Genomic DNA, 206,637 nt, shown 5'->3' with positions numbered 1-206,637 from the left:
CAATGGAGACAAAAACCATTATTATCCACATTTTACAAATGATAAAACCAAAGCCCAGAAACTTCACATAATTTGTATTTAAGATCGCTCAGCTAGCAAGTGTTAAACACCTCGCAGACAAATTCTGAACCGACTGCCTGAATCCAGGCCCTGCCTTGCCAGTCATTTTCTCCCTGGGAAAAAGAGGTGGTGGTGGTGGTGTTAGATCTTTTTTTTTCTGCGAAACCTGAGTCATTTTCTTAATGCTTTTGAAATTTTGGGCCAGCTGCCATAAAACCAACACTATCCCCCTCTTACGACTTTTGGTGAACCACTTTTCTATTTGAAAATTTAAATAAGCATAGGAAATAGGAAACACATCAAAAGGTAGGTTGAAAACCAACATCTGTTATCTTAAATACAAGTTAATGATAAAAATAAATATCATGAGGAAAAAAATACTATTATATGAGTCTGGGGCACAGATCTGTTTCCTACTTCTTAAAAAGAGAAGTTAACAAATCCTCCAGAAACGTTAGAGACCTATTAGCCTCGGTCTATAATTTTCCTCCTGCTTAAAATCAGAAGTATCGAAAGAGAACAGAACAGGAAATGCCTTACTCACAATTGTGCCTCAGGAAACGCGTGTTGCCTACTTCTCAGTGCTTTCTCCTACACCACAAAGCTGAAATGAAACAGCAGGATGGAATGCTGGGCCTCAGAAGCTTAAAGAGTCCCAGAGCAGAGGGGCGGACCCCTGCTCAGGTGATCTACCTGCTGATCTTGTGAAGGGAGATGGTGAGCGCACCATCTTTATCCACTCAAGACGATTCCCCCAGCAAAGTGGCACAAGCTTCAAAGCATCTAAGTAATACTGTGGTAGCAGTTTATGACCACATATCGAGCCCACCTCTCCTTTCAGACTCATGGGAGGATTATATCCCACCCCTCACACTTCGACATAAACCATGGCTATTTGATGGGCTTTGTCAAGGGAAATGTGAGAGGAAAAGCTGTGTGCCACCTCTTGGTGAAAGCACTGACGAGAGGGGGCATGCTCTCTCCTCCCCTGCTGCCGTGAATCCTAGGACCTCGTGTGGAGACCGTATGTGATAGGATGATCGAGGTCCCATCTGCCTGGGTTCCTGAGTGACCACTGTATACAGCAAAGCCTTCCCCAACATCCCATCTCTCTACTGACCCACAAGAGCATTCACGTTGTTTCAAACCACTATGGCTTTGCCTATCTCTTGAGATCAAAACAGAGACCAGCCTATTCTTTTTTTTTTTTTTTAAAGATTTTATTTATTTATTTGTCAGAGAGAGAGAGTGAGAGCGAGCACAGGCAGACAGAGTGGAAGGCAGAGGCAGAGGGAGAAGCAGGCTTCCTGCGGAGCAAGGAGCCCGATGTGGGACTCGATCCCAGGACGCTGGGATCATGACCTGAGCCGAAGGCAGCTGCTTAACCAACTGAGCCACCCAGGCATCCCAAGACCAGCCTATTCTAATGAAGAGACAAAGCTCTTACATTGGCCACCAAAGCTAAAAATCCAGGGACTGGTTGTCCGGCAAGCTGCTTCTCCACACTGCTTCCCTTGCGTTGGTCATCGTCACTGCCTCTTTACCACCAGGGGAGCTGGAAATTTACAGATGTCTCTGGTGTCATTTACAGTCTCAGTTTTAGCCACTCTGCAGTTCATGCTCTTACTGAGCTCTGGGATCCTGAGCCCGAGGTGTCACTGTCTCTCAGTACTGATTCCCGACTTTCACCTCAATCAGCAAGACCAATCACTCCCTGTCTCTGTGTTACCTTCTGTCAAGTGTGGCCCAGCAGTGAAGGTTCTTGGGCACCAAAAGATCCCAGCATTTAGAGATGAACACACAGCTCCTTCTGGCTGGTCCCATCTTCCATGCCATTCTCAGATCCCCATGTCTTCAGCCTCCTTTAGGGCCATGTCCGCTCGTCAGACATGTTTATATGTGACAAACCACAATGTGTCCACTGAAGAATTAGTGGACATGAATGGATACTTGGAGGGAAAGCCTGAGTGCCTTGTGTGCTTTGGCCCTGGGTATGGTTTCTAAGTATAATATGGCTTCTTCTTCCTTATAGATCATAGCTTCCTCCCAAAGAAGACATAGGGTTTGATTGCATTTGCATCTATCTTTTGGTGCATGACAGGCCACCTCAAGCTTAGTGGTGTAAACCCCCAAATCATTTTGTTATGCTTACAGATTCTGGAGATCATGAATTCATATAGGACACAGTAGGGCATCAAGAACTCTGAAGGCTCTTGCTCCTTGCAAGCTAACAAGCCAGCTTGGCACAGTTTCATAGAGGCAGGTATAAAAAGGAGACACCTGGGTCAGAGATGAAAAACTTTATTATTCACAGCTACAGCAGCAGTTTGACTATCATTACTTTTTGGTGTCAGTTCCCTGAGGCCCAATTCCCACAGCTCGAGAGGAAGAGGCAGGGGACACCAGCACACACAGTAACCTATTGTGGGATTGTAGGGATTATTATTAATATTATTACTATTTTAGGGATTCCCAAGGATATCCTTATCCTTGGGAGAAGAATACCAAGTATAGGGAAGTTGAATCTTTTATAATGGGAAGGAAGCAAGCCTTCCATAAGATATTATCTTTATTATATGGAAAAATTTTCTGTTTTTCAAGGCTGTAAGCAAACTGGCCCTTTGTTCTGAGGGTGGTTGCAATCTCATTTTTCTGTGGTATTTTTGCTATATAAGCATCTTATAAAAGAAAATCTGACTACATCAAAAACTAATGATGTATTGTATGGTGACTAACTAACACAATTAAAAATAAATAAAGGATTAAAAAAAAGACAATCTAGACCAAAGACAGTCTGTGTTTCTGTTTACAAGACATGCAGAAAAGCACCTTGTCTCCCAATATGGCAGTGGCTCTTTTCTGTTCCAAAATGTATGGAGACTTAGCTGAGAAGCCTCACATAGCTGGGGACTGGAAATATCTGGAGGCTTCTTTATTCGCATGTCTGGTGGCTAGGCTGACTTGAAAGCTGCGCTCACATGGGACTGTCAGCTGGTACCACGCTCCCTGTGGGTTGGGATTCTCACATCACGGCAGCTGGATAGGGAGAGGAACATTCCAGGAGGGAGCATGTGGAGAACAACAGAATGAAGAGAACCCAAAGGACGTTGCATGGCCTTTCCTGACTAGTCTTGAGAGTCATGCCGCCTTACTCTTCCACCCTCTATTGACTATAGGCAAGCCGCTAGGGGCAGCCCAGACTCAAAGGGAGGGTCATCAAGCGCTTGATGTAGGAGAGTAGCAAGGGCACATTAGAGAAGAGCATACGGGATGGGATATTGTTGCGTCCATCTCTGGAAAGCATGCCCATCGAGTGTGGTACCAACCCGTCTGGGCTCATGGCAGAAGTGGAAACACCCTGGTGTGTACCAAGAATCGCCTTACCTCAGCTGCTATTCATGCTGCATAGTGTAGTGAAAAAGAACCCCGCCTAAATGTCTGCAGGGCTGTGTTCTAGTTTCTGCTGTAGCCACTAAATGCCTGGCTGTGACCTCGGGCAAGTCACTTATGTAGCTGAGCCCCTGAGATTCCAGTGCCCTGGGAAAGCACCTGAAACATAAAAGGAACCTGCTCCCCCCTCGCTTCACAGGATTGTTGCAAAAGTCACACGAGAGTCCTGTGAGGGTCCCGCACTCTGCCAGGCAGACGGGCGAGGAGTTCTAAGGATTATCCGATGTGGGACTGTCCTGGTGGTCGAGAGTCTGCAGGCCATCCGCATCTGAAGATCTCCTGGACCCTTCCTGGGTGAGAGGCACACAGCTTCAAAATTAATAATGTAATCAAAGCCTTTTAATTCTTATAATTGAGTTATCCATGAAGAGCAAGGGGAGCGCCTGGCTTTCTGCCCTTTAAGGGCTGGAGAACAACGAAAGGATTAAGTGTACCATGAAATTGCTGTGGGACGTTCCCACCCAGGGACGTCCTCCAGCTAGTGAAAAGAGAAAGAGACAGGGAGCAAGGGAGACAGAAAATGAAAGAGACACACACAGAGGGGGAGAGAAACAGCAGATAAGATCGTGGAGGGAGGCTCAGAGAACAGAATGAATAATTGGCCCCGAGTGACGGAGACTGTATCTCACGGCTGGATACAGCTGCCGACTCTAGGGCACTCGGGAGTGGGTACACGTAGCTTCCTAGGCACTCAAATGTCCAAATCTTGGGACTGGAGATGAGGAAAAAAGGGGGAAATATTTTTTTTAGTGTAGAACATCAGAGGGTCTTGAAATGTTGCTGAGTAAAGTTGTGGAGCGTTCCTCTGAGGCAGGAAACTCACAGATCTGGGAGTTATTAGTATAAAGGAAGAAACCAAGATGCAGAGAGGAGAAGCAAATTGCCCCATTTGCATGGCCTCGAAGGGACAAAAGTAAGAGTTGAACCGAAGGCTATTTGGCTCCAAAGCCCAGCCCTTTCGACTGTTTCCCTTATTTCTCTGCTTGTCGGTAGAGATGGGAGTAGGAAAGAGAAAGGGGAGGGGAGTGTGTTGGGGTAAAAACTGGAGGAAGAGGAGGCCATCCCAGCTGAGCCCGCCAAGGGCTTGCTGCCATGAGTCTGTCACTTCCCACCATCAGCCAGAGACACGCAGAGGAGGCGGTGAGAGACTGGCAAAGGGAAAGCTGCCTCGCCACGTGGGTGAGGGGCCGCTGTATTTGGATAGCTTGAGGATGATGCGTTCTCTCTCTGGGAGCACCTGCAAAGCACACGCTTTCATCTCTAAGACAGATCTCTCTTAGAGACGCAGAGTGCTCTCTCTGGAGAGTGGTCTCGGTTCACTCTTCCGGACGGATGTCCCACTGCTCTGCTTATAACCTCGATCGGAAAGTATTTGTTGAGTGTTTATTATGTGCCACACACATGCCTTCCTCTGAGGATGTGGTGATGAATCTGATTTCCTCGCCCTGGAGGGGCATTCAGTTTAACGAGAGAAGTGATCATTTCTATTCCGATAGATGAACACCTTTACGGAGGAAGGAATAAGGAAAACAGCAGTCAAGGGAGGCCTCCTGGAGGATTTCAGTGCTGCGTCGCACCGTTGAGGACATTAGATAAAGAGCAAAGGGGAGCATGAAAGATGTCATGGTGGCATGGAAAGAAGCTCTGAGCCAACTGCTGCAGTGCCAATGTACATGATATTTTCCTATTTCTTTCCTTCTATCAGTTAGATACCTTTAGTTTAAGTTGTATAAAACCCAGTTCTAGCAGGCTTAAACAGAAAATAGACAACTAAACAAACGTAGGAGGGAAAAGGGGGCCATAATTACAGAAAGAGTAGAGACTTCAAAATCTTTAAAAGTCTTGAGAAAGTTAAACGAAGTCATCAACTTTCTAGAAATACAAATTAAGAAAATTGACAAAGAAATAGCAAACCTGAATATACCCTGAACTCTTAAAGAAACTAAATAAACAGACAAAAATCTCCTTGGCCAAAAAGGCAACAGATGGTGTTACTAGAAAGTTTTATAAAACTTACAAGGAACAAAGAACTCATATTTTATATAAACTGATAATCTTTTGATCAAGGGGGCAAACCATATAATTTCTTCCGTTAGGACAGGAAAAAGATATGATAAAATCCAATAGCCATAGTATGAAACCCTGGCAAACCATGAATTAAAAAGAAGTTCCTTAACTTTTAAAAAAACAAAGACAATGGGGCGCCTGGGTGGCTCAGTGGGTTAAACCTCTGCCTTCGGCTCAGGTCATGATCCCAGAGTCTTGGGATTGAGCTCCAGCCCCGCATCAGGCTCTCTGCTCAGCAGGGAACCTGCATCCCCCTATCTCTCTGCCTGCCCCTCCGCCAACTTGAGATTTCTGTCAAATAAATAAATAAAATCTTAAAAAAAAAGACAAATATTATATTTGATAGTGAAACATTAGACATAGTCATTGTAAAGTTGGGCACAAACAAGGAGGCCTGTTATTACCTTTCCTAGGCCCCATGGTACTGAATGTTCCAGCCAATGCAATAGGACAAGGGGAAAAAATTAAAGATCTAAGAAATTAAAGAGACAAATTACTATTATTTGTACATTAAATAAAAAAAAGAAAAGGATTACAAATAAACTACTAGAACTGAACTTTTAATAAAATTACGTGATGCAGGATCAATATACAACAATCAACAATATCCCTATGTACCTGAAACAAATTAGAAAATATACTAGAGAAATGTATTGTACCAAAAAAAACCCCACAAACCTATAACTTGGCTAGAATTAAATGTAATAAAAGTTATGAAAATCTTCTATAAAGAAATATAAAACATTATTGGATGGCATGAAAGATAATTCCAATAAATGGAGAGGTATGTCATTTTTATGGACAAGAAGAATTGATATCATAAAATGTAAATTCTCCCTCAGGTTAACCAATGAATGCAATGAAATTCCAAATAAACACCTGTGTGTGTGTGTGTGTGTGTGTGTACATGTACATATACATGTATATACATACATATGTATACATACACACACACACACACACACACACACACACACACACACACACATTTTCCCCCATAACATGCCAGCTGACCCTAAAAGTGATAAAAACACAGGCCTAGAATATCCAGGCATTTTTGAAATAGAAGATAGTGTGAGAATTTTCCTTAAAGAGATATCAAAGTTTATTACAAAGCCATCACAATTAGGACAGTGAAGAATTTGTATGGATTATACTAGAAAGCCATAAACAGACCACCACAAACTCCCAGAAACATTATCTATTAAAGATGTAGCATTTATAGATCACTGGAGTAAAGATATTCTATTCAGTGAATATTGCTGGGCCATTTGGTTATTCATACAAAAAGAAATTGGATCCTTACCGTAAATAATACACAAAAATAAATTCTGGGTGAATTAAAGAACCAAATCCCAAAAGTAAACCATTTAAAGATGTATTTATTTATTTGAAAGAGAGAAAAAGAGCGCATACAAGCAGGGAGAGGGGCAGAGAGAAAGAGAGTATACAGATTGCCTGCTATGCGGGCCGCCTGACACAAGGCTTGATCTCAGGACTCTGAGTTCGTGACCTGAGCTATAACCAGGAGTTGGACACTTAACCAAATGAGCCCCCACCAGGTGCCCTAAAAGTAAACCATTTAGAAAAAGAAAAAAAAAAAGAAAAAATTTTGACATAGTTATAGAAATGAATTTCTTAAAGCAAAAACGATTTTTTGAAGTCTGATAAATTTCACTGCCTTGGGGCGCCTGGGTGGCTCAGTGGGTTAAGCTGCTGCCTTCGGCTCAGGTCATGATCTCAGGGTCTTGGGATCGAGTCCCACGTTGGGAGGGAGCCTGCTTCCCTCTCTCTCTCTCTGCCTGCCTCTCTGTCTACTTGTGATTTCTCTCTGTCAAATAAATAAATAAAATCTTAAAAAAAAAAATTTCACTGCCTTGAATGAAAATATTTTGTATGGAGAAATACACCATAAATACAATGAAAAGATATTATATTTATATATAGGGAAATGGGAATGAGAAATTATATTTATATATATACAACCTTCAAAGAGAAGTTTTTTTTTTAAATTAATTAATTATTTATTTATTTGACAGAGATCACAACAGATGGAGAGGTAGGCAGAGAGAGAGAAAGAGGAGGAAGCAGGCTCCCCGCTGAGCAGAGAGCCTGATGTGGGGCTCGATCCCAGGACCCTGGGATCATGACCTGAGCCGAAGGCAGAGGCTTTAATGCACTGAGCCACCCAGGCGCCCCTCAAAGATAAGTTTTTAGTGAAGACAAATCAAAAACAATTTAAAAACATTAGCATGTTTTATCTGAATAAACATTGGAAACGATTCAATATTGATGTTTATTGCTACCAATGCATTTTTCCCCTATTTTTAAAAAAGAAGCATATAGGACAGAGATGAGTATTTTACCAGCTTGTATGTCTAGGGTAGGTGCCTGTGTTTGTGTGTATGTAGGATCGGGTCTTCACTGAGGATGAGGAACTTCAGGGTGACAACAACTTTGCTCAGCACTGTGTAGGGAGCACGAAGTCTCCCAGACAAGGAAGTCAGGAGCTGCCCCTCACTCAATTGCAGAGGGAGAATGACTTCCTTGTGTGACAGAGGGGTCTTTTTGCCTCGTAGATATTCCTGCATGGAGAAAGGGCTGGAGTTAACCAATTTAGTTTGAGTTAAGATGCTTGTTTTTGAAAAAAATTTTTTTAATATTTCATAATTGAGAAAGCTCCAATATAAAATAACTCAAAACTTCAGAAACTAGTAATAAACTTTCTAAGAAATGTGTAAGATTTCTGAGAAGAAAACCAAACATCTACCAAGGAGCTTAAGAGAAAATGGTTAGGGGGTACCTGGGTGGCACAGTCAGAAAAGCGTCAAGGCTTGGTTTTAGCTCAGGTTGTGATTTCAGGGTCGTGAGTTCAAGCCCCCATTGAACTCAGTGCTCAGTGTGGAGTCTGCTTGGGATTCTCTCTCCCCTGCTCCCTCTACACCATTCCCACCCCATCCCTGTCCCCTGCTCTCTTCTCTCTTTCTGTCTCTCTCAAATAAATAAATCTCAAATAAATACATAAATCTTTTAAAAAAGAAAAGATGGTTAAAATGAAGTCTTGGGCTGAGGCCCAATATATAATATATACACTAGTATTTGTTGCACAAACAGATTGCAGAATCGATTTATCAGGCACACATTTATGCCAGACACCCCACAAAGCATTTTATACACATAGGCTCATTAAATCCTCCAATAATTCACAAAGCAAGGACTACCCTAATTCCTGTTTTATATATTCTCATATGCAAAACCCCATGGAATGTTGAGGTTCTCTGTTCATGATCTGGGATCCAGGAAGTCATGGAGTTAGGTTTGTACCCAGAACCTAAAATCTTTGCTGCACTGTAAAACCTCTCATTGAAGTGGAGTGAGGTCCTAGAGCCCTATCTCGTTACATCCCTTTGCTCCCTAGGAGTGAGGAACTAGTTCTGCTAAGATGGAAATACCATACAGTTCCATACAAACTTCGATGATTGATTATTTCTTATATACTGCTCTGCTATCCTCTGTTTGTTCACAGTTCCAGCCAGGGTCTTTGTTGCTAAGCATCATGGTGGTGGCAAGAAGAAACAGGTGAGAGGGTCTCAAGGGGAAGATAAGACAGAGGCAAAGGATAGGTCCAGGTTCCCCTTCTCCCCACCTCCCATGCAGGGAAAACTTCTGGAATTAATCCTCAAAGCCTTTGTGATCTGGTTTTATAAGAAAGGTCCCAAAGGAGAAGGTAGGAAACTCTAGAATCCAACACACTGAGTTTCAAGTCTCATCTCTTCCACACAGTAATGTATGAGCTCAGGAAATTTACTTAGCCTCTCTGGACCTCAGTTTCTTTAAGCCCCCCAAAATGTTGCCAAGGTTAAATGGCATAATGCAGAAATAGTGCATGACACAGAACTTAGCCTATGATAAGCCCAAATTGTGTCTCATCTATCAACACCATTGTCACTGTGGTCATGTCACCATCATTTCTCAGAACCAAGAGGCCACCCCCAGAATCTCAACTCTCAAGCCTTCTTGTCGCTTTGGCCACAGTCTCAGCTTGGCCAAGTTCCCCTCAGCAGTGACTCATGATAGACCAGGGCCCTGGGAAATGCCCACTCCATCAGCCCCTCGCTCCCAAAGTGCAGGACAGATTTGTTTGTGGAAGCCTGAATGAGAGACTGATGACTCAAGATAAGATAGGCAATCAGCTTGGGCTCGCCACTGCAGACTTCTGGTCTACTTGTAAAATGAGTCTTGTCATTTATTTGACAGTCCCCAGGATTGCACAGAGCGAGAGGAACCAATAAAGCTGAGTCCCCAGCAGAGTGTTCCCGATAGCCTCAAGTGGAGACTTTGCTGTTCCTGGGCGCCCCCAGGCCTAAACATGTCCTTCACCATCCTGGCTGTCTCCAGGCTCACCATTCATTTCAGCCAATGTTTGTTGAGTGACTACTAGGAATGAAGGGGTCCAGGTGGTCTTCCTCTTTAGAAGCCAACAAAATATTTTCACTTCAAATGAATTCAATCCAGATCCAAAATTGTAACTCAAAGCAGAAATGTCCAACCGCTGTGCCTCTAGCTGCCAGCTGCCCTTTGCTCCTCTGTTCACTAAATGGTCAAGAATGTGGTCTTAGCCAGCAAAGATCTGGGTTCGGAGGCTGACTCAGCAGTCTGTATGCCATGTCAGCTCTCCGAGCCCCATTTTTCTCCTCGGTCTGCTACCAATGTCACAGGACTGTGATGGTTAAATGAGATGGTGTGCAGAGTCTCCAGGAATGCGTGCACCTCATTAAACTAATCCCAGGGAAAATCTCTGGTTAAGCAGAAAACCCTTCAGTCACTTTATCTACTTTATAGAGAGTGCTTTCATACTTCAGATCGCCTTAGAATTCAGACACCACAGCAGTGAGCGGAGGGGGCCCCAGTCCAGGGATGGCATATGGCAATCCTACCGCACTGGTGCAGGCTTGGGCCTCCGCAGCCTGCTGATCAGGTCATCTCCACTCACCTTATGCTTTGGGTGTGGTTCACCTACCTCTGTGTCCTCAGCACTGGGATCAGAACCTGCCACAAAGATGTCACCTCCATGGATATCTGCTGAATGAGTGACTCAAGGAATGAATAATAGAGAAACAATGGGAGAATCCCATTGTTTGTTTCTTAAGATTTTATTTATTTATTTATTTATTTATTTTATTTTATTTTTTTTTAAGATTTTATTTATTTATTTGAAAGACGGAGATCACAAGTAGGCAGAGAGGCAGGCAGAGAGAGAGAGAGGGAAGCAGGCTTCCTGCGGAGCAGGGAGCCCGATGCAGGGCTCGATCCCAGGACCCTGAGATCACGACCCGAGCCAAAGGCAGCAGCCCAAACCACTGAGCCACCCAGGTGCCCCAAGATTTTATTTTTAAGTAATCTCTACACCCAATGTGGGGCTCAAACTCATAACCCAGAGATCAAGAATCACATGCCTTCCCAGCTGAGCCAGCCAGGCGACCCGAGAACCCCATTGTTTGACTGGACCTGTGACTTATTCTTTTAGAGCTGACCAACACCACCTTCTCTCCTAGCTTTCCTGGCTTCCTCATCTCGTCCCAGTCCACGAACCAGGCCCTTCCTGACCCTTTCCTCTCCTTCTCTCCCACTTCTCCCTCTCCCATGATAGAATGCATTTGTCTCTTTTCTCGTATAAAACTTACCGAGAAAGTTGCAGGGGATGACGTCCACATAAATGCAGTGCCCTCCTACTGCGGAGCCATTGTCGACTTGGCTGTGGCAAAGGAGGGTCCTCTCTGATGCCAAAGACACAGGATAGCAGGAAGAGGTCATACTGAGGGCTGCGAACCTAGAAACAAAGGGTAGAGCCTGATTACAGAGAATATTGAAGAATGTTAAAGGAGCGGGAATGAGAGAAGGGTTGTCCCTGTGGAGAACATACTCTGACTAGCCAGGAGGCAGAAGCCATGGGCAGCATTCCTGTCGCATCAACCTGTACTTCTCAAACTGCAGTGTGCCTGAGACTTATCTAGGTATCTGGTCAAAAGTCAGAGAGTCTGCTTTGATAGGTCTGCAGCTAGACCTGAGGTGCCATACTTCCAGCAAGCTCCCAGGTGCTGCTGTTGCTGGTCCAGAAACCACACTTCGAGGAGTGTGTCCAAAGGCATCCTCTGACCCCTCCTCCCTGCCTCTCATCTCATGGCCTCTGCAGGCACTCCCATGCACAGGGCAGGCTTACTCAGAAGTATAGGCTGAAGGGGGACTAGAAATTCCAAGAGCTCAATTTCAAACTTCGAGCATGATCCCAAAACCATGACAGCTCCTATATCATAGATGAGGGCAACCATAAAAACACTTTTGGGGCGTCCTTCAAAGAATGCTCAAGTCCTCTGGAATTTAACTCCACTGACTACTGTCTCTTCTAAATCAGTGATATAGCAGTGTGTCTGTAGGTATTTATCCCTCGTTCTACCCTCCTGCACGTCCAACATATTCCCACTCTAGACATTGACCACCTGAGGAAGGTGGGTTCTTTATTTCCAAGGACTTTAACTTAGTAAAATGCTTGGTAAATGCTTGCTTAATTAACAAAGTTTGACTTTTCTTTTAAACTACTTGGGCTAATCAAATTGGATTTTCTTAAGGCAGTCACACTTCTTTTGCATGACAGCTCAGGTTTTATGAGCTTGAGCAGTTTGACTTAAGGTCACTGGCAGGAAAATGGAACCAAAACCATGGTTCCAGGAACACACTGTAACCCTAGTTGGTCACAGTAGGCAGTGAATAAACTATTTAAAAAATCAAAAAATTCTATTACTAGTGTATCTTAGACCTTGCCTAAATCTGAGATGACAATAGCTAGCATGAACGGTGAGTTCTCTCCATTCCTGTGCCTAGGGCAGACATTACTAATCAATCATGGCACTTTCCCTTCTAAATCTGGGTGTGACTTCAGAATCCCAAGGTTTGAATCCAACATTGAATTTTTTTCACCTGCCCACTGGTAAACTCTTATGCTTCTGAATATGTCCATCTGAGCACATACTTACTAGGTTACACCTGCTTTGTAGTTCACTTACAAAAGTATACACCTGATGTCCCTTTGCCTCCTATAAATCATAGCTCAGCCTGAACTGATGTAGGCATAAGGTAAGAGAGGCAGCACACTCCACCATGCAGAGTGTCATAAGGACAGGGATTGCATCTCTTTCATTCATTAATTTATTGATTAGATACTTATAAGACCAGACACTGGTTTGGCCTATGTTCACTTCCGTGCCATAACCCCCTAATATGTGTATTTTTCTTTGTATGAAGGATGTATGTATGTATGGATGGATGGATGGATGGATGGGTGGGTGGATGAGTGGATAAATGTTTCATCAGTTACCTCTCATGGGGTGATGCCTGATAGTCCTGAGCCAGGACACGCCTCTTCTGCCCCTTTCTTTGCCCCAAATAGGTCATTTGCTGTTCTTTCTTCCTTTGTTTCTACTGAGCACACTCTACACACAGCCTCACTTGCAAGAGGTCCCCAAGAGCATCACTCTCTTCATCTCAAGGCACTTCTAGGTTGGTCTTCATCTGTCTTCTAGACATCTATCTTCTAGATTTCAATCTATTTGATGTCATTTTTGTGGATGGAACTCATTTTGATGTGGAATCTTATTAACATCAGTAAGGTTCTCTCATTTATTATCTATGAAAAATGCTATTAGTCCTTTTACATAGACCATCTTATTTCATCTCAAGTACAGTTGGGCAAGGCAGTGATTATGAACCCATTTTATAGTGGAGAAAGTGAAGGTCCAGAAGGACCTTTTGATATGCCCAGGCTTACAAAAATTACAGAGTAGAGAAGAAGCCCAGCCTGCCTGACCCACAAGTCCAGACTCGCAGAGGAGGCTGCGGCTGGTTAGGGTCGACTCAAGTTACGGTAAACTGTGCAGGGTGACCAAGAAGCCAGGGCTTTCTGCATTCGTGATGATCTGCTCACAGAAAGGGTATTTTCCCCAGGGCTAGTGAGGAGGCTGATCTCTCTTCTCTTCCTTCTGAGGCCAGGAAGGCAACGGCTCCCTGGCCTTTGCTGTCCCCGTTTGCCCAACACTGCCTTGGGTGTCTCTAAGTTTTCCAGAGAGGAAGGGTTGGGTCAGTCTGGAGTTGACAAGGTACCCCATCCCCTCCATAAAAGGATGGGGGATTCCTTTTAGGCTTCACCCAACTGAGGATTTCCTGAGGACAGAGAGAGAGAGAGAGAGAAAGTGTGTATGAGCACACTTGGGCCTCGTCCTTCCCATGTGTCACTCCCCCCTCCCCGCACCCCAGCACCAGAGGCGGCAGCTGCAGTGCTCCAGCCCCATCGCCCCTGGGGGCAAGTCTGGGAATGACCCAGGCACTGCTTGTCACCTCATGGCCCTGGAACACCCCCCAGGCCTCCTCCAGTCGTGGCCACCCCTGCTAAAGCTGCTACACCAGGAAAGCCCCACTTTGTGTAATTGTTTAATTATCATGTCAATGTGGATTCATTAGCATGGCAGCTGTCATTGCAAATGGCGGACATGGGGGCTCCCAGAGCCCCTAGGGTCAGCCTAATTGATGTAGTGAACAGAATACTATATTTACTCAACAATGGTTTGGGTTTCTCTTCTGACCTGGGAAGGGCATCCATGCTTACCAGGAATCAATAGCAGCTGGATTTTCATCCACAGTGATGGGCCTGCATCCACGGGCTTAACCCCTCCAGGCCTGCCCAGGGTCGGGGCAGGCATCCGTGGCAGCGAGACACTGGAGACTTGTCCTTCTCTCAGGGACAGGGATGACACGTGGGACCAGAGTGGAGGGAAATATATCCCTCATACACTCCACAGGTGTGGGACCGGGTTCTAGCTGCTCCTAATTTCCATGAGGTCCTGACTGCTTGGGTCACAGTCACTCTGTGTCCATCCTAGCTAGAACACACTGCAGAACGACTTGGTGTTTAATACATGTTTGTGCAACTCACTTTGGTTGAATGCCGACTGTGCCAGGCACTGCCCTGAGTGATTTACAGGTGTATCAGCTTATACTTTTCACAAGAACCTTCTGAGAGGCATTGTTCTGGTGATTGCTCTCTGTGTATCGACCTTAGTGGGTGAAAATGGCACTTTGTTGTTATTATAGTTCATGATTCCGTGGGTTAGGAATTGGTGCAAGGCACAGAGGCGATGGCTTATCTCTGAGGCCTCAGTCAGGATGATTCAAAGGACTGGGAGTGATAAAGCCAGAGAACGCCAGACCTCCATCTCCAACACTTGACTTAGTAATTGTGTGATCCTTGAAAACACTCCTAAGTGTTTTGAAACCATCTTTTTATCTGCTAAATACGAGTCATAGGCCTTTCTTCATAGAATGAATAGTTACTTAAATAAGACATTATGGAAAAACCTGTCAACCCCGAGCCAGGCACACTCTAAGTGTTCAACAAAGATTCATTGAATCTGAAGGCTGAGTGCCTTTGGGATGTACAGTAACAGGCAGGGTGGACTTTAGTTACCGAAACAAGTCTTGTCGAAGGTAGTAAAATCCATATTTGAGTAGTCTGTGCCATTTTAGATCAACTGAAAGGCTATAGTTAATACCATAGGCATGATGGAATATGGAAAACATACAGTAAATGCACTTTCCTCATCTAAAAGATGGAAATGAAACCTACCGTAAGACGAGTAAAAGTGGTCATTAAATGAGGTAAAATATATAAAACACCTCATGCGGAGCGAGGGCTTGATAGTAACAGGTATGGGAGAGCCTGTGGCTGGAAGTCTTACCTCACCCAACATTAAAGAGTGCAGGCTGGGGAAGAAAAACCCATGGATCTCATCAACATAGGAAAAACCTTGGGTTCATCTTTCACTCTTTACCCAAAATTGCACTTCCGGTTAAGTCCCACGAATGTAAATGTGAGGTGTCCTGTCACGTGTCAGGGAATGCCGGGCAGGAAACAGGACTCTGATGAGGTTGTGGCTTAATAGTTGGGGGATGACCAATAGACTTGCAAGTGAACAGACATTCTTCATGGTGCCACCTCAACAATAACCATAATTTAAATTATAGTTTAATATCACACCGTGAGCACATACAGTGTGCCAGGCACTGGGCAGCTCATTTAGTCCTCACAGTAAGCCAAGGGGGGCAAGCCCCCATTTTCCAGGCGGGCACAGAGAGTTTTGAACATGCCCAAGGACACATGACTAGCACATGGTGGAATGAGTCTGTCTGGCTCCTAGCCTGCGCTCCCAGCCTCACGGCCTCTGAGTAACAGACCTCACCACTGTGGCTTCTTCCAGGAAAGTGACACAGGGTAGGAAAACTAGCTCTGTGCTAAGCCAGGAAGGCCTCTGGAGTGGGGGGGCCAGGCAATCCTGGGTTTAAATCTCAGTCCCAGGACTTATCATCTCCTTGACCCTGGGCAAGAGACTGACTAATCTTTTCAAGACTCAGTCTCCTCATCAATAAAGTAGGGATACAAATCATTGTCATGCCCATCTTGTTCTGTTTCTGTGAGGATCATGCCTGGTACATAGTAGCCGGCTAGTTATCATTGGTCTCCTTTTCTCTAAAACAGGGTGCCCGCGAACTTTCAACTACATTGAAATCACTGCGATAGATCCGGGAACTCAGGAGGCCCTGGGAGTCTGAGACAGTGTTTGTCACATTTACCCGAACCTCTGTTAGGTGCCTAATTAGGAGGATGCAGGGGTTTTGTATATTTCTTTTATATAAAAATATGATTTTTCATATTTTGGCTTTGGGCTTACTATTGAGGTAAAATAAATAAATAGAGCTAAAATGATTCAGGAAGAAAAAAAATATTAAGATTCAGATAAACACATAAATAATGCCCACAATTTCAAACTCAGTATTTCTTTTCCTCAGAGTTTCTAGGTTTATCTGTCAGTCTCTCCAGACTGTCTTTTTTTTTTTTTTTTTCCATTAGATAACACTCTCCGCAAATTATTTCTAACTTTGGGTGATTTGCTGACCCTCACTGACTAGGGTGTTCCTTCCCCCCCACCCATAACACCCACTTTGCATCATAACCAAATGCAGCCTCCCTGTTGTTCCCCCACCTTCCACTGGGAATGATCTCTTTATCAATAATTCGACCCCTGGAAGCCCAGCGGGTGACTCTTTAGTGCCCCCGACACCGATGCAGATGGGGGCTTCGGATCCCCAGTGTAATCCCAGCCTGAAATGTTACCAGGAGCCCCACGGCTCTTCAATTACCTCCCTTGGCCTGTCAAGACCACAGCATCTCAAATTCAGTTAGCTGGTCTTTGGGTCTCAGCCAAGGCCCAGCCTCTGCTCCTAATGACAGCCAGCTGAGGGGACACTGAGAGGGGCTAAATTCAATTTGCAGCCCTTCTAATGAGATTAGGGGAGCAGGGTTTTTTATTTTCTCCAAAGTTTGCCATAGGCAGGATGAATGATGGCCCAGGGATGAGCTGTCAACGTCAACAAAGGCTCTGGGCTGGGAGAAGGGGGATGGGAGACAAGGATGGGGGAGAGAGGGAGAGATTTTCCAGACAGAGCCAAGGGGCCCTGAGTGAGTCGCCCAGCAGGTGACAATGTCTGGTTGGCAGAGTGTCACTCTGTGGACAGGATGCAAAGTCAAGAGTCAATCTGGAGGAAAAGCAAATGTCAACTGTAAGCAATATTCCCAAGTAGAATCTCTTTCCCTCACCGCACCGCTTCTGAATTCTTTCTCACCTTTTTCGACTTTCTTAAATCATTAAGCAAACGGCGTTTTTTAAAAAACAAGTCAACTAAAAGGTACTGTCTCAGATAGGACAGATGCCCACACTGTGTTGTGGCTGGTGGTGAGGAGCTGGGAAGTTCTTTATGCGAGTCACCTTGGGGTGAAGTGTGATGTGCAAAATGGGTCTAATGAGTGTTTTAGTTAGCACCTGCCTCTGAGGAGCTTCAGCTCGGAGGCCAGGGTAAAAGAAAGGGCAGGAAATTCTGCTGGGTCGTTTCGGAGAGCTAGTCTTGAGTGGAGAAGAGCTAGCAGCCCTCTGGCATGATGGAGGATAGGAACCAACAAGGCTGTGAACGGAGATGAAGTTCACCCTACAGCTGAAGGTCTCCATGCTTCTACTTGCACACCCAGCTATGCCCTGTTTCCGGCTCGCTCCTGGTGGGAACTCCACCCGCCCTGCCACCTCAGGCCTGGATCTCATGCTCTGAACACTGATTTGTTGACCGCACCTTCTTCAAGTTCCTCAGAGATGCGCCATACATATAACAGAGCTCCTGCCCAGCTTCCTGTTCCGTGCTCAACCCCCTTTGATGCAGCAGCCTTGCACTAGACCACAGATGCAGCCTGACACCTCAAGTTGCTTGGTCTCACCACTTCTTCTCCAGGTGGCAGGAGTTGGGAATCACATACCTTGTCTCTTGTCCCTCAGCCACTGCCTGAAGTCCTGTTCCTAATAGACCAATGACCGAGGACCATTATGGCCCCTTCTGTATTTCTCTTGAATATGGAAACCAACCCAGACCCAGGCCTTTACACAGCTTCAAGACAGGTCAACATGAGTTAAAATGTCTTATAGGCGCACAGTAGACACTCACTAAAAATTTATCAGCTGAATGGGCTCACGGGGATGGTGAAAGTTGATTGGGCTTGAGCATGGGAGCAGTTAGACAAGTGACTACAAACAGGAAGGCATTCTCCACGAACAGGAAAGCTCAGAACCAGGACCATGTTGTTTGTGTTCAGAGAATGAGAGTTTCTTTCCTGTGATGCCCTCCTCCTGGCCAAGTTGTGACCCCTATGGCCCACTGGGCCCACAGCCAGCTCTTCAGGGCCCCTGCCTAGCAGAGCCCCAGTGATGGGCTCCTCAGTTTGTCCACACACAGGAAGGTGCTGCTGAGTATGCAGACAGGACAGCTGTGCCACTGGTACCACAGTCTGACCCTGGTCATCAGCCAGATGATCCAGAGGAATCCTACAAATTCCAGAACCCCAGGGGTGTCTTGTAGCCAGAACCTCTCGGAATATCTCCCATGCAAAACAAAACACAGCCCCTTCAGGCCCTGTGGAGGATTATGTTGGATTGCTGGGCCAGGCTAATCTGGATGATTAATCCAACCCACTGCCTCATAAACCTAATGCTGGTAAGAAAGACAACTTCAGATGCTGGGGCTACGAGCCCCAAAGAGCACAGTTCTACAGTTAGTCATGGATGCTTTGTTAATGTGGTTCCTTTTATGCTGTGAGTCATTTCTGTATTGTTTTTCTGATTCCACTTATTTTTTATTAAAATTCTTTGTGAAAAGACCATTCTGTCCTAGAGGGGTTTTGTGCCACGAAGTGATACAGGCATCAGAAACGTAAGGCAAAGGGCCGGGACTTCTCTAACTCTTCTCCACTCCACCGTGGAGGGCAGTCTGCTTCGGCCCTAAGAAGAAGGGCTTGTTCTAGAAGGTGTTGTTTAGGAGCACTGCATGGGCTCATGAGTCAGCACCTGTGGCATTTTGATGAACCTCCAGCCTATGCCCTTTTCCCCAGCTCAGGGGAGGATCGAGATGGAGAATTCAGCTGGAGGAAGTAGAAAAAAAACAAGGATAGTAGAATAAAGAATGGCCAGCTCTCCAGACATGGTGCTTATTAATGAAAAAGAGTGCCCAGAGGCCAAGCCCTCAGGAGCCCAAACTCTGTTGTAAAGCACATTTTTTATCCAGGTTTTCATGTCTGTTCCTTATGTGAGCCTGTGAGCCTGTGAAGAGGGTGTGCTGATTCTCATTGCAGAGATCAGGAAATGGAGGCACCGTGGACCTCAGTGAGTCACCCTGGCTCAGGATGAGAGACCAGGTCTATCTGCTGCCCGCTGTGTTGCTGGGCCCGCCCTCCCGCATTTCATGTTAATATACCATCCATGTGGATATGGTGGACAGTCCTCCTCCATCTTCTTTGATTTTATTCCTGTGGGGAGCTCCAGACTCTTCTCCCCATCCTCTGATGGCAGAACTGATGACTCTCTGGGAAAGGACCTTCAGGAGACAGCTCCCTTGTGCCAGCTCTGTGTCGACAGGGAAAGCACCTCCCTGCAATTTTGGAGCCACCAAGGACACGGGATGTGGAACACAGAGCCCCGAGCTGGGTATACAGTCCTGCTGTCGCCAGTTCCCGCCCCCATGATCTCGGCCAAGGGACTTCCTCTCTCTATGCTCAGTGCCCTCTGGGCTCCTTGCCAGTTCTAATGTCCCCGGATTCTCATTCTCTAGCTGTCCAACTCTCTGGAATGGTCATTCCAATCCATTTCATGCTGCCTACAAATTACATTTTGCTTTCTTCTTCTCTTCCTTTCTAGTCCCTTCTGTTTGCCGCACGGAGTTCAGTTCCACTCTGCTGTGGCCATGAGCATTTCCAATGCAAAAGCTCACCCCGGTGTCTGCTGGGTTTGCTAAAAACACCTCTCGGGACTGCCCCTCCCAGGGCAATGCCAGACCAGGAGGATGGAGCCCTGGGTCTCTTCACTTTGCGCCACATTATCACAGAAAGGTGGATTAGAAGTTATCTCCGCTCTGCTTTCTCTCAGAGCTCCTTGGCAACAGAGCCACCTCGATATAAATACACACCAGAAACGTGCACAGGCTCATACTCAGAGTCGAGGCCTTCGGATCCTGGGGGCGGATACCGCCAGCGCGCAAGGGCGGCAGGAGGTCCCCAGGACACGAAGGAGCGCCAGCCTCGCCACTTCAAGGTCAAATGTGGCACCCATCAAATAAAACGCCTGTGATCCCTGATAATGCTCTGACACCCTATCCCAAATGCTGGCGATCTCTCATCTCTCTGGATCGCCAAATAGTTCACGGCTGAAGCTTCTTTCACATTCTTTACAGTTAAACTAAGGGCCGAATGATCCTTCCTGTCTTTGCTTTTCTAACTTTTTTTTTCTCCCTGAGGTTGCTAATATAGCCCTTTCGGGCCAGAATTCTGTTGTTTCTGGTTATTAGTTGTCTGAAGAGCTAAAAGGAAAGAGCGGAATCTTTCAAGAAGTGGATATTTAAGTCAGCCATGATGGTGGTGTGCTCCCGAATATAATCACGTGTAACATTTGAGGACTGAACTAATGAAAGGAATCTTGAACCAGTCCATTCCATGCACACTGTTAACTCTGGTGTCTAAAGGCACTTTAAATTTTCAGGCAACCAGTGTGCACAGGCTCTCAGGGATAGCACAGCCTCGGAAGCAGGCCATGCCCGCTCCTTCCCCTGGCCCTGTTCTACATAGGACCACTCAAACATGACAGAACTACCAGAAACCTGACTCAGGCATACCTAGCATAAGCAGGAGACACACACATCACCTGAAAAGATGGTGAGAAAAGTCCCCTTGCTTGGAGGCACATGAATAAAATTCCCCAGTATCTCTCATATATATGAGCATCCCCTTAAGATTTAGTTATGAGGCTCTGTCAGACATTTCAAACTACAGAGGGCCTGGAAAGAAAATACAATAAAGAGATCAGAGACCTAAAATGCCAGGCCAAAGAAAAGAACCAGAAGAAGCAAGATGTGTTCATTGTAAATATTTTAAAACTGCATTCTTATCTTGGTTCGGTGCTGTGCACTGTCTTGTCTCTGATAATTGTAAATATTTAATGTGCTATAGCTCCATCTCCTAGCTGATACAGGGATGATGAATAAATCCACATGCGCAGGACGTGTGGTTTCCCTTGCTGTGCAGATGGCTGGAGAACAAGAGCCCCGCGAGGGGCCACTGTGGATGGTTGTGCAGGCTGTGCATTGTACAGGGTCACTGGGTGGGGGTTGGGGGGACCTGAAAGACAAGCCCCACCCATCAGCTCTGGAGTCTCTGGGTCTGATCAGGACTGATCAAAGAGCCCTCTTGTGCAATGCTGGGTGTGCTTTTTCTGCAGTTCACAGTTTACGAGTGTGAGGGGGATGAAGCAGATCTACTGGGAAAAGTGCTCATGTTTATTAAAAAAAATCAAGAAAGCTTTTAAGTCTCGGTGTGATTTTCTCTAAAATAAAAGTATAGTTGTTTCATTCCATTTTCCTTTCTTATTCCCTTAACAACTTAAGCCCTGTCTTGATACTTGATTTTCCCTATAAACTGACAAAAACAAGCTTCCAGAAGCAACCATGTACCATAAAGGAAAGGAAGGTGGGGCCAGGAGACGAGGTAGCTTCAGAAGCCCTGGTTCTATGGCAGCCTATCCTGCTTGCCACCCTGCCCCTGACACCTGACTTGGTTTGCCCCAGTGGATGATAGGTATGCATTTGGCTTCAGCTCCCCTGGCCTTCCCAATATTCCATTCTTGCCCAGTTCTGATCTCTCCCCTTGGTTTCCTCACTCCTCTTGGATACTTCAGCTCTGCCACTAGAGCTGACATCGCCGGCCTTTCCAGGTGATAGCAAAAGAGCAGGTAGGGGAAACCCTAGAAATTCTAATTGGACCCCTTATCCAGAATAACCTTCCATAGTTACTCTGACTCCCTTGACTTTGTGAAGATGAAAACTGGAAAACACCCCCACAGCCCTCACAATCAACTTGAATCTTGAGTTTTGACATATAAAGGAAGACAACTTCAGTAGCTCTGTGATGCACACAGACTGAGGAGGGCTGGCTATTAGGAAAGCAAGCTCTGAGGCTGGAAGGTCTGAATTCCATGCCCGCTTCACAGCTTCACATATAGAGCCCCTGAGCATGGGCTGTGGCCACCTCCCTGTCCTCATCTCTAAAGAGGGAGTGGTAGAATTGTAAGCCTCATGGCAGAGCAGTACTTGGAAGAATAAGTTGTCATTGTGTGTTGGCTATTATTATGATTCTTACTTCTAAAGGCTTAGAGTCAGGGCATGGTAGAGTCCTGAGAAGATTTTCTTGCTCGGAAGTCTTTGTTTTCTTAAAGATGTATTTATTTTTTTGAGAGCGAGAGAGGAGAGAGCATGCATGTGCATCTTGGGGAGGAGGCGGTAAGGGAGGAGGGGCAGAGAGAGAGAGAGAATCTCATGGAGACTTCCTGCTAAGCATGGAGCCCAACCTGGGGCTCGATCTCATGACCCCTGAGATCATGACCTGGGTCAAAAATCAGAAGTCAGATGCTTGACTGACTGAGCCATGCAGGCGCCCCCAGAAGGCTTTTAAATTTGACCATTAATGGATTCCCTGGGTGGTTCAGTCAGTTAAGTGTCTGTCTTTGGTTCAGGTCATGATCCCAGGGTCCTGGGATCGAGCCCCACATCGGGCTTCTTGCTCAGGTGGAACCTGCATCTCTCTCTTTTTTTCTCTCTCTCTTTCTCCACCCCTCCTTCCCTCAGCCCCTCACCCCCACTATTCGTTCTGTCTCATTCTCTCAAATAAATAGATGAAAGCTTCTAAAAAAAATTAGTTAAATAAATTTGACCATTAAGATGCTCAGTTTCCATGTTAGAGAGCCACTGTGGTATCATAGGTAAACCCAACATACACACATGCACACACAGATTGAGCCACACTGCTGCACACACACACAGGGGTCCACACTGCGATCTGCCAGTGTTGGGTTTTCATGGGCCTGCAGGACAGCCACCAGTCGGTTGCAATCCTGCAAAGACTTCTGAGAATGCCAACCTTTCTCATCCTTCAAACTTCCCCTTCCCCGAAGAACTTTCAGGGGATTTCATGGGTTATTGTTAAAGGATTTCAGCTGGGAGGGTCCTGGGTGCCAATACCTACAGAGGGAGGCAGGTGGTGATGTCATTGCTGATGGCACGTTCTCTAGACAGAATGTCAGAACACCTTGGCCAGGTGCAAGTGGGTGTCCAAAAATGAGTTGCTGAATAAATGACCAAATAATAATAGATCCCAGCTCAACCAGTTGTCGGCTGATAGCCTTGGATAATTTGTGTACTCTTTCTTTATTTTAGCACCTTTGTGCCTAAAATGGAGGTAAACACACTTTACCCATAGGACCATGTGAAGACTAAATATTAAATCAGAGACTTGGCACACAATCGTTGTTTTTTCAGTGGTGGTCTCAATATACAGTAGTGGCTCAGGACAGTGCAAGCAAGGATGGTCTCTTTGGAATGGACACCCAGGGACCCTGCATCTTAACACAGCCAGAAAGACTGGTGCTTGAGAAAGAGTCTTGCGAAGAGGAAGTTTCCAGGAAAGAAAAGGATTTTATCCACTTCCCTCTGTGGGGAGGACACAGTGCCGTTCTCCCACATCAAGAGGCTCAGACAGAGAGGGAGACTACGCTTTCCTGCACAGGATCCTGGCTGGTGAGGCATCTGCCATCTGCCCAGGGCGCCCTATGAGTGGTGGGACTCTCCCTGAGCTTTTGCTGCCTTTATCAGTTTTATGGCCTCTTTCTGGTTTTCTCATCGAGTTAGTCTTCAGGGAGAAGAGTCTAGGCCAGAAAGCAGAGCAAGCAAAAAGAAAATGTGTCTGGAGCCATGTTCTAACACTAACCGAACATACCAGAGACAGGGAATAAAAGACAGCGAAGCCAAACAGGGTGGGCTTGTCTGGTTAAAATTCTAGGACAGTGTCTCATAGTCTGATTTTCTAGATACTCCAAGGCATTGCAAAATATTTCAATAGCATAAAATACTGGGATATACTGAGATATAACTATCTATCTATCTATCTATTGAATATACATACCTATCGATCTACCACAAATACATTTTAATTGACGATAACGGAACCGCAGGCACACAATAGGAGTAGGGTATATTTGGACGCAGGCTCTGTCAGGAAATCACGATAGTGAGCTGGGATCCCAGGAGGGTGGAAGTCATAGCACCAGACAATTATTTAATGTCCCTCTTTGGATTTGAAGGTCATAAATGTTCTTCCCACAATTTCCAGCTGTGTTTCTCCAGTGGATGTGGGAATTACTCTCTGGTCACTAATTTGTCTTTGTGTGTGTGTGTGTGTATGGATTTTAAAGTCATTTAATAGTTTTCCTACATCTTACAACACTTTCCTTCTATGAGATGGAGGATTCCTCTCCTCTTTACAGTTCTTTCTCTCCTCTCATCTTGGGCCCTTTCCCCATACCTAAAAAGGGGTCATTCATTCATTTATCAACCATCCAGCTAATATATATTATGAGCCTGTTAGAAATTATACTGGGAACTAGGAAAGTACACTGAATAAGAAAGACACAGTTTCTGCTTTCATGAAGCTCACAGTCTAGTGAAGAGAAAGAAAATGTACAAAACTATGGACATTGGGGAAGGTATGTGCTATGGTGAGTGCTGTGAAGCGTAAACCTGGCGATTCACAGATCTGTAACCCTAAGGCTAACAATATAAGTTAATAAAAAAAAAAGAAAATGTAAAAAACTTACACGAAAAAGGATATGATGGTGAGCTAGATGCTGCAGTGTGTTATCTAGAGCCTCCTTCAGGACAGGAGAAATCATTCTCCAACCACTGAGCACTCTGCCAGAACATAGTCTTCAGCTGAACCCTTTTCTGGAGCTCCTTAACTAAAGAGAGCTGCCACACCCAGGATCCCGCCCCCTTCGCAGGGGCACTCCCATATCCAATGCCATTTGTCCCATTGTCTACTCTGGACAACTCTGAAGGGCCATCTGACTCCTGAGCTTCGCATATGTGTAAACTCACCTCAACTTCACCTTCCTCTTCCCATAGGGTAGTTGACCTATGAGGCAGCCAAAGTTGTGTTAGCAACCAGTGTTCCTTCCTCCACTGATTGTTAGAAAATAGGACATCTGAAAGCAAAAACATTAAGAAGATGGGCAATGGTCTATGGTGTTCCGGAGGATAGAAGTCTCAGAAATAGGGCTAGTTGGGTGATGACAGCAAGAACAGTGGAAGCATTCCTGGAGTTGTGACTTTTTCATACTCCAGTGCTTCAGAGTTATAAAGCCAGACAAAAAGAACACCTTCTCAGTAGGGCAACGACATATTGGTAAAGCCTGAGAAATACCGGAAGCTTGATGGACAGCAACGACATATTGGTAAAGCCTGAGAAATACCGGAAGCTTGATGGACAGCTGTGAACATCGACTCACCTTTCAACCAGAGAATGAAGAACAGGAACCAACCATCACTGGTGGATAAAGCACAGAATCAAGGCCAATCCACACAGATGATCTGTTGACAACACTGAGCTTAAACCACCCTCACCTTTTTGAAAATGAGTAATGCTTTTGAATAGCATAATGGTAATAGTTATTGGACTTTAAAATGAAATATTTAAAATATTTAAACATACTAAGGATGATAAAAGAAAATAAAATATGCTCTTCATTTAAAAAAACTGAAAAAGAAGGAAAATTCGAGGACATAGGAAACCAAAAATCACAAAAGAATAAGGCAGTTTTAAGATGTATCAATAGATTATAACAATAAATGCAAAATAATATGTCAATATTTTCATTCAGGGTCGAAAAATCCACTTAAGCTTTAAAAACAAACAAATAAATACATTCAGAGAAATATCAAACAGAAGTATGGCTTATTACCCACAAACAGATAGTAGTAGTCACAGTTTTAATTGTGAGCAATCGAAATGATGAGGGGAGAAACTCACTGAGTTTCCCTCCTCTTCTGTGCACTTACTCACTTTCTGTCCCCTCCACCACTTGCTGAAGACAGATATGAGGGAGAAAAATTAACATTAGAGAACTACATTTCACATGGGACAGGATACCAGAAGACCTCGTGTGTGCAGAACATACTGTGGCACATCTCGTGAGGCAAGGTGGAGAAAGTCTCCAAGACAAAGAGAACAGGATAGTGTGGCCGAGAGACATAAGCGTGGAAGAAAGACTGATCAGGGGCTCTATAAAACAGATTACAATAATGTTCCTTTAAAGAATTGAAAGAGACACAAGTAAAATGAATTCCAAACTTAACCTTTTTTTTTCCCCATTTAAAAAAATAAAATACAGTTAGGGACCTGACTTTTCCAAACAATCTCAAAATTTTCTGGGAGGAAACAAAAACAAAAACAACTATAGTCATGCTCTTGGACACATGTAGTAAACCGGAAATTAAAGTTAATTATTTAAATCAAATCCCTGACTCCTCACAAGCTGTAAACATCTTTTTGCAGAGAGCAAAGAAAATCACAACATAAATTATTTAGAATATGCCACAAAGAATGTATGGAATTTGGCCCAAACTATAAAAAGAATATTCATAGTCCCGAAGTTTTTTTGTTTGTAAGCAGAAAGAATGAAAATAAAGTAATAATGAATTTGAATTATAAGGGGGCAAAGAAAACATTTAAAAATAGAGAAAAAGGGGAAAACATTATACAAAGATAGAAGCAGAAATTATGATTTCAAAATAATACAATTAAGAAATAAGTTGATTCTTTGACAAGATGAACAAGTCTAGACAGATATCTAACAATGTTAATTTTTTTTAAATGACAAATATATGTGGTATTAAATATAGGAAACATAATTATAGATTTTCCACTTTTAAGCATAGACTTGATCATAATACTATACAACTGGTTAACCATTTGGAGGGCACAAAGTTACATTCTTAGCATACCAAACCCAAAATTAATTCCAGATGGATTAAAGTACAAAAATAAAGTATATGTAAATATTTATACATACTTATAGTAGGGAGGTACATTATTAATATAACATCAAAAGCAGCAACAATAAGGGAAATAATTAACCAATTATATCACATTAAAAAACCAAGACTCCTATACAAGAAAAATAAACTACAAAATATACATGACAAAATATTAGTGACTGTAATGCATATGAATATAATAATAAATAACAAAATTAATAAAATATTAGTCTTAAAATCAAATGTATAAATTTGAAATATTTAGATTTTTAAAATACTTTTTTTATTTTTAAATTTTATTTTATTTTATTTTGTAACAGATATAGCTATTTAAAAATGAGATATATTTTGCAACTACTGAATTGGAAAACATTGAAAGAGTAATATCACCTTTTGACATAAATGTTTTGGGGTACAGTAGGGTTACAGATCAAGAAGTCTTGAGGATGTATACACATTTCTGGCATTCCACTTCTAGGAAACTATCCGAAGGAGATAATCTAACTAAGTTTAACTATTTAGTTATAATGATTTTTTGCTCCATTTTTTGAGAATCATATTCCTAAATTGGGAACAACATTAATTCTTAACAACAGGGATGATTGAGTTAATTATGGACCCTCTATTGATGGACTGCTATGTAACCAATGAAAAATAATGAGGGGGGCGCCTGGGTGGCTCAGTGGGTTAGGCCGCTGCCTTCGGCTCAGGTCATGATCTCAGGGTCCTGGGATCCAGTCCCGCATTGGGCTCTCTGCTCAGCAGGGAGCCTGCTTCCCTCTCTCTCTCTCTGCCTGCCTCTCCGACTACTTGTGATTTCTCTCTGTCAAATAAATAAATAAAATCTTTTTTTTTTTAAGATTTTATTTATTTATTTTGACAGAGAGAGATCACAAGTAGGCAGAGAGAGAGAGAGGAGGAAGCAGGCTCCCTGCTGAGCAGAGAGCCCGATGCGGGACTCGATCCCAGGACCCTGAGATCATGACCTGAGCCGAAGGCAGCGGTTTAACCCACTGAGCCACCCAGGTGCCCCAAATAAAATCTTTTAAATAAAAAAAAAAAAACAAGAAAAATAATGAGGTATATTTATATGTATTAATCCTGAGTGATGCCATTAATATGTTCAGGTAAAGAGCACACTGCAGTACAAACAGTAATATCCAATTGTTTAAAAACATGTATATGCATGTTCATGGACATACAACACATGTATGTTCTTCAGACATTTCCATTACTGTCTGGTGAGACTGGGGATTACTTTATTGATTTTCTTAAATGTTACACCTTTCGATATGCTTTATTATTTTAAAAAAAGAGTGAGAGAAAAGAGAAAAAAAAGTCAAATAAAATCAATTAGGTGTTTTAAAGCATAGGCATTAGCTATGGTAGCGCTTACAGACTTCTTCCATTGTCGTCTTTGACACATTTTTTTACATCTATCAATTTCCACATTAATTTGAGATCTCTAGCTCTTATTCCCTTAGGGGCAAGGTACTTACTATCTTTGCATGCCCAGCACTCGGCCCAATGCCTTATATACCGTGGACATCATTAAATGTTAGTATTTCGAGGAAGGAAGAAAGGAGGTCAGGGAGCAAGAGAAGAGGGAAGAAGAGAGGTAAGAAGGGGGAGGGAACAGGGGAGGGAGAAAGGAAGCAGGGAGGACGGGAGGACAGGAGGGAGGAGAGAAGGAATGCAGGCAGGCAGGCAGGCAGGCAGGCTGGGGTGAGGGAAAGAAAACTTGGTTGTGGGTGTCATTTCTGCTCAAATATAGTTTTACCTCCTGCAGTGGAACCAAGATCCCAACTGCCGCCATCTCAACAGCCCAGTCCGTAATCTGCAGGTTGCTCTGTTTCAGGAGCCCTATGGTGCTGTTGGGTCTGCCAGTCTTTCAGAGCTCAAACCAGTGGGATCCAGCCCAAGAAATGAGTGTCCCCCCAAGGTATGAGTGTCCCTTGCAGATGTTTGTTCCCATTTCAACAGCTGGAGCTCTGCATAACACAGTTCCTCAATCATTAGCAGACATTACCTAATTGATAAGGGTGTCCCTCTAAGCACAGCAGCCTGTTCTCAGTTCCATGTGACACACAATCAAACTCTGTTCCCTTTCCCTATGACATCAACATTCTTGGCCAGACCATTGGAGGAGAACTCCTTTCCACCCTTGATAAACGGAAATCTTGGGACAGAATCATTTCCCTGAGGATCCCCATAGGCACATTCTCCCACCCACTCCCATCTTCCCATTCCATGCCGAGCTCCAATTCTAGCCATGAGGCTGCTCTTCAGGCCTTGCTGACATTGACCCCAGTGCAGCTGTAGCCCTTCAGCAGCTCCCTGTGACAGCGGGAAACAGACTGGAGGCACCAAGCGTTTGGTGTCAGTGGACAGACACACATGAACCCCTGAGGCTGGGACTACCCTCCCTCCCCCTTCCTCTGGGTGCCCCCACATCATTGTGCATCAACACTGAAAACATCCATTTGGTCCTTCCTGGCAGTAGGTTCCTGGTGAGAATCTATTTTCTTAATAGCACTTGAGGATGGCCTGTGAACCCAAGAAGCAATGGGTCTTGGCCACCTATGGCCAGCTTAGGTCAAGGCACAGAGAGAAGCACAAAGCAGAGCCCCAATTAGAGAGAAAGCCCCTGAAATGTGGCCCTAGACAAGCCTACCCTTCTGCTACCTCTGATGCCTACTGAATGACCCTGTCAGTGTTGAGATTCCTTGGCCAGCCTGGCATATCTCGGAAGTACTAGGATCCCTATCTGGGCTGCAAAAAACAAACAAACAAACGAACGAACAAACACACACAAACACACACACACACACACACACACACACACACACACACAAACCTTTACCACTAAATTGGTCCCTGGCCATGAGATTAATAGAAACACATAAAATCAGCAGGAGAGAGAAAAACAGAACTTTGGTTTTGGAGGGGGTGGTAAGGGGAGGTTTAAATAAAATGAAAGGTTGATCTATCTTTGTCTTACAGCATAAGGGGGAATTTGGAGCCAAACAGACCCAAGATCGGGCATTGGCTCTACCACTTCCTGGCTTATAGCTTTGGGTAAATTTATCTCTTACAGCTTTCATTTTCTCCAGTGGTTCTTGTAAAGATTCAGTAAGAAAATTTATATAAATCCCTGGAGTAAGTGCAATTTCTTTTTTCACTCAGTGCATATGAAGAGTTTTGGAGTCAATGCCTTGGATACACGTGTCTAGATGGCCAACTTGCCTTTTGTTGGAGTGGCATTATCTTCCCCTCCCAGAGTAAATTGTGAGCTTATTAGCAGAGTGGTCAATAATCAAAAGAGAATGCCAGCAGGGCAAAGGCCTCAAAATCACCTCCTCCAGCACAGGATCTTTTACAGATGAAGCACCTGAGGCCTAGGGAGGGAAAGTGAGGACAAAATTGATGCTAGGGTCCTGACCCCAGGCCCAGTCATTCATCCCTGGCACACGTGGGGGCCCAGGAAGGAGTAGGGGGCACAGGCCTGCAACCAACTCTCGGGATCAGGCTATCTTTCATCACAGCCCCTACAGCAGTAACACAAGCCTCCTAAGGCTGCAAAAAAAATTTGCTCGTATTTCCCCAGCTTCCCATTCTCATCAAGGTTGGGTCTCCACTGGAGTGTTCAGCCCAAGATTTTTGCTAAAATCTCACTCTGTAGAAAGTTGTGTGAGTATGAAATAAACTCCCAAGCCCTTTGACTTCTGGTGGGTGCCACACCCTGGCCAGTGGGGGGCCTCAGGGAGTGCAAAACTGGCCCCAGCCAGGGACAGTTATACCCCTGTGCTCACCCCAGGAGGGTGTCTGGGGAGAGCTCACTAGAACCTGGGCACTGGTGGGCAAGTAGAAGGGGCAGGAGTCACCTCCATCAGTGGCCCAGAGAGGCTGCGCCAGTCTGATCCTCCCAAGTGCAGAATGCTGGTAGGGACCTGGGCTTATCCACCTCATTTTGGCCTTTGGTCGGCCTCCATCCCTGGGAGGCTTTGAGCAATCACGCCCCACTCCCTGAGCTCTGTGTCCCCTTATGGGTGGAGAGGAAGGTTGTGAGGGCCACTCTCAGCTAGAATGTCATGGGATGTCTTCCACACTGGCCTCCCTTCCCTCCCTGCTTTGTAGGCCTCGACCCCCCACCACCCAAAACTACAACTGAAGCGGCAGCACAGGGCTGCCCCTCACACCGTCCTTTCAAGAATTCGCTCTCCAGAGGGAAGGATACCACGGTGCAGGATTTCACTTTCATTCACCTGAGCGCACGCTGCCAGTTTTTCCCGTCACCGGAACCCATCAGAGACCGGACTAAGTCAACAACTATTTCCCTATCTCATTCTGTTGCAGAGAACACAGCCATAGCTGCACAGAGAGTAAACATACACGGTCTAATCTTTCCCCTCACTGGGACAGTTTGTTGAAATGGGTGAAAGGATGCAGACCCCACCGAAATGGTTTGATAAGAGCTGTAAGTCTGGTTTTGTGATTATTAAACAGAGGGAGCATAACTCAACTGCTTCTGATCATTTTTAAGAGCCCTCTCTCTTACCAGAACCTTCCTTCCTACCGTGTATGCATATGGTTTCTACACACGTAGAAGGGTGGAGGGTCTTCCAAGTCATGTGCATGAACGCTCGTTCAACTTCTCCGTTCCTTGAGGAGGGTGCCTGGACTCCAGAGAGAGAGAAAATCCTACCATAACTTTATGATTGCTCATTGGGTTATTAACAACGTTATAAGAGAGGAACCATAGTCTGAGTGATTCATACTGCACAAGAATTATGCTGAAAAAAGTAGTTCATGCAGTCTGGGATATGCAAAGTGTTCATTTCTTAGAGCAAGGGTCAACAAACTACAGACCACAGGCCAAATCTGGCCCACAGCCTATTTCTGTATGGCTAAGAAATTACATTTGCATTTCGAATGACTGGAAAAGATCAAAAGAGGAATAATATTTTGTGACACATGACATTCAGATTTCAGTGTCCATAAATAAAGTTTTATGGGCACACGTCACCCATTCATTGACATAGGGGCTTTGGCTACTTTGGGGCAGACTTGAGCCTGAAAACTGAAAAGATTCATTATCTGGACTTTTACAGAAAATGTTTGCTGATCCCTGAGCTGGAGAATTTTTAGAAGTCTTTTTTTTTTTTTTCAAAAATTTTTTATACCATTTCACAGATGGATGAGCTGGGAATCTGAGCGGGAATAAGACTTTTAAGAATGTTCTCAATGTGACTGAGCCCGAGGAGAAACCGCTTTCTCACCCTCATGGGGTAGGGTTCCTTTCTAATCCTTCTACTATGCACTGTTCTTCAGATGCTATCCCCCCACGGAAGGGCTGTTGAAATGCCCATCAAGAAAAATTGATTCTGAAGTGTGACATCATGTCCTTGAAGATACACGATATCATGACGGGACAGGATATAATGTCCTGTGCAAAAATAAATTGTATTGTCACAGGCCCCTGTTCCTTCAGGAGGAAAGATACGGCTGTGAAAAATAAAATCATAATTAATGAAACTGTGATGTCTGTGGAAGGAATGTTTAGCGTTGAGAACGCCTCTCTTTACAGTGAATATCAGATTCTGTGTTAGATGCTCCATGACCACTTGCTTCCCTCCTTTTGTTCTTTTACTGACAACACCTCACAAGCACCGAGTTTCCCATGGTTATTTTATTTTTAGGCTTTTGCCTTCACTCAATGAAAGTTTCAGGAAGGTCATTTTCAAATTCAAATTCAACTTCTTATGTGCCACTAAAGCAACACCAGGTTGCAAATTCCCAGAACTTCTTTTTTTAAAATCCATTTTTAATGAAAACCCTGTAGGATTATGAAATCATCTAATTCATTTAAGTGCTGTAGGAAGTCTCAGAGAAAATAATGTGCAACCACATCCTACATGCCAGAGGAGAGGTGGCCTAAAAATAGGCAGGGGGAGAAATGGTTTGCCCCATCTTGGGATGAAATGTACAAATTCTAGAATGGTTCATAAAGGATGTTTGTTCTGGATCCAAATTATGTGTCCTGTTTTCATAGACAGTACCCTATTATTGACCCCAAATGTCTTTTTCCAGCTCAGAATCAGCCTAAAGGAAATGGAAGTGAGAAACACACAGGCTGGTCAGAGGCTCACAGGTGCCTTCTCTTCTGACTGACTTTGGGAAACCACACTGAGGCAAAGACAGAGGAACCAAAGAAGACAGGGACCCGGGGCCCACGCAGTTGTGGGTCTCTGTGAGCTGTAGGGAATGAGCAGGCAGATGGAGGTCAATCCACTGGACACCGAGAGCAGGGTACCTAAGTGTCCCATACTTTGTCTCGGTCTCATGTCCCAAGAAAATCACCTCCAGCCCATGTCATCCAATGCACCTCATAGCTCATCTAATAGATATTCATGTTGAACACTCAAGAAGAGATTCCAAGTTAACTGCTCTTTTTTGAGTGGCTAGTCTATGGCAGCCACTGCACTAGCAAATCCCTTGGACTTAACCTTATGTAATTCTCATAACGGCCCTTAGTGATGGTCACTGGCACATCCACAGTGTAAAGATGTGGAAACCAAGCCCCTAGAGGTTAATTATTTTGTCCCAAACCACACAGCTACAAATTCTAGGAATTCAAGACTATCCCAGTCTGCTGATTTTTGCCAACCACCCCACCTCTCTTCTCTAATAAAATGAATCAGACTGAAACTGCCATTGGAATAATGTGGGTTTCACACAAGGAAAAATTTCCCAAAAGCCAGTGATGTTAAACATTAGAACATAAGGAGGGAAGGACCTTGTGCAATCTCATTGGGCAGACTCTAAAATGATCTATCCTGCTTTTCCATGGTGGATGCCAACTTTTGAGTTGAACGAAGCTTGCTTCAAGCTAGTATTTGAAAGTCCTAAACATTCTGAACCCAGTTGAATGAGCTATGACCAGGTTGAGAATTCGGGGCTTCTCTGTCTCATTAGCCATCAGAGCCAAGCAAAGATGCCCCCAGATATTCAGTAGACAGTTTCACTGGACCCCACTTGTCCAGACACAGAGGCTACGCAAGAGAAGTTTAAAAGAGGGCTGAGCCACTGAACGCTGCCCAGTTCTTCCACATCGCACTTCCTCTTGCTTCCTCTCTGATGCTAGTGGCTGATTTCCTGAAGGTTCTCTTTTCGCTTTTTAACCATGTGTCTGTCGTCTGGGCTTATTAATGGCTTTGGGGCAGCCTGTGGCATAGTGTATCGCTACGCAGCTCCTCAGAGACTCCTGCCAGCCTCTCTCCTTGGTAAGGTCTTGCTTACAACTTGTGAATCAGCATATTAGTCACAGTTAAATGTCTACTCAAGAACTTTCCAAACAGCCTAGGAGCACGAGTTACAATGAGGGACAGTGGGACAATGTTTCCAGAGCAGAAGCAGCATTGGCTTGTGGCCCAGAGTGGAGTCTAATCCCAAGAAACATTTGAATAGGCCATCCTTCCAGGGGGGGTGGTGGTCATTCAACACTGGGAGCACTTGGGGGCACAGGGAGAGAGCACACCCATCCAGAAGAAAACAGAAGGAAAATAAAGAGATTACTGCTAGGCATTTTCCTTCAGGAGTCCTGGCTGGATACCCACTCTTTTACGCTGAAGCCTCAAATACCAGTTTATTCAGAAACCTTTCTGCTCTACTTTTGGATTTATGCCCAGAGCATTTTTTCTTGAGAACATGGATTGCTGTATCTTCACAGCACACAAAGCCCCCACACCTCCTTGCCCTATGGGTAAAGGAAGGACCTGAGTGGGTCCTGAACTCCTCATGCCAACCTGGAAAAGGCAGGCTGGTTGTGCAAGGGCTTCCATTATTACAAGGTGATTTTCCTAGGCTTTGGGGTCTAGGCCCTTGCATTAACTGGCCCAACAACTAGAGGCATTCAAAATTGGACTGGGCCGCCTTGTGAGGGGTGAGCTTCTCACCACTGGGAAGGTGTTGTGGAGACAGTGTGACATCTTGTCAGAGTTTAGAAAGAGAGAATGTCTGTACTGGGTGAGCAGCCCAATTCCGCAAATGTTTCCTGAGGTTACCAAACCTGTGGGGAATGGAAGGTGACATTGTTGCCACAGGCCACTTGCTTGCAGTCATTTGACCGTGTTCCACGGTCAAAAGAAAGACTTAACCACCACTGTCTAGGACTGGAGTGGATGAAGTTTCCATATATTTCAGTCTTCAATTAACGCTCGATGAGATTACCACCTCACCCACACACTACCATGTAGTCATTTGGGGAAAATTAAAACAATATGGCCCATAGAGGACAGAGTCTGTCCAAAGATGGACCAAAATTTCCTGTCCTTGAAGATTAAAGAAAACTCCTGTCTAGTAGGTTTTTTAACAAAGCAAATTGCCCACTTCATGGCACCAATTTCCATTTCTAAAGAGATCAAGTTATTCTCACTCTGAGTGGAAAAAATCAAGAGTCAACCCATGAAGGCCCTGCTTGCCAGTAGCAGGGACTACAAAATGTGCATCTCTACCAATGTATATTTCACTATACCTTAGAATTTAAGAGATACTCAATAAACACTACTGAGTAGATGACATAGATTTCTCTTTCAATTACAGATTTGACATACCACATTCCTTTTCCTTTTTTTTTAAAGTAGGCTCCACACCCAGCATGGAGCCCAGCACAGATCCAAACTCTAGACCTTAAAATAGTGACCTGAGCCAAAATCAAGGGTTGGACGCTGAACTAACTGAGACACCTGGTGCCCACACCACATTCCTTTCTAACTGTTTGGAAGGGTGGGCCTTGAAACGTACTGCAGAGGAAGGGCCAGCAGCCCAAATGACAGCTTTGGTAGTTCTCCTGATACTACACTAAAAGTGAGGGTCTCTCTACTGTATTTTATTTGAACTATTTTTAAACTGGGACACTTCTGAGAATGAAAGGAGGTACTATTAATAATGGTTCCGGGATGTCACATGCAAATATGCATTGTCCCAGCAAAGTGGATGTTCAGCCATCTTTCTCAGAACCCACTTAACCTCTGACTGTCAGACATCAATCATAAGACAGTAAATGGCACAAGCTAAAAACAACATTGGAGGCCATTTGTCTTCAAGACTCTTCCTTAATACAAGAGGGCCCTTGAGGGGCACCTGGGTGGCTAAGTCAGCTAAGCATCTGACCCTTGATTTGGGCTCATGTCATGATCTCATGGGTCATGAAATCGAGACCCTGAGTTGCTCCTGATACTCTCCCTCCCTCCTCCTCTGCCCCTCCCTCCCTGCCGCATGCCTATACTCTCTCGCTCTTTCCCTCTCTCTCTCTCTCAAATAAGTAATCAAATCTTGAAGAAGAAGAGGAGGAGGACAAAGGAGGAAGAGGAAGAAGGAAGAGGAGGAGGAAGAGGAAGAGGAAATGGAGGAGGAGGAGGGGGAGGAGACATTTGGGCCAGAGAGCTTAAAAGACTTTCCCTGGGGACGACTGGGGGCTCAGTTGGTTAAACAGTCAACTCTTAATTTCAGCTCAGGTCATGATTCTAGGGTCCTGGGATCGAGCCCCATGTTGGGCTCCTTGCTCAGCAAGGAGCCTGCTTTTCACTCTCCCCACAGCTTGTGCTCTTTCTCTCTCTCTCAAATAAACAAATTTTTAAAAACCTTTAAAAAAACAGAAAAAGACTTTGCCCAAAGCCATACAGTTTGGTGGTGGCACACTCAGGCTAGACGCCAGGTCTGCCTGTCCCCCATTCAGGGCACAGGTGCTGCTTCTACATGCAGTGCAGCGTGCTTGCTTATGGTATGCCTGGCAAAAGAAAGAGCACAGCCACCAAAGTTCACAAAGTGTCACACCAAACAGAACACTAGCGCCCATAACAGTGTGTGCCATGAACTTCCTGGATGAGTTTAAATAAAATACCTAACCCTCCTGCGTCCTGTTTCCTAACTCGGAAAATAAGGAGAGATGACTACCTCCATGTAGGTAGAAGGAATAAGGTGAAGTGGAAACAAAGAAGCCCGTGGAACCGTCGGGAGCAGGGGGCATCAGAGACCACCATGGAGAGCAGCAGGCATCCTTGTGCGGTAAAGTTATACCCAATCTCCTGATGGACAAGCTACTGGATGGTGCTCTTGGGTCTGGAATGTAACAAAGTGATCCCAAATACCTAACCTGGGAAGCAAGAGCACCTTACTGAAGAGAAGGATGTGACAGGAGACGGGGGACAGAGAATAGTGAAAAGACTTATGCAGTGCAATCATGATTTTCCTAATTGAGCAGGAGAAAACTGCAGAAGAAACAGAGAACATAGTTCACTTTCAAAGATTTGCAGAAAAATTTAACATAGATTTACTATCCCCTCGAATTCCACTGTGACACTCTTACCCAAATGGGAAAGACTCAATGAACTAAAACGGCTGAGATGGTGTTGGTATTGATGAAAAATACTGGGCAATGGCCTCAGCTTAACTCACTTGTCCTTCATGCGCCAACCTGGCAATCAGCCGCCCTGCTTCTGGAGTGATGGAGCATTATATAAATGCAGGTGGGATTTGCTTCTCAAAGTACGGATTGCTCTGCGCCTCCCAAATCGATTTCTTCCAGTGAGGACAAGTCCTCTGTAAACTTTCCAGGCATTGCTGCATGTGAAATGTGCACAGCTTTCAGAATAAGACTTCCATCTGGAGAGCCTCCTGGCTCCTGGCATCCCGGGGGCCAGGGGGTTAAGCAAAGGGATGCATCCTGAGAAAGCCAAATGTCGGATGCATAAAGAGCAGATTGGTGTACGAGCTTCGGCTGCCCAGTGTCAGCACCATTTTATGGGTGACTCATGTGAACATATGGTATTGAGTGTGTGTGAGAAGGTGACAGGGAGACTGGTGGGGAGTTGGGGGGGGGGTCCAGAGGCAGGCAGCCGACTCTGTTGTCAAAGACGGAAACTGTTGAATTACAAAACTGCAATTTTGCAACAAAGTAGAGCCTTTGAGGTTGCTGTTATGTCTGCTTTTCTTTAAGGAAGACAGCAATCTGTTTAAATAAGCATGTCCTTCCTATGGAAAACCAAAAATGTAAAATGCGGGGATATCATCTCTTGGGCAACTTGTGACTTTTAGGAACAAAGTTAAATCATCTGGCAAATATTGTGGATTTCCTTGAACCCGAAAGTCTGTCCCCACACATGAGAGGTTTATGGCAACCGAAAGCAAGTGGACTTTCTGTGGTTAGTTCCTTAAAAAGTAGCCGGGATGAAGCCATTCTCAGGCTTGTGGAAAGGAAAGCCTTGTGTTTCTTCTAATTTGAGGCTTTTCATGCAGCGGGTAGGGGTTTGGAAGATAGGACGTAAAAGCAGAAGTGAGCCTTGGGACCAGCATGCTCGGATGGTCAGGGATAGAGCTATCAGGAAAGAAGGAAAAGTGGTCAAATTAAGAAAATGGATTTTAAGAAAGGGGATTTCATCAGGCTTAAGGGATTCATTGAAAAGCCTGCACAGAAAGGAGATCAAGGGTCAAACAGGGGCCCAGAGACAGCCAGGTGTTCTTGCAGGGAAAAAATTCCCCAAAGCTCTTGCATTGTTATCACTCACCAAAAAAAAAGAGGTAAGAGGTGGAAGCAGTCCAGTGAGTAAACCCCGGGCTTTCCGGGAATGAAGACACCCACCGAAGTAGCTGAGAAACTGTAAAAAGGACTTGTTCCCAGGGAGGATGACAAAGAAATCAGAAAAACGTGCTCAAGGAAGTCAGGAAATGTGAGGCGGGAGATGAGATTAAATAACTTCTCAGGGGGCAAGAGGAGAGTAAAGGGAAATTCGGTCCCTTTATTAGCTGGAGGAGAAAAGGAAGAGGGGACCACTGCCCCTCCCCACCACACTCGCTCTGGAAGGCTCATTTAGTCTGTGGGTAAGCTAAAAATGAGAACTAAGAATGCACTTCCCTTAAAAGTTTTACAATTTTCTAAGTGCTCTCATGTCCTCTTACTGGAGCCACGTCGCAAGCCAGGGGAAAGATATGGGGGAGGGGGGCATCAACAGAGGGAGAAAAGGCGTGGGCGGGCGGGATGCCAAAGCTTGCTTTGGCTCATCAGCCCCATCTGACTTGCAGTCTGAGGACCTGTGACCCAGGGGCCACCAAGAGAACCACCCGGGGACATGCCAGGTGGGAAGCACGACAAACCAGAGTGAGCTGGTAGAGTGAGCCATCTTTGAGCTCGGTTCCTACACCAGAAAACTCCTGGCAAGACAGAAATAATGCTAAATGACTTCACAAGCACTGAGAAGGAAATAGGGAAGGGAGTGACATCCCTTACTCGTGTATTCATTCATCCATTTAACAATTAAGTTGGGGATGCCTGGGTGGCTCAGTTGGTTAAGTGGCTTCCTTCGGCTCAGGTCATGATCCCAGCATCCTGGGATCGAGTCCCACATCCTTGCTCCGCAGGGAGCCTGCCTCTCCCTCTGACTCTGCCTGCCACTCTGCCTGTGCTCGCTCTCTCTCTCTCTCTCTCTCTCTGACAAATAAATAAATAAAATATTTAAAAAAAAAATTAAGTTGTGAAGATCCTACCGTGTGCTAGATGCTGTCCTAAACGCGATGACAACCACCATAGTGTCATAAAAGGAAGCTTTACGTTGGACCAGTCTAATTAACCTTCCTGTGACAGCCTTGTTATTTGGGTTAGAATTCATCCTTGTGAACTGTCTTGACTTTGCAAATTTTCCACTTGTGCCTCACATGTCCTAGCTCTCCACAAATGGAAGAAAACTGTGTATGCTCATGCCCATCGAAAGCCTCAGCCCACATGATATAAAGGATCAGGCCTTACGTCTTGTTTGCTGCCCTTACAATTCTGCTCACTAGGCAGGCCGGGAGTTTAAATCAGGAGACTGGGATTCAGAGAGGTTGGGTACTGTGGCTGTGAGCCCGAAGCTGGGGCGGAACAAGGCCAGACCTGGCACCAAGACATGCTGTGATATGGGTTTCTTCCAAAATGGATTTTTATTGCTCTTGTTTAGGATGAAGAAGAAGACAAACACTAATGTACAGACCACAGAACACCAAATGTGAGCTGCACCAGCGCCTCTGGGATTCAAGCCACTAAATCATACACGAGATGCGCAATTAAATTTCGATTTCGAATATGTCCCCCAATATTGTCCTTTTTGTTTTGTTTTGTGTCTTATGGCTAAATCTGGCAAGCCTTCCCAGGATCCACTGGGAAGCCACAAACCATATGCTTGGGGCCCTTGCCACACACTCCTTTGGAGCAAGGCTCGATGCCTCCTGAGACGGAAGGGGCTGTTTCCCTACGTAGCACCTTGGGCTTGCTGCCTTCTTTCAACAAGTGTTTCCATCTGTTGAAACAGACAAGCAGAGAACCTGGACCTGCAGAGAAACTGGAATGTCATGAAGACTGACAGTGATCCATGTGCACAATTCCGACTTGGACTTCAATACTCAGGACAATGCTAAGGTCCCGGTATGATGTTCTCCATCTTATACTCCAGTATGGAACTGGTAAACTGAGGCCCAAACAGATGAAGGGTGAGCAGCTGAGATTTAAACTCCTACAGATGATACTGTCTGTGTTCCTCTCATTATGGTCCCTAATGCAATAACAAACATTTTCCAGAAACTAGACCTGAGCTGCTTGGACAATACGCCCTAACAACTTCTAGCCAGGAGACTCCCACCAGAGGCAAGGCTACCTAGAAGTGGGAGGACATGTGAAAACCCAAGAGGGCTGTTAAGATTTGACAAGCAATGGAAAGGTGTCAAAATGACAAATGTTGTCTTGCCCCAGGCACCAGAATTTCCCTTTGGGGAGCAATCTAATGAAATAAAACTTCCACCTTGCTAGGCTGGGTCATGGCTGTTAACATCTCCCAAGGGAGTTCTACTCTCCAGTACTCTGGGGGTTGGGGAAGGCAATGTACTATCCTCCCTGGGGGGTTCTCAGCTCAAGGCCTCACTCTTCGGCCCAGAGGCCTTTCCACGGTTCTCAGCAGCACCCCCAGCAGTCACAATGAAACACTTGGTCTGACTTGGGTGAGGGAGTAAACCAACGTGATTTCCTCACACATGTGCATTGGTGGGGAGAGAAGAGAGAGGTGTAGAGGTTTCTGGTCCTTTTTCATTATCTGTTGCTTATGACAACCCAAAGCAAAAAGTTATGTCCTTTTGATTCTCTGACTTTACGTCCTTGGCTATTCATCCTACTTCTTGGAATCCCCACTCCAGAGAGAATGCCCTTCCTTTTCATCTCTTACACTCATGGAATGGGGGGTGAAGAGAAGGGAGAGAGTGAGTGAAGAGGGTAGATTCAAAGTCAGACTCATCACAGGCCAACCCTCCCTTCCCTGCCCACAAGTCTGCCCAATGCTCTCTCTAAAAAGCTTTCTGTGATCCATATAAATTCAATTTGTGACTCACAATAGAATGGCTGCAGAGAACCAGTGGATAGGCTGGGATGAAAATTAAATATATGCATCATCTTTGAGTAGGGAACTTTGGTTGACAACATTACTCTCTTAGCCAAGGGTGGAAAGCCAAGACTAAAGGTGGCCCCAAATGTTTCAAAGATGTTCTGAACATACCTGAAAAATAGCAGGTATGTTTTCTAAAAGAACTAGGTAAACTCAGCAGCAGCCCAGAGGCAGGAATGAAATCATGACACTGAGCCAACCACATAGATATATAGACATGCCATCTGAAGAGGACATAATAAGAGAAATGGACCTATTCCACTTCAATGAACCCCACACATAAATTTTTTTTTTCAAAAATATATCATTGTTCTGTGTTGGGCTAGATGTCTAATTTAGAAAATTTCCTGTTATCAAGAGCTTGCTGCATGTCGAGTTTTGTATGCTCCATCTTGTTGAACTTTCACAATACCCAGAACTTGCTCTTCCCCCTGCCCAACACTCTCCCCCAGAAAACAACATGGCGCACAGCTGCTGCCTTCACATCATGGCGTCTAAGCCCAGGCGGCCTGTCTTCAGAAAGGTCTTCCCTCCTGGGCCACCCAGAATGAACCAACACCTCTGTTACCCTCTGCCTCCTTACACGACTTTCTCTTCAGAGCACTGATTTTATACACATCTTCCTTTCCCCAACATTCATGTGGGCAAGGTCAGACTTAAATAAGCATTGAGGATGCCTCTGAGAGAAAGAAAGTTCAACTCACCAGGGAGGCACTCAGCTTGGTGTGTGCGCACGTGTGCGCGGAGAAGGATGGGCCCTTCCCCATTTGCTGCCGTGTGGTGCCATGCTCGGGAAGCTGGTTTTGTTTATTCTCTTTAACTCACCTGGAAGAGGTCACAATGTGTAGGCAACACCGGGTTCTCATTTGAGCTTTACATTTTCCTCCCATAGGTAGGCCAGCATGTGGGTCTTATAGAAGAGGAAACTGAGTTTGGGCAGACTGGAGGAAACATCCGGAGGTTAGGGAGAGGAGGAAAGGGCCCCAAGGGCACCAGCCTGAGGCATCGGAAGCTGGGAGCGGCTCTATAGTAGAAAGGGTGTATTCGTAAGCTGGTAGCAACCCCGTGAAGACAAAAAACAGCTGGCCCAAACCAAGTCTTCTCAGGAGGAGATACGTGGGCATGGGGGGAGGGGAGGAGTCTGACTCCCACCTCCTCGGCTTAATTACCACATGGTTTGGGCTGGTTTCATCACTTTGTGCCTGGGAACCTCAGTCTGCTGACCTGTAAATGGGCGTGCTGAGGTCTGTCTTTCAGGGGTTTTTGGGAAGATCAGCAATGACGTGTGTCAAGTGCCTCCTGGGATGCCTGGCCTGGTGCTCAGTAAAGAGTCACAAATCCAGGGGCGCCTGGGTGGCTCAGTGGGTTAAGCGGCTGCCTTCAGCTCAGGTCATGATCTCACCATCCTGGAATCGAGTCCCACATTGCACTCCTTGCTCCGCAGGGAGCCTGCTTCTCCATTCTGCCTCTGCCTGCCACTCTGCCTGCCTGTACTCTCTCTATCTCTCTGACAAATAAATAAATAAAATCTTTAAAAAAAAAAAAAAAAAGAGTCACAAATCCAGAACATGCTGCTAACCGTTTTACTAAGGCAAGCTCAAGTCTTCCTGGGTGAGTTTTCACATCAGAGGTATTTTAAATGTGTAGCTATAGTATTCTTTGATTCCTAAACTTGGAGCTACCTCCATGACCTTGCGAGCTGCCCTCGCAGGGTCCTGCCTTATCTGTGATCACATCAGAGCTCAGCGTAGAGCCTGGGGCTGCACTCATCACCGGGGCCTCAATATAGAAATACCGTAATAAACACGATGCATTTCTCTGAAGGGGACTTGCCATCTGCTCTCAAAAGGGTTGCAGCTTGTGAAGGTTGGTGTGAAGTGGCAGAAGGTGTGTGTTTCGTAACACACAGAGGGCAGCCGGGTCTGAGATGCAGGCACGTGTGTGACTGTGTGTCCCTACACAGCACATTTCAGCTGGGGGGCAGTTTTCTGCTTTGCCTAGTGTTGCTTGTGGACAAAACGTGATGCTCAAATTGTGCCCTGGTATTTTAGTTGCATTGGAACAGGTTCATGCCTTCAAACCCAAGTGCCACAGCAGAATTGACTCCAGCATTCGAACAGGCAGCAACCCAGGGGCTCACCCAGATCTTTTTATACAAGAACACTTCCCCTGTTTCACCTGTGCTGTCAAGGGAGAGCTATTTCTCCTATTTCACCATTGCCTTCCAAGCCCTTCCAAAAGGCGTAAGCAAGTGCTGTTTGCCCCTAGTATACCTCTTTGAGAACTACTACTTTGTGTCCCCATTACACTCTCGGCTTGATTTTCTCTAGGACTGCCCAGCTTCCCTTAAAGTCCAGGATCTGCTTTTGCCCTCTGGCCACACCTTCTGCCAAAAAGAACTAGCTCTGGACTTGAAAAATTCAAGACTTCCATATAATCTGGAAGTTGGCAGTTTCTCGTCTATAGCTATCCCCTGCACCCTGGTTAGAGGAAGGTCACCTCCAAGCAGGTCCCACCTTAGGCAGAAGGCTCTGTGGGTGCCTCTCAGCCAAGGCTCTGTGGGTGCTTCTCAGCCTCCCTCCAGGTAGCCCCTGGGCAAGGTGCGCTGTGCAGATGACATGGCCCAGCCAGGTCTCTGGGCCACCTTGACTCTCCCTTGAGCTGGGCTCATCACTAGTTCTCTGGTTCCATGGTATTGGGTGCTGGACCCAGAGACTCCAGCGGGGGCCTAGAGCGGTTCCAGCGCCCTGTCTGTGAACACATGGTGGCAGGTGACAGGACTGCTTTTACAAACTCGAGAACCAGGCCAGAAGGAGGGGACGGCAGGCTCTGAACTGGGCCCCAGGAAGAGACCTCAGGGGTGAATCCCATGGTTTACCCTCTCAAACCCCACTTGTTTGTAGCTGAGCAGCCACAGACACGGAATAGCAGAGTCCATATCAAAACAAAATTGGGAGGGTTGCCACGATCCTGTGTGAAAGCAGCAAGCCAGTGTGCAGGAGCCACTGCCAAAGGTGTGTAACAAGGAACTGAAACTACCCAGTTTCACTTACCTGTTGAGATTTGGACTGTTTTCAAAAGGAGGCAGAAGAGGACTGGGTTTTGCTTCCATTCGCCAGCCCTCTTGGTTCCCTGGGAGAAGTCACTTGGGGCACGGTGTGCTTGTACAGACTTGAAGCCTGGCGGGCTCCCTATCTGTTGGCCAGATCTCTTCAGGCCTCTTCACAAGTGGGGCTGTTCCTACAGGTGGATCAAGGTTAAGTACCTGAGGATTACTTCACGTTTTCTCTCAGCTGCAAATGGTGCCCAGATGAATGGAGTCCAGGTCAAGGAGCCAAGAGAGTGGGGGGGGGGGGCAGTCACAAGGTGAGGGGGGGGACATTCTTTAGCTCTTCTCCAAAGTTATCTTTTTTCTTTAAGAGGGGAGAAATCAGGTAACAAAACACAAGAGAATGAGAGAGGGAGAAGGAGAGGAGGGGGGCAGGGAAGGAATACAATGAGGGTAGGGAAAAGAGGAAAGAGAAAGGAAGTATCTTTTTCTATGCATGAAGGAAGTCAAAAGAACATGAATTGAATAGTAAGTATTTTCGTGTTTACCTGAAGGGCTTTTATCCTTTTAGTCTCAGGGAATACAAAGATACATTTGGAATGGGAAGCCCCATTGACCCTTAGCCACCTATCCTATCCATCACGGCCCATGCTCCCCTCTTGTCTATGACTAGTCCTCACAGGAGCAGGCCAGAAGCATCTGGGGGTCTCGAATACCATGCACAAAAAAAGGATCGCCTAGGAATGGCCGCAGCCCATAGGTGGTTCCCTCCTTGGGTCAAAGGTTTTGGCTTCCTGAGGGTAGAGTGGATAGGGTCACAATCAGGAGCCGACTCTGCCAGCTCTGGCTTGAGCTCTGAGCTGTGTGGTCCTCCTCCCGGTTTGATTCCAGAGCACATCTACTCTGGAAATCACTCCACGAAGAGATTCAAGAGGAGCGAAGGGGGTTTCAAGAGTCTGGGGAGTGAAACGGCAGCGGGCTAGCACAGTGGGAGTCTCTCCCAGCGTTCCCAGCAGAACACCTACAGACCCCCAAGAGGACAGAAAATGCTCTCCAAAACCAACAAGCAAGAGAGACCGATGGGATCATTTCAGGATGTTTCTACAGAATCAAGGAAAGCTCATACGGATTTAACTGAAAGAAACAGACTGAAAAAAAAAAGAGAGAGAGAGAGAGAGAGAGATACATTATGTCTTTTCCTAGTGTCTATTCTTAACTCTAAACCAACCCAGAATTCTACCACCATGGTTTTCCCTTCCTCTGAAGCTGTGGCAACCACCCAGTCCCACATCCCTTGTGGCCCTGCCTTCCCCTGCCCACCACACTTCTACATACAGCAGCCTTGCTGTTCACCGAAGGAGCAAAAAAGCAGAAGCAGAAGTGATCTTCCCATAATGCAAATCATGTGTGATGCCTCTCACGTTGTCCCTAGCACTGTTTCTGTCCCCTTTTAAAAGAGCAGGAAATCTCCCATCTGAAATAGCTGAGTAAGCCTGCATGAATATCCTAAGCCAATGCATGATTTCCACTTGGATTCCCATAGTGGACATCCGTAATGGATTCCCATTATTACTTTCAGAAATTATTGACGGAACAGGGTCTGCAAATACGGGATCCAAACTTAGAGGAGTAAGTCCAGGGAGAGGGCTTCCTCTAATTGACTCCACAATTCTTGCTGTATTCTTCTGCCCCTTTTACAGGCGAGCAAAACTGTCGGTTCCTGGTTGTTGTTGTTGTTTTTTCCTGTATTTATTAGATGCCAGGGGCTTCAAAGATGTTATCTCTCATCCTCATTTTAAAACAAACCAAAAAAGGCAAGTGCTATTGTGACTTTACAGACACAGATACTGAGGCCAACGGCACCCCCATGCCTCAACTCTTGTCCGTTCTGAGAACTCGCTCTGTCTTCACCCCCTCTCAGAAGGTAGTCCCAAATCTCTGCTCCTTACTTCTCTGTCCCTTAGCACATTCTCTTTCTCTATCGGGAGCCCCGTTCTCTCTTGACAGCCAAACATTCCTCTTTCTTCAGCACTTGGTTTTGCATTTGCAGGAGAATCTTCCCAGACCCCTCCTCCCTGACTCCAGAACTCACTTCTCTGCTAGCTTTCAACACCATAACTAATTGTCTGTTTTAGCTCCTTCCCCTCCATGGCGTGTTCATATCCACACCCAAGATATCTACAGTTGTGGATCAATGGAAACTCATTTTGAAGGGGCCTTAAGCAAAAGGACAAAAAAGTAAGGGGTGGGAGGTTCTTTTAAGGCACTGACTATGGGATAACTTGTTGGATAGCAACAGATAAGCAGAGCAATGCCTGCCCCAGAAAGTGGTAGTGAGGGTCTGATGTATAAAATGCTCAGTGATGGGCTGAACACAGTAACAACTCAATTAGTATGGTTAATTAATTTATAACTTCATATCTTTCTAACATCGTTGTTTTCTTGGTAATATATAACCCAAGAAGGTGTAATTTCCTATGTTTTTAGAGGTATGCCATTTAGAATGTAGGTCACTAATCAATCAAATTAAAACAGACGAGCTTCCTGCCATCTCCAACCTCCCTCTGGAAACTTGACAACAAACCTCTTAATGTACGTTATTTGGAATCCGATGGAAGTGCTCACAATGCAATCTATATGTGTAGTGCCAGCAAAATCTCAGTTTTTGATGAAGAGTCATCATCACTTGGCCATTTCTGCCCTCAAAACATAAAAAAGCCTAAAGAGAAGATCCAGGGCCAAAACTTAACAAAAAGGACTATCAACACCATCATATTTTAAAAAATGTGTCTGAGGTCAGATATTTTATGTTCTCCCTATTAATTCTTTCCACACCAGCCAGTTCTCCTGGAGAGTAAGACTCTGGTCTGTGCAGGTCACTGACTAATTCAGCAGAGGCAATTCAATCAAAGTCACATCCATTGGTCAACCAAAGAAAAGCTGTGATTCCCTGTCTCATTAGTCAAATTGCTTCCCCTCTCTCATAGTCCTAATTGGAAATTAAATGCAGCCTTTTAAAGCATTGACACAAAGTTTAGAAGTGATTAATTCCTGGCTGTATTTGCAGGCCTTTTGTGCACATACATTTAAACACACAATGAATCCTGCTTAAGTTGAAAAAGACTCAATTTAATTTAACACATTTATTGAATTCCCAATATGTGTTAGGTGCTGGTAATATGGTGACAAAACATTGGCCATGAAATTATCCCGGTTTTCCAATAAATTACACTGAAAGCCTATTTAAAATTGAATGCAACAATCTATGCTTGGTGTCCATGCTTCTGTAATTTGGGAGGAGGTATTACTAGGACTTTCAAATTTTTAAATATTTTAAAATATTGCAACAAATACCTGTTGAATGAAGGCATGAATGTTGTAGTTCATTAGTTGACTCGAGTTGATTATAGCATAGATTATGGCTCTGTTGACACATCCTTTAACAATCCCATCGAAGTTGAACTTATGATTGTCATCTGATTTGTGGACAGTCAGTACTTCAAAATTGTGTTTGCTGATAAAACTTTGTCCTGGGACTCACTGATGGATTCTTTTTAACACCCTTTCATTTTGCTAAGAGCCCTGAATAAAGCAGCTAAGTAACTCAGTTGTGAGTTTGAGAGCAGAAATATCAACACTTCTGCAAGCTTTTAGCTTCTTGGGCATGATGGACACACAGTGTCTTTGGTCATTTTGGTCATTCTAAAAATAGACTCCAATATAAATAGAAATATTTGCATGATTCAAAGCTGCCACATAAAATAGAGGTCATCTAAACTTAGCCTGTTGCTAAGGCCAATGCAATAGGCTGTTTAAAATGAGTGAGAAAATTTTCTGGAAATTCTGAGCTTCTAGACTCTCTGTTCTCTGCTGACAACTGAGGGATCCTTGGAGCTCCCGTCACCCCAGAAGCCACTGTGGGATCCATGCACAGCTCATGCAGGGGGCCCGTTTCCACATGCCCTCTTTCACACCATCTACTAGGCCCCCCGCTTCATGATCAAGCAGAACACGCCATGAGAGGTGAAGCTAGGCTGTCCCCCCATTTCTTCCCTCCACTAGTTGAAAGTGAAGAATAAAGAAAACCTACCGAAGAATGTTCTCTCCCTTTTTCACAGAGCAGTTGTTTTCCATTCAACGTCTTAAGAGTGTTTGACTTTAAATGAAAAGATCGGAAGCATAAACAATTATACCTCCGTGACAGGTGTTGGTACTGCCTGTGGCTTCCTAAACCTGAATCTGTCCCCCTTCCCCTCCTCATACTTGTCAGAATCCTTCCAGATTTCCCCAGGCTTCTCGGCTCTTTGGTGGTCTCTTTTGCCATCTGCTTACCCTTACCCTGAATCATTTTAGTTGATCGGCATTTCCTTGGAAAAGTTGTCTAACAGATCTTTTAAAATTCCTTTAACAACTACCTAGTACTCAGGAAGTAATCTTGGTGGGCGGTGAGAGTGACAGTCCCAAGGCTTCCAGAAAGAGGATCACTGTGTATACATGTTCCCAGGTTTGAGTGTCTCCTGCATCGAATGGTACATGAGCTTTAAACATTTTATTTCAGCTACAAGAACTCCATCATACTGGAAAAAGCCTCTGCTGTCTGACCTGTGTTTGAACCCATTCCTGGCCCTTAATAGTCATTCAATTTTTGAAGAATCACAACTTCGTCATCTGCGAAGTAAGAATAATACCATGAACTTGTCAGGGTTGAGGAGGGAGATGAAATCCATGAATGTGCCCTATCCTGCACCAGGCACACAGTTGGTGGATCAGGTCCTCCATGAGAATTAGGCCCCTTCCCCCAGCTGCTTCCTCCTGGGAACAGGAGGTGAGTGGAGAGGGTCCGACATGGCCCAACGCACTCAATCAACCACCTGTCAGCGCGGCTTCCTGGCTGTATCCCTAAGGGATTCTTTTTGGTGTGTCCTTTCATCTTCCTCCCTGCTTCCTCCTGCCACACAATATACTGTCTGAGTGTCCTCATCCCCACACCTCAGCTCAGACGCGAGCACACGTCCATAACACTGACCTTTTCCCACAGCTGTCCCCACAAGATCCCTTACCGAAGGAGAGACCCAAATCAACCAATCCAGACCTCCCTAATGCTGTCCAGGGAAGAATAAGGTCAAAACAAGCATCAAACTTCTACAGCAGATGGAAGGATTTAGTCTATGCTTGAAGAGACTGATCAAAATCAAGAAATAATCCAGCATAAGAGGGTAGAAAGGATCTTTTAATTTAGAAAAACATTTAGGATTCTGGGAGAGTGAGGGTTTTGCTTTTTTTTTTTTTTTTTTTTTTTTTTTTAAAGAAACAGCAGAAGCAGGAGATACTGCCCATTCTTTTAGAAAAGAAAAATGAGGGGTGCCTGGGTGGCTCAGTGGGTTAAAGCCTCTGCCTTCGGCTCAGGTCATGGTCTCGGAGTCCTGGCATAGAGCCCCACTTCGGGCTCTCTGCTCCGCAGGGAGCCTGCTTCCTCCCCTCTCTCTCTGCCTGCCTCTCTGCCTACTTGTGATCTTTCCTTCTGTCAAATAAATAAATAAAATCTTTTTAAAAAATTAAAAGAAAAAGAAAAGAAAAACGATGCAGATGAAAGAAAAATAAAGCAGAATTAGCAACTTTTTTCTCTAGAAAAAGCCATATTAGACCAGCTGAATCTTTTTCTCATCTTGATCCCTTTCTAAAAATTCATGTCTTGAAACTGAAGAAAGCCAATTCCAGCAAGCATGAAAACCTCATTAGATGTCCTTTAAAAAAAAAAAAAAGTGGAAATTAAATTCTTAGGTAGTGATAGTAACAAACGTTTGTTATGCTTATAATGTCAGGATGTGAAGGATTCCATCCTGTGTTTTATGTGCATCGTGCATCACGTTACACTCTCACAGTGACCATATGACGATGGGTAGGATCAGCCGCATCTTTCAGAGGAGGAAAGGGAGTCACCGGTAGCTGAGCACCTGGCTCCCAGTCACGTGAGTATAAATAATGGAGCTAGGATTTGAGGGGAAGAGCCAGGCTCTAGAACCCACCCTGAGCCAGGCTGCCATGCTCAGGGGGTGACTTCCCCACTCTCCCAGGTACCCTCTTCTCCACCTTCAGGGATGCTGGTCCTTACCTTGGAGCCAGGCAGTTCCTGCTTAGGTGGTGCTTTCGGGCCACAATGCCCTACAGTTGCAAGGAAGCAGGAGTTAATGACATCATAGGAGAGCCGATGAGGTGAAGACACTCTTCCCTCTGGGAGGATCCACTTGTTTGGGGAAGGGAAGAAAAATGTCAGAACTTGGAAATCTCTGAATGGTTGCTTGAAAAGTGATTTTTTATTGTGGAATGCTTTCTGTGGTCACAGGCTTGAGATAGTGCTTGGAAAGAAAAACAATAATAAGCTCCTGACTGAAAAACATGTAGCTGGTTTCTTCATTCCTGTTGAGCTCTATGGAAAAGAATGAGTAACAGTTGTAAATAATAACTAATAATATATACTATAATAATTAATTATATCACTTGAATTGATAATATAGCATAATAATTAAGAATCATAATTGATCATTGAAAACTAGCTGAGGAAAGATTAGGTAGAAAAAACACTGCATTAAATAGATAACTGAGTTCCAAAATGCTGAAGGTTAAAAGTCTAAAACCAGATTTTAAAGTCACTATAGTATGTGGTATTTGACAAATTTCCCAATTTGCCTGGCTGAATAAATTGAAAGTACTAGTTCTGCTCAACAATACTTATAGTAATAATAATACCTATTGATTACTATGTATCAGATTGCTGTGCCTGACGCTATGAAGCATCATAGCAGAGAGAAGTCAACACATCAAAAATGCAAGGCGCGGCACATTTGGGTGTATGAATATAAAACAAAATCAAAAGAAAAACACAAGCAAAAAATAAGCAGAATTAAATCGAAAGACAGAGTTAGGGGAGTAAATTATTCTGTCTGCAGTCAGGAAAAACTTGCTGGATCCTGGCTAGATTTTGAAAGATGAGTAGTTTTCTACACAGGTAAAATGGCAGGACTTGGGTCAAGAAGAGCATTATGGAGGAATAGAGGAAAGGGAGCAAAGCCTGGTATAGAAAAAAAGTAATTAATGTTTTGGATTTGCTAGAAGGCAGAGTGTGGGAGGGAGACAATGGTGGGGACATGAGAATGCATTTGAGGGGGTAACAGAGGAGGAGAAGTTGGCTGGGGTTACCATACTAGTTCTAATGATAGATAAGGAACAGTTAAACTATGCTGGCCTCAGAAAAAAAGGAGAGACGACTTACTGGAGAGACAATTAGGGGCTGATAGTGATAGGACTTGGAGGTAACTTTAGGACTGAGGGAAAAAGGGAGACCTGAAGTTTATGTCAGAGGTCTTGTGTGCAGGTGACCAGAATGGAGACAGTGCTAGAAGGATGGCTGAGGCTGTCTGTGGAGGACAAGATATGAAAAGTGAGGCTGAGGACCAGGTCCTGAGGGAGAGAGGCCAGGAATAGGTAAGGAGTCCATCTAGAAAGGACTAGGTTTGAGGCAGCAGCTAAGAGCTGACAACTGCTCTTGCCATTAAAACACCTTCTGAAAAATGAAAAAAAAAAAAAAAGATGGGGTCCACAGTGGTGGACACACTTTAAGGTGGTTTCCATGACCTTCAACCCCTAGTGTCCACATCTATACTATCCCTTCCCTTTGGGTGTGGACAGGACCTGCGACTTGCTTCTAACCAAGAGAATATGGCAGAGGTGATGAGTGTCAATCCCATGACTATGTTATATTATAAAAGACTGTCTTGCTAATGGAGTCTACTGACTGGAGATTCTCCTTGCTGGTTTGATGAAGTCAGTGGCCATGTGAAGGGATTGCAGGCAGCCTCTAGGAGTTGAGAATGGCCTGACTCTGAGAGCCAACAAGAAGCCAGGCCCCTCAGTCCCAAGGTTGCAAAAAAATAAATTCTTCCCAACATCCTGAATGAGCCTAGAAGTGGATTCTTTCCTAGTCAAGCTTTCAGATGAGAACACATCTCGGTCAACACTTGACTGCTGAGTTGCGAGACCCCGAGCAGAAGGCCCAACTAAGCCATGTTCCAACTCTTGACCCGTGGAAACTATATAATACATGTGTGTTGTTTTAACCCACTAACTTTGTGGCAATTTGTTACAGTAACAATGGAAAAGTAATAAAGTCACACTGTGGGAAGAGTAAAACTGTAACTACTCTCAAGTGTTTTGAGGACTAGTAGGAAAACAAGGAAAAAAGGAGGAAGAAGCAGTCAAGGAGGCCATGGTTGAGGTGGTCGGAGAAGGCTGGCTCAAGACACTGCCCAGTTGGGGACCCATGGGAAGCCACACACAGGCTCACTTTCCAGCCCCTCTACCTCTGGGGGGCTTTGTGACTTCTCACAAAATGAAGACCATCTCATATTGTCCCTGAAGTTTGTGCAGGTGAAGAGGGACCTCCGTGTGCTGACTTCTGGCCTGTGGGGTGGAGTGTCTGCCTCTTGGGGGAGATGCTAGCCCTGGCAGATGACAACTAGGCCCAGGAGCAGCATAAACCGCTCTGCCCCAAGCAGGTCACACCTGCGTCTTCTCTGCACGGCAGACACAGCCACTGGTTCTCCTCTGCTTCCAAGCACACCCTCCCTGTTCTCTTCAGAGCTGTGCAGTTCATGGTCTACATGAGGAGAAAACTCTTCTATTCCTTCCTTACATTTTCCCCCTCCTTGTGCTCAGAACCGATACTACTTTCGACTACTCAGATATAATTTGGGGGTATTTTGGGTAAAATTTTAAGGGGAACTGAGTCTTATTTATACCCAGAAATACACACACACACACACACACACACACACACACACAGAAAGTGCTAATATCTGTTAGAGAATAATTGTGTCCTGTCTATAAGTTATTATGTGAAAGATAATCATTACCCTCCCTTGGTGGCTTGTTATTATGTGAAAGCATGGTAAGAGAACCCAATTTTGCTAAGAAATGTAAAATGCATAAGTCCAAATCTTAGTTACTGACCACCACCAGCAACCCTCATGGAAACAAAATAACTCTGTCCCCACTCACTTTTAGGTTAAATAAGAATGAAAGCTGCTGTTTGTTGGGTGCTTATAGGATGGCAGGCCCTGTGCTAAGTAGCTGGTGCACTTTATCTCCCACAATCCTCACAACAACGACATGGAGGAGTAAATATTACCATCTGCAAATGAGGGAAAGAGGAGAAGCTTGGGCTTGGGGTGGCCAGAGTGAATGTCTAGCTGGACAGCTCCAAACCAATGCCTCTCCACACCCCACTGGAAGACAGCACAGTCAATACAATACAGCTGTATTCATTCTTCTCTGCCCCAACTTAGATACACAAATCCTGAAGATAGACTCAAAAGCTCCATGGCCACGAGAAAATTTCCCTTTGTTTTTAAAAGGTCAGAGACTCTGTGCAGCAAGCAGTGTGCACGCAGGCAGACTCCATCCTGCCTACAGAGAACCAGCTGAGCCTGTAGCCCAGCCCCTTCAAGAGTGTCCACCAACATGGCTTCCCCCGAGACAAAGGCCCCATCCAGCTCAGCGCTTGTGGATGTGGAGGTGGAGGTTGGATCTTTTGTGTTCACCATGGTAAACTTGGTGCTAAGCAGAGAGGAGGTCCAGGCAATATTTGTTAAACAACTGAATGAGTAAATGGATGGATGGGTACATGAATGGATGAATGGGTAGACAGACAGAGAGATGGACAGAAGGAAAGACAAATGGATTAACGGTTGGATGAATGGCTGCCACAAAACCTAGCTCAAGAGAGGGAGAGAAACAAAGCCAGCTCCTTTTAAATCACGCTCCTCATTTCTGGCCAGGGACCCCTGGGCATCCCAGACCTAAAATGCAAAAATGTCAGCAAGGAATACATGTTTTTCCTCATGATTGTCTCTAGCCATGTGCTTCCACGATGAATTTTAATAGTGAGTGTAGTCAAAAGATGTTCATTTTATTAAGTATCAAGTCAAAAAGTCTTTTTAAAAACCAGCCAGTTGAAAGACAGACATCATTCCTGCCATGTTGAATTCTTCAGATGGGGCCTCACATACTTAGCCCCTGAATGGGCATGTTGGATCTTACGAAAAGGCACACTTGAAGAAGTAAGCACAGAATCTTGCCATGTTCCTGCCTGAATACTAACAGATTCATAAATTAAGCCAATCCAGGCTGCACGATGCCTAGCTAGACATTCAAATACTATGGCTCCAAGCCTCTCAGCCTTATCTGCATTCTGGAAGCATAACCTGAGCCTCTGGCAAGCTGACTCTCAAGAACTGATCTCTTGATACTGAGATGGCAAATGGGGTAATGATCTCAAGCCTGCCCCATGGCTACAGGGCATGCCATTCTGTGCCCAAAGGACGCCATGTTTCCTGCCCTCTTGCAGGGGCAGGACCTGTGACCATGTCCTGCTGTGTCTCCTGTCTACCAAATGCATCCCTCAGAGGCCAGGGAAGCTGGCAACCAGGGAAGCAGAGGCCAATCATTAGCAAGAAAGGTTTCTTTGTTGGGAAGTCCCTTTGGATAGGGACATCTGCCAAACTGGCCACATGAAGCTGAGGACCAGCCATGGTGCTCCAGAGGGAAGCAAACAATGATATACAAACTTTTTCCACCAGCCTTGATCCTTAGAGAAATCTGTTTCCAGATGTGGCCTTTCATCGGCTTCCTACTGAGAGACCTCAAGGCGCCTAAGCCACGTTCTATACCATTTGGATCATCTAACACAAATAATGTCTAATGACATTGACTCTCAGTTATCCAGAAGCTATTCATTTAGTGCGTGGGTTAGTCAGAACCTCAGCTCCCTCTTCCCCCCATGGCTGGCCTGGTCTTTACTGTTATCTAGCTCCCTCCCCCAGAGGAGGCCCAAGTGAGGCTCAGTGGGCTGCCTTCCTGTTGGCATCTATAGGAGTCTAAAAAGTCAGTGCTGGGACAGACCTTATTCCATGACCCGTTCCAGTGCTGTCATTTTACAGATGAGGAAAGTTAGGCACAGACTGGGGAAGTTAGTGGCTGAACTGGATTTCTAGCCCAGTGTCCCCCCTCTCATGCCTAGCTCCAGCTGAAAACATAATTGGGTTAAGAAAGGCTGAAGCCTGGGGCGCCTGGGTGGCTCAGTGGGTTAAAGCCTCTGCCTTCAGCTCAGGTCATGATCCCACGGTCCTGGGATCGAGTCCCGCATCAGGCTTTCTGCTCAGCAGGGAGCCTGCTTCTCCCTCTCTTTCTGCCTGCCTCTCTGCCTGCTTGTGATCTCTGTCTGTCAAATAAATAAATAAAATCTTTAAAAAAAAAAAACAAACAAAAGAAAGAAAGAAAGGCTGAAGCCAAAGGTAACGAGGGTTTGGGGACCCTTGTATTCTTCATTCCTTTATTCTTCACTCAGTAACTCCCCATTTCCAACATCAAGTCTAAAGACAGAGGCCTGGGATGGGAACAGAAAATAGATTTTACCTTGAGGACCGAGGCTGACCAACTGTCAGTGGCTGCCCAGAGACCTATACAGAGGAGGACCTGGAGCACCATGAGTGATAAGTGATGTCTTTCTTGGGACAAAAGAGGGGACAAATACCAGAAGGCACTGGCTTGAATGTGAAGACCCACCCTAATCAGGCCCCATTTTACTCATCTAACCTCATTCTTCCTCTCTCCCAAACAAGGTCCTCTGCTGGGGTCAGAATCTGGCTGAACCTTCCCACTGAACCACATCTGTCTTTCTTTCTTCTGCCTTCTTCTTTTGTGTTTCCTTGTCCATGATTATCTTCTTTCATCAAATCCAATCATGATACCCATTTCTTTGCAGAGCCTTCCTGACTACCAGATGATACCCACATCTGGTAGTATACCACAATACCTGTGTGTTGATACCCACACAGGTATCAACCACACTGCGACAGACCACCCAGCTTAGCATGGGTCAGTTCCTTTGTGCTGGTCTTTTCTCCTCAACGAGGTACCCCAAGAGTAGTGAAGATGTAAGTTTTCAATAATGGACATTATAATCAAGGTGACTGGTCAATATTGTTTTAAATGTACATGTATATTTTATTACAGTTAAATAAAAAGTGGGACTTGGGGATCCCCTCTCCTTTGCTTCTTCCCTTCTCATTCATTCAGCCATGACTTCCTTCAAAACTCAATCACAGGGACATTCAGACAAAAGCAGCATTTTCTAAAAACCAAACCCTAAGCAAATCATGCCTAAGCAAATCAGTTTGAAATAATTATTTGGCATTTCAAAAAGTCAAGAGAAGAGATGGGTAAGCCTTCCAAGCACAGTCTTTACTCAAGCTAAGCAGATGTTAACTGTCATTTTCTTCTAGGATTCAGTCCTCGGAACTTAGCAAGGAAGTCAGATATAGATAATATCCCTAAAGATTTTTGCTTCAGGTTTTTATCCAAAAGTCTTCGTAATTTCTTCCCCTTAACCCAAACCCACAAGTTGTTCTTACCAAAAAAGAAAACACAACAATTACCACCATATTATTTTGAATAAAAACAGTACTAAATTGAGGTATTATTTATACAGTGGCCATTTCTTAAAAAAACTCAGAAATATGTGTGTGAGAGCTTGGGGATAAGAAGAATAAAAAATCAGGATCTTTTACCATTATTGAGGGCTCCTCGTGTATTTTTCTAATTTTTTTTCAGGTTAGGCCATTAGTGTTTGTCAAAAGAACTGGTGCATAGAGCATTGAGGCCCCTTCCTCTCCATCACCCCTGCCTGCCCTGGCAACATTCCTTCATTTCCGACTTTGAGTGACAGTATCAACAGACCTTTGAGCTATTTTCCTGGACACAACCTATGTTTCCCTAGATAAGCAGGAAGGTCCCCTCAAACAAATCATCCTAAGTCACCTAGCATCTCCATTGCCCTGGGCTTGGGAAGGTTTGCCTCATGTACACTCAACTTTTTGGGGTTCAAAATCTTATTTTTAATTGATGGGTCAGTAGAGCCTCTCCATATCATGAAAAGCCAGGAAGAGAAAAGGAAGGCCTCTCGCACTGGGCCAGAAATGGGCCGGCCGACAGAGGACCTGTCTGCGTACACCCATCACCCACGGCTCAGGGACAAATGAGGGAGTCAGGCTCCCTACAGGTGGTAGGGGCAGGGCACTTGAAGAAAAGGCCTAGAAGGCAGGACTGTGAGCCCACCTTCCTCCAAAGTCAGCTTTAGTCTACGCTATGGGGCACACTGAAGTTCTGAGTGGCCTGATTACATAAAAAGGTCCTTCTGTTTTCAAAAAACCTACTGACTTAATGAATGTCGCATCGCCTTAGAATTCCAGGGTACTGAGGGTACCTTTTCACCTTGGGAGCAATAAGATGGGGAGGATACAGAAACTGGGAACAAAGATTATTTGAGTTCATTATTCTCCATAAAACAAAAGAAACGATGAGGATAAAATTCCAACAAGCCCTGTTAAGAAGCCTGTTCAACAAAACAGTCTCATAGATTTTTGTTTTTCAAGGCTTGACAAAATTTCAGAGACAAACATTTTTGGATCCCCTGGAAACTTCGTATCATACCAGGTAAGAGCACTGAAAACAAACAAAAGCCAAAGCAAAAAAAAAAACCCACCCAGCCACTATGATCATTAATTCAGAAAGTCAAAACTTTAAAAAAAAAGATCATTTACTGCTAAAGACACGAGCAGGACATAAACTCAGAAGCGAGGCCGGTCCTCTAAGTGAAAGAGGCTTGTTTCCCTGAAAAGTGCACACATGGCCTTATTTTTCTCTCTTGCCATGGGCATGTGGATGTGCCATGAGGGCCTCGTTCTTGGAACCTATTGACCTGGGGTGGCGGGAGATTCACAGAGGAGGGCGAGGACTTGGGTCACAGAGACCCATGTGTGTTTCCCAGGCCCTTCTCTCTCCTGTGACTAGCTGGAGGGCCTCGGAGGGTCTGAACGTCTGGAGCCTTGCTCGCTCCTTCTGTCAAGTCTGGCCAGAGTCTGGGAGCCAGCGTGGCAGTGTTTGTGGAGCCAAAGTGGAGATTAAGTCATGTTTTAGAGGTGACCTCTGTCCACCCTTTCGGCAGCTGCTCCCTCCCCTCTGGGCCTCCCTCCCCAGCAATTCCCCACCTAGAAGCTTTTGTTCTAGATGAGACCATCCCTGCTAACACAAGACCCAACAGGGTCCTGCACACCCACCATCACCTTCCGACCCCCCACCACCCCCTCAGTTGCCTCCTTCTCAAATGGACCTGGTCTTTGTTGTTGTAATTAGATTATCTCTGCCTTAGGGACCTAAGGGACAGTCCCCAGCAACCCTGGCTGGAAAGACAGGTCGCATAATCCCTGTTATCAAGAGGCTTGTCATTTAGCATGTAGATCAACTAATTCTTTCGATACCAGGGGAGCAATTGTGCATCTTAATATTGATTTTTTTTGAGATACAATCGCCTACATTCCTGAGTCAGACTCACTTACTGAAGCTAAAAGGTTCCACTTACTATATTATGAAACTACCCCCACCCCCATCACACACTTCATCCCAATGCAATGTTACAAAATTGGACAAATCTGAAGGGCTTTGTGTTTTTCCACTTGGTCCAATTTCAGAAGGAGCATCTAGCTGAGAAGAAACAGAAAAAATAATCCTGGCTATTTTAAGACCACGTTGGTGCGTTTGTGTTTGAGGTGGAGGTGGGGGCCCATTCTGCCAGTCCTCAACCACCCACCTGACCAGCACACGCTTCCTCTAGTCCCCTAACTTTGTGGGGTAGTGATATTGGCTCTTAATTTAAGGAAGCCGGGTTATCAGGTTTCTATGTTTCAGGGTGAATTAGGAGGCTGGGTTTTCAAATTAAGGTGGGGGCATTTTCTTATTATGTACCCTTCCAGGGCAGGGAGAGGCAGAGGAAGAAGAATTTCGAGCTACAGCAGTAAGAAAAAAGGCTACCTCCTCAAAGGCCAAAGATGTGCTCCGATTTGGGGCAGGCAGAGGTGTGGATTCTATATTATGAAGGAATATGAGGCAAAGGAAGTAGCATCCATGAGCCAAGTATGTTCCACCCAGGAAGTTCAGTGTCCCTAAATGCGAGGGTGTCTGCTGCTGGAAATCATGCCATAATCCACTGGAAGACCAATTGTGATGACTCGTTCCACCACTTAGGATCAGCCATGGGTCTGGCAGTTTGCAGAGTATGTGCTATATCTTTTACGCATACTGTCCCACCTCATTCTCACCACAAGCTTGTGAGATGTGTTTAGTTATTCCCATCTTACAGATCTAACTACTGAGGCCAAGAAAGATGCTGGGAGTTGCTCAAACTCCAGAAGCTGACAAGTAGCAGAGGCAGATTCTAACCAAGGCTGCCTAATTTCTGTACTTGTAGGCCAACTAGAGAACTGTTCTTCATGCTTTGCTGGTTGATGGGGGGAGGCATTCATTTATTCTATTATCTGTGCATTCAGTGTGAGATGTATGCTCATCTTTTGGGTCCTGGGAACCAATGATAGAAAAGAACGCACAGTGCTGGGCAGGAGATAGAAAATCAATCAATCACTCAATCACCATCAAATATGAAAGTGATGCCTGCTTCCCTTGGCAAAGGAATGAAACTCAGGAGGAATTGTGAAGAGGGGTCTTAAGGATTTCACAGAAGATTTTCGGGTATCAGTGGTTTTGTTTTGAAATTCCTTGCAAATGATTAGATGCTTGAGAGAGAATGAGAAGCGAAATAAGCTAAGAGAGTCTCATAAGTCCATTCCGTACACAAGCTAATGTAGTCATGTTACTTCCCTTTATATTTATGTGAAATCTTCTATCTCACGGGCTCTATGTGCATATTGATGTTTTATGGCTTGCAAAGTGAAATTAAATCTTTAACAGGAGAGCAAATGTATCAGATTTCAAGGCACTCTCAACGGAGAACTGCTTTGCACTGGGGACAAGATACTAATATACAACTTCTTTGTCGTTACTCTGTGCTTAAGAAAGGAAGAGTTGTATTTACTTTTTGCTGTGCAATTGTAATGCAGTGTGTGCTTAAGCACTTACAGATTTCTGCCCTAAAACTTCTAACTTTTATTGCATTGTTTTGCTTACCTATCTCTCATGCTTCTGAACTGCAAAGTCTTTTGTGGAACATAATCTAAGGGCCGAGTTCAGTGTCTGGCCTATAGTAGGTGCAGAAGAAATATTTGTTACAATAGAACACTGAATGCATGAATGAATGAACTAATGTTTATAAAACTTATCCTTGAAGCAGATGCTATAGTCATTGTACCACGGCCATATCATACTTTTCTGGAAGAGCCCTGACTTGAAATATTCTCTTTTTTCATTTTAATATCTGAGCATCATCTATCATCTTGCTTCTTGTGCCCAAAAAACAGTGATCATGATCCTTTGTCAGAATCATGTGTCCCGTTGTTCCTGTTGGGAAACAAAGTTGCCACAGTAAAAGGTAGACACCATTGGGAGGGAACAAACCATAAGTGACTCTTAATCTCACAAAACAAACTGAGGGTTGCTGGGGGGAGGGGGGTTGGGAGAAGGGGGGTGGGGTTATGGACATTGGGGAGGGTATGTGCTTTGGTGAGTGCTGTGAAGTGTGTAAACCTGGCGATTCACAGACCTGTACCCCTGGGGATAAAAATATATGTTTATAAAAAATAAAAAATTAAAAAAAAAGGTAGACACCATTAGGGGGTGTGAAAATGAGGAACTAGAAGTACAACCAACAATTTGGATTCTAAGAGTTTTTGGTGTTGTCATTAAGAAAAAAGAGTACTTCACATGACAACATTTATTCATTTATTAGCAAACACTATTAAATATTCCATGAATGCTCTACATGTGTTGACCGTAAGAAATCTTATATAAGACTTTGGTGAGAATCCAACTGCAAATACTTGACTCTCGGCCTTTTTCATCACCACATGGTATTTGTCAAGCATGAACTGTGTCGTCTTAGAGGCCTAGACACTGAAGAAAACATAATGTAGTAGTAGGAAAGGAGCACTCCAGGCCTGCAGTGGATACCTGTCATATTCTTGCCAGCCTATCAACTTTTAAAAGACCTCCCTTTATTAGCTGACCAGTCTGTGTCTCCCAGTGTAGAAGTTAGAGCTGAAGTTACTCACCTCCCTTGCAGCTAGAACACAGCATGTGACTCAAGCATTCACCAGTCAGGGACCCTTGGGAAGGACCTCTTTTCAGAAGATCCTGTTGCACAAATGGCTTCAAAACAGGTGGAAGAAGCTGGAGCAGGAGAAGCGAATCAAATCTCAGGTGCTTTGTGCTCAGGAGCACCAGAGTTAATTGTCCCCTCATCAGGCCATTCTCTCTGCAGGGTTTGGGTATTGCTTCTGGAAGCTGAGCTTCCCTCGCCTTCCTCTAGCCCTCTCCTCAATTCTGTGAGTTTCTTCATATCCTTCAATAAATCCTTCCTCTGCTTACACATGGATAATGAATTCTAGTTGCTTTGCAGCTAGGAACATGGACCGTATAAAAGATGACATTCAATTATAAAAACAGTCTTGACACTCACAGCAAATACATTATCTGAGACGTCCAGGGTGATCTCTGAGTGTGTCTGCGTGTGCCCAGACAATGGGATAGAAAGTCAAACTAGTTCAATCAGATTGCAATCCTAGCAGTTGTTTGTCAGAATATGGCTAGGGTTCTTCTGTTGAACATATTACTACACTTACTTGAACTGTTTGGAAGAGAATCCTGAGCTTCCTACTGTTTAAGAAAACATTGATTTGGAATACGCAAATGCTTCTTTCCCAGCCTGGCTGAACCTGTTTCCCAGCTTTAACACAGGGCTAAGTTCTAGTGTTTTATGCCTCTGTAATACCTTTGTATGAGTTTGCTTAAGCTGCTATAACAAAATACCTCAGACTGGGTGGCTGAGACAACAGAAATTTACTTTCTTACTTTTTTGGAGGCCAGAAGACCAAGATTGAGTCCAAGATTAGAAGTCAGTAAGTTTGGGGCACCTGGGTGGCTCAGTGGATTAAGCCTCTGCCTTCGGCTCGGGTCATGATCTCAGGGTCCTGGGATCGAGTCCCACATTGGGCTCTCTGCTCGGCAGGGAGACTGCTTCCTCCTCTCTCTCTCTCTCTGCTTGCCTCTCTGCCTACTTGTGATCTCTCTCTGTCAAATAAATAAAATCTTTAAAAAAAAAAAAAAGAAGTCAGTAAGTTTGGCTTCTTCTGAGGACTCTCTTCTGGGCTTGCAGCTGGCCTGCCTCTCGCTGTGTCCTTGCATAGTGTTTCCCCTGTGCAAGTGTACATCTGTGCACTGATTTCTTCCTATAAGGACAGCTGCCATATTTGACTAGCATCCATCCATGTGAACTCACTTTACCTTAATTACCTAATTAATGGTCTTTTCTCCAAATACAGTCATATGCTGAAGCTCCGGTTGTTAGGATTTTAGCATATGAACTTGCAGGGGAAGAGGACACAGTTTAGCCCATAACAATTGTGTTCATCTAAATTATTTAAATCTAATGCTGATTTGGAGAAGCTAATTCCAAAAGGTACCACTACTCCTGTGTACTTTAACATAAATCTTTATAGTGAAATAATCTATTGGTTATTACATAAAAACTCTAACTCTAGGTTAGACCTCTGCTTTCCCACACCCTCATCCCCCATCCTTCAAAGTTTACCTTTTAAGTAATTAAAGTAAAAATGTCTAAACAGCTTTTAAAGTCTGATCTTTTCCACAAAGTTGTCCTCATTCTTCAATCCCCCACTAAAATCCTACTTTTTACATAAGTTCTCCCCTGATCTTCCCCGGCTGGAGGAGCTTTCTCTTCTTCAGGACTCTGAGAGTACCAATTAAAAGGCAGAGATTGGTAAAATGGGCAAAAAATATGATGTGACTATATTCTGTCTACAAGACTCCAAGGCACAAATAGTTTGATCATAAAAGGATGAGAAAAGGATGGGAAAAAGTATAGCACTAACCGAAAGATCTCTGGAGTGGCTATCCTAATATCAGACAAATGGACTTTAATTCAAAATTGTTCTCAGAGACAAAGAAGGACTGCTCACAATGATAAAAAGATAAATCCATGAAGAAGATATGACAGTTATAAACATTTAGGCACCTAACAATAAAATCCCAAAATGCAGGAGTAAAACTGTCAAAATTGAGGCAGAAATAGAAAATTCAACAATAATAGTTCAAGACTTTGATACCATACTTTCAATTAAGAATAGAACAACTATGCAGGAAATCAACAAGCAAACAGAAGACTTGAACAACATGACAGACCAAACGGGCTTAACAGACGTCTATGAACATTCCAACCATTAACAACAGACTATATACTCTTCTCAATATAAATAAGAAAATTCTCCATGAAACACCATGCATTAGGCCATAAAATAAGTCTCAATAAATTTTAAATGATTGAACCCCAACAGAGTAGGTTTCCTGATCTAATGGAATGAAAATATAGAGGAAAGACAGGAAGATTTGGAGGAATTCAAAAATATGTGGAACTTAACACACTCCTAAATAACCAATGAGTCACAGAAGAAAGCACAAGGGAAATTAGAAAATATTTTGGTTAGTAGTACATTTTGGGCTGCTCTTCCAAAACTAAGCTATTGTGCTAGAAAACTGTCCATTTTATTCATCAAAAGAAAAATCCAGTGGATCATTACTTCCTGGTTGTCTGGTAATATGTGAAAGTCATAAGGAATGAATCAGAATTCCTGTCCTAAAAAATCCCTCCAGTTCTGTTTTGATTCCTCATGTCTCCATTTCTTTTATCGATGTGTGGAGGAGAAATGCCATGAACCCGAAGTGGCAGCTTGCACTTTGAGAATGATTATAACCCACTTAAAATTTACTCCTTAGAAGCTGTCAAAAAAGTCTGACAATAAAAACAACCTAAGACTCACAATAATGTAGAGCAATGATCCATAATCCCATTTTCACATCTATTATAAAGACTAAATATGTGTCTTACCTGCATTCATTAGTGCTGTGACTGGACATGTGTAAATGATCATATGAGTTTACCTTACAAGAAGTTGTGGGTTTCACACTTGCATTCTACCATAGGAATCCAGACTCATCCAGCTCTAACAAGAGCTGGATAAACTCGGGGTCTTTCCTAAAATAACAATGATTACTCTTCAGCAAAGAATTGCCAGTAAAGTCTACACTTGAGAAGGTATGAATTATCTTCTACACTGCACACATGTAGCAGTGTTTCACTTTGAGACCTAATATATCCGCACCACAAATCAATATTTTGATTAATTATACAGGTTTATCAAGTTCTTTGATGATCTTGGATGAAAAGGTAAAACAATTCAAAGGTTGAATCTGGACTACGTAGCATAATCTTACAGATCAAAAGCCTGCAAGAAACCAACTGTGGAAAAGTAATAATGTAAATAAAAATGTGATTTCAATCCCTGCTTGGCGACTGTCCTCGCTCTGGCCACCAAGGCTCGATGCCATCAGATGCATTAAGGCTGGGACACTGGTCACTCATGGGGGAAGGGGAGATGGTGAAAGCTTTTCTGCCTGTAGCCTGGGGTTGTGGGGGGGGGGGGCACTGCTTATAAGCCTGAAGTGCATTCAGCTGATGCATCAGACATCAGTTACTGAAGAAGTCCAGGCGATGAACTTCCTCTAGATTGCCCTGACCTGAGGGGATAAATGCAAGCCAACGTGATGAGTTACTTCAACAATGCAGAGACATCCAGTGTCAAAATGCCACAGGGCTGTAGTGTTCTAAGGCTGGGACTAGGTTTCCGGGAGACTAATTTAAGGTGGTGGGATTTTTGAAGCATTTGCAGAGATGGCAGCCCTCCCCCAGGCCCACCCTCACCCTCACTCTCGTTGTGGGAAGGGCACAGTAACTTTGGTCCTAAGAAACTATAATGGATGATCCCCAAAGCCTGAGGCATGTAAACAGTGCTGGTGTCACGTGGTGGGTTGGTGACAGAGGGAGGGAACCAAAAGAAGACAACCTTGGCAAAGAATTTCTGTTCTGTTCTTTCTTTCTATTCTCTTGCTAAGCCATTTTCAACTGCTGAAGCCCCAGAGGGTTTAGGACTTTGGCTGGAGAGTGCAAAGGAATGAGCATCTGATATCTAGGATCCCAAGCCCTTTGATCAGAATGGGAAACCTTCCTGGAGCAGGGGACTTTAATAGCATTGGATCAATAGCTAGGGCAGAGTCAGATACTCTCGTTTCAGATTCTGATCTGTCACTTGGCTGTGCAAACTTGTAAAAGGTGCTTAACTTCTCTGAGTCTAATTCCCTCATCTACAAAGGGCACTTAATAACAATATCTATCAGAATAAATGAGGATTAGGTTGATCTGCAAGTACCCAGAAACCTAAGATCACAGTGGTTTTAACAAGATAGAAGTCTCTTTCTCTCTCTCTCTCTCTCTCTCGCATAACACAGCAGTTCAGACCTGCTAAACTGGAGGACCATGGAACCATGGAACAGGCCATCTTCCACCTAGTTGCTCCACAGTCTTCAATGGTGGCTTCCATTCTAGCCCAAAATGTAGCCCCAGTCCTCATACTCATATTCCCCACAGAAGCAGCAGGCCAAGAGAAAAGAAGGCAATGGCTTTCCCCTTTCTAGACACAGTCCCTAACTTTCTTTTGTCCTGAGCTTAATCCCACGGCCATACCTGGCTGCAAGAGAGCCTGGGAAATGTGGTCTTTACTCTGGATGGTCATGCTTCCTACTGCAATTAGGAAAGTCTGCTACTGAGAGGAAGGAATGAGAGTGAGGGACACATAGGATCTCTGCTCCTCAACCTATGAGGCTATAGTGAGGATTCAGGTCATGCTAGTAAAGTGCGCTGCAGGGACGCCAGACTAAAGGAAGTGCCCCTGAATGGCCAGGCCTACTGCCATCCGTCACTCCACTCAGAGCACCAGTGTTTGGTCCTAGGTGGCCAGGAGAAAGCAGCAGCTGCTGGATGGCAGGCCAAAGCAAGACAGGTAAGAATGCTGTTTGTGGAGTATGGGGGATGCAGAGGGCTCTCAGGTAGCAGGGCCTCACTCACCCCCAGTGGCAAAATTTAGGGGTGGGGGCGTGCCAAAGAATCAGCGTTCAAGAAATGTAATATTTAAAATATTTTAAAAGCCAAAGGGAATGCAGAAAATCCACAATAAACAAGACATCAAAAATGTAAGTAAATATGGAATCCAACACCACACTTGTTCAACTCACCTCACCTACTTTACTCTGATCCCTGATCAGAGCCGTCTCTCCTGGCCTGAGAAAATTCCTCAGGGTTTAAGGGATGACCCAGTGGGGGGGCAGTGTATCTGCAATAACAGATCCCACACAATATGAAACCTCTAAGGCATAACGGGTATCTTTACTCCATATGTTAGCTTTGAAGAAAAACAATACTCTTTTTTAAATTGAAAAAATCCGTACCACCTAAATCACGAGAAAACTGAAAACACTTAAAATTGTACCACTAATAATAATAGCAATAATAATATTTTAATTTCTATCTTTCCAACTTTCTAAAGGCAGTATATATAACTTCTTCCATTTAAAATTGAACTATTCAGTATATATTATAACCTGCATATTCACTTAGCAATATTTCTGTATTATTATATATTCTTCTACAATACAACTTTTCATGGGTCAGTCCATGGTAGGTGTATACCAAATCAGATAATTTCCAACTTTTCTGCTCTTATAAATAGCTCTGCAATAAATATCCTTGTAGTTAAGTTGTTTTTGTAATTATCTGTTTATTTGTTTATTATCTGTTATAAATTCCTAGAAGGGGAACTGTTAGTCATCCTTCTTAAGATTGCCATATACCCTTCCAGAAAATTTCTACCAATTTATACTCGTCTCAGAAGCATATGAGTACATTTCCCATACTCTTGACAACATTGAGTATAACCAGTGTTTTTAACATCTCTACTGATATAAAGAGTGAAAAACTAAATTAAAACATTTTATTCACATTTCTGTAATTGCTAATGGAAGTTTAGTTTTTCATTTTTTATCAGCATTTGCATTTTTTAAAATAAATTACCTGAGGAGGTAGCAAGGAATTGTGTTTGCTTGTTCATTTATGTTTCCAAGCACCCACAATAGTGCCTGGCAAAGAATAAGAGCTCAGTCAATATTTGTTGAATAAAGGAAAGTGCCAAACAATTTGAAAGAGCTCTTTATGGAAGGAAATAATATTTAGGATGGGTTTCAAATATTTTTCTGTTTATCATGTCCCTGTCAGTTTTATTTATTGTGTTCTCTGTTATGTAGAAATATTATTAAAATCAAATTAATCAGGGTGCCTGGGTGGCTCAGTTGTTAAGATTTCGCCTCAGGTCATAATCCCAGTGTCCTGGGATCAAGCCCCAAGTCGGCTCCCTGCATAGTGGGGAGTCTGCTTCTCCCTCTCCCGCTTACCCTGCTTGTGTTCTCTGTCTATCTCTGTTAAGTAAATAAATGAAAACTTCTTAAAAAATAAATTAAATAAATTAAAAAATAAAATCAAATTAATCAATGTTTTCCCTTTTTGTGTCAGGATATTACATACACCAAGACCGTGTGTGTGTGTGTGTGTGTGTGTGTGTGTGTGTGTGTGTGTTTGCGTGTTTGTACATACTTTTCTGACTATTTTTTTTTCTGTCTTTCCAAGATTTTATTTATTTGAGAGAGAGAGAGAGAATGCAAGCTTGAGCTGGTGGAAGGGCAAAGGGAGAGGGAGAAGCCGACTCCCCACTGAGTCTAATGTGGGGATGGATCCCGGGACTCTGGGATCATGACCTGATCTGCTTAACTGACTGAGCCACAAAGGTGCCCCATATCTTTTTCTGTTTTTAAATCATGTGGACCTTTTTTTATTCTATAGCATATTTGATTTTTCTAGATAGGTAATTATCTTCTGCAAAAATTATCTTTTCCTCTCTACCAGTATTTATGCCTCTCATTTAATTTTCTTACCTTATTGTCTTCCTTTAAATTCCAGAAAAATGTTTAATAATAATGGTTACAGTAGGCATCCCCATCTTGTTTCCTGACTTGAAGGGAAATACTTCTTATTTTTATGCTATTATTTTCAAGATATTAATTTCAGGATGCTTACTTAAGTTAAAAAATTATTTCCCTTTAAGAGGATTTTTTAAAAATCAGGAATGGATTTTAGGTTTTATCAAATGTTTTTGACACCAATATATTTGATATTTTGCTCTTTGAGCACTAATATTTTTTCTTAGTCTGATAATATGATTAATTATATTATTAAAAATCCTAAGATTATATCCTTCTTATTTTTCTAAAATAAACCCACTTGGACATAGTATATTTTTATTTATTTTTTATTTTTTTAAGATTCTATTTACTTATTTGACAGAGATCACAATCAGGCAGCGAGGCAGGCAGAGAGAGAGGCAGGCTCCCTGCTGGAAGCAGGCTCCCTGCTGAGCAGAGAGCCCGATTCAGGGCTGAATCCCAGGACCCTGGGATCATGACTGAGCTGAAGGCAGAGGCTTTAACCCACTGAGCCACCCAGGTGCCCCAGACATAGTATTTATTTTTTAAATCCAGGTTTGATTTGCTAATATTTAATATAGGATTATGACATTTATATAGTTATACATTTAGTCTATAGTTGTCTCTTTTTGAGGTTCTTTTTTTTTAAGATTTTATTTATTAATTTGACAGAAATCACAAGTAGACGGAGAGGCAGCCAGAGAGAGAGAGAGAGAGAGAGGGAAGCAGGCTCTCTGCTGAGCAGAGAGCCCAATGCGGGACTCAATCCCAGGACTCCGAGATCATGACCTGAGCCGAAGGCAGCAGCTTAACCCACTGAGCCACCCAGGCGCCCCTCTTTTTGAGGTTCTAATATGTCAACTTTGGCATCAGGGTTACACAAGTTTTCTAAAATAAATTGTGAGGCTTTTATTTCTCTCCATTTTAATAATTTTAATAGCACAGGAACTATGTGTTCCCTAAAAATATGAAGAGGAGTGCCCAGGTGGCTTGGTCAGTTAAGCATCCAACTCTTGGTTTGGGCTCAGGTCATGATCACAGGGTCCTGGGATCAAGTGGAGCCTCCTAGGGGTCTCCCAAGCTCAGGGGGAAGTGTGCTCCTCTCCTTCTCCCTCTCTTTTACCCTCTCACTTTGCTCTTCTCCCTGCTTGGGTGCTGTCTTTCTCTCTAACATTAAATAAATAAAATGCTTTTTAAAAAAAGAGAAAATACAAAAGCGCTTGTCAATAAATTTTCCTGAATCCAGTACTTTAAAGGTAGGTCCTCAACAATGTTTTCTGTCTTTTCCTTGCTTTTCATTCTATGTAGACTCTCAACTTGTTTTATACAAACTTGACCATTTGTGTTTTCATTTCTTAAAAATGAATTTAATCAGGATTTTGAAATGTATCAACACAAAGATATAGATTGTATTTTCTTAAAAGTTTCCATAATCTCTTTTGTATCTTTGCCCAAACCCACTGCTTGATATTGATATTTTATATTGGATTTTTGAATCTAGGGGTTCTCTTTTTTCTCTGTTTTTGTTTTGATTAAACTTGTGAGAAACCTGACAACATAACTGGTCCTATTGAAAGAATGGATTTTGAATGTAGTATCAGTTCTCTATTTTTCTAATTAATTAATTTTGCTTTAAACCTTATGCTACCTTCCTCCTGCTTCCCTTATATATCTCTCCCTTTCTGGACTGAGCTAAATACTTAGGTTATTTTTGTTGTTGTTGTTGTTTTTTAAATCAACTACTTCGGTGTGTCTGTATTAGTCAGGTTTTGCTAGGTTATGCTGCAGGAACAAATAATCTCCCAATCTCTTTAAACATCTTAGGGTTTATTCTCTTTCACATTACATGTCATTTGCATGCTGGCTCCAGCTCTAGTCAAGGACTTCTTCATTCTGAGATGCAAGCTGAAGACACCTCCCATCTGAGACACTTTCCTGGTGGCAGAAGGAGAGCAGTGGCTGAGGCACACATGGGCTCTTAAAGCTTCTGCATAGGTTACTCTCATTCACATTCTAAGGGTCCAGAAAAGTCAACTGATAGTGGTGGGGTACATAAGGTATCAAATCCTTATCGCAAGGAAGATAGCAAATAACTGTCCTAGACTTTTTCAAAGATAATACTCTTTATTTTGAGAGAGAGATAGAGAGAGAACACATGCATGTTAGTAGGGATGGGGGGAGCAGAGGCAGAGGGAGCAGGTTCCATGCCCAATGTGGAGCCTGATGCGGGGTTCAATCTCACAACCCTGAGATCATGACCTGAATCAAAATTAAGAGTCAGACACTCAACCAACTGAGCCACGCAGGCATCCATGAGAGGTAATATTCTTACTGTTATTTTTCTAAGTAGTATGCAACTATGATTTCTGCTTCTTTTCAGAGTATCTCATAATGGTTTGCTGAGAAAACGAGTCCAGAGAGTCTTGTGACTACAGAATACAAAGACATCTGGCCCAGTTAGAGAAGTTAGAGAGAGCTTTCTGGTGGAGTGAATGGTGGCTGCTGACCTGACAGAGAAGAAACTGGGCAGTTTTAGGATTAAAGGTGGTTGAGGGGTTAGGTAGGGGTGGGGGGAAACTCCTTCAATTATCTGGTCAGATACCAGTCTCACAATTTTTTGCTGTGAATCCAAACTGTGTCTATGCACACTGTTAAAGTATAACCTTCAGAAAGTTAAAAACACAACTTCTGTGCAAATATAAAAGGAATATGTGTCAAAGATCTTCTTTGATTCATTAACGGGAAAATCCATAAGATGTTAAGACTATTTCAATGGAAAATTTGAAGAACAGAGCTATTTATAGACAGTCAAGAATGTCACATAAATTTGCTAATAGATGCATAACTGGTTAATCCCTGAAAGAGCAATAAAATGCAATGTTTGGGACTATCTTTTCTATAGCCCCTGGATGAAATTCATTTGCTTTGCTGTGAACAAGAATCATTTGCATTATTATCAAGTTTTCCATGTATTAACGGCTACCCCTGTGGTTGGAAAGTAGCCTAATCAATAGAAAGCCAGTGAAAAGTGCACACCTTATAGGGGACATTAGATAGTGGCCCAGCAAGCCACTGAAAAGACACACAGTAGTCTCTTTTGCTGATTTTCAGGCCTGAACAATTTTTTCTGATAATACCTTTTGATTGTGAAAAAAAATTTAATATTGATTTCCAACAAAGTCATTAACTCCATTGAATGGATCAAATATGTGTGAGCCCACTGCACCATCTTCAAACATGTATCCCCACCTCCCTGCCTAGACTCAGGTCAGGCCTATATGCTAATAATCTCTACTGTGTGTCCCGCGAAGGTCATTCGGGTTTACTCTTACTATCAAGGGTAACACATTCAGCAAATTCTTAAGCTCTTGTCATCTCCCCAGCAGCCTTTTGTGGTCCTTTTAACGGTCTGCTGGGCTGAGCAGGAAGAGACAGGTTGCTCTGGGCAGTGTTCAACAGCACAGCTCTTTGTCTCTCGTTGTCAGCCAGCCCTGTCACTACATTGTTCTCCAGGCGGCATGCCTTTGATGGACTATCTACCCCTCATGTCTCAACACTCCGGGCAGCATTTGGAGAAACAGCAGCCCTGCGTTGTTCCTTCGGCTCCAGAATAATCCTATTATAATATGATGTGCTATCAACTCAGTTCCACATATTTGTTGAGAACACCATGAGGGAGTCCCAAAGATGTAAAGGCATGCTCCTGTTCTCAAAGACTGTCCCTCTCCAAAGCAGACAAGCCACATGCAAGAACAAACACAAAGGCCAGCTAGCAGAGTCCACAGGAAGGGCACAACAAATCCGTACTCCGCTACTTGCACAATCGTGGACAAGGATTTCCCTTTTTTAACATCATTACCGGGGTATAATTTATTTACCATTACCCATTATAAATAAAGGTCTCGATGCAATTATTTTCAGTGAATTTACAGAACTGTGCAAACCTCATTTCAGTCTAATCTTAGAATATTTCCATCACCCCCCAGATGTTCCCTTAAAATCAATCCTCATTCTTGCCCCAGTCCCAGACAACCACCGACCTGTTTTCTATTTCTATAGATTTGCTTTTTCTAGAAATTTTATATACATGGAATCATACAATATCTGCTCATTTGAACATGACTTCTTTTACTTGGCATAACGTTTTTGAGCTCCATTCATGTTGTAGCATGTATTAATGTGTATTTATGCCTTCTGATTGCCTAATTGTATTCTGTTTTCTGGATTTCCAGGTTTTGTTCATCCATTCATCAGCTGATGGATATTCATAATAAGCTGATAGGCTTATTATGAATCACGCTTCTATGAACATTCACATATAAATCTTTGTGTAGACACAGGTTTCCATTTCTCTCGGGGAGGTGCCTGGGAGTAGATTTTTGCGACTTAAGTATCTGTTTGACTTTTCAAGAAACTACCAAACTCATCCAAAGTAGTGGTAGCATTTTACAACCCCACCAACACTGCATGAAAGTTCCAATTTCTTCACATCCCCATCAATACCTGTTATTATCTGTCTTTTCAAATCTAACCCTCCCAGTAGTTGGGGGATACTATCTCACTGTGGTTTGATTTGCATTTTCCTAATGGCTAATGATGTTAAGCATATGTTCATGTGCTGAAAATCAAACACATATCTTCTTGGGCAAAATGTCTCTTCAAATCGGACCCATTTTTAATTGGGTCATTTATCTTCTTACTGTTGAGTTGTAAGAGTTGTTTACATACTCTAGATACAAATTCCATGTCAGATAGATGAGTGCAAATATTTTCTCCTAGTCTGTGGCATGTCTTCTCATTTTCTTAATGGACAAGTTATTTAAGCTACTGGAATCTAACTTCAGTTTCTGCAGATATTTGTGGTGATAGTAACTACCTATTCTCAGGATTGTTGAAAGGATTAAATGAGGTAAAATACATGAAAGATCCTTAGCATGGGCTTTGGAACATATTAGGAGGGTTGCTGAATGTTTATAGATCAGTCTGAGTATAAAAAAGTGTGTAAAAAGTGCCAAATTGCAGGTAAACAATGAGTGCTTCTCTTGTTTGGGGAGGAAAGAAGTCAAGCTAGAGCTGAACGCTACCCAGCTTCACAGTGGGAATAAAACCTTGAGATGTGCTGCAGGATGAAAAAAAATCTGTACAGAGGAAAGTAGTCCAGGATGGGGAAAGGGCCAACAGAGGCACAGAGACATGAGTAAGCAAAGCTTGTGAGGATGGCAGAAGGGGAACCAATTTACTACAGACTGTGTTCTTCATACAGAGCCAAATATCATTAAGGCCTGGCATTATCAAGTTAGTATGTAAAGTAGGCATTTCGACCAGTTCTCTAACACTTAAGTTAAAAGACAAAACTGATTTTCTATTTTGAAAGGGGGAAATCAAAGATCAAAAATATTTTAGCTGATATAAAAATATGCCACCAATCCTGGAGAACACCACATATACATTACTCAGGGTGGGGACACTGTGGTGCCTGACAAGGCTAGGCAGTGGACAGGGACCAAGAGAGAGCACCCAGGCCAGCTGTCCTCACTGGAGACTCCTGCGGACATGAGCCACCACACTGGCTTGACAAAACTGAGATCATGTTGTTGTGGAGTGGGCCACCAAACACAGATTGGAGAGCCTGGGCCGCTAGCTCAGGAAAAGAGGGTAAACCCAAGATGTCAGGAAACAGTAACAGCTGATACCTGTTTGAGCTCACTACACACTGGGGACTGGGTCAAGTTTTTACATAAAGTATCTCATTTAAAGTCCCATTATTGTCCCCATTTTATAGGCAAGAAAACCAAGACTCAATGAGGTTAAGATATTTGATGGAGCTGGAGGCCTATCTTGGGTGGTCTGACCCAGGCCCTTGCTCCTAAGCACAGTCCTTACTGATTGTGTCCTCAGCAGGGCTCATGTCCATGGCAGGAACTGCTGCCTAGTTCTCTCAGTATTGTAAGCCAGCACAGGGTCTGGTACATATGCAAGTCCCCAAGAGGTGTGTATGGCAGGAACCAAAGTCAAAGTGACCCTTCACATCACAGAACAAAGCTGACCACTGCACACATGAGGCCCCGATGAAGAACCCACAGGGAACATATCCACAGGGATTGAGGATCAGACACGAGATGGGCTGCTGCTCCTCTGTGGCTAATAGGAGTTAAGAGTTCTGCAGTTTGCAAATCATCTACCATCACCTACTTTTAAACAGCAATTAGGGCAGTTCCAGGCTTTTCCCTCTGTCAAAATAACTTGATTCTGTCACTTTATTTCACTGAACTTTGTGAAGCCAGTCCCATAATTGGTCCGCTGGGTCTTGTGCACGACCCTGCGTCCATCATAGCTGGGGATTCGAAGGAGCAGTATCACAGCTGCAGCTGCCAGGGACAGGTTGGGAAACTGCTTCCCCAACCTGCGTCACCCCACACAGTATGGTGATTCAGGGGCACACAACATCAGCGTCTTGCTGGCTACATCCCTTGCTGGCTGCCCATTCCATGGGCAAGAGACTTAACCTTTCTGGTCTCAATTTCATCCTCTTTAAAATGTAAATAATAACAGTTTCTACCCAAAGAAAAGCCATAGGGCTGCAGGGACATTTAAATAAAATGTGGCCTTTAAAGTCATAAGCATAGGACTTGACATTTAGAAAAGACTAAAATTTAAAAAAAAAAAAAAATGTTGGTCTTATCATTTGGCTTTCCCAGGTGCTAGTTCCAAAACCCGTATCAGGTGGGAGTGTCTCTTTCCCAAATGTGTCACATCCTTCCTGTGCAATCCCAGGCTGGATACGCAGGACGCCAATAGGGCCGACTTGCAATTCTTATCTTATGCCCAGAAAGAATGGATGAACTCTCTGAAGATAAGGCATCCCTAATTCCCTTCCTTCCTCTGTAATTCTCCACCCCCTCTTTCCCCCCCCCCCCCCTTTCAGGCTAGGAGACAAAGAATGAGTGTCCTGGCATCTTGCCAGAGGTAGCAGGAAGTTATGAATGAGGATTGCACAGGACAGTTGACTCTCTACAGAGATAGGCTCCAAATCAATCCTGAAGGCTGGGCAGTAACCACAGGAAACTTGGAGCCATGAGGCCACCACTTAACACTTACATATCTCTGTCTATCCTGGAGCCTTAGGCAAACAATAGCTTAATCCAGTAAAGGACTGGGGAAGTATTATTAGTCATGGACTATCTGAGATCAACCTTTGGGAACAGAATCTGGAATCAGGGACTCGGGTGGAACCAGAGTCCGTCCCTCTGTGAGTCTTTGAGGAATGTCACAGCAAATTTCCAACAACTGGTTAATGTCTACCAATGCTTAGCAAATTAGGCCTGTGTTGAAGTGTCAATGCTCAAGGGACTGATTTATTGAACTACCCTAATTAGGATCTTGTAACACATCAAAGGGGCATTAAAGAAAAAAGTGCTGTCTTCTGAGACTAAGGAGTACACAGAGGCATGGTTTGTCTCTTTGCCAGGCTCAACAAATGCCATTCTGATAGTGGGACAGCAGCTATCAATTAAATTAAAAACATTGACCCACCTGCTAGAGCAACCATATTGTAACCTCTTCCCCACTTCCACTGCTCCTTTGCTAGACTTTCACCTCTTTTAGGACCTTATTTGTATCATGATATGAAAAAACTACATATGGTAGGGTATGGGGTGGAGGGAAGGACGGGAGAAATAAGTAGATATTGAAAGATATTAAGGAATTATTGCAATAATTTTTAGAGGCGATAACGTACTATGGTTACGTTTGAAAGATAGTTCTCTGTAGAACTAAATACTGTAATGTGCATATAATAATATGAAATCTGGGATTTGCTTTAAAATATGCTGGTAGGAGAGCAAGTAAGAATATTTCTAAAACAAAATTGCCTAGGTGATGGATATATATGGTTTGCTACACTATTCTTCTGACTAATGTTTATGCTTGAAATTTTCCATAATAGAAAGAGAGAGTGCAGTACCAATTGGGGTACCAGATACAGCCCCATGGCAACACATTTGCTATGATATTACTTGGTCCCATGAACAAAGCTCTGGAATTTTTACCACCAAGGAGGAGGCCCAACATGGACACATTAAGCCAGTTAAGTCATTGCAATCTGGGAACCTTTAAAAAATTAAAGTAGATCTAATTAATTATTCCAAACTGTTTGAGTCCATACCCATGAGGTCTTCTGTGGTTGACATGTTTAATGGGAATTTAAAATTTGATACTGTTGTTTTCTCTGCAATGACTTCTTAAAAATCAAGTATCATGGAGACCATGTCTTGATAGTGTTCTACCAAAGGGAGAGAAAAATGAAAAATTGCTGAGTCTCATCTGTGTGTCAAACACTAGGTTTGCTATATCTCATTTTTTAAACAGAAGAGTCTGGTAAGGTAGATATTAATATTTCCATTTCAAGATGGGGAACTGAAGTTCACAGAAGGGGTGGTACATGGCTGAGCCAGGATTTGAACATTGGCCATCTGAGTATACATTGCTTCTTTTTTTCCCAATTTTTATTTAAATTCAATTACTCAACGCATAATACATCATTAGTTGCCGACATAGAGTTCAGTAATTCATTGGCAGTTCAGTAATTCATCGGTTGCATATAACACCCAGTGCTCATCCCATCACATATTCTTAATCTCTATTCTATATTTTCTTTAAGGATTCAACCCAGACTGATTTTTAGCCATCATTTAGGAATATGACAAACTTTTCTGATTTTAGGTATCAAATACAACCATTCTTTTCTTTTTCTCTCTTCCTTCCTTCCTTCCTTCCTTCCTTCCTTCCTTTCATTCATTCATTCATTCACTCATCTTTCAAAGTCTGTCCACAGTTACATGGCAGTCTGGGTTGCTGATGTAGAGGGCTAGGGATGTATGGGGTGGAAAGTAGGACACTGAGATTGGCCCGAGAAGCAGATTCAGGAGTATATAGAGAGCTGAGTCAATGACCAGAGATCAAACGAAGGCCTCACACCAGACAACCATCCAAACAAGAGGCCTCTCTGAAGAGCTGGGCAGGACCAGGTATGGGACTGCAGGATAGAGCTGGAGCCATCAGCCAGAAGAAGAGAATCACAAGAAGGAGAGTTGAGGAGGACTCAGACCTGGTATCCTGAGCCGGTCTGCACAGAATCACAGATGCCTCTAGGTATCAAATACCCAGAGGTCTGTCTGTTTGCGGTCTGTCTCAGACAAGCCCTGTTGTTCATGGCATCACCACTCACCTTTCTCTCTCTACGTGATGCCTACTGTGTCACAATTTTCCTGAAATACACACCTCTCTCTAGGTCATTTGGTGCTTCGTTCCCACAGAACTGGACAGATTTAAGTGTTAGGAGAAGCCTCAGACAGTGTGGAGTTCAGAGGTTTTATTTTATTTAATTTTTTAAAAATTTATTTCACAGACAGAGATCACAAGTGGGCAGAGAGGCAGGCAGAGAGAGAGGAAGGAAAGCAGGCTCCCTGCTGAACAGAGAGCCCGATGCGGGGCTCGATCCCAGGACCTCGGGATCACGACCTGAGCCGAAAGCAGAGGCTTTAACCCACTGAGCCACCCAGGCGCCCCAAGTTCAGAGGTTTTAAACACTTCTGAGGTATCTAGGCAGACACCTCAAATCAACCCATAGATCACAGGCCCAAAAAAGGTGGTCTTCTCTTTTTTTGCCCATTAATGTAAGCATTACCTAGAAGGTCTCTGTCTCTGCATGTGTCAGTAGGCTTTCAATTCCATCCAAGTCAACAGTTATTAAATGTCTACCTATGTTTTAAGCCTTTGAGCCCAGTGTGATTAGAATTTTAAACTGAGCCAGAGGACATGGCTAGAAATATGTTTCCCTCTCCCCTAAAACATGGACTTCTGAGAATCTGAATATAAGCTAGCTCTGAAAGAATGCCTTGTGCATGCTGTCCCAAAAGTTCTAAAAGAGTTGATGAAAACTGTCAAAGCCAATGTTACAAACCATGACTTACCCAACGTATCATTGTCGAGGTTGGATGAACCAGACCTTCTAATTCTACTGGAGCAAATTTGGATAAAATAATAAGACTCCAAAGTCACCATATGATAAATACCATCTGTGATTTATTGCATGCATTTGCTATTTTGGAGGACTTGGTACTCAGTAGGTACACAGAGTGAATACCTAAAGGATGTAAAGGATGAAAATAACATAGAGATTTGGGTGTTTCTTTCAAAAGTCATCTGGGTAGCAAAGCATCTTCTTCCAGGGGTGTAACTGTGGTCTGAGATTCTCTGAGGCCAGTCTCCTAGGAGTCCCAATTAAACCAGTCACCAAGGAGGAAACAGTTTGATATACATCCCCTAGTAACTTGAGTCTATGCGTGCAGGTGACTAGGAGCTTCAGGGAAAACTGGGGGGCTCCGATGCAGAGTGGAAGTCCTTAATCAGTAAGACTGAGAAGCTACTAAACCCCGCTGGCCTCCTTCCCATTGTTTCCTGCCTTCTCATCTGCACTCCATGCAGACAAAATCTTCGTGAGAAACTTACCTTCGGTAGTTGATCTCTTGCAGATGGAACATCTAGAACATTTGGAAAGTTTAGCAGAACAGCCACTGGTGATCAATGCCTTCCCCTAGGGACTCTCCGTAGCCACCCTAAGTCACTCTGTAAATCAGCCCTTTTGAAGTCGGCAGGCTCTTTGTGAAGGAGAGAGAGCTCTTCTCAGGAACTCAACCCTATGCTCTCAAAACACAGTCAGGACCTGCCTAGACAATAGGATCAGAAAAGTCAGGACCAATTTTAGCAACAATGCTGAGATACTATAATCCTATTCCACAGCTTCAAAATGTCACCATCATGGATGTGGAGCGAGTGGCCAATATGTTAACATTCAGGACCCTAAACTCATTTCTATGGACTTTCTTCCACCCCTCAGACCTCCTAGAATCACCCTCTCCTTGCCAGATGACAGCAGAAATACAGAGGACACAGTGTCCAGCTACTGTAGGCAGGGCCTCTGCTCAACTAAATGCCATCTCCTCTGTCCCTCATCACTCCCTGGGAAACAAGCAGCAAGATATTGCACTCCCCATCTTACAGACAAGGAAACTGAGGCACAAAGAGGTAATATTATTTTGTCCAGATTCCTTCAGCTAGTAGTTAATAGAGCTGAGACCACCTCCTTGGTCTTCTGACACCTGGACCTTTGTTCTTTCCATCACCCATCAAAGCGACAGAAATGCAGGTCCTCACTGTAATGTGTTGTTACTCTGCTTTCATCTTCTGAAAGGGATGCCTACTAATACACGGCCAAGTAGCGGCAATACAAGGCTGTTCTCCCACCAGAAGGTCCTCTGCTAATAATGTCCATTCTTTTCCCCAAGCCCCTCTTCACTCTGCCCCCCTCCTTCTTCTACTTCCCATCCCTCCCCACCACCAGCCTTGGGCTGCCTTCCCCTGGCAGATGTGGGGTTCCCGCCATTTCCTGGGGCCCTCAGGAGGGGAGCATCCTGGGGGATTGTCACCTCTGGCACATCTGTCAAAGGGAGAGAAATGGGGAAATCATGAGAAAAGGGAAGGTGTGGGAAGAGCAGCTATCGTGTCTCTCCGATCCCTGGAAGAGAGAGTGAGATTTCCAGCTTCTACAAACCACTGGGCTGTGCAAGAAGGCCTCTTCTACATACACTTTGCAGGGATGACTTAAGTAAGTCTTGACGACTCTCTTTCCCTGGAGACTAGACTAAAAGTATTGTTTAGAAATCTAATATATGGTTTATTTACTCAATTTGTGCTGAGCTCCACAGTTCCTTCAGGCCAGCCTCACTAGCCCATTACTCTATTAATGCTCCATTACTGAAATTAGTGCTGTAATTGGAGGGGGAAGGGCCGAGGAAGGGGGCACTCCTTAAAGGCACAGGTCTCATTTAATCACATCACAGGCAGAGGCACGGAACTGCAGTGGGGGCCACCTGAACTCCTGAGCCAAAGTGACACCTTAGCAGCGAGGTGGCAGGAAATGGCCAGCAGCACCTGGTCCCCGCCAGTGAGCACACAGCACCTGCATGAAGCCCAGTGCGGGTAGAGGGAACCCAGGTCGCAGCCCACCCCGGGGTAGCTCTGCCAAACATGATGTTTTAGACCTCATTTCATCCTCACACCAGCAAGTCCCAAACACACTGGCTCAGCCCCCTGATCCCCCACTCTTAGCAGGTGTTATGAAGGCCATTTTTCTTAAGCTTCCTTGGCTTCCCACCTCTTTACTTCAATATGCCTCTGGCATCTCACTCCTTTTTGCTTCTCCTTGCTCAAAGCAAGCCCCCTCCCAAGCACCTCCCACACACCATCCTCTGTACCTTCAGTCTGGGCCGTGCCCACTTCCTCTAAGAACCATTCCTGAAATCTTCCATTCTTGTTCTACCTTTCTGTGCCTTCTCTCCTCCATTGCTGACTTACCTGTCTTCAACAAAGTAAAATATAATGAGCCACGCCTTAAATATCTGGCCATCACTTCCTCTCATCAATACATTTCTCGTGAGGGGAGCCCATGCTCCTTGTCTCGCAGTCCTCACCTTCCACTCACTTCTCCGTACTCTGAGATCTCAGTTGCACCCTCTCCCATCTACAAAGATGGCTTTCTTTAAAGGTCACCAGTTGTCCAATCCAAAAGACATTCCTCAATTGTCATCCACCATGGGACATCTCTGTAGCATCTGGAATTGCCAAACATCCACTTTCTGGAATGAATTTTCCCTCTAGCACCTGTGAATAATGGTTTCTCCAAATTCTTCTGTTCTTTCTGACAGAACATTCTCTTCCCACAGCTGTAATACTTGACATTTTTTTTAAAGAGTCACAGGTTGTTTTGAGAAATTAATATACATACACACATACACACCCATTCAGGGGTCCTATAAAGTCTGGAAATGCCAGGTTAACCACCTCTGCTCTTTCTTGGTGATCTTGACAATTCCTTTTTTAAAGTTACATATTTGAACAATTCTCAAACCTAAGCCTCCAACTTCAGTGTCTTTACCAATTCCATACTTATATTTTCGGCTGCCTAATAGACACCCCACAGGAACCTCAAACACATCTTCCCTTCATATGCTGCTTTTCTCTTGCCCATCTCTGTGAGTGGCCTGTACCATCTCTGTGGTTATGCAGACTGGAAAATTTGGGGTCATCATTTCTCTAGTCTGCCATCCTCTTCCCTGAAGCCAGAATGTGGAGACTGCCTGGGTCACACAGACAAGGGCAACACCCCAGGGGGTGACAGAGCCCTCAAGCTGGGAACCTGAGTCTGGAAACAACCAACCAGAGCACTACTCCCCTGACCACTCAGACCACTCCCCTCACAACTGTTGCATGAGACACAAGTAAGCTTTTACACCCTTTAAGTCACTGCATTTTGAGGAAACTTAGCCTTGACTCTAAATAAACTTATTGCTTCCCCCTCAAAACCGAAATCCCACTCACACAGAACCCTTCACCATGTCCAAATATAGCATGCCTTTCTGTATCTGTGTTCCAAGATTCAAGCTAATGTCTCTTCCTGGAAGGCTCTTCCTCACTTTCTCCACCAGGTGAGCCCCACTCATCCTTTGAGACCCAGCTCAAGGGTCATCTGCTCTATGCAGCCTCCAGTGTGTTGGCCTCCCACCCCCAAGAATTTAGTAGTATATACCTTGTTAAAGCCCTTCTCTTGTTTTTAACATTTAGGAATGCTTTTGTCTACTAATAACAAAAAATGTAACTCACTGTGGCTCACATTGAAGGAAGTTTATTTCCTTAATAGGCAGGTGACAGATGGCAGGTGACAGATGACAGTCAGGTGACAGATGGCCCCAGGTTTGCCTTGGTGGTTCAATGTCATCAAAGACCCAAGTCCCAGTGTCTCTACTTTGTCATCCACAGTTGTCCAGAGCTATTCTCCAAGTCACAGCATGGCTTCTCCAATTTTAAGCAGCACATAATTACACAACAATATTCCAAGAAAGAAGAATGAATGAATAAACAAACAATTTTAACCTTATAATGGCTTTTGTCAGGGATAAATATACTTTTCAGATGTCCAGAAGACCTCTCCTGAAATCTCACTGGCCAGAACAGCCATATCCATTCCTAGGGCTGGTCCCTTATGAAAAGGGGATCAGAATTGCTCTGATTGACTCAGACCCATCCTAACTGATCCACCCCATGGCAGAGCAGGTTAAATGGGAATACAACTGGCATTCCATTCACAAGAAAAAAGGGGAGAATGGCTGTTCATTTATGCATGTAGGCAGCTAATTATGGCTGCCATGTTATAGTGTTATAATTTACCAGTTTATCTGTCTGACTGGGAGTTCCTTAAGGGAAGAGAGACTATCTGTTTCACCTTGGAGCCATCTGTGTCTCTCACCAAAAAAAGATATTTAAAGACGGTTACAAAGGATACATGAAGAAGCCCCAGTCTTCGGATTCTTTTCCTGATTCCCAGGTTTAGCATTCTTGTCAGAGCCAAAAGTTGACTTGATGGCCTCTGTCAGAGGAGAAAGCTGAGGAGATTCATTGTCACTTCAAACTTCATGTGAAACTTAAACAACCAACTAACACTCACCATTCCCAAGAAGCCCAGATTATTTTAAGGGTATGCTGGGGAAATACTATTAGTGTCTCACATCCCTCTACCCTTATATGCTGCTGTTGAAGCCAGAGACAAAAGTGCTAAAATATAGCTGAAAAGGCTGGTCTCAGGGCATTTCTGGCCAAGTCAAAGTTGGAAGGATGAGAAATCCCACAAGATTGTTCTTGTAAATCTCGAGGCTATGTCTTGGACAGACTCAAGGTTTATGGGGAAGTGGCTGCCCTTCAGGGTACTCTCTGGGTCAGGGGAGAGCTCTGACTCACACCTTTTCTGGGCAGAGTGACATCCTCTGCTGCCAGGGAGAAGCTTCTGTTAATGATTTTGCAAGCACAGCAGTTCTAAGTGCTCTGAGCTGTTCTCTGGTGGGAGCTCAGCTCGTAGGACAGTGGAGGGTAGTCATGAGGACCGAATGGTATAAAGTGTGTTGAAAGTGCTACATAAGGTGAGATTTGCAAAATGAGTCCCTAGAACAGGGTTGGCCCTGCAGATGTTAATACGCTTCAAGGATTGGGGCGCCTGGGTGGCTCAGTGGATTGAGCCGCTGCCTTCGGCTCGGGTCATGATCTCAGGGTCCTGGGATCGAGTCCCGCATCGGGCTCTCTGCTCAGTGGGGAGCCTGCTTCCCTCTATCTCTCTCTCTGCCTGCTTCTCTGTCTGCTTGTGATCTCTCTCCATCAAATAAATAAATAAAATCTTTAAAAAAAAAATACGCTTCAAGGATTGACTGCTACAGGATCAACAGTCCTTAATATTAATATATTATTTTAATAATCTGTCAAATCTACTTTGCTCGTATTTAATTCGGGATCTTTATACCTCTTGTCTTAGAGTAGAAGACCCACTTTCAAGGTGAGCTCTAATTGAATATCTAGCTTTGGTTTCCTCTTCTGCGGCTTGTGTAATTCTCAGCTTGCTGTAACTCTAAAGGCTCAAGATCTGCCACCCATAACTATTTTCATCTTTTCTTCATTTTCCTCCATGTTAAGGACGTTTCTCAAGTTGCCCTTCCACATTCCTTGTATCATTTTCTGCAGATCTTCTCTTTCACTTACCATCTTCAATTGGGTTTGAATTCTGGTATTACTTTTTGAATTTCCCTGCATCCTTATTTTGGCCAACTATTTTTGGCTGATCCTGTTGCATGGCAAGGAGTTCAGCTCCATGGTTCTCCTCTTCTTCTAAAAGAGTAATGGTCTCCCATATTTTGCAAAACCTTTGCATAGGCCCCTTAGTGATCTTTTCTATTCATTCATCCCTGAGAGGAGAAGCCTGCAGTGTCCACAACCCCCATCCCTGCACATTCTGGTGCTACAGGTGCCTTCCCAAGGTACAGAGCTAAGAACCAGCCACTAGGTCAATTCACCTGCAGGCCTTTGTCTTGAGTAAGGCCGCTAGGCTGGTTAAATCTTCCTTGTGCAATGAGCATATTCTCTAAATAAGATGTAGAACATGAAAGAGAACATGCCTTCCTTATCCAGAACTGTGTCTGGGCCTCTTCCTGACTCTACCCTTCTTCTCGCGCTTCTGTCCAGACATCTAAGTGAGCCACGATGAAACATGCTTCCTCCAGTTCCCCTGTGCTCTGTGACAAGCATAACTTTTGAATGGATGCAGGTAAAGATAATCTGAAGGCAGTGGTGTGAGGGGCAGGAGGGCGCTGGGGGGCATCCTGGGGAGAGACAGAGGACTCCTGCAGTGCTGCCACCACCGAAGGTACTGGAGGAGAAAGAGCCTATTTTCCTAATCCTTGTCCCCGTTCCTTGATGACATGGGCATCAGTAGAAAGCTCTGAGGTTGTTCTGTCTTCTGTCTTTGGATGTGAGCTGTTTTAACTAGAGAATGTGTGCACCAAAATTATTTCTCAATTCTTTCCTATTGGTGAAGCCATCAATAACAATTATCCCCAGAGTTTAACACATAACCTGTCTTATATTTTGTTAAACAATAATTACCTGCTTATTTGTTTGTTTGCATTTTAGTGAGTTTTACGCTGCCATTTGGTGGGGCGGAGGGGACGGTGGCATAGTGTGCCTCACACACCTTGTTATATCTGAATCCCTTACTTCTGAATTCTCAATATTGCTGAGTTTTCTTTTCTCCCGAACCACATAGCTATTATAAGTATTTAAACATAGTGATCATTTTTAGGCTATGAAAGTATATAAGAGAATGCCCCTACACTGAATGGGCCCAATCTGTTGTGCTTTTTAAAATCTTTTTGTTTCCTTTCTCTTTTCTCCAGAATCTTCACATGAGGCTATCTTTTCTTCTGGGCTCCCTCTTGGACCACCCTGTCCTTCTCGAGGTAAAGTGTCTAAGTTACTGTGGCTGGAAAGGACTCTGCTTGTTTCTGAAGAGTCATCAGATCTCAGATTGGAAGAACATTCTAACTAGGTCTGAACCAGTCACCGATACTAATCCAGAGGCCCCTCTAACCCTCTCCTTTCTCCCACCCACCTCTACATACTCACCAACTGATCTTCTGTCCTCTGCTTGAACACCACCAGTGGGCAGGAACTCACTACCTCTTGGTGCAGTCAGTTCCCTCTCCAGACAGCTCAGATTGTTGCAATAACTTCACTTCTTACACTGATTTGAAACGTGTTTCTCCTCTGCTCCACTGTCATGATCCTGGTTCTTCCACGCACAGACTCCAAGCATGAGTCTATCCTCCTCCCCGCACAAGTGCCTGTTGGGCAGCTGAACACAGAGGCCTCGCTGCTCCCCCTTCTCAAGTCCTCCCTTCTCTGAGATGAACATGCTCATTTCCTCAGTCTCACTTGCAATTCCTCGGAACTATTTAGTTATGTCTGTGGACTCAAGGTGTGTGTGTGGGGGGCAAGGGTTTCCATTCCTTTAGTGGGAAGAGGAGAATCATAAGCCCCCAAGGTGAAGGTGCTGGGGAGAGATTACCCATCAACTGATTTGGGGGCACCATCAGAGGGCAAGACAGGACTCCCCAGAGAAGATGGACCAGAAGTATTCCTTTAGAGCTGGAGCTGCTGTTTTCAGTAAGATAAGACAGCCACTCACATCAGAACACTAGAGAAGAGGCTAATAAAATGAGTTCCAAAGGTATAGATCGGGGTTAAGGGAAACCACCGGGAAGGTGTCATCCCAGGAGCTCTTAGCTGTGGGACTGGTCACCATCCCTGGGACTGAAGGGGGAAGGGGAGGGAGTGGTGACTGTGGGCCACAGCGCAGACTCTATTAGTGGTGAAACTCTCCTTTACTTCAGTTAAAAAACATGAACATTGATAAAAAGTCTATAGCTTTATTTAACACCCCACTTGTAGAGATTAGCTGGCATCTATTAAATAGCTAAGAACTTCGTTAGCTTTAACTAAGCATCAAACGAGGAATGAACCCAGTAATCAGGAGGGCTGAAGTGGGAGCATGAAGAGAAGTGCATTCGGAGACCTATTTTAAAGGAGCCTGTGAGCAAGAGCCAAACCCTTTTGCACACGGGATCTCACTGCCCTCCCCCTGCTCCCAGAGGTGGCGATTATGTGTCCCTGTTTGGCACAGGTCTGAAGCGGGCCCTGGCTGGGAGGCAGCTGGCGCTGGCCCAGGCATGAGTTCGTGCCTCCCCTTCTGGGCCCCACTTCCAGCAGGTCACCCGGGTCTGTGTTGTCACCTTGAAACATTCGAGAGAGTTGTGAGCTCCAGAAGGTGAGACGTGTGGGGCTGGGGGCAGGGAGGGCCAGCCCTGGAGGGTGGCTGGAGAGCTTTTGACAGGCCAGACCAGAGCCCAGGGTCCTATTCCTGACAACACGAGCCCCCAGGCAGGCGCCGAGTGGATAAGAGTGTAGACAGTGAGGCCGGCCGTGACGCTTGCCAGCACCTGCAGATAGCAGGCGAATAATTGGCACATGTTTAAAAAAAAATTAAAAAGCTATTGGATGGGAGTATTTTCTAACAGCGTCTGGCGGGAGTGCCTGGGAGGAATTTAATCAGCAAGAGTTGTTTAAACGGGGCTTCGCACACAGGCCCTGGCGAGGCTCGTAATGAACTCCGTATCATGTGCCACTCCTGTCTGCTGGGGACATTCAATTTGTTAATTCTGCAGCTGGTGAGAGAGGTCAGATAGGAAAGTGACGATTGTTTTCTGACGTTCCAGCCCCTGCTCACATCTTTCTAATTAATCCTTTTAGGAGCCACGGGTAGATTAAGAAGGAGAAAAGGTGCGGGAAGCCAGCGTGAGAGAAACTGATGGAACGACAGCGCTGCCCTTCTCTCCCCCAGTGGGACGGGATGCTGGGCGCAGGGGCGGGGAGAGGACCAGCACTGCCTGGACTGCCGCCCGCTGCTCTCTTCCCACTCAAAGGGAAATCAGATGCTACAAAGAGATGGAACCCACGGGGCCTTCAGATAGTCTCCTGCAGTGACTGTGCGTTTGAAACAAGGGTCACAGAAGGAAGGGCCCTTGGTCTCCGTCACTGGGTCCTGGACGGACCAGAACCAGCAGAGGCCTCGGAGGTATACAGCTTCCTAAGCAGAGTGGACAGCTATCCAGGGTGGGAGTGTAACCTGCAGCTGAAGACCCACAGTCACTGGAATGTTCTAAGAATGTCTCCTGGGCACCAGAGGACCCAGTTAGGTGTCTCCACACCCAAGTACAGGTTGTTCTTGCTTGCCTGTGCGGAGAAGCTGCTGGTGTGTACTCCTCTTCTGTCTGTCCTTCCAGATCTATTTGCCCTCTTCTCCACCCTGCAAGCAGAGCTCTGCAGACACATCCATGGAGTCCTGGTCCCTGGGAAGAAGAGCATGGAGGTTGCCTCAGGGTGGCTGGGTCAGGCCAGGGAGGCCTGTGGCTCTCAGTCCCTCTCCTTACAGGCTCTGCACCCTCTCTCCTACTGCTCACAGCTATGCTGCTCCCAGCCCGGGATCCTGCACTTCTCCTTCCCCTCAACCTACCCGTAGCTTTATAATCCGTATCTCTGTAAATACACATCCCTCAGATTGTCCTAACAGGGCCCTTCCTGCCGCCCCACTTGCATGGGACATTGACACTAGAGCCTGACGGGTAAGTCAAACTTGAGCTTGCATCGACCTTCTTCTCACGTAAGGATAACAGAAAGTTCCTTCCCTCTCTAAGCCTGGGTTAACATCTGTAAAATGGGAACAGTGATACCAACCCACCACGTTGTGAAACAACCTGAATCAAACACCTGCTGCTTTTTCAATGCCCATTTCTTTACTTATAAAAACCTCAAGTTTAGGAGAACCACAAAGCAGCAAAGTGTATGAAATAAAAGAACACAAGGAACACCTGAATCGTGATCAAACCCAAGATTTACGTACTTCTGCCAGTGTGCCTCCAGCCAGGGAGTGCGATCTGACCCAGGATTCCTCTGTCCTGGCTGAAGGAGAGCCTTGCTCAGAGCTGTCCACTCATAGCAGGCTTTGGGCATGGAGCAGGGATGTCCCCTCTCCACCCCATAGGCTTCTTGAGTCATCAGGGCTTCCATTCACACTGATATGTACATTCTGCCAATAATTCCTGGGTCACCCCCGTGTGCCAGGCTCTGTGCTAGGTCCTAGGGAATGAAACATGAATCAGACACAGCACCAGACCTCAAGATGCTCACAACCAAGTGGTTAATAGGTCCTAAATTGTTAACTTTGATTAAATGCCTTCAAGCACAAAAGCGAAAATGATTAATTCTGCTATGTGTGTGTATGTGTGAAGGGCCTAAGAAGTCTCCTCCAGGCCCTTGCGAGATGAGCTTCCCAGAGAACAGAGAAGAGCTCTGCAGGCAGAGGCAGCAGCACGTGCAAAGGCTTGGAGGCAGGAGAGTACACGGGGATCCTTGTTCCACAGTGGCTGGAGGACCCTCTATGTCCCAAGAGTAGAGAGATTGCCCTGGAAATAAAGTTCAGCTTGGAAGCAAGGAGGACCTAAAAACCAATCTGAGAGATCTGGCTTTGATTTAAGAGACAAAGGAGAAGTAGCAAAAATTCTTCATCCTAAGCATTTTGGAAAGAAAACTCTGGCATGAACTCTGCGCATTTTTTGTAACCAACTGCCTTCAGACAGGAAGGCCCTGTTCTGCTGCCTAGGCTGAAAATGGATTCACCACGACCACCACTGAGACTTCCCTTTTCCCTGGCTGCCCCCAGCACGATGTGCTGTGCCCAGACTCTTGCACTAAGACAAATCTTTAAGGGCCCCCACAAGCCATCCCCTTGAAGTCCGTCCACCTCCCCTGTGATGGCCATGGGGTGGGACAGACTCACATCACTTATGCAGCTCGCTGGCCAGAGATCACACCCCGAGCTGGGGGTCAACTGAGAACCACCCCCCACCACCCTCCTCCTGGAGATGCAGATTAATCTGCCAGAAGCATTTACAAATTACAGGAAAAATCATAGACTTTGAGCAGTTTTTGTTTAGACTGTCCTGCAAAAATTCCCTCAGGCAAGGAAATGATAAGGGCCTGACAACTTGCTTGAAATGTGGGAGAAGGAAAATCCAGAGAGAGCAAACATAACTGAGTACATCCATGAAATGGGCATTTTGAAAGGCCTTCAACACTCCTTTCTAAGGAGAACATTCCACATTCTCAGGCCATGTGTATTGAAACAATTTTCCAAATAATTTGGTCCCCCAAGCGCTTTTGGCAAAAGCATCCAGATACCGGAAACAACGGCAGGAATATTCAACTTGAAATTTAGAACACATTCATAATAATCACACCTGAAATAGTCGCTACCAGACAGTGAACTTCTTCAGGGCACAACTGCTAACTGTAATGGTCTTGAATTTCAGAGTGTGATTTTCCTCTCTGAGTTACAGAACTGTGAGCAAATTATTTTAATCCCTTGAGCCCTTTTTCTCCATCAGTAATAGAGGGCCCACATTTTGGCATGGTGAAGACACTGTCCATAACAAGACCTGACAGGGAGTAGGCATTAAATAAGTGCTGACTGGAGGGGTGGATGGATGGAAGGACTTACGGACAGCCTGACAGATGGAGACCTAGGTGTTTTGATACATGATTCCAATCATGACACTGTTGGAAACTCTGCATTTTGGAACCACATCTAAGCATTTTGTAGCTCTTAGTTAAGCATAATTTCTAAACTAGGATGTAAACTGGGGTCTCTGTCTTGCCTGTGCAGATTATTGCACATAAAAAGACATGCTGAGGGTGGAGAGAGGGGAGGTGGGGGTCAATTACCTCTTTATCAGGTGTAAGGACAGCACATTCTTCCATTCATTAGCACCCACTTGTGCCTGCCAAGAGAAAGCCAATCAGCTGCCATTTGCCTGGGGCACAAATAGAAGAGGTGACCCAGAGACAGAAGACTGGGTGCAGCAGTAGAGAGAGCCAAAGAAGAAAGTCAGGATCTGCCGACTGCCAGGAAGGGGCTAGCTCTCCTGGCCTCAGTGATACAAAGATGGGACCCCCACCGGCCCTTGCAGAGTACTCCAAAGAAGCTGACAAATCATTCAGGTTCCTACTAATCATCATAAAGTTGCTTTGGAAGGCAATGAAGTTCTTCCCTGAAGTGGCAGAAAAGCAAATCTACCCAATGTCCTGGTCGGGCAAGCAGTGTGATTGTTTTAAGCAAGGAGTCATCATCTCCAGGGCCCATGGGTGGAAGAGTAAAGCAAGAGAAATAACATGGGGAGGGAACCACTGGCCTAAACACAGAGGATTCCAGTCTATCAGGATTGCCATTTTTTCAAATAAGTCTGAAATTTGGGTATATATGTGATATCTCCCAATTTTACTTTTTTTTATTTTTATTTTTTAAAGATTTTATTTATTTATTTGACAGACAACGATCACAAGTAGGCAGAGAGGCAGGCAGAGAGAGAGGAGAAAGCAGGCTCCCCGCTGAGCAGAGAGCCCAATGTGGGACTTGATCCCAGGACCCTGGGATCACGACCCGAGCCGTAGGCAGAGGCCTTAACCCACCGAGCCACCCAGGTGCCCCCAAATCTCCCAATTTTAAATGTGGACTACGGACTCGAAATTTACCAAGACACTGTGTAGTCAAATAAAACATGTCCGAAGGCTTTCAGTGGCCATCAGACTGACAGGCAGGGTCTCAATTGAATCCCAGATCCAGGCACGAGACCAGCGTGGTATGAGGGGTCAAAGCCAGATTCAATACCAAGAATCATATTGGAAGATGGCAGACACCAGGTAAAAAGAACAGCACGATCAGGAGCCAAGTTTGGAATTAGCAATGCCCATGAGAGAGTGGGTGATGAGGTCTTGAGGGGAGGTTTTGTAAGGGATGACTTAATTCTGGCATATCCTAGCTGGCAAGAAGCTGTGACCACACTACACGTTTCCATTTCTGGTTACCCTTCAGATTCACTGCACTGTGTATAAGAGGGCAATGGTAGTAATTACGTTGTAGTGATATCATTATAAACAATGTAACAATGATCCTTATTATGTATTTACATTTTACTGTTTTTCTATTTTCTGAAAATACATATTCAGGAGTGAAATCATTATTGCATTTGACTTCTACCTTAAATTGATTTCCAAAAGGGCAGAATTTACTAAATACTTAACACTGTACATTTATTCACTTGTCAAGCTTCCTTATGTTTTCTAGCTCTCTTGTGATTAGTTTGGGGTCATGTGACTAGTTCTGGCCAATGGGTTTTGAACAGAAATGACACACATCCAAGATACTTAAGGGAGGCTATGTTTTCTATACCTCCTTTTCCATCTGTCAGGTGATGCTGAAAGCCATACATTGAGCTAGTACTATAGACCCCTGAGTCACCAGATGGAGAAGAGCCACAACAACCAGCCATTGGGTTTTGCAAAAGTGAGAAACAAGCTTTTGTGTGAAGCCACTGAGATTTTCTTTTCTTTTCTTTTCTCTTTTTTGGAGAGAGAGAGAGAGCACAAGCAGGCAAGAGGCAGAGGAAGAAGCAGGCTCTCTGCTGAGCAAGGAGCCTGACACAGGACTCAATCCCAGGACCCCAGGATCATGACCTAAGCTGAAGGCAGACACTTAACTGACTGAGCCACCCAGGCATCCCAAGCCACTGAGATTTCCAAGTTACTTGTTAGAGCAGCATGCCTAATCATCCTGATTAATATATACCACTTTCTAATGCCATCAGTAACCAGTGTAAATACCATTTCTACTGTGTCTCTAACATTTGGCATCACCATTAAAAACATTTATTTTAGCTTATTTAAGAGATGAAGTATTATTTCTCACTTTTGTTTAATTTTGCATTTCTGAGATCATTTGTAAGGTTGAATACATGTCATGTTTATTCACTTGTTATAATTCCTATTCTTATTCTGGGAATTATTAACCATTTCACATCACCTAAGTGTGTTAATTTTAATGCTTTATTTTTTAAAGTCTAGATTGAGCCCCTTGTATGATAAATTGTCTTTATCAATAAAATTGATTGAACCTATTTTCCAGTGTGTTTTTTGTCTTTTTATTTTGTTTTTAATTTTAAGGGAAGTTAAAATTGTTTGAGTGAAATCAATCATACTTTATACCTGTGAACTTTTTCTATTAATTTCTTAAACTTAAAAATCCTTCCTCCACGAAAGGTCTAATCAATATTTAACTCACATTTTTAACTTTTTGTAATATTTTAAAATAAACTCATCTTGAATTTATTTTGGCTTATAATAAAAAATGATGACCTAAATAGTATTTAGTTACAAAAGCCAATAGGTTACCCCACGTATTTATATGTAATGTTGATCCTTTTTCCAAATTAATTTATAATGCCTATTTTATCAAATATTTAATGTAAATATAAAAGACTATTTCTCTGTTATCCTATTCCATTATTGTATTTACTCCTGAATCAGTGCCACAAAGTTTAAATTATTATAACTTTACACTGTGACATAATGACTGGCACCACCCTCTGCTCTCATGCTCACCTTTTTCAGAATCATCTTTCGTATTCCTGGTTGAGCTCTTTTGTCATGTGAGACTTTGAATTAATTTTTATCATATTCCCTGAAAAATATCCAGTATATATACTTCATGGGAATTTTATGTTGGCAGCGTATTCATGGACAAAGATGAAATATTCATGATATGTGATCTCTTGTTTCAGAATTTAGTACATCTTTTAAAAAAAAAGAATATAGTATGTCTTGCTATTTGCTAAGTCATCTTTTGTACCTCTTTATATCATTTTGTAATTCTATTTATATAAAGAGAAGTTTAAACAAATGTATATTTAAATAATGATATAAATAAAACTAAATGCATTTGAAGGAGAGAGAATTTCAACAGTATGGCTGAGCACATTCTGGAGAGAAATGGAGGATCAGCTTCAGATTCTGGCACTTTCACTGATGCCATCCTTTCAAGGTGCTGGGTGTTATGCTAGGTTTATGTTAACTATACAAGATTTTAGCCAAGAGCTCAGTTTGTGGTCTCACTCCCATGTGAAAGGTGGTTCCACCTGCATTCCCAAGCACCTATGATTAAGTTTATTACATAGTTTGTATTTTTTGTTTACTATGTAGTTTATATTTCTTTTGTTATCATGAAATCTCTCATAATAAGATCTTGTCTCTAGGGACATCTGGGTGGTTCAGTCAATTAAGTGGTTGCCTTCGGCTCAGGTCATGATCCTGGGGTCCTGGGATCAAGTCCCACATCAGGTTCCCTGCTCAGCAGGGAGTCGGCTTCTCCTTCTCCCTCTGTCCCTCCCCACTGCTTGTGCTCTCTCTCTCAAATAAATAAATAAAATCTTTGTTAAAAAAATAGATCGGGCGCCTGGGTGGCTCAGTGGGTTAAAGCCACTGCCTTCAGCTCAGGTCATGGTCTCAGGGTCCTGGGATCAAGTCCCACATCGGGCTCTCTGCTCAGCAGGGAGCCTGCTTCCCTCTCTCTCTCTCTGCCTGCCTCTCCATCTACTTGTGATCTTTCTCTGTCAAATAAATAAATAAAATCTTCAAAAAAAAAAAAAGATTTTGTCTCTTTCTTAATAATCTTTACCTTTTCTTATAAGAGAAAAAGTTGTTCTTTATATAAAACTCATAAACATAGGTTATCAACAAGAAAATTAAATATTAGTAGAAAAATGGCATACTAGGAAGCTAAAGGCTCTCATTCCCCCATAGAAACATTTTTTTAAAAAATAACTAGTGAGTAGCTAAAGTAACTTTATACAAGTTCTGGAAAACTATCAAAGGTTGACAGCAATCAAATCAACAGTCAAGAAAATCCACATTCAAAACGGTAGGAAGTGACATGTTTACTGATCCTTGTCCCTGATTCCTCACCCCTTCACCCTAGTATAGAACAGTCTTAGTCTGTAGCAATCCAGCTCCCACTTCCTTCTCTTGAACCAGAGGGAGCAGAGCAGAACTTATTTGCAATATTTTAACCTGTTTGGGAGCTTCCTGAAGGACTGATGTCTGTTTGCCTAACCTGCAGCTTACTGAGGAAAAGTGGCATAACTTGCATCTCGGGCTGGCAAAAATAGCAAAAGGCAGTGGGCATAGTTCATAAAAGTTGCAGGTACCTGAGCAAGAGATTGCAAACAGAGGTATACAATAAAATATTTAAAGTCCTACGGAGAGGCTGAGGTGAAGCTCTTTGGGAAATTAAGATGTTCAAAAATACTCAATTCTCTGTATATAGAGGGGAATTCAGAAAGCCACATACAGGTCCAGATAAGATACATGCTCACAAAAGATTTATAAAGATCTTAAGCCTTCACCTTCAGTTTATCCTAAGACTCAAAATACGTCCTGCCAGTAAATAGAGGAATTCCCCAGCACAGAGCCAATCTGCAAAGACTGGAGAAGTGATTATTTTATTTTTTTAAGATTTTATTTTTAAGTAATCTCTACACCCAACATAAGGCTCAAACTCACAACCCCGAAATCAAGAGTCACATGCTCTACCAGCGGAGCCAGCCAGGTGCCCCAGTAACTATTTTTCAAATACCCAATTTCCAACAAGAAGTAAGTTAAATAAAGTACACAAAGAAAAAGAAAAATATGTCTCTTCAAAGGAACAAAATATATCTCCGGAAACCAACCCTGAGGAAACACAGACATCAGACTTCTAGACAAAGACTTTTTTAAAAAATTATCTTTAAGTGTCCTCAAAGAGTTAAAATACAAAGCACCAGGAACCAAAGGAAATTTTTTAAATGATACTTGAATAAAATGAAAATTTCAACAAAGAAATCAATAGCAGAAGGAAAACTGAAAAATTCACAGATGTATGGAAATTAAAAATACACTCCTAAACAACAAATGGGTCAAAGAAGAAAACATAAGAAAATTGGAAAATACCTTGAGACAAATTAAAATGAAACACCACATGCTAAAACTTATGGAATGCAGTAAAAACTGGAGGGAAATTTCTGCTTGCAAATGCTTACAGTAGGAAAGAAGAAAGATCTTAAATCCATAATCTTTCATTCCATAAAGAACTAGAAAAAAAAAGGAGAAGAAGAACTAACCCGAAAGTAGCAGAAGAAAAGAAATAGTAAAGATTAGGGCAGTGATAAATAAAATAGATAAGAGAAAAGAGATCGAGAAAATCAACAAAACCAAAATTTGTAGGTTTTTAAAAAAATATCAATAAAATGGACAAAGCATTAGCTACACTAAGAAAAAAGAGAGAAGACTCAAGTTACTAAAATCAGAATGGCAGAGGGGACATGACTACTGATGTCACAGAAAGCAAAATATGAACAATTGTATGCTAACAAACCAGATAACCTAGATGAAATGGACAAATCCTTACCAAGAATGAATCACTGAAGAAAGTGTTGGCAATCCCACTACTCATGATCATTCTGGTATCTAACACCCAGATGGATGAATGGACAGAAAGGAGCAAAAATGGAACCTTCCCCATGGAACTTTTTATCAGACCTCTCCAATTAGCAACACTTCATGAACACCTACTGGTTACCATTTACTATCCACAACTGCACTATCCAACATGGTAGCCACTAGTCAAATGTTGCGATTTACATTTAGTTTAGACTAAACTAAAAAAGTCAAACAAAGTAAAAAATCCAGTTAGTCAGTATATTAACTTCCTATTGCTATAACAAATAACCACAGATTCAGCAGCTTAAAACCACACATATTTATTATATTACAGTTCTGGGACAGAAGCCACACAGGCCTAAACTCAGGGTATTAGCAGGACAGCATTCCTTCTGGAGGCTCTAAGGAAGAATCTGTTTCCTTTCTTTTTCCAGCTTAGGGAAGCAGCTTCACATTCTTTGGCTCGTGGTCTCTTCCTTTGTCCTCAAAGCTAGCAGTGTAGTACCTTCAGCTCTCTTTCTCTCTGGCTCTGACTGCTGTGCCGCCTTCTTGTGAAGACTCCTGGGACTACTTTGGGCCTGTCCAGATAACCCAGAATAATCTGCCCATCTCAAGATCCCTAACTTAATCTACTAAACCCTGTTGCCATGCAGTGAAACATAGTCACAGGTTTTGGTGATTAGGATGCGGACATCTTCGGTGGGGGTGTCCGGAGGGCAGACTCTGCCTATCCCACTCCCAAATCTGCAGTAGCCACACATACAGGATGGCACATATCATGGAACATTTCCATCATCCAAGGATATTCTACTGGACAACACTGATGGAAAGTTAAGAATCTTTAACTAGTTACTTAACCTCTTAGTGCTTTGTTTCCACCTCTGCAGAATGTATAGAGTAACAGGACTCAGTGCGGGGCTGTTGTAACGGCAAAGGAATTAACTGTGCTAAGCCTCGCGCAGTACTTACAATGTGCCAGGCACTGCTCCAAGCACTTCACATATTTTACTTCATGTAATCACAACAACCCTATGAAGCAGATGAATGATTATTATTTCCATGTTCTAGATAAGGGAACTGAGACACAAGAGGTCAAGTACCTTGCACGAGACCACGCAGCCAGCAGGAGGCAGCACGCTGCTGTGTATCAAATGCTTCCCATTACATGGAATTTGACATCAAATCTGCCCGATGACCCTGCAAGGTAAGTCCCACTCCAGACAGGAACACTGAGACTTGGCAAAATAACTAAATAGGATCCATAACTTGCTGAAGTTCACGCACACAGTGTGCACTTGTGGTAAGATGTGAACTCATTGCTCTTTCCACCTCACCTCTGGCATGCAAAGGCACTGAGACTAAGGGCAAGGGCGGTTCCTATATCTCACAGAAGAAAATAAAAACTGTGCCCTTGCAGGATATAAAAGCCATCCTGGCTACCCACAGGGGCTGATGGTAAGTCATGGTGAGCACCAAGGCCAAAACCAGGGGGCCCTGCTGCCTACCCATGGGTTTATGGGGGGAGAGACCCATCGCTCACGCTTCTGAGCCCATAGTGGGGAGCACAGCTTAGCCTCCTCACCAGGATGACAAAGGACAATGGGAAGAGACCAGAGTTGGAGGGTGAAAATGATTTCAGAGACTTTTTAATAAAAACATGGGCTTTGAAGTTAGGAAAGAAAACAAGACCCATGGATTGAATACAGGGCAAGAGCCATGCATTAAATACAGGGCAAGAGTGATGGAGAAGCCCTAATTAAAGAGGAGCTTGGCTGTCTGCTGGAGGCTTCGTGGGCGGCCAGCCCCCCCGCCCGGCTCTCCCCCATGACGCCCTCCCCTGACATTCAGGAGCATGCTCTCACCATGATGGATGATTCAAATAGGCTGGGAAAGAAAGCTACGCATGAAAGCAGAGCTCAGGCAGTCTACAGGACAAAATGTCCAACTACCTTGCAAAACACGAGCAATCTCATGCAGAAATCATTTATGTAGCACCTAATCTGTGCCAAGCCTCTCCTGAGCATTTCTTGGCCCATCCCATCTTAACTTATCCCCTACCTCCTCTCTCCATGCTTCTCCTACCCATCCTGAGTTCTGGCCACCCCAAATTCCACTAGGCCCATGCTTTCCCTTATACCTGAAACACCCTCTCCTACCTTGTCTAAAAAACTCCTACCCAGACTTCAAAACCTCAGCTTGAAATGACCTACTCTGGAGAGCCATTTCTGAGCCACAACCCCTCCTCTGTGCCTCACCCCAGCCTCAGATCATTCTGGATCTTTCTATTTTTATACTTAGGTTGTATTACACAGTATCTACCTGTCCCCGCCAGACCAGCAGCTCCTTGACTCTGAAAGCTGCATCCTGTTCGCCTTTGGATTGTCAGGGCCACAGGGTCTGTACACTGGTAAGTGAATGGGGGATACAGGGTAAGACGCAGCCACGGCCCGGTAGTGGAGGCATGAGATGCACAGTAGTAACCACACCGCAGGACACAGTTCACTGAAAACATGAACAAGCCACCTAGAGAACTATGGGATTGCAGAGGATGAGCCAATTATCCAAGCCTAGAGGATAGCAAAGGTTACTTGTGAATGAAGCCATGGAAGGTAAAGCAGAATTTCCTCAAGCATCTCAACTTTCTAGTGCCTTGTGGGACGTCAGGATCTCTGTTTGCCCTCAGTACCAGAAGGGAACAGCTTTGACAGCTGGGATGTACAGTCATTTTGGAAAGTCTGGTCATGTCGGAGTCTGGGGAGGTGGGCAGCCTGGTGCTAGAAGAGAGGGAAGGGACAATCTTCTTTCTCTTCCTGACCCGGCATTGGTTTCTTCCTCCCCATCCTCTCTGTTGAGGTGCGGTAAAGCAATGCAGTGTTAAAAACTAAGCCTCTGGAAACTGAATTCAAAGCCATCTTCTGTCGCGTATGGCCCATGTCCATATCCTATCTGGGAATCATCTGAAGGCAAGATACAAATGCCTACCTCAAAGATACTGCAGGAACGAACTGGCACAGACACACCATATCAGTTAGGTCTCTGAGGAAGCAGAAGCCACTCTAGCCGGAAAGACTGAAAACAGGGAATTATACAAAGACAAAAGCAGCAGGCGGTCTGGAGACCAGGCCTTGAGGAATTTCTCCCTGAATACAAAAAACAAGCCCACCAATGATGCAATCAAGAATATGAGGAATCAGGAGCCTCAGCACCACAACAACCAAGTTCAGACACACTAGCAACTTCAAGGCTGCAAGTCAACCCATGGCCTTTCTTAATGTGAATTTATCTACACAAAGGTAGGAGTGGCCCAGGTCGAAGTTGGGGCAGCCCATGATGACAGGGCTTGGGGCAGGTAACAGTGAGGACCCACAGAACTGTGTGTAAGCCCTGTGGATACGGGTTCTTTAGGTAGGGTCCCAAGTGAGATAAGGGGCCACAAGCAGCTTTGGTGAGTAACTAAGTGTAGCTCCAAGTAGGGGAGCAGGGCGATCCTTTCCTACCAGTACAGAACACAGGAAGGACTCCAGGGCACATGGCTCAGATAGGGCACCTTGAGGGAGCAGCTCTTGGAGTCCAAGGAAACAGGGGCTATGCACGAACATCTGTGTCCTTATAAGAGCCCCTGCCACAGTGGCTGAGACATGACCCCACTCTCCGTGGCCTCGTGGGCAGCTGGCATCATGAGGGCACACGAAACAGAACAGGAGAGAAGACAAACTCTCCTCAGGCACTCCCAAGGTCAAAGCCAGATTAAGATCTTTGGAGGCCTCTGCTCTAACACTGTTGTGCCATTCTCACCTGTGTAAATTAAGCCAAAGGCAACAGGAAACAATCGGATCCACCTGTCCAGGGATGCTCGTTCTTCCACTGATGACCCACTGGAGGCTTTGATTTAGCTTTTTTCCCACTGGAGGCTTTTAATACAATATTAAAATCTCTCCCTACCCTCCGACCCCTACCCCATAAAAATCCAAGAGCAGTAACAACTGGCCACTCCAAGAACATGCTTGATAGATTCAGAGAATAAACTGGACAAGACGTTAAGCAGGTATGGAAGACCTATCCATATCAAGAACAAAGGGCAGAGGAGATTTAGGCTTATTAAAATTATAGAAAATCTATTAAAAAAACAACCCACAGAGGAGAAGGGTCTGGGGAAACCCTGGATTAAACAGTATCGAAATATTATCTGTGACAGTCCAGAGTTTTCCAGAGGCAGTATTTTCCCACCTTGTGAATCAAAAGCGGAGAAATTCAAGATTCTGAGCTGGAATCCTCTCTCCTGTGACCTCCCCAGATGCCCCCAGAAATCCCTCAAAAGCAAAGTCAAAAGATGAGGCTCTGAGGTAACAGGCATATGGCACAGGGCAGCAGGAAATGGGTCTATGGGTCGAGGCCAACCTGCCTTGCTCCCAACCCCCTCAACACTGCTTTTCACAGTCCATTAAGGTCTGGATTCTGGGGACAGCCCTCAGCAAGGAGCCCCAAGGATGAAGACCCTGATCCCTTCAGTGATGTGAAACTGGGCAACACCTGAAAAGAAAATCTGCAGCAGGAAACCAACCCTTCCTTCCATGCTACACCTTCTTCCTCTCTTCCCCTTTCCTCTTCTCTTCCTTTCCCTCATCCCATCCCTCTCTGCCTCCTCCTGCTTTCTTTTTGTTCCTTCCTCTATTCTTCCTTCCATCATCCTTACTCAAGCCTTTATTATGCACCTACTATGCCCCAGAAATGCTGTAGGCCCTGGCCAATACAAGTGTGAATAAGACAAAATCTACGTCCTCACCAAGCCTGCAATCTAGTCAGGGAGACAGCAGAAATAACTCCATGTCTGAATTCATGTTGGGAAGTGATGAACGATGTCCAGTAAAATAAAGCAAGGTCAAATGGATGGAGAGGGGCACAGGGGAGATTCCTTCCGTTGACGGGGTCAGGAAAGGCTTCTCCAAGAAGGCATAGCAGGGCAACAAGAGCAAAGGCTCTGAGTCAGGGGACTTCCTGCCATGACTGACAAGCAGAAAGGTGGTCACTATTGCCAGAGCCAAGTGAGCCAGAAGGAATGCGGAATTGGGTCCTTGGGAGTTTATACACTATGGCAAGAGTTTGGGCTTTTATTGCAAAGGTTATAAAAGCCCTGAGGGTTGTGAGCAGGACAATGAGATGACCTGCCTCTTGTTTAAAAAAAAAAAAAATCTATTCTATACACATGTAACGTGTTTAGAAGGAAGAGCACTGATGCTACTACTTACTCAACTTCCTGTGAAATTCATCCCAAGGTAAAATGGACTGAGGGAAGCCTAGAGGGACAGGTAGATGAACAGATCTGTGATCAAGTCAACGTAGGAACATGCCCCTGGCTGAAACTAGGGACGGGCATACAGATGTTCACTGTAAAATTCATTCTGTGTACATGTGGTGTTTAAATGTTTAAAAGAGGCTCACTCAGGCCGCTGAGTGGGGACTATATGGAGGGAGGGCAAAGGAAAAAGCTGGGAGATGAGAGGGAGGGGCTTCCTGCCAGGCCCTGGCTGAAGGTGGTAAAGCCCCGGACCAGGCTGGTGGCAGGAAAGGATGGAGAGCACTCCAAATTAACGAGTGGCAGGGACTGTATTGGAAAGGGCAGGTAGAGGACAGCTGGGCATCAGGAATGAGCAGAATGAGTTGTGAGCAGGGCTGCAGCTAGTCTCCATTGGAATCCTGCCTCTTCTATTTGCTATGTGGCCTTGAGCAACTTACCTGGTCCCTCTGAGCCTCTGTTTCCTTGAGAGGAAAATGAGGGGGACCGAATTTGCTGTCCAGTGTCCTTTTCAATAACATGACTCACACAAATTGCCAAAATGCAGGTCAGAAACATAGCAGATGTTTAATAAATATCACTTCTCCGGCAAAGGGGACGTAAAGAGCTCTTGTGCATAACTGGTGACAGAAACAACCACTTGAAACACAAACTCTGCTACTTTGAAACACAGATGAGCAATGTCCACTAGTATCGTACTGACTTACGGAATGAGATCAGAAATTGCCGTGCAAAGTATCTCTATCAATCCTCAGAGCCATAGGGTGACCTTAGGGTGAAATAAAGAAAGTGAGTGAAGTTCCTTTAACATAAGGAGGTCTGCTACACACTTTCAAGGAGAAAGGGCCAGTATGCAACCTTTCAGTCCTGCTCTCAGTCCATATGAACAAACTTTGCCTCCACTAGCATATCTGACTTCTGACAATGACATAAATAAAAAGTGGGAGCGGACTGAATTCCAGAGGTTGCCATCATAGACTCAAACTTTTGTGATCTCCCTACTTTCCTCTACCTCAAATTCTGGCTAAACCCCAGAATTTTAAAATGCCAAAATGCTATGGACAAGACATTCTTTTATAAAGGTACTGGAAAGTCTGTACAAGATGTCCAGTAAATTGACATTTCTGTGCCAAAACGGCTGAATCAATTGATTACTCCCAGAGAAAACATTCTGTCCGATCTTTCTCTCCTCCTCTCACGCCCTACCGCCCCCTCTTCCCCCAAATCCCCCTGGAATTGCCTCACTCTCCTGGAACCTCTGACTCAGCTGTATAAATAACAGGAAAAATAATTAGAAGTCAGAAGGTCAAATGCTCCAAATGCCCATTGGACAATATGCTCTTTTCCCACCAGGACTTGCTTTCTTGGTTTCCCTATGGGAGCAGTTTTTGTGATTCCAAGTCATTCAGGTAGTGAAAAAATGGTCCAAGAGTGGGGTTTCAGGTCTGGTAGGAATCCTGGTCCTAATTCACACTGGAGGAATGCTGTGGGTCGGTGCTGCTCATCTGCTATGGCATCGAATGGCCAGAAAATCCTGGAGTCTTCTGTGGGGATACTTATTGAGATGTTTCCTCTACCTGGCCAGGGCAACTTCATTATTTAGTGAGTCAAGATGTGTGTGATGACTTCAAAACTCAGTAATCAGAACAAGACTCTGTATAACTTGCTTTGTCTATATGAAGTCATTTACTCACCACAATAACCCCATAAAGTAGATACTACTGTCATCCCTCTTTTGGAGATGAAGGAACTGAGACACAGAAAGGGTAAGTGACCAGCCCAAGCTCACACAGCCGGCAAGTGAGAGGCCAGGATTTGGACATGGGCAGTGCAGACTCCTCGCCACTATTTTATGAGTTTCCTCAAACCCAACCTAACCTCCTTTCTCAGTGGTGGGGACCCCATGTTACTGCCATCAGTGTCCCCATAGCCCAGCCTCATGGAATCGTGATGCTCCCACTGATATGTCAGGTCATGTAACTGCTCATCCTGTGGGTTATGTACCTCTCAGACATACACGAGTGCTAGACACTCCCCAGAAAAATGTACATATAAAATAACAGATCTAAATACTGTCAAAATTTGGTATAAATGCCCAAGGACATGTCTGACAGACTGGGATTGCCCCATGGAAGGCAGACCATGGCAGGAACCACAAAATCCCTGGAACAGAAATTCACCCTGAGGGACAAAGGAGTCAGACCCTGTGGCCTGAGGCCAAGCCAGGAGGCCCCCACATGAGGAGTAAATGGGATTCTGGGTACATATGATGCCAACTCCCATGCTGCCCAGGTCACTTATTTGGCTGGTGTGTGTCCTAGAAACAAAGAGCTGTGTGTGGAAATTAAAGGAGTGGGCCAATGTGAATGGACCTAGAAGGTATCAGGCTAATTGAAATAAGTCAGACAAAGAAAAGCAAGTACCGTATGATTTCACTTGTAAGTGGGATCTAAAAACAAGAGCACAACATAACAACAACACAGGAATAAACAAGCTAAAAGCAGAATCCGATCTATAAAGGCAGAGAATAGGTTGCCAGAGGTGGGGGAGGGGAAAACACGTTCCGGGGGTGGGAGATACAGGCTTCCCATTATGGAACGAATAAGTCACGGGAATACAAGGCACAGCATAAGGAATACAGTCAACGGCACTGCAGGAGTCATGTACTGGGACAGATGGTGTTCCACTTGGGGTGGACTTGGCATAATGTATAAACTTGTGAATCCCTGTTGTACACCTGAAACTAATATAACATTGTGCATCAACTATACTCAAATAAAAAAGTGAATAACAAAAGAGAAGTCTCCAGGGCACCTGGGTGGCTCAGTGGATTAAAGCCTCTGCCTTCCGCTCAAGTCATGATCCCAGGGTCCTGGGATTAAACCCCATATTGGGATCTCTGCTCAGCAGGGAGTCCACTTCCTCCTCTCTGCCTACTTGTGATCTCTGTGGGTCGAATAAATAAATAAAATCTTTAAAAAAAAAAAAGAGAGAGAGAGAGAGAGAAGTCTCACTTAGGGATCAAGCAGCCTTGTTCAGACCCTAGCTGATTTTAACAGCAAGGGCGGGGTTAGAGACGGTGTTCTCATCTCCAGGACAGCAAGCTGGATTCCAAGTGCATCAGGCCCAAGGCAGAGTGCAGCGTGGGCCTCCTAGCTGCAGCAGCCCCAAGAGCAGTCAGGTTTCCTTGGCAATGAGACTTGGAGAGGCCCAGCTCCCCCAGCACTAGTGTGCAACCTGCCTTGGGCAGCAGCTGGGACAGCCAGCTAAAGGCCATTTCTGACGGGCACCTCTGTTTTCTGGCACGGCAGCAGACAATGACCAGAACTGAGTCTCAGAACACATATAGCAACCATTACCAAGAAGTAATGGGGGGTCAGGGAGGAAAGTCTTCCAAAGACTGGAAAGCTTACAGATAAGGTGGGGGAGCCTGTCGCCTCCAAAGGGCCATCTTAGTCAACTACCTCTGTACTCAATGGCTTGTGAAGCCAGAGTAGTCAGGACACGCACCTTCTAAAACTGGAGAATTCTGGCTCTGGTATTCAGTACGTGCTGAAAACATAGATGGCAAAAGCATCTGTGTCTCCGGATTGTATCACAGGATCGCTTCAACCCCCATTATTGCCTCCATGGTACAACAGAAGAACGGCCTTAAAAGCACTATGAGAAAGAAAGTGCCACGAACACCTTCTAGGTATTCCTGGACACCCAAGTGTTCCTTCTAAGTGTCCCTTTTAGGGACACCTCCAGGTGTCCTTCCACATCATGCCCCTAAGCCCACCACACTCTTGGTCCCATTTAATTCTGCCTTTGGATCTTGCTCCTCATCTTCCCTCCCCAGAGAGCTCCTTACTCTGTACCCAGTGTGTGCACCACAAGTGTGGGCAAGAGCCTCCTGGTCCTTCCTGCAGCCCAGTGGGCCCTCCACATGCCTAGGTCCCCGTCCTGCAGGGAAGAAGAATGGAATACAAAGACCTAGATCTTCATTCAGCATTTTAGAACTAACCTTGTGCACTGACCTTGCAAATGCCAAAATCTGCCCCCAGCCTCCAACCATGTTATCCCCTGCAACTGGCGGAGAAGCTGCCTGAAGACTCCGGGAGAAGTCTGTGTTGGTTCTAGCTGAATAACAGAGACCAAAATAAGCGAGTGGACTTCTCTTCCTGTGCTGCTCTCCACTTGCCCAAACACTAGCTCACAAGAGGCTCCTTTGAGGACTTGGTTTAATGCCTCTGCTTTACAACAGAGAACATGGAGATTCATAAAATCCGCCTAGCAGCTTGGAGACAGAGCCACAGGAATCAAGATTCGAGTCTCTTCACCACTCTTAACAGTCACGATTCTTTCTTGTTCACTCCCCCGGGGATTTGGCTACTGGGCTTGAAGCCAGTCCTCAGCAGATAACCAGCTGGAAGGCAGTTTGCCCCTGGGGATGCCAAACCCAGAGACCAGTGTGGAATCTGCACACCTGGTGATCTGCAGATCTTGTCTCCTGTCAGCGCCCTGGGACAGGGCGTGACTATTTTATTCTGGTCCCTCGATGCTTCCATTTTGCTTTGGCATCAACTATCAGGCTTTATTTTTCTTTTCTTTTTTTAAAGATTTTATTTATTTATTTGAGAGAGAGAGAGAGAGAGAGCACAAGCAGGGAGGAGAGGGAGAAGCAGGAAGCCCAATGAAAGACTCAGTCCCAGGACCCTGGGATCATGACCTCACCCAAGGAAGATGAGCCACCCAGGCGCCCCATCAGCCTGTTTCCTTAAACGTTTGTATCTCACTCTTCATGAACTCACGTTCAGTAACAGAGTATCCTAGAATATAGTATTCTGTGATGAGTTACAAATAGGACCTTATTTTTTAAATTTTAATAAACAGCATCACAAATTATTAATGCTTTTATCAGATGGAGTATATTCATATGGCTTCTGTGATAGTATGATGAATGCTGAATAACTTATAGTCAAATACAGTCTATTACTTCCTAAGCTCCAATAACGATACAGTAAATTTGACGGTCAGACCCTAATATCTACAAACACTGAACAACCCAGAGTTGCCAATACTCTTCTATGAGGGGACCATCCTTCCAGGAAACCCAAAGCTACCCATGCTTCAAGGAGGGACTCTTCCCATTAAGCAGGAAGATGGAAAGGTGAGATCAGACCCAGATAGATGATTGTCCTTGCTATGCAGACTGGCCTGTGCAGTTTTCTCCCCCTGGAGACCAGAAAATATCCACAAAGAAAACACAAAGCATTGGCATTTTTTATTAATAGTTGCTTTGCCTGTCTAAATCTAATTTTCTGCCCATCCCCTGAAGTCTGAATAAGAATCTTCTTACTTTGACCTCATACCTCCTCCCCAGGGCAGCCAGCAGCTTTCAGGGTGCAACTCCCTGGTGAAAGGATGCTTCAGCTCCCCTTGCTGCCAGGCTGCATTAGCACTTCGCGTTGGGGAGTTCAGGAAGCCAGCCCTCAAGGGGGTGCATGAAAACCCTGTGCCCACACCCCCTCGGCATTGGGGGACAGATGCCAGACAGCTTACATAGCAGGCCCTCGGGGACAAGTGTGGTACTGCTAGTGACTTTGAGAGAGCCAGGCCTTCAACCTGCACCCTCGGAAGTGAGGTCCCAGTAGCTCATGAGAGGGGTCTTCCTGCTGGCTCAGCTCTTTCCCTTGCAGACCTAATGCAGAATCTTCCAGCATTTGAACTGTGCCTCAGTCACAGTGCTGAACCCCATGGCTGAGAGAAAACATACTGAAAATTTCTGTTGTAAATTATATACATATCTCTCAAGTCTCTGGGTCTGAACTCTTACCACCACCACCACCATCATCATCATCATCACCCTGAAAAAGTACGTCATGTGACTGTGCATTAAAGTCTGCACAATAGATCTGACTTTGAACTCTAATTTTTTTTTTCCATTACACTAATTTAATTTTCTTTAAAGGACTAAAGGGCTCTGTTAAATCTAGATTAAAAGGAATTCCTATCTCACCATCTGTAATAGCTGTGTTACTTAGCCCACAGTTCATTTTGTACCTTTTTGTGTGTATTTCTAGACACTTAACTGGTGAAAATGTCTTCTTATTTTCCTATAAAACTGACTAGTAATGAAATATCAGTTTAGATTCTTTTTGGCCAAGATCTTTTGAGTTCTGAGACAATTTCATTTGTAATTTTGTGATAGGTCAAAAAGCTAGATACTCCCTCCTGATACTTCATTTCAAAACAAAATATATTTCTTCATCTGTAAAAGAGGGGTAATCATACTGACCTCTGACAGAACTTGGGAGAACTCAGAGAGATCATGTACATGCATCACCTCCCAAAGACGGGCACATAAGAGGTTCTCCTGCCTTGACTACTTCCCATAAAAAGGGCATATCCCATAGCCTTCCTCAATTGCTCCTGAGTCATGTGGGGATAGAGGAGAAGGCAGAAACTCAAGAGTCCTACCAAAAACTAAGGCTGACAGTGACCGAGCCCTCCTGAATCAAGACACTGGGATTTGGAAGTTAAGTGTGTATATCAGGTGCTCCCTGGGTACAGATGAGGTAAGGAGACTCCTCCATCACCTGAAGGAACAGAAATCTACCACAAGGCAAACACATGCCACATGTTTGATATAAACACTGAGGCCAGCTAGATTTTCCCATGATTAAGGGTACATACATTTGAAAATACATTACAGGAAATAATTTTTTTAAAAATCTGAGACAAGGAAAAGGAAAGATCATACAGAACGTGAAGAGGAAGAACATACCTCTAAAAAGAATCTACTACCTGAGCAAGAGGAAATTTTTCAGTGATGCCTGATATCCTCAAGTGGATGTCATTGTATCCTCCTATAAGAAACAGAAAACTAAATTAGGAAGACATGGGCTGAGATTAAAAAGACAACGAGATGAGAACTGAACAGAAAGATAATAGAGAAAAGAATGGAAACCCAGAATGCAATGACAGAACTAAAATGCTCGTTGCAGGCGGCAGAGAGTGGAAATGGCGCCTGCGGCCAAGAGGATCCCTGTGTGCAGGGCAGACCTGAGGAGCTCCCCCAGAGGGGAGGACCAGGGCAAAGAGGTGAAAAGGGAAAAAAAAAAAGATGAGAAATACAGATGACAGTAAATGGATAATCAATGCCATAGATGTCTAAGGTACAAGAAGATTACAATGACATTTTCATTAAGACACAGTTTTTAGGGGCACTTGGTTGGCTCAGTCAGTTAAGCATCTGCCTTTAGCTTGGGTCATGATCCCAGAATCCTGAGATTGAGCCCCACATTGGGCTCCCAGCTCAGTGGGGAGGCTCCTTGTCCCTCTGCCTTTCCCCTTGGCTTGTGCTCTCTCTCTGACAAATAAATAAAATCTTCAAAATAAATAAAGGGACCCGGATTTTAAAGACTCCCCAGGAGAAATAAGAAGCTTGGTTGTTCAGAATGAAGGGTCACCACTTTCCAGCCTAACATCAATGAAAATAGCACCGCATCTATATGTTTTTGGGAAAATATTTTCATTTCAACAACAATGAAAAAGGTCCTACAAACATGTTAACAAGCAAAAGAACAAAGACCAGGCTGGCCTCAGGCAGCCATACAGTTCTGACAGCCAGAATGTAGTGTTTCCCTACACAGCTCTGAGTAAGGAAAAGTGCTGGTGCAGGAGTATGAAACCCAAACCAGCAATCTTCTGTGTGAAAGGACAGTCCTGAGCCACTCCACTTACACGGCTTCCACATATCCCTACCAGGCCCAGTGGTTGAAGACACAGACTCACAAAGAGATTCACTGAATTAGCTTCCTTTTCCTCTACGCATTTGGGGTATCAAACTCAGGCAGCCATTTAGATGAGGTGTTATAGGTCGATTCAACATGAACTTGGCCCTGCGAGAGCTCCCTCTTCCCTACATTAATAAGAATTGTGTTTCTGACACCATGATCCTTCACTTTGTTCAGAACGTTTATCGAATTCGACGCCTGTGGGTACCAATCTGTTCCGTCACATCTTAAGACCACAAAGACATTTCACATTCTTCCTTTGTTAGGAGAACTGTTGAAATAAATGCCTAAGAGCAGCTTTGTGCAGGAGGGCAGATGATCTGAGGTTGTCTGAGATCTGAAGTCATTTTGCATCTTTAAAAGTTGGTTGTTTAAGTGGGAACTAATTCTTTGAAGGCAGCTTTTTATTCATCTCCGTGTACTAAGCGATTGGCCAAAGTACTGTAGCCAGAGTTGTTTGTCAACAATTATAACCCCTGTGGAGGAAGGAAGCAGTACTAAGAGCATGCACAAAGGGCCGAAGGTCTGACTCTCAGACATCTACAGAGGCGGCATCCCAGCTGCCAGCAAGAACTAAACATCCTCAGTCACAACCATGGAGAAGACCCAGAACAAAGAACTAGTGGGGACAAAGGGTAGGTTGATAACAAGAGGAAAGACATACTCTCTCCCTGAAGCAGCTCACATGATACTATGGAAGTGTGATTACCTTCTTTCTGCGTAGGTTTATTTGTATGTGAAGCTGACTACATATATATAAATACACATACTCAGAGGCAGAAAAAAAAAAGTTGGTTGTTTAACTAATTGAATGGTTGATCTCATAGATAAAGATCAAGAGCAGATATTTATTAAGTCCCTCTTTATATCATCCTCCTTCTAAAAGCTGTGATTTTCCTGTATTGATTAAAAACCAAATGGGCAAAATGACCTTGATTATATTTAAAAATGCATAGAAAAAAAAATTGTCAGACCATATACTAATAAATAATAAATTAAGTGATTATCCATGGGTGGTAAGATATTAGAAATCTTTCTTTTCTTTTTTTAACACATTTTCTAAACTGTATATACAATATGCCTTAACCTTTACAACCGGGGTGGGTGGGAGGGGGACAGTCTCTTAATAGCTACTGTGTGCAATTTTGTTTTTGCTGTCTGATTACAACTATGTAAAAATATTGTGTAGTTCAAAAGAATTCAAAGTAAGTACACTAATGCATTAACATGGATTGTCTTAGATGGTATCAAATGGGTTAAATTCTTTGCCTTCCTTGGTTATTTCTACATTTTTAAATCTTTCTCTTATTAGCAGATAAATATTGTTACCAATAATAACAATAAGTCTTAGAAATTTAACGTATATGTCTCCCTCCCTCTCTTGGTTGAGAACATCAAGAATGAAGATGTAAGGGAGCTGCGCTTTACAGGGTCCTATAGAGACCCTGCCTGAGGGGCAGAAAACCTTAGGTTGCCTTCTTCTACCAAGTCTGAGCTGTCACTTATCCAATCCAGGGGCCCCTCACCCTGTGTTCTCCTTTGAGGTCAAGATAGAGTCCTGAGGTCTCTTGACAACCAATCCCACTAAGCAACCTGGAAGAATTCATGCAACATGAGAGCCTGCCTCTGAGACCCCTAGAAGGAGCCCTGCTTCATTCCCTATGGGAGCCTCTCCCCTCCACCAAGGTCACAGGGGCCTATGCTGGTGGCTACAGTGTGTTTTCCTAAGCTGGGAAAAGCACCTCACAGACAGAAAGGTGAAATGTGAACTAAAAATAGAGTGGGGCTAGCTCAGGCCATGGGGGCTGAGGCGGCAAACAGAGGCAGACACAACAGAAGGGCTGAATGAGCTGAGGACAGACAGGCCCCCGGCAGCCTCTCACATCTGCTCTAAATCAGACCCTGTTTTCCACAGCTCCCACCGCTCTTTGGGGCTGATCTCCCCAACACTGACATCTTTCACCCCACATTTTGGAATGCTGCTGGCCTCCCAAGACTGTTCCAATGGCTTCATGCAGAAAATAGAGGCCATCTGCTTCCATGCCTCTTGGTGGCCTCAAGGAAAATTCATTCTTACCTGGCGAATTTAAGAAGCCCTTGCCAGAGCAGAATGTTATCATGGCCAGAAATGTCCAGCGGAGTTCAAGAAAAATGGGTCCCACCACTGAAGCTCCAAATCGGCTTTTTCTGGCCTAACTGGCTTTTTGACAAAGAAGTCTTATTGGGTTTCCTCCCTCCCTCCCTCCCTCCCTCCCTTCCTTCCTTCCTTCCTCCCTTCCTTCCTTCCTCCCTCTATTTCTCTCTTTCTTAAGTAGGGCTTAAGAAGGGCTACTTTCTTAAGTAGGGCTCCATGTCCAACATGGAGCCCAAAATGTGGCCTGAATTCACAACCCTGAGATCAAGACTTGAACTGAGATCAAGAGTTACCCAACCTACTGAGCCATCCAGGCACCCTGGGCTTTCTTTCTACTTACAAACTATAAGCAGCAGATGGGATGCTACCTTGATTGCTCTCTGCCAGAGGCTAACAGCCAACCAGGAACAAGGCAGGTGACTTTAAAGCTTCATTGTCCTCATCTGTAAAATGGGCATGTTGCTGTGTACACTGCAAACGCCCGCTCCCTTCTTCCTCTATAAACAGCAAAATGCAATTACAAAAATGTCAAGTTAATTCAGCAGGACCCAATTTATCCTTCCAGTGGCTGCTTTCTCTTCTTAAGAGCCTGCTACAAACTGATATAGATAAGCTATTGATGTATGTTGACAGTCTTAAAAGAACTGCTTTTAGGAATGTCACTCAGGGCCCTGGCAGCAAAGACAATTCCACTTCAGGGGTTTCCATTGAAGAGGTATGGGCAGGCAAAAGGATCCCAAATGGATTGTGAGGCAGCCAGGGATAACAATGGCAGGACGCCGTAATTAGCCCCGGTCTAGAGGGACAAAGAAGGAACCGTCACTGATAGCTGGTGAGAAGGGGATTCCCGAACAGGAGTTGAGGGCCACAGCCACAGAACTGTGACAGAGAAGGAGAGTGTGAAAAGAAAGACCTCAGATCACTCTTCTCCACTCTCCTGTCTCCCACTGGCACCTCCCATTGGTCAAACCCAACCAGAAGCCAGAGGGTGAGGGGAACCTAAGGGAGGGTGCTGAGCAAACCAGAGGAGAGTGAGGGGAGGCCTCGAGTTGACCAGAGACAAACAGCTCCATACACCTTACAAGTACACATTATGGACAATAGCCTTGCAGATTGCCAGTCCTCTTTATTGATCTCTTCCCACCTTCAGAAAGCATTTACTGAGCATATCCTATGTTCTCGGCTCAAATTAGGAACCTGGGGTGCAAAGATGAATGGGATACCACCATGCTGCCCATGAGGATCTCACACCCGAGTGGGGAGACCAGACAGTTACTGTGAAGAGGCTCATCTGGTGTCCACACTGCGTATGATGAAATTAATCAATCTCTAAAGCAAGTACCAAGCATTAGACCATTTGATATCTCTCCTAAAGCCTCAACTTTGATAAGCAGTGAACAGGATTCAAACTATTTGAACATCTCCCTAGTTCACCACTGTAACCATCACTCTATCACATGGGAAAGGTGATGTTAGCAGGTGGCACAAGCTGCCCTGGGACCCCACCCAACCCAAATCCCATCAGCCCAATAGCAGCCAAGACTTTAGCTGTTTGTTCTGTACTAAAGTATTTTATTCTATTCTTTTTAAAAGATTTTATTTATTTATTCATGAGAGACAGAGAAAGAAGCATAGACAGAGGGAAAAGCAGGACTTGATCCCACGACCCTGGGATCATGACCTGAGCCAAAGCAGAGGCTTAGCCGACTGAGCCACCCAAGCATCCTGTATTGAAATATTTTAAAGAAACAAGCCTACATGCCTCTTTAAATTCTACATCATCCCACTATAAATTAACATTCCCTACTTCCAACCACACTGGTGTTTAGCCCTGACCAAATGTTAGAACTAACCTCCTAGCCTAATAACCACAGAATACTTCTGAATTCCCTAACACTTCTGGGCCCCTTTGGACAAGGACCTGTGGCCTTAGATTAAGGTAAAAAACCTAGCAACAGTCCATCCCTGCCTTGCTTCTCACTCCTCCTCGTCTCTGAGTTTGCAACCAGATGCAAAACGGATGAACTGTATTTTGAGTAGCTAGGTGACAACTACAACCCCTAATGTAGTCATTTTTGTGGAAATGGAATTAGAGCCCAGTGCTCAGGCTCAAGTTCCCTCCTTGGGTTTTCATTTTCTATCCTCTGACTCTAAGGTGAACAGGCCACAAAGCAGACCTAGGCTGCCCTCCCCACCAGGTTTCACGGTCAGCAGAGGAAGAAGAATAGAAGCAGAAGTGGCTGGGCCTGCCCCAGAGAATGCAAGTGGGCTTGCTATATGGCAGCAAGACCTAGGACATGGGGAAGCATGGTGGGGTGCTGGTCTTGAAAGCCACTAACCCTACCCCATAGTCAGTTGGGGCCCAGAAGGAACTTGGGCCTCCAACAAATCAGATTAACACTCCTCCAGGAGAAGATAGAGTTGGTATGGGGGGTGGACACAGGGGAGAAATCTTGGTGAGATGAAATAGAATTTCTCTCCTTAACACTTCCCTCCAGGGACACCTTGCTTTGGGAATTGTGCTGCTTAAAGGACACATTCAATGTCTTTGGCAGAAAATAAATTAATTAGGAGAAAAGAAAATCCACGATGAGTGCTGGACGGAACATTTTTCCAAGTCACCAAAGATGATGCCAGCTTCTCCATATAGAAATAGAAATGCCTTACCTCCAAATGGTTCTTTATTTTTTTTTAAGATTTTTTTTAAAGATTTTATTTATTTGACAGAGAGAGAGAGATCACAAGTAGGCAGAGAGGCAGGTAGAGAGAGGAGGAAGCATAGCAGAGAGCCCAATGTGGGACTCAATCCCAGGACCCTGAGATCATGACCTGAGCCGAAGGCAGAGGCTTAACCCACTGAGCCACCCAGGCAGCCCTGGTTCTTTATTTTTAATGTTATTTTACTGTGGTGAGAACACCTGATGTGAGATCTCTTCTCTTACAGGTTTAAGGGCACAATACAGTACCGTCATCTGCAGGTACAATGTTGTAAGCAGGACTCTAGAACTTACTCTTCCTGCCTCACTGAAACTGCATTGCCTTCCATGCTACCTCCACGTAAGCAGAATCTGCAGTATTTGTCCTTCTGCATTTGGCCTATTTCATTTAACATGATGTCCTCAAGGCTCATCTGTGTTGTTGAAAATCACAGGATTCCTTTTGTTTTTATGAAAAGTACTTCCAAGGAGGTGATTTCCCACCATGCCTCTCACCACCTGCTGCAGGTCAGGAAAGGGCTTCTAAGTTTTGCCACCAGTGGGGAGTTACAGAGAGGGAGGCAAAGACCTGATTTCCAGGCCCTCATCTCTGCTAACCAGATGGTTGACCTCTGATCACCATTTACAGTCTCTGGGCGTCAGTTTCTTCAGTAAAATTAAGTGATTGTATCAAATGCCTCTAAGGTTCTGCCGCCTTGGAGTGGTTACAGTTCTGTGTGGATTAGATAATGCAATGAACATGTGTCTAGGGTGTGTGTCTATAGACAACCACACAAGAATGTTTAAATCAATGTGTTTCCTCCCTGAGGTCCTTGCCATTTGGGAAAAGAAGTTTGTTTAATGGTGGTTCCAACACTAAATTCCATGAGAATAAAAGCTTTATTTCCAGTGTCTTCCGCTAGTATGCTTTTCTGTTTCCCTTTTTTATTTTCTTAGAAAATGCCATAATATAAATGTTAAGATCATTATAGAAAAGGAATCCTTCCTGATGAGCTTGGGATCCTATAGTAATCATATTAAACCAGGCCTTTTATTGCTAGTTAATGAAATTCTTTTAAAATTGAACCAGCTTCAAGTAAACTGATTTGCATTGATTTGGTGATGTATAGAGCTCAAGCCACTCTATGTATAAGCAAATTAAAAGCCTTAAGCCTGTATAGCCAAGCTGCATAGTCCCTGGCTGAAAAATTGATCCCATGGTTCCCCCCAGGGGCACCTTGCTCTGGGGTTGGTGCTGCTTAAAGGGACATGGGCAATTTCTTTGGCAGAAAATAAATTAATTAGGGGAAAAGAAAAATCATGTTCTGTACCAGACTAAACCTTTTCCAAGTCACCAAAGACAATCTTTGTAATGAAAAAATCATCTTGGATGCCTTCTAAGTCCACTGCACATACTCTGAAATGACACAACAGGGGTGAAGCCTCATATCCCTCCAAGCTACCCCCGGTGAGCCTCCTGCATGGTCCTGGGTGCTCTGGGGCCTCAAGAAGGCTGGTCCTCCCATCCATCCCCCTGCCACACTGCAGTCTGGTGCTTCTCTCTGTCACTCCCAAGGGGTCTCTCCTCCTGCCAAAGAATAGAAGGGGGACCATGTAGACGGCCTCCCAGGAGCCAGGCTCAAAACCAAGGCGGAGCATTTTTTGGAGTTTTAGAATGTGAGCTCTACCACTTACTAACCATGTGAATGTAAGGTCTCCATGCCCCCATGATTTCATCTGTAAAATGGAGGTAGTGACAGTACCTACCTGATAGAGTTATGGAAGGGATGAGAGCTCTGAGCATTGAGCTAAGTGTCCAAAAACGAGCAGGTCAGAGGAACCCCATGGGGGCAGGGGTAAAGGTGAGGTTTCCCCCAGGCTGCCCATGGGGAGTGGCGTGAAGTACAGCGGCCAGATGAAGCGGTCACCAAGAAGAATGTGCAAGAGAAGGCCAGGAGGTAGGCATCTTTATGGAAAAGATGATGATACTGTCCCAAGAGCTCAGGCAACCACCAGTGGCTTTCAGACAAGAAGTGGCATCATCAAGTTTGCATTTTAAGATCTCTAGAACCATAAACATCAGTCCATGAATCAGGCAGGATAAACTAAGCCATGCTTTCATCATAACCAATCCCAAATCAACACAGTACCTTATTTCCAAGTCAGCCTGGCTCATGGCTTGGCAGCAGCCTTTCAGCACTGTCTCATAGACGCTGGTGGTTCCCATGTTCTGGCTCTGCCATCTCCAAACACAACTTCCACAATCTCAGTGGCAGGGAGGAGAAGAGAGATGGGGGGTCTCGCTAGAGTTTCTTTCCCACCTCAGCTTAGAAGTGACTTCCACTTACAGTCAATTGGATAGAAACCTGTCATGTGAGCCTGCCCACTTGCAAGAGAGGTTGGGAAGAATGGAGAATCCAATGACACTTAGCAAGCATTAAATGTCTCTGTCACGTCCCTCTTCCAGGTCTGCCAGGCAAAGCTTCATATTAACCTGGCATGTTTAAAAAAAACCCTCATCTGCTCCCTCCAGATGCCCACAGGGCCTCCCCGCTTGGGTTTATGCCCAGCCAACTTTCTTCACTTTAAGCATATTGCCATACATACCCATATGATAAAGTACTAAACTGCTAAAATCATTATTTGATGATTGGCTTTATGATATAGGATTAATGCTATAGTACTATGATACATATGTGTGATGATAGTATTATGATTGATATGATTTGTATTCACATGAACACTGAATGGATACTATTTAACTACTACTATAAAAATCTGTACTTTTAGAATACACCCCTCTCAATCATAAATGGTTGCACTATACATGGCTAAGTTTTAGAGTAGAATCACTGAACTGACCTAAAGTTAAAATAGTTAAATCCAGTAACTAATAAATTAATCCACTCAATCCCCTTTTTAACACTTCTAATGACAAGCAATTTACTAATTCACACGGCAAAGACGGGATGCTAGACCCTTTGAGAAACTTCTGGAGACCAACCCACTGTTTGGATGAGAAGAAAAGAATGGGAGAGGCCAAATGGCACTCACAGGCTCCACAGGGGCAGGCTGGAGCCACCCCTTCCTGCACTCAGGCCTGTGCTCTTCCTCCTCCTCCGTGTTCACCAGCCCTGTCATCGGGGCACACTCAGTGGAAAAGGACAGCATCCATCCTACATGCAACGAGAGGCCTTTGAATTCCTGTCTTTGATCTTAATGAGTCATTTGATTTGTATAGTCTAGTCCAAAATACACCCGTTTTCTTTTTATATAAAAATACATTGAATTAATTTAATCGATGGGCTACGAAGAGCCGCTTCTTTATTTATTCTGTGGCTGTTGGTGCCCCTACCTACCACTGTGCACTTCCAGAAGTACCCATGACTTACTTCGGGAAATAAATGTTAATCTAAGAATGAAAATATTCCTTGGATTAACCCAACACATAGTACTTTATGCACTCAGTAAATACTACAGTTGACCTGCCTGGGTCATGTGCCCACCCTCCTGGCTAGAATGAGGGTGAGGTGGAGAGTAGCTACAGTAACAAGCAGGCACCTGCCTTGCAGGACCATGCAACCAGTCCAAATGAAAGGATCCTTGGCAGACAAAATACGATAGTGTCCTTTCCAATAACCCCGAGATACGAAGTGGACTAAAAAGTAACACTCATAATAAAAATCCATTTTACTGGTCTTCAAAGCTCTTTCACTGCCCTGTGATGGGACTAGGACAGAGATGGCACATACAGCCATGCCCCCAATTTTTTGAAACTTTGAAGGTTTCCCTCTTAGTCCAAAATGAAGGGCAGGGAGGAAGGTAGACATCCCACAGTCAGCTGGCACAATCAGTCGAGACCAGTGACTTATCTGAGGGAGCTAATTGCCGAAGCTCCTGAGCCAATGCTCTTTCCAGAAAAATTGAAAGAAAGATTGCTTGATCTCCATAATCTCTCCCCAAAAGTGCCGTTACACAGGGGCCTGCCCCTGTCCTTGGCTCCCCCGCTATACAGCTGTCCCTCTGTAGAGTGCTTGGCCCAACTCCTGAGTGTGCAAACAAAAGGCAGGTAGCAGCTTGGGGCACCACTGGAGTCTGGGTTTCCAAGCCCAGCCCCACACTTGCCAATAACTATTTGCATTACGGAAGCAAAGCACAAAGCCCTGGGCCTCACTGGAGCTGAGCAGCTGGGTGAGGGCCTTAATGAGCCCCGAGACTCCTGGCTGGCCAGCTGAACCAGTGGCTCAAGGTTAATATCGTCAGAATTCAGGGAGAATACCTTGTTTTGACTGAAAGATCAAAGGAAGGGGCGTTTTTGATCAGAATAGTCCAGACAAATATTTCAGCCTCCAATTTATTCTGATTATGCACAGCCAGCCTGAGAGGGTCACAGCCAGTTAGAGAGGCGGTCACTCAGCCCAGCCAGGCTGGAGGGACGAGCAACTCTTGTTTGGGAGTCCTGAGATTGCAGGACATTCTACCAAGCCTGTCTGTGCGAAGTCAGAAGGGCAGGTGAAACGCTCCTGGCCTAGCTTGCTGAGCCTGGTGTCCTGGGATGAGAAAGGAGAAGAGATCTGGAAGGGGCCCCGGGGACTTCCTTCAGGCCCCAGTGGTGCTCCCCTGGTTTGCCACCCAGCCAGTGGATGGCCAAGTTGGGAGGAGCATCAGGCCGCCCTCTTCTAACCCTGCCATCTGTGCTTCTCCTCTCTGCTGGAAACCCTCACAGGGAAACAGGGACCTGCTTACAAACTGTGGGCCCTGGGGAGACATGCGTTAGAAGCCTTGGGGCTACTCCTGAGAAGCTGGGGTGACCCAGCCAAGTCAAGATGCAGCTCAGAGGCACTCTGAGAGGGACTTGAGCAGACCAGGGAGGAAGCACAGCCCTCAGAGCAGCACACACATCAGAAGCAAAGTCCACACGAAGGAGGCAGATGGAAGATTCTAGAAGCGGATTTAGACAGCAAGCTGAGCCTGTGCTCCTCACAGATCCTCACAGGTGCACAGCCCTGGACTTTTATTTTAATACAGACATTTGATCGGTGCTTATTGTGTAGCAGGCACCATGCTTTCACACAATTCTTTTACCCAGTTCTTGTAACAACCCTGCAAGGCCGTCTCTGCTTAAAGTAAGGAACCTGAGGCTCACAGAGCTACAAGGAACCTGAGGCTCACAGAGCTACAATAATTTGCTCAAGGCAAACTAGCCAACACTGAAGAATGCAGGATTAGAACCCAGACGTGAATGTCTTCAAAGCCTTTCCAGAATCAAGCAGCTACCCTGATTTACTTCTTCTTCTTTTTTTAAATTTAATTTTATTTAATTATTTTAGATTTTATTTAATTATTTGAAAGAGAGAGACACAGCAAGAGAGGGAACACAAGCAGGGGGAGTGGGAGAGGGAGAAGCAGGCTTCCCGCCAGGCAGGGAGCCCGATGCACGGCTCAATCCCAGGACTCTGAGATCAGGACCAGAGCCGAAGGCAGACCCTTAACAACTAAGACACCCAGGCACCCCTACCCTGATTTTCCTGTATGAACTGTACCTTGGATTAACCATAGAGTGAAGTGTTTTTAGAAGAGTCTGGCTAATAAATGAAAAAAGAATGATAGATTTAAAATATCGCCACCCTGTAATCACTAGTGAAGAAATAATGAAGTTCTTTTTGATAATCATCAAGGACTGAGAAAGCCACCAGGCAAAACATCTGAGGGGGAACTATACATTGGTTGCATCAACCTAATACCACAACAGAAGAGACAACCAGTCACACGGTGCCTCCCAAATTTAGGAGATCAAAGCAGTACCCTTTTGTTACTTCACCGTTCTGTAGGTCAGAAGTCGGGATACAGCATGGCTCAGCTGGTCTGCCAAGAGCCTCACAAGGCAAAAAAGCAGTGTGTCACTAGGGCTGTGTCCCTTTCTGGAGGCTTGGAGGAAGAACCGAGTTACAAGCTATTCAAGTTGTTGGCTGAATCCAGTTTACAGTGGCTCAAGGAGTGACATCCCCATTTCCCAGCTGGCTGTCAGCCAGAGGCCATCCTTAGTTCTTCCAGGACCCCCTCCCATCCTGGCTCATGACCTCTCCATCTCAGAGACAGCAGTGACTCACCCCACCATCCTCACACGCAGAGCCTCTTGAAACTCCCTCTTCTCTGCCTCTCTCTTCTGCCAGACACAACTGTCTGCTTTTAAGGGCTAGTAGGACCAGTTGGGCCCACCCCAATAATCCAGAATAGTCTTTAGATCCCTAACCTTAATTACAGATGTAAAGTCCTTTATGCCATGTATTCCCAGTTTCCAGGGATGAGGCTGTGGACACCTCAGGGCTGGAGAGATTATTCTGCCTACTACAATAAGGAATTAGGGATTTTTCTGGAATGGTAATATTATAGTGATTATGACTTAAAATAAAATAGTCCTTGGGGCGCCTGGGTGGCTCAGTGGGTTGGGCCTCTCCCTTTGGCTCAAGTCATGATCTCAGGGTCCTCAGATCGAGCCCCGCATCAGGTTCTCTGCTCAGCAGGGAGCCTGCTTCCTCCTCTCTCTCTGCTGCCTCTCTGCCTGCTTATGATCTCTGTCTGTCAAATAAATAAATAAAATCTTAAAAAAAAAAAAAAAAAAAAACAAGAAGTCCTACACTGTTATGGGTAGTTAAATAAGAAACTTAATAAGAAAGTGACCAAATATAACAATTAGGCCAAAAAAAATGTTAAAGAGAACCAAAGGATTGACAGAGTGGATCCACTGGAGAAATCCGGGAAGGCTTCCTGAGAGAGGCGGTACTTGGGATAAGAACATGGAAAAAGTGAGAGAGTTTTAGTAACAGGAGAATTGAAATTTTCTTTCAAACAATAGAGGCAGGAAAGTGTAGGGCATAGCTGGGAGAACCCAGTTTGTGCAGCTTACTTGAAAATGTGAAGGGGAGGTGTAATAAAATAGATGGTCAGGGTCTTGCTGTGCACAGTTCTAAATGGTAGTGCTTGTACGAAAATCAGCAGACAAGGGAATTATTGTGTTTGTAAAGAGGAGTGCCATGTTCCAAGTTACATATTTCAACCCAAATCCCCATTTCAGAATAAACCCCACTTACCATCTTTTTTAACCTCAGTCAGAATACTAGATTTGGACATGCTGTGACTCACAACATGTTTGTCAAAACCAAGACTGCCACTCAGAAAACCATGCGCTTCTTACCTTGGGGGGGCTTGTTGTGAGGGTGGCCAAGCTTCATGTGTCCTTTCCCCTTTCTGCTTTTCCAAACACACGGTGCAGAATTATATACTTGCCTCCAAAGAGAAATAACAAAGTGGCAAATGTATAACAGATCATCAGAGCTGCTATTTTAAATCCTACCTGAATAAACTTGTTATTTTTCTGAAGTATTGACTAAGCATGGTGAGATTCAGGCCACTGTTTGGAAAGGCAAAACCGGCTTCACATTTTTCCTTGTATATTTTGAAATTCTTGAGGCGTACACAATGGAATTGAGAAGACTGGATCTGTGTTATCCCTTTGGGAAATGGAAAATGTCAATCACTACCCTTTCTCCTCTACTATATCCAAAGAGAACCTTAAAGGCACAGAATATTTCACAGCATTTTTTGCCCTTGTGAACCCAGAGTTTTGTGTTAAACAGTTATGTTTGTTATGAATAAATACAAGAAGGCAGTGGACACACACACACACACACACACACTCACCCACACTCAATTTTATACAAATGGAAAGGACCACACATTTTCTACTGAATTTCACTGCATCTAAGACACTATTGATTATAAGACACATCATTACACTATGATGTGCTATTGATTATAAAATGCATCCTAATTTCAGAAATACTAAAATGTCGATCGATGAAATAAAGTATTTTGTTTAATTCCTCCTCTAGAACAGAGCTCAAATTCCACCTTCTATAAATACTGTTATTAGTCATCGGCAGCATTTATAGGAACATGGAGGTCATCACTGGTAGCCACAGTAAGTAAGGCCCATCTCCAAATAACCCAACAAGAATTTATTAAGTAAAGAGCTGAACTTGGTTTTAGGAAGCTTTGGCTCAGACACCAGCCCTGCCATTTAGTATCCATCTGAGCTTGAGCTAGGCGTGAACTTCCTGGGTTTCAGTTTCCTCATCTGTTAAATGGGAGTAATGAGATTTACTGTCTTAATTCAGTCTGTTATCATAGAATACCATACACTGGGTGGCTTACAAAAATTTGTTTCTCACAGTTCTGGAGGCTGTAAGACTGAGATCAGGTCAGGTTCTGGTGAGACCCTCTTCCTGGCTGCAGGCTGTCAACTTCTCGTTGTATCTTCATTTGGCAGAAAGTGGGCAAGAGAGCTCTGGGCCTCTTTTATAAGGTCACTAATCCCATTCATAAGGGCTCCATCCTCATGGCCTAATGATTTCTCAAAGTTCCCACCTCCTAATACCATCATCTTGGGCTTAGGATTTCAATATATAATTCTGAGGGCCATTCAGTAAATTACATCTACCAATCAAGACTGTTTTAAGAACGAAATTATAAACCACAAAGGGAGCCCGCCTCCCTCTCCCGCTTATCCTGCTTGTGTTTCCCCCCCTCACTGTCTCTGTCAATTAAATAAATAAAATCTTTTTTAAAGAAAGAATAATACAACAGTATCCAACCATTTAAAGTGTGAAGTAATGAAGCCAAGGTCAACTTTACTGGGGAAAGGAAAAACAAACATCCATTGCTGGGTGTGGCATCAGCCCCAGATGCCTCCTTCCGGTGTGTGGAAGCAGCCTGCATGCAGGGAATCCCACCCTGAAGGAGGGGCTGCAGCAGAAGCTCAGGAGGCTTCTGCTGGGGAACCTTCTGGTTTCATTATTTGTGATGAGGCCATTGTTGCAATGTGTGCTTGCAGAAAACAGAAAGAAAGCAGTCTGGGAAACACTTTTCTCCAGCCTGCCATTTCCCAGACTGTATTTTGCAGGAAAGCAACTCTGCAAGATGTTACTAGAAGTGCCACGCAAAAGTGATTTGGAAGTTTAGGGAACATTTCACCCCATGCCTGCCATACCTGTGCTCGGCAACCTTGTTGCACAAGGTCAGGTGAGGAAAGAAAAATTTCCAGGCTCAATTTAAGAAAACGAGGAAGAGGGGCGCCTGGGTGGCTCAGTGGGTTAAGCCTCTGCCTTCAGCTCAGGTCATGATCTCAGGGTCCTGGGATCGAGCCCTGCATCGGGCTCTCTGCTAGGCAGGGAGCCTGCATCCTCCTCTCTCTTTGTCTCTGCCTGCCTCTCTGCCTACTTGTGATCTCTGTCAAATAAATAAATAAAATCTTTAAAAAAAAAAAAAAAAAGAAAGAAAGAAAACGAAGAAGATACTTTAAGTCATGGAGGGAAAACTGGCAGTTGTACCTAAGTATTCTCTCCTTGTCCCCTGCTCCCTAAGGGAAGAAGAGCATTTCATTCTTCTTTATTGGGCCAGGAACTTCCTTGCTCCTGCAGTTTGGTGGCTCCATATGCCCAGCATTTGTAGTCCTGCAGGGACCTTCCCCAGAGGCAGTCTCTGTTCAAGACTCCACCCTGGAACAGCTACCCAGCCTTGGCTCTAGGTGATCCAGAGGAGGCAGAGCTGGCCAGTAGGAGACCAGGGAGACCTTTCTAGACCAAAGTACATAGCAAGGGAATCAATCTCATTTAGTTCAGTTTCTTGTTCCTGAAAACAGATCACAAAGCCTGGTGACCATCGGTCGCTTGTCTCTCTACTAGACTATAAATTTCTTGAGACTTACCTTGCACCTGGTACACGCTATGTGTGTTTTACATATCCTTGAAAACAATATATATTCTCTAACTGTTGAGCATGGTTAATATACATCCAGTTTGTTCACTAGGATTTTTTGTCTACCTGTTGTATTTGTTTCCATGACAATGGTCTAAAAAATCTTTTATAGTGGATTTAATACTTGCTTTCTGTAATTACAAATTTTTCTTCTGTATGATCTGATACTATGTTATTATAATCATACAGTTGAGCATTGTTTTATCTTCCTGGCAGAATTGTTCCTTTTATCATTATGTAGTGGCCCCACTTTTGTATTATTCTTCTCGTTACCATCCACATTTTCTTTCCTTAGAGAAAATGTTGAAGTGAGTCTTGCTACAATGTCAGGGATGCCAGGGATACTTGTGAGCATTTCTTCTCCTTCAGAACTTGCTAGCAACTTGCGCACTGCCAGGTCACTCACCAGCACCGATCTGACCACTGTGGAACAGAATAAGGCGCTGTCAGCCAGGTGGCTCCCCGATCTCATCCAGAAGCCTGTTGTGTAGCCCTAATGAAAATGCATTTCACCAGATTCTATGTCAACACAGGCCTAAGGCTGGTGTTCAGCTTTCCTTTGGAAACCAAACCAGGGAAGGGACCTTGGACTCACTCCTTGATATGTCCATACCAGCCAAGGAGATGTGCTAATTCTTCATGACAGTGACACTGACCGGTGGTGATTGAGGAGATGGTGGCCGGGGGAATGATAGGGGACCTGGTGACATACTGTAACAGAGCTCCCATCATGTTCAATCAGCTGAGAGTGCCTGGGGTCTGAGAGGCTGTACCTCTGGGGTCTTTAGGGAAGTCTCCGGATTTCAGCACCCTTGTGAATGACTCATGGTGTGCCCGAGCCAACTGAAGTGTTAAGGATGATTTAGAACAAGTGGGATCCGTTTGTGGTTAGATGAACCTCCTTAAGAGTCTAATTGCCAGCTTTTCTAGGGCTTCAAAACCCACTGAGTTTGGAACAAAGCCAGGCAAAACCGTGGCCCTTTCTGATGCCTCTTTTCTCCTTCTGGGTGTGTCTGCCCACAGCCCCTCGGTATGGTATGCTCGTGGGGAACCCCAAAGCCTCCCCCCAACAGGATTACATGACAAAATGTGAGCACAGTGCTAAGAGTTACACACACAGTCTCAAATCTTCACAAAAGTTCTATATTTTAAAAATAAGGAAATTACATTACTTGTCTCCAAACCCCAGCTAGGGTGAGAGAAATGAGGGTGGAATCCCAGGCGGAGACAATTCTATCCTTAACCTTCTCCCCTACCATTGCAAGGCACATATCCAGCTCAGCTCCCTCCCCACCAACTTTTCCTTGGGCATGTATGTTTCATTCCCTCTCAGCTGTAAACAAAGTTGCCAAAATCAGTCCTTCCTAAAGTGTCTTCCCAAACTGACATCAGCATCACCTGGAATTACAAATTCTTGGAGAACCAGAATCAGAAACTTAGAGAATCAGAATCGGAGATGTTGGGGGTAGAGCCCAGCAATCCGTGTTTTAACAAAAATCTTCAGGTAAGCTCAATGCACACTCTGGTGTGAGGACCACCAGGCAAAAGCACCACAGGGCCGATACTACCAATCCAAGCAGTTCTCTCTGCCTCATATGGGAAAATGCCTGAGGCTCCAGAAGACAATCGTCTGGATCTTCTGGGAGTGTTTACAGTTATGTTCCTCAGTATGTTGTCTCCAGATCACACTCCTCCTCCCCTCAAGTTCGGTACACTGGCTTAGGCAGTGACACAGTGACACAGATCTTTCCACAGTGACACAGATCCTTCCACCAACTTTGTAGTTGTTTCTACCAACAACTATAGTTGTCAGCCACTGCTTGGAGCGTCTTGTCATATCCGCCCAGTGAGTTAGATGATTTCATTTGCACTGACTTTCTCAGCTGTAAATTATTCAAAACAGTAACAGCAGCAGCAGCAACTACAAAATTCTTGAATGGAGACAAAGGGAAAGGGGAGAAAGTGAAGGGGGCTGGGGGAGGCAAAGGAAGGCTGGCTTGTGTAGGAAAATTGTAGGATGGGCTTCTTTTTATTGTGGAAAAAATACACATAAATTTTACCATTTTAACCATTTTTAAGTGCTCAGATCAGTGGCCTTGAATACATTCAGATCAGTGGCCTTGAGTAAATTCACACATTGTGCAACTATCACCACCACCACACATCTCTAAACCTTTTCCTCATTCCAAACTCAAATTCTGTGCCCATTCAACACTAACTCCCTTTCCTCCCTCCCCCCGGTCACTGCTACTCTACTCTTAGTCCTATGACTTTGGCTGCTCTAGACACCTCATGTAAGCAGAATAATACCATATTTCTCCTTTTGTGGCTGGCTTATTTCCTATATATGTCACATTATATATTTCATAATGTCCCCAAGGTACATCCATGTTGTAGCATCTGTCAGAGTGTTTTGCCTTTTTAAGGCTGGACAATATTTCATGGTGTGAATATACCACATTTTATTTTCCCATTCATCCATCAGTGGTCATGTGGGAAGCTTCCACCTTTTGTTTGCTGTGAATAACACTGCTATGAACATTGGTCTACGAATCCCTATTTGAGTCTCTGCTTTTAATTATTTTGAGTATATACCCATAAGTGGAATTACTGATCATATGGTCATGCTGCGTTTAATTTCTTGAGGGACCATCACACTGTTTTCCACACTGGCTGTAGCATTTTACATTCCCACCAGCAATGTACAAGTGTTCCAATTTCTGCACCTCCTCGCCAACGCTTCAAGTGTTCTGCTGCTTTTTTTTTTTTTTAAGTAAAAGCCATCCTAATGTGTGAAATATAGAATGGGTTTTTTAGGCTGTTTCTCTCCACCTTTCACCACCTAAGAGAAAAAAATGGTTGGTAATGCCATTGTGTTTCTTAGCTATGTAGACCTGAAGGTACTTAAAATATTGCCTACTTTAGTAGCATTCAAACTGTTCTAACAGTAGAACCTTTCTTTTCCTTCCCAAATCAGTATTATTTGAAACCCTAAAACTAGGGTGCCTGGGTGGCTCAGTGGGTTAAGCCTCTGCCTTCAGCTCAGGTCATGATCCCAGGGTCCTGTGATTGAATCCCAAATCAGGCTCTCGGCTCAGTGGAGAGCCTACTTCCCCCTCTCTCTCTGCCTGCCTCTCTGCCTACTTGTGATCTCTGTCAAATAAATAAATAAATAAATAAAATCCTAAAAAAAAAAAAAAAAAAAAAAAAAACCTAAAATTTAAAAAAAAAAAAAAAAAAGATAAAAATAGAGATGCCCTGGTTAATCCAAAGATGGAGACCAAACCCCATCCTTCAGCCTCCTTTTGTAGCTCCACACCCTTCATCAGAGCCCTGGGACCCTGGAGAATTCATCTTGAAAATCAACACCTGTAGTAGGATCAGGAGCTAAAACTGAGGTCTCTGTCTCTGTCCCCCATTGGACTACGTGCTCTGTAAGAGCAAGACACTGTTTGTCTGGGTCAGCTCTTTATCATTAGCAACTAGCAAAGTGCTTGCTACCTCTAAATGCTCTATAAATCTGTGAATTAAATGTCTGGCTGATTGGATGAATGAATGAGACCTAGTCTTTAGCTCGGGTCTAATGCCAAAGTTGAAGCAAAGACCCCAGATTGCCGGGTCTCATGCAGGGGTCTCTCCATACAAGTGGTTCTCAAACTTGGATCTGGCTCAGAATCAGTGGGAGGCCATGTGAAAACATGTATTTCTAAACACCCCCCTCCACTTGGCACCTAGATTCTATATTCATAGGTCTGGGGTAGGGACTGAGAATTTGCATTTCTAATAAGTTCCAGATGATGCCAGGACTTTGGGGTAGCCACAGTGGGACAGGAAGAAACTGGGGACGCTGAGAATAGGCAGGGGCTATCTGAGTGGCCCTGGAAGAACCTGAGACCTGTGTGGCTCTATCTTCCTACTTTTTTAAGATACAAATTTTTGTACGAAATCTGCAAATCTTCCAATGAAAACTCAATTTATTTTTAAACTGTGCAGGTGAAATGGAACATTCTGAGAGCTGAATGAGCATTCCAAAGTCACCAGTTTGCCATCTTTAGTCTAAGAGACGAGCTCAGTCAAAGCAAGTATTTAATAATTCCCACAAAAGAAAACCCCATGCAACGAAATGCAAAACACATGAAAAAGATCCTAGGGGTGAGGACCAAGATGGTTTCGAGAAGAAAACTCCTGGAGAGGGGCTCTTTGGTTGAGAACTGGGTAAATTATCAGCATGCCCTGTCTACATTAATCAAGTTTGCCAGATAATTCCTCACCTCCCTACTTCACAGGGCCTGCTGAGTACTCATTTTCACAGTTGCATCCTAAATTTAGCTCTGACTCCTGATAACTGGGACCAGGCTTCAGGTCTATTCTCTGACCTGGTCCTGGCTAACATCCAAGGCTCCAGCACCCTAGGGAAGTTTAGAAGAGATGACCTGAGTTGTGTTGCCTCAAGACTGGGCCTTCAGTCCTAATACTTCAGAGCCCCAGGCAGAATGGGAGCAGCCGTCTCTTGCTTGTGACTGGTGAGGAGGCAAGAACTAGCTCAAGGGACTACACAGACATTCTAGAGCATCTGTTATGTCCTTGGTCCATAGCCTTAGTTCTGATTTAGTTCTCCATCAGTTATTCTTATTTTAGGAGAGAGGTAATCAGAGCTCAAAGAGGTTAAATAACTTGCCCAAAGGCCTAACAGGCAGAAAGCAGTAATACTGGAATTTTTCCCTGGGTCTCCTGATTTACATTCACTTTTCTTTCTTCTACATCTTAATGGATTATTGAAGGTAAATCAGTCCAAATGAATTCCTTATGAAAATGTTCTCAGCAGTTCCCTGGTATAGTGTATTAAAAACAAAACAAGAGGCGCCTGGGTGGCTCAGTGGGTTAAAGCCTCTGCCTTTGGCTCGGGTCATGATCTCAGGGTCCTGGGATCGAGCCCCGAATCGGGCTCTCCACTCAGCAGGGAGCCTGCTTCCTCCTTTCTCTCTGCCTTCCTCTCTGCCTACTTGTGATCTCTCTCTGTCAAATAAATAAATAAAATCTTTTAAAAAAAAATACAAAGTAAAGACATTCAAGACTGACAGGTTTAAATCTTGGCTCTGCCACTGGCTACAATGCAAACTCAAGCAAGTGTCCCTGACCCTCTCGGCTCATCGGTCTTCACACCTGTGACATGGAGGTTCTACCCACTCAAGAGATGTCATGAAGGATACAGTAGTTCTGCCTGAAAGGAATCTAGATAAAGCACCCAGAAATGGGACTTTCTCTTTCCCGATTCTTGGGAGGACTGGGTAGCTCCCACAATATGTGCGGGGTAGTACATTCACACACACACACACACACCCTGCCATAGCACGTAGCTGCTTGGCACAGTTGCCAAAGAGGAGAGCCTTTGCTGTGCCCTTCTCCCATCCCAGAAAAGTGAAGAGGCCCCAACTTCTTGCCCCACCCTTTGAAACACTGTAGATGTCACTTCCAAAAGCACATTCCAATAGAACACAGCTCTGCTGAGTACCAGTAGGTCCTGAGTTCATACAATTTCAAGCTAAACAATGTTAAACTGATTTCTTTCCTGCAGGACATTTTGGGCCTTTTAAAATATGAAGATGCTTTACAGAGACTCCGAAGAGAACAGTTAACAACCTTACCCAAAGTTAACTACATTACCTTATTTTTTCACTGAGACTCTTGCTGAATTCATGTCTTGAAAAATACATGTTGGGAAATACTGGTCTGACACTCGGCACCTGGGTCTGGTCCACTGCCATCACCAGCTTGCAGTGAAGGCTGCAGCTCTGCTGAGACTAGCCAGGGCTGCCCACCAGGGGACTTTTCCAATGCCCACTTATTTAAGTGTCTAATGGCTTTCTTTTCTGTACAAGCAGTATCCACTAATATACAGGCCCATGAGGTTTGGATTTACATTTCAAAGCACCTTGCTCAAGTTCCAATCACATTCTGTCCAGAGCTTAAAAGAATTGTGGCCAGTTCCGGGTAGGAGACAATAGGGAGGTAGAGCCACCTACAGGAGATTTATGTTATTGCACAAGGAGAAGGCCTAGGAGCTTGCAGAGGACTGGAGGATACAATACAGCTCCTACTAGAAATTGCACTCTACCCTCTCTTCACTTAAAATGGAGGTTTAACAATGAGAGTAGTTTTCGCAGGTGGCCTATTATCTTTATTTGCTAGGGGTAGATGGAGAGACATGATTTTGACCATGATTTATGTTGTGATAAAATGTGTGTGTTGGGGAGGCAGGAATTTGAAGTAGTTGTTTCCTCTGCAGGGCTAAATATTCATTAAAGTAGTCACAAAGGTGAACACATGTTCAATGTCTCCATATCGACCACAATTTGATTTACCCATAAGGTCGTTTTTTACCCTGATGACAGGACATTCACACAAAAAGTCTGAGGGCTCTTCATTATAGCAACTAAACTAAACCAAGTAAGGTTTAGTTTCTATAGATTTCCTAGAAGGGATCTTTAGTAATGTGAAAAATAAGGTTTTTTCCCCAAAAAAATTAAGGCAGCAAAATTTATGTCATAAAAACTATGTCTGATGTACTACATTTTGTGATAAAAGCAAAATGGGAAGTATGTTCATTCACTTAGTAACAGATGTGAACAGATGTGTTCAGGCTGACGAGAAAGCTCTTATCAGACCTTTCAGAGCAGGCAAGGGAGGAGAGCCATGTGCTGGGACAGATGATTCCCAGCTTCTCTTATGTGCAATGAATGAGGATCATGCCTCCATCCAACATCCAACAGTGTTTCCTGAGGTCGGCTACATATCAGACACGATTGTGGAGGGGGGCGATGGATAGCCTGGTAAAGATGACAGACACAGTCTCTTATGATACCTGTTCCCACCAAACAAGAGAACTGAGAGCAACATTTCCAAATAGGAAGAATATAAAAAAATCATCCTACAAGAAATTCTACTTAAGAGATATTTTCAGATTTATAGTAGATTTTGCCAACAAGGAGTGAAAAGGGGCTTCATTGACATTTTGTTAGGCAGGAAAATTATACCCAAAGTAGGTATCAATTTGTCTTTTCCAACAATTCAGTGGAAGCTGGGATCAATGCCCTTATGAATACTTTCCATCTTAGAATCTTTAAGGGGAAACTTTGGCCTACTTCTATAAGAACATTTTATCTAAACAATCTGTCCATTTAAGACAAGCTTCAATTACCTAAGTGATTGATAGTTTATAATTAAATAAGCTAATGAAATCAACTTAATAATCAGAAAATCCAAGTAGTAAGAACACCCAAGTGATGCTTGTTATTTTGAATGCTGTTGGTCTATTCTCTGCCATGCTTTTCTTTCTTTCTCCTTTCACATTTTTTTTGTTTCTACATCATATATTTTTCTTTATAAGTTATCGTCAATCTTTTAAAGAATAAATAAATAAATTTTAATATTAAAACCTATATGGAAAAGAGTAGTTTATATTATTTTTAACTAGGATTATCTAGCTGAATAATCTACATAAAAACCTTGAATGCCAGCATTCCCAAGAGACCAGATAAATAGTAACTTAGATATAATCAAACAAAATCTAGGAAGAACACTCAAATCCCAACACTTCAAAACATCGCTTGCTCCTACAGTTGTGAAAAGGCAACATGGTTCTTAATAACAAAAGCCATAAAACCCACAAGATGTCTTTCTGTCTATAAAACAAGATAATTGCTGAGGACAAGAGACTTTCTGGAGAAAAATACTTTCAGGTATAAATATTTCATGTCATCTATAAATGGGAAATCAGACTAGTAGCTAGTTTGGGGCTAAGGGAAGAAATTGGGAAGCATAAGGAAAGCTTCTGAAAATTCCAGGTATCTCCATCTGGGTGATACACAAGTGATTACTGACATTAAAATTATTAAGCTGTGGGTGCCAGGGTAGCTCAGTGGGTTAAAGCCTCTGCCTTCAGCGCAGGTCATGATCCCAGGGTCCTGGGATCAAGCCCCAGATCGGGCTCTCTGCCTAGCAGGGAGCCTGCTTCCCCCTCTCTCTGTCTCTGCCTGCTTCTCTGCCTACTTGTGATCTCTGTCAAATAAATAAATAAAATCTTTTAAAAAAATTATCAGGCTATACCTTAACATTGGTGTTCTTGACACACTTTCCTGTTATACTTTGAGATACCACATTACACCAGTTAAAATGGCAAAAATTAACAAGGCAGGAAACAATGTTGGAGAAGATGTGGAGAAAGGGGACCCCTCTTACACTGTTGGTGGGAATGCCAGCTGGCGCAGCCAATTTGGAAAACAGTCTGGAAGTTCCTCAAAAAGTTAAAAATAGAGCTACCCTATGACCCAGCAATTGTACTACTGGGTATTTACCCCAAAGATACCGATGTAGTGAAAGGAAGAGGCACATGTACCCCAATGTTCATAGCAACAACGTCCACAATAGCCAAACAGTGGAAGGAGCTGAGATGCCCTTCAACAGATGAATGGATAAAGAAGATGTGGTCCATATACACAATAGAACATTACTCAGCCATCAGAAAGAACAAATACCCACCATTTGCATCGACATGAATGGGACTGGAGGAGATTATGCTGAGTGAAATAAGTCAAGCAGAGAAAGACAATTATCATATGGTTTCACTTATATGTGGAACATAGGAATAACATGGAGGATATTAGGAGAAGGAAAGGAAAAATGAAGGGGAAAAATGAAGGGGGAAAATCAGAGGGGGAGATGAACCATGAGAGACAATGGACTCTGGGAAACAAACTGGGTCTGCGAGGGGAGGGAGGTGGGGGGATGGGTTGGTCGGTGATGGGTATTAAGGAGCCATGAGCACTGGACTGCAATGAACACTGGGTGTTATCCACAAACAGTGAATCATGGTGACTAACACAACACAATAAAAAAATAAATTAAATAAATTAATAGTAATTAAATTACTAAATAAAATAAAATAATAGTAATTAAACTTAACTGTTACACCTTAATTGAGTTAAACATGCTTTACTACATTTATACCTTAGTACGTATTCAATTAAGGCATATGTGTACAAGATTTTTATTTCAGAAATCTTGTTGACTCTTAAGATAAACCAAAGTGAAATTTTAAGAGGATTAAATTCTATTCGCTATCCTCTACTTATACCTCTTCTGCCAAGTAAGGAAATGAATATATATTTTTTCAAAGAGTCCACCCAGAATAAGGATTTAAACCAAAATGTGTCCTGTTTAGAAAGAATCAGCACATCTTACCCCAAAATGAGAGGTCCTGGGTCTCCCTGGCTTTCTCCCACACAGGCAAGGACTCTGCTCTCAGATGGGCCCATCAAACTGGACACTAAACCCTCAGAGCTCTGAGACCTCTCCTTGAGAAGCAGGTGTCCTGACAGTTGTGGAACCCCTCCTTACTCAGGGTGGTTTGGACATGGGAGGCCCTGCAGGGGGCCAGGGAGCTGGGAGAGAGAGGAAAGCCGCTTCCCTGGACTCATCAAGAGGTGTGGCTGGCTTTGTGTCCTTTGCTCTGTCCTGCCCTCCCTACACCATCACAACAATGAAGAGTCTGACTCCCTGTGGATTTATGGGAGAAAACATGTATTTCCTAAAATGTCATAAACATTCAATAGAAGAATACCAAAGCCCAGGGATGCAGCCTCCCGGTGATTCTTATCAAGAGAGGCTTCCACTCAAGTCAAACAAACCAGCACTGGCAGAGCACACACACAATGCCGTGCTGGGCAGAACCCCAGAGAGACCCACAGGAACACGAATTCTGGGTACCATCCAGTGTGGAGGGCAGGCATGCAAAGGAATCATTGCCTGCCATGCAGCTATGTGATGAACAGGTACAAAGTGCTAAGCGAGGTATAAGGTTGGGGACACTTAACTTTGTCCAGGAGTTAGAGAGGTTCTAGAGAGGAAATCATTTCCATCTGTTTCTTTCTTTCTTTCTTTCTTTGTTTTTTAATATTTACTTCTTTATTTGGGGGAGGGGGAAGACAGAAGGTGTGGGGGTAGAGGCAGAAGTAGTGGGAGAGAGAGAAAGAATCTTCAGTGGACCCCTGCCAGCCACCACCCCCCGCCCCTGAGCATAGAGCCCAAGCACAGGGATCCATCCCATGACCTTGAGATCATGACCTGAGCCAAAATCAACAGTCAGCTGTTTAACCGACTGAGCCACCCAGGCACCCCCAACTGTTTCTTGATAAGACCTACAGGCTGTAGGAAATACTGACATATTCTAACATAAGATATGATAAAGAAAGTAAAAAAGATCCCCTGGGAGTCCCAATATCCAGGACAGCCATTATTAGCGTCTTGCTTCCAGATATCTCTGCCCAGCCAGTGTTAATCCATCACTGACCGCTTTGCCTGGCACTCTGCTAAGGGTTTTTCACCATCTCATTTTATCCTCACAATAAATCTGTACAGCAAGTAGAATTAGAAAGAGAGGTCTTAATATGGAGATTGGTGTGAATGTCAGTCTCGTTTTCCAGGCAAGGAGATAGGAAGATTTAACGAAGGTAATGACTTGCCCAGGCTGCCCAAGTTGGTCAGTGTTAGGACTTACCCCCTGGTCTGTATGACTACAGAGCTAGGCTCCTAACCTCCAGCCTGGGGTCCAGGGTGACCTGGAGGGTGAAGGTGGAGAGAAGCAGGGTTGTGAGCGGCAGGAAGTGAACCTGGGTGGGGAAAATGCTGAGTGCTTTGCTGAGAAGTTTGGACTTCAGCCTGAATGTAGTGAGTGTCTTCTAGGATTCTTAAGCATGAAAGGGACAATGTCCATTTTGTGTTCTAGAAAGATCCTGCTGGCAGCTACGTGATGTGAGGGCATCACCTGCAGCAGTGTGAGTGGTTGCAAGGAGACCCTCAACCAGAAGTGCAGGCTTGAGGAAGAAGAGACAAGAAACCCACCTGGGTGGAATCACTCTACTTCCAGGCTGAGGGAAAGGACGCGAGTGACAAAGAAGAAAGAACTCGGGAGGACTCTCATCCAGGGCCCTCATGTTGCAGTGACTGAGGGTACACTGTTCACGATGACCCTTTCCTTTGCTGAGCACTGTGCTAGATACCACAGCACAAAGCTGAATTAAACGACGGTGACTTGGGGACAATAGTAATTAGCACTTTGGATGGCTCCGTGACAGGACCACCTTACGCTAGATTCTGCCTGATGGAGAAAACTGGGGCATTGAGGCCCCATGTGTACTTTTCAGCCTTTCTAGGTGGTGAAGCCAGAGGGTTGGACTAAGGTTGGTTTTTAATCATTTACAAAAATGCCTAGATGCTGTGATGAACTGTGGGAGGAGGAAGAAAGAATCTTTTCTTTACATTTCCTTAATGTCATCAAGTGAACTTTGAGTTTGCATGCCCCAGACCTTGATGCCATGCAGGGACACACACATTCAGTCAGTTTCTCTTAAAGGGTTATTATTTTAAACTTCTCTAGACCTGAGCTCTTTATGTTATTAGAGGGAAAAAATCTTAGACGTACCTTTGGCAGAACCGAGTGGTGGTATTAATGGAATTAAATCTAACTGAATAAGATGTAATAAACGGTGATATTTTATAGAGAGTGACTTAGTCCCATTGGAGTGGAACTTCCATAACTGGAGCAGCTTTCAGCTTGTGGATATCTCCCGGCATCATCGATCTATGCAGTGGGAATTCTGAACTACAGACTCAGGTGAGCAAGAAGGCTGCTTGCTTTACCTCCTACCACTTCCTTTAATTTCTGACTCTCAGCCCCATTCTGATGGGTTGGGAGAACAGTGCACATCAGTCTTTCTGGGCATTTCTCATTCCCTCTCCTTGCTCTCCAACTGGTCATCCTTAACCATTGTCGTCCACAAGGCTTGTGCCGTCCCACAGAAAGCCTGGTCTATGTGGCATTTGGGCGTGGGACCTTCTCAGGCTGCCTTTGTCCCTGTCTGCCTGGACCTGAGGCCAAAAACTAAAAGTACCCACACACAAATGTGGCCTGTAGAGATACAGCATGCTTTTCTTTCCTTTGGACTACACAATGATTTTTTTAAATTAGGACTTTTCACATTCTTAAAAACTTAAACTACCAGTTTCTCTTAAGACCTGGAAGATGGAGGAACTCTGGCCCCATATGTTCTCTGGCATTCATTAGTTGGGGCTTAGTGGCCCATGCCCCCTTCAAAGAGGCTGAGTCCTCCAGCCCATCCTGTTGATAAGACAGCCCGTCTACCAACCCCATATCACTACCCCGCATGTTTGTTTTTCTCATAAGGAAGAAACGGCTTTCTGTACTTGCGGTAGACTGGGTTCTCCTGATGCCAACAGGGACACAGATTCACATGGAAGAAGCAGGAAGTACGCTTGGGGTCAGCACCTGCGAAAGGAACAAGAAAGCCGGGCCACCTTGCAGTCTCTACAGTGGCCTCAGCCAACCTTACAGGGAGCTCTGAAACTGTGATGGCCCCTTTCTTGTGGGGACAGGAGCCAGGCTTTCTGCATTTGAAGCCACCAGGCTTTGGATGTAGCTGCCCTGGAGAGGAACACGACCTTGGCCCAGTGGATCTCTTCAGCTGAGGGCAATTCCTTGCAGCTGGAGAACTGGTCCCTCAGCCTGAGGAGGGATCTGGATGGTGAGTGATGGCATCAGCCATAGCACCCATTGTAGAGCTTTGGGGTTGTGGCGGGATTCACAGGCCAAAGGACTGGTGCAGCACCCTGACTCACTTCTACTACTTTCCAGGTCCCTGTGGACATGTGAGGCAAGCACTCCTCTCTGGGGGTTCTTCCAGAGGCTCAGGAGAGCTGCCCGAGGAGCCAGCAACTTTCGCTCATGCTCCTCCCTCTTCTCTTGGTCTGCCCCTGGCCCACCACCCCTGACGCCCCAGAAACCTTTTCCAGTCTTAAGAAATCTGCCTACTACTCTATTTCTTCCCCTCATCACTACCTCTCAGCCCCTCTGCGAAACCTCTAAGGTCCTGAAACAGAGGCTTTTAGAACACATAGGTAAAAAAGAACTGCTAGTTATTTCTGCCTCCCTCCCTTCCACGAATCTCCCTGAGACAATAAACACAGAGATAGCTACTTGTTAGACTAGGAGGAAAAGAAGTGAGAAACTACAGAGAAATAAGAAAAGCATAAGCAGATGCTGCTGGCTCTCTACTCACCCATACTTGGGCCAGGACTCAGACCAGGCAGCTATGCTTATATGGGAGAACAGAACAGTCTCCAGCAGCCACTCCCTGGCCAGAGTCCAGCAGCGGGAATAGACTTTATTCCCTCTGAGAGGTAGTTTTCCTCCTCTTCACTGCTCTCCCCCATGGCCCTGTCCATCCTCAGGCCCCAGCCTGTATTGCTATTTTCTCCACTAGGCCTTCCTAGCATCACATTATAATTAGGGATCATTCAGAGGCTTTGTCTGCCAGGAGTCATGGGAATGCCAACTGGGGCAGCTGCCGTGGAAAACAGCATGGAGGTTCCTCAAAACATGAAAAATAGAAGTACCACATGATGCAGAAGTTTCCCTTCTGGTGATTTATCAGAAGAAAATGAAAACATGAACTTGAAAAGATATATATCCCTCTGTGTTCATTTACATGTACGTCATTTAGAACAGCCAAGACATGGGAGCAACCTAAGTGTCCGTCAACAGGTGAGCAGATGAGGAAAATGCGGTGTGTGCGCATATATGTTCACACATGTATTAGAATATCATTCAACCACAAAAGAAAAAAGAAATTCTTCCATGTGACAACATGAATAGACCCTGAGGGCATTAATGCTAAGTGAAATCAGTCTGACAAAGATAGACAAATACCATATGATCTCACTTATATGTAGACTCTAAAAAAAGAAAACAAACAAAAAAAAACAAAAAACTGAACTCACAGATACAGACAACAGATTGGTGATGGCCAAGGGAGGGGGTAAATGTAGACAAAATGGGTGAAAGCAGTTTGATCAAATGTACAAATTTCCAGTGCTAAGTCCTAGGGGTGTAACGAAGAGCATAGTGACTGTAGTTAACTAATCATGTGTTGCATATCTGAAAGTTGCTAAGAAAGTAGATCTTAAAATTCTTATCACAGGAAAAGAAAAAAAATGGGTGGTGTACACCTGAAATTAATAGAATGTTATATGTCAATTATATCTCAATAAAAAATAATTAAAAATAAAAGAATGCCAAGTCAGCTCTCTGAGGACATCTGGCTAGTTCACCAACTTGCAGCCCTGTGGTACAGCTTTATCACACTATGCTGCTACCAGAGGTTGGTCACTCCTTCCTATTCTTTTTTTTTCTTTTTTCTTTTTTTTTTTTTTTTTTTTAAGATTTACTGATTCATTTATTTGAGAGAGAACGGGGGGAAAGGAGGAGGGAGAGAGAGAATCTCCCGCAGACTCCCCGCTAAGTACGGAACCTGACATGGAGCTCAATCCCATGACCCTTGAGATCATGACCTGAGCCGAAATCAAGAGTCAGACACTTACTCAACGGAGCCACCCAGGCGCTCCCACTCCTTCCCATTCTTAACCCACTTCCTGATGTGCAGGCCTGTCTGGCTAGTTTACAGTTCTCTTTATCTACCCTAGAGTATTTACACAGAGGAAATGCATGCCTATAATTTATAGAAGGATATGTATTATATAAAATTAACAGTGGTGGCTGATAGCCAAGTCAGGAAATATATGTCCACATTTTTCAGCCACATCTAGACAATTCTGTGGAGATGACAGTTAGTGATCAGCCTGGTTGAGGGGGGAGGAGTGCCCTTCCAGCCTGGATTCTGCAGGCTGTTGTCTGAGTCAGAAACTCTTTGCAGAGGACCCCGACTTGGAGTTCTTAAGACATTTTCATGGACTAGTTTGTGTGAAATGAGCAAAAGCTCAAGAAAAGGCCAAGCCTGGCGAACGGACATAAGGAAGGGGAAGAAGAGCACTGATGCAGTTGGGGTAGGGAAGGCCTTCTAGCAAGCAACCCCAACCCCAGGGATCCAAGGTACCTGGGGCTCAGATAGGACAGACACAGGACACTTAAGGAAGGTGGACAGGTGGAAGAACCACATTTGCTCTTTTCCAAACTCCAAGAACAAAGACGTCCTCCCTGCCTTCAGGAAGCTCTACCAGAACAAGGAACACAGACAACAAGCGCTAATTCCAACAGACTGGGAAGGCCGGACACAAAGGTGGAAGAGTGACAGGCCGTGTTTGGGAGATGCAGGGTGGGATTACAGGATGGTTTTCAGAGAAGGCATCACATGCCATGGGCTTTGGAGGATGAAAATGATTTCACCAAGCAGAGCGCATTTCTTCATGGCTAGGGCCAGAGGGTAACAATGTGCCAAGGACCACTTTCAGAACATCGTCTTTTCATCTCCCCCATACTGGACAGAAGGACTGGAAAGTGGTGGATTGTGCAGGAGTGTCCTTAACAGGATTCTTAATTGTCCACTCTTCTCTAATAAAATAAAACCTGAGACCAGCTCAGGAAAAGTGTGTGCAAACCCAATTTCCACGTGTCTTTGATCTTCTGATGGAGATTGTGCCTGCCAGTTTCCCTTAGAAAATGAAGGCATGGACAGCTCATGAGAAAGACAAAATTGCATTGACTTAGTCAATTTCCGTTTCCCTTCAACTTACCAAATTTATACTAATGGTTATTGGGTGACCCAATTGCTTTGCTCCCTGAATCAATTACCCATGTCATGTTGTTCATGATAAGGGCTGGAAAGTCCATTCCAGAAACACAATTTGAGGACCTACTATTTGTCAGGCATCGTCAGAAAGCAGGAGGGTCCAAGATGAAAAGTGTACTCATCAAAGAACCAAAGTTGCAAGGAAGAGTCACGCACAGACCACCTTCCATGATGGAAATGTGCTGCATGAATAATAAAAACATGAATGTACAAGAGTTGCCCTACTACATGTACAGTGAGCAGAGCCCAGAATTCCTAAATGGGACACACAATAGGCATCATAGGGAAGCGGTGCATGCCCCCCCACTCCTCCTCCAGGGAAACTCCTCAGAACTCTGCCCTCTGCACAAGTTGGACTGTGACCACAAAAATTGTTTTGGGGTATCCACTGTAAAATGCTTTCAGTTCTACTCTACGTTTGAAAGGTTTCATTTAAAAAAAAAAAAATGTGAGAGTGAAGAATGTTCTTCTAAACCAGTGCCTCTCTGGTTTTCATATGCATAAACAGAACGCTGAAAGAACACGGATTCTGATTCAGGGGTAAGGATGGGGCAGCATTTCCACCCAGCTTCCAGGTGACCCTGCTGCTGCTGATCCAGGAACTACAGTTTGAGCAGCAAGGCTTCATGAAGCCTAAAACATAACTTCACGGAGGTATGGGTGTGTTCCAACAGGTCAGCTTAACTCAGTATATTACTGAGAAGGGGTGGCCTGAAGTGGTGAGAAAGGGTGACGCGCCCTTTCCAGGGGACCTGGAGAGCAGGGAGATCTGGGACATGAAATACACTCTCTTTGCACAAGGAAAGAAGGAAAGATAGAGGCAAACCAAGAAACAGACTCTCACCTACAGAGAACAAACCAGAGCGGAGGTGGGCAGGGAATGGCTGTAACAAGTGATGGGGATTAAAGAGGGCACTTGTCACGTTGAGCACCAGGTGACGTACGGAAGTGTGGAGTCACTATACTGCACACCCGAAACTGATATTGTACTGTATGTTAACTGGAATTTAAATTAAAACTTTTTAAAAATACACACTACCTGTAAAAAGGAAAGCGATTCCACCCAGGATCTCAATGCTGGCTGCTCATCAGAATCACTGGGTTATGTTTAAAACTATGATACCTGGACCTGCCCTCAGAGATTATAATTGAACAGACCTGCAGTACCTACACATTGATTTTTTTTTTTTTTCAGTTTTCCAGAGAACTCGAGTGTGCATCACCTAATATGATCATCAGTGTCCTCTGTGGGGTGGTATCACCCATGGGTTTGGAGCTGGTGAGCTGAGAAGTAGATAGCTCTCATGATGAACATTCCCTCAGTTCTGCCTGTGAAGACTACAGTACAGGAGGAACCTGAGATACTGCATTTTCCTAGTAGGGAGACTGGCCTGTGCCACGCCACCCTCAGTCACATCATGAATTATGAGGCAGTGATTCCTTCTACCCTTAGCTTCAGAAGGCTGGCAAAGAACTTGGAAACCATGAAGCACTAGATAGCAGGCAGCCCAAGCTAAGACTCAGAGTGGTTCCGTGACCTCTCCACCATCAAGTCACCAGGGATAGAACACACCAGGAATGGGGAGAAAGTACTGTGTCTCCTAAACCAGGGTTCTCTCCCTCCAGCCTAGAGGGGATCCCATTTTGGCCCTCACATGGAGATCTTGGCAGGCACTCTCCAGAGGAGAAACTGTCCTGCCATGCCCTAACTCACTGGAGCACAGAGAGAAGAGAAGACAAGACAAGGAGTCTGTATGATTTGCTCCTCTAGATCACACCTGCCTAGGAGCACTCATGAACTTGTCTTATCTGTCCCTCCCAGCCAAGGTCTTGAATGGTGGGTCTGGACATGTCCCAAATATACCTAGCTGAAACCTCAGGAGACTCTGTACTGTAAAGGTCAAGAGCACAAGGAGCTGGGGTTTCCATCTCTCAGCAGAGAAACCCACTCTGCCCACCCAAGACTGAGAACCCACCCAGTCAGGGCTCTCCTCCAACTCCTGCCCCTAGGTGCACAGCAGCTTGATTTCATTTGGCCGATCAAGGAACCCTCTGGTCCAAATCCATGTTCTGTTGCAGACAGCAGACTCCATTAGAAGATCAAGATGAATTATTGGTTATTTGCAGCTCTGAAACCCACCAGGCTGAAAATCAGCCATCTCCCTTTGAATAAACTCACAGAGTTCAGTTTCAACATTTCAGGAACTCTGGTCTGCCCTTTTGACCTGCCATATTACCACCTGTGTACTAATGGGGTTTTGCAAACAGAACAAACTTCTAGCCAATAGGCACTGGCCCTCAGTGGGCATATGGCCCAAACCCACAGCTAAAATCAGGGAAGCAACAATATCCAGGGCAAGAAAGTCCCCCTTACTGCCAACCCAAGCATAACTTTTAGCAAATAAGACCACAGCAACATCTTATATAAAACCCAAATCATAAAGAAAGAAACCTGTCTCCAGTGAGGTATCAGAACTTCACAGGGTAATAAAAGCAAGTCTAGTGGGATGGCACCTTCCCTCCACACCCCCAAGGAGAGTGGGAATTGAAGGGGTGGGTGAGCGAATGAGAGAACGAGTGATATCTATTAATCACTGCTCTAGCCCCAGCACCGAGAGTGCCCTTTCATATATGTTACCTCAGGAAATCCTCAGGCAAAGTAGATGTCCTAATCCCCCAGATAAGGTACAGGGAGGCTAAACAGCCTGCTCAAGGTCACAAAGTGGCAGGGATGAAAAGCCCAGGGCAGTTGAGAAGTACGGGACGCGTTAAGGGCTCCCCTTGGGAGTGGGGGGCACATCAGAAGCCTGCAAAGGTTGAGAGTTCGAGGGGAGCCACAGGAGCACAGGTCAGGGCCAGGGGTCATCTGGGGGAGCATGGTGGAGTGTCAAGAAGGGAAAAAGGGGGCCGTGGGGGATTGTAGTGCGTCCAGTGGTGGGAGGCGTATGGGGAGTGTGGTGGGGTAGGGAGCGTAGGGTGGGGGCTGGGAGTGCATCGGGATGTGTGGAACCATGTCACAGCAGACGGAAGGCACACGTCGTCCACGTTTTCCCACTAAAGGCCGCCCCACTGCAGTACAGACTCCCGCCAGCTGGTACTTGTAGTGTGAGGAGTATCCAAGGGCAGATCAGCTAGACACTGACGCCATCTAGTGTTAGAAGCACTTTAATGTCCACTTTCCCAAAACTTGCAAAACTTGCAAAACTGAAAGTCACAAACTTTCAGAGGCAGTCTGGAACCCTGGAGCTCAAAGGAGATTTGCCCTTAGGCAGGCCAGACGTGGGCCAAGAACTGGGTCTTCTAGGGCCCACCCAGAGCCACCTGGTTGTTGGCTGTGGGGGGAGGGGAGAGACTGCAACACAGAACACAGCCACCTTCACCAGCAAGGTACGTGCAGTTGGACTGCTGGGCTCCCCTGGTTACCTGCCATGCTTACCCTCTCCCTCACTAAAAATTTATCCACGGGTTGCTTGAAAATCTTTAAAAGAACTCCTTGAAAAGGTCTGTTCTTGGTTTTTTTTTTTTTTAAGATTTTATTTATTTATTTGACAGAGATCACAAGTAGGCAGAGAGGCAGGCAGAGAGAGAGGGGGGAAGCAGTCTCCACCAAGCAGATAGCCCAATGAGGAGCTCTATCCCAGGACCCTGAGATCATGACCTGAGCTGAAGGGAGAGGCTTTAACCCACTGAGCCACCCAAGTGCCCCAAAAAGTTATCTTTTAAATAGAATTTAAAAGAAAATAAAACTCCCTACAGCCTCACAACTGACAAACCCCAACTGTAATTGACCAACTAATGCTTCAGCAAGAAGACTGCTCCTGTGGACTCAGAAAAGCAGAATGTATGCAAATCGTGCCCAGTTCCTGGAAGTCCTAACCCCACCCCCTTTATCTCTTATTCTGGAGAGAGGATGAAGAAACAAGTGTGTAAGGTTGCTACTATTATACAGATACCTGCACTTGTGCCCACTTACAAAGCAAGTAAATACCCCATAAGCTCTGGTCCTTTAGCACTAAGGACGGGTTGCTCTTGGGCCAACTCATGGCTGAGTGTGTGGCCTACAGGTGCCTAGATCCGTGCCCTGTGGCTCTGTCCTATAACAAAGAGTTTCAAGTAACAGGTTCTGGGGACTTGTGTTAGAAGCAGTGGTCTGACATTTACTTTCTTAGGAAAGTAAACTGTGATTCCCACTTGGTTGGCATACCACTTCTTCTATGGGAAGAGACAGCTTGAACTCAGGAAAAGAAGCAAGGCTTTGCCATTATGAGCCACTGTTGGGGTTGGAGAGACTGGAGCACTCTCTCCCCAGGCTTGCCTCCTGGGCTAACCCTCTTGTCTTCCTGGATCTCACTTGCCAGGGCTCCTGTTCGCCCAAGCATCTTGTAATAACATTCAGTCAAAACAGAACCCTCCATTTAAACCATTGTGTGGCTTTCAGTTTACCTTGGGATAGAAAGTGAAGTCATCCACAAGGTCCTGCCTGGTCTGGCCCTTTCCCACCTCCCAGCTCTTCGCACACACCACACCCCAGTTGCTCTCTGCTCTCCAGCTTCACCCATCTTCTGCCTTCTCTCAGGCCCTAGTTCTTGCCTCTCCACGGTCACTGCACATTCCTCACCCCTGCCTGGAAGGTTCTTGAGGAAACCCTCTCTGACCTCCTTGACTGACCAGGTCTCCGTGTCAGAGGTTTTTTGGGTACCTTTGTGGTACATGTTCTAATTTGACCCATGTCTCTCTCACCAGCAAGACAGTAAGCTCCGTGTTGGATTTTGTTCATCTTATACCCCACAGGGGCTATGGCATTCCATAATATTAATGGTGAAAACAACGACCATTAGCCACCTACTTGAGCTGGGCATTGCGGAAATGCTCTCACCTCTTCATCTCAGAACAACTCCATGAGGCATACTAGCCTCACAACACAGATGAAGATAGTGAGGCTCAGGAGGGTAAACAAGTTACCTCACAGTTGTTAAGTAAAGGAGCTGGGATTTGAACCCAGGGACTTTTGATTGTAAAGCCCATATTCAACCAATACTCTATATATCTGACAATTATAGCTCTCTCTCTCTCTCTCTCTCACACACACACACACACACAGTCATACACCATGCTTCTACCATCTCTTCGTCATCTTTGTTCCATCCCCACCCACTCTGCATAACTCATGGCTGACCCAGAGCACAGATTCAATAAATGCTGCTTGTTGAAACCTGGTCTGGCAATCTGAAGTCAATGTTCCTTCTGCAAAGCCACAAGTGCAGGATTGCCACTGAAAATCATTTAAGGGACACATTCAGTCAGCATTGGTCAGATCCCCCATCCCGGGCATTTCCTCATGACCAGGTATTAGATAAAGACTGAATGACCCAAAACATTATTTGCCAAATAATGTATTGGCGAACAATATTCCTAAGGATATCAATAAGCACAAAAAATGGGTTCTATCAGCCAAGTGGGGAAGGTGTGCATTAAACAGAGTTCCACAGACTCCCTGGTGGTAAAATTTCATAGTCTTTCATGAGCTAATGTGTACTGACAGTCCCCAAAAGCAGTTGGGGTAGACACTTTTTCTTCAAACAACTCGGGTGCCCAGAACCTTCTTTTCAGGGAGCCTACACTGGCTAGAGTTCCAGGGAAATGCTTTGAACATCCACTAACCCATGGTACAATTCTCCTCTTCACTTTGTCGGTGAAGCTGTGGAGGCTGTGACATCTTCAGTGCCGCACTGGTGTCTTGTACTTGGCAGTGGCCAATCTAATAAATACTCAAGATTCAGTAATGCTTAGCTACAGGGACTCTATCACTTGCCAGCTTTAAAGTCTGGTATATTTCAGCCAGAAACTCACATGGCAACTGCTTCTCTTGCCTCCCTTCTTGGCAGTGGCTCTCAACTTTCTTGATTTACATATGATCCCCATTAGGTGCAAAAGCCCCATGGCTTCCTCTCCCAGGTACCTTGGCCATCAACACTTCAGTGGAAGGTAATGAGAATAGGGAGTCTGCTCAAATGAAGCATGGGGGAGGAAATACTAAGATAATATCTATTTTTTTAAGGAAATAATAGAACAGATCTGCCAAATGACTATGGTAGAAAGAAGCCTCTCTCCTGGTTGACTGAGGGTCTCAAAGGCTCCTCTGACCTTGTTCCCACTGAGGGAAGAATTCAAGGCAAGACTCTGACAGCACCATCCATTAATTCAACACACATTTCATTAGGGGATGAGTATTTTTACATTGCTAACATTGTTCAAAGCCCACCTTTTCTCTCTTTCAATAGATAATTTTAAGAACTATGTGCAAGGAGCTGTTGAGTTGATTGTTTTCCATACCTGATTTTGGAGAGCTTTGAAAGAATTCAATACAATTTGGAGAATAAAGAGAACTTCCAGCCAAGAAGTAAGACTATTTCTAAGGAGGGCCTGTGAATTGTTTGGAGCTCAGGATGTACCTTTTGGAGGAAGTCTCAGGCTGCTGATAATAATAAATAATAATAATGATAGATATTGGAAATAGTCATTGAGTGTTTATGTTTCTGGCTTTTTACAAAGCACTTAGTACTCATTTTCTCACTCCAGCCCTGCACAATACTGCTGTGAGTTTTTACAATGGCCATCTCTGTTTTCCAGGGGGAAGAAACTGAGGCTTGAGGAGATGCAGTAACTTATTTTGGGTCCATATTTGGTAAGTGGCGGAACAGGGACTACAGCCCAGCCCCAGCACAGAGCCACGCCAGCAAAAGGCTGTGCAACTGCAAGGCTGTGCTGACATATGGCAGAAATCTGCACAATCATAATTGCAGCATCTGTTACAAGGAAATAATAGCATTTAGTAAAGGCCTCTTTTTTATAGTGAACATTAAGGATTTAAGAAAAGAAGCCGTGGTTCAAGAAATTGGTTTTCTACCAAAGATTTCTTAGTACACCGTTTGCATTTCCCAATTCCTGATCCCTACCACCCTTGGCAGCTTTCATTCCGGCACTTCATGGTCTATCTCAGGAAACTCGAGTACAAGCCAGATACAAGCCGACTGGCCAAAGGAGTGCAGGGCAGCTCTGCTCTCCACACTCACAACCAGGTTCCTGCAGCCATAATGGGAGGAAAGGACATCACCTCTATCTGCACAGCCTGAGCAAACCAGGGGACAAATCAACCAATTAACGGATTCAAACTAACTGATAACCAAATGGTCAATCCAAATTATTCAAAGAACACTGCAACAGAAAAATAAACAGGAAACATGAAAGGTAATCCACAAAAAAGTAAACACAAATGGCCATAAGCTAGGAATTACTGAGATACCAATAACAATGAAGTTCACTGGGCCATTACATTTACAATGTTTGGATTGGTTTGGTTTGGTTTTTTTTTAAACATGGCAGTATTTCTGAGGATCCATGGGAAAGGCGCTCCCATTTTCTGCCAGTGAATGGTGCTACAACTACTCTGTGCAGCAACTGGAAATGTGCACTAAACACCCTTAGAAAGTGCATATCCTTTGCTTAGCAACTCCACTTCAAGGATTCTATCCTGAGGAAATAAAAAGGGATGTACCATAAGATCAGCTACAAGCAATGTGTCCTGTATGACCCCATTTTTTGTAGAAAAAACAAAACAAAACAAAAATGTATATATATGTATATATATAAAGAATTTATATACATAGACACACACATCTTTAAGACTATGTCTAGGAGAATATAAACCAAATTATAAATTATGGTTATCACTAGATTGCAAAATAAGGACTGGTTTTATATGCCCTATTTTTGTATTCAATGAATATGTATTAATACTATAATATTTTAGGTGGTATTATATATATACTTTTAGATTATATGTGTATGTATAGATATAGATATAGATATAGATATAGATATAGATATAATATACATATAGATATATAATTCAAGCCAATGAACCCACTCTGCATTTTTTTGCAGGGCCAGGGGGTGGGGATGATTTATCCGGACCAGTGGTCTCCAGAATAGGTCATGTGCACGCCGGGGCGTACAGAAGATGTTACACTGAGATGTGGGGAGAAAATATGAGAGCTTCTATTTATATTTTATTTTTCATCAAAAAATAAGAAAGAGGTTAAGTGTTAGGAACACTTAATGACCTAGCTGACACTGGTCCCTTACTGGGTCCACAGGTGAGCCTGGAGTGAGTAACATGTGACCTGAGGGAGTCCCAAAGGAGACCGGACTCCCGGGGCCTAGGCCTCACCTACTTCCTCCCTTGCCTTCAGTGCCTCATGCTGGGCCTCAGTTGACACATGCCCAGGGACTGATTCACGACTCTGGTATTCAGATTCAATGAAACCGGCCTTCAGGAAATAGGCAAGTAGCTTTAAAAGAGTCCTGCCAAGAAACGGCAGTTGCAGACGATAATGACAATATTGCAAGCACAGCAAACGGCAAAAGAAAGCTCTCTGTGACACTTGTGCTCCCCGTGAGAGCAAGTCCTGGGCCACGTTATTAGATAAAAGTAATGACAATCTAATCAGATCTGACAAGAAGTCAGCCAGAAGGAGCCAGAGCATCCTGGGAGGTGGAGGTGATGTTTTAACGATGACAAGGATAAGGGAGACAGAAACCGAGTCCCAGCTTGGAGGACTGTGGATATTGTGTGAAAAAGCGAAGTGCACAACAGGGAGCAATCATCATCAACTGCGGTAAAACAGGAGGGAGATACTATCTGTACTGGCAGGTCCGCGTGTTGAAAAACGACCCTGGAAGGATAAACCAGACACAAACAGTAGCTGTAACTTGCTTCAAAGAGCGAGACCTGAGGAGACTGGCAGGGAGGGGAGGAGACATTTCAGGCTTTTACAAGTTATGAGGTTTACACCATATGAATGTGTTACCCCCTCAAAAAGGTAAAATATTTTAATTCCCTTTTTCCTTAGGCCCTTCCCGAACATTTCTGAATATTCTACAAAAAGCCTTCTACTCTTAGACTCTGCCCTACTGGTTTATGAGAGCTGGTTTAAAAGCTGTGAGAGCTGGTTAGATTTGCCTCGTTCCTAACACTTGCTGATTTTCCTCCAAAAATCTATTCCTTGGAACATTTCTGAATGTGGCAAAGGAAAGAAAGGGAGGGAGAAGGGGAGGAAGGGAGAGGAGAGATGATCTGAATGGGTGCCACCTGCCTTCAATCCAGGGAGACACCAACCTGTTCCCCCCAGAACCTATTCCATCTCCTCCACATTCCCCCACCATCTGTAACAAACTTTTGCCTCTATTTGATAGAAATTGTGCCACTGCCTTCTTTTGTGGTTGAGTTCTAGCTTTAGAGCATTGTGGTCTGAAAATATGCAGGGAATGATCCCAATCTTTTGATACCGGTTGAGTCCTGATTTAGGACCGAGGATGTGATCTATTCTGGAGAATGTTCCATGTGCACTAGAGAAGAATGTGTATTCTGTTGCTTTGGGATGAAATGTTCTGAATATATCTGTGATGTCCATCTGGTCCAGTGTGTCGTTTAAGGCCTTTATTTCCTTGCTGATCTTTTGCTTGGATGACCTGTCCATTTCAGTGAGGGGAGTGTTAAAGTCCCCTACTATTATTGTATTGTTGTTGATGTGTTTCTTTGATTTTGTTATTAATTGGTTTATATAGTTGGCTGCTCCCACGTTGGGGGCATAGATATTTAAAATTGTTAAATCTTCTTGTTGGACAGACCCTTTGAGTATGATATAGTGTCCTTCCTCATCTCTTATTATAGTCTTTGGCTTAAAATCTAATTGATCTGATATAAGGATTGCCACTCCTGCTTTCTTCTGATGTCCATTAGCATGGTAAATTCTTTTCCACCCCCTCACTTTAAATCTGGAGGTGTCTTCGGGCTTAAAATGAGTTTCTTGGAGGCAACATATAGATGGGTTTTGTTTTTTTATCCATTCTGATACCCTGTGTCTTTTGACAGGGGCATTTAGCCCATTCACATTCAGGGTAACTATTGAGAGATATGAATTTAGTGCCATTGTATTGCCTGTAAGGTGACTGTTATTGTATATGGTCTCTGTTCCTTTCTGATCTACCACTTGTAGGCTCTCTCTTTGCTTAGAGGACCCCTTTCAATATTTCCTGTAGAGCTGGTTTGGTATTTGCAAATTCTTTCAGTTGTTGTTTGTCCTGGAAGCTTTTAATCTCTCCTTCTATTTTCAATGATAGCCTAGCTGGATATAGTATTCTGGGCTGCATGTTTTTCTCGTTTAGTGCTCTAAAAATATCATGCCAGCTCTTTCTGGCCTGCCAAGTTTCTGTGGATAAGTCAGCTGCCAATCTAATATTTTTACCATTGTATGTTACAGACTTCTTTTCCCGGGCTGCTTTCAGGATTTTCTCTTTGTCACTGAGAGTTGTAAATTTTACTATTAGGTGACGGGGTGTGGGCCTATTCTTATTGATTTTGAGGGGCGTTCTCTGAACCTCCTGAATTTTGATGCTCGTTCCCTTTGCCATATTGGGGAAATTCTCCCCAATAATTCTCTCCAGTATACCTTCTGCTCCCCTCTCTCTTTCTTCTTCTTCTGGAATCCCAATTATTCTAATGTTGTTTCGTCTTATGGTGTCACTTATCTCTCGAATTCTCCCCTCGTGGTCCAGTAGCTGTCCCTCTTTTGCTCAGCTTCTTTATTCTCTGTCATTTGGTCTTCTATATCACTAATTCTTTCTTCTGCCTCATTTATCCTAGCAGTGAGAGCCTCCATTTTTGATTGCCACTGCCTTCTGAATGGCACACAGGTCACTGGGTTAGAAATACTACCCTTGTACAACAGAGCCCATCCCAACCCTCCTGGGAATATCCAATTGACTAAATAGGCAAGCCACAACCATCCACTCAGACAATGGCTTTAACACTGTCCTAGGAAGTGGTTTAAAAAGAAATTATATTGAGACTAAAAGTCTTACAAAATCCCCAGGCAACTTCTGGTTTCGGGTCCAGCACATGAAAGCCTTGTCATTACTTGCCAAAGCAGGGCTACTCCCCTCACCTCTGAAGGATTTCCAAGGGTCTTCAGGAAATTCTAAAGAGCTCAATAAGTCCAGAACCCACAGAACTCGGGTCAGGTGTTCTAAATGTTACACATTAAAACTCAAAAAGAGATCCTCAATACCACCATCCTCTTTGTCCTTCTAAGGGAATATTGTGATTTTCTCTTTTTTTAAATGTACACCTCGATCTCTTTTCCATGTCTATTTTGCCATTTTTATTGTGGCTGACAGTGTTCTTTAAAAGGTATAAATACCTTAAATATTCCAAGGTATATTTAAAAGTCTTTCCAAGAATGGCTTTTACAAGGACCCACCTTTCCTGTGGATTCCAAAGCAGTTCCTGGAAGGAAGAAAATCCCCCAGGTTGACCTGTTAAGAACTGAGTGTACTTGACATCACTAGTTATCAAGGAAATCAAATAAAACCCACAATGAGATACCACGTCATACCCACTAGGATGGTCATAATCAAGTATATGGACAGTAACATGTTGGTGAGGATGTGGAGAAACTGGAAACCCTGTACATTGCAGGTGGGAATGAAAAATGGTGTAGCCACTGTGGAAAACAGTTTGACATCTCCTCAAAGAGCTACACATAAAATTACCATGTGTGCAATTCTACTCCTGGGTAGATATCCAAAAGAATGGAAAACAGTTATTCAAGGAAAAACTTGTACTTAGAAGTTCACTCATCACTATTCACAATCACCAAAAGGTAGAAATTACCCAAATGTTCGTCGACAGATAGATGGATAATCAAAGTGTTGTATGGCCATGTGGTGGAATATTATTCAGCCATGAAAAGGTATGAAGTGCTCAGACGTGCGGCAACATAGATGAACTCTGAAAGCAGTAAGTGAAAGAAACAAGACACAAAAAGACTCATATTTTATGATTCCATGTATATGAAATACAAAAGGTGAATCCAAAAAAATCAGTGGCTACAAGAGATGGGGTACTTGGGCAAGTGGGGAATGACTGCTTGATGGGTATGGGGTTTCTCTTTGAGGTGGTGAAAAAGTTTTGAAACTATCTAGTGGTGATGGTTGCACAACTCTGGAAATACACTAAACGCCATGGAATTGTAGGCTTTAACATGGTTAATTTTATATTACATGATTATTTTGATTAAAAAATCCTAAGGGGTGTTGGTCCCCATCCTATGGCTTGTGGTCTCCTCATTTCCTCTCCATGTAGATCATGGGTAAATGACAAATTAAGCCACAAAAGCGTATGCCTGTGCTCTTATTTCCATGCCAGTTCTCACTTGTGCCCAGGAGCAAGACTGGCCAGTTACTCTGCCCTACCTAAACTTTACCCCCTTCCTATTCTAGTACTTCACAGACACTGCTGATGATTCTGCTAGGTAATACTAATTTCACTGAGCACCTCCTATTTCCAGAGTCACTAAGCTAAGTACTTAGCGTGTATTAGCTCATGTAATCCTCCCAACAAGGCCATAAAGTGGGATCATCATTGTCCCCACTGTACACTTGATGGAACAGGGGAGGACTTTCCCTAGGCACCTGGGCAGTGGCAACACTGGGCCAGGAACGCAGATGGCAATGTTTCCAAAGTCATGATATAAATCTATTCTCTAAGATGTGAATACTGTTCCCCAAAAAATAAAGTGAGAATTTCTATTAATATAATAAAGGCTCTGAAAATAATCTTTCAGGAAAGAAATTTTGAATGTGTTTTTCCCAATGTTTTCCAAAAATAGTGACTACAGAGCTCATTCTCTCTCTCTTACCCCTCCTTCTCCTCCTCCCTCTCTTCATCTCTCTCATTCAGAGAACTTCTCTTAACATCCTAGGGGACATTCATGTTTCTGGGACCAGAGAGTGGAAAATGCTGCATCAGAAGGGTGAATGGTCAAACCAGAGAGGCCTCTCCAGCTAAATAATGTCAAAGAAAACCCCAGTCATGACACTGACTATAACAGTAAGGCAGGCTTTATTGGAGACCACTGAGCTGGGTTTAGGGACCACAGCAATGGCTTCTGAAGAACAGGAGAGAGATTGGGTCCAACTCCAAACCTGATAAGGAAAAGTGAGAACATATGGCCAAGGAGCCAGTTGGGGGTAAGTTGGGTAGAAATTTACTAAGAGGAGACATCAGGGGTTGGGGAGGTCCTGGCTAAACCTGGACCTAGCAGGATTTTTGCTGAAGGCAGGCCGAGGTGATCAGACATCACCCAGACGACAGTGGAGGAAAAGGAACCAGATCAGATATCGAGGGTGGAGACTCTGGCTAACCCCACTTAGCAGGATTCTTGCAAAAACTGGATGAAGCAGGATGGACCCAGAGGCCCAAAAGTCAAGTCCTCATTGGGAAGAGGGCTCAGAGGAGCCTGGCTGAAGTTTGATCAAGGAGAGACTCTGTCAACAAGCCAGCTGCTGAACTCCTATGCCAGACTCTGAAAAAAAAAAAAAATAACAGGGCAAAATGCAGAAAGACAGACTAGGAGGCTGGAGAGGAGCAGGATGAACCAAAGAAGATGTTATAATCAGGGCTTCCCACAGGGATTCTCAGCCCTGAAACACATGGAAATCCCCTGTAGAACATAAAAACAAGCAAAGAAACCACCTCTGCCCGCCTTCCGAGGATCTGAGTCTGGATAGAGCTCAGGCATCTGTGCGCGTGTCAGTCTCCCCAGGTGAGTCTAGAGTGCAGGTGGGGTGGCTGCTTACTGTGCCAGGCTGGGTCTCCCTCCCAATGAGGGTCACAGACCTTCCCCCAGGAAGATACCCTTATAGGCTGCAGTTTTCTTGAAGAAAAGCTGTCCTTGGCAGCTCTGACCTCAAGAAGTTAAGACCCTGACAAGGGCCAGGACGAGGAAGGAAGGAGGAAGCAGCATCTCTCCCATCTTCACTGGAGCCAGAGCCATTAAGCAGAAAGGGCTTCCTCTCCCCCGGAATTTCCACGCTCACCATCAAAAGCCAGAAACAGATGAGTGATTACAGTTCCTTATAATCAAGCCATTTCTTAAGGCCTCCCTTTCATTGATTTCCTAAATAAATGGATTTTGGGGGAGATGGATTTATTGCCAATCAATCCTGTCAGCCCTCCATATCATAAATGTGTATTTACTTTTACAAAGTACTTCCTGTGTTCTGGTTTTGGGATGTGGCTTGAGATATGTGCATCCTGGAGACGTTAAGAAATTCCATTTTATTTTGTTGTTTGCCTCCAGGCTTTCTGGGTGCCCATTTCCCTGGTATCTTTGCCTTTACATTAATGGTTTTCAAAGGGTTCCCCAGGACCATCACCACCAGCAGCAGCAGGGAGCATGTGAGAAATGCAGTTTCCTGGGCTTCATCCCGGTCTTCTGAATCAGAAACCCTGGAGCATGGAGCAGCAATCTGTATTTTGACAAGGCCTTCAGGCCATTCAGAGGCACAGTAAGACTGCTTTCAATTATTGTGCTTACTACCCCAAAAGCCCACACTTTGCAGGAAACAGTCTGTGTCTTTAAGCTCATCCCTTAGATTTCTAGGCTTCAGTTTAATCAGACATGCAGGGGATCTATCGAGCACCCACAAGGGCTGGACTTGGAAAACTTACAACACCCCAATGAGGCTTGACTTCATTTTAAGATGGAACATCAAGGCCTAGAGAGTCAAACCACAGTGAAGGTCTCAGCTGGTGAAGATCAGAGCTGGGTCTCAAACTCATCTACCTGCAGCCAAAGCAGCAACACCCGGGAGCCCCGCCCAGCCTCCAGCTCCAGAGTATCCTAGCTCCCAAGGCGGGCCTGTCTACAGGAAGATGGCCAACCGCAGATCCTCTAGTTCTTTAAAACACCTGATCCCGGCCGAATGGAGGGGAAGTAGGGTGCTCGCAGCAGCTGAATCTGTTCAGAGGAAAGATATTACAACAAACCCACCCCTGTTCTCTGTTAAATAGCAAGCACCCTTTCCCTGGAAAAGACACTAACATGCATTTAATTTATGCTTCCTGAGCACCCAATGCTCTGCAGAGTCTAGGAATAAGTATAGAGAACGAGGCAAAGGTCCCTGACCAATGGTGACAAGGGCTTGCCCCCGGTCAGCCCTTGGCCCAGCCATGGTACAAAACAAGTTCATGTCATCATCATGCTAGCCTATTAGTTAGGGAACTGAGACTTTGAATGAGATCAGGTATTTGTGGTGCACAAGAATGGTGAACCCTGAGGGGCCTGAAGGGCAGGGGCGAAGGTGCATTCATAGTTTGCAAAGAAAGAATGGGATTCCAAGTAGCAAGTACAGGTACCTAGGCCTTTGCCCCACTCTGACCCATGAATTTCCTGGCGGTGGAACTGTGAAAACAGAACAGTTTCTGAAGGCTTCAGAAGGGAGAAAGGTGCTCAAATAGTTCTGGTTTGCAGAAGAGGACTTGCCCTATCCCACTCCCCTCCTGGCCCCAGAGCCTTGAACTACAAATATGCTAACAGAAGTCACCTACCCTCAGGTTGCATCACAGGCATCTGTCCTTCCTTCTGGGCAGAAGGCCCTTTCTCTCCAGCAGGCCTACACACCAGCAACCTGAGCCCCACCTCTCCTACCACCCCATCCTCTGGGGTTCACATCCCAGGCTGCCTTGGCCTCCCAGAGCAGAGGAAGCCCCAAAAGATCACAGAGCCATCTCCAGGGGGAGAGGCGGTGGGCAGTGAGAGCTGAGGGGCACACGCTTTCGGAGGTCCAGCACACAACCCATCTTCAACAGATTTCGTTCCACTTTTGGGGTGACAGTTATGGAGTACTCCTGAAGATGTCATGTTTAATGGAAGCAAATTCAGTCTTTGCTGCTTCATTCCACGAGACACATAATACAATTTTAGGGGTGTGGAAGCATATGCATTACGATCAGAACCACAAACCAGCCCAGAGCTTGAATGGATGCCAGGAGACCAGCCCCCATCTAGGAGGGCAGGGAGATCATAGGGAGAAGCTCTTAGGTTCAGTCTTGGGCTTTCGTTATGGGATAGATTCCTCGGAGTCCACTGTGTGACTGGCACCACCAGACCCCCTCCTTCACTTGCTCCTTAGTGCATACTAATCAGAACTGGAAAGCAAAGACCAGGAGCCTGTTCGAGAACATCTATGGAAGGGAAGGTTTGGTGGATCTGGTGGCTTGTCCTGGTGGTCTACCAGCTCAAACCTCATGGTGGAGAAGAGGCTGCCGGACCACTACCACAGTAGCCGAAGGGATCTAGGGGATGGCACGTGGTGAGGATTCCTGAGTCCAGCCAGAGTTGTAGATCTGGCCCTGGGTAGAGTGACACAAGTGTCCTTTTACTTCACCATAGTTCACTCAGCTGTATATTTATGTTTTATGCAGTGGAATGTTTACCATATTTCATAATTTTTTTGAAACATAGCTTTAAAAAAAAAAAAGCCATCCTGAGCATTTCCACTTTAATCACAATATTGCTGCCAAGGCCTCCTGAAAATAATGCGATGCATGAGTCAGGAAATGTCTGTGAAAGGGAAATGTCACTCTTTAGGCACCATAAGACAGAGGAATTTGATTTCATTCTGTGGGTAGTGGCCGATGGGAGATATACCCCTTCTAGAGTACAGGAGCCCATGTCTCCAGGTTCAGAGGGATGCGGAGCGGCAGACAGCCTGGAGGAGGGGCCTCACGGCACCCGCTTGGGAGGCCAGGCTGTTGAGTGTTGGCACTGGGCTGAGAGATGCAGGACCGCCATGTTGGCAGCTGCTGAAAGAAGGAGCCGCCAGGGGCCCCCCACAGGAGCCCGCCTCCCTGATCTCTGCTACCATCGCTGCAGATTATGTGAGGTAAAATGTGTTTTTATAAAGCCTCTCCCAACTTTTCATTAGCTTGCTTTTTTCTTAACGAGAAAACTAATCAGGAGGAACCACAAGAAAGCCCCAGCTGGATTTGAGCTCTTTCCAGTGTGGCCAAATGTGGCTGAACTCAGACCAAATAAAGATGTTTACTGACAGCCTAATAAACAAATGGGCCCCTTTGGATGTAACCTTGATGAATGGAGCATCCAGGTGTTTTCAATAATGGCAATAAGCACTACAACTCAAAGTATTTCTGATTCAAGTATAATGCATTATTAGGCCATTAGAGGCTGAGCACGGAGGACCATTTGGACACAGCCCTATCAATAATGCTGCTTCCCAGCCTGCATTTAGGCCCAGGGAATTAGTCATCCTGATATTCTATTTAATAAAAACCTCAAGAAGAAGCATCAAAAATCACATTACATTTTAACAGGGTTACAGCAGCCCAGGAGAACCACAAGTTTAATTTTCATAAGAGCATTCATTCCTCAATTATGTCAGACATGAAAATGTAAATGGCAAATTTAATGCTAACAATATCCCTCAAAGCACATTGGCAGGTAAAGGCACAATTATGTTGAGTAGCTGCTGGCTGCATATCAAGCAGCCCCCAAAGTGAGACTTGGGGTGCAGAGAGGAGGAGGGATTCAGGCTACTTAGCTGGAAGAGTTCCAGCCCCTTGGGTGGGGGAGGGGAGGGAACACTTACGAGTCTTAGGGACATGGGCTCCCTTGCACCCACTCATGGCATTTCTACTGGGTGCCAAAAGCCCAGTTCATTCAATGGCAGCAGTCAAAAGATGCCAATGAAGGCATTCCAGGGCCTAAAAGTGAAAAGAACTCCCAGGGGATGACCAGGAATTGCATGGAGTATTTGAGATGGGCATCTGTATTTTCAACAAAAGCCCATGTTCGAGATTCCACTTCCTTCAGAAGACTAGACCACTTCTCTGGCCAAGAGAGTAATACAAAGAAAGGATTATTATTTCTACTTTTAATGGAAGCCACTGACATCAGCTGTCAAAGAATCTCACTGCCTTTTTCTAGAAAGAAAATTGCCTCTGCAAGATGTCCATGATATACTGATAAATTTTTAAAAAGGAATAATCTATAGCAAGAAAAAACCAGATATGAATTGTGGAGGTATATGCATAGGAAATCATCTGGAAGATTATACACCAAATTAAAGGTATCTAATGAGCATGCATTACTTTTGTAAGCAAAAATAATAATATCAAAGATTTTTTTAAGACATACTCCATTAGAGAAGGTCCATTCATGGATAGAGCCCTCTCTCCAGTGACAAGCAGTTATACGATTTCTTCTGAGTTTCTCTGTGTCTGTAATTAAATCAGAATCATAAACCACAGGAGCAGAAAGAAGGTTCAGATGCAATCTGGTCTTGTCCTTCCCCTCACTTGGAGAAAGCTGAGACCCAGAGAGTTTCATTCAGTCCATAAGGATTTGCCAAGAGTTCAAAATGTGCCAGGCAGGACTCAAGGCTCTGGGCTTCTCTCTAGGGCTTCTATCTGCTTGGAGCAGATACACCACCGATAACTGGATCCCATGGAACCTGATACATGACAGCAAATTTTACCATTCTTTCCCTTTGGGGAATTTTCTTGGAAGTTTGCCTTTCTAAAGACCTACTCAAATGTTTTTATTTCAAGTAATGTAATGAGTCACTGTTAGAAATATTCTTTGTTTTTTTCACATGAGAAAGATTTTATAAAGATATTTTAAAAATTTTTTTCAGAGTGTATTATTTTGTGTGTGAAAGGCCCAACAAGGAAAATGTAAGAAGGCACAAACTTTAACTGGATGCCAACAAACTTTGAACGGCCCAGGTAAGAAGAAATAAGGGTCCATGCTAGGGCTGTAACTGAAAAGTATGATGCAACAGAACAAATGAAAGAGATACTTAGGAGGTAAAACCTTCAGAATGTATCAACTGAGTGGATGTGGGGATGAAAGGGGGAAGAATCAAGGATAAATGTGGGAAGATACAGCTTTAGAAGCTAGGGAATGGTGATGTCTCCAATACCTAGGAAAAACAAGAGAGTCGTTTGGTTAGGGTGGGGTAGGGAATTAATTTATCTTTAGGCAGACTGAGTTTGAGAAACCTTTGCTACATTTGAGGAAAAATTCTGATGGACACAGAGTCTGGAGTTCCAGAGAAAATTCTACTTGGAGACACAGATTTGTAATAGGACTCCATCATAGGACAGTGGTGAACACTGTGATAATGAATGAGTGTTTTGGCCTAGGCAGAAAGTGAATGAGAAGCAAAAGTAGTTACCATTCTCTAGTAAGGAACAAAAATGTTAAAGCCTTACGCAAAATAAGAAGAACTGATATAGGTAACAGGGAAGGAATAGAGAAGTAGTAAAACACCAGGACAGTGATAAATTACAAACACAACAGAGCAGTTTCTGGGGAAAAGCCGATGAGTCATGCTTCTCTAGCCAGGGGAGGTCTCCTGGACAATACGTGGCATGAGAAATGGGAGAGGTGTCAAATTTCATAAAAGGTAATGGAGCCTCATGTCCAAAAAGGTAATGGAGCCTCAGCTGCCTTGGCCACATCCGCCTTCTCTCTGCCAGCAGTGAGTATCTGCCACATGCTAAGTATCTTGATTCTTGGGTCCTTTCTCTATGCCCAGCAGCAAAAGAACAGAGGAGATTAAAATCAACTAGATCCTACCTGTCAGCCAGGAAGAATATTCTAAGATAAAGAATCATACGTTGTCTCCATGTGGTGGACCAGAAGGCAACACAGGCAGGGCTGGCCAAGAATCTGACTCATGACAGTAAACCAGTGGGGACGTTTTAACTAGACGTTTGACTCTGGGATCTTGTCACGTAAGCACCTCCCCTTTCCTCCTGGAGCCTTCATGACCATATATGACTGCTAAAGAGCACGGTGAGAGAAGAGAGGGGTTAAGAATGAGGAAATGACACAGTATAATAGCCAAGTTCAAGGATGGCAAACCCCTGGTACTGGGCTGGGAGAGTAACTTCATTCCCTCTAGCTTCATGTTTCCACATGAGGGCCATGACTGACTCTCTTGGCCACTCCTAGCCCCTGTGGAAGAGGAGTGAACTACCAGACTGTCTAACTGGAAGCAAACACTTGTCTGAGGATGCACCTGTGTCCCCAAAAGCCTGTAGAAATCCCCACCAACAGAAGGCATTACTGCTTTTGTGGGTTCCCAACAGAAACATGTGGAGAAACAGATTGCACTGGTGGCAATTTTGGCGAAACAGCTGGAAGGGCTCCATTTTGCACAAAATAAATCTGCAACATAATGTAAGTCATGACATGCACCAAGAATGAGCTTCAACTGGCAAATACACCAATGCGGCTGGGACACTGGTTTTTGCCCAGAAGAGACTGACAGAAATGACAAATGAACACACATTAACTGAATGAGAATTGGAACACCCAAGGAGAGAACGAGAATATGTATTCAGGCCTTCCTGTGTGCTGAGCCCTGCATTTTATATACGTTATAACCATCTCATCTGTATGCTAATTCCCTTGGACAGTTAGGGAAACAGCATCAGAGAGACTGGGCAACTTGCCCGAGATCACACATAAAAAGAGGCAAAGGTAGCACTTGGAGACCTCAGGCCTGTCTAGTTCCAAATCCCCTGGTCTGTCCACTCACATGTATGGCCAAGTGGAAAGCAATGTGTTTTCCTCATTTTCTCTTTGCTTATAGTTTCAGTCCTATGCCAGAGCAGAAAGCCCATTGTCTAGACATAGCAGAGCAGAAGTTTGAGTTTGAACTTGGGCTTCAGAAAAGTCCTAGGATCTGGTAAGGGACTTAGCTGCTGCTGCAAGGGAGGTGGCAGGACCACAAACTTTGAGGAAGACAGGCCCAAGTTCAATCCTAGCTCTGCCATTTCTTAATTAAGTGATATTACACAAGATCCTTTAACCTCCGAGCCTCAGTTTCCTCTTCTAGAGAATGAGGTTGATGATAGATGCCTCAGAGAATTGTTATTAAGTGCTTAAAGTATACTTAAAGTTAAAAGGAGGGCACCTGAGTGGCTCAGTCAGTTAAGCGTCTGCCTTCGGCTCAGGTCATGATCCCAGGTCCTAGGACCAAGCCCCACATCAGGCTCCCCGCTTAGCAGGAAGTCTACGTCTCTCTCTGTCCCTTCCCTGCTCATGTTCTCTTTCTCCCTCTCTCTCTTACTCTCTCCCATGCACACATGAGCGCAAAAATAAATGCATAAAAAAATCTTTTAAAAAAAGTAATAATGTTGGGGCACCTGGGTGGTTCAGTGGGCTAAAGCCTCTGCCTTCGGCTCAGGTCATGATCCCAGGGTCCTGGGATCGAGCCCAGCATCAGGCTCTCTGCTCATCAGGGAGCCTGCTTCCCTTCCTCTCACTCTGCCTGCCTCTATGCCTACTTGTGATCTCTGTCAAATAAATAAATAAGATCTTTAAAAAAAAAAAAAAGTTAAAAGTATACTTACATGCTATCATACACCTGCATGTTCCAGTGTACCTGCACACTGTAGTATACCTATAAGCTATTGCACACCTGCACACTCTAGCACACCTCTATGCTACATAGTATATAGCATATAGTATATAGTGTATAATGTATAGTACATAGTGTATAGTGTATAATGTATAGCATACAGTGTATAGTATATAGCGTATAGTATATAGTGCATAGTGTATAGTATATAGTGCATAGTGTATAGTATATAGTGTATGGTGTATAGTATAGTCTGCCTTCAATAATGTTAGTTCCCTTTCTCAATGTGATAGGAATTGATCACAACGACAGAGACGGCATCATGAAAGCAGAAGCTAAAAGACAACATCAAATAAAACTATTTGGAAGAACTAAAGGCAGGCTTTTTTCCATGGAGGCTCACATCCTGGTGAGAATCAGATCCTCAACTACTCGGGAAAAATGTACAGAGCCCAAATCTCATTGGAAATACCAAGCATCATAGACCACCTTCTGGGACGATCTCCAGTGATCCCTGTCTCCCAGTATTCACACCCTTGTGTAATTCTCTCCTGAGAGTAGACTAAACCTGATACTTGCTTACAACAAATAGAATATAGTAAAAGTAATACAATGTCACTTCTGAGATTAGGTTACAAAAGGCTGTACCTTCCCTCTTGTTGGCTTGCTCAATTGTTCACCCCCCACCCCCAACTTAGGTAAAGCCAGCTGCCATGTTGTGCTGCCCTCTGGAGAGGCCGTTGTGGGAGAAACTGAGGGTCACTGTCAGCCGAGGGGGAAACATCTTGATGGGAACTTCACTGGAGATTCCAAGCTGGAAGACCCAGGCAAGCCACGCCCAGGTTTCTGACTCACAGAAACTATGACATGATAAATGTGTGTTATTTTAAACTAACTTTTGGAGTAATTTGCCACACAGCACTAGATAACTAAAGCACCAAGTAGTCTACCCTTGCACAACCTTTCATTTGAGTAAACATAGTCCAGAAGCCACAAATAATTAAAATCAATCCCAAGCTTAGGACACCTGGCTGGATCAGTTGGGAGAGCATGGGACTCTTGATTTCCAGGTCATGAGTTAGAGGCCCATGTTGGGTGTGGAGATCACTTTCATTAATAATAATAATAATAATAATTATTATTATTATTATTATTAAGCAAATCCTCATTAAAAAGAAATCACTCCCAAACTTCACTGCCACTTTGTGAAGAAAGTCTAAGCAAATACCGCCTTCTAGCCGCTGCCACAGCACAAAGCCTCTGCCACTGCTTCGCACCAGTTATGTCTCCCAGCCAGTGGCTGCTCCACAGCTTCTCTCTCCTCACACCTCATTCTCAACTGCCTGCCGGAACTCGCCATCAAATATGGGCCCTCAAGGCCCTTCTCTGCACTTCTACTGTCTCCCTCTTCAATATCTATCCCTTCTCTTCTTTGGTAAGTATATCTAGATAACATCAGACCAAAATCACTAGTGATTCTCCTTCAGTCTCGCCTGTTCTGGCCCTAAAGCGGTTAGAGAACAGAGCAAGTGACAACAGCATTTGCCTTAGAGATCAGGGTGCTGTGAACCCTCACTCAGGGTGAGGATTTGATCCTGTCACCCCTGTGATGGGCTTGGACTGTTCCATGAACAAGCACAGACCCCACAGTTTGTGGGCTTCGGCTTAAAAAAAGAGTAGCAGGTCCTCAGAGCACAGGCCAGTGGATAAGTTGGGGGTGTGTCAGCCACCACTTCTAGACAAATGCAGCCTTCTGGAATGAAATTTTCCTTTCAGAAAATTTTACAGTTTCTCTTTCCGTGTGTGATTCTATTTGGAAAGGGGAGATTACAGATATTTTTGAGCTAGAGATGTCTTACATCCTCATGAATTAGGTTAGGGTTTTATCCCACAAGCCACATTATTAGAAATAAAAATGTCTTCAAAATAAGAAAAAAATAATAATCGTCATAAAAAAAAAGAATATCTCAGGCATGAAGAATGCCAAGTTCCACCAATCCTGAATTTCTCAAGGCCCTGCTAGCTAGCCGGTGTCTGGTTGAAAATTTGCTACAGCCTTGTTCGGGGCATTCAGATAATTCTGAGTATACCCTGATAGGCTGGGCAGAGTCATTATCTCCCCTAAGTAGATCCAGTTCCAAGGGCAGGAAATTAAATAGCTTATTTTAGCCAAGAAGACTGCGGTAAATTAGCTAACTCTATTACCTTCATTGCAGTGCTTATCTTGCCCTAAAGGACAGGCTCGCGGCAGCACAAGAAACTCTTAACCACTGATAGCACTGCCTGAAGGCTGAGCCTCACAGTGTCTGCAGAGAGAGAAGACCATTTGATGCCCCAAATGCCACCACTTTGGGCTCAAACAAGAACGTCTCAGGTTATTTTCAACAAGACAGTGAGCTCTGTGAAGACTAGGATGGTATCCTTTATTTCTGAATATATTGTAAGGTGCTCTCTGATTTTAGCTAAACCAGAATTTTTTATTCTCTAAAATAGGAGTAATGCATGCACACATTCGGAGCTGCAGAGAAAATGATCATTTGTGCACACTGATTTTTGAACAGTTTCTGACATATATTAGCTACTCTATGTTAATGAACGGGGAAGAGAGTATCACAAGAAGGATAATGGAAATAAAATCAACCATAAAAACATACCTTTATTATTATGTATGCTATTTGTCTGGCACCATTTTCTTTTTTTTTTTAAAGATTTTATTTATTTATTTGGCAGACAGAGATCACAAGTAGGCAGAGAGGCAGGCGGGGGTGGGGGGGGGGAGCAGGCTCCCTGCTGAGCAGAGAGCCTGATGCGAGGCTCTATCCCAGGACCCTGGGATCATGACCTGAGCTGAATGAAGGCAGAGGCTTTAACCCACTAAGCCACCCAGGTGCCCCGCAACCATTTTCAATAGAGAGCATCAAAATCTATAACAAAAAAAGACAGTATTTTTACTATCTGCAAACTTAATATAGTACATAACTGATTTGTATATTTAACTATTAACAATTTATTATCATGACCATTCTATGGGTGAAAAAACTGAATATTTCAGAGATTAAGTAATTTGCTGAAGCTATTCACAAATCTATAGTAATATAGATTTATATATATTATATATATAATAAGGTTCTTATAATAACAATAGTATTTTTTGAGTATATACTATTTACCAAACACTTTACATACATGAGCCCTTTTAATATTTTCAGCAACCTCATTATTATACTAGAGACCATTATCCTACTTAACAGGGTAGGAAACAGAGGCCCACAGAACTAGCAACAATCAGTAAGTAGCAGAGTCCACGTGCTTCCTCCTGACAATATACCCTGTTGATAATGTAACCAAAAATCCTCAACAAAGTTCTAGCAAACCAAAATGAACCACACATTGAAAGGATCATACATTTGGATCAAGTGGGATTTATCCCTAGAATGCAAAGATGTTTCAAACATAAGCAAATTAGTAAATATGATAAACCACATTAATAGCATAAAGGATAAAAGTTATATGGTCCTCTCAGTTGATGCAAAGAAAGCATTTGACAAACTGTGACATCATTTTAAGATAAAAGTTCTCAATAAAATGGGTATAGAATGAAAATACCTCAACATACTGAAGACCGCATATGACAAACCCGCAGCTAACATACCCAGTGGTGAAAAGCTGAGAGTTTTTCCTTGGAAATTAGAATAAGACAGGATGCTCACTCTTACCATTCTTATTCAACAACAAAAAAGAGAGAAGGAACAGACACCCTGAACTGACACTCCCAAGGCCAGGTGTTCTGAGGCTGTGTATTTGCAGTTGAACTTCCTCTTCCCCTTAAGCCACCCTGTCTTTGTGATGAGCAAGAGCCTGGAGTCAGTCAGTTATCAGCACAGAAGATTCTCTTTAACAATACCTGGAGCCAACCACAAGACTGAGAAACAATTCCAGGTGATAGATACAACAAAGGAAGAATGAAGGAAGAAAAAAGGACTCAGTAGATAAAATCTCTTTTCAAGTCAGTGAATCAAAAAAAATCAGTTATAAGTCTTGCTCCTTCCCAATGAAGTGTGTGTGTGTGTGTGTGTGTGTGTAACAACTCTTAGAAATAGAATAGCACTTGTTAGAGGTAGGAGAAAGATGGGTTATCTTCCTCAGAGGATAGAAGGCTTGCAATAAGAAACAGCATTCCACTAACATAACATAATAAATAAATAAATAAAAGTACAGACTCAACCATTAAACTTTTAGCAAGTTGAAAAAAAAATAGCATGTGCACAGGCACAATTAAAGTACATTTTTAAAAATGATTTAATTTTTTTAAGATTTTTAAAATTTATTTTAGAGAGCCCATGTAGGCATGAGATGGGGGAGGGGCAGAGGGGGAGAGGAGTAAGGAGAGGTACATGTAGACTCCATACTGAGCAGGGAGCCTGATGCAGGGCTTGATCTCACGACCCTGAGACCATGACCTGAGCCAAAACCAAGAGTTGGATGCTCAATGTACTGCACCACTCGGGCACCACTAAAATGATATAATTTTAAGATTGGATTTTACATAGTTTTCCAGAGAAATATCTTATCTGGACTAAGTGAGAACATTTCTGCCAGCTGATAGATATTGCTTAATATAGTTCAGCCTGGTCCCTCCTGATGGGACAGTATATTGTCTCTATCAAGGAGTGCTGGCAATAGAGGTATTATCTGAAGCTAAAGTAAAGACTGATCAAGAGGGGCGCCTGGGTGGCTCAGTGGGTTAAAGCCTCTGCTTTCGGCTCAGGTCATGGTCTCAGGGTCCTGGGATCGAGCCCCGCATCGGGCTCTCTGCTCAGCTGGAAGCCTGCTTCCTCCTCTCTCTCTCTCTGCCTGCCTCTCTGCCTACTTGTGATCTGTCTGCCAAATAAATAAATAAAATCTTAAAAAATAAATAAATAAATAAAATTTAAAAAATAAACAAACAAAAAAAAAGACTGATCAAGAACCTGGAATCCAGAGGAAAAAATACCAATCAGTAAGATGCTTTGGATGACTACTGTTTCTAAGATGTATCGATTACATGATATGTGACTGAAAGTATGATGGTTCTGGGAGTTCAGACCAAAGCTCTGAAGGGCATATCAGAAGCAGTTCAGTCTGAGAGGGGTGTCAAAGGGCAGGGAGGGAGAGTAAGAACTCTAGCAATGGAGTTCTGCCGTAAACTTGATACCGAGTGCTGGTTTTCATGCTTATGCTTTTCTTGCCCATTAGGCACTTACTTCAATCTGTGGTTTCTCCAAACTGCCGTATCTTTGGCCTCCCCAGGAATAACCATCTCAAGGAAACTGAGATAACACAATGGCAATTAAATGCTGGGAGGAAATGAGTTCTTGCCATCATGGGATAAAGACCCCCAAAGACACCAGTTTGGTTGCTAGAAAACATGCAGCTCAGTTCAAGCCTAATGTGGGGAAAAAAAAAAAAAAACACAGCATCAGAATGCTGGAAAGGTCAAGCTCTTTCCACAGTGGGAGCTGCTATGGTTGGCCGGCCAAATGTTAGCTCCAATTCAGTAACAAGAGATAAGGAAGGGACAGTGCAAATCCATAAATCTCTCTGCCATGTAGCCTTTTATCTGAATATGTTAAAAAAAAAATCAAGACAGGAAATAATGTAACCCTAAAGCAGTAGCCTGATACATTTATTAGCTATAACTAGGTTTTCCAAACATGTAACATAAGTTAATTGAGACTTCAACGGAAGCCTTAAATTGCTAGCCTCTTCTACCCATTTAAAATTTAGAAAATCACAGTGTTCCTGATGAGAATTAAGGGAGCTGTACTGTTTGAAGAAATGGGAACCACTCGCCACTAGAAGTCTACCTATAGACTGCAACAGCTGATCCCTGCTTTGGTACCATCTTGCAAATGGTGAGTCAAGTAAATATGACTAGTCCATGCTAAGGCACTAAATGTGCAAGTTCTCATTATTCAGTGCCCAAATAAGGCCCAAGATGGCCAATCCTGGATACCAGTTCAGATCTCTCCTCTAAAGAGAAGGGAGTTGGGGGAAATTGGAAGGGGAGGTGAATCATGAGAGACTATGGACTCTGAAAAACAATCTGAGGGGTTTGAAGTGGTGGGGGGGGTGGGAGGTTGGGGTACCAGGTGGTGGGTATTATAGAGGGCACAGATTGCATGGAGCACTGGGTGTGGTGAAAAAATAATGAATACTGTTATGCTGAAAATAAATAAATTTAATTTAAAAAAAGAAACTTCAAATACTCATTACACAACTATACACACATTAGACTAGATGTCTATACATATTTTTATCTATGTTATTAAAGGTTAATGTAAGCATAAATACATACACTTACAAATTCAAATACCATATAATCTTACATGGTTCTAGAATTATCTACCAGTCCTTCTCCCTAGGGAGTTTCGTCAGGCACGATTAGGCTAGACTGGTGCTCAACCGATGCCTCCTGGAGGACATTTGACTATGTTTGGAGACATTTTTGTTTGTCACAATTTGAGGTGAGGTGCTACAGAAATATGTGGGTAGAGGCAGAAATGCTTCTCAAAACCCTAAAATGCCTAAGACAACCCCTCAAAACAAATTAGCCAGTCCGACTTGTAGAGAATTAGGATATTGATCGTCTTTCCTTCATCATCCTGGTTCCACGTCTACGAACCTGGCCCACCCATGCCTCACAGCTCTACCACCAGTAAACACAAATGATCAGTTCTGAAATGATAGCAATTTCCCCAAATCTCTACCTCTCAGATTCTTCGTTGCAAACTTCTGAGTCCACTCTACCTCATTTAAACAGAAAACAAGGGGCGCCTGGGTGGCTCAGTGGGTTAAAGCCTCTAACTTCCGCTCAGGTCATGATCCCGGGGTCCTGGGATCGAGCCCCACATTGGGCTCTCTGCTCAGCAGGGAGTCTGCTTCTCCTTCTCTCTCTGCCTGCCTCTCTGCCTACTTGTGATCTCTATCAAATAAATAAATAAAATCTTAAAAAAAAAAAAACAGAAAATGAATCTATTCAAGACTATCAAGCAACTTGCAGAATTTCTAAGGTGGGGCAGGGGACAGAGAACCAGTTTGGGGTTAGGCACCTGGAGCAATCTGCATCCCACCATGCCACAAAAGACCACACATACACACTGGAGGGGCCTCTGCCACCCCTGCACCAAAAGCTCGAGTCCAGCTAGGGCCAGCTTTCTCTCGTGGCTTACTTCTGCACTTGGAGTTCATACAGATGGCCCTAGTTGTCAGAGAGAGAGTAAAAAAACACCTCCCATGCTTGATGACAGGATGGAAAAGCAGCTTGACTTGTGGACTGATAAGACGACAACCAATTCTTAAAAAGCATAGTGGGCAGCATTGTTGTGAGGCTGAAAGCCAAAGGAATCGGTGGTCCCCCTACTATAATTAAAATATAGTTTCATTAGAAAACACCACATTTAATTAATTATGTATAAAATACATATTAAATAGTGTCTTTAAACAGAAACCCACGGAAAACAAAGTTATGGATTGATGTATGACCAGAGGCATGTGGGAGCCCCACCCTATATTTTTTTCCTCTAGGAGCAATAACTCCATATTCACTAATTCGATATTCATGCTAATTCAATATGCAGGACATAACTACTGCAAATAATGAGAGAACTAACTGCATCTTGGTAGGCACTTCTCAGAATCAACATCATGCAGAAGTGTAAATTCCTGATGGTATACGCTTGCCTGAGGGCACATTTGAAAGGCTTACTGAGTGGCTGGTGGGAGGTGCACTGCAAGGAAAGAGAGGCAGATCAAATAAATAAAATAAAAAATCTTTTAAAAAAAAAAAAAAAGAAAGGACAAACGAGAGGAAAAGACAAACGCCTCCTATTTCCATGTAAGATTATGGTTTTGCCAAAGATCCAACAACTCAGCAGCTCCTGGAGTGAAAACCCAGTGAAATTAAAATGATTTGCCAAACACCAAATAGCTCAGTGACCATGGCCTTCCTACCTGGAGTATGGTTCTGTCTTTTCTGCATTTGCCCCACAGTTACAGAAAGATCTCCTCATGAAAACGTGGCCAACAACACTAAATATAGTCATGCCTATGGGTACGCCAGCCATGTCAGGACCGCCCATTGGCAGCTAGCCACCAGCCAAAAGTCCTGGAAAGGATTAACACCACACAACATGATTTGGCCTACAGATATCTTGTTAATCAATTAATCAATTTAGAGAGAGAGTGTGCAAGCAGAGGGAGGGGCAGAGGGAGAGAGAGAAAATCTCTAGCAGAGATTCTCAGCACAGAGTCCAAAGCAGGGCTCGATCTCACAAACCTGAGATCATGACCTGAGCCAAAATCAAGAGTCAGATGCTTAACCAACTGAGCCACCCAGAGGCCCCTAGCCTAAGGATATTTTAGAAAATAGCTAGGCTGACTGGCTATTCTAGGGCTCAAGACCATTACAGACTCACTAAACAAAGAATGACATTTCTCAATCCCAGAGAATACACTAGAAAGTATACGTCTGGTAATATTAACATCAACCAAAAGATAACAGCAATATTTATTGAGTACTTCTCTGTGGCAAGCATTGGATTCAGTGTTTAACTTGTTACAAATTGAGAGTTTAGTGTACAACAAAGTCACGCCAACTAGGGCATCATTTTGAAGAAATGGTTTTTGTGGACATGGAAGTTTCTTTCATACTGATGTAAATTTAGGCAGCTGTCATTTCTGAAACTCTCCCTCAGAGACGTGTGTCCTGGCAGTAGATGATACTGAGAACTTAACAATGATCGTATTACATTATATTTATTCATGGAAGACTATTTCGGAAGCCCCCAGTGTGAGAAAGGGAGCAGGCTGGGTTCCAAGCACACCGAGTACAACAGGGCCTCTGCCTGCAGGAACTACAGCTGGCAGAGGACAGGAGTCATGAACTGCAGTAACTGAAAAGGAAGCAAATAGGACTGTAAGAAGCAGCCTGTGGTTGTGTCTCTAGAGAGGTTCAGAGAACGGAGGAAATTCTCCTACATAGGAGACACTGGGAAGGCTCTTGGAGGAGGGGGTGCTTATACTCTCAGTGAAGAGAGAGCAGTGGGGTTGGGGTGGAAGAAAGGGGGTGGGTTCTGAGGCAGGCAAAAGCTAGAGTCAGTCAGCCTCTGGATAGCACCATGCAACAAGCATAAAACGGCTTTACAAAATCCAGCATTCATCATGTCCCAGCACCATGATAGAGCTCGGATCCAAAGATGGTTCAGCTAAGGCTCCAGTCTTTAAGGAGGGCTCCTGCGCTAGAGCAGTGCTTCTCCAAGTGCAGCCTTTGGTGAGATAAGGAGCACTCACTGGAATGAAAAGCAACCCGCTGATTCTTTTATTAAGTCTGGTTGGAAACAAGTGAGCTGATACGGGCACAGACGTGATTTCCATGTTGGCCCAAGGTCACTCGATTGCAGGCCTGCCACTGATGTGCCATACTCAGAGTCGTACTTCTCTAGAGCAACAGTCTCCAAAATGGGGCACCTGCAAGCAGACATATGGGAGCACAGAAAGAAAATGCTGAAAGTCCTTCCTATACAGGGCCATGATCTCTTAGTTACAATCTTTGGGGCCAGGTGTGTTTTGCACTTTTTGGGGGGTGCCAGAAAGGCAAATGTGCACACACTGTGTATTGTATGACATGCCCTATCGGAGGTAGGGCAACACCAATTAATCAGACACATGAACATTTCTACAGCAAAATTTGTGACTGATTCTCAAACAGCATAAATACTGATCCCAAATAATCTTTTATCAGTGCAGGTCAGGCTTTGCTGATGTTGGAAGACAATTTTCTCCACATTTCCTGTCATGTCTACACAGTCTGGTTCCTCTGAGCAAAGGCATTGGCAAGCTCTGCTCCAAAATGACTGAATAGCAAACACGCCTTAGAAGCTGGAAAGAGTGAGCATAAATGATAAAGATAGAGAATATCTCCCTCATTGAAGACATTCCAGGATTATAAAGCTTAAAGATGCCTCCTTCCTCAAAGAGGTTCCCAGGGGAGTAAAGATAATTTCTTGTCTTCCTGCGAGGCATCCAAAAATAGCAGCCGCCATCATTACTCCACCCCAATGCCCCTTCCCTGGACCTTGGGCTCAGCAAAGTTAATCCAGCAAGGTCACACAACCAACAAACAGTGGAACTGGGTCGGAACATAGTTCTAAAGGGTTCTGTGGGATGCCCAGATCTGCTCTTAGCCACTGAACTTGGATGAGGATGTGCCAAGAGCACTAGGAAAATCACCAGCGGTTAGGCCTTATTTAAGGTCTATCTCTTAACTTCTCTGTTTCCTTACTTGCAGAATGGGGCTAATACTTTCCTATCTCTGAAAACAGTGAGGATGTGGTAAGATTATTAAGAGATGGTACAGGCTGAGATATTCTGGAAATTAAAGGTCAACATAAAGTGTAAGGAAGTATCATTTATGTTGCTGAAATCATTAAGGTCCTAAAATACACAAAATGGAAATGAGTAAAGTGACTTAAGAGTCTTGCCACTGCCTTCCACTGCAGCCAGGAGAGGCCCAGCACAACACCCATAAGCCCAGCCTTGGTGAGTGGACAGGCCTTGTCTGACAAGACCTCCAGAGCATGACCAAGCAATGAGGGCAAGGGAGCTTCGGCCCTTCAGAAACATTATCATCCTGTTTTCCATTTCTTTCATTCCAGAAATAACAAGGCCTTCTCAGTGGGGAACTGCTATGTTTTGATTTTACCCAGAAGTTATCCAAGGGAAAGAGCAGTTCCAGAGCCCCTCTGAGCAGGAATGAGGATCATGCACTCAATTCCTACTTAGCCAAACACTCTCCCTTGGCTAATCTGACAGAGTTTAGAAAGAGTAAATATTTTTTAGAGGATTAAGCAAGTGATTTTGTTTTCTAAATACATGCTGACATATGGTCTGGATAGAAGAAATACAGATTCAGATTACGTCTAAGGAATAGGAACTCACATTTGAGCCCCAACTGTGTATCAGACACAGAGATGAGCATGTGCACAGTCTTCTTCTCACTCTTCATAGTAGCCCATGAAAGAATGACTGTCACCCTCATTTTACTACAGATGAGGGAGGAGAAGCTTGGAGAGGCTAACTGGTCTACCACAGACACAGGTGGCAAGTAACAGAACTGGGGTCTCAATACAGCTTGCCTGTCTACAACACCCATGCTGTTTCCAGCACACCCTGCTCAGCTGAGTTATTTCTGACCTCCCCTTCATTGCCAGCTGACCAAAGAACAGACACTGTCACACCAGCACCTCTTCATCTGTCCAAAACCATAACTATTTTTCCCTTGGCAGATGAAAAAAGTAGCTCTTTGAGACAATAAAATGATGCCATTGGCTATTCCATCTTACCCTAGAATAATAATAGACAATACCTTTAGAAGTTGACAGAGATGGCCTGCTTTCTGTGGTTTCACTTAGCACTCAGTTGCTAGGTTTGATCTGCATGTGTGATGTTGCCAAAAGGTGGAGAGCAAGTCAGCCAGTTACCAGAGGCGGAGCACCTAACACTGGGTCCAGCCCCAGCAAAGGCCACAGCTCCTGAGAAGAAGCTGGGCTCTTCCAACAACAGCAACAGCTTACTGGCCTCTGCTCCTGTAACCCCAGGAGCAACAGAGTTTCTCCTGCTCATGGTCACACACTTCTGTTTACTGACACCCTCCTCCCAATTTTCCTTGCTATGACCTATACTGTAACCCAGCCCTGGAGGTTCTGGGTCCAGTTTCGACTTGAAATGGAAGGGGAGATTTGAAAAAGTTCTGGAAGAAAGTATTAAACATTGTTAAAGAGTTTAAAAATCAAAGAGATATTGGAAGAAAGATATGGGGAAAGGGGGAAAGAAACAGAGAAAAAGAGAGGGAGGGAAGGAGAGAGGTAGGAGAGGAGAGAGAAAATAGTCACTTTGCCTAGAGAAGGGGGCTACAGTGGAAATACAGTCAAATCTTTATTTTGGAGTGCATTGTTTTTGTTGAAGAAAATCCATGGAGAGATCATCTTTGTTATATCATTGGGCATCCACTATACAGTAGGCACTGGTCTAGCTCTCTACCCACTTTATCTGGAATGGGGTACTCCTTCTAGCACACCCATATTACATATCCACTGATGCCCTTAGAGAGAAAACAGGAATGCAAATAAGGAAGAAGAGGAGGGAAGGGAGGAAGAGGAATAGGGCAGGGGAAAGAGGAGAAAGAAAAGAATCTATTGGGGACATGCATGTCCCAGCACTATGCCTGGCATGTTACAGGCATCCCAGCATCTCTCCTCACATCCACTCTGCAAACTGCAACATAAGCATGAATAGTGCCATCTGACAGATGAGGAAAATACAGTTCACATTATGGTCACATGGATAATCAGCGAGTTCTCACTGAACCATTACACTAATTTGAGTCAGAGCTGATGAGTGGACCAAAAATTCTTCTATGAGAAAGAGAGGGATAAAATTCCTTTGTTCCTAAAATAATCATGTCTCTAGGGCCAAAAAAAAAAAGAGTTTTATTAGATTATTGGGTTACTTGCCTTCCTTCTAAACTTCATATTCATATGTTGTAGAGACAATACTATGTTTTAATTCCAGTGCCACATGGGACAATTAAATCCAAAGTTGTATTACCAAGCCTAGTCATTTTATATCTACTAATGTTTTTTGCAGTTTTTGTTGAAGTATAACAAACTTGAATCATATACTTATCAATGGAAGCTGCAATCAACCCTCAAGGCCAACAAGGCCTTGACCAAGGTTGCGTGGTTTGAACACAACGCAAGGGTGAACATCTAAAGCCTTCTTGGGGGGGTTGTCTAAGGTCAAAACCAAGTCCATGCTGGGGGTCATAGAAGCCCAGGAACCAAAGTCTAGGGCCAAAAGAAGGAAAAAAAGAGAGAAAGAGGAAAATGAAGAGCTGGCTGGAGGTGGTCTCAGATGAACAGACTGAAGATAAGTCTGCTCCTTGTGACATGTGTTTTACCTGTTCCAAGTGCACAGGGGATGAATAAATCAGAACTATGTAAAGGAGCCCATCCCTGAAATACTCTAGCCTGTTGAAGCTCAGATTTTTCATCACATATCACTGAATTTACCATAAACCAGAATTTACCATTCTGGTTCCTATCCAGATCTCAGTGCTATGTCTGCTATATGGTCAGCTCTCTATAAATATTTGCTGAAGGATATGAATCAACAAATTTTTAATATACCCCGAGAGTAAAGTTTCTAGATTCCCAAACCTTGACCCCACCTGAGGAGAGATCCACTTGAGTCACCAGTGGGCAGCTCACAATGATTCCTCTGCCTCTTTTTTAACCATCAAGACCCCCAGTTTGAACAACATAGCTTTCCCCTAACCAGGACAAGTTTCTCTGCATCAGCACAAGAAATCCAGGCTCATCACTCAGAAAAGAAGCATGAAATCCTGTAACCTGCACTTGTCCCCCAGACAGTCATTATGTAGTAGCTCCTTGTTTTAGTAGTAATGGGTTATCAGCCTTTCCTAAATGCTTGATTACCCGCTCTGAACTCTCACAGTGCAAAATTTCTGTATATGTGGAAGGTAATACTCAAAGCTAATGACCAGGTCTGATTTCTTTCCACTTAAGATAATAAGAAATACTGGTAGAAAGAGAAGAAGGCTTCATACAATGCAAGAAGAACGCACATATCACCAAAAACATATCCCTTTCACACTGCTTGCCTGGGTCAGCCTGCATGTCAAAGGCCTTGGCTCGTCGCACCTGGAAATAATTCACAGGCTAGTACAGTGCACAATTATGTAATAGTACTCAAATATATTCAACTAATGGTGAGTTTTACTCACCATCTCCTCATCTTATAGATGAGGAAACCAAAGCTGGGAGAATAAAGCTACTAAAAAGCTCTATCTGTTGCTGCCTAAAATAAATAACCCCAGAAATTCGCTTAAAACAATAGACATCTACTATCGCATACAGTCTCTCTGGGTCAGGAGCTGGGAGACAGTTGGGATGAGCGTTTCCAGCTTTGGGTTTCAGTCAAGCTTGGACTACGGTCTTTGGAATGCCTGATTGGGGCATGGCCGGTAGGCGGGTGTTGACTGTGAGTGGGAGTCCTCAGGTCTTCCCTAAGCTGGCCCCTCAGCGGGCTGCTTAAGTGTCCTTATGACGTGGTGGCCAGCTTTCCTCAGAGTGAGCAATCCAAAATTTTATCCACTTGGCTGTCCATCATATCACTTTGACTACATTCAATTTGTTAGGAACAACTCACTAAGACCAGCCATATTTAATAGAGGGGGAAATAGACTCCACTCTTTTCGGACAAGTGTATCTAACAATTTGCAAAATATTTAAAAATCACTACAGGGGTAGAACTGGAATTCTCATTTATCCCTTTTTCACTTTACATCCCCAGCTCTGTCTTTGATACCCAAGGTAGGAAAAAGGTGGCATAAGTATTTCCATAGTTCGCCTCCCTACCTGTAGTGGACATCATAAGCAGCCCGCTGTGCATTCTGCTGAAGCTAGACTTGGCCTCAAACTCTCACTGTGCTTGATGAAATCACCACCAGTCACGTGGAGTTGGTACACAAGTAGAAACCTATTCCACACTGCCTATTGCATAGCTGTGTAGAAAAACCTCTCAGGGATGGTAGGTTTTGGCTATCTTAGATTCCCTAAGCTATGGATTACCTCTTGAACCCTCTATAAAACAGGATTTATAATAATAAACCCCTCTCACAAAAGTTGTCTAAGAAGGAAAAGTCTTTAGAAAGCCTCATTTGTCCTATATTTTAGAAGATCCTCCAAACTCGAAAACCCCATTATAACTATGCACTCCACACTCCAGCGATGTCATTTATCCTCTAATGACAGAAGAACAGGACTGTATCTAACACCCACAATTTTCTTTTCTTGGTACAGGGGCCCTCACTCATGGGTGCACACTGGAGGCACCAGTACTGGGGACAGATTCCAACCCCAGGGATTCTGATATCTTTGAATTGGGATGTAGCCTGAAACCTGGAGCCTTTTCAAAGCTCCCCACATGATTCTAATGTTCAGCCATGTCAGGACAATTGACTTAGCATTTTGTTTTCATGATCAAATAATCCAGCTATGCATGCATTAAAACATGCCATGTTGGGGTGCCTGGGTAGCTCAGTTGGTTGAACAGCTGCCTTCGGCTTGGGTCATGATCCCAGCATCCTGGGATTAAGTTCCACCTCAGGCTCCTTGCTCAGTGGGGAGCCTGCTTCTCCCTCTGCCTCTGCTTACCACTCTGTCTGCCTGTGCTCGTGTGCTCTCTCTCTAACAAATAAATAAATAAAATCTTTTTTTTAAAAATGCCATGTTGTCACTGGTTAAATGAACATATTAATAGAATTTAGAGAGTGATTAATCCCCAGGGAATATTCAAAATTTGCTCCTTTGTTTCAAAATGCCAATCTCATTTGGACTGTAGCTTGCCTTCTTCCTGTAGGTTTTCCATCTTTATTAAATGGATCAACTTCCCTGATTCAATAAAGACCAAATTACTTTGCACATGTATGTGGCTTTAACACGCATTTTTATAACCACCTCCAAAACCCCCTTTCTTTCAGACAACATTCATTCCCTCTATAATCTGTCCCAGTTTCATGAAAATAGAAGATCATCTTGTAGCCAGTATAAAATTCTGCTGATTTGGGGTACCGGGGTGGTTCTGTCGGTTAAGCATCTGCCTTTAGTCAGCTTGTGATCCCAGGGTCCTGGGATCGAGTCCCATGTCAGACTTCCTGCTCTGGGTAGAGCCTGCTTCTCCCTTTGCCTCTGTCTCTCTTTCTCTTTCTCTCTCATGAATAAATAAATAAAAATTTTTAAATAAAAAAATAAAAATAAAATTCTGCTGATCTGGAATTTAATTATAGTTTTTAGTAAAATATTTAGTAAATACTTTTCCCCTCCCACATAGTCAACTCTCACAGAGAGAGATTAGTTACATAATCTAAAAAATAAAGAGGCGGGTACCTGGGTGGCTCAGTGGGTTAATGCCTCTGCCTTTGGCTCAGGTCATGACCCCAGGACCCTAGGATGGAGTCCCGAATCAGACTCTCTGCTCAGCAGGGAGCCTGCTTCTCTGTGGTCTCTCTCTGCCTGCTTCTCTGCCTACTTGTAATCTGTGTCTGTCAAATAAATAAATGAAATCTTAAAAAATAATAATAATAAATAAATAAATAAATAAAAATAAAAAATAAAGAGGGAGATTAGATAATCTAAAAAATCTAAAAAATTTCTTTCAATTATCACATCTATCCTAAGAGGGACATATTTTTAACTGAGACATTTTTGTCTTTACACCTTAGTCAAGGCAAGGATAGACCATCACAAGACACTGAAGGCTTCTGGAGACAAAGGGATGGCCACAGTTCCCTCAACATAGTTCTTAAACTTTATTTCTCATTAAAATCATTTTTTAAAATTTTTTGCTTAAATTCAATTAGCCAACACATAGTACATCATCAGTTTCAGATGTAGTGTTCAGTAATTTATCAGTTGCGTATAAAATCACTTTTCAAAGTCCTCGTGACCAGCTGCACCTCAGATATTTAAATCAGAACCACCACGGGGTGGAAGTCAGGCACCTGTAAAATTTGTAAAATTTGTAAAATATTTCTACGTGGTTTCTAGATATAGTTCGAAAACTACTGCCTTAAAACTTTACTGCTAAATTTGTATGGATCTGTGAACACAATAAATTTTCTACATAGTCAAACTATTTCAAGGAAAAAAATACCTACTCAGATAGGAAATATCTGCATCTACAAGTTCATAACGAGCTAGACTGTTACACAGTTAAGAACTTGAGGAGTACATGATTCTTCACTTACCAAAATTAAAAATTAAAGCAGAACACATTATTTCAATGAAGTATTACCCTTTGGATTTGGAAGTTAAGGAAAAACGTAGTTCATCAGTGTGTTCTTTGTTCTCCATTTGTTATAGCTGACATCTCGTTATGTCATATATGTCTCAAAAACAAAGACTAAATTAAAACTGATATCAAGAATCGGGTAGTTTTTAAACATTTATTTATTTATTTATTTGACAGATTGAGAGTGAGAGAGGAAACACAAGCAGGGGGAGTGGAAGAGGGAGAAGCAGGCTTCCCGCTGAGCAGGGAGCCCGATGCAGGGCTTGATCCCAGATTCCGGGATCATGACCTGAGCCAAAGGCAGACACTTAACCAACTGAGCTAACCAGGTGCCCAAGAATCAGGCTTTTAATCACAAAAATAGTTTATCTTTCTATTGCAAGGAATAACCACTTACTAGCTTAACTCACAAAACTTAGCATCCATACCACTTTTTAATTTCTTAATCACATATTGAAGCCTTATAACTTCATTTATGTAACTGATTTATATCATTACTACTTGTTCAGGATTTTTATTTTCAGTGTGTGCCTTACATGGATTGTAAGAGAAGAGAAGACATCATATACATCAACTAATAGTTACTAAGCATGTGCTATGCGTCTGAAGATATATTAGCCCATCAAAAGTTTTGTGCTCCCTTTGGCGTGTTATTCAATTTGCCGTTTACAATCAGTAATAAAATCAGCTTAGTGGCCTGATCCCCTTTTTGTTAATGACACAGTGTAAAACAGAAGAAACTAGAAAAGAATGGCAGATAGCAGCATGCTCCCCACGGTTTTTTTTAAGTTTTTTTTTTTTTTTTTTTGACAGACAGAGATCACAAGTAGGCAGAGAGGCAGGTAGAGAGAGAGGGAGAGGGAAGCAGGCTACCTGCTAAGCAGAGAGCCCGATGTGGGGCTCGATCCCAGGACCCTGGGATCATGACCTGAGCTGAAGGCAGAGGCTTTAACCCACTGAGCCACCCAGGCACCCCCATGCTCCCCACATTTTAAGGGCAAGTTCAGTGAAGTGGAACTTTGTTTCAAAGTGTGTGTGTGTGTGTGTGTGTGCTCGCGCACGCACACGTGTGTATACAGGGTGGTAGAGCCTTGGAAAATCAAACAGAAAAATATATGATGATGATTAATATCTTAAACTAATTTTTTAAATGCATGTTAGTTTTTTGCAAGACTAAAACTCACACACAATCTGTGATACTCAGGTACTTTATAACTCATTAATAGCCACAAACTGTCCACCACACCTATATCCCTATGATCCTGATTGCGATTAATGTAGTCATTCATTCCTGCTGCTATCCATATAGTAGATATGACCCATTTATGGTTTGGACTAACTGAAATGAGGGGACTATGGCCACATGCAATGTCTGCAGGAAATTACAAAGTGGTTCAGTAAAAATGAAGCATTGTATTTCACTACAATGCACACACAGTTTGAATGCTGAGAAGACACATATAAAATGATTCAACTAATCAATATTTGGGTACCTACCATATGCTAAACACAAGAAAATTAAATATGATTGTTTATACTATGGAATTATAATAAAGTTACACCTGAACTAGTGGTAAGTCAAAGGAGGACACTAATTGCTATATGGATAGAAAATTGCGAAATTCAGAGCAGACATTAAGATAATTTGAACAAATTTTAAAATACTGAAAACTCAGAATGTCCCAAAATGTAAGAATCCATTGAAGACAAAAATTTCACAAGCCACAAACATACATGGGTCACAACAAAACAACAGACTTCAGATGAGGTTATCTGGGTAAGCATTGCATGAATATGTACTGACAGATAGAACTTACAGACATATATAATGTGTGTCTGCACTGATTATGTTTCATTCTCAAAATGTTAACAACTGGGAGGCAATATGTGGCATACTTGCTTCCTTATCAAGTCATTACAACATTTTCATATACTTTCCAAATCAGTCTTCACATGAGCTATAAGAAAACAACTTGTGTGCTCCATGGTTTAAATTGTAGTGTGGATGTTCATTGGCCTTCCTTTAGGTAAGAGGCAATAATTGGACAACGATCTTCTCTCACTGCAAAGGGAAGAAGTCTTTGCAGAATGTTTCCCATCCTTTATCCTCCTCTCTGCAAAGGAACATTTGCCAAGGCCTTAGACATAGTGTGATAAGCAGGAGTGCTGTAATCAGAAATGGGCTCCACAACACCGAAAAATAGCTTTCTTTTGGACGAATACCATCTTGAGTTGAAAGATCTAATGAAGGGTTAGGAGAAAGATTTGATAACCACTGTCTAGGCTAGTTGAATTCCTCCTGGAGTAACCAACTTTGTTTTAGAATTTTTTTTTTCCCCCTCAAAGGACGGGAGCTTTTATTCTTGCCCTGTATATTCATGGTCTTCCAGCTTTTATCTCCACTCTAGGGAAATGTAAGATACTGAGATACCAAGTACACATAGGGTTATTTTATCAGTATTTGCTCATGATTCTTGTTTTCAGTTTCTTCTAGAGTTTTTATTGCTTGTAACTACTGTTTTTCTGTTCTGATTATAATCATTATAGAAACTTTCAACAATATTTTGTGATTATAGTTCAACTCAAGATCAAAGTAAACTATAATCCACATTCAGCATGTCCATTCAGTGTCCATGAGAAAAGGCCACAGGCTGGAAACCAAGCGATCTGAGTTCTAGCTCAGCTCTGTCATGCTACTGTGTGATCCCAAGCAAGTCTCTGGCCTCTCTGGACTTGAGTTGTTTCATCTACAAAATAAAGAGCTTAGGGGGCGCCTGGGTGGCTCATTGGGTTATAGCCTCTGCCTCTGGCTCGGGTCATGATCTCAAGGTCCTGGGATGGAGCCCCACATCAGGCTCTCTGCTCGGTGGGAAGCGTGCTTCCCTTCCTATCTCTCCGCCTGCCTCTCTGCCTACTTGTGATCTCTGTCAGGTAAATAAATAAAATCTTAAAAAAATTAAAAAAAGCTTAGAGGAGATGTTTTCTCCTCCTTGAGATCTTTAAACCTCTTTCAGTGCTAAAAATTATAATTTGGGCTTAACTCTACCACCTGCAAGACCTCTGCACTAGACTTTGTGCACTGGTTATTCACATGCTATCTGCAGCGCCTTTTCTCTTACATTCCTCAGTCATGGGCTGGAAAGCTAATGTTTTGGATTCCCAGACTCCCTTGCAATTAGATGGGATGGCCATGTAGCAAGTTCTGGCCAATGATGTTAGCTGAAGCCTCTAATAGGAAATTCCAGAATAGCTTTTTGAAAAGAAAAAGCTCAGTTATAATATCCCTTCATCCTTTCATCCCTCTTCCACCTTCCTGCTTGGATGTGGCTCATGAGCCTGGAGCCATGGCATGTGACCATGAGGCACAAACATGAAGATTAAGGCCATAAGCTAATGTTAGCAAAATGTGAAAGGAGCTTGATTTGCGAATGCATCCCCAAAGTATCATCCCAGACCCAGCTGATCTACACTACAGTCTTGTTGTTTGAAACAGATCCTTGCCCAATTAAAGCACTAATTGGGCTTTCTATGCACTGCAAATGAATGCAACCATAATAACCTTAAAAATGCTCTTTCCAAATAGTAATGACTGCAGAACATACTTCTGTACACTTTAGAATCCTCCTTCTTGAAATCAGTGTCCACTTTGAGATCACTTCCTTCACCTTATTTAGAGCTCATCTAACTCCCCCTCAGCATTCAAGACCCTGGCTCATCTCCCTCATCCTGTAGAGGTGCTCTCAGACTCTACCAAGTAGAGCCAATCACAGCTTCTTCTTTGCCACCATCATACCTGGCACTTTCCTCTGTCTTTGCCCCATCTCTTTGTACTGGGATTTCCTTGATCTAACATTCCTCCTTACCAAATCACAATTTTCCAGAAGGCAGTCAGCATTTCTTACACAGCTTTGTTCACACCAAGGATAACTTTGAACCTGATATACATAGATGTTCAATAAATGGCAGTTTAACGATTTAATTTTGAACAAGTGCCTTAAATTATTAATATTATTATCATTTTCCAAACTCCTTGTTATGTGGAAATGGTTGGAGAAAACTGGACTTCACGTGGATTGTTCTATGTAGAGACTGGATATCCTACCTAGACTGGATAATTGACTCTGCCATTCCCTTCTACAAACTTATTTTAAAGAGGAGTTTCTTTTTTTATTATTATTATGTTATGTTAGTCACCATAGATTACATCATTAGTTTTTGGTATAGTGTTCCATGATTCATTATGTATAAGTAACCAAGTGCTCCATGCAATACCCTCTTAATACCCATCACTGGGCCAACCCATCCCCCCCCACCTCTGTTCCCTGTAAAAGCCTCAGTTTGTTTCTCAGAATCCACAGTCTGTCATGGTTCGTCTCCCCCTCCGACTCCCCCCCTCTTCAATTTTCCCTTCCTTCTTCTTATGTCCCCCATGTTATTCCTTATGTTCCACAAGTAAGTGAAACCATATGATAATTGACTTTCTCTGCTTGACTTATTTTACTCAGTATAATTTCCTCCAGTCTGATCCATATTGATGCAAATGGTAGGTATTCAACCTTTCTGATGGCTGAGTAATAGTCCACTGTATACATGGACCACATCTTCTTTATCCATTCATCTGTTAAAGGGGATCTTGGCTCTTTCCACAGTTTGGCTATTGTGAACATTGCTATGAACGTTGGATACATATGGCCCTTCTTTTCACTATATCTGTATCTTTGGGGTAAACACCATGTAGTACAATTGCTGGGTCATAGGGTAGCTCTATTTTTAACCTTTTGAGGAACCTCCAGACTGTTTTCCAAAGTGGCTGCACCAACTTGCATTCCCACCAACAATGTAAGAGGGTTCCCCTTTCTCCACATCCTCTCCAACATTTGTTGCTTCTTGCCTTGTTAATTCTTGCCATTCTAACTGGTATAAGGTGGCATCTCAATGTGGTTTTCACTTGAATTTCCCTGGTGGCTAATGTTGATGAACATTTTTCATGTGTCTGTTAGACATTTTATGTCTTCATTGGAGAAGTGTCTGTTCATGTCTTCTGCCCATTTTTTGAGTTGATTATCTGTTTTTCGGGTGTTGAGTTAGAGAAGTTCTTTGTAGATCTTGGATATCAGCCCTTTGTCTGTAATGTCATTTGTGAATATCTTCTCCCATTCTGTGGGTTGCCTCCTTATTTTGTTGACTGTTTCCTTTGCTGTGCAGAAGTTTTTATCTTGATGGAGTCTCAAAAGTTCATTTTCACTTTTGTTTCCCTTGCTTTTGCAGACATGTCTTGAAAGAAGCTGCTGTGGCCAATGTCAAAGAGATTACCGCCTATGTTCTCCTCTAGGATTTTGATGCATTCTTGTCTCAAATTGATTTCTTTCATTCATTTTGAGTTTATCTTTGTGTATGGTGTAAGAGGATGGTTGAGTTTCATTCTTCTGTATATAGTTGTTCAAATGAATTTCTTTCCAGCACCAAACCTATGTCTAACTCAGTCAATCTCCCACCTCTTTTGACGCAGCAATAAGACTGATCCTAAATTTAATTTATTAGCTTAAGGGAAATAAAAGATGTTATTAAGGTCCTGAAACTTATGGGAATGAAAAATGGGGAGTTTATAACAAACAATAAGTAAATATTTATAATGTTACATTTACAATGCCTGGGAGGCATGCATTATGCCTTTCCTGGGACAGCATTATAACAAATGGAAGAGATGGCAAGATATTCATTCTTTCTGATCTATTGATCTGCTTGGCATAGCACAGGGAAGACATTCAGAACTACCGATTGAGTGTGTTTTTAAGGCAAGGAGCACCCTAAAAAGGTCAAAAAAGTAATTGGGATGTAATAGGATTGTGTGAGATTACATTAAAGCCTACAGTTATTCCGTTTATTACATTTTGCTATGAACCACTAAAATGTCTATCTATCTAAGCAAATGGAAGCTGATTCAGTTATGCTTACGAATGCTCAGATAATTAATATTTTAGTGGACCTTATTCACTAAAGCTATGGATAAAACATGTTTTCTCATGAGGAGTGGTTTGTCTAGTGAAAAGTACCATGGCTGAGAAAAGCATTCTGAAACTTTAGTAATTCACACACTGAATTCACAATTTGGGCCACAGTCTTTGCTGTATTATCATACAACTAGTGTATCTGTTGTTTTACTTTGAGAAATTCATTCTTTTTCCTTTTCTACTTAAGTAAATTTATTTTAAAAGGAACTGCACACATTTAAATAAATATGTGCATGCACACACACACAGACACATACATACATCCTTCAAAGCTCCCCAGCCTTGGATAATGTGTGTGTGTATATATATATACATATGTATATATACACACATATATATACTTACATATATATTAGAGATACTGTTATCTGAAGGCTCTGAGCCTGGAGGCTTGATCTTTCTTTACTCAAAAGTGAAATAAGAACACCATAGAGAGTATATGTTAACTAACTAGAATTTAAATAAAAATTTGAAACATAAAAAAATAATAATTAAAATAAAAAAGAACATGGTAAAAAGGTGATGGCGTTCAGTATGGGACTAACCTGAGACTTCTCCATTGACATATTAATAAAAATAATTGAAAAGTGAATAACTGAGGCGCCTGGATGGCCCAGTGGTTTAAGCCTCTGCCTTCAGCTCAGGTCATTATCTCAGGGTCCTGGTTGAGCCCCACATCGGGCTCTCTGCTCGGCGGGGAGCCTGCTTCTCCCTCTCTCTCTGCCTGCCTCTTGGCCTACTTGTGATTTCTCTCTCTGTCAAATAAATAATTTTTTTTTTAAAAAAAGCAAATAACTTTCTGTGAAAATGTAATTTCGTATTGTATCCCCAATCCACATAAAGTCTGTTTTAATACCATCAGATACACACACACTACAGCTTGGCAAGTATGAGCGTAGTAGAAAGAACACCGATTTTGGAGTCAGAGGGACCTAGATACAAACTCCAGCCCCACCACTTCCCATGTAACTTGGACAACTTCCCTTATCTCTCTGTGCTCCACTTCCTTCATCTGCAAAATGGGCATAAAGTACCACAATGGCATATAGTCGGAGAACAGAATGTCATAATTTGCAAAAGCATGCTTATGTATGAAGACAACTACAGTTTAGGTCAATAAAGAGTTCACACGTAATGTCTGTTAGAAAAAATTTTCAAACCTCAACAAAGTAAAAGAATACAGTGAACATCTATGTACCAATTTCTTATATTCAATAATGTTACTGTTCTGCCATTTTGCCATTCTCTTTTCTCTCTCTCTCTCTCTCTCTCTCAATCTATGTGAGTGTGTGTGTGTGTGTGTGTTTAGAAATTCATGGATGGAATAGAAAAGGGCTTTTTGGGGGGAACAATAAATTTTGCGAAACTCTGTCCTTAATCTTTCTAGCCTTATAAATCCAACTACTGACTCAGCTCTCCACTAGTTGTCTCATAAGCAGCCCAAATGTAACAGAAACCTTGACTCATCATTTCCTACCCTAGACCTGCTCCACCTCTGTCTTCTACACCCTAGGAAATGATAAAACTAACCACTCAGTTGCTCAGCATGAAAATCTTGGAATCAACCTTGATTCCCCTCTAACATGGGACACTTTGAAAAAAAAAAAAAAGATGTAGGGGTGATGACCCAGAACAGGAGGGACCCTGATAGCATGGGGGTTATGAATATGGACACTCTGAGTTCACTGTTAGGTAGATAGCTCATGAGCTTTGTGAATGTGGGCAAGATACTAACTACTCCAACATTCAGGTTTCTCCTATGAAATATCAAGATCACAACAGTATCTATGACTCCAAAGTTGCTGTAAGAATTAATAACCCCAGAGTGGCAGCAGCCCAAGGTTAGCTCACCCAGGGCATACAGAGTAAGCCTATTTCTGGTTCACAGTCTCCTCCTTGCAGTAATGGTAGAAAGGTAGAGTGAGAGCTACATGATTGTCCACCTACAATAAGCTGAGCAGCATCAGCAGGGGACAGGACCCATTGCCCCAGAAGCTCCTTCTGTAATTACATTTGGGTTTACATACTTTTACCAAACCAAACCATTTTCTTTGTTTATTCCCTCTTCTAACTGTTTACATTTCCAATCACAGCCCCTCTGGGGGTGAGATGCCTGGTGCCACCCCTTGCACGCTCATGTTAGGCTTCAACACCCACCTCTCTGTGTCATATAGCCACTATGATATATATGGACCCTAGTTTAGGATCCTTTCTTGCCTTACTTGAAGCCTATGATGCCTCCTCAGTGGATATAATTTAATAGTTTGCTTATTAAAATGAATGTATTCAAATGATAAATCCAAAATTATAATGACTTCTGGCTTACTAACAAGCATGCAATAAATAAGTTTTCTAATTTGATTAAGTGTCAGAAGCAGATATATTATCATTTAAGGACCAAGTTCTGTGCTATTTCACTCAATGATGAAATAATCATTTAAATATATATGACTGATAGAAAAAATGTTCAAGATAAACCTAATATAATATATATTGTTCTAAAATATACCAATAGGTTAATTATATTTTAAAGCTATAGTTTAAATATTTATATTTATCATTTATTTTTATATTTATATATCTGCATATATCTAAATAGTTATGAAAGATTATTAATAATCCTTCACTGTAAATTATCACATGAATAATTTATAAAATGAGTAAAACTAGAAGTAGGATTTTATTATTCAATAAAATCTGTGCCCTTTACAATATTACTTTTATGTACACATTATCCCTACTCTGCAAACTCAAGAAAACTAGTTAAGTTTACTAGCTAAGGGGGAATTTATGCTAAGTTAAATGCCTCTTACTTTGCCAGCATGAATATGATTGGAGAAATGGAACAGTCTATGATTAGACTATAAAAAGAAGAAAGATGACCTGGATCTCTGGAGAAGACCCACCTGGGCTCAGGGGCATGTTTTCTTGGCCTGAGATTAGTCATCTGGCCCTGACTTTACAACTTATTTCAAAAACTAATGTTGTTCTTTCATAATTGCCTATATCCCACTTGATCGGCACATTCTGTACTGTCAAAAATGCACAAACACTGTCAGATCAGATTATTCAACGATGCATCCTTCAACTGTCAAAAATGCACAAACACTGTCAGATCAGATTATTGAACGATGCATCCTTCAATAAAAGGAGCAAGGAGTACTAATTTGTCCAAGTACAAACAATGCTTTCTGGACAATCTCCTGATAAACAGAATCTCCGTAATGGTGAAAATCTCAGTATTGTGAATTAATGTCCTGTGGCCTCGTTTTATCCGAACCTTGACCAGAGTGAGAGACAAATAAATCTCTGAAAGCCAACAGGCGCACTAACAGCAAGACCATGAGGTCCTACCAAAGATAAACAATTTCACAGAACACCAACATCAGATGAGTTCACTCTGGGATCATGTCAGTGAGATAAAAGTGAGACTCCTTTGAAATTATTTCTGAGCGCAGACAAGAACAAGGATATTGGGAAAACCATGAAAATAATCAAATGTCTCCTTCTCTCAGCTAATATGAGTGACCATGGCCTTTTTGCCAATTTCATCTTTAGCTCCACTCCACTTCTCCCACCTCCTAGATAAAAAGGATTAAGTTATCCAAGCATAGATTTAATTTGACTTCCTTACAGTATCCAATTTGGAAGAGTGCTCTGCTTCTTTGAACACTCCACGAAATCACCTAACATAGGCTCTGATCCCAAGTTGTTTTCTGGTGTTCTCCATACCAAGTCACACAAGCAAATCTGTTCCCCCACAGATATGGTCTCAGGGAACTCTGGCTCCAAACAGTGTTAACACCAAGAGCTACACTGAGTCATTTGACCCAAAAATGATCCAATGACAGGGGAAGCAGAAGAAATCAGAAACAGAAATTGCAATGAGCACTCACGAGATGTGTGTCAGGAGGAATTTTCACATGTTTGCCTTTGTTTCACACACCAACTCCATGATTTTTTTCCTTCCCTCACAGCCTCTGAGCAATCCACAAAGAGGCTTCCTTAACCCCCCTCAGAGCACATCCCCAACCTGACCACACCTCATCACCTCCACTGCACACACCAAGCCCAGCCTCCCTCAGCCACCACCTGCCCTGTTGCCCTCTGCACCTCAGCTGTGGCCTCCAGGCCCCTTCCATGGCCCATTTGTCTCATCATAGCCAGAAGGCACTTTACAAATAGGAAATGTATATGTATATGTCATATTGAGTTTACAAAAAAGTGCTCGATGTCAACAAGCACTTCAACGTTTTCAAATTAAAGTAACATGATGCTCAATGTAGTACTTGGCACAAAAGCACTACAAAAGACTACTCTGTGAATATTTATTGTATGCATGAAGAACAATTTTTCATCCAACAACTGGCAAAGATTTAAAAATAGAAATTCACAGTATTGGCAAGGGCTCACCTTATTCCATGCACTTCTGGAGAGATTGTGCATTTTATCAGAACATTTGTCTCAAAAGCCTGAAATGTTCATACAGTTTGAGAAAGCACTTTCATATTTAAACTTGTGATTTAAGGATTTAATTGAGGATGTCACAAAGCTCTATGTACATTCAATATTCCAGGAATTTTCTTTTTTCTTTTTTTTTTTTAAGATGTATTTGTTTATTTTAGAGAGAGAGGAAGAGAGAGAAAGTGCAAATTGGGGGAGGAACAGAGGGAGAGAATCTCAAGCAGGCTCCATACTGAGCGTGGAGCCCAATGCAGGAGTCAATCTCATAACCCATTAGTTCATGACCTGAGCCGAAATCAAGAGTCAGTCCCATAATCAGCTGAGCCACCCAGGCACCCCAGTAGTAGTCCTGACATTTTAACTAGCTGTTTAACTTACATGCTCAAAAATGGATTTTTTTCTAGGTTATAAAAATTCATCATGAAATAAAAAGATACTCTTCTGCTGTTGAACAGTGTCTTCATCCCCTACTGCTACTGCTACCATAACTGTTTACCCCTAACTTGTGGCTTAAAACAACATAAATTTATTATTCTAAATAAATAGGGGAAGGAAATCAGAAATGGATCTCACTGGGCTAAAATCAAGATATCAGCAGGGCTGTGCTCTGTCTGGACACTCTAGAAGGAAATACATTTCCTTGTCTTTTCTGTCTTCTACAAGCCTCCTACATGTAAGATGCCTACATTTCTACAGTTCTTGACCCACAGCCTCTTCTCCAACTTCAAAGCCAGTGGCTCATTAATTTCAAATCTCTCTGCGATTCTGACCTCCTCTTCTGCCTCTCTCTTCCACTTGGAGGCCCCTTATAACTGCAACAAGCTCACTTCCATAACCCAGAATAATATTCCAATTTTAAGGTCAGATGATTGGCAACTTAGTTCTTTCTCTAACCTTAATTCTCCCTTGCTATGTAATATAACATAGTCAGACATTCTGGGAATTCAGCTATGGACATTTTTGGAGAGCCACTATTCTGTCTACCATGGGGGGGGGGGGGGTAAGAAAATTTTTATCTCAATTCTAAGAAAATGATGACCCTCCCAACTTAGAAAGCTGGTTTTCAAACTTTGAAAGTAGGCTGGAGTTTGCAACCTCAGCAGCAGAAAATGAGAAAGACTTCTCAGCACACTCCATATACCTTTGATGAGGACTGTAGTCTTGGTGGTTGGGAATCAGCATTGTTCTTATTGTTTGAAATCCAAATATTCAGGCAAATAAGGTGGCCTAACTAGAGCCCTGGTGGGTATTTGATCCTCAGACACTAGGTTCAGTCTACTTGAAGCTATCTGGAGGGGAGGAAGGCCATAAATTGAGTTCTTAGGCCATCTGAGAGTCAAAATTGAGAAAACAAAGTTCAAACACAAAACCCATGCAGCAAAAGTAGGACTGACACTGTGAGACCAAGCCAGTAGCAGAAACCAAGTATAAGTGGGATAAAACTGGAATTAAGCATCCAAAAATTGAGCCCATTCAGCTAACACACCTACTGTGTGCCTATTTGCCAACTGCTCTCATTGTGTTCAGACAAGTCAGCCTGGCTTAAAGGTATAACTTTGACATCATTTTTCTCAGAAGAGAAATTAAAATTTTCCCTTTTCTCTTACAGACTGAAAAAGCTCAGTAGTTAGAAGATGAACCTTTGGCCCCATGCCTAATAGTAATTTGAATGTGGAAGTGGCATTTGGAGCCACTGGCTGGGGTCTCCTTTCCCAGCACCTCTGCAGGTGACTCACTTATAGTGCATACTAGCAGAAGGGACACGAGATGGAAACCAGCATCTAATGCACACTACTCACACATTTCCAAAGAACCCATATTGCCCTGATTCTCCCCTTCCATCCAGATTTATCTTATATATTTTCTTTCCAGCAATAACGGAATGCCATTGGTGAAGGAAACAATGCATGAAACCTCTAACTTATTCCTCTGTGGTTCAGAGAAAGGAGATTTAATGTTCACACCTCTGACTAATATGCTTCCTTGATTTGAATAAGTAAAGGAGAAAAAAAAAAACTATAGCTAACTTCATTCTGAAACATGGAAGGTGGGGAGGATTGTACAGGATAGAGATAAAGGAAGAAAGGCAGATCAACTAATTCTATTTTTCCCAACAAAGGATCAAGAAAACAAAAGCCCAAATCTTTACCAAAAACTACTGGGTGCCAGACTCCTAAAATTCTTTGGACTCTTGAAGCATTACTAATAAGCTAAAAGAAACCAGGTCAGTGTAGAACAGTCTTGAGACTCCATCACAAATTCTGGACTCCCTTCCCATACCCTCTGATGTGACTGGGTGGTAGGAAAACAAATTGTCTCCATTTGACTGCAAACGAAGCCCACAGAAGAAACATTTCTTTTGACCCCAGCCTCTGCTTCATCCAGTGCTTATGATTCACTCAGGGCCAGGCCCTGGGGCCCACCTCAGGGGTGAGACTTCTCTTCACCCTGCATGAAGGAAGCAGTGTTGAAAGCAAAGTATTTGATTTCAAGAGAGGAAGGCCTGTTCTCAAGGCCTAAACATTTAACTGTAAAATGTGTAAACGGTGCCATGGAATTCTGGCTGTGGTATGTGTCAAGCTAAGAAGGCAACATGCCATCTTGCCACTCTGTGTTACACAGAGGTACAGAGAGGCTGAGATAGATAAACACATACAGAACATAGTTCATTGTGATATTCAAGTAAGAAAGCCACTCGGAGAACTTCTCTGCTGCTGAAAAATTAAAGTTACCATTGTATAAAAGCCATAGACATTTTGGCTTGATATCATCATCAGTAAAGCTGCAGTTATGATAATTTGTCACTGGAAATGTATAAAGATAAGGGAATACCTTGTTTTTCACTTGACAGGTTTCTGAAAATATGGAATGTATTTTGTAAGTGATGTCATACTGGGCATACCACTATTTAAAAACTTTTTTCTACAGCACTTACTACCTTCTAGTATATAATTTACTTACTTGTTGCATTTATTGTTTATTGATTCTCTCCCTCCTACCACTCCACTTTGCAAGCCTAGGGTGCTAACACTAACACTTCATTATCCAAAAGGAATTATAGGGTGATTTAGCCCCCAAACAGGCAGAAGGCATCCCTTTTACCAACCCTTCCCTGCAATCACCATCCCAGGTTAGCATGATGTTCCCACAAAAACATGCCCTGATTTACTATTTCAACCTCAACATTTTTCAACAACTAATACTTACTGAGCACCTACTATGTGCAAGATACTATCCTGGGTCCTTAGGATATAAACAGACAAAGCAGACAAAAACTCTTGAATTAATTCAACTAATATTTCTTAAGTACCCACTGAAGTTGATCCTGTATGCAATGCCTCTCTATAAATTTACCTTGTATGTCTAACTCTATGTTTACAATCAATTTCACATTAAAATATCAACCTGACACTAATTTCTGATGCTTGCCTTTAAGATGAGCAGATAATAGGGCTTATAATGGTCCAGATCTCTAGGGTTTTTGTGAAAATACCTTACTTCACACTTACTGTAAATGAACAGGAGCTCACCTCCCATATGGCCTTGGGGAAAGAATCATTGAGTGTAAATATCACAGGCTGTACAAATCTCGTAGTCACTTCAAGGAGATTCCTCACACTCCCCAAGTAACCAAAAAGCCAAATTGAATTATTATGGAATTCTGGAATAAATCTCCTAATCCTCTCAGAAATCTCTGTCAGTCTGTTTCCATCACAGCATACTGGTCCACAATCCACCCAAGAAGAAACTCTTGCCCAGGCAAACCAATGGACATTTTTAGTTGGAGTGTAATTTATGTGCCATGTCGTAATAACTATCTCAAAAATATTATGAAAAGTCAATATAATGAAAAGCTTTCCCTTGTCTCATTCTTGAAATTCTTCTCCAGCTTAACCCAATTGCATGAGTCACTTAGAGGCCTTTAAACAAAATGAAATCCTAATGATGTCTCTGCCATGAATAATTAATTGTTCATGTACAATCTTCTCAACAAAATCCATTCTCATTAGATTAGAGGTTTCCTCAAGATGCGTGAGTTCATTATGGACATTTTTACCTCCTTCTTGTATCTTTCTTTCTTTGTCCATCTTATCTGTGTCTGTGATCTGAGATTCCATCACCCTGGCAGCCTTCCAAAGAAGAGGAGTTGGAAAGCATTTAAAGAACTTTGAGAAGTGGTCAAATGTCTAATGTTTTAGAACATAGTGGCTTAACTGAGACAGTAAACAACAGATAGTGAAGAACTAAACTCACCATGGTAAGGAAGGGTAGTTTGCTCTTTCAGTGGGAAACAAGGGGAGTAGGATAGATATGCTTAGCCATCTTCTTAGAAACTCACTTTTTCATCCATGAGTCTTCTGTCTTCATGAGAAAATCTTGATGGTCGAAAAGCCTTGGGAAAAAAGAAAGGTAATAAAGTCTTATAATTTCTTTTCAGATGACAGAATGCAAGGTCATAGACACAAGGGGAGAAACTTTGGTGGTCATCTTCCGCTTACTTGACAAAGAGCTGAATGTAGCCATCTGTTAACAGTTCTAGCCACTGGACCATAATGAAAGTTCCTATCCCCTTATAACCCTTCCCTTCCATACTTCCCTCTTCCAGGCTTACACACAAATGGGTTCAATTCTTCCAGCTGTATTGCTGAACGGAATCAGATTTTTTAAATCTGTTTGAATTTTTCTAACTATTCTAGAAGAAAAGGATCCCATTTCCAACTTCAAACACATACTATTTCTATTTTCCTCCTAAACATAAGATATACACACTGGATGATGCCTAAATAATTGTTGTTCAAAGTAATGGTCTAAAGAACACTTAGGCATAAAGTGGACTTGGCAGATACTAGGCACAGAGCTTTTTGTTTCACAGTTTTTTAATATAACTATATTCACCCAATAGACAAGATTTTGTATTCTGTCCTTTTTCGTCTAGCATATCATATGCATTTTTGAGTTTACACATGGGCTTTACAACCACCATTTAGAAAAGCTGAGTGACATTCCTTCAGGTGGACACACTCTACTTTAACAAACCATGCTCTTTTCTTTCCATTTTTCATGATTATTAATAACACTGCAATGAGCAACATCTTTCTGCATAAAACTTTTCCAATATGTAGTATTATTTCTATAGCTTCAACTCTTAGAAGTGTAACTACTGAATTAAAGGATAATATTTAGCTTGTTAAGATATGTGAAAAACTTTCCCAAAACACTCCTCCAATTTATACTCTATTCTATTCAAATTAACAGGATCAATTAATGTGCAATTCAAGGTGGTCAACAAAGTACAGAAGAGGGTGACTTTAAATGTTTATTGTGAAAGGTATTTTACATGCAGAAAAATATGTAACATACATGGAGTTTAAAGAATAATAACAAAATTAACACTCATGTATCCATCACCCAGTTTAAGACAGTATTATGAATACCTTAGAAGCCCCCTTCATATATTGTTGCACCTATAGACAGATGTCATAATCTCAATAGATTAAAATTCATATACAGACACATACATTTATATTCCATTCATATCCTAAGGAACTCTTCTTGACATAATTTTGGGGTGTTTCCATCTTATAATTTTGCCATCTTGAACCTTTTTTCTGCCTCTAGTCAAGTATGACAAAGAACAGATGGCATGGGGGTATCCGGGTGGCTCAGTAGGCTAAGCCTCTGCCTTCGGCTGAGGTCATGATCTCAGGGTTCTGGGAGAGAGCCCCACGTCAGGCTCTTGCTCAGCGGGGAGCCACTTTTAACTGCCTTTCTCAAGAAGTGACACATCTCTGCTTTCCTTGAGAGAACTGCCTCATGGCTTCAACTTTACAGTAAAGAAGGTTGGCAGATGCAGCCTCTCTTTATACCCAAACGATGCTGCCCATCACATACAATCTCCACAATAGCCCCCCTCCCCAAGTGATAACCCATTCTTGACTTTCCTGTTAATCACCCCCTTGCTTTTCTTTATACTTAAAAACAAATTGCCTAGGAAGCACACCTAATTGTGTGAGAGAAGCATCCAAAATCATATTCATTCTAGACAATCTATTGTTGACTGACTTCTCGGATGCATTCCTTCTGTCATCATTTTTTTTTTTAATGACTGCCTTCTACATGCAAAATCTAGAAGGAAAGATGCAATTAATATTCATGAAATCACATAGTACTTGACTCCATCAGTCCATCAGCAAACTTCCCTCATGAGAAAATTCTAACTGTAATCAAGGAAGTAAGAGCTCCTGGGAGAAATGGTTAATTCGAGGGCTGGGGCAGGACATTTACAAGATGGGCCTGGAGCACCTTGTTACACCAGGAAGTAAGGGAAGAAAGAGAAAAATGAAAAATCCCAGTTCAAAAGAAAAATCCCAGTGATGGGAATATGTCAAAGGGACATAGGAGCCAACTAAAAGCACTCATGATGGCCAAAGCTGGAACAATGTGAGCAGCAAAATAAAGTAGCATTGGATTAAAACTCAAAGTATAAAATAAGTTAAGATTCATGAACCCAAAGGACATAAATAAATGACTGGAAAATAAATGGGAGAGAAGAGACAAATCTTGCATGTAGAAGAATTCTAATTTATATAGTATACTCCATCTGCAAAGTGGTAGAACAGAGCTCCCTATGACTTAAGTATAGGCAATACATGGTGACTTCCTTACAGAGTATGGAAAGGGAATAATTTTACAGTGAAGAAATCTGACAAACACTACCTCAACCAGGTGATCGCAGTCAACGTCAAGAGTGATAAGTCATGTTGATGGAATGTACTCCTGATACGACGTGAAGAAAAGGGCAATTTATCTCTATGACCATCCCCCAAAACACATATGACCCTAGACTAGTGAGAAAAACAGACAAATCCCAAAGGAGGGATATCCTATAAAATACCTGACCGGTACCTCTTCAACTGTTAAGGTCATCAAAAACAAGTCAAGTCTGAGAAACTGTCAGAGCCTAGTTTAAGTAGACAAGATAACTAAATGTAATGTGATATCCTAGAGAGGATTCTGGAAGAGAAAAGGGACATTAGGTAAATATTAAGGAAATCTGAATAAAGTATGGATTTTAGTGAATAAATACATACATATCAGTATTGGTTTGTTAATGCAATAAATGTACCCTATTAGTGTCAGCTGTTAATAATGGGGGAACTGGGTAAAGGGGACACGGGAACTCTCTGCACTATCTTTGCAATTTTTTCTGTAAATCTAAAACTGTTCCAAAATTAAACATTCATTTTTTCAAGTTAAAGAAGCTAAAGAAAAAGATCAAAAGAAGTATCAAGCAATTTCAGCCACTTTTATCTATATGCTTGAGTTTTAGATAGTAATAATTAAATCCCTGTAATAAGAGCTGAAGGCTGAAGAGAAATGTCTCCCAAGGGAACTGTGGGTATATGGCATGAGGCAGAGGGTGTTATATCACTACCAAAAACTGTAGTCTTATTGGTGAGTTTTCTGTGAATTTGTCCAAAATAGAGTTTGTCAAAAATTTAAATGACCCTCATCTGAAAAATAACGGTCTGATTCAACCACCAGCAGTCAGCTCTGCACACAGGAAGATATCGACAGCAATGCTTAACTCCTTCCGGAACCACTTGCCTCTCTGGCGCCCCCCTCCAGTACCCCTGAGGCACCTGCACAAACCGTTGTTATTCTCTGCATTTTTCTGTATGCTTGAAACATTCCATAATAATATTAAGGTCATGTTTTTCTAGAATTTTTTCCTACTGAAACTTCAATTTTGAAATAATTCCAGGCAACAATTTGCAAAAATAGTACACCCTTCCCCCAGTGTTCCTAAATGTTAACATTTTACATAGCCATAGTACACTGACCAAAACCAAGATGCTAACTTGGAAGGAATACTGTTAATTAATTTACAAACTATCTTCAAATGTCACCAACTGCCCCACTAATGCCCCTTTTCTTGTCCAGGATCACACACTGCATTTAGCTGCCACATCTCCAGTCTGGGGTTGTTCCTCTGTCTTTGTCTTTCATATCCTTAGCCCTTTTGAACAGAGTAAAACAGTTAAAGCCATAGAGTTTATGGCAATCTCCCCAAAACAGTTTCATTGAAGGCAGTTCTTCAAATCGTTGCCAGCACATCAGGGAGGAGCTGTGATATGGGTTCTTACCTGAGAGGACGCAGTCACCTCAGGCGAATCCCCAGGAGAAGAGGAGAATAAGGAAGTGGCTGAGCAGGGGCAGGACTGACCTGCACCCAGTTTTAACGCTAAGGTCTCCTGAGCCTCTACCACAGTGCCAAGCTCCTAGAAGCCCTCATGTGCAGGAACTTCAGAGGTGGGGCGGGGGGGGGGGGGAGGCACCGTGGGTAAGTGTGTGCCCAAGTCCCCTCAGCAGGGCTTGTGGAGGAGTTCAACCCAAAACTGAGAGAGGACCAGGCTGTCAGTACCGCACGTCCTGGAGCTGACTGGGGGCCATGGTCTCCGGCTTTCCCCACGTTTAGCAGAAAAGACCAGACTATCAGGCCCAAGAGAGGGTCTCGCATGCTTTCTCATGCCACTGTGACATAGCATCCTGCCCTAGAGTGCCCCTGAGCGCTAAGTAACCTTCTTCTAGGACTCCCAGCAATGGAGATACGCAGTGGCACATCACCATCTAGTGCTGAAATAAGGAAGTGCAACAATGCTCTTCCCTGCCTCTCCAGTTGCTGGTCTCGGAAGAAGACTAGTTTTTCCGCAGAGATTGACAATCTTGAAGAAGCAACATGCCAAGATTTAATCAGTTGACTAATTTCATAGTATGACAAGTCGGTGTGGTTTATTGGGCAGAGACTTTGGAGTCAGATGGACCAGGAAAGAATCCCTTCTTTGTTCATATTCAATGTGGCTTGTTCAGCCTCTGAATGTCACTGACCCTTATTTTCCTCACATTTAAAATGAGGGTAATATAATTACATTTAAGGTTGTTGTAACATACCTTGGTGAGGCCTGGGTTCATAGTAGGCCCCCAATAAATATGCATTTCCCTCTCATGCTCCTCTCTATGCCCTTTTGTGTAATTTCATTGAGATTGAAAACATTGAAAAGAGACCGTTCATGAGAGGTATGATAACATTTATCCAAAAAGCCAGACACGCTGTAAAATCCCAGAAGCCAGACCACATAGTGCTTAGAGCAGAGACTGTGACAGGGGACTGCCTTGTTTTTAATACCAGCCCTGCCAGTTGCTGGCTTTTCCATCTGTAAAACAGAAACAGTAATAAATATACCTACTTCCTAGGGTTGTTGTGAAATTTAAATAAAGGAATACCTGCAAGGCACCTAGAAGAGTCAACATTTGATGAGTGTGATCTCATAAATATTTCTTAATGTTGCTGACCCAAAAATGCAGGGCTGGGAGTGCTAGCATTTATTTGATTTATAAAAAGAAAATGTTACACCTTGTCCTTTTGAATGCTGCTACTCTACCCCTTATTTTCCCCTAAAACACACACACACACACACACACACACACACACCCTGGACTCTAGCATTTATTTGATTTATAAAAAGAAAATGTTACACCTTGTCCTTTTGAATGCTGCTACTCTACCCCTTATTTTCCCCTAAAACACACACACACACACACACACAACCACCACCCCCCCACCCCCCCACCCCCCGACTCTATCTTCAGATAGTTACTTTGAGTCTGGTGCTTCTTGACTGTTAGCTTCCTGGGGCAGAAGAAGATGCAGCGGGGCCTGGGCAGCCTATCTGCGCTTCATAAACAGCTCAAACCCCCAGAGACTTGCACCTTCCCCGTAAAGTGAAATACCCCTCTTACTCCAGTAATGCTTCTTACCTTAAAGTCTGCTTTGGATACTAAATACATCAGCTTCCTGTTGATTCATAATTGCATTGGGAAGGCATTTTCAAACACTCTTCTACTTTCAACCTTCCCATATCCTTATACTTCACGCTTGTTGTTTTTAAGTCTCGTAGAATTAGGTTTTGTTCTTTATCCAGGTTGGCAATATTGACTTTAAATTTTAACGTTTAGTCCATTTATGCATGATGTAAATATTGATGCATTCACATTTAAACCTACTTTACTGTTTGCTCCACTTGTCCCCATCCGTGCTATGTGCCTCTTTTCTCTTTTCTTGCCTTTTTTTCCAATTTTTAAAATGTCATTTTCTCCTTCCATTATCTGTTTGGTTTACATTTTAGTTATTCTTTTAGTAAATACCATAGAAATCAAAATACGTACCTTGCTTTATTATTTCCTAATATAAATTAGTGTCTTCAACATTTCCATTTCCAAGACAATTTAAGGACCTCAGGATATTCAATTCCATTTACCTCCCATCAGACGTATGGGCTACTTTTGTAGTTCATTATATATGTAAGACCCCATAGAGCATGAAATTCCCATTTTATGGCATTATCTTTTTAGATTTATACACACATTTACCTTTCCACTGCTTTTTGATTCCTTTCTGCTCCTCCAAGTGATCTGTGGCCATTCTCCTTATGCTGAAACACCCACTAGTGTTTTCTTTTGTACTTTTGGTACTTCCAGATGGTGACAAAGTCTATCTTCCTTTGCCTGAAAATGTCTTTTAAAGGATACTTTTGTTGCAAATAGTCTCCCACGTTGGCTGTTGTTTTCTTTCAGCTCTTCAAAAATACCACCTATTAGGCTTACTTATTGTTGCTTCTTTGAAAGTTTTTCTCCAGCTACTTTTAAAATTTGTCCTTTTTTCAACACTTTTACTAGGAAGTAATTGGCGTGATTTCCTTTGTATGCTCTGCTTACCACAGTGTAGCTACCATCTGTCCCCATATGACATTATTACAATACCATTGACTATATATTCCCTATGCTGTACCTTTTATCCTTGTGATTTATTCATTCTGTAGCTGGAAAACTGTATCTCCCACTCCCCTTCACTCATTTTGCCCATGCCTTTACCCACCTCCACTTTGGTAGCCATCAGTCTATTCTCTGTATTAAAAGTTCCAATTCTGCTTTTTAATTGCTTATTCATGTTTTTTTATATTCCATGTAAAAATGAAATCATGTATCTTTCTCAATCTGACTTATTTCACTTAGCATAATAGCCTCTACGAGCATCCATGTTGTCACAAATGGCAAGATCTCATCCTTTTTATGGCTGCGTAATAGTCATGTGTGTGTCTTCATCCTTTTATCTATCAATTGACACTCAGGTTGCTTCTGTATCTTCGCTATTATAAATAATGTTGCAATAAACATAGGGGTAAAAAGATAAACACATCTTTTCAAATTAGTGTTTCTATTCTCTTTGGATAAATACTCAATAGTATTTGCGTAATTTTTGTTTTTAACTTTTTGAGGAGGCTCCATGCAGTCTCCCACTGGCTGCACCAGTGTGCATTCTCACCAGCAGTGTACCAGGGTTCCTTTCTCCCCACATCCTCACCAACACTGTCTTCTGTTTTTTATTTTAGCCACTCTGGCAGGTATAACGTGATAGCTCCATGGGATTTTTATTTGCATTTCCCTGAAGACTGATGTTGAACATTTTTTCATGTGTCTGTTGGCCATCTGGATGTCTTCTTTGAAAATACGTCCATTCAAGCCCCCCGCCCATTTTTTAATTGGATTGTTGTGGGTTTTTTTAGTGTTGCATTGTATGAGTTCTTTATATATTTAGGATATTAATGCCTTATCAGATATATCATTTGCAAATATTTTCTCCAATTCAGTGGATTGTCTTCCGTTTTACGGATGGTTTCCTTACATAAGTTAGGGAAATTTTCAGCTATTATTCCTTCAAATAAGTTTTCTGCCCTTTTCTTTCTTATCTTTCTGGGACCGCTATAATGTGAATGTTTGTTCACTTGATATTGTCTAAGAGATCCCTTAACCCATCCTCATGTTTTTTATTCTTTGTTTGTTATTTAACTTGGGTGCTTTTCATTAACCTGTCTTCCAAATTGCTAATCCATTCTTCTACACCTGCTAATCTACCGTTGATTCCCTCTGGCATATTTTTTATTTCTGGCGTATTTTGTAGTCTTCAATTCTGATTCCTTTTTATATTTTCTTTCTCTTTACTGAAAGTCTCACTGAGTCCTTCCACTCCTCTCTGCAGCCCAGTGAGTATCTTTATAATCATTACTTTAAATTCTTTAGCAGGCATATTGTTTATATCTTTTTCATTTAGTTCTTTTTCTGAGGTTGTGTCTTATTCGTTCTTTTGCAGCATATTCTTATGTCTCCCCATTTTGGTTGGCTTTCTGTGCTTATTTCTATGGATTACACAGAAGAGCTACTCCTCCTAAGCCTGAAGGAATGGTCTTGTGTGTGGTCACCTCCTAAGTAGACTGTGTGTGCTGGGTAAATGTGCTGACTGGCTGGAGCTATGAGTGACATGGGCTGGGGTCCCACGGCTCTCCATGCAGCAGGTGCCCTGATAGGGCAGCTAAGGCTAAAGGGAGTACAAGCCAGGGTATTCTGAGGCTCTACACACAGAAAGCACCTTAGCACAATAGCTGAAGCTCAAGTGGGTGTCATCTGGGGTGTCCTGGGGTTTTCCATGTAGAGGATGCCCTGGCCGGCTGGCTGAGCCAAGGTATAGGTCAAGAAGTCCTGGGCCTTTGTACACAGAGGGTACAGGTAAAACAGCTAAAGCTGAAGTGGGTGCAAGCCAGGGGCTATGGGGCACTCTCTGCAGGGTACCCTGTGGGGCAGCTAGAGCTGAAGCAGTGTGTAGTCTGGGAGGTCCCTGGACTTCTGCACAGAGGGTGTCCTGGCAGGACAGCTGAATCTAAAGTGGATACCAGCCAGGGGAATCCAGAGCTCTCTGCACAGAGGGCACTTTGGCAAGATAGCTCTAGCTGAAATGAGTGTAAACTGGGGTATTCTAGGACTCGTCACACAAAGGGTGCACTGGAGGGGTGATTGGAGCCAAGGCAGGGTCCAGGCCAGAGGGTCCTGGGTGCTCCGCTCAGGGGAAGCCCTGGCAGGAAAGCTAAAGCTAGGGTGGGCAGCGGTCCCTAGGCTCTGCAAAATACACCCTAGCAAGACAGGTGAAACTGAAATAGTTGCAAGGGGGTTGTTCTGGGGCTCTCCACATTGAGGGCGGCCTGGTGGGACAGCTGAGGCTGAACTGGATGCAAGCCACGGTGTCCCAGGGTGCTCAGCTCAGGGCCTGACGACTGGAGCCAAGGCCAGTGCAGGTGAGAGGGGAATGCCCCCACAGCGGGGGTCCTGGCAAGGGTGCTGGGGGCTTCCGGGCAGGTCAGCTGGATCTGAAGGAGAGGTCAGCCGGAATGTTCTTGAGAGCTCTGGGCAGGGGTTGCTCTAGGAAGCCGTCTGAAGCCGAGGTGGTGTGGGGCTGGAGCGTTCGGACGTCAGCCAAGGCTGCAGCTGTAGTGGGCACTAATGAGGGGTATCCCAGGTGCAGCGCCCCGAGGCCACCCTAGAGGACGAATGGGGCTGGAGCAGGCTGGGGCCCCGGGGCTCGCGAGGCGGCAGGAGGCTTAGGGCTCAGCCTGTGCCCTCAGGGTGGAGGGGGAACAAGGACCCGCGGACAGCCGCTCCCACCCCAGAGCCGTCCAGCAGCTCCGGGCCTAATGGCCGAGTCCTAGAACTGACTTTTCTATGCCAGTCACTCTCTTAAACTCCGGCTTTTCCCCCGTGTCCGAGGACAGAGGGGTCTGCTCCCGGCCCGTCCACACACGCCCTCCCGGTGGCCGTTCGCGGCGCTGGCGGCTTGGGGTTCTCGCCTTACCTTGTCTCCGTCTCTCTTGCTGCTCTCTCTTGCCTTCTGTCTTTTGTTGTGCCAGAGTGTTCAGCGGGCCCTCGGTTCTTCCTCCGGAGGAACTGCTCGGTAAATCCGGGCAAGCTGGCGCCTCGGGTGGCGCGCTCGGCGAGTTCGGGCTCTTCCGACGCCGCCATCTTGGGCCGGAACGTTTCGTTCTTGAAGCTTTTAATCCCAGCTCTCGTTAAGGTCTGTCAGATAATGCTAGATGCCTGAATTTTCTGAGGCTCTGTTTCTATTCAGTTTCTCATTTTAGTCAAATCCTATGTGTCTGTGTTCTTAGTTACCTTTTATTAACGAACAGAGTTCAAAAAGCCTGTAGAGAAAACTGAGAAACTACATGTTCTCTTCCGCTGGGATTTATTTTTGCTTCTGGCTGTTACTAGGTTTGGTGCAAGTTGCCTCATTCTGTGAGGGGTGGAGGAGGTTTGAGACTGGGCTTTGGTTCTTGTGAGAACAGGCCCATTTCCAGTTTGTGTACTGGAGGGGTAGGTAGCCCTTTTGGGGAGCCAATAGAAAGCCTGGGGTGCTCAAAATCACTTCCACTTAGTGCATCCTGGACTCTAGTTTTTGTTACCGATGAGTCTCCCAAAAATGTTTGTGCTGCTTCCCAGCCACCACACTTGACTGAACAAGGCTTTCAGGTTGGAAAAAGTGGCACCAAATGTAGGTCACACCTGTCTGGAATACTGGCCTTTGCTTTCTTGGTAGCTCTCTGGTGTCTTATTGGACACACATGTTCTGACTTTTCTAGTTTTCTAGTGCAAAACAAAACAAGCTAATCACCGATTGCTGGAAGCTGAACTTTTCACATGCCTTACATGAATAATTTTAAAGAGTTCAAGTTCTGAAGTAAAAAAACAAGTTCAAATCTTGACTGTGTCACTTACTAGCTATGGGACCTTAGGTGAGCTATTTAACTTCATTGTGTCTTAGTGTCCTCATCTGGAAAAACAAGTAACAATAGCCCTACCTTGAGTTTTTTTGTTTTTTGTCTTTAAGATTTTATTTTATTTTTTTTATTTATTTGACAGAGAGAGATCACAAGCAGGCTGGGAGGCAGGCAGAGAGAGGGGGAAGCACTCCCTGCTGAGGAGAGAGCCCGATGCTGAGCTCAATCCCAGGACCCTGGGATCATGACCTGAGCCAAAGGCAGAGGCTTTAACCCACTGACCCACCCAGGTGCCCCTACCTTGAGTTGATTTAAGGGATTTTTTTTTTTTTAAGATGCAGGTAGAGCACAGAGCCAGGTATGTAGCAAATATTCAAATGTTATTCAAATATCAGTGATAACTGTTTTCAAAGTACTATAATAATTTACATAAATTACCACAAAACACCAGCCTCTCTCCTATGCACCCTCTGTGAGGGGTGGTAACTGGTAAAGACCCAACATAGATCTTAATTTTTCCAACTTTCCTATGGCTTTCGAACCCTTGGATAGAGTGGCTTACTGCACTGCATGAAATAGTTTACGCAGGCATTCATATTGGAAAATAAAACAATCGGAGTAAGAGAAAATTTAGTAGCGGGATCAAGGAAGTAGGATGCATGAAATTAGTCCTCCTAGACTATAGCCTCGAGGGTGTATCCAAGTGTAATGAGAGAAAATAACCATCAAGGTTTGCTCTGAAAAAGGGAGACAGATCTTTTGCTGTCCTCCCCATATTAGGGCTGAGCCCTCATTGTGCTGGGAAAAGCTTTCTGCTTACTATGACTCCTGGACACTGAGAAGCTCCAGGTGCTAAGGAACAAGAACCCTAACTAATTATTCTGGGTTCTCTTTGTAAGAAAAGCCTTTATTTCAAAGCTTCCATAGTATTTTAATAAGAGGCTTACACTGCTTCACAACATTCAAGAAGCATCATTTAAGTGTCTTAAATGTTTTTAAATGCTACTGTATTGTACACTTAAAAATCTAATAGTCTAGATCTCGTGTCCAATGTTCCTACTGTGTAAAAAATTTCAAAAAAGTTTAAAGTACTTTTAATTCTTGAAGTATTGAAACATCCAAACTATATTTATGTAAGATAGAAAATACCAGAAAAATGTTTTGTACTCACCATGCGGCCAATTTATTTCACTTTCCCAAGTTACAGTTACAGCATATGATGCCACATGGAGAGGTAAGTTCAGTTCACTGGGACTCCCAGAAAAAACTGTCATTAAGAACACTACATTCCAGAGCCTGCAGTTTTGCAGACCCAGCAACGAAATTTCAGATATGACAGGCCTGATGGTCTGATTTATACCAGACTTACAGAAAACTGATCTATAAATCAGCACACATTGGTCTCTCCACAGTGAAGCAAAAACAGCTCCTGGGACTGTACAAATGAGGATCCAAACATGGTCTTTTCTCTCCTCATTTGAAAAGCCAGATTTCAATAGTGATGATGGAGCCAGAAAACCAGTTAGAGAAACGATGGATGGTGGCATTAAACAATGCCACCAAACTATGGCAAGAATTGTCTCCAACTCTCCAGCCCTGAGGATCACCCTTTTCTTTTACCCTCTCACCCATATTGCTTGGCTATACAAAGTCTAGTCTTTATTGTGATGTATAAGGAACAGAAGTCCTAAGAAGTGTTTATCCACAAATCCATTCTGGCTGTTGCTAGTCAGCACTTGGCCTAGAGACCGGTGTCAAAGCTGCTGTGCTGCTCTTTTGCCATCTGGAAACCATCTCCAAGCTACCACAGCCCCCTAGGCACCGTCTGGCCCCAGTATGGACACAGCTCCTCCCTTAATCCTCTAAAACACAGCCCACACTGGGCTGCAGGTTTTGACAAAGACTCACCAAAAGTGAACCTAACAAAAGGGAATTAATAATGTGGAGAAAATCATTAAAATCCAGCAACAGAATCATTCCATTGTTCTTAAAATCCTTAGCCACCCCCCTTTAAAGGGGGCATCTATGACTAACATTTTTCTCCTTAGCCCCAATCTACGACTAGAATACAGTGACCTGTTCATTTTCTCCACATGGGTGTCCCCTACAATGCTATTCCCCTCTATGAATTCTATGGCTCCATTTCTCCCATCTCTAGCTCCCAAGGGAAGAAAGATTAATCTGTCTCATTATCTCTGCATTCTTACCCTACCCACCCATTCTGGTTTAGGATATGACCCATGAAGCATTTCTTACAGCTTTAACAGTTTATTTATTTAGCTTCCAGGTTAAAATCCAGACCCTCCCTCTGGATGCACTCGCTCCCATCAGCCCTGAAACAAGCCATTCCTAATCCTGATCCAAAGAGTATACTAATGTACCATAGCTCACCCAGTTGAACATCTATCAGTTCTAGTTCTTTCCTGTTAAACAATGGAATGAATATCTTAAAGCTAAATCTCACACATACACCATACCCTTTCAAACTTTTCCTGATTCAGAGGGTATGCACAAAAAATAAACAAACCAAAAACAAAAAAAACAAAGGGTATGTACATTTTCACTCACTCATTCAGGATCAAACTAATTACTGGGCACTCTTCAAGGACTGGGGATGTGCCCTACCTCATAGTCCTCATATCTTGTGAGAGAGACAAAAGGAAATAAATGTAAACTGCAATGGTGTAATATGTGAAGAACAGTGCTGCCAGGGAACAGTGCTGCCAGGGAAAAGCTTCTTTACAGAACTGGCCATTAGCTCAGATTTCATGAATGATTAGTAAATGTTAACAAGGGAAAAAAAAAAAAAAAAAAGGAAGAGACTGTGTTCCAAGCAAAAAGAACAATTTAAAAGTCTTGGGGCTGGAAGGATGGAAGGAGAGAGTACTGGGATTGGAAGACCAGCCTAGTTCAAACAAAGGCATTAATGATGAGCAGAGACTGAGAGGGTCCAAGGATCCAACCTTTCAGAACTTTGTAAACATGTTCAGGAATCTGATCTTTATTCCAGTAACGATAGGATGATACTGAATGATTCTGTGTACACATTGAAAATTTGGTACTTGCTGGAAAGGCTATATATACTATTTTATATTCCCCTATAGCTTCACTTACACTGAGAATTATTATCTTAATTTGATAGTTTTAACCTTGAGACTCATTACATCTGTTTTCATATTTATTGCCCATATTTGTATCTGTTACAGACATAATGTTTGTGTGTCTTCTCCCCCTCATATTCGTGTTGAAATCCCAACCCCCAATGTGATAGTATTAGGAGGTAGGGTCTTTGGGAGGTAATTAGGGCATGAGAGCAGAGCTCTCAGGAATAGGGTCAGTGCCCTGTAAGAAGAGATGGGAGAGTGCGTGCTTCTGCTCTGTTCTCTGCCATATGAGAATACAGCAAGATGGTCATCTACAAGCCAAGAAGAGGGCCTTCACCAGACACAGAATCTGCCAGCACCTTGATCTTGGACTTCTTAGCCTCAAGAACTGTGAGAAACAAATGTTTGTTGTGTAAGCCACTCAGTCCAAAAAGACTAGAGAGTGTCCTTGCCCATTTCCTTACTGGAACACTGTCTTCTTTTAACAAAATTTAAGACTTACTTATTACTATCTTTTTAATCTTTTTTTCCCCTAATTGTTTGCCTTTTAATTATGTATGTCAAAATATTATATACATAGCAACCTTTTCTTTCAGGAATTCTGCCATAAAGGCATTTTGTCACCCCAATATTACGGAAGTATTCACCTATGTTTTTTGTTAGTATTTATATGTTCAATTGCTCATACTGAATCATGATATTTTGACTGGTATCTATAAACAGAAATCTAATTTCACTTTTCAAAGGGTTAACCAGTTATCCCTTGAAATGTCACTTTCATCATTATAAGTAAACAACTTAGAAAATAATTTGTTTTCTT

At 43.5% G+C, this 206,637-nt stretch overlaps 3 long non-coding RNA genes across 8 annotated transcripts; all 3 read right to left on the bottom strand.

Moving 5' to 3' along the window:
* Nucleotides 1-7,894: 7,894 nt before the first annotated feature.
* On the bottom strand, nucleotides 7,895-11,289 carry LOC309845335. The gene is made up of 3 exons (XR_014301221.1): nucleotides 11,262-11,289; nucleotides 10,571-10,659; nucleotides 7,895-8,162 (listed from the first exon to the last, which is right to left on the bottom strand). It is a non-coding gene; the product is annotated as an uncharacterized lncRNA (long non-coding RNA).
* A 28,835-nt stretch (nucleotides 11,290-40,124) lies between these two features.
* On the bottom strand, nucleotides 40,125-50,846 carry LOC309845048. 2 transcript variants are annotated; one of them, XR_014301000.1, is made up of 4 exons: nucleotides 50,747-50,846; nucleotides 44,639-44,825; nucleotides 42,290-42,410; nucleotides 40,125-40,485 (listed from the first exon to the last, which is right to left on the bottom strand). It is a non-coding gene; the product is annotated as an uncharacterized lncRNA (long non-coding RNA). The 2 variants fall into 2 exon arrangements; XR_014301001.1 differs by lacking the exon at nucleotides 42,290-42,410.
* Nucleotides 50,847-50,913: 67 nt separating this feature from the next.
* On the bottom strand, nucleotides 50,914-158,965 carry LOC309844951. Of its 5 annotated transcripts, XR_014300970.1 has the most exons (9): nucleotides 158,876-158,965; nucleotides 108,051-108,132; nucleotides 90,406-90,461; nucleotides 88,526-88,761; nucleotides 83,033-83,132; nucleotides 82,354-82,623; nucleotides 79,144-79,361; nucleotides 61,746-61,863; nucleotides 50,914-51,061 (listed from the first exon to the last, which is right to left on the bottom strand). It is a non-coding gene; the product is annotated as an uncharacterized lncRNA (long non-coding RNA). The 5 variants fall into 5 exon arrangements; XR_014300969.1 differs by lacking the exon at nucleotides 61,746-61,863 and having other exon boundaries at nucleotides 82,354-82,545; nucleotides 82,997-83,132; XR_014300971.1 differs by lacking the exon at nucleotides 61,746-61,863.
* Between the last annotated feature and the right edge of the window lie 47,672 nt (nucleotides 158,966-206,637).

Source organism: Mustela nivalis (genome assembly GCF_964662115.1).
Source record: "Mustela nivalis genome assembly, chromosome: 12".
NCBI classification, from domain to species: Eukaryota; Metazoa; Chordata; class Mammalia; order Carnivora; family Mustelidae; genus Mustela; species Mustela nivalis.
This window is presented reverse-complemented; position numbering and strand designations above follow the sequence as displayed.